Below are 242,872 nucleotides of genomic sequence, written 5' to 3' on the forward strand. Positions count from 1 at the left end.
ACTTTTCAAAGAGATGGTCTTTGAATTTGTATATTTAGAATGGTTGAATTGCATGACAATGCCAATGTTAATCAAGTCAACACTGGACAGTCACTGTGACCTAATATGTCAGTGAGCACCTTAAAAAGAAGCTGTCATGCCCTAAAAACCTCACCACACTGGTTTGAAAGCTGGTTCATTTTAATGCCCCAGTTTGGCAGAGTAAGTATGACTGTAGGCATCAGCAGTCTACCCAAGTCATCTGTTATAATTTATAGACCTCAGTTCATTTACACAAAGGCAAACATAGTCACTCATCAAGGGTGACATTATCTGATCAAAGCTATCATTAATTCACACACTATATATTATCAATGTTATTTCCCTCCTCATGATTATTCTTATCTCTAAGGTGATATAGGCCTACTAAAAGTCAAGACAAATCAAGAAAAATTCTGACGCCGAGTTGAAATTTTTTCAGCCTAAAAGATAGCGTCATATTTTACTAAAGCAACACCAAAGCACTTTTCCTCTTCCGTCCCCCTACAGGTTGGAAGAGGAATAGTCCAGTACCGCTCTCGTAAATAATTTAGCCAGCCTACCGTCGCACGCACGCTATTCGTTTATCCAGCACCGGCTTTGGAAATAACGATGTCCACAGACAAGGTACAGTATGTTCCATGGCTTTATGAAAATATGATATATTGCGACATCAGAAACGGCTGTTTTTTTATAGGCTCCTCCACCTATCGGCTATAGTAACGCTTGCCGTATACGCAAGTCTTATGTCTCATTCGTATCCACAGGAGTAAATCACGCACATCTTATTTTCATTACGGGTGCTGGATCACAAGTAGGCTATAATCCATGTAGTAGTCAGTAACAGATCCGCACACCGAATAAGCTCCCATTCAAAAAATGTTTTATTAGTGACGTTTCGGGCCTCACATGGCCCTTCCTCAGACTAACAGGAAGTGTACAAACAGTTACCCTTTTAAAGTCTGTATCACGTGACCCCACCATCACACAAATTGGATACATCCATCAACATACATTGATATTTACATATTTATACATCGTGTCCAGCAAGGATAAAGAATTATATATTTACATATTTACATATTGATTCCCACTGTTAAATCATCCCTCATATTCCAGTGTAAAAACAGAAATGGTGTGACATCTAGCCCTGTGGCTGTACACTTCATGAATGCCAAACACAATGTATCTAGTTTAAAATATGTGGGAATTGAGAATATCAAATGTCCTAGAAGGGGTGGTAATGTGGATAATTTGCTTTTAAAAAGGGAACTTTTCTGGATTTACACATTAAACACTTTAGCTCCCAGAGGCCTCAATGAGGATTTTGATATTAGACCTTTTCTAAATTAATGGATGATTTAAATAACAATATGGTTTTTTGATTCTCTACTTTGCTGTTTTCTCTACAGTCTCTTGATTTATAGGTATAGTCTCTTTGAATAACTTGGTCCTCTGTATATAAATAATGAAATGCTGAGTTTATAACAGATGCTTTTTTACTTGTCTGATCAAGTTTGAAAATTGTCTGAATCCCCATCTGACTTTTACCTTAATATGGATTTTTCAATAATGTTTTTTGATTCTCTATGTTTTCTGTCTTGACGTACGGATAGTCTTTATGAATGGTAATACATATAGTCTCTTTGAATTTCTTAGTTCTTTCTGTACAAATAATGTAATAAGTGTGATGTACCATCTGATATGTTTTTACACTGGAATATGAGGGATGGTTAAAAAAATATATATGTTAGACAATTTAACAGTGGGAATCAATATGTAAATATGTAAATATATAATTCTTTATCCTTGCTGGACACGATGTATAAATATGTAAATATCAATGTATGTTGATGGATGTATCCAATTTGTGTGATGGTGGGGTCACGTGATACAGACTTTAAAAGGGTAACTGTTTGTACACTTCCTGTTAGTCTGAGGAAGGGCCATGTGAGGCCCGAAACGTCACTAATAAAACATTTTTTGAATGGGAGCTTATTCGGTGTGCGGATCTGTTACTGACTACTTATGTCTCATTCGAACAACAGATCTGCTACCCAATCTGGCAAACTTGCAAGAGAATTTCAGATGGCAGTCATGGCACTAAGAGGCTTTTGCATCTGAACTCTTCATTTGGTGTTGCTTTAAGGGGTGGTTCCTTAAAGGAATTTCAGCATACGGCTACTGTTTGATTGGCTAATATAATTGCACAGGAAACAATATCAACAGCCACTCGACTCGCTATTGCATGCAAGAAAAGTTTTGAAAACATATAAAACCTTAATTTACAGACAAAGCATTATGAAATAATTTACTTATGGATTTTGACGCAGCTGCTGTCAGAGACAATACCGTTGACTGCTTCATCTTATCTATCAAGAAAAGTTTGTTTGCAAACCTTTAAACTGTGCCTCGTTTACAAAACAATTTGCAGTCAAATACTCTGAACAAACATAAGCTCAAACGCAATCCATGACACCATTTAAAATAGACCATCCACTTGTTCCAGATGCTGGTATGCTTCTAAAGTCTCAACAGAAATGAACAAATGAGCAGTTTAAACAGAACGCTTCAAAGTGAATTTTTCTTTATGCGTCCAATGGCTAGAGAATACCCATAATGCACAGCCAGTGAAAGTCGCACCGAATGAATTCCCACGTCTGACCAGAAGATGGTGCCTGCAGCTGATCTATCATACAGGTATAACTTCCTATGTTTAATTAAGGTTTATATAGTTTCCATAACAGAACTGAAGATATAGCTACATCAAGATGTTAGGTCTGGCAACTCACCAATCCGAGGGGCGGGATAAACGGCTGTCTTTCAAATTCCCTCTGCACGCAATAGGACAGCGTTTCAACCAACCAGAGCGTTTTCCCAACAGCGGAGCTAGTTGATAGATTCAACTTTTGAATCTGGCCGGCAAAACTACGAACACATCTCAACTCCAAGTCCTCCAGAGTCGCAACCAAAGCCAATTTGAAAGACTGTTCGCCAGAAGCAGCAACTCTTCTTTGTTTTCAAGTAGCAGGGAACCATCACAACTCTGTCGTTATTATGTTAAGCCCGCCCCGCCTACTCTATACGCGATGTGATTGGCCTGACCCAATTTAGGTTTTTACAGCTCCGAAAGTCAACGGAGAGTTGCTAGACTACCCTGGCTGCAAAATACATTTTGCTGCTGTTAGGGTGCATCTAGATTTCTAGGCTACTGAAGATACATTTTTTCATCTTACTACTGGAGCAGCCATTTTAATAAGTTTCAAATTATTATGACTTAATTTGAAAACCAAATTTAGTCAAATACCAAACTCCATGTCAGCATATTGTAGCCTATGGCTTGCGATCTCTTAAGTGTCGGACATTAGAAACGAAGCTTCGCAGCAGCACTAATTGTGTTCCCAGCAACATATTTCTGCATCATATGTCAGCGAGTGGTGCAAAAGCTTATTAAAGTGGGATTTAAGTGTGCAGTATGGACTCTTATTCTGGCTGTAGCCTACTGAAGACGAAGCTGTTTGACCAATCAAATGAAAGGGGCGTTTCAGCGCCGCCCACATGTGCGAACTCAATTTGTAAACCACAAACGAAAATTGAGAAATCGAGCCGAAATCTCATTTTCCGTTTATTAAACTAAACGAAAAAACAAATAAACGATCCGTCTTTTCATTTCTCTTTATTCCATTCCAAATAGGAAATGAAATGATCAGATGATACACGGACCCTACCACAATCATTTCAAGAACACATACAGCAGTGGTTCTCAACCAGGGGCCCACTGGGGTCCTTACCCTGGTGTATCTTTGGAAAAATGTATCTTCAGTTCTGTTATGGAAACTATATAAACCTTAATTAACATAGGAAGTTATACCTGCAACAAAGGGGGCTGCAGGATGACTTAAAGGTATTTCAATTTACTAATTATTTATTGAAAATAATCTAACTAATCTAAATTAAAATGCTAAAAACAGACAAAATCAAGATGTAAACTGCAATATATTTCTTTTAAATTACTACTGTTTTTATTTAGTTAAATAAACATACAATTCTTGAAATTTCTGGAATCACAAAATTAATCGTGGTTAATAATTTAATACATCAATAAAAACAAAGCTAAGTTCAAGTTGTTTTTGGTGTATCTAAAGTGCTGCAAAGAACCATTGAAGAACCTTTATTTGAGTGTAGCAGAGCTCCCCCTGCTGGACTGTTTTTAATATATTTATTTATGTATTACTTAAAGAATACATTTGGAATTGAGGAGGTGCGGATATGCAAGCAACCCTTGTATCTACCAACAATTTTTCAGGAGGCTTTTCATCTAACAATTTGGGGTGTTTGCTATGCTCATGGTGAGATAAATCAAATATGATGAATACATTTTGGTAAGACACATTTAGAAAATTAAGACAAAAAGTCACTGTTCATGACACTTATCACATGCATTTTTGACATTCTCATTTGGCAAAGACAGTGTGTCACGTTTCCCCGGATGTGGAGTTTCCGGTTACCCACATAGAACACGGTTCAATTTCAGGTCATATTATTAGTACACAAAGGAGACAGGAATTCATGCTCCGGTAAACCCACCAACAAGCTTTGCAATCCAGTAACACTTAAGCTCATGTACCTTGTACCACTTAAGCCCAGTGGCCAGCAACTGGCCAAGCAATGCATCGATGCCAGTTGGCTCATACAGAATGTAAATACAATAAAAATCCATGAAATAAACAACATGATTCCATAATCTAATTTGCATCTAATTTGCATCTAAAATGGCATCAAAGAGCCTGACCTCTCCTGTTATTAAAGTCTGTGTGCATGATTATTGAATGGTGGCTATTTCATTTGAAATGCTCTCTATGGTGTGCAGACATTCTTTATAACCGACCTATAGTGTCAGCTATCATAGTGTGTGCTGGACCTCATAAATCATTTGAAACCTGACATGCAGGACAGTTTTGTACATGAGCTCACCACTCAGACATCTCTCATAACTCACCGTTGAGCTTTTTAACTTCTGGGAACAAAAATAAACTTTTAACAGTTCTCGTTGTTCCCTCACACACACACACTTTTCTATTGACCTTTATTGGTTTGATACTGAGCTATGATATTATCTGTCCCCTACCCCTACTGCCAAACCCATATTGTGTTTATAGGTGTTTCCACATAAAGACATGCCAATGTAAGATAATTTCAAGTTTTATATTCTTGGTCCCCATGTACAATGTGAGAGAAAAATCTGTAGAAAAAGGAAAGGTACTGGCAATTTTCTGCCAGGACATCTGTTATTTTATGCAATGCGTATTTCAAAATACAAGTAAAACTTCTTGTTTAAAACTTCTTGAAGGAAAAAATGCCTTCATATTATGTACATTGGGGCATATTTTTACGGACATTTCTTATACAACACAACACACCATTGGCTCCATAACCCCTGCATTTACTTTGTTCCTGTGATATACAGAGCAGAGCACTGGTTATTTATACCCACGTGCATGGGAGACATCAACACTGTGGCCCTTAAGCCCCCCTCCCCACCCTTACACCTGTTGACATTGCTTATCATTTGCTCAGACTGAAACACAATTCCCCAAGGCTGAACAACACTATCAATAACCGTTATACGTATTGTCATTAAGCCATTATGATACTCGAAATGCACGACTGTAAGCATCATCATGAGCTCGCGCAGCAGTTGAGTGAACCAAAGCCACTGCCACTTGAAATTCACGCTCCTGTCAGCATGTTTTTGGCTCTATTCATTATATCTGAGATCACTACAGTCATACTTGAGAAGTAGCCTACATAATCTGAATCATTGTTGCTTATTATTAGTGGCGTTATGATATTGGCGATTAGTGAATGTGACTTTAAGAGCGCTGTAACTCGAGCCTCGTGCAGTGACAGCTGGAGCACCGAAGAGAAGAGAGAGAGCTTGGTTACTGACTGCTGGAAAGTTACGTGTCTGTCTCTTTGTTACCAACTTTCAAGACCGTCTTTTGGCGACCATGGCCATGGCCGACCGGTTCGGCAGGACGTGTGTATTTGCTTTTGCGCTCGTGGCCACTGTATTAGTACTACAAGGTACGTGCTCTTGTGTGCTTCAAACAGTGACTGACGTGGCTCTCCGTCTTTATCACACTTGCCACTGCACTGTGACCGCGGGCAGCTTTATATTGAAGTGCATTATATTTTATAAAGGTCCTTTCTATTTTGTGGATATTTAATCATATAAAAATGTAATATAAAGCTGTTACAAACATTAACATTGTGTTTAGGTGTCTGCAGTGTAAGCTACTGTAGCCTACTTTATTGGGTTTACAGTGCTGAGTCAAAGTATTAAATGACTAATGCATATTATGAATATTATGCTATGATTTGGAATCTTGTAACATTAAAATTGAATGATAATTGATATATCTCCCTAGGAAATCTTAAATATTACGATGTTAACTTTTAGTAATAAATTCTATAAACTCTCAGTTTTCACACTTTATTCACTAATTTATTCAATTTGTCTACTAACAATGTTTTTAAGCTAATTTCTGTCTTTCATTCTTTATTTTGCAGTCAGTGGAAATGAGGAGAGGCAGTTGATTGCAGATAAATTTAAGAACTACAATAAAAATATTCGACCAGCAAGAAACATTGATGAAAAAGTGAAGGTTCAGGTCAAGTTAACCCTTACCAACCTCATCTCATTGGTAACTAATCTCCCTGACAACAGTAACAAGTATTGTGAGTTTTTAGTAAACAGACATATATCATTACATTATATATCAGTGATCTAAATAGCAGTAAAAATAAGTAAAAGCTGAAATATTACAAATAACATAAAATTTGTTTTTAGAAATGTGCATGTACATCATTGCTAGCATATTATAAAATATTTTGGTAATATTTAGATAATGTTTGTAGTTTCTTTTATATATAATTAAATTATATATTCAACAGGGACTGTGCACAGTGCAACAGCTAGAGACTATTTACATTAAGAATCTTTTCTTCCCTGAACAGAATGAAAAAGCGGAGACTCTCACTACAAATGTTTGGATTGAGATTGTAAGTATCTTATGCAACCTCCTAGGGGCCGCTCACACAGAACGTGTTTTTACTTTTAAAGTCGCGATGTAAGTAACGACAGATCTTTTCATGCATTTGAGTGAAATAAAACAATGTAAGGATAGTACTCTCTTCTCTTCACTGGTTGTTGATTGGATGGAGGCAGTTTGAGAGCTTGCAGTCCATTAAAAAAAAAAAAGAAAAAAAAAAAGGGTTTAAATGATTATAGAAGTCTGGCATACATCAAAAGAGAGAGGTCTGACTTTTTCCTGGAACACTTATGACATTTTGATAAAAAATGATGTGCTTAAAAAAAGCATATACATAAATTAATCTACATAAGATCAATAACATGGATTTTGAACAGGTGAATTAAAACACTAAAATGTGATACCCAGTGTTAAAAAAAGAAACAAAACATTTTTCAAAAGTTTTCAAAACCTTTTTAAAAGTTAAACTTGGCATGGCGTACTACACATTTAAAGACGTCTGTCTCGTCCGTTTACAGAAAAACAATAGAAACGCAGTGCAGTAGGATACAAAAACTTGTTTTGTGTGAATGGCCTTCAAGATGCTTCAAAGAAATAATTTATCTTTCATATTCATTTATCTTAATTATCTTATATTTCAAGATGTAAAATATTGAGCTTACAGTACTTTTTTTTAAGCTTTTTCCTATTCCTTTGCATCATTTCTCCATATTTACTTGATCTTTTTTCTGAACAATTTTCTCTCTCCTATTTTTGCTCCTTCATTGGTTCATGATTATAATCTAAAATGTCTTATAATGCGGTACATGTGTCTGTCTGCACTTCTTTTTTCTGTTCTATGTCCTGCTAATTCCTGCTTTTCTTCTTTCATGTTTCTGCTCTTTAGCAATGGCAGGATTACCGTCTTGCATGGAATACATCTGAATATCACGGCATTGATACGATCCGTGTGCCATACAACACTGTGTGGCTACCAGACATAGTTTTGGAAAACAAGTGAGTTAGCAGTAAAAGAGTTTTCCAGTATTGTCTCTCTGTCACTTGAAAAATGACCTCTTTTCTACTCTCTTAACAGCATTGATGGCAAGTTTGATGTGGCATACTACGCTAATGTGTTGATTTCAAGTGACGGCTCCATGTACTGGCTTCCCCCTGCCATCTACCGCAGTACCTGTACCATTGAGATCACCTACTTCCCTTTTGACTGGCAGAACTGCACACTAGTCTTCAGGTTGGCACAGAGTGAGATTTGGGTTTAAAGGGATACTTCGCCGATTAGCATTAAGCTTTGTATCAATAGAAACCCGGTAGTATTTTCGAATGACCATGCTTCCCTCCCCATGTCCCCCTGAGACGAGAGATTTCTGTATTGTGATTTTTCAACCCGCCCATACGGGGTGGGATCTCACGATAAAACGGCGTCTTTTCAGTTTCGAGTCAACTAGTAGCCTAGTTGTATCATTTCTTCCAATACTGCCCTCTGTAACCGGTAAGCGTGGCTTGGGAGTGGCCTCGTCGGGCAGCGAAGTGCATTCTGGGAGTTGTTGTCTTTCATCCACATGATCCAAAAATACATTTTTTGGCTTTTCTCAGTCTAGAAGGCACCAACTTCTAAAATAATTTCACATTTCTACTACATAAATGACCCAATTTAAATACACAGTCATCTTTCCAGCGGTGAAATATACCTTTAAATGCAAGTCTCATGGGTTCATGGAGATTCATGATTTTTTCATTTTTATTATTTCTTTTTATGTAAAGCTAGATATATTTTATTTTACATCTACAGGTCTCAGACATACAGTGCAAATGAAATTATTATGGTATTGGCAGAAGATGGAGATACAGGGAAGCCTATTGAGTGGGTGGACATCGATCCTGAGGCCTTCACAGGTGCACAGTTTACACACACACACACACTAAGACACAAATTTGAGATCACTAAGATTTTTTTAAAAGAAATGAATACCTTTATTCAGTAGTTAATATGATCAAAAGTGACAGTAAAGGCATTTATAATGTTGCTTAATATTTTTATTTCAAATAAATGCTGTTCTATTGAAATTTCTATTCATTAAAGAATCCTGCAAAAAAAAAAAAAAAAAAAAAAAAAAACGCATCCCAGTTTCCACAAAATATGAAACAGAAGAACTGTTTGTACCATTGATAATAATAAGAAATGTTTCTTGAGCACCAAATCAGCATATTAAAATGATTTCTGAATGATCATGTGACACTGAAGATTGGAGTAATGACTGTTGAAAATTCAGCTTTGCCATTACAGAAATAAATTAAATTTGAAAATATATTAAAGAAAACAATTGTAATATTTCACAAATGTTTTTTTTTTTTTTTTTTTTTACTGTATATTTGATAAAAAAAATGCAGCCTTGGTGAGCAGAAGAGACTACACACAAAAACATAAAACAATTTTTGAACGGTAGTGTAATTTATTAAAAATTTGAAACAAAAAAATTTCAATGAACCGATTAAAAATAATGATGAAACTCTTAAAGCAATTACAATTCAAAAAGATAAATCAAGAACAGATAAAATAGGGAGTCTGTAAAAAAAAAAAAAACATCACTGTATAAAGCATTTATTACATCACATTTAATACTAAGAGGAAAGTTCATCCAATCACATGTCTTTCTTCTGATGCTCTAATTATATGTTCTCACAGAAAACGGGGAGTGGGCAATTAAGCACCGTCCCGCCCGTAAGATGACGAACTTGCGTTACTCCCCCGATGACATAGAGTACCAGGAGGTGTATTTCAACCTCATCATCCAGCGGAAACCACTCTTCTACATCATCAACATCATCCTGCCCTGCTCTCTCATCTCCTCTCTGGTTGTTCTGGCCTTTTTTCTACCTGCACAAGGTGTTTGCATGTGTAGATATTCTGAGGTTAATGTACAGTATGCCTCAAAATACAGTATAAAGATCCCTTTCTATTTGTCTTACAATGTTGGTAGTGGTACTCCCTCTGTCTGTCTCTGTACACTGTTTATCTTTCTTTCTTTCTGTCTCTTTTAGCTGGAGGGCAGAAGTTGACTGTGTCCATTTCTGTACTGTTGGCTCAGACGGTGTTTCTCTTCCTGATTGCTCAGAAGATTCCAGAAACGTCACTTTCCGTGCCTCTTATTGGCAAGTGAGTGTCAGTGTGTAGACAGCTGCATTTTTAAACCAAGTTGTATCAGTCTTACTGGCTTTAACTCCCCTCTTTCTTGCTTTGTTTTAGGTATTTAATCTTCGTCATGTGTATGACCACATTGATCGTGACCAACTGCATTATTGTCCTCAACTTCTCCCTCCGCAGTCCTAGTACACACAACATGTCGCACACCATCAAACATGTGCGTTTATGTGTGTTTTGTCCTAAATATATCATATTTCCTAATTATAAATATTGCTGAATCTGTAGTCCTTCTTTTACTGTACTTCTCTTATATCCACTAGATTTTCCTCGTGGTGGTCCCTCGTTTCCTTGGCATGGCCTCATTTGTGGATGAGGAGGAGCCAGGTGGAGGGACGTATGAAATGAGGGAGAGGCGCCGCAGTTCGTTTGGGCTGATGCAGAGGGCAGAGGAATATGTTTTGAAACAGCCACGCAGTGAGATGATGTTTGATAAACAGAGAGAAAGACATGGACTTATGCGCTCAATTGGTAAAACAAATTCAAACATTCACTTACCTAAAGAATTCATTATTATACAGCAATATAGTGAACTACAGATGCATACATGTGGTCAGTCGGCATAAAACGGAAGTATCCAAGTGAAACGGCTTCTTGTAGGGCGGAACTTGATCTTGTCCTTTAGGAATTAATTGAAAGGTTGTGGTTTGCTATTGCTGTGATCTCATCTGAGTGACAGGTTGTCCCGCCTTCGTGCCAGTGAACACTTCATCAGAGAAGAGATGAGATGTCGTTACAAGACGGAGGGGAAGTTATTTTGATTAAAGATTATAAGGGCACATGAATTTGAAAGAAATAATGATGTGCACGGATAAATCATATTTAATAAACACTGCAAATTTCCATACAATTTTGATTCAATGAAATCAAAATGGACAATTCTTATTTTTTTAAAGAATGTTGCAGTGTTTATTATGAAGGAAATGTCCATACACATCATTATTTTTTTTATTTCATGTGCACTCTTCAATCAAAAATGCTAACCTCCCCTCCCCCTCGAAATGACATTTGTTCTCTTCATGACCTATGTCTCAGCAGAAGGTGGGACTAAATATCCTCCACAACTGATTGTAAACTGGTGTTCAGATCAGATCTGCCTCCATTTAGTTAGCAACGACCAACTTCCTATGATCCAGTCAATTCCCGAGGACGAAATCCAGTCCCGCCATACATTTTTTTCTCATTCCAGAAGCCGTTTTACTCGGCTATGACACAATATGGAAGAAAAAAAACTGTCAACTTCTGTTTCATGCCGACTTTAACAATTAGTGGTGTAGTGTGTAAAACATTTAATTCCGTTGTAGCTTAAAATGTGTTTGTTTGTGTATGTCTCCCTCTAGTGGATGAAATTGATGTGAGCAGTACGGCAAACCTATACAAGAGTCTGGCAAAGACAGCACCAGAAATAAAAGAGTGTGTGGATGCCTGCAACTTCATTGCTGAATCCACTAAGCAGCAGAATGACATCGGATCTGTAAGTGTGTGTTTGTGTCCTAGCAAGAAAACACTTTTATAAACATCATAAGTGCGGTCATCTCCACTAACACACTGTTTTATTTATCTTGTTTTCCCTCTTTTTTTTTTCTCAGGAGATGGAGAGTTGGGTGCTGATTGGAAAGATGATTGACAAGGTTTGTTTCTGGGCAGCCATATTGCTATTCTCTGTTGGAACAGTGGCCATCTTCCTCATGGGTCACTTCAACCAGGCACCTGATTACCCATTTCCTTGGGAGAACAAAAAGTACTTACCTGAGTAGAGAAGCAACTCTGAAGACTCTGTCCAACAGGTAGAGAGATGGAACGAGCAATTCCTTTCTGCTTATTTGGAACATAAAAAATACTAGGACAAGTTTTATCTGGAGTTAGAGTTGTACTTGATTTGAACAGTATCGTTCGACTTGATATGAGATCTTGTCTTATATTTGATATTTGTCCATGCATGCATTGACATTGTGTACTAAATATTACTTACACTAGTGGGATTTTTACAGGAATGTACATTTTGCTTATAGTTGTGCAAAAAAAAGAAAGAAAAGGATTGAAAGTGAAATAACAAGGAATAAATTATAAAGATTTCAGCTCATTTCATACCATGTAATGGTTCTCCAGTTCACTGTGGCTGCATTTTGCAACGCCCCAACCCAGGTAATCGTCTCAGTGTGTGTTACTGTTCACAGTGTGTTACATCAGACCCTTTCTTTATTGTACTGTAGTATTTAGCACTAGTATTATTGAGATGCATGTTCATTTTTGTTTGTTCTATCTTATGTATTTCATTGTTGTTTTAAATGTTAAATTTCACTTATGCAATTTTACATAGTTTATTATAAGCTTTACACACACACACACACACATATTAATTAACACTGTCTTAAGATATGCACTGCAAATTTACAAGAAAAAAAAGTTTGAAGTCTGCTTGTAAGAACACTTTTAAATCGTTATTAAGCACTGTGCTGTTCTGATTTTTCTACATGCACCAAAGCCGGAGAAAAAATTAACTGGCATATTCAAGGTAGACATCTATTTGATTTTTTTTTTTTTTTTTAGCTCAGCTACCACACTCGTAGAAAGAAAAATTGTACAAAAGCTGTCTATGGGGCAGAATTCTTTTAAAAGGTATACTTACACTTTTTTTTAAAGGTAATACTATAGGCTACCTTTAAGGAAATATGTACCCTTGAGGGGTAAATAAAGTACAAAAGTGTAGAATCCAGTGACATCTTTTGTCTTTTTTTTTTTGAGAGAGAGAGTTTTACTTTAATATGTAAAGGTACAGACAATTTAGTAGTCTACAGTTACAAATTAACAGAACAATTCCTAATATAGACAACACAGTAGGCCTACGGTCGGTCACGATCTCTGTGAATGTGTGTATAATTATGTATAAAAGTGGAGGGATATATTGAAACTCTGACTTCAGCAGCAGTTACATTTTAGTTTTCAAGTTAAAGTGAAAAAGATGTTTTACAGTGCACAGTGAAATGGTTTCATGTGAGCCTGTTTAAACGGTATTTTTAATTCCAGTGACGATTTCCTGTGCTGTTGCTAGCCTAGTGCACTGAGGGTTTTAATTTCCTGCCATACCCAGAGCTTTCTGTCGTGTATTTGCTTCCTGTGGTCCAGGCTCTCTGAGTGTCTCCTCTTATGTAGATATTATCAGTGCGTTGTTGTTAGAGTACTCATAAATCCACTGTTCCACCAGTGCAGATGCTCCACCAGCGCCTCTGAGGATATTCTGTAACAAGACGCTGCGTATCTGTGCTGCAGCACGCGTCGCATCTACGCAAATTACGGTGTGGTTGTGGAACGTTTACGCCAATGACAAATACACTTGGGGAATATTTGTTTTAATAATCCAGACAGCACTTATAGGGACAATATATTTATGGAATGTTTCTCTAAACGGACCACATTTATATATGCGCCAGAACGGCCATGTAAAAGGTAGCTGCATACGTAGGCTACTTCTAGATTCTTTCAGGAGATCATTCTCGGGGCTTTACGGTAAATTCGGCCTCTCAAGTTTGTCTACGTTGAATGTTACAGCAGCAAACCTACTACGCCTTGGAAGTTGTGATGGGAGAAAAGTTATCCAGAAGTTGGAGTATAACTTGGAAATAACAACATACGAAACTACAAAGAGCAAAACAAACACTTAATCGCGACAGTTTCCTTGTGGGTGAGTAATATTTAATAATGTCTTGTTTAGAAGGAGGAAATACGATCACCGTGCATCGGAAAATGTGGCTTCATACATATTTTCAACAGTGTATTGTAAAATATAATTCTTACGCTTGTCTTTACAATCTGTGAAACCGTTTATTGTTATAAATCATACGATTTTATAAAGGTTTCAGAGTTTCGTTTTATTTGGCGAGTGAAGGGTGTCCCATAAAACACGAGACAGGAATGTTAATGGTCACAAAATGAAGAAGGTCATTGATGCATAAAAATGGATCTGTCCCAAAAACTAGTGAACTGCCTATCTAGACAGAATTTGTTGCACCGTAAACGCGTGATGTTCACGGCCACGGGTTAGACTCTTCATTCCCACATCCTCTGTTCTTGACCGTTTAAGGATTATTAGTGGACAGCCTCATCCGGGTTGCCAGGAAGAAGCAGGTTTGGAGAGATTTTTGAAGAGGAAAGTGTCTGGGATAGTTGTGTGTGCACTGCTCACGGGACACAAGAAGATACGAGAATAGTTATCAGTCATAATCGTAACGTTATTCCTGCCAGGTAACGTTACTGGGGGAAATCATTTCAAGTATTTGAATATTAGATTGATTTAGATTTACATTAATTATGTATTGAATGCATGCATTACCTTCATAATACACAATTTTACAGACTTAAAGGTTTAGTTCACCCAAAAATGAAAATTTTTAATAAAAGTCACATGTCACAAAACTCACCCACATGTCGTTCCAATCCAAACCTGAAGCTCAAACAGAACGCACTGCGTAACACACGAGAATGAACATCATTGGTTCTCGCACTCAAGTGAACATGCTTGAGCTTCCATTCACCATAATTCATGTGTGAGCTGATGAATGTTAATATATAAATAAAAGCCTACATTTAATCTGTTCATCAAAGTGATCGTGTCTCATCAGAATTTTTGGACTAAACCGCTCAATTCATGGATTCGTTTTGCGATCTCTTTATGATCTTTTTGTAGCATCAAAGTGGTAGTAGCATTGCTGTTAATCAAGGGACATAAATCTCTCAGATTTCATTAAAAATATCTTACTTTGTATTCTTAAGACGAACGAAAGTATGGGTTTGGAACAACGTGAGTGTGAGTAATTAATGACAGAATAATGTTTTTTTTTGTTTTTGGTGAACTACCCTTTTCCATTCCAAGTATCTGTTAATTAATTGTGGTTGTAAGCAGCTTGAGCTGTTATCAGGTAAATTGCTCTTCAGGAAATCACATAGTTTTGAGTCATGGGCACAGTTCATGATTTGTAGCTGTGGTTTTCATATCTAGGCAAAAGAGTTGCACATTTGGAAATCAAATGCAAACAGCTGCAGTAGGCTATATCTTGAGAGTGAACTACAGTGTCAAATCATTTTACTCATACATGGTTTTATGATCGGTTTTATCTGCTATCTTTTTATACGTTTATGATTTGTTTAACTTCTCCCTCCCTTTCTTCCAGCTCCTCCAGTTTACTTTAGCTTCTCTCTCTCCCACTGTGTCTAGTGTTTCACCTGGAGCCTGGTTGCCTGGCAACAGTGGGCCCAGTCAGCCAGTGCAACACCCTCTAATAGACCTTATTCAGAGCAGCGCCATGACAGGTATGAAAGCGAGGCTGTGAGGGATAGACTTACCGTGTTTTCATTGGCATCTGCTGTAAAAAGCTGTACAAGCTCCTAAATCACTCAAAGTTTTCCACAGCTCATGGTGTCTGGAGTTCCCTTTCAAGGCGGTCACTTCGACATTACGTCACTAGCCGCGTTTCCATTACAGATTTGCGCAAATGTTTTGCGCTATTATCTAAATATCGATAAAAAACTATTGCGAAATTACGGCGTTTCCATTAACCGATGTTATGCGACTAAAACGTCCTTTTTTCTCTCGCGATAAGTCATTCCAAAAATCACGGCAACTGACGTTGGTTTATAACATATCACAGCCAACGCATTAGACATTATTATTATTAATGGAAGGAGTACGTGGCGTGTTATCCAAGCATCAGGGAAAGACCCTTATAATGCGAACGACACATGGAGTTTCTGGGTGTTTCGCCCTCATTTCTGCTCCGAGGTTTTGATTGTGGCATTTCTTTGAGATTTAGAATCCAGTATTCCTATAGTCTAATTATTATTTTTTTTTTAATGAATTTAATAAAGAACTCTGTCTCGTATTCTGTCCAAACGATCCATGTAGGCTATTTTGTGTCCATTCGTTTTTCCTTTTTTAACCCGTAGTTGAAAAACGAAAAATGAACGGTTGTTGTCTTTTTAAAACGCAAAGTTGAACACCAAAATTTTAATTTGAACTGGCTACACCAACTGCTGCGCAAAAAAAAGTAAATATCGAAGAATTTTCAGATTTTTGTTTATGACTTTTTGCCCCTTTATTAAACATTTAAAATAGTCACAAATTAATATGGAAAACATCTCGATTTTACTGGTTTTCTAAGGCCAAATTAGAACCTGGAATTGATGTTTTCCCGCAGTGCTGAATGAGAAGAGCCATTAATATTATTAATAAACTATTGTTTTGGCTAAAATCACATCTCCATCTCCGCTGTTAAGCAGATGCGCTTTTAGAGAGAAATGCACCTTTCATACGAATTACAAAATCAGAAGGTATTAGCTTTCGATTCGAATTTGTTCGTTTTAAAATGGACATTTCAAGCTTTAGCCTATATTTTGTTTCAGTTCTCGCGCTCCAGTTTACGGAGATCATGAAAGTGCGTCTGATTGTTTTCTTTTACTTTACAAAAGCACAACGTTTTATTTTGTTATTGTGAGTTTACACAAATAAAAGTAGTTGAGAATAATGTATTATTATTTTCTGTATGGCCAGAAATGATAGAGTATTTTTAAGTTGTTTCCACTGTTGATAGGAAAATGCAAGTGTTCACGCCCGCGCCTCTGTGCCATGCAGTGCGCGCTCCTCACGCTTTGTTCTTTTTTTGCATAAAAGCGTCTTCTAAATATAGCCTATTAAATGTTAAAATAAAATAATATAAAATAATTATTAGGCCTATTTGCGTAGCTATACATGGACCTCAAACACACCGCGTCTTCTAAGTCAGGTGACTGTAAATGCGCAAAAACTGTTTCCATTGCAGTTTTGCGAAATATTCCTTTTTCGAATTGCCTGAAAAACCACCTCATGAGAGCGTAAAAACTTTTTTGCGATAAACGGGAGTTTTTGCGAAATTGACGTGTTTCCATTGAGCGTATTTTTAATTCGCAATTTCAATTTGCGCAATTTGAAGGGTAATGGAAACGCGGCTACTGACGTATATGGGAACTCCCTTCCTTCTCCATTTTCACTGAAATCTTATAGGCTAACGCCAGCTGGAGACAACTGGCCAATTGACGCAAAACATGCAAATGCTGACCGGTCCGCAGGCAGTATAAATAGCATGGGCGCGACAATTACGTCAGAATCTCTTTCTTCACGCTAGAAGTCTTATCTGAAGTCATCGTGGAAGTTGCAATAGAGGTTACTCACCATGTTTCCTCCCCGCATTCCGATGGCTGCTAACTTACATGCCAGATATGTGCAGGTCCTATCGACTCGCTCTACCCTAACAAGGATCAACCGAGGCCGCACTCACGGATGACGGGCATGTGCCGGACAGTGCGCGCCCTCAGGGGAATAAACCCGGGCATCAGCGGGGATGAGGCCCACTGCCGCCAGCAGGCCGCTGGTGGGCCCTCTCCCGCCCTAACACGAGTTGATGCTGCCCGTCGCCACTCCGGTCCTCTTCGCGGGCTCGCTAGAAGGACTCGACGCGATAGGCTCTGTTGATAAGGATAGTTTAGCCCGGTATCTCAGCCAGGCTACTTCAATAAAGACTCCGTCTTCCACGGCGTCCTTTGGTAGTCGTGCGCAAGACGCGCGTCTAGAGAGACGAGGCAAAGGCCATGGCTCCGTGTCTAAAAGGAAAAGTGCGGATGCTATGAGTCTCTAGCATAGAGGTCTAGCCGCCCCGCTCTGACAATGGAAAGTGCACAGCCGCAATCCGGTGAGTGTTTACCCCCCTTCTAATCAGTCTTGACTACGGGGTTGCGCAGTCGTTACCGCTTATGCTGTTGACGCTGGGCCTACGTAACATTACATTTTGATGTGCTTACAGCTTATGTTGTCAGGCTGCCCTGTATCCTTCAGTGCAACTGGCCATGCTGATTTAACGACACTCGGTTACTAACGTAACCTCGGTTCTCTCTAGAGAGGGAACGAGTGTTGCGTAAGTTTTGCTTACGCTATGGGAAAACTCCTTTTCTCGAGAATACTGAAGCAAAAAAATTATCCTTTAATTTTTAGAATGTATTACGCATTTGCTGCAGCAGGCAGACATAGGCGAGACAGCTCGCGCGCCTATTGGCTGCTCTGCGGCAACTGCTGCAACCTATCAGTGCGTCTTGGCATGACTCCAGCGCCAATGGGAAGCCTTCCCGCGCTGTCGTCATAGCCCGCCAAAATGGGGTGTGGCTAGCCTATAAAACCCCCTCGCACAGGTTGCACAAGTGATTTCAGTCGACTAGAAGCGAAACCAAAGTGCAGCACAAGCACGGCAGGCTACGCAACACTCGTTCCCTCTCTATGGAGAACCGAGGTTACGTTAGTAACCGAGTGTCGTTCTCTTACGAGAGTACTCTCGTGTTGCGTAAGTTTAGCTTACGCTACGGGAACCCTATGTAAAGCGCCGTGCGTGCTGAGTTTCAACACTTATGTCCCAAGGGCAGTAGCCCGGGGCTCCTGTAAAGTGAAGTGATCGCAACGGCATAATAGGGCGGGACGACTCGGTGTTATGAGATAGGTGCATATAAATATATCTATACAGTTAAGGCAGTATGACCACCTTAAACTGCATAGGCCACAGGACATGCAGTATATCAATAGTCTAATCAAACTGAGTTGGGTAGACAATGTTAATATAGCATCATCAGACTGAGAGCAGTCTGGCCTGTAAGGCAGGTACTTCCAGGTTATAAAACCTTACAAATGTAGACAGCGAGGCTCAGCCTGCTGCCATACAAATGTCATGGATAGAGACCCCACTTGACCATGCCCATGACGAGGCCATACCTCTAGTCGAGTGGGCCCTAACCCCCAAAGGGCAGTTCAGGCCTTTGGATGCATAAGCTGACGCGATAGCGTCCACTATCCATCTGGACAGGGTCTGTTTCGAGATGGCTAGCCCTTTGATGCGGCCACCGAACGAAACGAAAAGCTGCTCCGTTTGCCTAAAAGCGGCGGAGTGCTCCACATAAATCCTTAATGCCCTCACCGGGCAGAGAAGGTTAACCCCGGCCTCACTGTCAGATGCAGGGAGGGCCGAGAGGGAGATACCTTGCGCTCTGAAGGGAGTCGCAAGCACTTTTGGGACATAACTGTGTCTTGGTTTGAGGATGACTTTAGAGTCATTAGGCCCAAATTCCAAGCACGTAGCGCTTACTGAGAGCGCGTGCAGGTCGCCCACCCGTTTTACTGAAGCTAGTGCCAGTAGAAAAGCGGTTTTGAATGACAGGTATTTTAGCTCCACCGCGTGTAGTGGTTCAAATGGTTCGCCTTTCATGGCCTCAAGGACCGTGGAAAGGTCCCAAACCGGAACCGAGGGTGGTCGAGGAGGATTCAGCCTCCTAGCACCCCTGAGGAAACGGATTACGAGGTCGTTCTTTCCTTGCGACTGGCCATTTGCAGGTTTTGTGAACGCTGCTATGGCTGCCACGTACACTTTGAATGTGGAAGGGGATCTCCCGCTGTCCAACAGCTCTTGTAGGAAAGAGAGGACCACCGTTACCTCACCTTTTAGCGGGTTTAAATCATGAGCTGAGCACCAATCAGCGAACACTGACCATTTAGACGTGTAGAGCCGTCTAGTAGACGGAGCTCTAGCCTCTGTGATCGTGTTCAGCACTCCCTCCGGGAGGTGCAGTGGTGATAGTTGATCGCCCACACATGTAGAGCCTACAGCTCGGGGTATGGGTGCCAAATCGCGCCCTGGGCTTGGGACAACAGGTCCTTCCTCAGCGGAATCGGCCATGGAGCCGCACTCCCTAGTTCCATCAGTTCTGGGAACCAGACTTGATTCTCCCATAGCAGAGCTATCAGGAGTATCAAGCATTTGCTCTCCCTGACTCGCTTGATTACCTGTGGTAACAAGGCGACCGGGGGAAACGCATAGAGAGGGCGTCTGGGCCAGTCTAGGGCCAGCGCATCCCTCTCTTTCGAGAAGAACATTGGGCAATGAGCGTTGGTTTGCAACGCGAACAGGTCTACCTCTGCTCTGCCGAAAATGTCCCAGATATTTTGCACCGTAAGGGGGTGCAGGGACCACTCTCCTGGGGAGAGCTTTGCCCTGGATAGCATATCTGGGCCCACGTTCAGGACGCCCGGCACATGCGCTGCTCTCAGCGAGCGCAGATTGTGCTGGCTCCCTATGAGGAGGCGTTTTGCTATTGCAAGCAGGCTCCGGGACCTGAGGCCGCACTGGCGATTTATGTAGGACACCACCGACGTGTTGTCCGTTCTGACTAGAACGTGGTGGTTCCTTAGCGCAGGGAGGAAGAACTGAAGGGCATTCTCGACCGCTTTCATCTCTAGACAGTTTATGTGGAGACGCTTCTCCGCATCTGACCACAGACCCATAGAAGGTCTCCCTTCGTATAGGGCGCCCCAACCCACGTTGGAGGCATCTGTCGAAACTACTTTTATTCGTGAGGCAATACCCAGGTTCACCCTGGACTGGTACCAGCCGGGTCTCATTCTCGGTTTCAGAGCGGCAACGCATATCTGATTCACCGTGAGACGGAGCAGACCTGAAGTCCATGCTCGCGCTGGTACCCGCCGTCTCAACCATAGTTGAAATGGGCGCATATTCAGCAAACCCAGCTGCAGTACCGTCGAGGCTGAGGCCATGAGACCCATCATCCTCTGAAACACTCTGAGGGGGAGATTTTTCCCCACAGTGAATGTCGCCACTAGGCGCTGTATCACTGCCGCGCGTTCCTGTGTCAGGAGCGCCCCCATAGAGCTGGAGTCCAGTTCTATCCCCAGAAAAGAAATTTTCTGGCTGGGGAGTAGAATGCTTTTGGTCTAGTTGACTCTGAGACCCAGCTGCTCGAGATGGGTCAGCAGTAGTGTTTTGTGTAACACCAATTCCTCTTTTTACTGTGCTATAATTAGCCAGTCATCCAGATAGTTCAGGATTCTCACGCCCCTTCGTCTGAGGGGCGCGAGCACCGTGTCCATGCACTTTGTAAATGTACAAGGTGCTAACAACAGGCTGAAGGGAAGGGCGGTGTACTGATAAGCCTGGCCCTCGAAGGCGAATCTCATGAACGGCCTGTGACGGGCTGCTATTTGGATCTGAAAATAGGCGTCTTTCAGATACACTGATATAAACCAGTCCCCCGGTCGAATTCGAGCGAGGATTTGTCTGGTCGTGATCATTTTGAATGAGCGCGTCATCAGCGCTTTGTTCAAGTGTCTGAGATCTAGTATAGGGCGGAGCCCGCCATCCTTCTTTGGTACTAAGAAGTAACGACTGTAAAACCCCCGACTCGCTTTCTGCCAAGGGAACGGTTTCCACAGCCCCTTTTCTCAGTAAATTCGCTATCTCGGTGCAAAGTAGGTGTGCTACTTCCTGATTCACCGAAGTTTCGACCCGGGCTGTGAAGCGCTGTGGTCTGCGAGCGAATTGCAGCGAGTAACTCTGTTTCACTATCTTTAACACCCATTTCAAAGCCCCTGGGATGCTTTCCCATGCTTTCGCGTGAGTCATCAGGGGTAGAATGAAATCTGGGTTCCGGTCCGGGGACCCGGAGACCCAACCATGACGACGTACTTCGTACATCATGCTCATTTCGAGTGGGGCAGATAGTGTTTCGTGCAGTGTTTCTGTAACTGGCACTCCGGCCGTGTGAGCGGGGAGATGCTTTATTACATGCACAGCTCTGTCCACAAAGTGTGTGCGCTGAGAGGCAGACACGTGATCTGCACTCAACACACTGCCAGCGCGAGCTGGGCTCGCACGCTGAGGCGCTATGTGTGTGCGTAGCGCAGATACAGTCATATTCACAGGCAGGGGTGGGCGCTGAACAGTGGGCACATTTCCTACACTTAAAATATGAACGGCATGAGCCGGTTTGACTGATATGGACCCTGTGGTGGTGTGAGACACTGCATGGGTAGTGCTTGTGTGTAGGGGTGAACACTGGGAAGTGGGCACTTTTCCTACACTTAGCGGTCGAGCGGCCTGAGCCAGCTTTATTGTTTTCGACCCTGGATGAGTGACACACAGAGAGGGTAGTGTTTTTGTGCAGGGGTGGGCACTGGGCAGTGGGCACCTGTCCTACATTTAAAACGCCTTCGGCCTGAGCCGGAATATGACCAGACATAATGCTCTTTTTGAGATTTATGTGGGTCGCCGTGAGAATGGGTTTTGTGTGCAGGCGAGCGAGTTGAGGAGCTGACTCGTTGGCTGCTGAATACACTCCTCTGAGAGAGCTAGTCGTGCCGATTTCGATGGCGGTCCGGCCGCAGCGGGACTTAGCCATCGGCGCCTTCCTAGGGGGGCTAGGAAGACTTAGGAGGCTCAAGTAGTATAATTCGTATCTGCCACCAGAGCCGGGATCGAACACGGGTCTCTGGCGCGAAAGCCTATATTTCGCCACAGGGGGGAAATGACGTAAGCTTTCAGTTAGTGTGAGCAGATAAGAGAGCGTCATGTGAATCACGCAGAGGGCACCGGCGTGGGCTCATATGTTTAAAACGCTCATAATACTCGAGCCCCGCCATTTGAATGGGAGGGCGGGAGGGCGGGAGGGCGGGAGGGCGCGAGGGGTGGGCTTGCTTTCTGTACATAAGAAAGCTGGCCGTGACAGAGCAACATAATTTATCAGCCGCCAGAGCCGGGAATCGAACACGGGTCTCTGGCGCGAAAGCCTGAAATTTCACCACTGAGCCACAGGGGGAAATGACATAAGCAATATACTCGAGCCCCGCCATATGAACGGGAGGGCACGAGGGGCGGGTTCGCTTTCTGTATGTAAGAAAGCTGGCTGCGAGCTCAGAAGAGAGCAGCATAAATTTTTGTCTGCCGCCAGAGCCGGGATTCGAACCCAGGTCTCTGGCACGAAAGCCTTGGATTTCGCCACTGAGCCACAGGGGGAAATGATATAAGCTATCAGTTAGCGTGAGCATATAAGAGAGCGCCATGCGAGTCATGCGGGTCGCACCGGCGTGGGCTCATGTTTAAAAACGCTCAAAATACTCGAGCCCCGCCATATGAACGGGAGGGCACGAGGGGCGGGTTCGCTTTCTGTATGTAAGAAAGCTGGCCGCGAGCTCAGAAGAGAGCAGCATAAATTTTTGTATGTCGCCAGAGCCGGGATTCGAACCCAGGTTTTTGACGCGAAAGCCTTAGATTTCGCCACTGAGCCACAGGGGGAAATAACATAAGCTTTCAGTTAGCGTGAGCATATAAGAGAGCGTCATGCGAGTCACGCGGGGCGCACCGGCGTGGGCTCATATGTTTAAAACGCTCATAATGCTCGAGCCCCGCCATATGACCTGGAGGGCGCGAGGGGCGGGTTCGCTTTCTGTACGTAAGAAAGCTGGCCGCGAGCTCACGATGCACGCGGGGTGCACTTGGAACGAGGCATTTGAATCAACGCCACGTTTTTGAGGCGGACTTGATGGCGAACAAAGCCTGTCGAGCCCGCAGGGTCGCGAGAGGCAAAGATTCGCATTCACGGCAGCCGCCGTCGGCGAGCGCGTAGTCCGCGTGTTCTTTTCCCAGGCAGGAAGCGCACAACTCGTGGCGGTCCCCGTCGCTGAGAACGGCTCGGCACGAGTCGCAGGACATGACAGGCATTGAAAAATGCCTTTGCTCATTTAGTGAGAGAACGTATGTGCCGGAGCGGCGAAGATGCTGTTCAACGGCGTTGCTTCTCTCTCGTAGATCCAGCGAAGTCCTTCGCTGAAAGGAGACGAAATCACTTGTGCAACCTGTGCGAGGGGGTTTTATAGGCTAGCCACACCCCATTTTGGCGGGCTATGACGACAGCGCGGGAAGGCATCCCATTGGCGCTGGAGTCATGCCAAGACGCACTGATAGGTTGCAGCAGTTGCCGCAGAGCAGCCAATAGGCGCGCGAGCTGTCTCGCCTATGTCTGCCTGCTGCAGCAAATGCGTTTTACATTCTAAAAATTAAAGGATAATTTTTTTGCTTCAGTATTCTCGAGAAAAGGAGTTTTCCCGTAGCGTAAGCTAAACTTACGCAACACGAGAGTACTCTCGTAAGAGAACTACGTATTCACAGTTGTTGTCGCTACGCCACTGACGCTGTGTTTATGTACACACTGCACACTGATATGTGCTATGATTTGTGCCGTTATATATTGCCTTGTATCCTTCAGTGCAACTGGCCATGCGGATTTAACTACATATTCACAGTTGTTGTCGCTACGCCACTGACGCTGTGTTTATGTACACACTGCACACTGATATGTGCTATGATTTGTGCCGTTATATATTGCCCTGTATCCTTCAGTGCTAATGGCTATTCTGATTACAACATATTCACAGTTGTTGTGCAACGCAAATGATGCTGTGTTTACGTACACACCGCACTCTGTTATGTGTTCATGATTTATGCCGCTATAAATTGCCCTGTATCCTTCAGTGCAACTGGCTATTCTGATTCAACTATGTATTCACAGTTGTTGTGCGATGCTACTGACGCTGTGTTTATGTACAATGATTTGTGTGTGTTATGCTTATGCCACGATATTGCCCTGTATCCTTCAGTGCAACTGGCTATTCTGATTCAACTATGTATTCACAGTTGTTGTGCGATGCCACTGACGCTGTGTTTATGTACAATGATTTGTGTGTGTTATGCTTATGCCACGATATTGCCCTGTATCCTTCAGTGCAACTGGCTATTCTGATTACTACGTAGTCACAGTTGTTGTGTGATGCAACTGACTCTGTGTTACGTACACACTGTTATGTGTAGGATTTATGCCACTATTGCCCTGTATTTTCAGTGCAAATGGCTATTCTGATTACTACACAGTACGTATTCACAGTTGTTGCGCGATGCAACTGACGCTGTGTTTATGTACACATTACACACTGATATGTGTTATGAATTTTGCCGTTGTATATTGCTCTGTATCCTTCAGTGCAAATGGCTATTCTGACTACTACGTATTCACAGTTGTTGCGCGATGCAACTGACGCTGTGTTTATGTACACACCACACTCTGTTATGTGTAATGATTTATGCCATTATATATTGCCCTGTATCATTCAGTGCAATGGCTATTCTGATTACTACACAGTACGTATTCACAGTTGTTGTGTGATGCAACTGACGCTGTGTTTACGTACACACTACACACTGATATGTGTTATAATTTTTGCCGTTATATATTGCCCTGTATCCTTCAGTGCAAATGGCTATTCTGACTACTACGTATTCACAGTTGTTGTGCGATGCAACTGACGCTGTGTACACACTACGCACTGATATGTGTTATGATTACGCCGCTATATATTGCCCTGTTCCTTCAGTGCAACTGGCTACTCTGATTACTGTGTATTCACAGTTGTTGTGCGCTGCCACTGACGCTGTGTTATGTACATTGATATGTGTCTATGATTTATGCCGTTATATGTTGCCCTGTATCCTCAGTGCAACCGGCTATTCTGATTAACTACGTATTCACAGTCGATGTCGCTATGCCTCTGACGCTGTGTTTTGTACACAATAATGTAACTGCTATCACGTTGCCCTGTATCATTCAGTGCTTCTAGCTATCCTATCTAACTGTGCATAGTCACAGTCGTCGCTACGGCGACTTGCGCTGCATCTGTGTACACACTGAAGCGTTATGCTGTTATGTTGCCCTCAACATAACTGACCATTGTGTTTGAACTGCGCATATTCATGCAGTTTCGGTCGCTTCGACGACTAGCGCTGCATTATACACACAGACGTTTTAAATGTGCACACTGATGTGTTATGCTGTTATGTTGCCCATCCTTCAGTGCAAAACTAGCTATCCTAATCTAACCGTGCATATTCACAGTTTCTGGATGTATGAACATGCACGGATGTGTTATGTTGTAATGCTGCTCTGTTTCCTTCAGTGCAGCTAGCCATCCTGATCTAACTGTGCATCTCAGCTACGGTGACTTGCGCTGCGTTTATGTACATACATGGATGCGCTATTCTTACGCACTTGTGTTATGCTGTCATGTTGCCCTGTATCTTAGTGCAACTAGCTATCCCAGTCGAACTGTGCATATTCACAGTCTCTGTCGATACGACGACCCGCGCTGCATTTATTTGCACATGGATGTGTTCATGCTGCGGTGTTGCCCCGTATCCTTCAGTGCCTATACTGAGCTACTGCGTATAGTATTTGGCGCTACAGCGACCGATGCTGTTACGTACATGTGCTACGCTGTTATGTTGCCCCGTTTCCTTCAGTGCAACTGGCTATTCTGTACTAACTCGTATACTCACAGTTCTAGCTACGGCTACGACTGTGTTTGTGTACTTAATGAGGTGCTATGCTATTATGGGGCTATTATCTAACTGCGTATATTCACAGTTGTTGTCGCTACGGCCACTGGCTTTATGTACATTCAGTTATGTGTTAATTTGCACTTCTGTACATCGGCTATAGAACATCGGCTATGTTCTACAAAGGAGTGTCAGTTTCCTCGTGACCCCCTTACTGGCCTATCATTCCCGATTCACGGACCTGAGAGAGTTATGGGGCTCCCCCATGACAATCCCCCTCAGGAAGGTTCTGCTTCTACAGCGATTGGCACCCCAGCCCCAAGCTGTGGAACCTTCTTGTGTGTCCGCTTCTGGGTCCTTAGTTGAGCAAGACACTTCACACTAATAAGTGCTGAGAGCTCTCCTTGAGATGGCCTTTCCACCTGCTCTCGCCCCAGCGAAGCACTTTGGAGACCTATGCTCATTCTAAGTGAATGATGTGGCATTGTCTCGGACCTAGTGACTACAGCGTCACTCTCCGTCCGATAGCAAGCTACGTTCCGAAGTCGCTTACACTGTTCAGAGCACAGATTGATCCCTGCCCGCCTTATCTGCTGAGCCTCGCATGATGCCGATGCTCAGAGTGCTGTTGGCCCTGTAAGGGCTTCGCGGATGTGTGTGGATCACTAGGCAGCAGCCTGACTAGCTGTTTGTGTGCTTAATGGATGGTACTAGGGACGTGCTGTTTTTTACGGAGACTTCTCACTCAATTCGACGCTTTCAATGTTGGTTTAATGCCTACGGGATTTAGGTATGCTGGCTGTCTTCTCAGAACACGTTCGCCAGGATTTCAAGTTTTATGCACTGCCTATAGCATTGTGGGTTCAGTGAGTTTTATTAATGTACTCATGAACTGTTACCACAAGCTGTGCAGTAGTCTGCATTATGCAGAGTTACCATTGCTGCTAACTCTGTGTTATGACTATAATGTTACATAGCTGTTTCCGCATTACGCAGTAGTTTTCAATGTACTGTTAACTCTGTGTGTGGCTATAAGGTTATGCAGCTGTCACCGCTATTGCCGTCGACACTGTTAACTCTTGTGCTTGAGTGCTTATGGTGTTGTGCTGCCCTCCAGTGCAGCCTTCACTTCATTTCATGGATATGCAATTTGGTAAGGTCGGAACAGACGTTCTTGGTCTAGTTTCGCCTATCAGTTCGAGTGCTCCTAGCGGCGCTGCTGGCTTAGAACTGTTGTCTCTCGTGGGAGTGTAGCTTGACCCCGTTCGGGGCTTATCTTCACTGCGCTCACGGCGGGATTCTATACAGTTCCCATATACGTCAGTGACGTAATGTCGAAGTGACCGCCTTGAAAGGGAACGTCTCCGGTTACTATCGTAACCTCGGTTCCCTGAGAGGCGGGAACGAGACATTACGTCAGCCGCCATGCTCGCCGTTTGATCAGCTGTGCTGGCGTTCAGTCTTGATTCTGACGTGATTGTCGCGCCCATGCTATTTATACTGCCCGCGGACCGGTCAGCATTTGCATGTTTCGCGTCAATTGGCCAGCTGTCTCCAGCTGGCGTTAGCCTATAAGATTTCAGTGAAAATGGAGAAGGAAGGGAGTGACGTAATGTCTCGTTCCCGCCTCTCAGGGAACCGAGGTTACGATAGTAACCGGAGACGTTTTTTTTCGTCTGCTGAAATTTCTTTTTGACAGCAGAACAATCCAAAAACACATTAAATAACAGTACAACCCACTGAATAGATGCATGTCTATCCCTCACAGCCTTGCTTTCATTCCTGTTAAAAATCAAAGATGCCGCTGCTGTGAATAAGGTCTATTACCTTTTCTTGGTATAGCCTACTGTTCTCTTCCTTTTTGACTTAAAATATTTGAATTTATAATACACTACTATTCAAAAGTTTGGAGGGAAATTTGTTTTTGAAATAAGAAGTATCTTAAGATCACCATGGCTTAGTTGGCAAAAATACAGTAAAATAAGTTTTATTACAATTTGAAAAAACAAAAAAATCCCTATTTTAATGTATTTTAAAATGTAATTTATTCCTGTGATGGCAAAGCTGAAAATATATTCAGCAGCCATTACTCCAGTCTTCAGCGTCACATGATTCTTCAGAAATCATTATAATATGCTGATTTAGTGCACAAGAAACATTTTTCCTATTACTATTAATGTCTAAAACAGTTGTGCTGCTTCATATTTTTGTGGAAAGTGACATTAGTGAGATTTCAGGATTCCTTGATAATTAGAAAGTTTAAAAGAAATATAGGCCTAAATCTTTTGCATCAATTTAAAGTTTAATTTTGATCAATTTAAACAATAGTCTTAATTTATTTTAAAACAAAATGTTTGTCAGTTGTGTCAGTGATAACGTCAGAGTAATATCCAGTGTCGTAACAGAACCTCAGAGACGGTGGTTAATGGTTAATATCATATTACCTAAGGCATCTTACTCTGCTTTGTTAATTACTTACAACAGCACTATTTCACAGCCTGTTCCTGGAGGTTCCCCACAATGTCATGGATATCTTATGATAGGTTAGTGAGTCATCTGTGCCACAGTTGGAGTGCAGTTTTTTTATTGCTAGAATGTTGTGCTCTTTTGTTTAGTGGCAAAGTTGCTTTAGAAATACAACGCAGTTCAGCCCAAAGACCATCTGGATTGATTCCAACAGCCACAAGGGCTTTAGCTTTTTTGTCCTAGTTATTTTTACTTGCTCCTAAATGAATACAGATTATGTGATAATAACATTGCGCAGACAAATCCTGTGCCTGTGAATATAAAATACATGCACAGTGATAACAATAATTAATGTTTTAATCATACATCTTTTCATACATATTATGCTATGCGGTTTAAGTTGCTTTACAATTAAATTGCATAAAAACTGTCAAAATATGAAATGTGCTTATATATATATATATATATATATATATATATATATATATATATATATATATATATATATATATATATATATATATATATATATATATATATGTATATATATATATATATATATATATATATATATATATATATATATATAAAGCAAATAAAAGAACCAAATAATAAAAGGTAATATAAGTAATATAACAAAAAGCATATAGAAGATAAAATGTGTTGATAGATGGTATGAATGGTTAGATGATTCTTTAGTTCCCGAAGCTCCACATCCTGCTATTAAACAAGTGAACTTTGTGTTAGAAGCCCAGATCTCTATCCATCTCTCTCCTCCCTGCAGCACTTTTTAACCCTCTGCTGCTGCTCATGTGGCAGTCAAAAATAAATCAAATGAATGTACTATATTTTAGTTCGATAATGTTTTTTTATTTAATATTTTGTATTTTTAGGGGATTTTATGGTACTAAATTATATTTATGGTATAGTTATAATCCATTTCTTACCTGTTAATCACTTTTTCAGCATAGATGTGAAATGAAATTTTCTACTTAAACTGTCTTAAATCTTGAATGCTAAGTTTTGGGAGTTAATTTTTAGTCCACCTCTGCAAAATGGACTTCAGGGTATAGATGGACTAAAATGAACTCCAAAACTTACTGCCAGATTCTGGAAGATGAATTCTTCAAATAGTGGTAGAAGAGGATGTGAATTCTTCAAATATTGGTAGAAGAGGATGTGGTGCTGGTCCTTCTAGAGTCACTCTCAAGTCTGTCTATAAAGCCTAAAAAAAACAGTCTTCATGCATTTTATTACACTTCATCTTGTGATTCTTATTAAGTGGGGGTCATTTTTTAGGATTCTTTACCTAGCCTAAGTCTCTGAGATCCTGACACCTTGCACTTTTGGAGACTCCAGGTAGGTTGCAGTTCTGGAAAATGGTGGGGCTGGAGACTAAAGGGTTCTTGATGGTTTCACACTTAATTCTTTACCTTAATTCTTAATTATTTTGCAGTTAACATGTGTCTTTCCTTCTCCACCTGTTTTTGTCTGACTCTGCTGACCCAATGAGCAATTCACTGTCCAATGGTCTTGCCTTAACTCAACTGCAATTTTTAGTATTGCATTAGTATTGCATCCTTCTAATGGGCATTTCATAATTTTTGACTTTTCAGTCTAAGTTAAATCTTTTTTTTGGCTTATTTTATCTGTAAACGAAAATGTGCCTATAATTATACACACCTGAATATAAGGCGCTTTTCATTTCCAGCCTTCATGAACAATTAGCTATATACCACTTATTATTAAATGCAAAATTAATAGTAGCTATTAAGATTAATGTGGTTTGGAATTGGTAAAATGTGCCTGAAAAAAGTATGCTCGGAAAATCAATGTGCCTAATAATTCCGCATGCTCTGTAGTTTTATGTCATGTTAACGTTTGCATTTTGAAAAACTATGTTGAAAAAACAGTGAATTTCCTCTTTTTTTCCCCTCTTTGTGTGCGTGGGTGTTCGTTTGTTGGTGTATTTGCACAGGTGTGTCGTGGTCCAGAAGCCTTATGGCTAGTCCTGAGACGAATGCAGCTCAAAGGTGGCGAAAATGTGTGGACACCGTGCTGTGCGACCTTACTGAGGATCAGCTGAAATCTATCAAAAACAATAGTGGTGAGACAAATCACATACAATAGTGTTTATTAACAGATCACAAAGTTTGAAACCTGCCTGTAACTCTCCAGTAAACCCAAAAGGCCATGATCGTTTAGTTCATGTGTTTTTACTTTGAGCTTGAATATGCACCGCTTGTGCACACAGTTTTCATTGGCTTTTTAGCTTGTTCAATGCTTGCCTCATTGCTATGATCACCGTGTAAATTGTTGGCATACCTTTCTACTGCCTGTCCACACCCTGATGGACAATTTCAAAACTTATTTGAGTTTTTAAGTCTGTTTTAATAGTTTAGACATTTAACATTAACCGTTTATCAGTTTGAAATGGAACAACATGAAAATAATTATTGGTTTATTGGTGTTGGCTAAAATTGTTACAAAGAGCACAACAGCTTTTTTTTAAGTAGATATATATTTGTCACAAGAACAAATAAGTTTATATTTGTAGTTACAGTGTCATGTACCAAGAGCACAGAAGGTTTTCTATATAGACAATCAAGACTCTGACAATGACAATATGAGCTGTAAGAAAATTTGATTGAAACAATGTCTCAAATGTGATCAAATAATTCCAGTGCTCAGTTCGTCATTGCAACTAAGGAATTTCAGGGGACAGGCATAATGCTTGTGACGTTTTCTCAGTGTTTATTTTATTACAGAACAAAAACAGTTATTAGTTATTTGCTTAACAACTCACAGTTAACATACAGACTTCTTTTCAATCACTGTTTTGTCTCTAAGGACTAAAGATTATTTATGCCACATCCACATGTCAGTCATGCTGTAAGAACAGGTATTGAAAGTTTTACAATGGGTTGTACTTCCTTGTGAAAAAATTGTAGAATACATGTAGAATACAGTGAGAGGAGTGACTGGCTTCACAGCTGTTTTCTCTCATTCACATACTTCTAGAAGGATTGTGTTCTTAAGCACAATACTGAAACTCAGTGACTTGCCTGATCTTTGACCTCTGGTGATATAACATTGTTGATACTGAGACCTGTCACACTGGCTGTTCTTCAAAACACAACGAGGAGGAACGGAGGGGCCAAAGTCTGGGATTCAAATCTAATTCAAACCTGAAAAAAACCAAATAATTATTATGGTGTAAAATAAATCGTTTTTCAGATTCTGCACTATTTCTAGGTCACTAATCTATTTCTCATTGAAGCTCAAGATGCTCTTTGGATCATTTTAAATCACACAGGTGTTGTAGTCTAGACCAGCTCATTCGAGTCTGAATCAAGACCGAGTTCAAATGCTCCAGAGTCCATGACAAGGCCAAGACCACGAAAATATGGTCTTTAAATGAGTCTTTTATGGTCTTTGAGTCCGAGAGCATGTTTTATGGCCTTGGTCTTATGAAATTGGGAGCATGTGGGCTCAGTCTTGACTCTCTTCTGGTCTTGACCTTAACTCAAACTCGAGTCAGCTGGTCTCGACTACAACACTGGGTTTTACACAAACTTGTGGAGTTCATGCATCTTGAGTGCTGCTTTCATTAAAACAGAAGTTCATGATGATTTTTCAATTAAACTTTTCACTTATATTGGTTTGTATTTTTAGTATTAAGTTAGGCCAACGAAAAAAGCATTTTCGCAATAGTGGCTTTATTCTTTTTTTTGTGTCTCTCTATCAGAGGAGCGTGACTTTTTCGTTGTACATCATCTAGCAGACCTGAAGGAGGGAGCCATTCCTCCTCTCATTAATGGCACACCTATCACCTGCAAAGTGGAAAACATGGAGCGATACACTACCCGCTCCAAGGTACGTTTGTGAGTTTTTACTTAACAGTGTATTGTTGCGTTATACCTGACAGCCTAAATATCTTGTTTGTAGGTAAATGTGTGCACTTTGTACACAGTCCGTCTGACACATGGTGAGTTCACATGGACGGTGAAAAAAAAGTACAAGCACTTCCAGGAGCTCCACAGAGACCTGTACAAACACAAAGTGTTGCTACAGTTCTTGCCTCTGGGGAGGTGAGCACACACACACACACACACGCACGCGCGCACACACACACACACACACACACATGCAAATTCACCACGCTTCATTTGTTTGGCCTGGAGTTTTGACCTTGTGTTTTCCTTTCATTTTGCTTGTGATTTGAATTAGATTTGCCATTCAGAGACAACAGCTGGCAGGTTTGACAGAGGACATGCCGACTTTACACGGAGCCGATAGAATCAGGAGAACGTCTAGCAAACCGGTACATATGTACTAAAGCAAAGCATCACTTCTTTCCAAAAGTTACACACCTAACGTGTTGTACAAGCCAAGGTGTTTATATTTGTGTTTTCCAGAAATATCTGGAGGAATATTTAAACAACTTGCTAGAAAACACCTTCTACAGGAACTTTCATGGGCTGGTGAGAAGCATACATGCACATACTGTAAATACATATAATTGCCCTACCCCTTAAAGAAAGAATTGAAATACACATCATTTAAAAGAAATAAACATTATTGTAAAAAAAAAAAAATTGGTTTGGTTTTATATGGTTTAACTATGTTTTTACCTGATATTCATATACCTTTTGAATAATTTTCAACTTTACATACTGACAGTTATCCGTCCTTCAGTATTGGGTCTACTGAATAATAAAAAATAATGCATATGTTTTTATTGTTGAAATTGTATTAAACAATTTTCTGGATATTGGCTACTGGACAACATAATAGTAATATAATAATATTGGTCGATCTGTAATGTTTCTTAATTTAAAGGTCCCATGGCATGGACTATTTTATTATTTTATAATGTTTCCTGGTGTGCCCTTATAATGTTAGTATATTTTTTAGATCAAAAATTGTCATAATTTAGAAATAATTTTTCCTAGCCTGATTTTAGCCTCTGATTTGACCGCTGTTTGAAGGGTCTGCTGAGAGACTTCAATGTAAACGCCCACTGCTGTGGCTGACATGCTTGCATATGAAATAGCTTTTAAATAGCTATGAAATAGAAATAGCCACATTACATGTGGAACTCTCTCGAAAACTTTTAGTATTACAGCTATTATACGTTTTTACTATTACAGCTATCAGTTTATAAGTTTTTAAAGTATTTAGATCTATTCCCATCACATAAAAGGTTGCAGTGATGAGCATTGAGCAGATGACAGACAGTCTGTTGATCGTGTGAATGAAGATCTTATCATTGCAACGCAGTTTCTGGACTCTCACTAATGATTTCACCAATGCAAACATGATGTAAATACAGTAAGAGCTTCGTTGTGTAGTGTAACGGCTCATTGATTTCATAACGAGTTTTGGCAAGTGTCCAGATAAACTCGTGCTGTGGGATTGACAGCTTGGGTGATTGGAAAGGGATCGTTCTTTGATCGCTTGCCTTTCAGTATATATTTTAATCACAGTTTAAATAAGATTATATTTTTAATACTACTACTACTTTACATCCTACAAAGAGAAACGATGTGAAGTTGATATTTTAGTCACTGGCTTGATTTACTGATGCATAAACAGTATTGAACGATTTTAAAAGAAAGATTATCTGTCTGAACTTGAACAATTACCATTTGTACATCCAAACACTAAGCACCTGCCATGCTTCGCTCGTTTGCAAGCCATGATGTCTCTCGAGGAAAAAATAATATCGCGCTCGCGCAGCTCATTTTCTCATGGGCGGTCCAAATTCTCTTTGAGGGCAAAGCAGAGAAAAGGGAGGTAACCTTTCCCCGTATGACGACATAAGGGGAAGATTCCAGATTCGCTGTCTGAGCTTTCATTTTCTCAAAGGCGAAGCAGGATACCCAGGGCTTGGTTTACACCTATCACAATTTCTAGCCACTGGGGGACCATAGGCAGGCTAGGGGAACTCATATAAATGTTAAAAAACCTCATAAAGTGAAATTTTCATGCCATGTGACCTTTAAGGATGTCCCGGATGTCTCCAAAAATACTTTTTGTCAGATTTAGCTCAATTCTGGAGACAGTTTTGTATTCTTAGTATATCCGAGTTGATCCCCTCACACACACAAATACAAAGTTACAGAGATTTTGGTTGCATACATACATTTTTAAGAGTGTGTGTATATCATGCTCTCAGTTAGACTTCCTGGCAATCAGTCCGCTGTCCTTCATCAGAGACCTTGGACCCAAAGGCCTGTGAGTACAGACTGTGTGTGTTTCTTCTTTTGTGATTTTAGTAATATTCCATTGTTGCTTACATGTATTTCTGCAACTCTTTTTTTAGTTTTTGTTTGTTTATTTGTTTGTCTCAGAGAAGGCTATATTCTGAAACGGTCCGGGGGTCACCGCATCCAGGGGCTCAACTGTATCGGACACCATCAGTTCTGCTTCCGCTGGTCCCGTCGCTGGCTTGTGGTGAAGGATTCGTTCCTCCTGTACATGTCCAGGTGAGTTCACTACAAAACAAATAAACCCACATGTGAATTGATATCGGTTACCTTACATTGCTTCATGCTATTTTATTTTGTTTCATGTTACAACATAAATATTTTTATTCATTCTCCTTTAGCATGAGTCATATTTACCAGAACCCTTTATTGTCATGTGGCAAACCTCTAATTTTACCCTCAGAAAACACTGATTACCACATCCAGCAGAGAGACGCTACATCCAGCATGTTTAATCTATGCACTTATACACAATGTAGGGTGGAAAGGATTGCCTCTCAAAACAAATATTGATCCCTCTCAGCCTGCAGCTTACTTCCTGCTTCACAAATCACAGAAGGTTATAGAAAGTTTAAAGCAGTAGTTTAAGATGATACTGGAGTTAGTACTTGGATTAGAAGCCTGTCAAACAGGTCCTTCCCTTTACTATGTCCGTTATAGAGGTCATCGGTGTTGTGTCATTAACCAGAACAGACACTAGGTCATTAAAGGACTATCACAAGTGTGTAAATCTCTAATAGAATTTAAGATACATTTGCACAGGTCAGGAGTGTCACATTTAACCACTCGGTTGCACAGCACTGAATGCCTCTCTCTCTCTAATGCCTTAACAGCATTTTAAAACACTGCAGGAAAGACATTTTGAGGAAATGACATGACTCATAGTTTTTCCTTCTACTTTTGTAGTGTTAGATTTTGGTGTATTTGGCTGAGCAGTGGTTTGGGTGGCTCACCAATGTATTAGATTTCTCCAATAGGTCAAATAAGTAAGCTTGACAAGAGTTCTTGTGGGGAGAAGAATTTATTGAAGGTTTGTAGTGTAGCAGTCCTTCAGCAGCGATGTTAGCATGTCGCCCTTCAACAATCTTAACCCAATGTTCTGCCTGTGTGACTGAACTTTATACATGAAGACAAAAGGGCTACAAACAAAGGAAAACTGTTAGGACCTCCCACAGGAGATCGATCTACACTGCAGTCTACCCTGAGCAATGTTGTTTCACACACATCAGTTTCTATGGGCCATATGGTTCACACCTTTACAGACACTGTTTTCAGTTGATTAAATCTAAGTCACAATGTAGATGAATCTGATGACTGAAAATACAAAATCTTTCAGTAGCTTGAGCCTGGTTTTGTTAGTTGCAGTAACCATGCATTATGCCTGTATGCCAAACAATTCTAGAAAACAGAACGGTTTCCTTGAAATCAGGTGAAACTTTGCCCAGCCCTTTATTGTGTGCTAGTAAAAAGCCCTGAGGGCAAGGCTCGAAGTGGGTTGGTATGCAGTACAGGCACTCTATACTCTTACTTTTTCTTGCGTACCCGTACTTCTCCCATGTTGCCGGTAGTCTGACCGCCCCATCATAAAATATATTGGCTATTCAATGTCGTGCTTGTTTACATATCTTCATAAAGGACAATCAGAGGTGTTGTCTCTGTGGCTGACTGGCCTCATCTGGGTGTGGACCTCCTCATCAGTTGTTTATATGTGCTTGACATATACAGTATATATTATTAGCACTATATATAAAACTCTCTTCCACTATTTTACACCTTCTCCACCTCTCATAATTACTATCGTTTACTATTCTTTTTAATGTTTTTGTGTCTAATGTCTTATACTTACCGAGGCTCCTTTTATTTGATCAGAAATACAGTAAAAGCAGAAATATTGTTGAATATTATTACAATTTATTTGAATATATTTTTGAATTCATTCCTGTGACGGTAAAGTGGAATTTTCTGCATCATTACTCCAGTCTTCAGTGTCACATGATCCTTCAGAAATCATTCTAATATGCTGATTTTTTATGATTAATGTCAAAAGAAGTGCATTTATTTGAAATAGAAATCTTTTGTAACATAATTATCTTTATTATCACTTTTGATCATTTTAATGCATCCTTGCTGAAGAGTCTTAATTTCGTACTGGCCCCAGACTTTTGAACGGTAGTGTATAATCAATGCGAACCTGACAAAATGATTTTGTTCTTTGTATTGTTTTTGAAATCATATATTTATACTTTTTATTCTGTGTATAAAATGCTGCTGGAGTCTGCTCTGAATAGACTCAGCATTTGTCATTGTTTGTTACAATACTCATATTTAATGTGGATTAATATTTAATGTTACATTCTAAATAATAACTAATGTTTTTGTAATAGATTTTTGTTGTTGTTGTTTTCTATCATGGCTGTGTATGAGCAGAGATCCCGGCAATGTGTCGTTTGTACTGCTTTATGACCCTGAGCTGAAGGTGTTGGTTGGACGTGTTTACACTGATACTAAGTATGGCGTCTGCATCGAGAACTTCAGCAGGTAAAACAGTGGAGACCAATATCAGGAAGTCTTCCCACTACTGATATAGACAGTTTTACAGAGGCATGTGTAGCCACAGCTGGTGTGTGTGTGTTTTGTAGGAAGCTGGTGATTAAGTGCAGTAGCTACAGGCAGGCCCAGTGGTGGAGTCATGAGATTCGGTGTCTCTCTGAGCGATGTGATTTCCTCCAGACCCATCGCTTCGAAGGCTTCGCCCCACCCAGGCCGGACACCCTCACAAAGTGGTGTGTGCATATACATAATATGTCCTGGGATGTACTTCTGTTCAAAGAACATTGATTGATTGACTAGTTAGATAATGAAGTGGGTACTGAGTAAATGACTTACTGGTTGATTGACAGGTATGTTAACGGGAATGGCTATTTCTCTGACCTGGCTGATGCACTGGAACAGGCCAAGGAGGAGATCTTCATCACTGATTGGTGGTAAGTGTGCTACCACACACACATGTACAGTAGATGGCCTGAAAGCATCAGTTGCTCCATTTGAAATGACATACTGTCAGTGTATGTACAGCACACCATTTGATGAAAAAGAGCCTATTTTTTTGACCGTGTGTGGTATATATACAATCCAGACATACTGCTTCCACCATGTTGGCATTGCTATGTGACCCCCTATAATGGTTGCATCACTGTTCTCCGCCATTAACAAATATGAGGATTATTCCTCTCCTGTGGCCTCATGGGATAGTAACATGTTCTTTGAAACATTGAAAAGTATTTTAACCTATGGACATACTACTCATGTGACTTACTGCTTTTCGTATGCTAAAAACTTCCATTCAATGGTTTGGGATCAGTAAGTTTATATTTTTATTTACCAAGGACACATTAAATTGTACATTTATAATGTTACAAAAGATATGTATTTCAAATAAATGTTGTTTTTTCTAAATTTCTATTCATCGCAGAAACCTGAAAAAAACCCTTTTCAGGGTTTCCATAAAAAAGCAGCACAAAGATAAAAATAAGAAATGTTTCTTGAGCAACAAATCAGCATAGCAGAATGATTTCTGAAGCATGACACTGAAGACTGGAGTAATGATGCTGAAAATTCTGATTTACCATCACAAGAATAAATTATATATACAGTATATATATTTTTTTTAAACTGTATTTTTGATCAAATTAATACAGACTTGGTGAGCATAAGAGACCTCTTTTAAAAACTTTAACACATTTTACAAACTCCAATTGTTGTTTTTTTTTAACCATAGTTAACTTGGGAAGTAGGCATTTTCGGATGCTGGGAATATCTGAGATTCAGTTGTACAATATTGTGTTGTCATTGTTGAATGTTGTGTTGTATGTTGTCATGTTTGAAAGTGCTGTGAAGACATTTGAGTTTTCTCTCTGCAGGCTCAGTCCAGAGGTTTTCCTCAAACGTCCAGCTACAGGAACATACTGGCGCCTGGACAAGATTCTCAAACGCAAAGCAGTATGGGGGAAAGATCTTTTACATTACATTTATTCCTTTATACATTTCATAAGTTCTCTCCCCTATATATCTTAAAAAGCTGTCCATCTGTCAAACTATGTAAGTGTTTAAATATGTTGATTGCCATAAACTTTAACATTACTCGTGTGTGTGTGTGTGTGTGTGTGTGTGTGTGTGTGTGTGTGTGTGTGTGGTGTTTAGGAACAGGGAGTGAAGGTGTGTGTGTTGTTGTATAAGGAGGTGGAACTGGCTCTGGGTATCAATAGCGGCTACAGCAAGAGAACACTAATGAACATGCACCCCAATATTAAGGTTTGATTTACTACACACATCTGCTCATACTGCTGTTCTCTTCTCCCTCCCAATTTTGTCATTCTTTCACATCATGACAGCTGTCTTATTGTGTTCTTTTTTTATATAGATGATTCATTCTATATTTCCTTTTCCTTAGGTGATGCGTCACCCTGATCATGTTTCCTCTGTTGTGTTCCTCTGGGCCCATCATGAGAAAATGGTAGCCATCGACCAATCAGTGGCCTTCGTGGGTGGGTTGGATCTTGCGTTTGGGAGGTGGGATGACAGCGACTATAGGCTGAGTGATCTGGAACCGCCAAAACCAGCCAATCATGCAGAAGCAGGCCCAGAGGTACAGTTGTGATCAGTAGATATGATGAAATCCTTAAATGATCCCTGGGTCTTCATCTCTCCCTGTTTAATTTCTGTCTTTTAACTTCCCTCTCCCTCTTCCTGACTCAGTCTGATACTGTGGATGGCTCTGCAGTTCCTCTGACAGTATCTGCGTCAGAGTGTGAGGATGAAGTCGATCTGAGCTGTAATGCCCTCTTGTGGCTGGGAAAAGATTACAGCAACTTTATCAAGAGAGACTGGACACAGCTGGATCAGCCCTATCAAGGTACACAGTCCAATGTAGACATACATCACTACTTAAATATATATATATTTTTTAAATAACCCATCTAACACTTGCATATCTTTTTATAAAAACAGCATAATTTTTTAACTAAAACCTAAAGGGTGCTCCGATCAGGTTTTTTGGGGCCAATTATAGATCATTGGAAGCAGTATTGGTCGATACGATCACCGATACCGATCACTGGAATAAATAATACTACATGATAAATAGAAGGCTTCAAATAGACCCACTGAGGTTATTTAGCTAGTCTTAACAACAATGTATTTTAAGTATTAAAAAAACGAAGAGATGAGAAAATATCATGAATGGACAACTCTTTATTTACTGGCAAATAACATGTGCAACATATTCCATTTCCTCTTAGAGGTGATTAGGAAAAACTTCTGTGAAATTAAAATAAAAAACAGAACAGTCTTTATCAACAGAGAGTAATCAAATGCAAAACAACTGCATAGTCTTCACTGTTAAATTAAATATAGATTAATCCTACTAAATCTACTAAAGAGCGGTTGAGTGATTTTCTCTTTGTCTTTTCTTGTTTGATTAACATTAATGACACAGACGACAGCAGGAATATTAGGCTGCTGTCACTTTAAGACCTAATGCACGGATCCAATATACTGTTACACATGTGACGAATTTCTCAAAATGTTATGTTCACTTAAGACATAACCAACAGTATTTAATCGTATACTCACCAAGCCAGGTATTTTTACATATTTCTGTGTGTATTTATCCGTTTAGGTGCGAACCCGAAACTCAAAGTTCACTTTGCTTGTCTGTTTTCCACTCCATCTCTTAGCGCACACACAGAAAGTCGCTTGGGGAACAATTTCTATTTCGCGGCTTAATGCCGTTTTTAATAACTCTTTATCATCGAGCACATGCTGCAGTTTAGCAACAGTAGACTGCATTCTATGACAATCGCCGATCTAGCTGATTTGAACGTTAAGTTTTGCTTTTAGGGAGGAACGAAAGTGCACCGCCGAGAAGGAAATAAATGTACTAAAATCACACAGCCCGAGTTTCTTTCTGTCATGCTGTAGGGTTGCTGTCGTCGCAATTTCTCCACTCTCCGCAAAGACGTTGCAGATGTATTGTCCTTTTCAGACACCTGGTAGAACTGTCAGACCGTAATGTAATGATTTGGTGCTCAAGTTTTCACTGTTGAAAACAATTTTTTTTAAAAAGAACAGAATTCTTCTTATGATTATCATTTAATTATCATTTGATATTTATGCTTTGCAAGAACAAAGATAAGGGAATATTGAATGTGGGTATAGCCAGTAGAGTAGCTTCTGCTTTTTCCCCCTCAGACAATGTTGACAGAACTCAGGTGCCACGCATCCCCTGGCGAGACCTGGGTGCGGTGCATCATGGGAAAGCAGCCAGAGATCTTGCACGACACTTCATCCAGCGCTGGAACTTCACTAAGGTCAGAAATCAAATGACAAATTTTAGTGATTGTTTTTGAATCTATATGCACTCTGGAAACTTCTATCATTGCTTTTTTCTTCTTATATTCTATTTGTCTTTTAAGATCTTTAAGAACAAGTACAAGGATGACTTCTACCCGTACCTACTGCCGAAATCGCACTACACAGCAAATAAGCTGCCATTCACAATCCCTGGTGTCACAAAAGCCTCTGTACAGGTACATGTGTGTTCATGCAGTTTTCCTCATTTCATTTATTTTGTTTTGTTTTTTGCCATCATCATTTATTTATGTCTGTTTCTCTTTCATACTCCCCTTTATTTTTCTCCTAGGTTCTTCGTTCTGTCGATCGCTGGTCCACTGGCACATGTGAACATTCAATCCTCAATGCCTATGTGCATGTTATTGAGAACAGCGAGCATTACATTTATATAGAGGTAACACTCATTCTATGACCTTACCAAAAGCATTTACCTCTGACTCATAAGACTTCACGCACACACAGCTGAACAGACACTGTGTTCTGTTCACACACAAAGTCTCAGTGTTGTGGAGTTGTTTACAGTGTTCTCTCCCACTAGGATCATGTGATTCTACTGCATTCAGCTGGCAACACACAATAGCCCTCTGCACTTGCCTCATGCTCAGAAACAGGGTCCTAATGCGAGTCAGCTAAACTAGGAAGAATGGATGTTATGGATAATAATAAATATTAATTATTTAAGATGGACTTTACAATTCTTAAGAAAAAAATGATGAATTTCTTAATGAATTTATTTAAATTTGATTTAGGTATTTTATAAGAATGTCCCAATTATTATCTATTTTCTAAAGAAAACAATATCAGGCTTAGTAATTTATAATTCTGTACTACACACATCTAATTAGTCTACTAGTATGCTAGATTATAGAAGTAAATTGAGGCTATACTAATTTTAAGAGTTTATTTATGGTGATTTTTATAGGGATAGTTCATGTAATTTCCAACTTGTATGTCTGTCTTTCTTCTGCGGAACACTAAAGATATTTTGAGAAATGTCTCAGTGTTTTCTTGTCCATACAATGGAAGTCAATGGTCACCAAAAAGGTTTTGTTACTTACATTCTTCAAAATATCTTCTTTAGTGTTCTGCAGAAGAAAGAAACCCAAACAGGTTTGGAACGACATCAGGGTGAGTAACTGATGATTTAACAATAGTCTTCAAAAAAACATGTCTTTTTGGGAATATCTTTTATTTATATAAAATATTCATAAACATTTGTTTCTTAGGTAAGACAATAGTGATCTTAAAGGGTTAGTTCACCCAAAAATGAAAATTCTGTCAGTAATTACTCACCCTCATGTTGTTCCAACCATGTAAGTCTTTCGTTCATCTTCGGAACACAAATTAAGATATTTTTGATGAAATCTGACAGAATTCTGACTCTTCCATAGGCTTCCAGAGTGACCGAAACTCGCCGACCCAGAATAGTTATTAAAAACATCGTTAAAATAGTCCAAGTGACTCCAGTGGCTCAATCTTAAGTATATCAAGCGATGAGAATACTTTTTGTGCGCAAAAACAAACAAAAATACCGACTTTATTCCACTATTCAATTCCTTCTCTCTGGGCCTCGTAGTGTTTTTGCGTAGCGCGTCTGTGTTGCACGTCACCACGTAGGCTCACAATTGGCCGAAGCAGGTCATGTATGTGATGCGTGATGACGTGCAACACAGACGCGCTACGCAAAAACACTACGAGGCCCAGAGAGAAGGAATTGAATAGTGGAATAAAGTCGGTATTTTTGTTTGTTTTTGCGCACAAAAAGTATTCTCATCGCTTGATATACTTAAGATTGAGCCACTGGAGTCACTTGGACTATTTTAACGATGTTTTTAATAACTATTCTGGGTCGGCGAGTTTCGGTCACTCTGGAAGCCTATGGAAGAGTCAGAATTCTGTCAGATTTCATCAAAAATATCTTAATTTGTGTTCCGAAGATGAACGAAAGACTTACATGGTTGGAACAACATGAGGGTGAGTAATTACTGACAGAATTTTCATTTTTGGGTGAACTAACCCTTTAAGGCTAATTCACACTGCACCAACAGACCATTACCGACCATTACAGACGATCACCAGATTACAGTATGACATCTCAGACTTTCAATGACCGGAAACCAGCGCTGGCCAATAGGGGTAACGCACTGATCTGACAAAACCCGACGAACATGTCTGTTGCTGTAGATCGACATCTGTAGGTGCGGTGTGAATAAGCCATTACAGGGAGAATGTTACAGTAAGAATGTTTTGTGAATCTGGCTCCTGGTCATTGGGTGTGGAACATTTAGTAAGGCAGCTTTACTGGACTTTTGCAAAGATCACATGCTGCAGCCCACCATGTCCGTTTGATGCTCTTAGACAATCACATTATTTCAGTATCAGATTCCCAAAGCTTAGCAAACAAGTGAGACAAATGAAACAAACCCCTCTCTGTCCCTCCTCTTTTTTAGAATCAGTTCTTCATCAGCTGCTCAGACGAGAAAAATGTACACAACACCATCGGAGACGCTATTGTCAAACGGATCCTACGGGCTCACAGGTGTGTTACCTCTGTGAAAATAATACAAGCTGCAGTCAAATGAAATGTATTCTGCTTTGTTTCTTATTAGCATGAAGTGTAAGCTTTGTTTGAATTGTTTTAGTGAGGGGAAGAAGTACAGGGTGTTTGTTGTAATTCCCCTGCTGCCCGGCTTTGAGGGTGACATCAGTCAGGGAGGAGGAAACGCCATTCAGGCTATACTTCACTTCACCTACAGGTACACACACACACTACATTAATACACACTCTCACCACCCAAAATATGCGATCGTGTTTTACTAAGATAACTTTTTCTGTGTGTAGAACGATTAATCGAGGAGAACACTCCATTCTTTCAAGATTAAAGGAACAAAGTAAGTATCTGGCAGAAACATATTTAGCTGTCTGTAATTCTGCCACTCTGGTAGAGTACATTTTTAGATACTGTCTTGTTCTCCATCTGTTACTTTCACATTTGTCTGTTTATCAGTGACTAAATGATTTAGTTTATCTGATGTTGTTGTTTTTAGCAATGTATTATAACATTCTACCCATTAACCAATCACACTAATGGTTTACCATTTATTGTTTTAATGACTGTCTCATCTTCTCATCAGTGCAGGATGAATGGACACAGTATATTTCTCTGTGTGGTCTGCGTACACACACTCAGCTCGGCCAATGCCCTGTTACAGAGCTCATCTATGTCCATAGCAAAGCCCTTATCGCTGACGACCGTTGCTACATCATAGGTGAGACATTTGGCTTCAGATTAACACAATAAGACACAAGAGACTATGTCTGTGACTCAGGACAATAGTTCAAAACCTTTTTTATGTACGTTACCATTCAAAGATGGATGTAAGACAGATTTTTGAAGAAATTAAAACTTTTATTTAACAAGGACACATTAAACTGATACAAAGTGACAGTAAAGACATTTGTGTTGTTACAAAAGTATATTTAATTTTTTTCAAATAAATTTAGGCATCAAAGAATCTTGAAAAAAAATATCACGGTTAAAAATATTAACCATCACAACTGTTTTAAACTGTAATTAGAAGGTGATAACCAGATAATAATGATAAGACCAGTTTCTTGAGCACCAAATCAGCATATTTGAAAGATTTCTGAAGGATCATGTGACGCTGAAGAAAGTTATAATGCTGAAAATTCAGATAAATTAAATTCAACAGTCATGTAAAATCATAATAATATTTAACAAAATCACTGCTTTACTCTATGATCAAATAAATGCTGCCTTGGTGAACACAAGAGTCTTCTTTCAAAAACATTAAACTTTTGAAACCCCCCACAGACCCATGGTGGATAATGGTGAAAATGAATCATCATCAAAGCTCAACTTCGATCTGATGACCGTCTTTAAATAATTTCAAATTTATATAGGTTTAACAAAGCAAAATATATAAAGTACCCCTGGGGTATTTGCACCTTGGGATGGGATTTGGGAATCGCTGACCCATGATACTTCCTATTTGCATGAAAAAGCTCCAAAATCCTCCTGTACGTTGAAATCTAAAGTTCTTCAAAATGTCCTTCCTCTCCTGTTGTTATCAGGGTCAGCCAACATCAATGACAGGAGCATGCTGGGCAGTCGTGACAGTGAGCTGGCAGTGCTGGTTGAGGATGAGGAAAGAGTTCCCTCAGTCATGAACGGAGAGGAGTACCAGGCTGGACCACTAGCACTCGCCTTACGAAAGGAGTGCTTCAGGTGTGTGTATACTTGTGTCCAAAGCTGCGACAGAGATGCACCAGAACATGTTTTTAAAATTGACTAGCTCTCTGTGAAGAAGTCAGAAAGAGTCACAACCACCAACCAAAACAAATAGTGTTAATCAAACACATACAGTGCTATGCATAAGTTTAGACACCCATGCTAAAGTTGACTAAAAAGAGGAATAAAAAATCATCTTTTGGAAATTGAACTTAATGCCTTAATTAAAAAAATTAGGAAAAATCCAACCTTTAAGGACACCAATTTTCTTTGTGAATGAATAATGTATCGTAAATAAATAAATGTTCTTCCTTAAAATACAGGGTGCATAAGTTTGGACACCCCTATGTTAAATTCCCATAGAGGCAGGCAGATTTTTATTTTTAAAGGCCAGTTACTTCATGGATCCAGGATACTATGCATCCTGATAAAGTTCCCTTGGCCTTTGGAATTAAAATAGCCCCACATCATCACATAGCCTTCACCATACCTAGAGATTGGCATGGTTTTATTTCAGTTAGCCTAATAGCTGGTTTGATTTGCATTGAGAGATGATCTTATGGAAAGTACTCCATGCCAATCTCTAGGTATGGTGAAGGCTATGTGATGATGTGGGGCTATTTTAATTCCAAAGGCCAAGGGAACTTTATCAGGATGCATAGTATCCTGGATCCATGAAGTAACTGGCCTTTAAAAATAAAAATCTGCCTGCCTCTATGGGGATTTAACATAGGGGTGTCCAAACTTATGCACCCTGTATTTTAAGGAAGAACATTTATTTATTTACGATACATTATTCATTCACAAAGAAAATTGGTGTCCTTAAAGGTTGGATTTTTCCTAATTTTTTTAATTAAGGCATTAAGTTCAATTTCCAAAAGATGATTTTTTATTCCTCTTTTTAGTCAACTTTAGCATGGGTGTCTAAACTTATGCATAGCACTGTATACTATATGAAACTTACATCAGACTTATATCAGAGTCTTCTCTGAAAAACCTGAAATTTTAGGGAATTTTAAACAGCTTGGAAAAGTCATGAAAATTTCCATACTGAATGAAAATGTCTTTGGATATGCTTTGCATGGAGGCTCAGAAAACTGGATCCTCCAGCGTTCCAATACTGAATCTACAGCGCTATGGCATTGTGAGTTATCAGTCTGAATCCAATGTGATTCAAGGCTGTGTAACAAAAATTAAAGGCAAGAAAACATGTCTTTCTATTGAGCTGTCATCGCAAACTACAAGCAAGAACATATGCACAGTGCAACCAGTGTACACTACCGTTTAAACTTTAAAGGTTTGGGGTTGGTAAGATATTTTTGTGTCTTTGAAAGAAGTCTGTTATGCTCACCAAGGCTGCGTTTATTTGATTTAAAAATTCAGTAAATATTGTGAAAAGCTGAATTTTCAGCAGCCATTACTTCAATCTTCAGTGTCACATGATCCTTCAGAAATCATTTTAACATGATGATTTGGTTCATAAGAAGCATTTCTTATTATCAAAGTTGAAAACAGTTGTGCTGCTTAATAGTTTTTTTTAGAAACCATATGAAGATCAAAAAAACAGCATTTATTTGAAATAGAAATCTTTTGTAAAATATTAAATATCTTTACTGTCAGGTTTGTAATGTAATGTGTCCTTTCTTAATAGAAGTATTCATTTCTAAAAGAAAAAAAAAATCTTATTGAGCCCAAACTTTTGAACGCTAGTGTAGTTAGATTCACAACAAATGAGTTTCATGAGCTAGATAATGAATCGTTCAAGACCATGATTTACTGATGTGAATCATTATTAGGTAAGGCACAAATATCTGCAAGACCAGCTGACCTTAATGACTGTGACAAATTAAAGCATTTAATTTATGCAATTTGTCACGAAATGTCAAGCACAATCGATTGGAAATGAGTAACAGAGATACGAGTATGATATCATTAGTAGTCAATAGCCAATCACTTTGTATCTTTTTGCATTTCTTTCCATGAAATACCTTAAACATAGTCATAATCCATCTCTTTTTCATGAGAATGGTTCTGTAGCTATGATAGATCTCTGTTTGTGCAGTGAAGCACCTCGGCTTCCCATTTTGTCCAACTTCTCCCCTGTCTGTGTAGGAGTGTGTGAGTGAAAGAGAGAGGTGTGTGCGTGTGTGTGTGAGCAGAGCAATTTGTGTTGGCACGCTGCGTTCCATACTGCCAGCTACCAGAACATCTCTTGGTTGCCAAGGGAAACAGTGAGATGCTTCTAATGACGTGTGTCTGCAGCACCTTTCACTGCTAGCCTTGGGATGTGACCCCAAGTGATTGTGTTAATGTCCGTCTCTGGGTCCTATGATTTGATTGAATTATTCCACTTTAATCTCCTCACATAATAGTTTTTACAGTTCACATTTCTATTTGCTTTATGAGACTTTCCGCAGGCTTTCTACACCCCAAGGGTGCACTGTATCAGTTTGTTGATATTTTCTTTTTTGATGCTGACTTGTCCCTAATGTATGAAGTAAAATGCTCTGAAAATACCTCTTGATATGATATGATTAAAAATTGAAATAAGATGTAGACTGAGATTTTTAGTCCTAGTTTGAGCATTTGATTCAAAGGAGGGTTTTTTTTTTTACTTTTGTTTGGTCCATGTAAGCATATATATACACATCAATCACACTTAGATTTTAAGCGAACTCTGGAAAGGGGGAGGGGGAGTTCTCGCGTGATTTATCAACATACTATGGTTCGTTTTGAAGTGTTGCCTTGTGAAACATAATTAAAACAATAATGATACATTACATTTACATGACAACGATGTACTAAAAACGGAAAAGTGTTTCGCTTGCAGACGACAACGCTGTCAAAACGATCCCTGTTCACACAGATGACGATAGTTGACGATGTCACTTTGTAAAATAAAAAAAACAATCCGCCTATAGACTGAACATGTAATATGCGCGCATGACATCACTGTTTTAACACATTTGCTTTTTTTGTAGTTTACACGGAGACAATAATAGCATTGTTTTTAAAAAGTTGCACTTTAAAACCGGTTTTCAAAAGTTTGCGTTTTTGTGAAAAAACGCCATTGTTGTGTAAATGAATGGCCAAAATGCATCAAAGGTTTTCTGTTTTTAGTTGAAAATGGTGTTGTGTAAACGACCTCTGAGAATAAAGATGTACAGCATTAAACTAGCATCTTATTTTTTAGTTTATTTATTTTTATTACAACAGAAGTACAAGAGAAGTACAAAAAGTTGAGAACGACTGCTCTAATTATTGTTAAACTAAACTAACTGTCTAAATTCACCCTTTACCTCCTCTCCCCAGTGTACTTCTCGGAGCAAAATCTGACCCGACTCTGGACATCGATGACCCAATCAGTGATCATTTCTTCAACAATGTTTGGAACAAAATCGCCCAAACCAATGCCGTCATCTATGAGAAGGTGAGGGACAGACCTTGTGTTCTGAATTTCTCCAAACCCCCTCTATGCCATTTATGAATCTGATGTCTTTAACTAAAGCTTTTCATTTAAAGTCACTGTGCTGGGTTCGAACTGATACAAATGCATTGAATGCAAGTCTAAACTATGACAAAACCTGCAATTACTGTAATTTGCAGGTTGTGCAGCAGTCCTGCAGACAATAGCACCACTCCCATGTACTTCTATGCTATCATTATCCACATATTTACACTCACAATGCTAATCCCAGAGATCTCGATGGTTGCATGTTCTAGTTATGGATTAGGTTTCTGGATTCTTTTCACCTTAAAATAAAAGTTGGCCAGTGGATGTACTGCAGTACCTTTTCTTCACTGTGCAGGTCTTCCGATGTCTTCCACTGGACTCCATCCGTAACTTGCGTGAGTTGCTGGGGCACGTGAACACGGAGAATCTAAGTCTTACCGACCCGGAGAAAGCCAGAGAAGAATTACAGGCCATCCAGGGCATTCTGGTCCATTTTCCGCTGCATTTCCTTTGTGAGGAGTACTTGCTCCCGTCATTTAAAAGCAAAGAAGGAATGGTTCCTATGGATGTGTGGACGTAGCAGGGAAAAGCATCAAATAGTTTGAAGTGTGCCAGTGAAACAGGATTACAGAGTTTAAAATATCACACATCAGCTAACTGAGCTATAAGATGCTGCCACACTTTTTTGTCCATTTATGTTTGGACTAACGTAATGGTAGTAAATGTATGATTATCTCTGAACACTAACCCAAATACAGTGTAGAAACACATGCTGATCTTATATAAGAAGATAAATGCGTTTATATTAGGAGAATCACACGGTGCAGTTGCTAATTTTATGAAGATAACAATGAAATGACATCGATCTTCTCCCCAAACGCCCATTACGGCCACAGATGTCATGATCTGAGTATTTAAGATGGCCGAGGATGTGCTGCATATTATCGAGAATAAAATGAGGAACAAGGAAAGAAGAAAAAACAAGGAAAAAGAGAGAGAGAGAGTATTTTTGATGACTGAGGAACAGAACGTACATTTATTGTTGTGAATGTGTGTGGGTGGATAGCATTGCTTTACCTTCTTTTCCCCTCTCTCTTTATTTCTTTCTTGCGTGCACTACACCTCTCAATGCAGTGGCAGCAAATCTGTCAGAACATTTGTGGTTGTTATGGTGACGGTTATAAAGAGCTGACTTGGTCTTGGCTGCTGAGAGAGCGATAGAGAGAACGAAAGAAAGAGAGAGGAAGATCGAGAAGAATCAGGAAAAAATAGACAAACCGTAAAAACAGGGATAACTGTGGGTGCTGGCGTACTTGGTAAGGGAAAATTATGTAATGTTTTTTGAAACAGGTAGGGGGGAGTGTTACGGAGCAGGGATCAGGTGGGGCATCAAACATGGTGAGATATTCAGGGGGAGTCTCTCAGCTCAACATTTATCACCAACCACCCCCCACCCCATCTCCATGACAACCAGAAGAAATTATTGTTATGTAATTATGTCAGTGGCCCAGAAGGTTCCACTCTGAGTTTTTTGAAGGGGGTGTCGACACAAGTGGAGAGCACACTGGAGACCAGAAAAGCAAAGCTAATTTTGTCAATGCCCCACTTTGTAAATGATTAGTAATCTCACATGTAATGCTGTAGAATGTTGTAGGTGACTTTACCTGCACTGGAAGAGAATGTTTTAGGGTTTGACCACTGAAGACACAATCATTAATATACTGTAACATTCTAATCACATCAAGCAGTCAACTTTATGAACTGACAATTATGCTTTTTTTAAAAATCACTCTATACCTGTTGTATCTGTTTTTGCACATTTTTATACTTTTTATGTACTGTATATACAATTGCTTTTATTTAGAAAGCATACTGAGCTCACAGACTAATACTTAAATTAATCTTGGCTAACACTATGTGTTTTCACAACTTCTGGATGTCTACTAGAGACAGCTAGGATAGACAGCAAATTGAATTTTCTTCAGATGAAAACGAGGTTGTGAAGGACAGACTTGCAGTCTTTACAACGGCATGCTTTCTATAAAGGTCCTAGATCCTATGTCATTTTCAAAACTCACTTTCAAAACTGTTTTATGGTGTTTTTGGCTACATGTATGACATGTATTTTTGGATTAATGACTATAAATGCAATATCATAGTTATCTGTAAGCAATTGAGCAATCAATTATTTTTCCTTCATCTGTTCTCCATCTGAATAAAAATACCATTCACTTCAGAGATGCTTTGTGTTGTTTGTTGTTCACCAGATCACAAAACTCGCAATCAGCAAGAATTAAAAAAAAAAAAATTTTTTTTTTTTTTAGCTTACTTTAAGTACTCTGATACCACAGCAAAAACTACTAGCCTAACTAATAAAGTTAAAACATTATTAAAGGCAAGTGAACAGACTACAAGCATATATATGGTAAATACAACATAAAGTCACAAATAAATGAAGGACTAACTGTAGTATTCATTTCGGGTACAGAAATGTAATAATTAAATGTAAAATAACACTATGTCCACTGTATAAATGTAATATAGATAAATCTTTGTTAAAGCTGTGTTTTGTTGTTTGATTAACATGACAGACAACAGCAGGTATTTATAGGTTACTGTCACTTTAAGACCCCATGCACGCACTGATCCAGTATAATGATACACATCCGATTTCTTTCTCAACTTTTTCACTGAAGACATATTTACGAAAATACTTGCTGAGACGGGTATTTTGACTGACATAATTTGTGTGTGTGTGTTCATCCAAGTGGAGGAATCAGTTTGGAGTTTTCGCGCAATATGAAATGCGCCTCTCTCTCTGTGTGTGCGCGCCTCCTGTGCGCCAGTGTGTGTGTGTGAAGTTTTGCCTACATTGTGAGGACTAGTTAGTCCCACAAATGTAATAAAGCCTGAAATTACCAACATTGTCAGGACCAGCCAACAAAGTTCAATCATTTATATAGCACTACCTTTCTTAAACTCAAGGTCGCTTTAAAGAGCCAACAAAACAAAAGAACCAACTGAAACAGAAGAATTTAAGTAAATAAAAGTGTTTAAGTATAAGACCTTTTTTTAAGCAAAGTAAATGATAATAATATATATACATTTAAAACTACCGCAACCAAATAGTCTATAAAGTTCTATAATTTACTGTCATGTCATTCCAAACCTGTATGACTTTTCTTATGCTGAACAAAATAGAAAATATTTTAAGGAAAGTTGGATACTTTTTTGGTGACCACTATCTTTTGTGTTCCACCGAGGGTCAAGAACGACATGAGGGCAAATGATGAATGTTAATATTATTATTTTGTTTTCCAGATGAACTATCCCTTCAGTAAACATAGCCTACTAAATTGTCTTAAATTAGAAAATTGTTAAAGTGTGAGAGTTAGGCTTAGCCTAAGTTTATGAGAACAAAATATCATTAGCTGTTGGCTTAGTATAAAAGCAATAGAAGTCAATGTAAAGCCTAAAAACAATTACAAAAAACAGCTTCTGTGATTATGTTCTGCTATGTTTTTTTTTTTCATGTTCTGCTACAGTTATTGAGGTATTATCCAAGTACCACCTGTCTCCATTGTAACTAGCTTATTCGGGAAGTTTGTCCCTGTTGTAGCACCGTAGCAATTCAGTCAAACAGTACAGGAAGACGGGAGTGAGAAAGTGCAGGGGAGGGGGAAAATAAAGTGGCTGGAAAACAGTGTTGTGTATTCTTGCAGAGGAGGGACGTCACGGCAGAAGTAGGAATAGGATCATACCAACACAGGAGAGAGAAGTTCAATCTGACCCATGAAAACAAACGAGATTACAGCAAAAGGATAAAGTTTATTCCCGAGGCGACTCGTTCTAACAAATATCTTAATAATAATAATATTATGTAACGTTATGCATCGTGACGAGTAACTGCCTTAAAGGGTCCGGCCTGAAAACAAGGTGCTGTTTCTGATTTCCCGTTCTTCCCCCTTTCTTTCTCTTCAACAAATCGGCGGAGGTTTTGCGCACAACCGGGAGGTGCCGCTGACTGACATCAGGAGGGAATGAAAGTTTGCCAGGCGGGCGGAATTTTATTCGACGTAAACACTTCTTGTTTTTGACATCAGGACCGCGTATTTCAATCCGAGACAGATTGTAGAGACTTTTAAAAACTGTGGACATTAACTGAGCCGAACAGTGATATCGAAATCCACACAGAAATCCCGTTTAAGGCGTGTGCGTGGGTTGCGCCGTAACATGACGGCTGTGGCAGATTGACGCGGATATCACGAGCGAGCGCCGCTGTTTTGGAGCTCGGCTTTTGACTTATCTTGAAGTTCTGCCTCTTTATTTACATATTTTGTGATTTATACTGCTCGTGTATATATTATTCTACTGCTTTGACTGAGGTAGGCTTGGCTTAACTTACGCAGTGCTGCCAAAATGAGTTTAGAGACGGAGTGCAGTGTGGCACATCTGATTCAAGCTCATGTAAATGTTGCCATGCAGTCTTTAGGATTATAGGCTCAACCTCAGCCTTTATCATCGATAAATGTTCGCTAGGCATTTCGCGAACACTTGCATGAAGAACCGGATCACTTAGCCTTAAAGAACCCTTTGTTCTCCGATAAAGAAGAAACAAACATTTTATGGTCAGAAATCCTGCAGCTGTTGTCGGTTAAACTGGTCGCGGCGGGGACGAGCCAAATGTTTCTCCGGGGACCTCACAAGTTTTTCTGAACTGTCCATTGAAAGAAATATACTGATCAAATAAAAATACCGCTGTCGTAGCTGCAGTTTTGGAGTACATATTTTGAATTTCCTCCTGAATCGCTGTAAAAATGTCAGAAAACGCACCTACGCGGAGTCTGGATGACATCGACCTGGCCGCCCTGCGGGTGAGTGTGTGTGTGTGTGTGTGTTGTTCACCTGCCTGCACCTGCCAGAGGCCTTCACACCCAAACAATTCCATAACAGTATGATCTATGCCGATATTATGGGTTATGAAGAAAATATATACAACGAGCTTTTAATAACGATCTTAGGTTTACTAGCTCGTGATTGATTATTTCCTGCGAGCAGGTGAGTCTTGGGCCTGTATTGTGTAATAAAATAATCAAGGCCTGGAGTGTTTATTTATTTGTGTGTGTAAGTCTAGGTCTCTCTCTCTCTCTCTCACACACACACACGTACATTTGTGGTTTGGGAGGGCCTAGTTTGCAAATAAGTGTTGACACTGAATGCTTCCTCTGTAATCTTAGAATATCTCCCTTGTTGAATGGGGAATGCCCTGCAAAACATTAGTGTAACTTTACATTTAGGCCATCACTCACCATGTTTACGTATAATACAAATGTAAAGGAATGATTTAGTGGACTGTCTGTTTTTTTTATTTTTTACTTTTTTTTTTTAACAAAAACTCACCATTCCCTACTGACCAGATGCTGGAAAGTCTCAGTTAATGGATACATTTGATATGTTTACAGCAACGATTGAGTCCATTTTGTGAGGGGAGAAAATGAGTTGCCCACGTAGTATGGAGAAGTGGGCAGATTATTTTCTTGACATTAATCCAGACTTTATGGCAAGAAGATGATAATCCTTCACCAAAGTATATTTTAGCAGGAAACCAGCTAAAATACAATTTTAGCAACAAATTACCTATGCACTCTGTCAGTAACGGTCAGTACGATTTTGGAATATTTTTCAAAGAATTCTCTCATGTTCACCAAGGCTGCATTTGTTTAATCAGAAATACATTGAAACTCGAATATTGTGAAATATGTTTACTATTTAAAACATCTCTTGTTTTTAATATAAAACTAAATGCTTTTTTGCAGGATTCTGTGATGAATAGACAGAAATCTTTGTAACATTGTTAATGAATTTACTGTCACATTGGCTCAATTTAATGCATCTTTGCTGAATGAAAAGTATTAATTGATTTAAAAAAAAAATCTTACTGACCCCAAACCTCTGCACTGTGCACATTAGCCTTAGAATAGCTGGCATATTATGTTGTATACTAGAATAGACTGTGTATTTAATGTGCAAGCAGAAGGCTAATCTAGTCATCTAGCTTAGAGGTATGTTAGCAGGTGGCTAATCCAGTGTCTTAGGGCTAATTATGATCACTAATTAGGTGAATACCAGCATATAGATAAGGTAACATGTCAATCTGAAAATAAAAATAATTTTACTTTTAGTATAATTTTTATGTGCTTTTGTCATTTTTATTGTATTACTATTTAGGTTTAAATTATTTATTTTTCCATTTCAGTTTTAGTCTAGTTTTTATTTCCAATTGATTATTATTCAACTTAAGTGTTTCACTTAGTTTTCAATTAGTTTTCATTAAAATGTCATACAGTAAATCTATGCTAGACTTCTCCAATCATTTAGTTAGTTGCCAAAGCAAAATTTCCAATTTTTAAAGTTTTTTTTTTTTTTTTTCATTTAATATTTATATATATTTTTTCTTCAATTAACAAAAATGTTTTTAATAGTTTGTCGAGGTATGCGTCCTTCCTAAACAACTGCTTTGAACCTTGCGGACTGGACATAAACACGACAGGACTTCAGCAGTTATGTGTGTTAGTGCGGTTGTGTATATGCCATAAACGTTAGACCTCTGGCCGTAACTCTATATCTCTTGTGTGTTGGTACAGTGAGTTCCTGGGCACGGCTCTCCCAGGGTGTGATGTGTGTGATATTGCCCCTAGTGAGAGAGAGAAAGAGCACGATGATTCACTTAAGCTCATTGTTTGATAGCTGTCCTATATAACACCCACATACAGCGTAGATGCACATTTAGGCGAGCATAACACATTTAGACTATCTAAAGAGTTCTGCCTTACATGTGGCCCTCTAGCTAGAATCGCACACGGCCGAGGTGGTTTGTAGTTTCGTTGTATTGTTTTTGAACTTGAGAGCAACCTGCTCTCAAGTTCACCTGTGGTCATCTCAGTTTCAGTTCTTGTAAGGATCACTTTTAAATAACATTGACTTGCCAGAGCATCAAACTTGGCACAGAAGCAGCTGAAGTTATTTGCTGACTCCTGAATTTTGTAAAGTCATGTATTTAAATTGGTCTATTATTACATAACATAGACTGTAAAAAAAGATGGACGACGCACCTTCATTCTTTTTCATTGTAGAAAAGTGAAGCCGCCAATGTCCCAATCTTGCGCTGATTCGCTACCTGAGTCTGCGCAGTAGTGAGAGTGGAGAAGTATGAAGTGGAGCCGAGGTATCAAGACCCCTTCCACACTCCCGCAGAATCAGTTAGTACAGTTTACTGCAGAACAACTCATGTCAGTGTGAAATAAACAGTTATGGAAATGTAGAAATTTAAAGCTCCAAACTCCTCCTGAAAATCCTGAAAAAAAGTCTGTTGGTGCTTCAGTGGCTACTTCGCTCAGAGAATCATGACGTGTCACTCCCGTTTTTACAACATCAAATAACTAACTAAAACCAAATTACCTAAAATGACAGAAGCGATCTTTGGAAAAAAGAAAATTGAAGTGTAAATTGATTTAGTTTGTCTCATAGGCCATTAGACTACATGAAGAGGGCGGGGTTTATGACCTATACAGGGCCCAGCCACCTGGGGGCGATCGAAATGTTTTGGCTTCACTTTTCAGGACATGTGCGGCATCATTTTTACACAATCATAATAGCAGCCTATTTGACAGTTGGGTTGTTTATGTAAATGCGACATAAATGCTAATGACATCTTTACAGAAACCAAAATATCAAATAGTAGTGATGTAAGATATTGGTTAATCACAAACTAATGAATATGCATGTCATGATGACTAGAAAAATCTGCTATACTGTACCTTACAAAATGTAACAGAAGCTTGTTATTGACTGATCAAAATAAGCCAGCTGAAGTACACGTGCCTAAAGCCAGATGTTTGCCATACATTGGCAAGGAGGGAATATTTATTAATGTTTGTTGGTATCTGTATTCATGAGGTTGCAGGTTAATGATGTAACTTGATCTAGTGATGCTTAAATATTGATAACAGTAGGCTGGATGGGTATTACTTTAGTGTCTAATGGCTTCATCTTCCTGTCAGATAACTGCATGCTGTTCTGAATATTTCCAATAGCTGTTTTTGTTTTCCAACCTTAAAGGGGGAGTTCACCCAAAAATAAAAATGTTATATGTGAATAAAAGCCTAAATTCAATCTGTTCATCATATAAAGCGATCATGTCCATTTAGAAAATTTGGACTAAACCGCTCATGAAGGTGAGTAGCCTAATTAATGAAAATTAAAAACATTTTTTTTTTAATGCCGGCTAAACATAGGCTACTGATGATGTCTGTCACCCATCGCGATGGACGATGGTATCGTCTATTGGCCCAACCCTAATCTAAGCTATTTTTTCAAATTAAATTTTTATATTGATCCAACTTATTCCAGGTCAATGCTATCTCAATGATTAATAAAACTGTCAGTCAAACAGATAGGCAGGCATAATTTGTCAGTTCAATTGTTAATTAAACAACTGTTCCAAACCAATTTGGCAAAAAAAAAAAAAACATAACTGTATAAAACCATATAACTATATAAAACTATAACAAGGTGTCGAGAGTGTATACATCTTTTTCCATTAAGTAAATTTCTCACGTGTTGCCAAGGATTGACGTGATGTCACCTTCCGGAGCAGAAGGTGGTGGTAATGCACCCAAAAGCTGGTTGTAGGGCCCTATAAAATCCGTTTTATTTTTTCCCACATTCCAAATTCATTTTTTTTCTGTGTTAATTTTTCTGGACTCCCATTTTAATGGTTAAATTAAATTATAGTAATCAAAAAGCATGTGTAATTAATTGAAATCATGAAACGTATACAATTGAACAGTAATTTATTAAAAAAAAAATACATTTTTAGGCCACTATGAAATCTTTTTTTTATTCCATTTTACTGGTTTAAACTTTAATGACCAATTATTTAAAATGTAGGCCTAATGATTTAAGCAAAACTTTCTTCAAAGGTTAAACCTTTTATATTGACAGGTTGCTGAGTATACCTTTGAGTCTCTGTGTTTTTATAATATGACGATAGTTTTTCTCAAATCAAGCTAAAATGCGGCTAAAGTGACGCTCAGAGCGGCTATGTAGATGAAGTTCATCCATTAATGTCCTCATATAGGTTGAAAACATCGCAAGCATCATGCGTGCTTCAGTGAGTGTGTGGTAAATGAATCCCTGCATACGTGTCATTCATTCACAGAGATGTGCAGAACATGCATGATTCCTTTTTAAATGGTCTTTATGCGGTTTAATATTCACAGCCAGTAGTCTATATCGCGATTTTATTTAAGTTTACTGACCTACTTTTCGTCCAAGATCTGACAAATTCCGTGAAATTCCGCATTATACAGTAAATTACGCTTTTATGCCTGGATTCCACGTTTCCTTACGTGTTTTTCGCATCGCGGAAATGAAATCACATGGTCCTATAGTTGCCAACCACCATAAAATACGAAGAAGAAGTCACCGTCTCTTACTGATCCAGCATCAGTGATACTTAGCAGTTGTATTTCCGATTTCAGCTTGAGCTTTAGAAATGCTTGGGAAAATGTAGCTTGTGTGGACGCTACCGCACTACTTGATCAAAAAGAGAGCTTCGCTACTGAACAGCTATTTGATTCAGAAAACAGCGACGGCTACCACTACGCTACTGAGCAATGTAGTTAAACTAGTAAACTACCGGTAGTAGGTGCCCAACACTGCTAAGTAGTCTAGCTGTGATAACTTTACCCGTATTAAAGTAGGCTACCCCTATTTTACTTTTTCGAACATTACCTTTTATGCTGTGTGTAGCTGTTTATGAATGTAAAAGTCGCAAAGTTTTAAAGATCAAGGTGCACTACAAATAAAGTAATGTCTCCTAAAAGAAAGAATTGATTCTGAACTGCCTAAACAAGTCGTCAGCTGTTCACTTCCTGTTACATACCTACGGAACAATGTACACATTTGCATAATTCCAATTTCATTGGCTGCCCGCGAACAACGTCTCCTTTGACCTTCCCTCAATCGCTGTATGTAGCTGAGGCCTGGAAGAGTTGGGTTTGTTTTGTCGAGAAGATGCTATTTTCAGCACTGCGAATCCACTTTGCACTTATCAAGTGCTGAGGAAGACTCCGGAGCTGAAATTCAGATATGGTAAAAGGCGTTTCATTTCTGTCACACGCTGCAAGCGGTAGACCAATCATAACAGACTTGGCTGGGTATGCTTGCAGAAAGAAGTGGTTTAGAGAGACTGAATCTTTGAGCAAACTGATTTGCAATTTTGGTGTCATTGTTACAGTGTAATTATATTACTGATATATTATATCAGTGTAATTATATATTTAAGTACTGAGTGATATTAAGTAACTACATGTACTTACTATAGGGTTAGGGTAGGATTAGGATTTGGTTGAGGGTTAGTTGCATGTAATTATGCATAATTTACTGTTATTACTATGGTAAATACATGTCATATATTTAACAAGGACACTGTAAAATAAAGTGTTACCGCAATTTTTTTCGAAGGGGTTTAGTAGTCTAATTTGCTCAACTTTTATGAGAGCATCATTTCTCTGTTAGCATGGCAATTTAAATATCAAGATATTTTTGGTTGTCATTTTTAAATTTGATTTTATGTTTTTTCTGTATGTTTTAAATGGGGTTTTCAGTGAACATTTACATATATTGGCACATATTTCCATTGGCACATTGCAGTTTATGTGCTGTCCTGTCACTCATCACACATGCATGGACATACACTGGCTCATTTGGAAGATTTACCCTGTTTTTTATTTTATTTTAAATTCTGTTGTTTCACAATTTTTGAAAAGCCACAGGCAAACTTCCCCCCTGTATTCTCCAGGGAAAGCCTTATTATATGTTTATCATCTTATTCATCGGCTCATTTATTAATTTCCCTGCGTACGTGTCATCTGAGACAGATGCTCTCTCTAGTGTATAGACTAATTTCCTTTGATCTTTTTAAACTCAGTTTGAATATTATAAGGGCACTGAAATATAGGTTTGATATGATGTGCTATTTTATGTTATAAATGCTCATTTTTTAATCTTGTTTGTGTCTGTTCTCATTTCCATTCGCCCTCTTACTGATGTTTCACATAAGAGCATGTTGCTCACTTAGAGCTCACCACTCCACATCTCTTTAAGAGAGGGAGAGAGGAAAAGATAAAAAGGAGATGAAGAGAGTGAGAGAGGAAAAAGATTGCAGTTATTGGAGGCAGATGAGAGCGAGATGATCATGGTGTGTATATGTGTGTGAGAGCTAGGAAGAACGTTAGCCTTGTCCACCCACAGAGCTGTACCGAGGCCATATTGAATCACGCACTGTGTGTGTGTGTGTGTGTGTGTGTGTGTGTGTGTGTGTGTGTGTGTGTGTGTGTGTGCTGCGCTGGCTGTTTTTAACCCTCTACTCATTCTAGTTTTTGGCTGCGCTCCCCAGCTGAAGCCACACATAAGATGTACATAAAGCTGCTTGAGAGTTGCATAATGGGTCTTAATACACAACAATGCAGCATCAACTCCTTTTTTAAACCTTGGGGTTTGTAAAAGCATGACGCTTTGTCTTGTTCTCAATGGCTGAGCAGGTAATGGTTCTGTCATTGCCATCCTGAGCCAGAAGGGAGCTGCTCGTCTAAGAGAGAAAAATGATCTCCAAAAATAAGCTCGATTTAGGCCATGAAATATTTTCTTTCCTGGTCATCGTAGACTTAGTTTAAATCATGTAGTTTGGATATTTTACACTGAGAGTGACAATAAGAAAGTACAGAGAGTGAAGTTCTGACTTATAAGGTTCAAAACACACCCAGTGCAAGTTACAAATGCTGACACTTCTAGCTATGCTAGCTCTATTTCATGCATACTGAAATGCCCGACCACAATTTATCAATTCTCAGCATTGCCACAAGGGGAGCCATAACTATATTAGCATAAAATATAAGGGAAAAAATCTGCCATTTCATCAAGAATTTATTGATTCTGATTTGTCTTAAATATCCTGGATACTTAACGGTTTCATTAACCATTCTTTTAATGAAATGATGTTTAAAAAAAAAACGTTTAGACCAATTGTTAGATTTGATTTATATCACCTCTAAAAAGATGTGAAAAGTCAATATGTAACTATTTATTGACTTTAAATAAAATAAAATTAATAACTGGTCTTAACTGTAAATAAAAACAACAACACTAAAATACTAAATGGAGAACAGTTTCTTTTTTTTAATGGCACAGAATGAATTAACTCTGTGTACCTCTACCTTTCCATGAGGTTTGCTTTGCCAACGTAAGAGCGCATATCAAAGAATGTTCAACCATTTTGGTCAAATTCTGGCATCTGCGTTCACATTCCTGAGTAAAGGATGTTTCTGGCCCAAGCCTCTAAGGTATTTTGGGGTCTTAATGTCATTGGACTGAAGTACGTAAATCCAAATGAATTTCCCTCTACAGTCTTTATTTTAGGGGTTTGCATGATTGTATGATTTCACAATCTTAAAAATTGTTTCTCTCCGTCAGGACCCAGCAGGAATCTTTGAGCTGGTGGAAGTCGTGGGCAACGGCACCTACGGACAAGTGTACAAGGTGAGATACAGATGGAGGGCAGGAGAAGGAGGGATGGCGATATTTGTTAGGAGTAAATGCTATCCTATTGTTACTCAGCAATCTTAGATGACCTCTCGAATGATAAATAAAACTCCAATTTGTGTTCTTAGAAAAATCGAGTTATGTACCACCATGTGTGTTTTGAGTGCGAGAGTGAAGATGGATTGAGTGGTTGCTGGTACATTAGTAACAGAGGACAGAAGTTGTTTAAAGCAGTTGTGTTCATGTGTACGTGAGGGCATGTGAGAGAATGTCATTGCACTCTCAGCGTGGTGCAATAACACAGAGTACCTCAGATCACTGCAGCTGCACTCAGACCTGTCAATACTCGCCGTTGAGATGAAGATGCCTGGATGAGGGGAGGAAGCTGACAGAGCCGAATGAATGGAGAACAGAACGAATGCAGATAAATTCAGTGTTTAAAGCTAAATTGTGTAATTTCTGTACTATTAGTGCCACCAAACAGAATTTGAAAAATAACTGTGGTTTTCAAACAGATTTCCTTAACTCTCCTCATCTACAATTAGTCAGTCAAACATATAGTCCAGTGATGCTGTTTCGGGTTAGTCGGGTATGTTTACACTTTTTGGATAAATTGGTCTACAAATGGCTTTCTTATAGTCTGCATATTAAGCTGGGATAGGAGAGAGTATTTTAACATAGAAAAAAAAATACATTCTTCATTTTTAAGGAACCACATAACATGTAGTGTGTAATAAGTCATTATACTTGCAGACTCATAGTGATTTTAACCCTAAAGGCCTCTGTAATTATTGCAATGTATGGCATAAGCGGCCTTTAAAGAGTGTGTAGGTTGTAATTTGTACTTCAGGCTGTATTGTTTGGAAAATGTGTCGTTTATAGACTAGTGAGGATATAGTTTGTCATGTTTAATGAGTGTGTACTGTGTACTGTAGTTTATAAAGGAATGTGGTATGAATGTGTTTAGCTTTTGGGTTGACAGTGATGTGGTTTATCTAGCTTAGTTTTAGTGTTGTGTTTAATAATGTAGTTTGTAGACTAGTGTATACTATGTGTCTTCCCGTGTTATTTCTCAAAGTACTATGGTTTTAGCACAATAATTTTGAAAGGGTAATTATATGCAAATTAGAACAAGGTGGTGAACAATAGACGTACAGTCCGCAATATGTTATATATTAATATGCTGTTATGTTATACATTAATATACTATAATGTACCTTTTATTTGGATTTAATCATTTGTCGAGCCAAAATAAATTTGTTTGGAAATACATACACTACCTTTCAAAAGTTTGTGATATGTAAGGTTTTTTTGAAAGACGTCTTTTATACTCGCCAAGTCATTTTTTTTTTATCATAAATACAAACAGCGATTTTGTAAAATATTATTACAATTTAAATTAACTGTTTCTATTTTAATAGATTTTAAACTGTAATTTATTCAGCAAAGCTGAACTTCCACAGCCATTATCCAGTATTCGGTGTCACATGATCCTTCAGAAATCAATATGCTGATTGTGGTGCTTCAGCAAATTTTTTTTTGATGAATAGAAAGTTCAATGAACAGCATTTATTTCAGATATAATTCATTTGTAACATTACAAATGCCTTTGCTGTCAATTGTGATCAATTTAATTCACCCTTGTTGAATAAAAGTATCCATTTCTTAAAAAGAAAAAAAAGAAATTACCCCACACTTGTGAATGCCAGTGTATTTTTGTCAGTTTTCATCATACTTCTATGCCTTACTGCCTAATTTTTGCTCATGTAAAATTAAATATGGTGGTATCACTCTGATTATGGTGTATTAACAAATAAAGTTAGTAAATTAGCCATTTCTATGCTACTTGCTATTGAAATTCTTTCTGTCTCAGGGTCGTCATGTAAAGACGGGCCAGCTGGCGGCCATAAAGGTCATGGATGTGACTGAGGAAGAGGAGGAGGAGATTAAAGCTGAGATCAACATGCTGAAGAAGTACAGTCACCATAGAAACATTGCCACCTACTACGGAGCTTTCGTGAAGAAGAGTCCGCCCGGACACGATGACCAGCTCTGGGTCTGTGCTTCCTCAGACTTCTGAACCTGATCGAGTCCTGACCTTATAACTGATCTCATAACTGCTCAAATTCTTGCATCATGACACTGTGATCAGATACATCTATAGTCTGCCATTAACTGAAATGGTTTAGCATGAAAAATATATATTTCTTGGTCATGGACCTTGTTGATTTGTAAAACAATGGCTTGTATCAGCTTGCAGTTTCATATATGTACATATATGTGTGTTTTTGTTCAGCTGGTGATGGAGTTTTGTGGTGCCGGCTCAGTGACAGACTTGGTGAAGAACACAAAGGGCAACTCTCTGAAAGAAGACTGGATCGCTTATATCTGCAGAGAGATACTGAGAGTAAGACTCTTAAAGTCACCATGAAATCAAAATTGACAATTCGTAGTGCGGTGTTTATTATGAATGATTTATCTGTGTGCATCATTTCTTTTTCTTCATTCATGTGCCTTCGTAGTCTTTAAACAAAAACTTTAACTCCTCGCTATGACATCTCTTTACTGATGGCATGTGTGCCTGCAAGTGTGTGGGACAATAATGCATCCCTTCCAGCAAACTGCGTACAGTATGTCGCAACATAGCAAAAAAGATGATCTCAATTTTTGTTTCATGCTGACTTTAACAATACATATTACATGCCTGATACATGGTGCCTAACTGCAGCCTTACTTGAGTACTTACTTGAATTGTATATGTAATGTTGCACAGCCAGTAAATGCTGTCTCTCTGTTCCTCAGGGTCTGTCTCACCTCCATGCTCATAAAGTCATCCACAGAGACATCAAGGGACAGAATGTACTGCTTACAGAGAACGCAGAGGTTAAACTTGGTGAGTGGGATATTTGCTTGACAAAAAAAAACAGACTAGCTCAGTAACTGTGATATTTGATTTGTGTAGCCCAGTTTTGTATGTTTGAGTGTGTCTGTTGTCTTGCCCATATCCTTTCTGATTAGAGAACATCTTTTAACAACTAGAGCAAAGCACTGAAGCTCATTAATATAGGCCTGACACCACGACAAAAATATCTTCACACACCACAACCCGAGGGAGAGTGTGGCTTAAGTGGAAGAGTGTGTCTGTGTATGAGAAGGAAGGAATTAGCATAGATGAATATAAACATTTTTGCTGCGCAACAGGTTTCATAAGACTTTGAAAGCAAAACGTGTCATATAATATTACAGACCCTAATTGCTTCCTCTTTCCTCACTCTTTCTGTAGTGGATTTTGGGGTGAGTGCACAGTTGGATCGTACAGTCGGCAGAAGAAACACTTTCATTGGCACTCCGTACTGGATGGCCCCAGAAGTCATCGCCTGTGATGAGAATCCTGACTCCACCTATGATTACAGGGTAAAATGAGCTTCTGACTGTTGATGTACACCACTGTTTCTCAACCAAAAGTGGGTCGCAAGACCGTTTTGAGTGGGTTGGATGTGTGCAGTCAAAGAAACAACAGACTTTTTATCTATGTTTAATTCTATGTTTTTCTGATGCGAGACTTTTATTTTGAAAGATGTTCATGAAAGCTGTTGAAATTTCTTTAGAAAATCTCATTGACCTCAAACCTTTTGACGATATTATACATCTGTGTGTGGGCCACATTGTCTTTGTTGTAAAAGGTACATCAGGCATTTTTCCATTTTTTTATCTTAAGAAACAATTGGTACTTTTGACAAATATATTTTACAATAAGTTTAACAGACAGATCTAGAATTAGCTGCATAAGAGGGTCTTCTGTCATGGTGGCTGCCATGTTGAGATCACATAAAGCCCTGTTATCATATGCTAATGATACCAATACTGACGCCTCTATCACAAGGAGAGGGTTTTGTGAATTCTGATGATATCAATTAAACATTATAAAGCCATTATCAACATTTAAATGGGACTAATTATTTGTTTTCTGTTTAACAAGAATAATACAATTTTGTCAATCAACAACTCGTGAGATTTAAAGCAATATTAATTCCCTTAAAAACCTGTCTACAGAAAATACACGTGACATTTAGCTTGGTAATTATTCAGTGAAGTGATACTGAATACTACACTTTTCTCTGTTTGGTTTGAATGGCTATAGCATTGTCTGCGTGGAGAAATGGTTCCTCTAAGTCTAAACTACTGTTTGTTGGCAAAGTTCTTTGTTTTTCACTTTTTAGCTCATGATACACGTTAATGTATAGTACATAACCAATAAACAATGCAATTATTATTAATGTTTTTTTCTTTAAACTGGATTTATTTTTATGTGAGGATCCTGTTAATACACAATAGTATTGGTAGTATGAATTTGTCCATTTCAGTCCACCCATCCCTATTATTGCACCCCTTGTATTGATTGATTGAGTGTGTGTGTGACTTTGCCTGAATGAAATAACCTTTTTTAAAAAATTTTATTTTACAACAGAGTGATATCTGGTCTCTGGGAATCACCGCTATAGAGATGGCTGAAGGAGCACCTCGTAAGTACACTGTCTTTGTGTTTACAGATGCAGATTACAGTGTGGATCCAGACCTTAATATGAACAAAATAACTATCAGTCCCTCGTAGCAGCAGTATGACACTCACATTACAATCGCAATTGCAGCTCCTGTTTTTAAGTGAATATTCAAAAAAGGGTTGAATATGTGAGTTTGCCTAGTTACTGCTTTCACTTTACCCCTCACATACTCTGGTCTGAAATGCAAATGGGGTGACGTATGCTATAACGTTCTGTTTCTTACAAGCACAGTTATCGTCTTCTGCATTAAATGCTCAAGCTATTTAGAGTCGGGTGGATTCTGATGGGCTGTAAAAAAAAATTATCGTTCATCAGCTGGAAAAAAACGTTCTGAAAAGATCCAAATGATATTCCTCTGTTGTTATCATTATATTTATTGTGTGGACTTTCCTATTCTCACTGAACTAAAATTATTATTAAAACTTTATAGTTTTCATTATAGTTAACATTTTAGTGTAAATGGGCCTTAAAAATTGTGCTTTTTTCATCTATTTAAAAAAAATATTCTATTTAAAACATTTCACATTTTACAAACCAAGCAAACAGTAATACTAAACGTCCCTCTTTCCCATACCTGTTATGCCAGTTGAACAAAAGAAGTAATAGAGTAACAGAGGTCGATCTGTACTCCATTGTCATAACTTATGCAGCACAACACTTAGTCATATGCTCACACGGACACCGTGTAGCAGCGGCCCAGTCAGCGCTCTACTTTCGTTCATGAATTGTTGTCACCTCTTGAATCAGTTAGTTTGTTAATTGGGCACATAGGTGAAGGAGTCTTTTATCAGCGTGTTTGATCTCTGTGCTCTTTCCCTCAGCGTTGTGTGACATGCATCCCATGCGAGCTTTGTTCCTTATCCCACGGAACCCTCCTCCTAAACTGAAGTCCAAGAAATGGTGAGGACACGCTGTTTCAGCTGTTATTTTAAGATCAAGCTATATTTTCCTTCTTCCTACCCTCCCTTTTTTCCCTTCATCTATATATACATGCACTGCATACTAAGTTATGATTGCTGCCATCCATATAGGTTCTCTTTTTGTATGTGGTTTCCTCGTTTTTCAGGCAGGAGTTGCAGCGTTTGCTTTCACACCTCTATCCTCACACATATAGAGTGCTGTTGCATGACGAAAAATGAGTTCTCTTTCTACCTTCATTTCATCTATGTTTTTATCTTTCCTTCCTGTTGGTTGCAGTTGTCATATATTGGCATGCCATGCTATAGTTTTCAGATTGGAGTTATTTTGGTACTTTTGGTCAGAGCCCTGCCCTTGAACAGCTGGTTTATAGAAGTAGAGATGGAGCATTTGTTGGGTTTGAATGAAAAAGGCGGCATTGTTTCGTTTTACTGCGTTCTCTGTTACTTGCAATGATGTGTAAGATATTCTGCTTCAGCCTGTTCTGTTGGCATTCTGTGTCTGTCTGATTTTGTATAATTTAGAATCTTTTTGCCTTTATAACTTTATATTAAACTATTACAGGGCTCATCAAGGAGGAGTTTTTCTTGTTTAATATGTTTCTTTTTAGCAATGTCAGAAAGAAATATACACTGACTGTTCAAAAGTTGGGGTTAATATATTTCTTAAAGTGCCCTAATTATGCTATTTTAAAGGTTCATAATTTTGTTTTGGAGGTCTTCTACAACAGGTTTACATGCATCAAAGGTCAAAAAACACTTTCATTTTCTCACAATATACGCTGCACATCACCATATTTTTCAATGATTCTCAAATGACGCGTCCAAAGATTCAGTCTCTCTAAATCCCTCCTTTCCGTGAGCTACTCTGCTCTAATTTGCCAGACGGCCCAGTCTTTTGTGATTGGTCTACCGCTTACAGTGTGTGTCGGAAACAAAACGCCATTACCATAACTGAATTTCAGCTCCGGAGGCTTCCTCAAGTTCACCGATTATACACACTGTAAAGACAGAAACGATGACGTCGATTTTACCATATCATTCTGAGCGCGAGTCCGATGATGAAACATTGAAAGAACTAGTTATTCAACCCGAACCTCCATCGGAAGGACGACTTGAGCAGGACGTTTCTCAGTGATGCTACTCAGTTTGAAGTACATTATGAGATGTTGCAACTGTAATTCTTCAGCATTAACAAGTGTATACTCTATCAACAAGTAGATTTCTAATTTATTGCAGTGCACGTGTGGAAACTATATCAATAACTGTATCAATATCAACGCATACGTTAGCCGAGCACTGACGTGAATGACTGATGTAACATTAAAGTTTTTAAAACAAATCTTGCTCCATCCAATAACAACAGACAGTCTGCATTAATGGACACAATTTTAGGCAGTAGTGGACCCAGAGCTCATTTGCAGAAGTATTTCAGTATGACAGTAATAACGTGAGTTAGACCTACACAATATAAAACACAAACCTACTGTTTTGAAAACCCAGTAGAAAATATATACATCTTTAATGGAGAAGCTTTTTGTAAATCCCATTTAGACATCACAGAGATTTGAGAAGCAATCATCAAAAGGTTATTCTGCTGTTGTATTGCTGTGGTAATTCTTCACATCTTTTGGAAGTGTTTACAAAGAGAATTTGCTTTTGCAGAGCATAAAACAGCGGCTTCTTGACATGTACACAGCACCAGCTTCAGTGTTTGAGGGCAGGTCAAAGTTAATGTTGTTTGCGGGTAGCCAATGCAGACCATAGGTGGGCATTTGGCAAATGTGTTACCGTGTTACATATGCAGGTCACGAAAGAGTTCCTGACGACCCGTTTAGGCTGTTCAGAGTCGATTTCTTTCTTTTGGGAGACAATAACTTTATTTATCATGCACATTTGACTTTACAACTTTGCAGACCGTTTACATTCACAGACAGCTGTATCACACACTGCATGAAAGGTAATATTCGAAAAAGCATAATTGGGGCACTTTAAAACATAAAAAAAAAAAAAAATTGTACTGATTGCAGCTGGCGTGAAACTCTTTTGCACTGACCCGAGGCCTGTGAGCCTAGTATAATAGCATTCTTATATTAATCAGTTTTATTTTTTTAATTGACTTTCTTGCTAATATATTAATTCCTTGTATGTTTTTCTGTCTCTTTCAGGTCTAAGAAGTTTATTGACTTCATCGAGGGTTGTCTTGTGAAGTCCTATCCGAGTCGTCCATCCACAGAACAGCTATTGAAGCACTCGTTCATCAGAGACCAGCCCACTGAGAGACAGGTCCGCATCCAGCTCAAAGATCACATCGACCGTACACGCAAGAAACGTGGCGAGAAAGGTACGTGCAATGCGTTTTCTTTAATGTTGCCTTTGCAAATGATTTTAGACAAAACATAAGAGCAATAGAGCTTTATTAAACACAGAAGCCCCAAACATTTCATGACCCAAGCACTTAATAATTAATTCAGTAGTTAAATCAGTTTTATCATCAGAGTCAGGACAGATGCAGGGGCTCCTCTTAACTATAGATTATAATTTGTCCACCGGAGCTCTGTGGTGGAACAGAATATTTAATAAAGTTTGTTTACTTGGCTTTGTGCAGTGAGGTCACCAAGACTCCCATCCAATCAGAGCTCATCTTTGCCTTGGACCACAAATAGGGTGCTTGTGCATAACTGCGTAGCTTAGAGTAACTCATGAGGTCTGTGGCCAGGAGTGTAATCAAATAGCACAGCTGGGCCTGAATTCTGTTTCTTTCTGGATATAAAGAATGAAGAACAGCTAAAAATGGAAGCATCCAGCCAGCAGCCTTCAGCATTATTATTAGAGCTCACACGGTATCAGTTAAGGAAGAGTGCAGATGATTTAGACTCTAAAGTGCTGCAGTATGCATAAACTGTGTTGAGCCATATTATATTAATGCCTAAAGTCTTTCTTGTTATTTTCCTGCCCTCATCTCTCTCTCTCTCTCTCTCTCTCTCTCTCTCTCTCTCTCTCTCTCTCTCTCTCTCTCTCTCTCTCTCTCTCTCTCTCTCTCTCTCTCTCTCTCTCTCTCTCTCTCTCTCTCTCTCTCTCTCTCTCTCTCTCTCTCTCTCTCTCTCGCTTTTTCATTTTGTCTTGATTCCTCTCAGAGGAGACTGAGTACGAGTACAGTGGTAGTGATGAAGAGGATGAGAACAGAGGTGATGAGAGAGAATCCAGGTAAACACAGCAGCATCTGTGTTTACACAACCCTACATAGCACTACACAACATTGCAGAAGCTCTCCCCAGTGTTACTGACATTTTGTGTTAACTTAGCATTATATAGTGTGTGAATTTTATATCAAGGTTTAATGTATAGAGACACCAGAGATAGAGACAATGTTACAAAAATTGACCTGAAACTTCACATAAACTAGTAGATAATTTCACTTAAGATTTGATTTGGTAATCAATTTTCCTTGAGAACTGACTTAAACTAGTAGATAGCTGACTTGAGATTGAGACTAGTTGATAACTAACTTGAGTACTAGTACATAACTGACTTGACTTGAACTAGAAGATAACTGATTTGAGACTTGGCTTGAATTAAATTTCTTTTGATTCACATAAAACTTCTGAGAAAAGATTTGAGACTTGTCTGTACATGTCTGAATGAGTCAGTAATAAGTAAGCCATTTGTTTGTTTAAGGTGGGATCATCAAATCATGACAACTGCTATTTGGAAACAATCATTATTTTTGCAATTGCGCTTGGAGCTTTGGGGCAGAAATTACACCCTTAATAGATTTGTTTAGGGAACTATTTTATGTGCATAGATGGTTCCTCATAATGCTCCATTGATGCTTTATCATATTACTCAACATGGATCAATCCCTACTCACTTGCACATGACTGCATGCCCTTGATGTAACTGAGAGAGAAATGAACGTACAGTCCTCCTTGCAAACCTTAACTGTCTAAATCAACTGACTCTCCTGTTTCTCTGTTTATTTATGTCTGAAGCTCTATTTTGAATGTTCCTGGTGAGTCGACATTGCGGAGGGATTTCCTGCGGCTGCAGCAAGAGAATAAGGAGCGTTCAGAGGCCTTAAAAAGACAGCAGGCACAGCTCGCCGCTCAGCGCAGAGACCCCGAGGAGCACAAACGCCAGCTGCTGCATGACCGGCAGAAACGGATAGAGGAGCAGAAAGAACAGCGGCGTCGCTTAGAGGAGGTACACATGCATGCATGTGCACATGAAAGTCACTGAACATCATCTTTCTTCTCACAGGAAATAAGGGCAGAGTGCCAATCATAAAAGGTGGTCTGTATTTGTGCACTGACAGATACTTGCTCTGTTTGAGATGTGGTATTTTCCTCCATGCATAACTTACATTTCACAGGTATAATCTCCATCTGTCAGTGTTAGAAAGTCTTGCAAAAATTCCCATTTTGCTGTCTGAAGTGGACGAGCCTTATGTAAGCTAGTCTCTGCTGAACTTCAGCGAATGAGGGCCGCCGCCGCACGCAAGCGCCCAACAGACAGATTGCAAAATAATAGGAGCGCGATAATTCTGACTAAAATATATATATATATATATATATAATATATACACTCACCTAAAGGATTATTAGGAACACCTGTTCAATTTCTCATTAATGCAATTATCTAATCAACCAATCACATGGCAGTTGCTTCAATGCATTTAGGGGTGTGGTCCTGGTCAAGACAATCTCCTGAACTCCAAACTGAATGTCAGAATGGGAAAGAAAGGTGATTTAAGCAATTTTGAGCGTGGCATGGTTGTTGATGCCAGACGGGCCGGTCTGAGTATTTCACAATCTGCTCAGTTACTGGGATTTTCACGCACAACCATTTCTAGGGTTTACAAAGAATGGTGTGAAAAGGGAAAAACATCCAGTATGCGGCAGTCCTGTGGGCGAAAATGCCTTGTTGATGCTAGAGGTCAAAGGAGAATGGGCCGACTGATTCAAGCTGATAGAAGAGCAACTTTGACTGAAATAACCACTCGTTACAACAGAGGTATGCAGCAAAGCATTTGTGAAGCCACAACACGCACAACCTTGAGGCGGATGGGCTACAACAACAGAAGACCCCACCGGGTACCACTCATCTCCACTACAAATAGGAAAAATAGGCTACAATTTGCACGAGCTCACCAAAATTGGACAGTTGAAGACTGGAAAAATGTTGCCTGGTCTGATGAGTCTCAATTTCTGTTGAGACATTCAGATGGTAGAGTCAGAATTTGGCGTAAACAGAATGAGAACATGGATCATCATGCCTTGTTACCACTGTGCAGGCTGGTGGTGGTGGTGTAATGGTGTGTTTTCTTGGCACACTTTAGGCCCCTTAGTGCCAATTGGGCATCGTTTAAATGCCACGGCCTACCTGAGCATTGTTTCTGACCATGTCCATCCCTTTATGACCACCATGTACCCATCCTCTGATGGCTACTTCCAGCAGGATAATGCACCATGTCACAAAGCTCGAATCATTTCAAATTGGTTTCTTGAACATGACAATGAGTTCACTGTACTAAAATGGCCCCCACAGTCACCAGATCTCAACCCAATAGAGCATCTTTGGGATGTGGTGGAACGGGAGCTTCGTGCCCTGGATGTGCATCCCACAAATCTCCATCAACTGCAAGATGCTATCCTATCAATATGGGCCAACATTTCTAAAGAATGCTTTCAGCACGTTGTTGAATCAATGCCACATAGAATTAAGGCAGTTCTGAAGGCGAAAGGGGGTCAAACACAGTATTAGTATGGTGTTCCTAATAATCCTTTAGGTGAGTGTATATATATATATATATATATATATATATATAAATAATATATATATGGTGTATAATTATTTTCTATAAATAAATACACACACATGCATGTATATATTTAAGAAATATTTGCATGTATATACTGTGTATATATATTTATATTATATATAATTTATATTATATATAAATATTTTATATATAAATAACACATTTTTCTTAAATATATATGCATGTGTGTGTATTTATATATAGAAAATAATTATACTCCATACACACACATATATTATGTAAACACAAACTTTTATTTTGGATGCGATTAATCGCGATTAATCGTTTGACAGCCCTAATATATATATATATATATATATATATATATAATGTATATGTATATATATATGTACGCACACACACACGCACACACACACACACACACAGACAGAATTTAATTTTTTTGGCCATATCACCCGGCCCTATGAACCACTTTTATAATACTTTTATGGTTCTTTTTGCAACCTTCCCTGAAGCATAACAGCTCCATCTTTATTTACTTTCATTATATTTAAAAACGTGCCCAGTGTATTATTTTGGGTTCCACAGAATAGAAGGTAATAAAAGTAAGTAATAACTAGAGTAATTAATGACAAGATTTTCATTGTTTGGTGGCCTAATCCTTAAAGTGTTTTAGATTTTATTTCCTGTCCATGAATGTTGGACTGAATATAGATCAGAGCAGCTCATTGAACGCTGCTAAAAGTTTATGAGCAGAATATTTTAGAAAAGTCAATGTTTGACATAAAACACGTAGTTCACAGCCAGAAGATTTACAGCAGTGTTTGTTGAAGTGCTGAACATTTTTCTCTTATCTGGAGCCGGTCTTTCTTCATTAGAGTGAACACAGGGAGGTATTTGTGGAATTTTGTTAGGTACATGTTGGTGAATTTGAGAGACACACCCAGTAAATGGGTGAGAACTCTACATACTCTGCAAAGTCAAACTTTAATTGATTTAGTTTTGAGTGGTCATTGTCACTGGATGACTGTGGAAGGACATGATTAGTATGACTGCCTGATTATCCTACACTAGCTGAGAGAGACATGGGGTGATGAATAGGCCACAACACAAAGGAGTGTGTGTATTTGTTATGTACTGAGCATCATAAGCCATTATATTCATGTCTGCCTTTGTACACTAGGAGAGATTCCCAAAGTCAAGCCCCTCACAGCTAAGCTAATTAAATCAAGAACAGGTGGGATCAAGACATGTTTGCTGGGGGATATAGAATATGGCACTTAATTAACTTTATATAGTAGGGTACAAAAGTCTGAGACCACTTTAAAAATCTGACCAAATTTGCAATCCCATTGAAAGCAAAGGAATATTTTGAGCTGAAATATATTATTTTCATTTAATAATGCACTACCATTCAAAAGTGTATTACTTTTATTCAGCAGATATGCATTAAATTGATCAAAATGGACTGTAAAGACATTTACAATGTTACAAAAGATTTCCATTTCAAATAAATGCTGAATTAAATGCATTTCAAAAAGAATGGGGGGGGGGGGACAAAATCTATCACTAAAATATTAAGCCCAATTGTTTTGAACATTTGATAATAAGAAATGTTTCCAAAGCACAAAATCAGCAAAGTATTTCAATAGAAAACTGTTATTTTAAATTGTAAAAATATTTCACAATATTACTGTTTTAACTTAGCCTGGGTTTCCCCATGCTGCCTTGAGCGCAGCGGGATTTTATTCACGCTGCTAGGCAGCCTGGATACCATGGACCAGATTTTCCCCTCAAAAAGGGAACCAATCACAGAACGGGGAGGGAGCAGCAAGACGATGACGACGTCTATGCGACACACCGAAGAAGTTTGTTTATATCTATGGATCCAACATGGCATCAGACGCGAAGTTACCTTTCGATGCAGCCTTAGATAGTGTTCTAAGTAGTTTAGAACGCAAGTTTATTTCGTCTTCTTCCTCGTCGAATTTCTGTCGCTCTACATATGTCATCTGGTATCATTGAAACGATTGGCTATGAGCTACGTACAGGCGCATTTGATAGACATTTGTAGCGCCCAATAAACGGCTCTGGGCATTCGTAAACCACGCCTCAAATACGAGAAAATGAACATGTGGTTCCCAGACCACGTCTCAATGAGAAGAGGTCTGACGTTAGCCAGGCTAGTTTTAACTGTATATTTTAATCAAATAAATGCAGCCTTGGTGAACATAAGATACTTCTTTCGAAAACATTTAATAATCTTACTTGATAGAATAATAATAATAGGAACAATAAATATTAATAATAATTATAACATCATTATTAATAACATTATTGGTATTTAAATAATAATAATTTAACAATTTTAAAGTTAATATTTAACTCTTCTGCACTATTTCTAGCTCACTAATCATAAAAGTAAATTTTTCATTGAGTAGTCGGATGTTCTTCCATTGAAGTGCAAGATGCTTTTCTCATCATCTCTAATACTACTTATATGAAAAAAACATATATACATATATACTGTATATATATCCCATAAATTTCTCACAAACACACTTTGTCTTGCTATCAGTGATATTTAAATTCAAATGAATAATTATACTGTAAAATTGCTTGTGTTGGGAATGATATTTGCTGTTCAAAGTTTCATACTGTATATAGGCCATGTGCAGTGTGACAGCAGCACCATCTAGCCACTAACCCACTGAATACTGCACCGCAGTGCACTGACTCACCAATATCACTATACTCACCCTCTCTCACCATAACTGTGCCCAATGTCTTAGTCACTTTCAATTCTCTCTTTTCTCTGGCTATGTTCTCTGTTCTCTCCCCCTTAATTTCCCTTCTCAAAAGCATTACATGATTTTTTAGCAACAGGAAGGCTCTCATTATTTCAGCCAAATATGTTAAAGTGACTCACTCTCTCTCTCTATCTCTATCACGCACAGCAACAGAGGAAGGAGAGAGAGATGGTGCGGCAGCAACAGGATAAAGCTCCTCACCGGAGACTCGATGACATGAGACGAGAGGAGGACAGGAGGATGGCAGAGAGAGAGCAGGTAACCAATCACAGCCACAGAACTGCAGCCGGGCCGGCCAATCGCACCCTGGCGTGGGTGTTCCCCACTCAGCACAGCTCTGGCCCTGGAATGTCTGTGGAGTGGTTGCCATGGCAGCAGGTTCTCAAATGCAGTGTGTGTGTGTGTGGGTGAGCCGTGTGCAGCCCTACATTCAATACAATTCAAACTGACAGAAACACAAAAGACCAATCAGCATGAATTAGTGCACAATGTGCCACAGGACACACTCTTCAGAACGACCTCACATGTACATGCCTCACATCACACTTCCTTCAGTTTTCCTCCTCTAAACGACTGGAGAAACACGCATACGCAACACACTCCTCAGAGTGGCAGGAACTAGTTGTAAACACTCTCTGCGTGCCATTTTAAGATTATAAAAGCGGTGTGACGTTACGGCTCTACCGCAGTAAGTGAATGAAGCGCGTGGAACAAATCTCTTCACTCTGTCGAGCTGTCTTCAGCCATTTTAAAAAGCCCATCAGAAACACTTCTTTAAAATGTCTGCCTCTATCTTCAGAGGCTGCACAGACAGGTGTATCTGTCCACTCCCTCAAATATCTTTTTATTCTATCCTTTAGAGTCTATTCTGATCCGTCTCTTCCTTCCTCTCCTCTTCCACTGCTCCCCATTTTTCTCTCTCTCTCTCTCTCTCCATCCCTCTCTCTGTAGGAGTTTATAAGACATAAGTTGGAGGAAGAACAGCGGCAGTTAGAGATACTGCAGCAACAATTACTGCAGGAGCAGGCATTGCTAATGGTAACACTCCTTTCTTTCTCTTCCCTCTTCCCAGTCCTCAGACAATTTTGGTGCGTGTCATGTTACAGGACCCCGAGATTGTGCTGGAATGATCAGAATCCGCCTGGTTTCAGAATTTGAAACATACAAAGCAGGGTTTTTAAATGTTCTGGAGCATGGGTCTTTAATTATTTAATTATTCAGTTTATGAAAATATGCATTAAAGAAAAACACAGTATTAAGTTAAATTCACCCAAAGCTAGTGTTAAGAAGCTTAAGTTGAGCTAAATGTTTAATTGCTCCTTCCAAATTAAATTAAATAAGTTATTTAAAATTATTTGATTAAAAATGCCGTAAAAACAGTAATACTGTGAAATATCATTACACTTGTAAAATATCAGTTTTCTATTTGAATATATTTTAAAGATGTAATTTAGCTGTAATTAAAAGCTGAATTTTCATCATCATTACTACAGTCTTCGGTGTCACATGACCCTTCAGAAATCATTCTAATATACTGATTTGCTGTTCAAGAAGCATTTATTATCATTATCTGTGTTGAAAACAGTTGTGCTGCTGGTTCATATTTTTTTGGAAACAGTGATTAAAAAAATGTCAGGATTATTTTGATGAATAGAAAGTTCAATAGAATAGCATTTATTTGAAATAGAAATCTTTTTTAACATTATAAAAGTATTTACCGATCAAGTGAATGCATCCTTACTGAATAAAAGTATTAATTTAAAAAACACAACTTTACTGACTCTAAACTATTTAATGGTAGTTTATTTATAAATGAAAACAACAAAGCTCTTAAGTATAAAGCAGTTTTAGACCCCTGTTCTTAAACATGAGAACCTTTGCTGAAGTGAGACACGTGTATGTGTCTTCACATCTCTGTTTATGTTTTAGTCAATATAACATAAAGATTTGATTTGGTAATTTGTTTATATTGCTTGGATTAGTTTCATTTTAAATGTACAATTTGCTGCGAACAAGATCAAAATATCAGAAGAAAATACAATATGACATAATTACACACAATATTACATCACTGTGTACCCAATACAGCAAGGCTGTTTTACATATTGTCCAATTGTTTGAAATCCTTGACAGAAGAATTGTACAGCTAAGGGAAATGTTTTTCTTTCATTCTTTAGTTGTCAAAAACTTCAGAGAATGTGAGCCAATATATCCTAAAACTCAAATAATCACGTTTTTGTGTGTAATTATTCATTAATTCATAATTATTTCCTTTGCATGTTGGGAAGGGGCATATGTTTTACATTTTTCTTTGTGTGTCTGTGTTTGCGCATGTGACACTGTGCTGTTTTGTGTTAATTATTTCCTGTGCCTGCAAAAAATGCCATGTAATGACTTCTACATTTTTTCTAGTTAATAAGTTATTAATTGTTTGTTCATGTGTGTGAAGGAGTACAAGCGTAAACAGCTGGAGGAGCAGAGACAGTCGGAGAGACTTCAGAGACAGCTGCAGCAGGAGCACGCGTATCTCGTCTCACTGCAGCAGCAGCAGCAACAAGACAAGAAACCACAGATGTACCACTACAGCAAGAACCTAGAGAACAACAAACCAGCCTGGGCTAGAGAGGTACGCTTACGCCCTGCTGAAAACAATAGTGCTCTGAATTGAAGCATCACAATATAAATTCTCATGCTTTGTTTCTCAGGTTGAGGAGCGCAGTAAACTGAACAGACAGGGCTCTCCCAAAATCTGCACTACAGTCTCTGACACCAACATACAGTCCCGTTCAGAATCAATCAGCCAATCAGGAGCTTCACAGACTCCACCCATGCAGAGACCCGTGGAACCACAGGGTGGGCAGGGAAAGGTGTGCTACCTGTCATTTTATTCCCTCACTCAAATCTCAGCGGTCAGAATGCAGTGTGAATAAATATTTCTTCAAAAATACAAGAACACATCTGCTTGAGTCTGCTTTGGACTGTATACTAGTTAATGTCTTTTGTTTAAAGCCAGGGACACACCAAACTATGTCGGCCGGATCTCAAAGACGGCCTGACATTGCCCGATGGCAGACCGTCTTTGAGATCCGGCCGACATAGTTTTTTCTGTGTGTTCCGCACCATTGGCTCTAGTTGGACTTTTTTTTTTTTTTGGCCGATTCAATAGAATCTGCGTCGGGCCGTCGGTGAGAGAGAGAACTCTGATTGGCGGTTCAGTTTAGCAAACGAGTCACGAATAAACACGAAAGTGATGAAAGCAAGCGAAGAAGTCATGACGGCACAGACAGAAAAGCTGTTCTAATTTCACGTCATCTTACCTGAGCAAATATTTTCATAATAACATGAGCGGAGTGGAATAAAGAACGTGATCAGCATGGTTTATATTCAAAAATGGTTTTTGCTTTATGATTTGTATAACTGCTTTTGCGTTCCCTTTTTGAATGACGAATATAGATGAGTCTATCTGCGTCAATTGACAGTTATCTCATTTACACGCAGGCGCAGAACACACGCGCTAGTCGACAGTCGTCTGTAGTCCTTTGGTGTGTTCAAGCACAGGTTTTTTCCCCGACGTAGGCGATGCGAGGCGACAACACAGTCGGCTTTTATCAGCGCTAGTTCTTTGGTGTCGTTTTGGTGTGTCCCTAACTTAAAGGTATAGCGGAGGATTTTCCCGAATTTTAGAAAAGAACCGCCCTCTCCACTTTTTGAAAAAATGCACATGCGCAACACTCTACCTGCTCCCGAGAGGGAACGCCTATTAAACGTGTGCACGAGAGAGCATGCACGAGCTAATCATAGCTTACATTAACTTTTACTAGCAGTGATTTTAAATGGATTTCTCCAAATAGCATGCCAAACTTTACCTGTCAAGAAACTTTGCGACTGAGACATCAGTGGGAAGCCCAACCTGTGTTTTGAGCGCACGCCATCGTGTGCACGAGCACGTACGACGGCCTTACGTAAACATATCACCAGAATGATTGACACTTAGGAGGACCAATAGTCTTGATGATCCACCCGGAAAAAGAAAATCCTCCGCTATACCTTTAATGATATGGAAATGCAAATATAAAACAATATATTGATTTCTAAAGACACTTTTTATAGATGTCCACCTCAATAATTGAATGTCTTTGAACTATATACACTATTGTTCAAAAGTGTGTGTGGTCGGTAATATTTCTTATCAAAAACAGTCAACAGTCACTCAAAAAACACTTTTTATTATCAATGTTTAATGCAGTCGTGCTGCTTCATATTTTTGTGGAAACGGTGATACATTTTTTCCTGATTCTTTAATGAATAGTAAGTTCAAAAGAACTATTTGAAATAGAAATATTATAACATCATAAATGTCTTTACTGTCATTTTTTAAAAATAAGTTTTATATGCTCTTGCTGGGAAAAAACGGCTTTTGAACGGTAGTGTACATTTTAGGGTTTTCTCCAGCATATATTGATTTGTTGTTATTAGCCATTATTTTTTTGATGAATTAATAGTCATTTATCATGTACTTCATTTTAATTGATTAATAATATCCATAAAAAGCCTTGATAAGAACGAAAAAAAACAGTGATTTGCAGGAGGATGTCATCATTTCTGTTCTTTAATGCTGCATGCTCTGGCTAACACTTAACTCTCTTTTCATTGACTTTGTTTTTTCTTTTTCTTTCCTGTGGGGCCCACTCGCTTCCTCTGTAATCCTCCAACATTTTTGGGAACATCCTCTTCACTTGCATATCCTGCACTTGATCTTCTACCTTACTCTGCTGCCCAACCCTCATTGCCTGTAAACTGCTTTACTGATTTACGCACTCTAAAACTCTTCTAAACCCCTTTTGCAAAACAAACAAAAAATCCTAATTTCTCTCTCAAATAAAAATAAATATCTAACCTTGCCCAATTGGCCTACCTTTTACCCTCTCACTTTTCTTTTGGCTCATGTCTCATCTTTTATCCTGTCCTCTTGTCCTCACTCCCATCTACCGTAGTTCCAGATGGCCCACCTGGTGCCGTTAAAACCGTACGCTGCTCCTGTCCCTCGCTCCCAGTCTCTTTGTGATCAGCCCACTAAGACCATGTCCGCCTTCCCCACCCAGGATCCCTCTCCCACACCCACACCTCGTCCTCTACACTCCAGAGAACTAGTCCGTCAGAACTCTGACCCCACCTCAGAGACCCCTGCCCCTCAGTCTCGACCAATGAGAGACGACCGGGGACCCTGGATCCGTCTTCCTGAGATTGAACAACCTCCTAAAGTAAGACAGAATATTGTTTTTTGTTTTCTTTCTCTCTCTCATACAGTTTTTGTAAAGCTCAGGTGTGTGCAAACAGCTTGTGCAAATACACAATGTAATAGGTGATTATTAATATCATTGTGGTTTAATGTATCATTTTCCCATAATCCCTTGTCCTTCTCTCTCCCTTAGATTCCTCAGAGAACAGCCTCCATAGCCACCGCACTGAACACAAATCTCTCCTCCGGTATCAGACACCCAGTCCGAGCAAGGTAACATATACACACACATTCAACTGAAGTGACACAAATCATATGACTGCACTGACTCCTGCACCGTGTGTTTATTCCGTGTCAGTAATCCCGATCTGAGTCGCAATGAGCGCTGGGAGAGAGGAGACAGCATGAGCATCATGTCCAACCTGCCACAGACCGGCTCTCTAGAGAGACACCGCATACTCAGTGAGTGTTGTGTGGGTTGTGTTTTGCCAACTTGCAGAATTTAGTGCAAAATCAAGCACACTGCAATCTTTGCGTTAGCTTGCAATTTGTCTTATTGCCACAATTTGACCGCAAAAAATCCTGGGAGGGAGAAAAGCAAGATTAGCTTATAAAAATCCCAAACAAATGAATCAATACATGTTCACCTGTCCTGCAGAAAAGCAGAATTATGAGTATTTCTGTGCTGGTGCCACCATTGCCTTGTGCATGGGGGACCAGGACCACAAATATTTACAGATAATTGTACTTTCACATAAAATCCAAGTGGCTCTGCTTAATAAATGTTATAAAAAGGTTTGTATGAATGTTAGATAATAGAAAATAATGTTTAATCATTCCAATCCATCTGGGAACATCTGGGGACATTTGCAGTTGGAAAACAGGGTTTGTCTGCAGGAATTATAATGTATATAAGGAATTATAATTATATATAATGTTGTTGCGGGTTCATTTCAGGCTCGTCCAAGATGGATTCCTCCCCCACCCTCTCTCATGACGGCCGACACAAACCAGGAGAATCCCGAACCTCATCGAGGCCCAGCAGGCCAGCGGTGAGACACAGACACACACACACACACACAAACAAAAGAGTCGCATGTTAAAATATGCTCACTCATGCACATAGAGTCCCAAATCGTTCACCTGTGTCTTGTATAGAATGAACACACTCGGCCCTCCTCTAAACACTAACCTCTGTTCCTTACATTTCCTCTGCTCCTTTATCCTTCTCATCCCTCTCTCCTCACATCAATCTCTTTTCCTCCCTCTTCCTGCCCTCAGAGCTATAAGAGAGCGATAGGAGAGGTCAGTGCCCGTATCCGTGTATCAGCATGAGTCTGTATCGGTGTGTGTTCTTGCATGCTTGCATTTTCTCATAATGATGCTAATTGTCAAATGAATGTTGTTTTTTCATTACATTTTGAAAATAATGAATAATAAAAATGTAATTCTGGTGAATCACAGCATAAATTACATAAGATTTAAAATATTAAGTCTGTCAATCCAATTAATTACGGTTTGGATATGCAGATGAATTAATCAAGTGAATCAATTATCACTTACCATATGCAATACCATTCAAAAGTTTGGGGTTTTTTAAAGATAATAATACTATTGTTCAGCAAGGATGCATTACATTGATCAAAGTGACAGTAAAGACATGTATGTTACAAAATATTTGTATTATCTATTTCAAATAAATGCTGTTCTATTGAACTTTTTATTCATTTAAAAATCCTGAGAAAAAACGAATCAGGGTTTCCACAAATGTTTAAGTAGTTAACTGTTTTCAACATTGATTATAAGAAATGCAGCAAATCAGCATATAAAATTATTTCTGAAGGAACAAGCGACACTGAAGACTGGAGTAACGATGCTGAAAATTCAGCTTTACAATCACAGGAATAAATTAATTTGATAATGTGTTAAAATAGAAAACATTTTTAATAAAATAAATGCAGCCTTGGAGAGCAAAAGGGACTTATTTTTTACAACATCTTACCAGCATCAAACTTTTGAACAGTACTGTATATTTTCTGACAAAGGCATACCAATGAAGATGAGTTCAGATGAGAAAAGCATTAAATAGACAAAAAGTGTCTACAGCAATCCATTTTTGCAGGGATCCATTCTTAAAGGGATATTTCACAAAAAAAATGGCATTCTTTACTGGCCCTCAAGTCAGTCCAAACCTGTATGACTTACTTCTGTGGAATACAAAATAAGATATATTAAAAATGTTTTGAGGATGCGCTATTTACACATGCATCTCAGAACATTGCATAGCATCTCAAGTTTTTTTTCCCGGAAATCTCTGTCCTGTTGTTTTCAACTGAACACCAGTCCACAACCATCGCATCTGTAGAGGGACAGTCCCACGCTCACAGCCTTTGTATAACCACATTCACCTTCCCCACCAAAGATCCCATTACCACACCCAGATAGCTTTTGAAAGCCAGAATGCATGATCAAAATCTTATGGTCTGACTTAATCTGGGGAGATCCAATGTTATTGTAATGGTGACTCTAGATGTGAGATGTGATGAAGTGTTGCTCACTTGCCTGTTGATTTCTTCTTCATGTGAATGTGTCAGGACCATGGGCTCTACTCTAAAGAGCGGGCAGAGGAGCAGCCGCGGCCCCCGGTGAAGGCTAATGACTACTCCTCTTCCTCAGAAAGCAGTGAAAGCAGTGAAGAGAGTGAGAGTGGAGAGGGAGCAGAAGAGGAAAGCCCTACTGACCGGTAGGAGACAACAATTGTGTGAATTCTTTTTTTTTTTTTTTTTTTTTCCCTATGTTAGGTACAAAGTCTGTAAAAAAAAAAAAAATTGTCTGGATGATTTGTTTTTTGGTTTTCATTTGTTTTCTTTTAATGTGTGTATCAGCCCACGTGATGCAGATTCTGACTCTGTAAACACTATGGTGGTCCATGAGGAGGAGGAAGGTGAAGGAGGAGACGAAGAACGTGCTGGAGGATATGGAGACCAAACCATGCTTGTACAAAGGGTAGGATTTGTGTGTGTGTGTATATATACATACTGGTTTTACCTACATTGAGGATTTAATGTATTCAGGTTTCAGGTCTCTACACCCACATTATAAGGACATCCAGCTGTCCCTTTAATTTAAATGGCTAATTAAACTTACTAAACGTTTCTTAAATAAAATGTAAAAATGTAAGTTTTCGTGAGGGTTATGTTTGGGGGGTGATTCACTACCTACAGTTTGAGAGTTGGCGCACAAAAAATATATTTTGAGTGTTTGTTTGCATGTGTAAAAAAAAAAAAAGGGCTTACTGCTTTTGATGGACTGTGTTTTTCCTATGTGAAATCAAGTAGAACATGAATAATACCAGTGCCAATATGTGTTTGCTTCTGTGTGTTTGTTTTTGGCAGACTCCAGAGAAGCGTAGTCATAATGGATACACCAACCTGCCTGATGTGGTTCAGCCCTCCCACTCTCCCACAGACTCGGCCTCCCACTCTTCCCCTGGGAAAGACTCTGCCTATGATGTGAGCTCTGCCCACCTAACTTTTAAAAGCTTCGTTCTCTCCACCATATATAATTGTATCATGTTTTCTTACTTTGTTTGAGTGATAAACAGATACACTGCACAAGCACAACATGTGTGTAGTTGATTGATTAACTAAGATCATGCAATCAATTTCAGTATCAGTCCAGGGGATTGGTAAAGGCCTCTGGAAAGTCCTCTTTTACTACCTTTGTGGACCTAGGAATGTACCAACCATCAGGGGGCACAGGAGATAACATCTCTGTTGGAGGTACGGTATTAAATTGACTGACAATTGCTAGGTATTTTTATACAATCTCGCATGAACTGTCCCATTAATGTTGTTTCTAATGCTCAAATAGCATTAAAGGGGTCATGACACAATGAATCACATTTTCTTTGATCTTTTGACATATAAGAGGTCACTGTACTATTAAAAACAACCAAAAAGACTTGTTTTCCACCTCTGTCCATTTGACGTCACACTGCAACAGATATTTGCATTTGACTGCCTTCACAACACTTCAACTCCTATTTTATCCGTTCATAGTAATATGAGTGTACTGTCTTTGTATATCTAAAGTCTTTGAAGTGTGTCTTTGACGTAAGAGTTAATCTATTTGAAAGTATGTGTATCTTGTTTTAAGGATCCTTATGTGTTTTTTACTGGAAAACAAAAGAATTGATTAAGAAAAGAATTTACGATCATTGCTTGATTGTTGTGAAGTTGCTGCTGACAGATGACTCAATCACTCACTGCTGTGCTTCTCGGTTCTCTGCTCGTGTCGTTTGTGGGTGTTGTAGGTCTGGGCTCACGTTTTGAGCAGCTGAAGCTGGAAGTAAGGAAAGGTTCCATGGTCAATGTCAATCCCACCAACACTCGTCCAGTTAGTGACACTCCTGAAATCCGCAAATACAAGAAGAGATTCAACTCTGAAATCCTCTGTGCTGCTCTCTGGGGTAAGAGCTGAACGAGAATGTGTGTGTGTGTGTGTGTGTGTGTGTGTGTGAAAGCAACGTTTATCTAAAGTGAAATAGCTTCTCGAACTAGAAAAAATGTAGTGCGGGACTTGATTTTGTCCATCGGAAATCAATTGGATGGTTGGACCGTTGTGGTTTGCTACTGCTGTGATCTCATGTGAGTGACAGGTTGTTCAGGCCTTGCGCCAGTAAACAGGATTTTTTTTTTTATTAAAGATTACGAGGGCACATGCATTTTAAAAATGTGCATGGATACATTATTTATAATAAATACTGCACTATTCCATAAAATTGTCCATTTTGATTTCATGGTGACTTTAACAATTCAGTTTCGCAATCTGAACACATGTATATCTGCTTTTGAGAGAGCTGCTAACAACTTGAGCTAGCGTACAAAACAGACATGTCCAAGTTAGCGCATCGAGAGCCCTTTTAAAATGTCCTTGATTGCAAGTACCACTGGGTCATTTCGGGTAATTTTAGCTCATTGGTGTGTGTTTTGTGTGAAGTATGCACAATTTGGCACGTTGATGAGAACGTGTCTCAATGTCCCTCAAACCCATGCATATTTAAGCTAAAAATGTTTGAAGCAAGTGTCCTAGAAACAGGACAGTTTCCTCTGGTTCTGCGGCGATGCCAGTGCAGCAAGTGATTTCTACCTTCAACTCAACTTTCTGCCCATTGACATTTTCTGCCCAAATCTTTTCCAAACTTGTCCTGCTTCATCAGCTTGTCACTTGGCAGTCGAGTTATTTACAGCATTTGTCACAATATGAGTTCATACGGGAAGTAAGGCTATGTGTGTGTAACTCTTTGATGTACTGATATGAACTTTCTGTTGTCATTGCCTTAATTCTCTGAATGTGCAAGACTAGTTTGGTGGCAGTGCCACCCACTGGCCAAATTACATAAAATATGGACAAAAAGTATAGAAACGGCCATTGGGTCATGTTTCTTAGCTCCAAACATTTCTAGGTGCCTGGAATTCAATACTTAAGTTTTTTTTTTTTTTTTTTTTTAAGTTTCACCACAAAGTTTTCTGCTGTTTTGAACAATGTATCTTTTTTCCTTTCTTTTTTTTTTTGCTGCTACTCCTTCAGAGTCTGTCAAACTGCCTTACCAAAATAGTTTTAACTGCATCTGAACTACTTTAAATTCAGTGAAGCCCAAAGCTTGACAAGCTATATTTTTGAGAGTAGCTCCCCAAACACTGCCTGTGCATGTTATAGGTCATGAAGGGTGTGTGTTATAACTGTGCTTGTTCTGTCAGGTGTGAATCTGCTGGTGGGGACAGAGAACGGTCTGAAGCTGCTGGATCGAAGTGGCCAGGGTAAAGTTTATCCACTGATCAACTCACGCAGGTTTCAGCAGATGGACGTTCTGGAGGGACTGAACCTCCTCATCACTATATCAGGTTATACACGGACTTATTTATCACTTACGCAAACACATACACACATGCATCTACTCATCACTCTGTTAGGAGGACACATGGATACATACAAGCACATCATTTAGAGGATCTTCATGTTCAGTATCTCTCTCTCAGGCAAGAAGAATAAGGTGCGTGTGTATTATCTGGCCTGGCTGAGGAATAAAATCCTCCATAATGACCCAGAGGTGGAGAAGAAACAGGGCTGGACCACTGTAGGGGAAATGGAGGGCTGTGTCCACTACAAAGTTGGTAAGTGTACAATTATAGACTGCATTGATAATAAATTTCTCCTTATCTGCAGATACCGATAATTAGATTTTCTTAAGGAAAAAATCTCTCCTAAATAATGCTGTAAACTATACAAGGAACAATCTCATTTGGTACTTTACTATAGTATTAGATGTTAATATTAACAACAGAGTTATTATATTCAACTGGTATTTATTTTCAGAAATCATTTTGAAAATAACTGAAATGCAATTCATAAACACTCGTCTTGATGGCAAATTTATTAAAACATGCATATCAACAGTAAATAAGCTCCTCTGTAGTGTTTTTGATAGCCAACTAGTGAACTGTGAACACTGAATAACTTTACTGAGGTAAATGCAACATTATGTGGCATTGTTCACAAGATGATTGATTGATTATCCACTGTTGAAACACTGATTGAGGAATTGATTCATTTCGGTAAGTTGTACTGTATCTTTAAACATTTTTTGATGTTCATGCATAATTTGTGTGTGTGCTATAACTTGGACTAAAGTGGAAGACTCGTGCTCCGCGCTGTCTTGCTCGTTTGAACTGAGGTGTCTACAGTTCCGTAGCCACCTCAGATACGTCACTTTTAAGTACTTCATTACATTTATTAAAGTTGCTATGAACTTTTTTTTTTTTTTTTCAGTGAAATATGAAAGGATTAAGTTTCTGGTTATCGCTATGAAGAATGCAGTGGAGGTTTACGCCTGGGCTCCCAAACCTTACCACAAATTCATGGCCTTCAAGGTAGACCACAAGTTTTTCTTATTGTCAGATTGGTTTATTTATCATGTGCTCGACTTACATGGTGTTTACTGGCCATTACAAGGTTGTTGTTTTTTTAAATTGAGGGTAATTTTGGGGTCAGAAAGAGATTTTTTTGTTCAGCATATTAGAATGATTTCTGAAGGATCATGTGACACTGAAGAGACTGGAGTAATGATGCTGAAAATTCAGCTTTGACATTCCAGGAATAAATTACATTTTAAAGTATGTTCTAATGGAAAACAAAAAAACAACTTGGAGAGCATAAGAGACTTCTTTCAAAAACTTTTTTTTTTATTAAATCTTGCCGACCTCAAACTTGTAATTGGTAGTGCAAGGAATAATAAATACTATACTATATTTAAATAGTAATAGAAAGTAGCAAGTATCTTTTTTAGAGAGAGAGAGAGTGCAGTTTTTGTTTACAAGTAGCAAGTTTCAAGTTCACTTTGAGGTTTTTTTTGTAAAGCATTTCTTTACAATATTACAGCAAACGGGACAAACACTGGATTAACTACCTTGGCAAATTTTTGTAAAAGATTCACTTCATCATTCCACACAATCTCTGTAATGTGCTGTAATTTCAGCCTTCGACTCATTCGTATGTGTCTTTCTTCCCAGTCGTTTGGAGACCTGCCACATAGGCCTCTGTTGGTTGACCTCACAGTGGAAGAGGGTCAGAGGTTAAAAGTCATCTATGGGTCAAGTGCTGGCTTCCATGCCATTGATGTTGACTCTGGAAACAACTATGACATCTACATTCCTGTACATGTGAGTTACGCTGTCATGTGATGCACCTTTTTCACAAGATGACATGGAAGCGATCAGTGATTTGTTGATCAATTGGAAAATAAAGAAGAACGTTTAATGGATACTTGCAGAGAAATGAGTCTCTTTTGATGTTTGTTCCTCTCTTTCATTCTCTCTTACTTTCTTCGCATCTGTCAGATCCAGTCACAGGTGATTCCTCACGCCATTGTATTCCTGCCCAATTCAGATGGGATGGAGATGCTGTTGTGCTATGAGGATGAGGGCGTTTATGTCAACACGTATGGACGCATCATTAAAGATGTAGTGCTGCAGTGGGGAGAAATGCCCACATCAGTGGGTGAGTGTGCACACCACACACAAACATATTCTTCTCTCTGCAGAATCGCGAAAATGGGGAAAGGCCTGTCTGAATGAAAGCACATAAGTTGTTTCAAATACACAAATTATCCAACAGAGGATTGTGTTGCAATATATTTTTCTTGTTGTAGATGAACCTTAGAGACCGTATTAATGAAGTGAATGATAAAATATTCTTATGTCTCTTTGTGTTACGCATATAGCTCACATCTGCTCTAATCAGATTATGGGCTGGGGAGAGAAAGCCATTGAGATCCGTTCTGTTGAGACGGGACACCTGGATGGAGTCTTCATGCACAAGAGAGCTCAGAGGCTTAAGTTCCTGTGTGAAAGAAATGACAAGGTGATACATTTTCACACACACACACTGCACTTCGCACAAATGGGGTACAAAATAGGGCCTCTTTTTCAAAATAAATGCAGATACTAGAGTGGATACTTAACTAAACCTCAGGAGGTTTATATGTATTCTATGGTCTATGATGTCTGCAAGTTTTACAATTCTGTTACACACAAAAAGTACATATCTAAATACAGTTTAAACCCCTGATTTGTTCCCCCCCCCCCCCCGTGCAAGAAACATTAAATAAACATCACCAAAATGTATTTAAAAAAATATGATGATAATACACTACAATTGCTGTAAAAATTGAGAAAAATTGAGATTTTCCTGTAGAGAACAAATTATGTTACTTGAAGGGTGTCATAATTTTAAGTAATGTAATTTTTTGTGATTTTTAAAATAGGGTAATACTTAAAATATTATTTACTACTATTAACTGAATATCAATTCAGTAGAAATCCTCATCCACTTTATAATGCAATCATGTTTTTTTCTTTCTTTCTTTCAGGTGTTTTTTGCGTCAGTGCGTTCTGGCGGCAGCAGTCAGGTCTACTTTATGACCCTCAACAGAAACTGCATTATGAACTGGTGAAAGAGCCGCCACATAAACATAGGTTCTGCTGTGTGCACACATACAAACACTGAAGAGATAAAGAGTCCTCACACACAACACCACCCACATACACTCTCACACTGTGTAAATACACACACTCCTACAGACATAACACACACATAGTTATTTACTTCACATCTTCCTGAAGACACTCCTTCACCATTCTCCTGTGATCTCTGAGCCAACTGTACTAGGCGTGTGTGTGTCTGCCGTGAGCGCGCTGCTGACCTCAATGTGGTGTTCATCTAATTATGGGTTAGCTTTCAGCTCACTGGGGCCAACGTTCCTCTCCGATGATATTTCTGAAGTTTTTAGGACCAGACAAAAAGGATAATTGTACATTATTCTACTAGAAATGTGTGTAAACTACGAGAATCGTTCAATTGTTGCGCGTCTTGCGACGCAGCAGCGGTGTGTGTGTGTTTGAGAGACTTTATAAGCTACTTTGAGCAGCAGAAACAACTTGAAACTCCAGTGGTGTGAGGTGGTACTGCAACATCTGTAATTTTCCATTTCCACTGTATAGTGTAGTAGTTGTTTGTTAATGGTTGCATTCAGAGTTTCAGATAAAAGTGATATAATGCTTTCTTTCAACAAGTAGAAGTTTAGAAACTGATTTAACAATATGAGTTTTAACATATTCTGAGACGGCTTCCCTTCCGAACGAGGGAAGGTTTTCACTTTCTTGATGTATAAACAATAATCTGACGCCTATGTCACCAAACTGTTTGTTCGATGGAAATGTTGGTGGCCGCTTACAAAGCAGAATCTTGCGTTTTACTTTTCCACTAGTCAGCTGGTGAGACCAAGTCACCCATAATAGAGCAACAGTCTCTGGTTTCGCTTTTCAAAGCACTTTTTTTTTCTATGTGAGAAGTATCATCATATATATACTACAGTTTAATATTCTCCGTACGTAAACGTATTTGGTATTATTCCTACTTTTATTATCTGCTGTTCTATAGCTGTTCTATTGCAATACGTGCTGTGTGCTCGTTCTTGTTCGAAGTTTCACGAGGGAGTTTCTCTTGGGTTATTCTGATTTTAGGCAGGAAGATACAGTAAGTTACTCCGGATATGATTAAAAGCACTTTTTGGCAGCATAAACGTATAGTTCGGTTGTCGCAATGTAAATTGTACATAGCAGTCATGATCGTATTTAGATAAGTCTTATTTGTATTCAGTAGGCACATGATTTTTTTTTAGGAGTACAATCGCTACACGACTGCATAATACACTTGAGAGTGATTTCATAACCGAGTCAAGTTTGTGCTGTCAAAATTGCTTCTGGAAAGTGTAGTTTTTTTAGGCAGGCTTGTAGTTCATCAGGGACGTGTGCATTTGATCAGACTTTTTTGTTTAATATTTGGACCCCACCATGTTTTAGCAACAGAAACGTCATGCTTTATACAAAGACTTGGGTGGATTGGAGCAAGAATATTCTTTTGTTTATCTGACAGTGTGCAAACGAAGTGTGTGTGTGTGTGTGTGTGTGAGAGAGAGAGAGAGTGAGCGGTGGAAATATGAATCGGTAAGATACAGTAGGATCACTACTATAAAGCAATAGTTTAAGGATTAGTGACGGGTTTGTGCCTGGTGTTACTGTCTCCAGCTCTGCAATACTAGACCAGAGATTATTCTCAAACTTTTCACTCATTTCCATGCAGATAATCTACATTTACATGAATAGAACACCTTCTCAATCTAGTCTTTTCATTTCTCATTCCCTATTTGACAAAGATGGTATTATACCATTGTATCATTGTAACAAGTTTGTGTACTCTAATATTTGTTGCACTTTGGTCCTTCCTGAACATTTTTTTGTAGTTATTAACACGAAATGATTTTAGCACTGATTTGTAAAGTAGTTTGTGGCGGTACAATCATCATGGGTTACCTAATTGCCCCTCCCCTCTCGCTGGACTCATTGGCTGCTGTCGCACAGTCTAGACGAGCACTAAATGCCAATGACACATTCAGTCAGTCATCATTTAACATTGCGGCGCAACACTTCAGACAAATAATTATAAATGGTTGCATTTCAGAGAGAGGCGGAGACTAATAGTTTGATTTTTCATCATCTGTAGGTGTGCGAAATCAAACTGTACTTGAACACTACTGTGCCATTATAACCGATTCACTCTCTCTGAGACTTATTTAATTTTCTTCTCGCCCCTCATCTTTTACTTGCTATTGAAGTTAAGCATTTTCTTGCTTAGTAAATCAAACTGCCATGTTTACTGAAATAACAGTGCCTTGGATTAGGGTTGGGTGTATTTGATCGATTGTGTGCGTGTGTGTGTGTGTGTGAGCATGTGATTGTTTCAATAAGAACTGAAGTTCAGGGAAGAGAATAAGTCCAGTGCGCAGTTATAGGTCTTGTGCCAACAAAGTGCACTTAAACTGACAATAGCCAGAGCACCGAGACAGGCTCCTCTCACTCTGTTTTAGCACAAAGCCATGCCATATAGAGTCCATTCCTCCAGTTTGAAGGCAGTGCGTTCCTCCGCAGTATTTAGATGTTTCTTTAACACCATAATGCAGTTCAAACGCCCTACGGTTACATGACACGATGAGCTCTTTGTTCCAAAGTGCGTGATGGTGATGCTTGTAGCTCCCATTTCAGTGGCTATATCATTTTGCCAAACAGGGAAAGCCTCTGGTTTTCATGCCGGAGGTTCACAAAAGGTTCGGGTTGTCATGGTGAGGAGCTGCTCGCATGCGTTTGAAGTAACAGTCCCTGGCATCCCAAGAGCTCTTGGAATTTGCTGAGATTTTGCCTTTATGCTTAAAAGTAAATGTGTATAACAGCATTCACGCTAATGACAGAATTTATGTTTTTATAGCAGAATTACGATATAATGAACAACAAAATAAAAAATAGAGGGGAGATGTGCTTTATTAATTAGATGGAAGAGTTTATATTTGGATTACCATGGCCTGTCGGGTGGAAATGTATGTGTATATATAACCCCTGAATCATTCTTATTTTTGACCTAAATAGATGTGAATTGACAAAAAAAGAATATAATGAACGTAACCTTGTCAGTAGAAATGAATAAAGAATTGCATTTATGTATGTAATAGCATTTTTTTTTTGGAGCACAAAGCTTCTCCCTGTCGAGCTGTACATTCAGTTCGACTCGTCTCTCTCCCCTCTTTTTCCCAGCGAGTGTTATAAAAGCGAGCGTGTGGGTGTGCGACTGTGCATGTGTGAATAGGAGAGCTATTTTTGCGTTTATATCCGCGTGTGTGCTGTTCATTATTCCCTCAGAGGAAAGAGAGCGGGGGGGGGGGGGGGAGAGAGAGAGAGAGAGAGAGAGAGAGAGCGCGAGAGAGAAAACAAGACCAGTCGAAAGCTATTGAGAACCAGTATGTTCAAACATACACACATCACCACTGGACTCGAGCCACAGATGCGACTCCGGTCATGTTTGTAAATGCCACTGACGAACACATTTTAGTCATTCTACAGCAGCTGATCACAGGCCTGATCTCGTACAAAAGCTCGTATTGATGAGAAATCTCACATGTCAGGGGTTGTTTTGAAGGTACACGTTGTTGGCTTTATTGCAGACGTTATTGAATGTAATCAGTTTGTTTTATTCCGGTTTATTAAACTGATCTGTTGAAGGCTTGTAAGAGTTTGACCGAATCCATGGTTTAGGTGCACTTGTACAGATGATATTTTACACTCCATCCCCTTCCTAGAGTCTGCAACAGATTTGAACTAATGTTTATCATTAAATGCCCATTCTCTATTCTATCCAACAAGAGTCAGTCTTTAAAAATCTAGACCAGGTCATGTCTGTAGCGGTCTTCGAGAGACGTGGAGCTGTCTGGTTTTCGTTTAAGGCCTTTACTGCTGTGTTTGAGGTATTTATCTACTCTAACAACAAGTGGCTTTCTCTTGTCGTTCTCTAGTAATACAAATTAATCCCTTAGCTGATTTTTTTTGTAAAATATTTACTGCTCCAAAGAAAAAGAGTTCATCATTTGTAGTTCTTTTACTGTGTGCTTTTGGTTCAATCTCATAGCAGTAGCCAGGAGAGGTTAAAGGTTGGATTTGGAGGTCTTGACAAAGTTGATCCTCTGTGATGGGTTGATTATTATAATTTACTGCTTATAATTTTTTGTTTCAGAAAAAAAGTAGATGTTTCAGACATTTTTAGTGTTTCTGTTTAGGAGAGGGAATGATTTCATGAACAGATGATTTTAAGTCTTAACGATTGAATGCATTCACAAGTCTGTAATGTCTCAATACAGCATTATTTGAGAATTAAAATAACTTGATCTGTTACAACTCCTTGTGTAACTGCTTTTTTTTTTTTTTTTTATTCCTTCCAAGCTCACTCACTGTTAGATTTCTTTAAACAATAAATTTTAATTCTCTTGTTTGAATCATGTTCTATCCAATCAAACTTTATTGCATTAAGGTGCAAATGTATCATTTATAAATAATATGGCTAATGTGTTCAGTATCACACTTATATTGTTGTATATGCGTTTATAACATTGTCATATTCATAATATTGCTTGCTGGGCCAGTGCAGTTTATTCTATGGTAAAAAAAAAAAAAAAAATGTAATGCTTGATTTTAAGGACACTTTTGTATTCTAAGCCACTTTTAATACTGTTTTGGCTCAATATTTGATGTCTAATGTGAAGTCTGGGTCCTGAAACTAAACCAGTTTAGAACAGTTATTATGAACTGAGTCATTTACAATAATTATAAGTATTTACATATACATATGTGATCGACCATTAGTCACTTATTTAGTGACACCAAACACATTTGTTTCAGCTTTCTTTATTTTCCTTAGGGTGTGGCACACAGGAAAACATGAATAAAATAAGCTTTTAAAAAAGGTCAAATCTAAACAAAAATGAAAGACAAACATCACATATTTACTTGTATACTGGAATATGCCGGCATACGCATCTATAAAAACATGGACTACATAGTGTGATCTGTATCAACCAGGGCTGCGTTTCATAAAAGAATCGTGAGCCCAAGTTGATGGTGGAGACCATTGCCACCAATGTTCTCTTAATCGACTTATCTCACAATGCTTTTGGGAAACACAGCCCAGGACATTCCTGGTGGGTAACTGTCTCAGGGTCTTCCATATTTTTAACTCTACATGCTCATAGAAACATCAGTACTTCAGGCTTAATTTTGAGTATAGAAGACAGAATGAGTCAAAATAAACATGAAAGCGCTTCAATGGATCAACTCCAACTCCCAAGGTCTCAAAATGATCAAAAGTATGTCAAACGGGTTTCAAATAAATGTTTTGGATTGTACGCTCAAATTAGACGACTCACTCAACACGCATTCCTCCTAATGCACTTGTGTATCTTAGTGAGTAAAGGTACCGTGTAGGTCCAGCAAAGCTTAAGTAAGGGAAAAAGTGTGTAAGTGTGTGTGTAAACATTCCTGTTTTAAACGTGTGGTTCAAACCTACCTATAGTGTAACTATATATGTATACAATGGTGTGGCACTGAAAAGATTTGGTGTAAACTTATAACTAATTGCCATTATATATATAGTATGTACAGTTCTTTGTCAGGCATGTGTGTCTGTGTAGGCAAGTGTACATCATATGTACAGTAAAGTACATACAGTGGTGTATGATGAGTGAATAATGTGTACTATATGTGAGCTGTGTTGTCAGTTCCAGATCTTCAGGAAGCTGTCCCAGGAACCTGTAGACACGGCCATGCCATCATCTGTGACCCCAAGACAGCTCACACGATTGTCATGGCCAGCCAGCACTCCTGTAAGAGACGATAGTGTAACAACGGGGTTTAGAAAAAGATCTCCCACCTCATACACCATGGAAAAAATATATTTATATAAAAATAAAAATATATAACTATTCAGAAGTTTGAAATAAAAAAAAACAAAATTTAAAGTCTCCACGAAAATAAATAAAAAATGTTAAATGTGTATACTCTATTTGAATATATTTTAAAATGATAGCAAAGCTGAATTTTTAGCATTATTACTCCAGTCTTCAGTGCCACATGCTCCTTCAAAAATGATCTTCTTATCAATGTTGAAAAATAAGTAAAATTGTATCTATGTAAAAGCATTATTTTTTTGATTATGGTGTTTTTGTTAATAATGAGCATTTAAAAAAAAAAAATTATATTGTAAATAAAACGTGCAATGTGAAGCAATTACACTACAACGCAACAAAGCTAGCTTGCACTGTAACCAGCTTTTGTTGATCTTAATGGGACGAGAGCCGATATAGTTTCGTTATGATCATCTGATGCAATAATTTGGTGCTAAACAGTATTTTTCATTTATGTTCCCACCAATGCCGGACTAAACACTCCTCTAACCACCTTAACCTCCTAGATCCTACATCACGATTGTTACGGGACCTCCCAATTAACAAATAAAGCACTGTGCAAATGGTTACAAGTCACATGAGAATAACACTAGCATGTTCACCTGCTCGGTCTCCCTTCATGGCGTCCCAGATGTTGCAGTTAAAGTCGTCGTATCCAGCGAGCAGCAGGCGGCCAGAGCGGGAGAAGGCCACAGAGGTGATACCACAGATGATATTATCATGAGAGTATAAACAGAGCTCCTGATCTGCGCGCAGGTCAAACAGCCTGCAGGTGGCGTCGTCGGAACCGGTTGCAAATGCACTGCCGCTGGGGAAGAACTGAGAGATGGAGGAGAAAATGAGCGAACAAGGAAATAACAGTAATGTGTATTTCTTTAAGCAGCGTGTTTACTCACACAGACAGCGTTGATGTCTGACTCGTGACCGGTGAACGTCTGTCTGCACATGCTGTCTCTGATGTCCCAGAGTTTAATGGAGGCGTCACAGGCCCCAGAGATGAAGGTCCGAGAGTCTGGAGCCAATGACAGACTCATCACATCTCCACTGTGACCCGAGAACAGCGTGGTCTGCTGACCAGTCTCGATGTCCCACAGAGCACTGGAACAAACACAAACGCTATAGGTTATAAGACGAACAACCTGCACATAGGTTACTGAACTCTTGTAACTGAAAGTAAACAGGCTGTTTAAGTACAACAGTGGTTCTCAAGAACACGGACAGCAGGGAAAAAAACAAACAATGATAAATGCAAATAATGATTAACAGGCTTAACTTTCAAAAGAAAGGATAAACACTTCCTATTTCATTTGCTGTTGATGTCCAAACTATTTTGCCGTAGATTCACTTGGCATGGAGTTGGGTAAGTTGGGTCTTCAAAATCTTCAAAATCTTTAAACAAAACTATGCAGGATAAAAAAAAATACCACCCAGACTACAAATAAATCACTTTCAACAGTGATAAAAGTGGCTTGTGCTGACTGGAAGTGTTTGTGTGACGAATATTAGTTGCTGAGATCAAAGGGATAGTTCTTCCAAAGATGAAAAATGAAAATTCTGTCATCATTCGCTCGCCTGATTGTCATTCCAAACCCGTAAGACTTTCGTTCATCTTCGGAACATAAATGAAGATATTTTGAATGAAATCGATTTCTGTCCCTCCATCGACAGTCTTCAAAAAGTTCAGAAAGAGACTGTAAAACTAATCCATATGAATTGAGCGGTTTAGTCCAAATTTTCTGAAGAGACTTGATCGCTTTAAATGATGAACAGATTGAATTTAGGCTTTTATTCACATATAAAAAATTTATCAGCGAATATAAACAGAAGCTCAACCGTACTTGCATGATGTGCAAGAACAAACCTCACGGGTTGCTGCGTAACACACAAGAATGAACCTCATTGGTTCTCGCACGTCAAGCAAGCATGCTTGAGCTTCCGCTCGCCATAATTCATGTGTGCGTTGATGAATTTGTGAATAAAAGCCTTGTAAAAATCTGTTCAGCATATAAAGCGATCGAGTCTCTTCAGAAAATTTGGAATAAACCGCTCAATTCATATGGATTAGTTTTACAATCTCTTTATGAAAGTGGAAGTTGTGTTGCTGTCAGCTCTCAGATTTCAGATCCTCATTTGTGTTCCGAAGATTAATGAAAGTCTTACGGGTTTGGAACGACATGAGGGTGGTGAGTAAATTACAGAATTTTCATTCTTGGGTGAGCTAACCCTTTAATAATAATCGTTAATCAAAAATGTACATTACTAAAATTAACAGGGTTTGATTTTGAGGACATTTTTGTTTACATTTGTACGATAAACAATGTTGGTACTATGTTGGAGATGTCATACTGTACATCTGGGTCCTGAAGCAAAACCACTTGAGAACCACTGTAGAAGAGTGTAGGGTTTCATATTTATTATTGAACACACCAGGTTGTGTCTCCTGAACTGGTGATAATCTGATTGTCATCTATGAAACGGCAACAGGAAAGGTAACCTAGGAAATGAACAGGCAGGAAGTCAACATGTCACACCCTGAAACAGCATGATGCTGAAGAAACATCCTTTTGTGATTTGATCGGATTATTTTTACTTTCAGAAGTACAGAAAAAAATTAAGTCATGAGTAGCACATTTGATTACTGTCAACAACATTGCATGCAAAAAATATATATAAACATTCTGAGATTGATATTTCTTTCAATAGGAGCCATTAATTTGTAAATGAGGGTGCGAGTATGTGGGCCCCATTTATAAAAGGTTGCGTAGAAACCGTCCTACATTTGATCTTTTTCTTATCATTTCTCAAAAGCGAGTGTGTGTGATTCAGAGAACGAACGTACACACAAAGAACGTGCGTACGCCTCTCTTCCAAATGTGAAATCTACAGTATAAATCACAAATGATCTTGTAATTGTGTGCAGCTTGTACACTGGACAAAGCTGAAACTATCCAAGCACTTTCAGCATTTAGATCCTGCTTGCACATATCTTTTGGAGCTTAAGAGCTTCTGGGTCACTATTTTTGAGACCATCTCTGGTTTCTTAGGTAGATCGATCTCCCCTTGCCCACTGATAGCTATTTTTGGAATCACTTCTGAATCATGTAATTTTACAAAGATACAATCTGATTGTACAGCTTTTCTCATGCTATTAGAAAAATGATTAATATTGCTGAGATGGAAGAATCGTAGGCCTCCAACTCCAACACAATGGAATCGAGATGTCCTCTTTTTCTTAAAGTTAGAAAAAATGAAACACTCTCTAAGAGGCTCGTCTAACCAGTTTAATAAAGCTTGGGGCCATTTTAAGCAATATGTCAGGGAACATGTTTTATTGTCTGACTTAGACTGAATCTTATTTCCAGCATTCATTTTCTGTAAAATTTTCTTTAATCATGCAGACTGTGCACTTTCATTGTTTTGTTAAGCCACACTTTTATTTACCCTTCTTCTTTCTTTTTTTTCTTCTGGGTATTATTATTTAAGATGATTTTGTCTTTTGTTTTGCTTTGTTTTTCTTTGTTGTAACATTGTCTTGAAACTCATAATTAAAGTATTTTTTTAAAAAGAAATTGTGTGCAGCTGAATGGTTTCAGATCTCTGCCTTGTAAACGCCTAATAATTAACGTCATTAGCATAAAAAAGAGCACCAGTCAACGTCCAAATCCTTTACTTGAGATGAGCGGCAAAAATTGCTTAGATTTCCAAATACCTGCAGTACTCCGATTCTCTGCCATAAGGACAAGTGCGTACGTCTGCTTAGACCCTGACGAAGCGCTAAGCACTTGTTCACGTCTAAGGCCATTTTTATAAATATGAACATTGGCAGAGATTTTAGCGCACGGTTTATAAATGAGGCCCCGTGTGTGTGTATCAAACCTGTGTGACCAGGCAGCTCCCGGCTGACTCTAACATTGCCCTCTCTCGTCTTTAAGCTGTATATGGAGCAAATGTTGTCCAGTCCACCACAGGCCACAAAGTTTCCGGATGGCGCATACGCACATGTCATCACCCATGATGACCGTAACGGGATGGCGTGCATCTAAAGTTTATAATATACACGCGAAGGTTTAAACAAGTTGTTGAACATTGGATAATGACAGGAAAAACACACATGCTGATAACAACATATATAACTGACCTTTTGGCAGTACTATAGTAATAATAATTTGTTTACCTGATGATTTTAATGTGACCTTACAAATCACTTACTACATGAACAACCTGCCGTTGGCTTACTCAATGGTGATAGTTCATGGAAAGCTTAACTTGTACGTGTAACACTACGATGGAGCTACAGACCTTGTTTGTAGTGTAGCTGTCCCAGATTATGAGTTTTCCATCTTGTGAGGCACTAACAAGAAGCCTGAGGAGAGGAGAAGAGAGGAAAGCGGACTTATATATATATATATATATATATAAAATAATAGATAAAAAAAGAGAATATAAGACAGGAAAATGGCTGGTGGTCTTACTGAAACACACTTATTTACTTTACAGAGGCAACAATGAATTTATAATATAGATTTTAAGCTTTCAGTTGCACTCTCTTCATTTCTTTATTCAAACTTAATTTAGCTAGTGGGCAAGAAAAAAATTATTGAATCACTAAGCTTATAAGTTATTTGTTTATAAGTTTATGTTTTCTTAGTACCGCCACTCTCTATATGCAGAGTATGGCACCATGGGGGGCGCCAACTGGAGATTTTTACCAAGAAATCGATTTTAGTTTTTTGCTTAGGGCACCAATGAGTCCCTGTGTTTTGTATCTTTACACAGCAGCAACTCTAATTCTAACTGGTTACTAGTCTGTGGTGCCCTGTTGACCACAGGCCTGAATCTGGTCTCCCTCGGACTCCAAAGCGATTTACAAGATAACAATTAGCCTTCTATGCTAAAATTCCCTCATGCAATCTCTATGGTTATCATGCTAATTCAATAGCCTATGTAGATAGCATATACAGTGTGTAGTTACTATTTTGTTAAAATGCTGAATTTTATTCTATGGTCAAATGAATATGGTAATATTTTCTATTCAAAACAATAATGATGTTGAATTGTCTATACTTAAGGCCCAGATATACTTCATTTTCCACTTTCCGCTTCATCTCATACACAGTTGTAAGAGCATGTAAGACTTTTTGAAGTATATTTCTTTGACTGCGAGCACGGATAAATTCATTTGGCCCATGCGCACCAATGGACCTTCCTTTTCAAGCACTCAACTCAAATGCACTGTTTTATAAATGACAAAAAAGCTGTGTCTCATTTCGAAGGCTGCATCCTCTGGAAGTTGCATTTGTTGGCTGCATACGTCATTTACGCTGCCTCCATTCCAAAGTAAGACATTAATTACAATACTTTATACATCACAAGAAATAACAGACAATTTTATAATTGTTACTTTTCTGAAACGAGGCATCCTCTTTGACCTATGCGGCCCAAAAAAAACGCAACCCCTGAAGTGCGCAACCTTTATATATTAAATTAGATGATCAGAGTGCGTAGACATCAGCAGATCGTGATATTAATGAAAATAACATCACGCAGACAGTCCATGAGCCAGAGCGGAATGCAGACAATGGTAGTATAATTTTGGCTTTGTAGTTGTAACTGTGAAGATGGCACTCAAGTGCAACACATCCTTGGAGTTTATGAAAGCTCACAAAAATGACACGTCTTTAAAGAAATTCATTTCGATTGTGACACCAGTGTAGCCGTAGATGATAAGCTAACATGTGGGTCATGTGGGATGAGTTAACATGTGGGTCAGTGTGTCGTGTTGTTCATTGTCTTCTGTGCCGCCAACAGGTGAAAAACCAACGCCAAGTCACGACTTGCTGAGTCATGCTCATTTGCTACTTTTAACTTTTTTTTGGGAACTCTTTGATGCCAGGTGTGAGAGCAGACTGTGGCACAGTTGTGAGAAGGCTGAAGATAAAGATACCTGGAATCTGTGCCCCAGTGCATGGCGTAGATTTTAGCCAAATGCCCACGCAGCGTGCGCCTCGTCCTCATCTGTATCCTCCCCACTGGGTCCAGGCCTGCTGTTATCTACCAAACACACACACAACACATGAGTGAAAACCCACAGACCCCTGGAGATCACATCATTCAGGTCCTAAATGTAATTATGTCTTACCTGAGTAAGTGTGGAATCTCCACATGCTTTCCTGGCATCCTGAGAGACAACAGACAAATGTTAGTTGAATCATTTTGCAGTCACCATTTGCAGGTGGAGGTATGGCCTGTTTCTGAAGTAATCAGGATATCTCAATGCACACTTCATTTTCATGATGAAAAGAGCCAAAGAAGCTGGCATGGTGTAAAAAAAAAACACTGTTTTTTCTGAATGTGAGCATAGTGGAGCCAAACCCATAGTCATAGTCCAAGAAACCCTTTTTGACTCATAATTTGACAAACTGTGTAATTACTGAGTTTGCAAAAGTTTTTAGAGCAGTTAAAATGAGGATCAGTCATAAGTTGAATTTCATATAAATGTATATAGCTATGACATGATACATTTAAAGCCAACTGTCATTATGGCAACCCTGACCCCAACGCAGAGAGTGAAAAATAAAGACCATTTTTTTCAGCATTATCAGTACTGGGACTCACTCTGATCTGATTACGCAGTTGCTCAGCCTCCTGTCGAAGCTGCTCAAGCTCACTCATCTTGAAATGATCTTTAACCTTTACCCTCTGACCTCTCTCACCCCCTCAGACACCTGTAGATTAAAACATGACATATGAATAATGTTAGAGGACACAGTGTTCCTGTTAAACCCAGTTTTTTAGGTTTGACAAGCTGACCAGCAAAATAACATCATAATTAAAGTGTTTCAAATGCAATTTGAAATTAGAACCTTTTATTTTTTTAAAGAAATCTCACTTTGGTTATAAGATTTTACAAAAAGTAAACAAACAGGAAATCCTGTACATACTAAATGGTAAATGGTAAATGTCTAAAATATTTGTTCATCACTAATCATTTCATAGTGCAGATGTGCTGTGGGATTTAGATTAACATTACGCCATAATCTTTAATCTGGCATAATCTATAAAATAATAGGATTAATGTTCTGAGATCCATTCCAAACACAGAAACAAGATCTGGAATCAGGATTATAATAGACTGTAAATTAAAAGAGAGTGTATCAAACAGAAAGAGAGAAGAAATGTACATGACCTGAAATCGAACATAAGGTTACACATTCAAACTGACATGCAAAAACACACATAATTTTTGCATATATTTTTACAGTCAAATATGTCACAAATCATCAACCAATCACAAAGATCTTTTAGATCTTATAAACAGTTCTACTTTGCATGTTTTCCAGTTATAGCCACACAGATCTCGGTATGGCTATTGTCTCAATGCTAATGGAGAACTGTGAGACACGAATGCAAAAATTATTGTTATTACCCTCTTACCACACACTTATTAGAGAGATTCAACTCCCTCAACACAAACACAACACCACAGAAGGAGGGGAAAAATGTATAAGAGAAAATCTGTGATGAAATTCTAAAGACCCACTTTAAAACTTACATCAGAGCCAATCAGAAAGAAACAGCAGTGGTGTATAATGCCATTTACCCACAAAACCTTTCATTTCGATAAATGGCTATGCTCTGAGGAATTGTAGATAATCTACATGACTGAAAACCTTTCTTCACCTTTTAAGGTCTTCAAGCAAGTTGGGAAAAAAGCAGTTGGTTACGGGGAGAGTGGGTAGTTAGCCTATCCTCTTGTCCACACACTAGTGCACAAATGCCATCTTGACTGATATGTAGTGTTTGAAATCGGGTATAAATGGGTTAGAAACAGCCTGAGGATCAAACATTATCTATTTATTAACCTGCTGTTTTTTTTTCCCTTATTTGCAGTGGTGTTATATTATTGTCAGCACTATGTAAAACAATACGACTTCATGCATTAAACATGACTTGAGGGGGCTGTCAGCTAAGCACCAAACAAGGCCACCGCCTCGGAGTAGGCAAATGTTTTCTCCGTCTTCATGAAACAAAGGTAAAATGTTTTCTACTACTATTTTACACACAGAACGCCATAAACAGGTGAGATATGGAAACCGCATGTTGCATTCGGCTTCATCACGTCGACGCAGAATGGCAGGTCTACGGAACCATTTTCGGTTAAACCAACGTTCCATTCCAGTACCGACACAAACGCGACAATGATCATATGTTCTGTGGATTTGTGTCCATTAACTAGACGGAGTTCTGATAGCATTAACTATAAAGAAATGTCAGCCTTGGCCCCACCCTTACAGCTTAATGCAGAGTGGCATATGCACTCTCTGCATACTGCGAGTAAAGGGAGAAAAGTAAGCGGCATTTCTATCGTTTACTGGCACTGTGGTTTTCACTGAAACCGTAACCTATCCTTTTAAACCCGAGAGACAGCTGCAAAACGTGCGTTTGCTTGATCACATGGGTTACGTTTATATTTCAGTCAGATCGTCCTACGCCCAGAACAACAGACAAATGCACGGTTAACATCCTCTTTATCTTGCTACTGACATACGTATGGCAAGCCGTTTTAACATGTAGCCTAGCTCTTAATTTTTTTTTTTTACTGTATGTTACAATTTTTTTACTGTGTGTCTTGGGGATCTGTGTATGAGATAGGCTAACAGCTATTTACTTCTAACTGGTATGTATTCCAATGGTTCTATCTAGCTTTAGCTAATTTGATTAGTCACTAGTAGGCTACTTATTCTTTAGAACTAATTTAAATAGTTACTATTCCAGTTTTCTGAGTACTTGAACAGAAACCAACCAGTTATTAGACAGTGAGTATTCAAATTGTACTAGTATTTTTTTTTTTTAAATCTACCAATAAGATTATCTATAATAAGAATAAAGTAACCATTCTGACTAATTATTACATGACAAGCAAAAAGGCAATAAATAATTGGGTCTTATTAATAGTCACTAGTATTTAATACATATACTGGTAAAGCTGAAATAGATACTAGCAACTATCCCAATTTCCTTTAAAAAGTATTAGTACCCAATGAATAGTAAAAACTAAAATTTGTCCCAGCAACACCTGGAATTCCTACCAGTAGGAAGTGAATAATAAGTAGGCTATCCAGTGAATTCAGTATCTAGTGAAAAGGAACTAGTCACTATTCGATTGATGACTAGTAATTTAAAAACAAGTTACAGTAAATATAGATATTTAGTAAGTAGGGCTGTCAAAATTAACACATTCATTTTGTGATTCATTTTTTCTTCTTCTTCAGTTTAACGGACATTCTACCAGAAACGTACATTTCCACTTATAAAAAATCTTGGGGGAAAAAATATTCTTAAATCTGAACGTTGAATCATATGGAGGACATGTTCAACTATGAGAAACACATATCATGCCATCTCAGCATGTTTTTATGATTGAATAAAATACATTTTTATATGCATTTCACCCTTAAAATGTCAGGCCTTGTCACAGACAAATTTGTATGTTAGAATTGTTTCCTAATGAATTTCTTTGATACAAATAGCATTTTCTTATCTTATTGATCATATGTATCTAACATGGTTTTGTAATTCCTTTAAGAAATATAAGTACATTTTCGTTAAGAAATTAAGGTTTTTGAGGAAAACATTCCAGGAATTTTCTCCATATAGTGGACTTCAATGGGGTACAGTGGTTTGAAGGTCCAAATTGGAGTTTCAGTGTAGCTTCAAAGGGCTGTACACGATCCCAGCCGAGAAACAAGGGTCTTATCTAACGAAACGATCTGTCATTTTCTAAATATATATATATATATACTTTTTAACCACAAATGATCGTCTTGCACTAGCTCTGCGATGCGCCACATATTACGTAATCAAGTTTAAAGGTCATGCGTGTTCCGGTTAAAAAAGGTAGGATAGGGACAAAAAACTCCAACTCATTTTGTCCTCCAACTTCAAAATCCTCCAACATCGTTGTTTTACCTTTTATTTATTTAATTATTTTTTTTTGTAAGTGGTGTTTGACAGTCTTTGCACGTTCGCTTTGTAAACACTAGTAGGTACTTCCGCCTATGTCACACGTGACCGTTCAACGTGATTACGTAATGCTTGGCGCATCGCAGAGCTAGTGCAAGATGATCATTTGAAACTGCAATTTGGAACTTCAAACCGTTGTACCCCATTACAGAGTCCTGGACGGGTCCTGTTTGATCAACCCGCCCCGCACCCGCAGTAATTAACAGAACACCCGACCCCGATATCTGACAGAAACACTCATTTTAGTCCGTACCCGACCCGACCCGTTTGACATAAAAACCGCAACCTGAACCGCACCCGCATTAAATCTCCTACATGAGGTAGACAAAAATAATTTTTCTTATGTATACTAACACAAGCAATAAAACCAACATTAAGCTTTCTGAGTCAAATTGTGCTGTAATTAGCAGCCTTTAACGGTCTTCAGACAGAGCGTGAACACAAATAAGCATGGGATCATTTGAAAGCAGCTGTCAAATGCACCAAATTGAGTTGAAATAGTATTGGCTATTGGACCTGCAGTCCACCCGTGTCTACCGCGCATCCGACCCGCACCGCACCCGATACGTAAATATTATTCCACCCGTTACATTAAATATTAGCGGGTCACCCGTGTGCAGGACTCTGGAGACGTACAAGACTCCTGGAATGTTTTCCTCAAAAACCTTAATTTCTTTTCGACTGAAGAAAGAAAGTCATGAACATCTTGGATGACATGGGGTTGAGTAAATTATCAGGAAATTTATATTATGAAGTGAACTAATCCTTTAATGCAACACTTTTTCTTCTGACATCCTTGATTAAAAATTAAAAATGAAAATTATCCCATAATTTACTCACCCTCAAGCCATCCTAGGTGTATATGACATTTTTCTTTCAGCTGAACACAATCGGATTTATATTTAATAATATCCTAGCTCTTCCCATCTTTGTAATGACATTGAATACTGTCTGAGTTTTTGAAGCTCCAAAAAGCCCATCCATCCATCATAAAACTAATCCATACGATTCCAGTGGATTAATAATGAGAGAGTCAAGTTTGAGAACAGACACCTTTCGCGAAAACCATGTAACTAGTAAACGCGCCTATAGGGCCGTTGCTGGAAGCCAGTGATTAGCCTATAGTTTACGAAGTTTTAAATATGGATATTTTTCTTACTCGCTTCACTTCAGAAGGCATTTATTATCCCGTATGGATTACTTTTATGATGGATGGATGCACTTTTTGGAGCTTCAAAAACTGGCTATTCAATGCCATTACAGAAGAGCCAGGATATTATTTAATATAACTCCAATTGTTCTGGGCTGAAAGACTAAAGTCATATACACTTAGGATGGCTTGAGGGCGAGTAAATTATGGGATAATTTTCATTTATGGGTGAACTAGGCTATTTCTTTAAAGTGACAGCAATGTGCAGTGTTTAATTATTCAATTTCTGTATTTTTACCTGTTAGACCTACCAAAAAATCTTAAAGAACAAGGTTACATGAGTCAAAATAAAGCCTTGATATATTAAAGGCACCGCTAAATGTGACATTTATTACAATGGGTTTATCATAGGCAAGGCAAGGGTAAAAAATGACTGTGAAATGATCTTATGTGCAATAATTCAATAATTGATGTTATGCGCAATTAATCGTGATTAATTACAGAAAAATATGCGCTTAATTCGAATGTTTTTTTTTTTTAAATCGATTGACAGCACTAGTATAAGGAATATAAGTTAAAACAGCTTGCCACAATCAGAGCTGTGGCGTAAAGCGCTGGAGGCTGCGGCCAGCTGAAGAACAGGAGGCTTCTGCTCCAATTCACGACTCAAGGCTAAAATTAAACATGCAGTACCTTTAAATACAAATGTACTATGATATATAATCTCCATAATATTCCTACTGATTGTGAATAACAATCCACTGATGTGATTTGGTGACAAAAATAATAAAATCCCAAATTATAAAGTTGATCCTCACATTACAAATGAACATGAACCATTTTAATCATTTACAACTCTGATGCCCTTCCTACTTTTCATCATATGTCTTATCTCGGTCCCACCATTCGGATGAATCTTAGAATTGAATAGTACCTGTTAATCTTCCTGTTTGGCTTTAGTCACTCCTCGCGTAAAGTGAGTGGAATGCTGAAGTGGCTGGCGGAAGTAATTCGCAGGGAATTTTTCTGCTGGAAAATGATTAGGACTGCATACTGTCGGTTCTTTCCTGGTGCTAGTTAGGCCTCGGCGACTCTGTGTTTCATGTATGAAACGAATCAAAACGATGTTACCAAAAAGTATGGAGCCACCATGTCGCCCTCTGGTCGTTTTGAAAGGATGGGAAGAAACCACTGTGGCGTTATTCCTGATTTCATCAGCACACTTTGCTTTTGTAGAGAGAAAAAAAAGCGACTCAAGTAATATAATTAGCGATAAATGTAATAAGTCCAAATAAAGCTTTCGAATTAAGAACACGTCGTCGTTGTCTTTATATTGCGTTGCTTAATCCTCGCCTCTTTCCTTCCGAGTGCCTTCTTCCTCAGTCTTCTCGTGTTGGTCGCTTCGTTTTGGCCGCCGCGTCCAAGAAATGTCCTATTCAATGAAATGCGAGGCACCCCGTGGCCCTTCAAAAAATGAAAATAAAGTAACTAAATTCGACTTGGTTATCTCTCCGGAGGAGCATTTAACCCATCCATCAGTTCAAATGTGACTGTGCCAGAATAGGAGGCGGGGTGAATTCAACATAAACAGTATGCTATAGTTGTTTTTTTAAATAATTCAAATAATGTGCGCTCACTATGCTGTCAATTCAGTCCCATATGAAATCATTCGGTCTGCACCAGAAACACGTAGCATCACTATTGCGCGATTCAACCACACCCATTTTATTGCGAATGTACCACTGCAGCGCAGACCTCCGCCGCGGTGCCAAACAGCGGCTCAGGGGGGTGAACAGCACCTCACACTGGAACACACTTGAGTTTAGGTCGCTAAAGCAAAATGTCAGTTCTTTCATGAAATGTGGAAACGAGAATATGTAGATCTCAATTTAAATGTTTGCAGAAATTGACAAATAAATGATTTGGAAAGAATAGTGACATTGTGCAGAATTCCCCCTACGCGGTGGTGCTCAGTGACTCCATGAATGCGCTCCTGAGCAGAGTGTTGCCAGATCGCGCAGGGAAAAACAAAAAATAAGCGACTTCTCCTAAGAGACATGGCGGAGCTAAGAGAGGGGAACAAACTATGATAGATAGGCCTACTATGGCTCCAAGCCTCCAATAGTTGGGTGTAGGCTATATGGAAGTGCGATTAGTTGGTCGCAGTTTATTGGGATTTGGAGGCCAAGGACCAGCAATAAAAATGTGACTGCATTTTCCGAAAATAAGTTTAAAAGACTGGCCATATACTTTAAATTTGCGCTGTAAAATAAATAAATAAATAAACAACAAGCCGAGTCAGTAGGCTAATAATAACGCGGACATGGCAACACAGTCTGAGCGCAAACCGTACGTCATATGAGGCCTGACGTTCAAAAGATTGCGTATGCTTTTAACTTGAACATATTTTATAATCAATTTATTTTCAATATAGTAAATACACATCCAAAAATGCCTCCACTCCAGCATTTTCCAAACAGCTAATTATAACCCAGATAAGTTAACCAACCTCACACTTTCTCAAATTACTTCGAGCTGTAATTAAAATTCCCCTGTAAAGGCATTCAGTAATGTAATGCGCACTTTCTCTCTAGAGACAAAAAGCTGCCACCCACCGGAGACACACTCCTAATTACACCTGCCATAATTACCCGTTGAGGGGAGGGGCATATACATGTTATAGGTGCACTTGCTGATTGGTCCGTATTAAAAGAAAAGTGTGCTCCGATTTTTGTGTATGCTAATACTTTGATTGTTAAAAATGTATTATTTATTGTTTTTTTTATTTACATCTACAACTGTGCACCCTTTAAACTGGCACACACATTATGGAGTAGGGCAGCAAAATGTGATTTGCATCCCTCCCCTCAACAAATGTAGTGATGGTACATTCCACCTGCCCTTACTCCCCATAAGGTACTGTATAGTAGCTGTGGATGGGTTGCCCAGCAACACCATTTCCAGAGAACCAAGCATGCAGTATGTGGTTGGATGGACATGAACTGTTCTGCATTAATCCTCCACACATATATTCATAGCCACTTAGGTAGGTCACATAATATCTTATGATGGAGTTTATTTCATGTCTGTAAGCAATAAGAATACAACCATGTATAGAACATTTTGAAATTTAAAAGCTTTAAACATGCTTCCCTCTGGCAACATATAGGCTATGATTCTGGAGAAGATGAGTGTGATCACACTCCTCTCTACATAGATTCACAGATGGCAGAGAAAGAGGAAGGTTCAGCCCCGATTTTAATTTAGAGCAACAACATTAGATCTAAAAATAAAGAGTTTTTCCATTATAGAGTGTTATTCCATTTGTCGACCTCTAGAGCTCGCTATTGCTCTTTCTTACAGCATGCTGAGGGAAAATGCTGTGTAAATGAGAACCATTTGAACAAATGCCATGTATAAGTCAAACAATGTTTTAATATGTAAACAATAAGAAGAATTAGTTAATAGTTAATTTCCAACAACTATCAAAACTGGAAAAAAAAACCTTGAAATCAAATGGACAGGATTCTATGAAACTTTTGTTATTCTAGGAAGTTGTCGTTTGATCTTTAACCCAACAGTGATTTATAGTGTTCTGCTTCAAGCTCCCTCTAATGTTTAACCCTGAAGTGTGTTTAATCAAACAACATCCTGCAGTGTAAGGTCATAAGACAGCAGTTTCAAAACCTTTAACCTAAAACTGAGTGTCTCACTCAATTTATGCAAAACATCAGTTTTCAATGCACAGAATTTACATATTGTCCAGATGTGCTTTTTAGACAGGTACTAGTTGTATTTTTTTATATATTATTATTCCATACAGTAAGCTACTCAGAGATAAGTAATACACTTCCCATTTGTCGCCATGACGAACTCATTGATTATCTGTAGGCCTACTAAGGAGACCACATCATGGAGCATTGCATCTGTAAATAACAATGATCATTCCAATTACATCATTCCTATTTTTAATTTAAATAAAGACATTCATTCTTATATGGATTGACTTTTATATTCAAAAATGTATTTAAACATATATCTATAGTACTGTGCAATAGTCTTAGGCATGCACATTAGTATTTTCACCAGAAAAAAAAAGGTTTTATGCCAGTTATTTATATCTTGCTGTAGTGTGTCAGTAGGAAATATCAGTTTAAATTTTCAAAAATTTCTGCGATTAATTGTAATAATCCAGTGAGATTTTTGTATGCACAAGGAGTCTGTTAGGACGATTCTAAGGGCCCACGGCCCACGCACTTTTGGGGCATCCAGAGATCGATTTTAATAGAATGAGTGCGGTAGGGGACCCAACCTCATCTTCTTTCATTGGGCCCAAAATTGCTAGCGGCACCCCTGCTAATCACTGACAGACTCATTGTCAGACTCCTTGTGCAAACAAAAAATCTCACTGGATTATTACAATTAATGGCAAAATTAATGTTTGGAAATGTATTAACTGATATTTCCTACTGACACACTACAGCAAGATATAAATAACTGGCTTAAAAAAAATTCTGGTGAAAATACTAACGTGCCTAAGATGTTTGCACAGTACTGTATATTTATTGTAAATAACCTAATAATAAACAGAATGACTTTACTCACAATAACTAAAGGCTCAAAGAATGAAAACTACAAATCCCAGGCTGCTGTTGACGTCATTATTCCTCGACACTACTTGTGATGATAGCAGAACGCGACAGCTTGAGCAAGATTTACAAAACACTTTAGGTTTTCTGTGCTTTTAACATTATAACCAGGTAACGTATCGAAGTACTGGTAATGGAAGCGAGGCCGTAAACTATTCTATTCTAGCCCTCAGTTAGCTTAGACAGAAACCCAAGCCATCTCTTTTGAGCTCTGCAATCACGTATGTAGCATTACATCTCACAGTGAAATACTGCCGTGGATCATAATAACCATGACTTTGAGCATGGACATCAGCGTTTCTTTTCTCAAGTGCGAACTCGCCTCCACTATCGACCATGCGGTAAGATGCGCAGTAGAATCAGTGTTGAAAGAAACAGCGCGAGTTGTTGGTATAAAGCTGGCCGCGGCTCGTAATGCTGCCGCAGAGTCGCACAAAGAGAACCAGAGCCTGCGCGAGAGACTGGAGATCTCCGAGAGCGAGCTGAAAGCGGTTCGCTACTACATGACTGCGGCTGAAAAGAACATTAAACAGTGTTTACTTCTCAACAGAACCCTGCCTGGGTCAAATATCGTGCACACAAACGCAGACGACGCACACTTTGTGTTTCCATCATGTGCTGCGGATGGAAGCCCCACATCACAGGCGCAGAGCAGAGATTCCTCCCGCAAGACCTTCCGAAACTCACCGGGAAGAATTCACAGTCCTAAAAATCTCCCTAGTGTTGGCCTCTGCCTCCCCACGGTACAGTCTGACTGGCCTCGTGAGTGTGTCAACCGCAGAAAGACACGAGGGTCTTCAGTTGGCAACAGTTCAGCACTCAGGAGTGACCCCACGACCGCACAAACTCTTCTGGAAAACAGTGCTGTTCTCTTCAAACCAGAAGATCAGACAGAAGGCACGTTTTACATCACGAATGAGGGCGAAAAAGGTTCATTTTTGTTATTATTATTTCCATTTACCAATAGGATTTTGCCCTCCAGAGTTTGGTCTAAACTAGAAAATCAGGTAACGTTAGGTAGGTGGGTTTGAGCTAAACTCTGCAGAACAGTGGCCTTCCAGGACCGGATTTGAGGAACCCTGCCATAGAGTTATGATCATAGCTGTTTATTAACCATCTAAAGCTTGACATGAAATAATAGCCAGAAATATCTTTAGACAAAATATATTTTTTAAAAGAGTTGCATGTAGTGAGAATATGGAGCTAACAATTTTGTTCACATGCCCAAACTGAGCAAAAACATTTGGTGCAGATGTTCTTTATAAGGCAATAAAGATTCTCATAGCCTGTAATGTAAATCAACGAGACTTTTATAACTTTATAACACTGCTTGCATAACATGCAAGTTTTATGATCAAAGCTCTGTCGTTTTAATTGTGAAGGGCAAAGCAGATAATGCAATACCATGATGATTGATAAATGCACAAAAAAACTTTTCTCAAAAGCCTGTTGTATCATATTTGATGCTTACGTTTTAACAATTTTTTTTTTCTAAAATATGATGCAAGATAACCAAGTGATCCTAAATTGCTTCAGTCCAGTAAGTGTATATCTTGACATATTACTAACAATATAAAAGTTATAACATTTACTTTACAGAAAAAAGATGTGTACCATGACCTTAAGGGGGACATTTTTAGAATTATTCTAAAAGGCCTTTTACTTACTGAAAAAGTTTGAACGTTTTCAGTAGTTTTGGTCATGTTGATAATTTAGAGGGCTTAGAAAATGTATGTATCAAATATGATACAGGAGGCTTTATTGGATTAACAGCATGTCAGATTCTTTAGTCAGTATAGTTTCATTTCATCCATATAAACGTGAGCTTTTCTGTGTTTTACAGACAACAGTTCTGCAGCAACAGACACTGAGAGGAGACATGAGGAGCCAGAAGTTTCAGGCCCCTCCGCAAACCCACCAGTGGAGCAGTCTGACATGACGAATTTTGAGTTTGAAATAAGCACACCTGCTGGGAATGTTAATGAGCTGGAGCTGATACAGGTGATGGAGGACACTGATGATATCAAACAGGGCACCATTAAAATCGAAGATGATCCTGATTCACTCACGTTAGAGCCTCCCTCATCAAATCCAGCTGTAGTCTCTTCATCCAACTCCATGCAAGAGTTACCACAAATCTCCTCGCCTCCAGTGCCGGAGAGCGATGGCGATGCTTTGCTGGCCTTGGCGCCACCTGTGGGGAGTGACTCCAGGTTCAGCGGGACAGTCGATAGCCCTGATAAAGTGCACCGCTGCAACATTTGTGGCCGGGGATTCAGACGTTTCTACTGCTTGAAAACACACCAGCGCATACACACGGGAGAGCGGCCGTATCCTTGCAGATACTGCGAGAAACGCTTCCGCCATTTGGACAGCCTACACAAGCACCAGCGCATTCACACGGGAGAGAGACCGTACCGCTGCGCCGAGTGCGGATGCTGCTTCAGAGAACTCGGTCAACTCAAAAAGCACAGACTCAAACACTCACCCACATTTGTTCCGGTGGCCAATCCCTCCTTCCCTCTCCTCCCAGCCGGACCCTCCTATGTCTGGTCACATCTCAACACACAGTCTTTGGATTCAGTCTAGGCTTGTGATAGTATCACTTTTCAAAGCTGTAATTGCGTAAACTTGGAATACAGTATTATGGCGGTATTGAATTATGTTACAAAAACAGGTTAAAAAGATGAACAAACTTGTCCTCTTAATAACCTGGAGCATTTACATACAATGGACATTTTTATTGTGCATTGTTTTAAATGAAACAGATTGTTTCAAACAGATTAAAGTGCAAAAGAATACAACTATAAAGAATCAGAACATTTTTCAACCATTATCTGAATATCTTTTCTGGGCTGGCCTGTTTTAATCCAGATTAAAATGTACAAGTGGAAACAAATGCTTAGTATTTAATAAATATTAAATGCTTATGTTTATTTGAAAATAAATAGCAAGTATTTGGTGTTGATTGATTAATACCATAGTGAATACAAAAATGAGAACATTTAAAGGCTATTTGATTTAATCTCCATGAGTTCAGAAACAGAAAGTCATCAGTGTTAACCAGTTAATGGAAAATCGTAACAGTTTGAATAATGAGGTATCTAGAATGATTCATTTTATTTTGAAGTGTGCATGATAACAATACCGTACTTTCATTACCGCAATATACCGTGCTATCGAATAATGGTGAATGTCTAATTCAGTCTGAGGCCGTAAGAATTATGGTGTTGTGCAAAACACTCCTCACATAAAGTTAATTCAGTAACAGTTTGGTCCAGAATCAATTGGAGTTGTATTGGAAGATATATATTTGCCTGATTGTATGAACATTTTTACACATCAACATATCATTTAGATCCATATATACAAATGTACAAAATACCTTCTCAAACATGCAGCATAGCCAGAATTTACGAGTTGTTTTCATGCTTAAGAACAACTTGATGTTACACTGCGAAAATTTGATGGGTTCCAGATAAGAATAAACTTTTCAATAATGCATTTTCTGGTCTTGAGAATTCATTTTGCTCACTGTCATGCAACAATGTGCATCCTGCATAAATCAGAACTGAAACCAATTATTTTTATAAATGTAGCACTTCAAAGATTTTTAAATGCATCAGTTTAACATTTTGACCTGACAAATAAAAGCAGAAAGACTACTGCTGGGGGAATACAATTACTAAATACACATTTATCTAGTAGGCCTACCAACGTGATCTTTTTTTCTTTTTTTTTTTTTCTTTTTTTTTGTTTGAATTTTAAAAGTTTGATACAACCTAAAATTAAGAAATGTGTATGGGTCATTGACGAATAAGGTTTTTAAAAGTGTAAAAAAATAGAATGGAGATATAACTATATTTGAAACAATTTTTTAGTTTACCTAGGTGTTAACAATAAGATTTTGTGGTTTGTACAATCAATTAACACTGTTTTTGTCATTTTTTTACAAGATGGACAAATTTTGTCTTTAAAAAAGTCATTCGGTTTAACCATGAATATATCTCAAATTATTGATTTGCAGATAATTATTCATGAAAAAAATGATTTGACATTGATGTTGAGATAGTATATAGTGTGTACCACAAAAGAAATATTAAATAAAATTATCACTGATCTCATAAATGTAATAATTTTATTGGACTACTCTAAACACTCCAACATATTCAAGTAAAACATTGCACAGGGAAAGGAAAAAAGGGGAAATGTAAAAAAAAAAAAAAAAAGCCTTATTTGCTTTATATTTGTATTATTGTAGTTCCTTTAGTTATTAAAAACAATATTACTCCATTTAAATATTTACTATATCGGTTTTACCGAATGACCAAGGCTGGTTATATCGAATGACCATGTCTGCTGCCCTTGACATTATGAATATTTAAGACAATAAACAGACACAAATAGCTTCAAAAGCACATTTTATTGTTAATATAATAGGCTATTAATGTAAAAAGTACTTCAAACATTAAAACATTTTGATATTGGAATGAACATATAACTCGTATCGCAAATTATATTAATTAAAACATTGAAGCATTTAATTGGTCTTGGAACAAGTGTTTAAATTGTTAAACGATGAGCTGCTAGGCTATAAATTCATGAAAAATAACTAGATAAAGTTCGACAAGACAAACTTTAAAGTTGGATTGAGAGAGACAGAACAGAAATTTCGTTTTATGGTTTCTGAGTGGTTGCTAGGGTGTTACTGTGTGGTTGCTAGGGTATTCAGGGTGGTTGCTAGGGTATTCAGCGTGGTTGCTATGCAGTTGCTAAAGTATTTGGGGTGGTTGCTAGGATGTTGCTATGTGGTTTCTAACGTAGGTTCTAACGTTCGATCAGCATTGATCCTTGCCCAGAAGTGAGCGGCCTTTTCCTTACTTGATAAAGGCATCTGCAAAGGTAAAATTCAGTCAAAATTATATATTAATATACACTGCACATTTTCTATTAATAAAATGTTGTATTTATTTATTCCAGATATGTACAAATATGACCAACATACATTGCTGTCATTCGATACAACCAGTAAGTCATTCGTTATAACCAAAATTTCAGTTTAACCGAATGACAAAATCTTCATTCAATGCTAACAGGCTGATATCTAGCTGCCTAGCTTGTTAGTTAGCTAGCTAGCTACCAAAAGGACAATCAAACATTTTATATTTAGTAAAAGTTTTTAAAATATTACAACATTATCCATGTTTTATAGCGGTTGTACCGAATGACCCGATATTTGGGGACATGTGTATGAGCAAGTGAAAACATGAATTTTTCTAAAAGTTAAGAGAGAGTTACATACTTGCCTCCATACAAAATGGAGCCCTTTATATTGGTTATTATATTATATTATATTACCATGTTGCACTATGTTGATATATAATGTTATAAAATCATGCCAGAATAAATAATAAATACATTTATTAAATTTTAAGATATTTTAATCACAAATGAAATTGCTGTATTGGCCTTTGGACGGTTAAATTGAATGACCTTTTGACACTTCAAAATCTTTAAAATACCTTTATATCTAGTAAAATATAATTAAAACCTTTTGGATTCAGTAAAAGAGATCAAGTTGTACTACCTTACATACTTTGGATGTTACATATTTGTTTGTTTATTATTATTAAGGCCTTTGGACAAAAAAATGACCCGTCACGTCATTGACCCGTATGGTACATTGTTTGATTTCTGATAAATAAATAAAAAAGTTTGACTTATCAGGTCTTTAATTAACGAGTTAACTAGTAAACAGCACTCTCATGTTCTACTCAAAATCATCCCCCTCTTGTGATATTTCACCCGTCCTCTCTGTGGAGTCACATGGGCACTTTCTCTGTCCCGTGACTTTTTTCTTTTACAAATAAAGGGTAGCCAGGCGGTGCACAGTCCCGCCGTACTGCCGTATGAAAGTACGGTTTCGATTAGGACCTTTCCATGCACCGTTACGTAATAGATTTATGTTTTCATTAGGTCCTGCTGTCTGTTGTTCATTGTCAGGTCCACAGGGGTCTCACGCCATCCGTCATGTCCCGGGGGTTTGATCACGAGATCTGAGAACTTTCTACCTGCGATTCTTTAAAGAAACGGAACCAACTCGACATGATGCTCTGATGAAACATCAGGACATCCTGCATCCACATTCTCAAAACGAGTAGTTCGGTTTTCTTGTGGTTTTGTGTAGTTTCTTCCTAAAAGCGGAAGTAACCTACCGCATTTAGATCGGCGTCGCCGCTGTTGTTTATAAAGGACAGGTAGGTTGTGTTTGTTTCTTAACCTCCCTACTGTACTTTACCGTTAACGTTATGTGTCACGAATGATAACCGTACACGCCCTGGCACCAGTGACTGCTTAAGGAGATGGAGGTCTCATTCTCCTCTAGAAATGTCAGATGCCTTTTCTGGAATGAATGTCTGCTAGTTTATTCAAACTACTTGGATGTTGTTGTTGTATGGCAGCGGGGTATTTTATAGTAAGGTTATCCTCTTTTCCTTTATAGGACTTAACATTTGTTTTTCAACCGCGTATTTCGGATTGTTTACATTGTCATGCACTTCCGCTGCTAGAACGATGCAACATTTGTTGCAAAAACACCCAAGACGTTCAATGAGACTTTCATTGTCTTGTAGTTTCAGGGTTCCCTCTGTCTTAAACTGATTCAGGCCTGAAAAAGCCATGGAAATAAACAAAATTCTAAGCCACTGACATTTCTATGGTGAAGGGATTAGGCTATGTTATAAGTTATGCTCAGCTCTAAAATAATTAATCAGCTAGATGTTTTGAAAGTAAACTCTGTAAAAAAAAAAAAAAAAAAAAATAATATATGAAATCCTTATCCAATTATCATGAACTTGACATTACCATAGTAAGAGTGACTGCTTTTTATTATAATTTTATGTCTGCTTTTTGACCCATTTTTAAAATAATAATTATTAGATTACAACAACAAAAATACACTCTACCATTCGAAAGTTTGAGATTAGGGTTAAAATAACAGTTTTTTTTAAATATTATTTTAAAATGTAATTTTTTCCTGATTTTTCAGCTTCATTACTCCAGTCTTCAATGTAACATGATGCTTCAGAAATCATTCTAATGCTGATTTGCTGCTCAAGAAACATGTATAAATGTTGAAAACAGCGTAATTTTTGAGGAATCATGATCCATTTTTTTGTTTCAAGATTTTTTGATGAATAGAAAGTTCAAAAGAACAGCGTTTATGTGAAATTGATTTTTTTTTTGTTTAACATTGTAACAGTTTTCACTCTCACTTTGAGCAATTTAGTGCACCCTTAAAAAAATACTAACCAATTAAAATGGCCCCAAGCTTTTGAACAGTAATTTAGATTTAGCATATTTCAATAATAATAAAAAACAGTCAAAGCTCTTTTAATAGCTGACAGAAGTTAAAAAAATCTATTTGTGTCTTTTTTTGTTTGATTGTACTGAACAGGAAACGATTTTATCTGTAGGTTCCTGTTTTTCAGACCATGGCAAACGAGCACTCGCCTCTTCTTGTTCACGGGGTGTACAGCATGATGGGAGATGCTGAAGATTCCAGGGGTGTATCAGCAGTGACAGGAGAGGGATCCCCCAAATCAAACCCCCGCAAACTCAACACCTTCTTTGGTGTCATGGTGCCCACCATCCTCTCCATGTTCAGTATTGTGCTCTTTCTTCGCACAGGTGAGTGTGACATTGGAAAAGACAGAAGAGTATGGCAGGAGATTTTATAAAGCATTTTAATATGGTGATGTATCACAATATAATTCCCCTCTGTGTGGCTCTGGGTGTGTTTTTGTGCATAAATAATTCTGATAAGCGTCTATGTTTCAGGTTTTGTTGTGGGCCAGGCCGGTCTTCTCCATGGTCTCCTCATGCTGTGTGTGGCCTACTTCATCATTTCATTGACAATCCTGTCTATATGTGCCATTTCAACTAATGGCGCTGTGGAAGGGGGCGGGGCCTACTGTATCCTTAACCAATCCCTCTGCCTTATAGCGTGCTAGTTGCAGGGTGAATTCCAAATGCTGTTTTTTGAAGGGCAATAGTGCAACAGTGCCCGTCCCCTTTTGCAGCGGCGCTGGTTCCAGAAGTATTTTTTTTTTCATTCATTTTTCCCATAGGGATTTTAAAATAGTCTTTGTTAAAGAGTTATAAGCCCTGAACCAAGCCAATCAGCTATGAAGTGAATCACTACACTACAAAGAAAAAGACAAAGGTACAAGACTGTGTACTTAACGGTTTTATTGAGGGAAGGAACTACAATCCCATGAAGCATTGCGAACTGCATAATCAAATTAAAGTGATAGAGAAGTAAAAAACTACTCATTTGCAAATGTTGATTATATGTATAAAAACCAATGCGTTTTAAGTTTATTGCAAAAATATGCATATATACAAACATTTCAGCATTTTGAGAGCGTAGGGAGATAGATTCGATTACATAATTCGCAATGCTTCATGGGAGTGGGCGGAGCTAAAGAGCTATTTTGGTGCGTGTTGTTTTTTTGACTCTCTGGTAATGTAGTTTTTCACCAGGAATTCCACTGTTAAACACGATTATTGGAAAAAAAAAAAACTAAAATATGTACAAGTCCAAAAATAATGTGGACTGATGGCTTTAACAGAAGCAAATACCATGAATTAACAACCTTGTAGTTCACAGTAGGCCTGTCTTTAAAGGTTTATAAGCTATCATTCAAAATCAATTTCCTTATGGAGAAAATTAATGTAATTTTTACTTCTGGAACCCGACTGTTGCACTCTATTAGGTAAAGCGACACCATTTGTAGGGGCTTTCCAAATGAAAGTGAACAACTGAATCCCTTCACAAAGGACCAACCCTTCGATAACTTCAAGTCCATTAACAAAGTTTACATGCTATGGTCACTTCAAGGAAGTAATTTTATCGTTTATGGTCACTTGACACAGGGTCGATTCATTTTTAAGCTAGATGGGAGGAAAGTTCAAGATAAAGAAGAAACAGAATCAATTAAAGGGTTGGTTCACCCAAAAATTTAAATTCTGTCATTAATTACTCACTCTCATGTTGTTCCAAACCCATAAGACTTTTGTTAATCTTCAGAACACAAATGAAGATATTTTTTTATGAAATTCGAGAGATTCCGGAATCCCCCCCCCATAGACTGGCACTTTCAAGGCCCAGAAAGGTAGTAAGGACATTGTTAAAATAGTCCATGTGACTAAAGTGGTTTAACCTTAATGTTATGCAGCGAGGAGAACACTTTTTGTGCATAAAAAAAAACAACAACAAAAATAACGACTTTATTAAAAAAAAAAATTCTCTTCCGTGTCAGTCTCTGACGCTGTTCACATGAGCACCTCGACACATGCGTGAGCTGCTGATGCAGGAGCCGGCCGACGATACTGAGCCAGCTTTCTGACGTAGAAGCCGGAAGCGCTGCACTGTGTTTACAACGTGAACAGCGTCAGAGACTGACACGGAGGAGAAGAAATTGTTGAATAAAGTCATTGTTTCTGTTTGTTTTTTTTTGCACACAAAAAGTATTCTCGTCAATTCATAACATTAAAGGTGCAGTAGGTGATCTGGGAAATGCTAACTCTAGCCGGCTAGCATTGAAAGCATACGATCCCACCCTCCCTGCAAATCACCATCCAAAACACATGAAAGCACACAGGCCAGAAGCGAGACGACCAGAGACAACGTTATTGGATTACATCCATAGCGATTCGGATTACATCATGTGTCATTCACCTGTGAGAAAACTTTACAGTACAGTGAGGGGAGAAACAGAAGCACTTGCTTGTATACATAAGTATGTGATTGTGAAATTACTCCAATTCAGAAGTTGACCTGTTGACATAAAGGAAAGAATGCACTGTATTTCAGCTTTATTCATATGCGATGTCAGGACATAGCGCAGCACAGTCGAATCTCACTGAGTCACTGAGGGCAAAGTCAGCGGTACAACTGTAACTGTACTGTCAAACATGAAAATCTTCCACTTGTTGTCAGTTCAGAAGGAAAGTTAGGTTGTTTGCCTGCCATTCTCACTCTGTTTGCACAGTGTACGAGAATGTGCTAATGATGTATGATGTCTGCATGAACAGGCTGCACAGTGTTATATAAACACACGTTGACTGACAGGGGACACAAATGGTATAATTTAATTCTGACCAAATTAAAAAAGTGAATGAACTTATGGTCCTATGCCTTCCACTGGCATATATACATATACATACATATATATGTATGTATATGTATATATGCCAGTGGAAGGCATAGGACCATAAGTTCAAAAGTGAAAAGTTCATTCACTTTTTTAATTTGGTCAGAATTAAATTATACCATTTGTGTTACACCAAATGTCCTCATATCTTGATAGCAATATATATATTTAGACCGCTTAACATTGTGATTGCTATCAATATATGAGGACATTTTCAACCAGCATAACAAAACAATTTTTTGTAGAGAATCACCTATTGTGCTTTTAATGTTGAACCACTTTAGTCACATGGACTATTTTACTACGTCTTTAGTACCTTTATGGGCCTTGAAAGTGGTGATTACGTTGCAGTCTATGTGAGGATGCAAAGCTCTCGGATTTCAGCAAAAAAAAATCTTAATTTGTCTTACTGGTTTGGAATAACATGAGGGTGAGTAATCAATGACAGAATTTAAATTTTTTGGGTGAACTAACCCTTTAAGTTGTTTTGTTTGTGATATATTACAGACATTTTCATCATGCATTCCATATGAAGTTTGTATGACTATCTTTGTGAGGGCATTAATTGATATAATGCAATCCTAGCCCCGACTAAATGACTGGGGTTAAGGTAAGGATAATGAAGAAATGACATTGTCTTTCATTGCTCCCTTTGCCAAGTGCATTCCAAACGGCTCAATTTTGACAAACAGGTGCCTTCCTCCCTCCAAAGTCTCCACTTCAAGGGCTTTACCCCTCGGAGTGAGAAAGGCATATGGATGCTTCCTTCCTATTGGAATTTGTTGTTCATGAGTGTTTGCATATTGTTGTTGTTGACGTTTAACTCTTTAGTATTAGTCATGATCAGTCGTTCTCTGGGGCCCGAGTTTGGAGGCAGTATCGGCCTGATGTTTTACTTGGCGAAGGTATGTGCATGTGGCGTCTATGTCCTCGGCCTGGTGGAGGCCATACTGGACGTCTTCGGGAAGGATCCAGGTGAGCGCTGCATTGAAGCACACTGTACTAAACAGTCTTTGAAGCAAATGAAATCAGTAACACAGAGCCTTTTTTTACAGCGACGCTTCTCTTTTCTTCTCTCTCCAGGAACTGCTGTGTCACAGGGGCTGCGTGTGTTGCCGCAGGGCTATTGGTACAACGTGTTGTACTCCTCTGTAGTGCTGTTGCTATGTCTGGTGGTGTGTCTGGTCGGTGCTCATATCTACGCCAAAGCCTCTTTTATCATTCTGCTGGTGGTGACGGTATCTCTGATCTCCATCATCATCAGCCCCCTTATACTCAGTCCACAGCGCTTCAACATCACACACACATACGACAACAACCACAGCGTCACTGTCAACCCCAGCTACACAGGCTTCAACGGCACTACATTAAAGAACAACCTTGGACGTGAGTGAGATTATCATCAATGCAATAATGATACTGACTGTTGTGGTGATGACAGTTGATGCTCTTTAGCAGTTATATTTCAAAATACTTCGAAGACAAATGAGACTGATCACAATTATGGAGTCCTGTCTGTTAGATAAAACATTTAGTGGAAAAAAAAGGTATATTGGACAGTGAAATATTCAAATGATTTGATATTTATACTTTTCTAATGATATTTTGAAAAACGCAAACAAAGAGGCAAACATTTGACAGAAGAATTGAACGTTCCTCAAAAGAACATTTTGATTTACAAGAAAAGGAAGTTTATAATGAGTTTTTGCACATAATTGTAGTTTGAGCTCAGTAAGATTTATTTTAAAGAAATTAATGTTTTCATTCAGCAAAGATACATTCAGTTGATCAAATGTGATAGTAAAGACTTTTAGATTGTTGGATTGTTTAAACTAAAGCATGTTCGATTAAAGATTTTAATTAAGAGATATTTATAAATAATATAACAGAGATACAGTCTTGCTCAAAAGTTTACATACACCTTGCAGAATCTGCAAAATGTTCATTATTTTAACAAAGTAAGAGGGATCATACAAAATGCATATTATTTTATATTTAGTCCTGTCCTCAATATGATATTTGACATAAAAGATGTTTAGATAAAACATATATATGTAGATTTATGTAGTATATACATATACTCCACAAGACAAAAAAACAGCGGAATTTATAAAAATGATCCCGTTCAAAAGTTTACATACCCTTGATTCTTAATACTGTGTCGCAGTACTAAATTAAAAAAATTATGTTTAAACAAAATAAGAAAAATTTGGACATCTTCATCCTGTTCAAAAGTTTTCACCCCCCTGCTCTTAATGCATTGTGTTTCTATCTGGAACATCAATGAATGTTTGTACCTTTTTTAATGGTTGTGTGAAAATATGTATCTCAAAATCATACAGTCATTGCTGAAAAGGGTTCAAATATGCAAAAGATGCTGGAAACCTGAAGGATTTTTCTGAATAACATTGGGCAGTTTAACTGCTCAAGACAAACAAGGGATATGGTAAACTTTTTATGTTAAAATAAATGGTATATAAACTTTTGAACAGGGTCATTTTTATAAATTCAGCTGTTTTTTTTTTTTGTCTTGTGGACTATATGTAAACATCTTTTTATGTAAAATATCTAGCATGCATTTTGTATGATCACTATTATTTTGTTATAATAATTAACATTTTGCAGATTCTGCAAGGTGTATGTAAACTTTTGAGCATGACTGTAAGTACAGTAGTACAGAGACCAACAGCAGAAACAGAAAGTTATCTCTGACCTATGTACAAACATGTTAACAGCAAATTCTCCATGAATTTCCACGGTGTTGATATTATTGTAGTGTGGTAGAAGTATATGTAAGTACAGTAATAAAATGTAGTTTTCCACTAAAATCATAAAACTGTTCTAATAACAAACACACAATAGTTTGCAGAGTACTTGGAAGATTATGGATGACCTCAAGTGCAGTCATATATAACAGGCTCTGTATTGCAGTCATCCATCAGGGAGCACACATAAAGCTCTTTTCATTCATTTCTATAATTACTGCACTGGCATGAATTTTGTCCATATGTCTCTTCCTGTAGCGCGCTACTCTCTGGACTACAGCACCAACACAATGATGTCTTTCGCCACTGTATTTGCTGTGATGTTCACTAGCTGCACAGGCATCATGGCAGGAGCCAACATGTCAGGTACAAAACCAGAGACGCCCACATACACCATTCACGCAGTTACTTTAATTGTATTCTCTTTTTTGGTTGCTGATGTGTTTGTGTTGCCTTTTACAATACTCATAACATAACTCTTATAACGGATGAGTGTCAAAAACATGTCATTTGATTTGTCTCACTTCCTCAGGTGAGCTGAAGGACCCCAGTGAGTCAATACCTAAAGGGACTATCATAGCGGTGTCCTACACCTTCACTGTCTACCTGCTTCTCTTCCTGCTCCTGAGCTCTACCTGCGACAGGTGCCGTTAACGACACTCAAGCCACATGGAAAAACATTATGCGTTTACACAATGCTTTGTTTTTCCTCTCATTCGTCTCTCCTTTATTCCTCCTTTCGTTCTCTTGGTTTCTCTCTCTCAGGTTGTTGTTGATCAATGATTATGCAGTGTTCCAGCGTGTGAACATGTGGCCTCCATTGGTGACGATCGGGGTGTACTGCGCGTCTCTCTCAGCTGCTATGTGCTCCATGATAGGAGCTTCCCGAATCCTCCACGCTCTTGCTCTGGACCAGCTTTTTGGTTAGTGTGCATTTGAGGATTTGGTCTTTTTAAGGGACACATTTCAGACTGGAAACTGATACTGAGATGGTGATATATGGTATGGTTGTTGACATCTCCACAAGAAGTGTTATCGGAAAATACTTGGGCTTGTTATTGAGCAATACTTGGAAAACGGTATTCATCGTTCCTAAGAAAAATGATTAGTGAATACTTTTCAGTTTTGTTTCATTTTTGTCACATTTTCTAGGCTGTTATATGGTGTGAGAGGTCATATGTTCTGTGCAAGAAGGTAAAAAGGACATTTTTACTAAAAGAATCATAACACATGCTCATTTCCTTCAATCATTTTCTACTGAAATCGGTTAATTGACAGAATCAAAAAACAATCTATTCTTAATGGGTCTCATTCATGAAACACGAGCAGAACGAATTTTTGTGTAAATCGTGTGTAAAGTGGTTCTGGCGTAAATTTTCGGATTCATTAAAATGTTCGTATTTTCCAAATGTTAGTTGGTACGAAATAAATCTACACCTGCTCCCAGCCACGCGTAAATAGTGCGTTTAACATCCGAACGTTTTGCTCATTAATAAGGCTGCATTTTAATTGACCTTAATCGGGTACATATTTACACAGCATTTTGAAAAAATATTATATATAGTAATTACATACGGTTTTTCTTTTTACTTTTATTATGAGAGCCAGTAATAGCATCTGCAAACGGAACACTTTAATCAAATAATGAATTGCTTTCAATAGGGCTGGGACTCTTTTCACTTCTGGGACTGTTCGATTAACAGATGAAACTCCATTAACTGCATCTGTAATATGCTGCCAAGCTTCCTTTTTTTTAGGACCTGATACGCCACTATGTACACTTGAAAATAAAATGTGGCGTTTTTAACGAACTTCTTATAATAAAACTTCAATTTCTGCATCTGAGAAATTTCTCTTTTTCATTCGCTTTTAAGAAGACATGTTGAAATCCTTCGTTTGGTGTCATAATATGATGCCTATATATAGTTGTCAGTCGAATTTAATGGGCGGGATTTATGGTAATTGAGAATAAGCGTGCACGCGCGTCCCATTTACGACTGATTGGAATTCATTAACACACACACACATTTCACTATCACATCTGACTTTTACGAAGTATTTGTGAATCAGGAGAAGAGTTTTCGGGAAGGTCTCTTTACGCGCAAATCACTCACATATTTACTTGTATATTTACGAATGTTTCATGAATGAGACCCATTGAGAATTTATTAATGAAAATTTCACAATTTTTCCTGTCAAAACATATATTTAAAAAATCATTCACAGGAATCACAGAATGATTTGTCACACAGTGGGATCGTGGTGACAGAATTATTACTGATTATTATTATATAGAAACTTATTGTAGAAAAGTTATGTAAAGCATCTTGAAAAGTTTCAATTTAAGGAATAAACAAGCGTAAAACAGCATAAATGTATGATATCTAGAATGCAAGCCTCTTCAAAACACAAGTACACATTTATTTAAAATATAATGCATGTACAAATAGGAAACATCAGTTCACTATTTTCGGATTGTTTGCATAAAAGAAAAAGAATAAGAATATATTTGTCTGGCTCATTTATCATGGCTCATATAACACATTTTAAATTCTTGTATGATTTAATGTCACACACTTTTTCCAAGACTCTTTACTAAATTACTATTTGATTATGATTATACACTAGAGTTGAAAAGTTTGGTGTCAGTAAGATTTGTTTTTTATGTTTTTGAAATATATATATTTTTTGTTCACCAAGGCTGCACTTATTTGATCAAAAATACTATAAAATGATTTTATTTATTAATTAGTAAAATATTGTGAAATGTATTACAACTGAAAATAGCTGTTTTTAATTTATTACATTTTAAAATGTAATTTATTTATATGATGGCACAGCTGAATTTTCAGCATCATTACATTTTTTCATTCATGTACAGTTTTTCAGGATTTTATAACGAATAGAAAGTTCAAAAGAACAGCATTTATTCAAAATAGAAGTTTTTGTAACAGTGTTCAAGTACTTATTCTGACTTTTGACAAATTTAATACATCTTTTTGGAATAAAAGTATTAATTTCTTGAAAAAATAAAATGACCCCAAACTTTTAAGTGGTAGTGTAAACATATAAAATGATGTCCTAACAGTATAATTCCCTGGATTTAGGAAATCATACTGTCAACCACCCATTGACGCAGTAACTAAGTTACATGGTTTGGAGTTTGAGGAGACTGTTATGATATGATGGTGTAATAGTATCCTGGAGTGAGATGATAGTACTGCTCTGTTGGGGTGTGTCATGGGTTTGTTGATCTGTGCTGTGTGTGTGATCTGGTTTCAGGTCTGCCTCTGGCTCCAGCTGCAGTCACCTCCAGCTCTGGGAACCCATGGGTATCTGTGCTCTACACCTGGGGCCTGGTGCAGGTACAGGGAGCTGTGTGCATATGTCTTTGAATGCTATTTCTGTGACGCGTAAAATATAAAGAGTATGTCAGTTAAAGGCACACTATGCAGTTTTCGTTTTTCTCAAACCGCAACCCCTAGAGTCGCTGTGGAGTACTTGTATTTAACGTTACTGTCGTAAATACCACTCACGCAGAGCTGTCTCTGCACTCACGGCCTGATCCCTCGTTTTCTTTTCCTTGACTCTTCCGACCACGCTTTCTTCGTCGTCTCTGCCATGATTCACGTCTGAAATGCGTGCTAGTGTCTTCCATAGAGGCTGCTTCATATGTTGTTGATGTATGTGACGTCGTGCCGTAAAGCAAGTCGTGATTCTCGCGAGATTTGTCGGGGACCTCTCAAACTTGCATTGCTGGTTTTGCCAGTGGCGCTTTGCTATCGGGATGATTCGCCCTACTACGAGTTTGTTTACCATCTAAATGATTTTGAAGCTATTATATTAAGGTACAAATCTTGCTCTGTGTGTGTGTGTGTGTTGTAGTTTACGCTGTTTGCAGGACAGCTGAATGTGATAGCTGGTATCGTGACAGTGTTTTACCTGTTGGCGTATGCTGCGGTTGATTTGGCCTGTCTGGCTCTGGAATGGGCCTCCGCTCCAAACTTCAGGTACTGGTCTGTCTGTCTGTCTGTCTGTCTGTGGTCTTTTTTATAAGGTAATTGTGACTTTATATCTCACAATGTGACTTCATATGTTATAATGTGACTGTCTTGCTTCTGGAACTTTATTTCTTGTAATTGCGACTTCATGACTTTTATCTCACAATGTAAGAATCTCTTATTTTTAACTTGTGTCTAATAATAACCTTTTTATTGTTTTAACCCTGAGGTGGTGTTTCAGTTTGCTTTTGATAATCACTCAAAGGACATGTTCTGTCTATTCTTTAGTTTGTAAATGTACTCTACCTTTCAAAAGTTTGGGGTCGGTTATATGTTTTTGATAGTCTCTTTTGCTGACAAGGTTGCATTTATTGGATCAAAAAAATACAGTAAAAACAGAAATAATATGTGTAAATTTAAAAAGATCAGCATGAAATAGAAATCTTTACTGTCACTTTTGATTGATTTAATGCATCCTTGCGGAATAAAAGTATCTATTTCTTAAAATCGTAATGACCCCAAATTTTTGAACAGTAGTGTAAGTATTTAGCTCTATATTTTCATTCTTCTTTCTTTCCAGGCCCACATTTCAGTTTTTCTCTTGGCACACATGTTTGTTGGGTATTGTCAGCTGTGTGGTAATGATGTTCGTGATAAACCCAGTGTATTCCTCGGCCAGTATCGTCCTGCTGCTACTCCTCCTGCTGATCCTGCACTACCGCTCTCCCACCAGCAGCTGGGGCTACATCAGCCAAGCACTAATCTTCCATCAGGTACATACACACGCACACAAAACACATGTGAATGCACAAAATTTTAAGTCCATAAGACAATCTTTCTGTGCTCTTTCAGGTGAGGAAGTACCTTCTGATGTTAGACTCCCGTAAGGATCATGTGAAGTTCTGGCGGCCACAGGTCTTACTGATGGTGGCGAACCCACGCTCCTCCTGTCAGCTCATCTGCTTTGTCAACCAGCTGAAGAAAGGAGGGCTGTTTGTTCTTGGACATGTGCAGATCGGAGATCTAGGTAGGACATTTAGGTTTAGGTTTAGGTTCAGGCGGCAGCTTTATGAGAGAACCCAAGTTTCACAAGACCAATAGACCAATAGTTTCTACCCTTGTTAGTTACCACTTATGTGTTTTTATGATCTCTGGCTGAAATCCAGACGTTTTAACTGCTTCCTCCGATTCTTAAAGAAAAAATCAGAGATCATGTATACCTGAAGATTTAGAATGCTGCTTTCTCCAAAAACTATGTGCAGTTGCATAAACATTTCCTGAGTTTATGTAAATGGAGTCATTGTTGCTGTGTGGGTCTGGTTAGGATGCTCAAATAAACAGAGCCATGTTTTGATAACATCACATAGTCACAGGGCTTTTACACTTTTCAGGGAAGTCGGATACACCAAAATACCTCATGTTGTTTTGTTTCGGTTATATTTTTGCAGCTAATGTAATGTTTCAATTGTAATCTGTTCAGTTCAGTTCAGTCAGTTTGGCTGGTAACTCGGGCTCATCCACCCCCATAGAACCTCAAGGGACACTTCACCCAAAAATGTACTCACCCTCATCATGTCGTTCCAAACCTGTTTGACTTCTTTCTTCTGCGAAGCATAGAAGAAGATATTTTGAAGAATGTCGATAACCAAACCATTTTGATTGGCATTGACTTCCATTGGATGGACAAAAACACTTCTAAAAATTAATATCTCAAAATATTTTCCATTTTTGGCTGAACTATCCCTTTATTATACTAAACAGTCTTCCTCTCTTCCTCCTGTAAACTCATTTTAATTTATCATGTTGTTGCACACAGAATGGAAAGGAGCAAATGACCAAACGTAATCTCTCTGAACTCTCTCTTGCAGACATGTTGCCCTCAGACCCAGTGCAGCCGCAGTATAATTTCTGGTTGAGTCTGGTGGATAAGTTGGGTGTGAAGGCCTTTGTGGATCTGACTCTTTCTCCCTCCGTCAGGCAGGGCACTCAACATCTGCTCCGCATCACTGGACTGGGTGAGACATTTCCTGATCAGGTTATCTTTTTGACACGGAGCCAGAAAGCATCTATTAGATTAGATTCTAGATCTTCATTGTTACTGTACAAAGTACAAGTGCCTAGCCAGTGAAATTACAGACAGAGTCCTAGACAAGTTGGCAGCACAAATAGTTTCACTTCAAAAAAATAAAAATAACAATTGTTTCGCAAATTAAAACACATAGACTGCTAAAAAACTGCAACACGTTCCCTTTAGAGCAGTTTGTAAGAGAACTTTAAATGTATTCAAAGAAAGCACTTCCTTCAGTTTAGCTGAACATAATCTTGAGTTGGCTTTAAACAATCACTGTTTGTGTCGGTTCTTTTTAGTGCATCAAAAACACACAAAACCAGTATAGACTGTTTCACAAACAAATGACTTCTATGAGTTAGTCCATATTAATGATTCATAAAGATACTGCACAACCAGTGTTAAAGGGGCATTCCACCCATTTGAACATTGTTTTTTATTTAAAGTGGGTCATATATGTAGTCGAAATGTAAAATAAATTTTGAATTTGGTGCCTTCGTGACCGAGGAAAGACAAAAAATAACTTCAGGACGCATTTGTATGAAAGACAACAACTCCCACAATGCACCACATTGCACAGCTCCGCAAGCCACTCCCACTAATCCAGAAAGCACATATCTGCCTATAAGAGAAATCACTCTTCCGTCTACAAGGCTAGCTACCACCAGAGCTTGAAATTCATTTCACATTCACACAAAATGTCTAGTTAGTTGGCGAACTCATTAGTGCATTACTCCTCGTTTGTATTTCTTTCGAAAAGGTGAATTATTGCATGGTACCTGGATGTTCAGTCAGAACATATGCGGTGCGAAACTAGAATAGTTCTCAACACAAACGTCCGTGTCCTCGTCTGATTCAGAGATTTCGTCCAGGAGAAATTGTCATCGTTGAAATTCTTTGCCGCAGACGGACTCTATCTCTGTGTTCGTAGTTGCATCTTACAGTCTATGAGTTGCATAGTGAGATCACCGGCGCCACCAGTCCGCCCTAACTCGAGCCAGTCCGGGCTCCTCGTCCGCGGCAGGCAGGTCTTCTGCCTCGGCTGCTCTTCGCTATAATGCGGCTTGTAAAGGTAGCCACAAACACCTGATTCAAGCATCAGACTTCCGAAATCCTCTTCTTCTATATCATATTGAGCACTCTCCTCCGCTATTGTCATAACTTTACATCTGTCTCCACAGCGCCTGTTAGCTTAGCTTCAAACAAGATGGAGGATATTGCTTTAAGTTTCAGAGAGTAAAGTCCCACCCACTGATCTGTAATAGGTCTGTAGCGTGAGCGGGTCCCGCCCCCTGGGAAAGATGAGGAACTAGTGCTTGTAGTCTCAACAGAAATCCCCCCCTCTTACACTTCCTCCTACAATGACGCAAAATGACGATTTTTGCGTCATTGTAGGAGGAAGTGTAAAAGGTAAATAACGGATTTCTCCCGTCTCAGGGGAAAATGAGAGAGTGCTGCACGACCATTCAATAGTATGACTGGGTTTCTAACAATGCAAAGCTTAATGCAAATGGGTGGAGTGTCCCTTTAACTGATTTCACAACAAATGATACTTGTGAGCTGGTTCTTTTTAGTAAATCAAAAACTCTTCCAGTTCTTTTAATGAACAGTTTAAATGAGTTTGAAACTCTGCTCTGTATAACATGACGTAGAGAATCTTCAAATCAGAATCCAATTATTAAAAATGTATCAATACTTCTATGTATTCTCTTCTTTTCCAGGAGGTATGAAGCCTAATACCCTGGTCTTGGGCTTCTATGACAACTGCTACCCAGAAGACTACTTCCTGCAGGACCCTGTCTTTTGCGAGGGCGATAGGGGTGAGGGGGATAATTTTGGGGTTGACCTCCCATCCTTACAGGCTCATTTTCCACTGGTGCGCCATGCGGAGAGCCCTCGCACGCTGCAGCCCGAGGAGTATGTGAGCATCATCCTTGATGCCATAAAAATGGGCAAGAATGTTTGTTTAGCCAGGTACTTCTTCCAGCTACCGCCTGATAGCAAAGGTGTAACATGCATTAGGGGAAATGACAGCGTGGACACCATCGACGTGTGGCCGTCAAACCTACTGTCCCCTGACAGTGCCAGTTACGCAGACGTGTGCAGTCTTTTCCTGCTTCAGATGGCGTGCGTGTTAAACATGGCCAGCAGGTGGCGTCGTGCGAGGTTACGTATATTCGTTTGTGTGGAGTCTGAATCGGGAGACCAGGGCTGGCTGGCTAAAGAGGAGCAATTTAGAGAGTTGCTGGGCAAGCTGAGGATCCGTGCCTCTATTAAGATTGTGCCATGGGATAACGTGGCACGCATGTTTAGAGAGCAAAGCTCAGAGAGGCAAAAAGTGTCTGAAGACTTCCTGTGTGCTGTGAATGCCCTACTGAAGGAACACAGCTCTCCTGCAGCGGTGCGCTTCCTGTACTTGCCCCACCCTCCCTCCAGTTCGGAGCTGTCACAGCAGTACCTGACGCAGCTGGACGCTTTGACGCGAGACCTGGGTCCAGCTCTCTTGATTCACGGGGTCACACCAGTCACATGTACTGAGCTCTGAGAAACAATAACCAAAGCGTGTTCGTGTGATAGAGAGGAAAATCTGAAATGTTAGTGAGCGGAATACAAGTGTACAAGTACTTCTTAAATGGTGGGTGATTTTGAAGACCATCAAAAATGGGTGGAGTTTGTGCTCTTGGTAACAATGTTATTTAAAGACGGATGGATGGAGAGTTTGTTATTGGTGAAAATGGCTTGTGTTTATGGGTGTATACTGCCAAATCATGTTGCAGTGTGCGGTTATTTTTGCATTCTTCATGCGTCCCCGTTTGATCTCATTAACAGAAAGTTTAGTGTTTTCGTGGAAAGGGAGTGTCTGCATATACATTTGAATGGTTAATGCTCATTCAAGTGTCAGACAGTAAGTGTAAATATTTAAACAGACCCTGTGATCCATGTTTTTGTGTTTGTGCAAGACACTATGGAAAAAATAACATTGACTTTAAGGGGGTGGTTCAGGATTTTGGACATCGGACCTCATTTCCAAGTTAGCCTGGGTGTTATTTATCAGTGGAGGCAGTTTTCAAAAAATTTCACCCAGTCCTCCCAGTTGCATATTCGCCGGTGCTAGGCTAGCGCGAGTCAACGGTAACTGCTAGCCTTCCATTAAAACAGTTTTACCCACTCCACAGTACACCAAAAGCAAATAAATTATAACGCCAGACCATCGATGTAAATGTCTGTTGAGAGAAAAATGTTAGAAATCAAACTACCCTTTCATCGCATTGCAATAGTTATACTTTGTTCCCTGTATTTTTTAGCACAGTCTACAGCAGCGGCAGAGTGATATTAAGTTACCTAGGCAAGGCAACCGAGACTACTACTAGCTAGCTAGACGTCCCGACTGTAGTGCGCTTCTGTTCTGTGTTTACTTTTCGGCGCAGTACTAACCGGAGCAAAGTAAAATTCCGCCGCTGCTGAGAAACTAGTTCCTGTAAATGTAATGCGATCATTGAGATGCAAGTGTAGTTTGAATTCTAACATTATTCTCTCAACAGACATTTACATCGATGGTCTGGCGTTATAATTTATTTGCTTTTGGTGTACTGTGGAGTGGGTAAAACTGTTTTAATGGAAGGCTAGCAGTTACCGTTGACTCGCGCTAGCCTAGCACCGGCGAACTATGCAACTGGGAGGACTGGGTGAAATTTTTTGAAAACTGCCTCCACTGATAAATAACACACAGACTATCTTGGAAATGAGGTCCGATGTCCAAAATCCTGAACCACCCCTTTAATTGGGATGGAAAGAATTTGTCTAAATGAGACATGGTTATTGTTGGTACAGTAATAGGGCAAAGTGAGCCTGTTCACTCAATTTTTGTTATTGTGATGCACTGTTGAGGCGTTTTGTTAATCATTTCTGCTTTTTCTTAGTATGAAACAAACCCTCTGAACCAATGTTGACCCAGGTAGAGCTTGCACCAATGTTGACCCAGGTAGAGCTTGCAGGCCAATGAGGAGTCCTCAGGGATTTAGGTCATTTTTGGTGTGATGGCAGAAATGCTGTTCCTAGCTTCCGATTAGAGTTCTTACAATGGATTTGTGCATTCATGGTGTATTTACTGGATAATCATATGGACAGACATGCTATGCTATTTATTATTGCATTTTGTGTGTGCTTGTATGAGAAAGCAGGGAGAAAGAGTGAAAGTGTTTTCTTGTGCACCTGTTTTCATTAGTAGGTCTGGATTTCATATTGTGGGGCTCATGAAATTCCCCTGACCATTTGAATTACCTTTTGTTGTTTTTGCACCCTGCTGTTTTTACAGTTCAAATGCTCTTTGTACTTATTAATGTTCTGACTGTGAATGGCATCCGATTGGTCCGGGCTGATGATGATGATGTTTGATGTTTGTGTTGAGTCTGTCCTGGTCTTTGGGAACTGAAAAGGGACACTGGCTATAAATAATACTTGAATATTTTGCACATTTGCGCATGTGTTAATTTGTCAGCATTAACAAAAAACAATGCAGAAGCCCAAGAATATCAGGCCTTTATAATAGCTGTACAAGAGGTCTTATGATAAACAAGTAATTCCATTCTGTACATACATAATTATATATAAAAAAGTTGTTTTAAGTATGTAAAAATTGCGTTACACAATCCAGTTTACATATAATCCGGAATATTTAGAAATCAGAAATTAAGGCACTTCATTAACATTAATATACTTTCAAAAATACATTCATACAATCACAGTATGCAATCATGATCTTTGGTTGACAATTTAGCTCAACAGGAAGTTCAGTTAGGATGTACTGCAATTACCCAGCACTAGCACTGTATATGCAATAGCTTAATATGACTGAATGTAGAGTTTGTAAACCGAATATTAAATGATTAAACAAAACATTTGTCATCTTTTTCCTTCATTGACTCTTTCTTTATGCTGAAATTATATTCCAGGAGTGTTCGTGTCACATTATGGAAAAGCAATAAATACATAAAGTATTTAGATAGCCTACAGTATAAACTAGCTATTATAAAGTAGTTAATGTGTTCCAGTCCTGTCCTATGGCTCTTTTTCACATTTCCAAATTTAGAATACAGTGCTTCATGGGAGTGGGCAGAGCTAGAGAGCTAATTTTAGAGTGTTTTGCTTTGTTCATCTCTGATTGGTGTTATTTTCTGTACAGCATCATGGCTAATGTAGTTTTTCACCAGGAATTCCGCTGTTAAACATGATTATTTACAACCTATACAACCTCGTAGCTCACAGTAAGTCTGTCTTTAAAGGTGTACAAGTTATCGTTCAAAAGTCTTTACTTCTGGAACCCAGAATGATTACTGAAGGATCATATGACTGTGCGAAGACTGGAGTAATTATGCTGAAAATTCAGCGTTGCAGAATAAATTACATTGAAAATTTTCATATTTTAAATAAGTTATATTAAATTGTAATATTTCACAATTTTACTGTATTTTTGATCAAATAATCACAGCCTTAGTAAGCATAAGTGACCTTTTTTTTTTTTTTTTTTACCCAGCTTAGTGTAAATGTCATTGAACTCAAAAAGGGTCAATAGTTTGATACTGCTGAACCTGATTCCTATACAAATACACTCATATTAACTGTGCATAGACCTTAGATCTGCCAACTTAACAGAAAATGTATAAACGTGGGTGTATTGTTACAATGCATCTGATTGCCTGTCACTGCAGTAGAAACAGTTTGTGTGTATAGTTCTTATTATTATCATTAGGCATATGTTTGTGTGTTATCTACATCTCTGTGGTCCACGGTTTGTGTCAGTCCTGTTTGTTGATTGTCTGCGCCATCCTCTCCTTTAATTTTGGTTCAATGATACGAGCAAATGTTGCCACGAGTTTTACACAAAAGGACGTGAGACGCAGCCAGCCCGGGAAAAAAATGGACAGAGCAATGTGCTGAAACAACAAAGGGTGCTAAGTTAACTTTCTTTAACATATTCAGATTTCTAAATATTTGTTTTTTTTAAATAAAATAAATTTCTACATTATCACACAACCCTGTATCTTTATATAGTACAAACTGTGTATTGAGGAGGATCGAAAATGTGTATAAAGGCTGTGTTTACCTGCAGTGCATGAGTTAAACATCCACTTGTGTACGTTGTGTAACCTACAGTGTTCAGAGCATCTCTAGCAAAAGAAGCAGCACTTTTTATCAGTGGATTCACCGGCACATTATGAGTCATATTTGTGGAGACCATAAATGGGGCTACACACTGGACAAAGGAAGAGAAATAACATCAACGTTTGGCAAACAATGTTTATACAAGATGTTTACTAATACTGGACTTACTTGAACCGTGATTCCTCTTGACCTGTATTCTGCATGCAGACTGCGAGAGAAATATGTAACAAATATCTGGGTGTAAGAGAAGAGCAAGACACACTTTAATCACTTTAGTGTTTTTGTTTGTGCAAGGTCGTATTTTATTCAAATATAGAAGTATGTGAAATGTGGTTTCTTTGTAACAACGTTGTACCTTGGTTGCAGAATACACTGACACCATTGGCTGAGGCTGAGAGGCTGCCTCTGATGATATGTTTATAATGAGGCCTTTTCCCCTGAGAGTAAACACAAGCCCTCAGTTAAAGCATAAACACAGTTTTCAGAATTGAACAGATAAGATCAGAGCCGGCTGCGGGTTTACCTTTCAACCATGCCTGGCAAAATGAGTCTGCACATCTACAAAACAACTGATAACGTTATTATCGGCATCACTGTTGTCGTCGCCACCAAACTCTTTTCGGTATCAGAATCACAGATGTAACATTTTATATAAAAAGATATGTTATGAGGGCCTTTCTATTAAACCAATATACAGTTAAAACATTTTAAATTATAATGTATTCCTGTGATGGCATGAATTTTCAGCATCATTACTCCAGTCTTCAGTGTCACATGATCCTTCAGAAATCATTCTAATATGCTGATTTGATGCAAAACATTTCTTATTATTATCAATGTTAAAAATAGTTAGGATGATTAATATTTTTGTGGAAACCATTATTAATCTTTTTATTTCCAAGATTATTTGTTGAATAGAAAGTTCAAAAGAAAAGCATTTATTTGAAACAGAAATCTTTTGTAGCATTATAAATGTTTTTACTGTCACTTTTTATCGATTTAATCCTTGCTGAATAAAACTATTCATTTATGTAAGAAAAATAAATCTTACAGATCTTCTCATACTATTGGAAATGTGTATATATTGTGATGGATTTTTAATAGATAAGACAGTAAAAATCTTTCAGAACTAACCATGTTCCTAACTCTAAAAATCTGAGTTTTAGATTATCTAACATTATGACAAACTCTTACCTGACTTCCCTGTTCTAGGTCTAACAATATAACAAACTAAATCTTACTTCCCCTTCTAGGCCTAATCGTGTTAAGAACACTAGAGACCTTATTCCCAAGTGATAGTGTTCGATAGGGGGCGAGATGTCGTTCGACTCTTTGTGAGACTCTAAGGCGGGGTTAGATTGCGGCTTAGGCATCAACCTGTGCGTTCAGAGGTAACTCAACTGAGTATAATATTTTCTAGTATAGAGGACATCAGGTTCAACTTTAGTCAGGTGCGTAGGGGAAAAATCTACCACAATATAAATACACATACACACCCTTTCAAGAGTTTGGAATCAGTAAGATTTTTTTAAAGAAATAGTTTTATTCAGCAAGAATGCATTCAATTTATCAAAAGTAACAGTAAAGACAATACTGGATTATATCTATATAATATACAGTGAGGAAAATAAGTATTTGAACACCCTGCTATTTTGCAAGTTCTCCCACTTAGAAATCATGGAGGGGTCTGAAATTGTCATCGTAGGTGCATGTCCACTGTGAGAGACATCTAAAAAAAAAAATCCATAAATCACAATGTATGATTTTTTAACTATTTATTTGTATGATACAGCTGCAAATAAGTATTTGAACACCTGAGAAAATCAATGTTAATATTTGGTACAGTAGCCTTTGTTTGCAATTACAGAGGTCAAACGTTTCCTGTAGTTTTTCACCAGGTTTGCACACACTGCAGGAGGGATTTTGGCCCACTCCTCCACACAGATCTTCTCTAGATCAGTCAGGTTTCTGGGCTGTCGCTGAGAAACACGGAGTTTGAGCTCCCTCCAAAGATTCTCTATTGGGTTTAGGTCTGGAGACTGGCTAGGCCACGCCAGAACCTTGATATGCTTCTTACAGAGCCACTCCTTGGTTATCCTGGCTGTGTGCTTCGGGTCATTGTCATGTTGGAAGACCCAGCCTCGACCCATCTTCAATGCTCTAACTGAGGGAAGGAGTTTGTTCCCCAAAATCTCGCAATACATGGCCCCGGTCATCCTCTCCTTAATACAGTGCAGTCGCCCTGTCCCATGTGCAGAAAAACACCCCCAAAGCATGATGCTACCACCCCCATGCTTCACAGTAGGGATGGTGTTCTTGGGATGGTACTCATCATTCTTCTTCCTCCAAACACGTTTAGTGGAATTATGACCAAAAAGTTCTATTTTGGTCTCATCTGACCACATGACTTTCTCCCATGACTCCTCTGGATCATCCAAATGGTCATTGGCAAACTTAAGACGGGCCTTGACATGTGCTGGTTTAAGCAGGGGAACCTTCCGTGCCATGCATGATTTCAAACCATGATGTCTTAGTGTATTACCAACAGAAACCTTGGAAACGGTGGTCCCAGCTCTTTTCAGGTCATTGACCAGCTCCTCCCGTGTAGTTCTGGGCTAGATCTAATATTATCACATGGAATAGATGTTGATGCCGTTGAAATTCTGCAGCAGAGCGATGACATCTCAGATCATTATCTAGTCTCGTGTAAATTACATTTAGCCAAGGCTGCAAAGCCGACTCCGTGTTACAAATATGTTAGACCTATCACTTCTGCCACTAAAGATTGCTTTATTAATAATCTTCCTGATCAGTTTCATCATTTTAGCATCCCGGATAGCTTAGAAAAACTTGATATTGCAACAGAAACTTTTAACTCTCTCTTTTCCAGCACTTTAGACACAGTTGCTCCTTTGCGCTTAAAGAAGATTAAAGAAAATAATCCAACGCCGTGGTACAACGAGCACACTCAGGCCCTTAAGAGAGCAGCCAGAAAAATGGAACGAAACTGGAAGAAAACAAAACTAGAGGTATTTCGCATTTCATGGAAAGAGAGCTCGATTGCATACAGAGAGGCTTTAAAAGCTGCTAGATCTGCTTTTTTTTCAACCCTATTAGAAGAAAATAAACGTAATCCTAGGTATTTATTTGAAACAGTGGCTAAACTAACGAAAAAGAAAGCTTCAAACACAGAAGTTTCCAAGCAGCACAGCAGTAATGACTTTATGAACTTCTTCACTTATAAGATTGATAATATCAGGGATAAAATTATATCTATGCAACCGTCTACTACAGTATCGCATCAGGCAGTGCATTGTAGTCTCCCTGAGGAAAAATTTGATTCATTCGTTGCTATATGAGAGGAAGAATTTACTAAACTCGTTAAATCATCTAAATCGACAACATGTATGTTAGACCCTATACCGACTAAGCTACTGAAAGAGATGCTTCCAGAGGTCATAGATCCTCTTCTTAATATCATTAATTCATCTTTGTCATTAGGGTATGTACCAAAAAACTTTAAGCTGGCTATGATTAAACCGCTTGTTAAAAAAATGCAACTTGATCCTTCAGAATTAGTCAATTACAGGCCGATCTCGAATCTACCTTTTCTGTCAAAGATATTAGAAAAGGCAGTATCCTCACAACTGTGTTCCTTTCTAGAAAGAAATGATATCTGCGAGGATTTTCAGTCCGGATTTAGACCATACCATAGTACTGAGACTGCTCTCGTTAGAGTCACAAATGATTTGCTCTTATCATCCGATCATGGTTGTATCTCTCTATTAGTGTTACTCGATCTTAGTGCTGCGTTTGACACCATTGACCACAACATTCTTTTAAATAGACTAGAAAACTATGTTGGCATTAGTGGAATTGCACTAGCATGGTTTAAATCATACTTATCTGACCGTTATCAGTTTGTAGCAGTAAATGAAGAGATGTCTTATCGATCACAAGTTCAGTATGGTGTACCACAAGGCTCAGTACTAGGACCGCTGCTGTTCACTCTGTACATGCTACCATTAGGAGATATCATTAGGAAACATGGAATTAGCTTCCACTGTTATGCCGACGATACTCAGCTCTATATTTCTTCAAAACCTAACAAAACTTACCAATTCACTAAATTAACAGAATGCATAGCTGATATAAAAAATTGGATGACTCGTAATTTCCTACTTCTAAATTCTGAAAAAACAGAGATTCTAATTTTTGGACAAAAAACTTCCTCACGTAATAACTTAGAATACTGTCTAACACTTGATGGCTGCTCTGTTAAGTCTTCGTCGTCGGTTAGGAACCTGGGTGTGCTCTTTGATACCAGTCTTTCATTTGAAAGTCACGTGTCTAGTATCTGTAAAACCGCATTTTTCCATCTTAAAAATATATCTAAATTACGTCATATGCTCTCATTGACAAATGCGGAACAATTAGTTCATGCTTTCATGACATCAAGGCTAGATTATTGTAATGCTCTACTGGGTGGTTGCCCTGCACGCTTAATAAACAAACTACAGCTAGCACGCAGCAGCTCGAGTTCTTACCAGAACCAGGAAGTATGACCATATTAGCCCAGTTCTGTCAAAACTGCACTGGCTCCCTATTAAACATCGCATCAATTTTAAAATATTGCTGATTACTTACAAAGCACTAAATGGTTTAGCTCCGCAGTACTTGAGCGAGCTCTTAACGCATTATACTCCTTCACGTCTATTGCGATCTCAAAATTCTGGCCAGTTGATAATACCTAGAATATCAAAATCGACTGCTGGCGGTAGATCCTTTTCCTATTTAGCACCAAAACTTTGGAACAGTCTTCCTAACATTGTACGGGAAGCAGACACACTCTGTCAGTTCAAATCTAGATTAAAGACACATCTCTTTGACATAGCATTCACATAATACATTATAGACTTCTATAATTCAATATTAGGCTGCATAGATTAGGTCAGCTGGAACCGGGAACACTTCCCATAAATCCTGATGTACTTGTTACATCATGAGAAGAATGGCATCTACGCTAATTTTAGTGTCTTTGTTTATCCCAAGGCTTTCCCGCAGCCCGCCGGATCCAGGCCGTTTCCAGATCTGACGAAGGACCTTCGCCTGGACCCGATGTCAACGCAGTGCTGAAGTGCCAACTAGTCTCTCCCTATGGAGGATCCCTTTCCCACTCTACAGATAAAGCGTCGTCGGGAAAACTCAATTTGCGTATCTACCCCGAATTGATAAAATAAAATAAAATTTTGAATCAAAACTATAAGGAAACACCAGTAATTTGTTTAGGCTTGGTTTGTAGGGAATTCCAAACCTGCACACATATATTCAAACGCACATAACTATTGAACCCGTTCTTAATGCGCATCTGAACGCCATCAGCGTTTCTCACAGGATCGCGTTTAAAGTCTGTGTAGAGAGAATGGTGTCGTCTTGGCGGCCCTAATTTAATAACAAATGATCGTTGCGACGGAAGCGAATCAATCAAAACCAACTTTAGCTGGAAAATAACTTTATTAAAGAACCGCTATAAAGCCAAAACAATCTTACGTTAAATTATACATTTATCTCTGTAAAGCTGCTTTGAGACAATCTACATTGTTAAAAGCGCTATATAAATGAAGATGACTTGACTTGATTTCTCACCTTTCTTAGGATCATTGAGACCCCACGAGGTGAGATCTTGCATGGAGCCCCAGTCCGAGGGAGATTGACAGTCATGTTTAGCTTCTTCCATTTTCTAATGATTGCTCCAACAGTGGACCTTTTTTCACCAAGCTGCTTGGCAATTTCCCCGTAGCCCTTTCCAGCCTTGTGGAGGTGTACAATTTTGTCTCTAGTGTCTTTGGACAGCTCTTTGGTCTTGGCCATGTTAGTAGTTGGATTCTTACTGATTGTATGGGGTGGACAGGTGTCTTTATGCAGCTAACGACCTCAATCAGGTGCATCTAATTTAAGATAATAAATGGAGTGGAGGTGGACATTTTAAAGGCAGACTAACAGGTCTTTGAGGGTCAGAATTCTAGCTGATAGACAGGTGTTCAAATACTTATTTGCAGCTGTATCATACAAATAAATAGTTAAAAAATCATATATTGTGATTTCTGGATTTTTTTTTTAGATTATGTCTCTCACAGTGGACATGCACCTACGATGACAATTTCAGACCCCTCCATGATTTCCAAGTGGGAAAACTTGCAAAATAGCAGGGTGTTCAAATACTTATTTTCCTCACTGTACATCCATTGTTATATCCATTTCCATCTATAGCCAAGTATTTTTTTTTTTTTTTTTTACGTGCATATGTAGGACACAAAATGGCACCCGTTTTTTAGAATGACCCATGTAATCAATGTATGCTAGTACTATGTCAAGATGATATATTGTATCAAAACCATGATACAAACCATGTGTAAACACTAAACAGGTTCACATAGAGATGTTCTTACTTGAGTGACAGACAGCATGTTACAGTTTATCACCTGTGTGATTCTCTGGAAACAGAAGAAAGTACTTTATATTGTAGACTCTCATGCAATGGATTCAGATTACAATAAAGTCAAGCTGTGTGGTGTAGGAAAGGTGTTTTAGACCTGGTCTGGATCAGGAACATCCAGAAAATTAGCCAGAACCCCAATATAGTTCATACCTACATTGTTCACTATAAGGAGAAGAGAAGAAATCAATCATTTATACACCTATCTTCAACTTTTTATTGATTTGTATTTTATTATCCTACTTGTTGATAGCATGGAGCTCCTGCTAAGAAAAATGGACATTACACCATAGAAAATAAGCTGGGGGGAAAACAGCATCTGTGACTTTATAGAGATAAATACATTATTACATTACTGCTAATATTTACACATAAAAAAGTCCTATTTGGTATTTGCCCCAGCTAGTTACACTGAAATAATGAAGCAGAGGTAAATAGCATTGCTCCTAAACACCTAGAGGTGATGGTGATTTAGTCTATTATTCCAGTTATATATAGCCTATTATTTATATAAAACCTCAGTGCCTTATAGCCCACATTTAGCAGTTTAGAGTTGTAGTCTTCACAAATGTATTTTATATAGAAGAAGGTACAGTAGCAAAAATATTATTAAAAAAATGGTCATGTAAAACTAAATTACAAAGTTTTTGGACCCAGAAATGAAAAACATTTAAACTATGACCCCTATAAGGCTTGTCAAAATTCAGTTCATTTGTTTACACCATCCTCACTGCATTGTATAAATATATCATTCTTGATCATTATCTTACCCAGAATTCCAATCTCCAGCCCCACTAGCTGTTGTGCGATAACTGGGTAGATGGAATGGCCTTCTGTAAAGTCTGTCTGAATCACATGTGTCTGTCGATTGTACTGAGACTCTGGAACAAACAAAACAAAGCTGATTTATGCTCTTTTTACTCTTTACAAATAATACATAGTTTTTCCCACAAAAAAACTAGTCTGGCTAAAAGAACATAGATTAAATATGGATTACAATTGAGCTGAATATCAGACCATCCTTTTGGCAGTATATATGCAAATATGGTTCATGACAGTTTAAAACGTTATGGTTTGTCAAATTCCAACCTGTGGAAATTTTTCTCTTCATTTCCACTTTGAAACTCACCTATTTCTTTGGCAGCGCTGCGAAGCTTTTCTTCCGAGCGACTGATCAGAACAATGTTTAATCCTCGTTTGGCAAGCTAAGATACAAATACGTAAAAGAAACATTATATGTGTGCCTGTGTATAGAGGTAAAGGTAAATAGAAGTGAATTAGTAAGTACTTTTCTATATGAATGAAAGCCATTGTGGAAGTCAATCACAGGAGTCTTTCACTGTTTTGATAAGATACGGAAGATTGCAAACGCATTGTATGATGGACATCCTCTCATTAATCAGACTACTTTCCTCTTCCTTGACTGAGGACAAGAACACAGTCACAGCCAAGAGAGGGCCGGATTCTAATCTGTTAAAATACTTGACCACATCCATACGGTTTTGGAAAACTGAAATTACTAGTGCATCTGGATTATGGCAATTCGCCTATAAAGTCAAACACTGCACTAAAATTGCATTTTAATGACAATTATAGAGCAAACTTGACTTAGGGTGTTTTAAGTAACCAAACGCAGTCAAATATTGCATGTAGCTTTAAGAAACCCTAACTATGCATCTCAGATTAATAGTTAATTACAAACTTCAAAGATCTTTAGTGAACGTTTTAGTATTAAAAACAGGTGCTATTACACTCCCATGTAATTAATGTTTTCAAAAAAACTGTTATTTACTGACCTCTTCAGCATATGCTCGACCAATCCCTGATGTCGCTCCAGTTACAACTGTGAGAGACAGGGGAAAGTTTTGTGAAATTTGTCAATTTCAAATATCAGCACTCTTTCCTCTTTTGTCTTCTACTGTCAGTTATCATTTGATCACCCACCTTTAACCACTATAATTGTCTTTCTATAGTATCTGATGTTTAAAGGTGTTTTCTTATTAAGTAAGTAAGAATAAGTCTGACAAGGCAGCAATGATGAGTTTCTGGCTGTGCTGATGCCCTGAGCAGAACGAGTACTGTACTGTTCAACCAATGCAAAAGTACAGCCCTGCAGAAAAACATAGCAAAGCAGGTCACAAGCACATGTTGCGTTTTTGACACTAGATGTTGGTGTGACACCCCTTCATGCTGTTTAACCGCAAACATCTGTCCTGCTCCAGCAAGACCCTGCTGCCTCACTTGCCTGCCAGACTCCCTATGGGCCACCAGCTAATCAGAAGGGTTTTGCTGGTTAAAGCATGGTCCACCAGCTGAACCAGCAGAAAACATGTGCTGAGCGGTACAAACCGGCATGGACCAGCACAAAATTCATGCTGGTAACAGATCTTTTAGGTAATCCGTTTTTTTAGCTTAACTAACACAGACGGGTGTCAAAACCTGATACATTGACTTACTCCATATAATGTTTCCTGATCTTATAAAAGCTGGTCCCTGTATAAAGCAGTACAGCAGACAACTTTACATTTACATGAGTAAAGTAGTTTAGGCAGCTCATATAAGACAATGAAATCATTTAAGAACACCAGAGTGCCAGTTTCTATGTTCAAAAATTTCACAAATTTAGTTTAAAAACTTCACAAATGCTGTGGTTAATTCTTCATGATCAAACTTTAATGGCAATCCATTTGAACACGTATTCCTTAAAACTAAGTAGTACGTTTTAATTATTAGTATGTAATGTCATAGTGATTCATATATTTTCCAGTTTTACTATTAACTATTAGATACTAGTACTTATTTCAAAAGTAGTGAATTGAATAGTGATCAATTCAGTTGGCCACTTGTAGATATTCATAAAAAGGAAATATATAATGTAGCCTATATATGCTACCAATAACAATTTAGAAATATAATATAGTGTATAATAAATGGGTAATTGTATCTAATAAATAGAAAAATAGGTAGGCTACTAGTACCTGATGATTAGTTGCTAGTTTAACAAGAACAGGTACCAGCAACAACTGACATGCATATAATCAAACAGAATTCAATAGCAAAATGTGTCATTTGAGGGTCAATAACGTATAACGACAGGCCGATTTTACAATACAAAAAAATAATACCTGTTGCAATTGTTCAAACATTAAGGATGTTATGTACACAAACTCATATAAAAAATTAATTTAAGTGATTTTAGTGTTTCTTCATCTAGATGAATTGGCCATATCCTTAAAAAAATGTCATGCGGTGCAACAGTGATTTATCTTAAAATCAATTAATTTCCTTAACATACTTAACATTTTTTTTTACAAGTTCTTAGTAATTAAAGTGTTTAGAAAAAGTATTTGCATTTCTTTTGAGTTTTTGTAAATAATGATCTCATTTTTTGTTCTAGAACTTCAGAGTTGGAATTCTTAAATATTAAATCCTTCTTAAATCTAGTTAACAGACTTATTTTTCCTGTAAATCATGATAAAACTGATAAAAATCTTTTAAAAAATATAATTCACTTAAGCATTCTGTATCAGTGATTCATATTTCAGCCACAGAAATAAGGTTTTTTTTTTGTTTTTGTTTTACAGTGATTGCTTTTATTGGTCGCACCACATGAAGAGTGGTCGCTCCAAATGACACAAAGACCTTATATAGTAAAAAATCTAATTAAAGAGATCAATGATCAATGCATTTTATACAAAAAAAAAAGATATAAACCAGATTTTATACAAATTTCACAGAATTTTCCTGAACAAACATTTAATAATTTTTTATTTTTTTTATAAAAATCACAAATCGCAAACATAAGTGCACCATTTAATTTAACTTGACTTAGAATTTATTTCTAACAAATAATAATGTTATAGATAACACACAGGTATCCAAATTACATAAAAATCTATTCCAAATGATTCTAAATTAAAGTACTTTTTGTATAAACCGTCAATTGAATATAAAAGCACAAAAACTGCCAATCTAGGACATACATCTATCATGGAAAACAGTCTGCAGTGGTCGCACCACATGATATTTTCAAATTCAGTCAAAATTTACAGAACCAGAATTGGCCACCTAAACAAAACAAGCAAGCTTCCCACAAAAGGTCACTATGACATTTATAATTAAAATATATATTTGAAGAAATAACTTTAATATTATTATTTTTAGGTCATACCACATGACATCCAAATGTGGTAACTACATACCAACCATTACAAAGGTTTATAAACAATTTTTTTTTTTCAAATTTGAGAGAATTACAAACCTGCTTGCTGCTTCCATGGGTCCTTGGAAAATTGTTATATGATGTAACTTCCTGTGTTTGAATAGTTTTCAACATAAAAGTCCCAAAATGGTAGTTCCTTGATGGTCGCACCACATGATATTTCGTAAAATGGACATCATAGGACAAAGTTTGTTTGTATATTATGATGGAAATATAAATACAAATGCTTTGAATTTTTGGGGAAATCATGCCAAATAGTACAGAAAATAAATTTGAATTAATTTAGAGTAATTTCAAAGACGTTTTCAAAACAGATGTTATGGCCGGACAGTCGCACCACATGATATTTTGATACTTTAAATAACAAAGAAAAATTACAAATAACGAAAGGTTTTTGAAAAGTTAAAGTGAGTACATACATGGGAGAGGTACTACAAATATACAGTATCTTTGTAGCCTATGCATTTAAACCCGTTTTTACCTGAAAAAAAAAATGCAATCGGACAGAAAATGTAGGCGTCACGTCATTGACCCATGAACACTGGTATAGTTACTTGTAGCTATTGTGACTAAAAATATGAAATATTCATGACGCAAAAATAGATTTGGGGATAAATGTTACAACGGCTTGCCAAAGAAATTTACAGTGAAATAATAAGCTGTATTGCATCAACGAAACAACGTAATTGTATAATTACATGATGAGAAAGGAACCCACTCTGCAGCTGTGAGGAACGACTTACCAGCCCACTGGCCGTATGTCCTCAAGTCCGTTTGCCAGATCTCAGAGATCATGTATGCCTTGAATCCGTGCCAACACTGCCATGACCACCTCAGCAGGAAATATACAACCGTAACGAAACCAATGCAACACAACATTATTGACGAACAGCTGCACTCTGAAATGTCTCCCATCTTACTTCTTTAAAGCGTTTGTGTCACAGAGTGGCCCAGAGTTTAGGGTTGGGGGGGGAAACTCAACTCACAGACAGACACACACCAACGCTTACATATATGCATGCTCCTCCCATTGTGCTTGAGGTCTGGCCGTCATTGGTCGGCAGTATAAGACACAATGTCACTGATTTATGAAACTTTGGCAAAAACATGTCCCACTAAGAAAAGTGCAAATTCTGTTGGAAATTAATATCATCTTCATGAATAAAAAGAATCAAGGTTATAATCAGGGGGGTCCTTTGCACATATGTAGGCTAAGGTTCTTTTATAGGTTTATTTTTTATTAATTTAATGATTATATGCTGGCCCATTGCCTACAAAATCAGTTGTCCTTGGATAGGTGATAATCATTTAAACTTGATTAAAAAACAAAACGTAATAATTGAATTGAATAATATCTTTACCACATGAAAGAGTACATTGCAATATGTATTAAAAAACTACAAACAGTGAGTTTTTAACAATATTTACTATTATTTTGTGGTTGCTCAAAATGTGCTCCCTTAAGTTTGCTATTTTCTCTTAAACTTGTTCATATTTTTGGACGTAGGTTTTTGTCACGACCGTCAGGTTTTCTGTCTGACGGTGGAGACAAAAACCTCCAAATGGTCCTCAACGGAGGATAGAATGTAATTGTTGATCACAATACCAATATGACGTGTAATGTTTCATTAAAGGGTTGGTTCACCCAAAAATGAAAATTCTGTCAGTAATTACTCACCCTCATGTTGTTCCAACCCCGTAAGACTTTCGTTCATCTTCGGAACACAAAGTGTATCACAAAGTGATAGTTTTGCTTAAATCTAAGTAAGAGCTGTCTCACTCCTTCATAAGCTTCTATGGGACCGAAACTTGCCGGCCCAGAAACGTTAGTAAAGACATCGTTAAAATAGTCCAAGTGACTACAGTGGCTCAACCCATAGTTTATCAAGCGACGAGAATACTTTTTGTGTGCAAAAACGAACAAAATAACGACTTTATTTAACTATTCATTTTCTTCTGTGTGGGCCTGAGTGAATTCACGTAGTGTAATAGCACAGCGCTTCTGGGTTGTACGTCACCACTTAGGCCAGGGGTGGGCAAACTACGGCCCGCGGGCCACATGCGGCCCGTTAGGCTTTTTAATCCGGCCCGTCGAATGTTTAAAAAATTGTCATAAGATCGCATTCATTTGGCCTTTTTCTTGCAATACTTTGCATTATATATATATATTGCATTGCATATATTTGACAATCGGAATATCAGATATTTCATGCCATAGCTAACAAATGTAAAAAAGGAAAAATGACATAAAAGCAGATCATAATTCATTCAGCGCTGTTGTGGCTGCGGTGTGTCACGTAACAAGCAATGACGCGTCACCATGGAAACCAAACAGACAGCGCATAGACTTGTTGCACGGGTTGCACGTTAATGTTTTTTCCTTTTTTGGAAACTCACAGAGAAAAAAATGTTTGGTAACCGCTTGCACACCTGTTTAGTTTTTCCTTTGTCTGCTATTTAGTTTCTTTGCTCCTCTGGATTTGTGGATGTATCCTGACTGATTCCGTTTACCGACCTTTATCGCCCGGCTTTCGACTAACGTTACGCTCCCCTGTCTGCCATGTACAGAACCCGGTTTTGTTCATTAAATGTTCTGATCTGCCTTTGCTTTTTATGTTTTATTTTATTATTCTTAAAATAAATTTGTATATTCATTTATTTCGTTTTTTTCAAGTGTATGACTTTTGGAAGTGCAAATTGATTGCCTATGCAGTTTTAATAAAGTTGAATTAATGTAACCTTCTGTCATTTTTACTTTTCTAAGTGTAAGTGTACACTTGCAGGTGTTTTGTTTCTAATTTACTGTTAGGCCCATTAAATAATAATAAGGATAAACAATGTTTTAAAAGTAGGCCTATAATTATCTAACATCTGACTAATTAAAAATTAACCTCAAAACATAACATGCTAAATGGGGGATATCCAACAGTACTGTCATAATGTCTCTCTCAGTTGTTGAATTTCGTGCAGACGTTGCCACAACATAAATGTGTTTGCTCAGCCCGATCTCATGAAGCGAATACCACGAATTGTATTTGTAGTGCTTATGATACGAAGTTTTCGCGTGCATATGATACGCACTTTATGGCGTGTAATAGGCACGCACTCCGCACCCCTAATCCTAACCAAAGGGTTTACAGTACGTAGCATGCATGCAAAAAAAAACATTTTTGGCGTATAAATGGCATGAGAAATAAAATTTGTGGTATAGATACGCACTTTCATGAGATTTGTTTCATAATCTCTGTCAAATTTTTAAACCCAGTGTGGCCCTTGAGCCAAAAAGTTTGCCCACCCCTGACTTAGGCTCACCCACAAGCCCTGAAAAGTGAAGCCAAAACGTCTCGACCGCCCCCCGGTGACTGGTCCTAGAATAGGTCATAAACCCCGCCTCCCCGTGTTATTCAACGGGACTTGAGACCAACTAAACAATTTAATTACACTTCAAATATCTTTTTTCCGAAGGTGGTTTCTGTCATTTACTTGTAGTTTTTATCACGCTGATGTAAATTCAAGTGTTTGTTTTTAAAATAAGTTTGTTTTTAGTTAGTTATTTGATGCTACAAAAACGGTGGTGTGACGTCATGATTGACAGCTGTGATTGACAGGTTCTCTGAGCGAAGTAGTCACTGAAGCACCAACAGACTTTTTTTCGGGATCTTCTGAGGACTGAGGAGATTGGAGCTTTAAATTTAATATCTAAATTTCTATAATTAATTATTTCACACCGAGAGTGAGGGCGGGGCCTTGATTTCGCGGCTTTACTTCCTGTTCACTACTGCGCAGGTCTGGTCCCGAAATCGCTACTGCGCAGACTCAAACTCCAAGATGTCAGCGCCATATCGGGACACTGGCGGCTTCAGTTCTCACCAATGGAAGAGAGCGAAGGGGCATAGAGGTTATCCTGTAAATGCAACTATTAGTAGAGATTCATACTGTTTGTGATAAATGCACTTTTTATAACACATCACTTGAAGATATTGAACATTTATTTTTGTATTGCCGCTTTTTCTATTTCTTTTTGGACTGACTTTAAAATAGACATGACAAAAAAAGTAAACAGATGTCTTAATTTAGAACCTCATGACATTTTACTTTGTTTCCAAAACCCATATTTTTCTGAAAAACAAAATTATATAATTAATCTTTTAATTATTTTGGCGAAGTTTTATATTCATAAGACAAAAATAACTCAAAAGAAACCCTCCTATATTACCTTTTATAACACTGATCTCACAATATACTTAGAAACTCTTTTAAACATGAGATCACAAAACAAAAAGCTTATAAAAACAATACAAATTTTTAAGCTTTTCAAATACATATAACTGCCCTGATACTATAAACTTTCATTTCTGTATCTATTTTTTATTTTTTATTTTATTATTATTATTATTATTATTATTATGTACATTTATACTTTAGTTGTTGTTGTTGTTATTCTTTGGTTTATACATTTTGAATTGTATTCATTTTGATTTTAGTTGCGTTGTACTTGAAATGTTTGTAATTTAACTAAATAAAAAAAAGGGGGCGTTGTCCATTTTTTTTACAGTCTATGCTCACCATCACACACATGACCAGCATAGGCCAATAGTGAGCCTACGTGGTGACGTACAACCCAGAAGCGCTCACCACATAGGCTCACGCACATAGACACACACATGACCAGCGTTGGCCAATAGTGAGCCTACGTGGTACAACCCAGAAGCGCTGCACTGTTACACTACGTGAATTCACTCAGGCCCACACAGAAGAAAATGAATAGTTAAATAAAGTCGTTATTTTGTTCGTTTTTGCACACAAAAAGTATTCTCGTCGCTTGATAAACTATGGGTTGAGCCACTGTAGTCACTTGGACTATTTTAACGATGTCTTTACTAACGTTTCTGGGCCGGCAAGTTTCGATACCATAGAAGCTTATGGAGGAGTGAGACAGCTCTCAGATTTCATCAGGATTGTTATTTTTTGGACCAAATCGTTAAATAAAATTGTTAAGCAAGAAGCCATTGACTTGAGTGGTATAAACCAGTGGTTCTCAAAGTGGGGTCCGCGTGGACCCCTGGTGGTCTGTGAACTATAGCCAGGGGGTCCGTGAAATAATTTATAACAGCCTACCGTTTTTTCCGGACTATAACTCGTGTTTCCTTTATCATCTGAAACATGCTATTTATTCCAAAGTAACTTATATAATGCCTTTAACCTCAAATAATCTAAAACAAGTAGGCACTTAAAGGTTTCTATAGATATATAATCTATCTATATTTCTTATTTCTGTGCGTCAAGTAGGCCTATTCACTGTGTTTTAGTTTATTTTGGGGGACAGAACCCCGCATCCTGATGTTTTCTTTATTTTTAAAAGGCATACCCAGCTAACACACGATGTAACAGTTACGTAATGTATTGTACTTTTTGTCTTCACGTCATGACTTTACTAACTGACAACGTAACTACAACGTCGCATGCTCGGAATTTCATTACCATCATATTACCAACCCACAACGTCGTCAGTACGTCCTGTCGGTTATAAGATAACCAACAACGTTCCAGATACGTACTCTATTCGTAATAACTTGGTAATTTCATGACTTACTGGCAACGGAACTGCAACGTCACGGGCCCGTCATTTTAATTACATTTAATTAATCTTATCAGACTGCATTTCTATTAAATATTTTATTTGTTTCAATAGGTTGTTTGCATATGACGTCACGTTACTGCGTTGCCATGGCGCGAAATGCAGATGGAGGGCAGGAAGTGATTTGCTACATTTAGGAAGCACTATAACAAACTCAAAATACCTATGTTTTGCGTCGTTTATGGTTGCTCAAATCGATCAAGCCGAGAAACCATGAGGAGTTTTTATCGTGTACCAAAAGTTGTTGTTCATAAGGGGGAAAAATGCAAGAAATTGACCGAAAACCGCCAGAAAAATGGCTTGCAAACCTACGTCTGCGGACTTGGGTAAAGTTGGTTTTATATTCGCATATTCGCAGACTTCCGCGTTCAATAACTCGTGAACTAAACGTTGTTGCTACACAAAACACCTATGACCTATCACATATAACTACAGATAAAACACCAGAAGCTACAACATAATTTTCCTCAAAACGATCTTTCCTTCGCACTGGACAAAATACATTGATCTCTATGCGCAGGCTGCTAAGAAGGGACCATCTGCAAAGTGCAAACCCGAAGGAAAGCTCGTTTTGAGGAAGATTTAAATATTAAAACAATGTTATTTGTGTAGTAACAATATTCAGCTCATGAGATATTTAACGCGGAACTCCGCGAATATAAAACCAACTTTACCCAAGTTGCATACTTAAAGCTGCAGTCGGCAAGTCTGGCAGATTGAGTGGACAGCCAAAATTTTGAATGTTTACAACTCTCATGCCCCTCCCCCACTACCAACGAGCACCCGCCCATCGTCAGTGCGTGTGTACCATAGACTGTAAAAAATAGGTGTGTACCTGATTTTCTGTGAACGCGTCCGTCTCTTCAGCATCGATCAACACCATGGACTCGGAGGAAGACTGCCCTGTCTAATCTATCCATAGATAGCAATAACCGAGGAATTGGAAGCTTGTTAGTAGATTTTCTCTCCGCCATCACGCTTCGTACAATCTTCAGGCGAACTTCAGGCGTGTCGTGTGCATGTGATATTGTAATGTGCGCGTCTGCGCGAGGGAGGGGGGATCTGTGGCGTGTGCACGAACTGTGATTGACAGTCAGATCTCACACCCCCCTGCGCTGATTGGACCCGATGAGACGGGAGCGGTGGATTTTTGCAAAACAAATACCGGTAACACGCTCCAGGTGGAGTTAGAAGCTCGGTTTTTTTTCTAAAACCACCTTATTTATGTTGTTCTGTCGGATTATAGAGTCAATTTCACTGAATTTGATCAAAAAATTACTGTAATGTTTTTTCAAGTTCCAAAGGCTGTAGTGCTCTCCCAGTGACCAGACTGACTTACTACAGGTGAGACTTTGACAATACCTCCCTAACTGTACATACAGCACACAAAAATGCACATGGAAAAATTACAGTAATTCACCTAAAGTATTTTTTCATGTTCCAAAGGTTATAGTATGTTCCTAGTGATCACTCTACTCAATTAACTTTGATAAATGTATTAGGTAAAAGTATGTATTAGAACTGCTGTTCCTTGTACATTTCTTTCATTGATTAAAAAAATGCAGATATTTTAGGTTGAAGTCCAAAGTAGTCGATTGCAGAGTTCACACGCATAGGTTTAATACCTATGATCACGCGCGTGAACTCGGCAATCGACTACTTTGGACTTCAACCGAAAAACAGGATGTAAACAAAGGTATTTGCGCTGGCTTAAATAACATCATTTTTATACATATCTTTCACATCTACTGCAGTCAGACTCACTCGTGTTCACTCAGAAGGAATCACTCACATTTTCTGTGCACTTGTAATGACACATCAAGGATGTTAAGAGGCTAAAAGCAGGTTTAGTACTTGCCCCATTGAAGTCAACGGGGTGCAAATTTTAAAAATAGAATAACTCGGTGTAGGCAACACCGATTTTTGTCGTTGTTCTCTGTATTGACAGCACTCCAAATGTACAAAAAAATGAGCTCAATGTTAAAATTGACCGGAGTTCTCCTTTAAGGCCACAATACCTCTTGTGGTCTGGGAATGTGCCACACAGGATTCAAACCCACAACGGTTCGGGGCTCGTGGCATGTGGTTTAGCAGCTTGCGCCACTCAGTTGACGCTGTCTTACCAAGCTGCCGAGGAGAGGCTTAAGTGTAAGAATGAGCACACAAAAGCATGTTAACCAGATTAGCAAGCTAAGTTAGTTTAATGCTAATGTAGTTTATGGTTAGCCTGATAGCTGAAGAGCCACATTAGAAAGAATGGCATCTGGTTAGCATGCTAACCAATTAGCATGCTAAGCTAACTACCATAAGGAGACAAATACAGGTCAAATTTGGAGAAAAATATATCGGAAACGGTAGCGAAAATCAAAAATCTGTTCGGTCACTTCTGTGTGGCTCGGTCCAAAGATCATCTTAGCCAATTTTCGTAAGAATTGAACAAAATTTGAATGAGGAGTAGCGAAAAAACTGAACACTGTACTTTTCAAAATGACCACTACTGTAATGGGCAGAGTCTTAATGTAAGATATTGATTGTGCTCATCATAATGAGTGGAATCAGGTGTACTAAGTTTCATTTTACATCTATTTACATTCACATCTAGATCAAAGGGTTCAAAAGCTATAAACCTTTTAATGTGGAATTTTTGAACTGGTGGTGGTGCTATAGAGTTGGTCCTAGAAACTCAAAAATTGGTCCAATTACTATTCATTACAATCACTACAAGTGTGGAAGGTCACAACGTGCCTAAATTCAGGGTCCGAATGTCAGCCGCATAATTGATGGAGATATGCTTCAGTCTATCTGTGTAGAAAATGTGTGATTATTTATTAGCCAATCAGAATCATTCAACATGAAGCAATGACAAAGCTTAGACCTTGGTGAAGGGTATAATTGCTGTGATTTTTGTAAATATAAGGGTGTCAGCACTTTTGTTACTGTAATCACTCCTTGTGATTCTTGAAGCTGACTTCTGCCTGATGAAACTGCAGCCTATCTTCAAATCTATCAGTAAAATTTCCTTTAATTTATTATAATTCTGACTCTTGTCTTAAATTGACTGCTTAATAAATCATATCTGGTCCTTGGGTCTTTAACTGTAAGTCCCAAAATACAGATATACAGTGGTAATCCATATTGCAACAAGGACAATAAAGCAGAAGTTTCAGCAGATATTCTTTAATGATGTTCCACTGTTTAAGGTACACAGTGAGCACAACCATTGGGCATCTTTTCCAGGTAGCTTGTCTGGTGATAGTCCAATGCAGCATACACTGGGTACAATCTTTGGCACTGTTCACATTGGTAAACATGACAAGGACTAATTATGTAACAAACCACTAACAGTTATGTGTGTTAACCAATTACATAATGCAATGAATAAATATTAAATAACATGTTCAATTGCTTAAAGGGGGGGTGAATTGCTGTTTCATGCATACTGAGTTTTTTACACTGTTAAAGAGTTGGATTCCCATGCTAAACATGGACAAAGTTTCAAAAGTTAAGTTGTATGTTTGAAGGAGTATTTTTGTTCCAAAAATACTCCTTCCGGTTTGTCACAAGTTTCGGAAAGTTTTTTTCGAGTATGGCTCTGTCTTACGTAAGATAGAGCGGAATTTCCTTATATGGGTCCTAAGGGCACTTCTCTGCGGCCGCGCGCGCACTCGCAGACCAGAGAGAGAAGAGAGCGAAAGCAGTACGTTACCTCAAAGCGCTATGCTCGGCTTTTAGGGAAGTCAATGTCACCAAAGAAGTGGGTTTTTGGTTGGCAGGGCAAGACAACCCTGCACAGATTCCCAAAGAACCCAGCGTTAAGGGAATAGTGGATGGAGTTTGTTTTTTCGAAGCATCAATGGAGGTTGTGCACGACTCTTTGTTCCCTGCATTTCGACGATGATTGTTTTATAAACAAAGCCCAGATCGACTTATTTGCAGATCGTCTAATGCTTAAGGATCGAGCAGTCACGGTGAGTAAACTACTTCAAATGTCTCTCTGTGTTGTTGTTAGATCAGTTAGCACAGCTATAGCACACGGCCCGCCCCCAGCCGCTCGGTTTTTTCCGGAAAGACTCGGTACAGCCAATCTTTAACTTATAAATATAATAAAACTAAAGACGTTTTGGAGATATGAAGGATGCAATACTACTCTATAGGTACTCAAGATTAACAGGAGATTGAGTGAAAATGAGCATATATTTTTGTTTATAATATTTTTATAAACTATATTTTTGTTTACCCAAAGTAGTCCTGACTGAAAACATTTGAAAAAATTGTATTCAAACACACATTTGTTTTAACGTCACTTCACTAAAAGAAAATAAAAGTAAAAAGTACTTGACAAAACAATCAGTTAAAGGGTTTATGATAATATAAGAACAACTTAAACCAAGAGAGGATCAACAACAGCAAAATTTTGAAGAGGTGAAATTGAAATATTACTCTAACCACGAAGAATTAATTACAACTTTTATGTATAATCCCAGTGGTATTCCATGAACAATTAGAAAGATAATAGAAATAAAACAGTGCACTGTACAATATCTTGAATGCCTCCATGATATTGTTGTACAATATCTGTCAGATTTGCTAAACCAATGCGTACAGGTTCAGTCACTGCTGTTAATAACAATGTAGCCCCTATTAATGTACTGCAACCTTAAACAAACAAAACCCCTTTTAGTGAATTACAGTATTATATCATTATGTAATACAGTATTATTAGGTATTTTCAAAATTTCACGTGTAGTAGGCCTAAGTATGGTCACTAGGAAAGTACTACAACCTTTGGGATATAAAAAAAAACACTATAGGTGATTTACAGTTTATTCCATAAAAATATGTAATAAACATATGTAATAATATGCTCATTACATAAACATATTTGATAATTGTACAGTAAGGGAGGTATTGTCAAAATGTCACCTGTAGTAAGTCAGTCTGGTCACTAGGAAAGCACTACAACATTTGGAACACGAAAAAATACTTAGGGTGAATTACAGTAATTTAAAAAAAAACATATTTGTCAACTGTACGTACAGTAAGGGACTTTTTGTCAAAATCTCACCTGTAGTAAGTCAGACTGGTCACTAGGAACATGCTACAACCTTCGGATAGTAAAAAATCCTTTTGGTGAATTAATGTAATTTTATTCAAAAAATATTTATGTACATTATGTATAGTGAGGCAGGTTTCCTAAATACAATCATTAATGCACTTTTTATTGTTGCTAAAGTACAATCAATAGCATTAGAACACATAATGTGAGAGATATGGTACATCTGTACTTCGCAAAAATTTAGTTGTCTGTTTGCACACAATGAAAAAAAAATAGAACTTTTTAGACGGTCCCTATCTTGGTTACCACACTACATTGAATATTCTACTAAAGTATGTATGCATTAAAAATATACTTGCTCATTTTGATCGATTGTAGAAAATGTTGTAGTTCACAATCTTTGTTGTCAATATCATGTAGCTGCTTCGAATCTGAAAAAAATAGCTTTATTGACTATTTAATTGAAAAAGTTCTTTAACGCAAATGTGCGAATATAAGACCAACTTTACCTAAGTCGTCTGCGGTCGGGAGGAGCCGAATCGGAAAATGCCCGTGTGTGCAGTGATCACATCATCAAAGGTGAGTTAATACAACTTATGTGGCTATGTTTGTGTAACGTACCAGTTTCCAAACTTTGTAAAGTCAAAGTAATTGTTTCTTCTTTTCTTTGAGTTTGTAAGTTACGTTACCCCTGTAACTGAAGACAAACGCGTAACGTTAGCAAAGCTACCTACAAAGTGTTTTGAGGGTGCTGCCTTCAGTGCTTTAGTGGTGTTTCGGCGGACCTTTGAGAGTGGTTAAAGGAGAACTCCGGTCAATTTTAACATTGAGCTCATTTTTTTTGTACATTTGGAGTGCTGTCAGTACAGAGAACAACGACAAAAATCGGTGTTGCCTACACCGTGTTATCCTCTTTTTAAAATTTGCACCCTGTTGACTTCAATGGGGCAAGTTTTAAACCTGCTTTTAGCCTCTTAACATCCTTGATGTGTCATTACAAGTGCACAGGTCATGTGAGTGATTCCTTCAGAGTGAACACGGGTCAATCTGACTGCAGTAGATGTGCAAGATATGAATAAAAATGATGTTTTTTCAGCCAGCGCACATACCTGTTACATCCTGTTTTCGGTCGAAGTCCATAGTAATCGATTGTGGAGTTCACGCGCATGATCATAGGTACTAAAGTTGCCATGGAAACGGCGCGGCACCGACCGACCGCCCCACTGACTGACTGACTGACAGAACTCCCTCTCTCGCTGTTGTTTTTCACTGCTTTCAGGTGAGTTTAGTCTCAAAATCACACAAATAATACACACAATTGTTCTTGACACTTCTCTTACTTGTAATTGACACGCTTCTGTTGAATATTTGCTTTATAGAAATGGTTTAGTGTCTTAGGAAAAAGTCCGTTAGCATCTCGACCGTTTTCAGAAGAGGTAACGTTATGCTAACTTCATAGCTTGAGCTTGTGATATGAAAGTTTAGGCTTTTAATCACATTTTATGGGTAGATGAGAGGTTTTGATAGTTTTGTAAAAAAATAAGTTAGTTTGGAAGTGAGCTCATTTATTTAACATAAATGATTGTATTTAACATAAACATACTCGATGACGTCACTTACATGGAGTGTGAAAATTGGCTGAAACTAACTCAATGGTTAACACAAATTGATAAAAATAGTTCTGTTATTTCAGCAGCAACAAAATAATCCTTCTACAACAGAGGGGAAGCTCCACGACTTCAACATTTCTGAAGAAAGCTGCTGCCAGAGAAGTTGGAAACAGGTGAAGTGAGGAAGCTCATTAAAGCTACACTGTGTGAATTTTTCCCCCATCTAGCGGTGAAATTGTATGACTACCCAGTAAATATTAGTTTCTGTTCCTTTCAATTCCGAGGGCGTTTTAACTCCTACGGTGGCCGCATTATTCCAAGATTAACATGGCTTCCAGTTATCGACTTCGTCCATGACAATAATAAACAATACGTCTAAAATGAATAAAACTACAGGACAGATGTCAGGAGGTAAACGTCACCCTTGGAATCGGCTATCCCAGCATAATCAGATTAGGCTAACGTTACAATGTGTACAAAGTAAAAGCAATTAAAAATAACTCAAATTTACAGTGTCCTTTTTTTATATAGCTTAAAAAATTGCGCCTTTAAAACTATTCATTACCTGTGATCCGTCGCAGCACAGATTTATGTTACAAGGTAAACAATACTTTTTCACCATTGACGCGAGGATGAAGTTATACTAGAGGTCGTTCTGGCGTTATGCACAACCATGCTATGGTTAGACAAGCAACTATAAAACTTCGAATTTATACAAATAGGCTGAGTTACCTGTCGAGAAGAAAGCAGGCAACTTCGGCGTCCATTTTAAAATCTTTGCTCCTCATGAGCTTTTTCTATCTGGGAAAAGTTACTCCAATATTGACTTTGGTCTTGCTGATTTGCCTGTTGCGTTGACGTTTTAATTCTCTCTTTCAAAATCAAATGTGAGTGAACACGCGCACGCACACACACACACACACACACACATCTTTCAAATCTGCCGGCAGTCGCGACTTGCGAGTAATCTCCCCCTCGCATTCGTCACGGTGTCACTGAGTGAAAAACGCAAAAGGCGAAGCTTGAATTACAGGTATGTCCCTCTTTGGCTAATGTAGTTTCAAGATGGAGGGGCAACATGGCGACCGGCATTCGAACCCCTCACCCGTATGTACTTTCAATGGCAGATTATAAACTTACGAGAATACTTTATTACTTGAAAGAAGTAAATATACATTAATGAGCACATATATTTTTGAAAGAACTAAGTGTTTTTTGCTAAGAATCAACTAAAAAAATTACACAGTGTAGCTTTAAATAACTTCATATCCATTTTCTCACAATATTTTGTCACCTACTGTATTATCACCATGCATCTGTTATTTTCTTATTTTTTAAATTCTCATATTTACATTTACATTTATTTGTTTAATTATTAAGACACCATTTTAAATTGTTTTCTTAGTCTGTTCATTTGTTCGGACAGTTGCACCACCACCTGACATTTTGGGGGTTTAATGCTGCCTTCAGGAATAATCATAAATAGGCCTAGTTTCCTAGTTTAAAAAAAATGGACATCGTAATCATGACTTCAGAAGAAGAAAAACAAAATATGTATTATTAAATGTACAAAAAAAATGATTTCAAACTAAGGTTTTATAGAATATAGTGAGACATGTCATGAAGTTATAAAATTATTTTAAAAGGAAATAATGTACTTGCCACAACATAACTTTTTGACAATGTTTAGATAAATATATGAGCGATTTTTAAACAAAACTGTCTGCTTATACAGATTCTGTCTTTCAGTGCTAATTGCTTTGTGTATTTAAATGTTAAATGGGAAAACACTCAACTGTTCTTTTTTCTTGCATTTTTCTTTTCTTATTCTTGCTTTGTTATTAGGGCCACCGAAATGAAGATGTGTAGGAGTAGTTCGATGTTCAAGCTTTTGGGGGAAACCTTGTTCATTTAAATGCTAATAAACCTGTTTGCATACTGTTTTTGCTGTTTGTGCTTTTGTTCTATAGTAAATTAACTAAATTAACCAAATTTTGAGTCTGTATCTTTCATATGTCGTTGAAAATGTCTCTAAAATAGTTTTGGGCCAATGAGGACAAGTTCAATTAGACCACTGCATGTCCGCCCATATTATTAAAAACTAAAATGACCAACTGGTTACCAACACACGAATCCACAACGTTGCCACGACGTCGCAGTTACTTACTGACAACGTTACAAAGTTACGTCGTGGCAACGGATCCAGGAATTTCACTTTTTCGGTTTGCGAAAGTTTGGTCACCAGATTACGTTGCAGTTACGTAACAGTCACGTATTTGTGTTAGATGACATTCTGTAGTTATTTTTAATGTATACACAATAGACAGTTTACCATTTTGAATGATGTAGCCTACTCTTATCTGTATGACCATAAATTAGATTATTAATTTGTTTCCACAGCTGAGGAAAAGAAAAAAAGAAAGTGATCGCGCCGGCGCCTCGCGTGCGTGCGCGCGTGCGTGCGTGCGTAATATGTCAGTTTTAGCACTGCTAATTTGATATCGCAGCCTCTTAGTTATCAAAATAAAATAGTCAACCAAACTTATAATCTGTGCAGTTTCGATTCAAATTAATTTGTTCGACTTGGTGACGTTTAAAATAAATGTTGTCTGTGCACTATTATGATTATTATTATTGTGATTATTGTTATTATTATTTTATAGGGTACTTATTTTCATTCTTGTTTTTTTCTGAATACCATTAATTTAAGGGTTTGCTGTGGAGTGAGGGGAAGTAATAGGCTACGCCTCAACAACGCAACAAAGTTTGACACACTCAGGTGCAACTTATTTTCTGGCAAATACGGTAAATTATAAAATGGTGCTGTATTACATTATAACATTATTACAATGGATTCCTATTCAACACAAATATACTGTATATACTGTATTTTTTTTTCTAATTACAATGAATATTAGGTCAATTTAACAACACATAAGATAACTTTTCCCTAGCAAGATAAACCCCTCTAGCAAGATAACTTTTGGGACCTCAGTATTTAGAAAACCCTGCATACGACCCTGAGTAGAGACCATTTTTGTGCAAAAAAAAAACAACCAATATTTGTTTTAACAACATTAACTTTGGGCTCGGTCACTGTTATAAATATGAGGGGGTCCTTGAGAATGTTTTCCCCCTGTAAGGGGTCCCTGGCTCCAAAATGTTTGATAACCCCTGGTATAAACAGTGGTAGGCCCTATTTTTTACAGTCTATGGGTAGGCCGTAAAGACACCCTAAAACAGTTTTATTTTATATGCTTACAATATGTTTCATCAGTGCTGTCGAGTTATTAAAGTAATAGTCTCTTTTAATACAAAAATATGTTTGTTAAATAAAAAAAACATTACTTTTTCTATTTAGGCTTAAAGTAAACGTTGTATGATGTTAGATCTTTTAAAGTTGCACAAGTGAAACAGTATAAAAATGAACAAAAATTAATATACAACATTTAACAGCATATATAGCCTATTATATGTACTAAGAATGCCAGATAATTATTTTAAAAGTCTAAATGCATATTAGACAAAATAAATAAAAAATTATTTGCTTTTTATTGTGTCTGACGGTGTTGACAAAAACAAAGTAATAACTGGTAAAACGCCTAAAAAAAACAATATGAGGAGGTTGCACCTAGCTACATTGCTGAACAACAGCCAAGACCTTGGTCTATAATGATATAGCCTACTTTCAGATTTTGTAATTTAACTAACTTTTTATTTTATCGAAATTCCCAAGAATCACTGATGGAGGCCTATTATGTAAATAAAATGAAACACCAGATCCTCGAAAGAGTTACTCCGCCTCGCATAGCTCGTGTTAAAAGGTGAGATGTCCTCTTACTCTGTAGGCTACTCTTCACATATCTCCGATTATGTTGATCCCCTTGAATAAGCGATAAGCGATATGTTTTGAATATGAATCGATAAACGAATATCATGTGGTCCGACCTGCCATCCATAAGTTTATCACTTCTGAATGACACCCAGTTTGAACAATTTATTATTGTACGAAACAGATAACAAAGGCATGGACTATCCCTGATTGTAGACACTCATATTAAATCACAAACAAACGCTATAAACTTAAACAGCTCCTCGCCTGAATGCTGTTATTTCCTGATGTTGATCTAGGAACATGTACTTGATGAAATCTCATTCACCACGCATGGCGTTCTCAGTAGACATTAACCTGTTGTGGCACAACAACGGTGAATGTGATTTCACGGTTTTCACCAAGTAGGCTAGGGTACACAACATGTTACTGGATCAACATCTTTGTTGATCCTGGAACAACATCGCTTCCAAAGCGCCAATCAAATTTTAGGGACAAGTTTATGTTACAGTTTATGTCCAGTTTAACAACCAACAATGTAGAGATAAACTAGCCTACAAATGGTTCGAGGTTACCAATAACTTTGTCAGTAGGCCTATAGGTATTTAATGTGAGGTAAAAGTGATAGCCATACGTATAGCGGGGTCACCGTGATTTTGACCCTTTATTCTTTAACGTGCGAAAATTTCGGATGCGAATTTCGGACTCAGTGTGCAACCAGGTTAGGTGCTAATACATTCACCCATTATTTCCCTCTGATTTAAGGGATACGTTATGGGTTATGTTAGTTTAGGGGTAAGGATAGGGCTAGGATTAAATTTTTGTACTGAAAGGATCAGTAAAATATGTTGATTCAGGAACATGTCTTACTTGGCAAAATCACGGTGATCCCGCTATACGTATGGCTATCACTTTTACCTCACATTAAATAGCTATAGGCCTACTGACAAAGTTATTGGTAACGCACCTCGAACCATTTGTAGGCTACAGTTTATCTCTACATTGTTGGTTGTTTAACTTTCATGTCATGGATTTGTCAGAAGTACAAATAAGCAGGTATAAATATGTCCTGTCAGAACCATGCAGCTTCTTCGAATTGTTCGTTTGTTTGTTCAAGATGGCGATATCGACTTTCTCAGCCTAGTCTTATACTTCAGTTAATTCTAAGAAATTTTAAACAGTTATAATGTATTAAATGTAAGTTATTTAGTTAAATACATTAATTAGCCTAGAAGTAATACTTAAAAGAAAAGTTTTTGATGGTTAAAAAAATTGTTTGTGATCGCAAAGATGAAATAGGCTATAGGCTAAATACAAAAATGATCATCTGGCAATTGCAAGTGCAATTAAATAACAAAGTGTAATATACCTACTGTCAGACCTGTATTACAGACCATCAAAACCTGACAAATACAAGTATAGTATATACAAAGTATTTTATTGTATTTTTAAATGCACTGCTGTAATCTAAAAATGATCATATTCATTATTTTTAAGATGGGAATATTAAAATATATGTGACTAAGAAACAATTACCTATAACTAAAACTTTATTATCACTAAATGCTAAATGCAGATGATATCACTTTTTTTTTCCGGTGAATACCATAATCGGTGAATTCCATTCTGTCCCATAAATGACACTTTGTAACCTTAACAGATAACAAATCTTGCACTCCCTTTTAATGTCAGATAAAATGATCCCACCCTGTCATAATCAGTTGAGAAGCAGTGAAAAACAGGTCAGGTTGTGCTTGACATTAGTGAGTAAAGACAAAGTGAAAGTTATGTGGTTCTTTGGTATTCCCCTTCATTCAAGCTGTGATTACAAGCAGGAACATACCGGTTCAGGCACAGACGTGTTTATGATCTGCCAGTGAAGAAGGTATTTGTTTGCTTTTTAATGTTTTGTTTAGTTACTTCACTCTCTACATGTTCTGTTATCATTGTGAACAGTCAGTTCAGAGGAAATTGACATTTGTACATTTATGACTTGTACACTAGGAATGAATAAGTGTTGTCTCGTCGTTGTATTAAGAATTAGGCATTGACTAATGACTGATTTGAAAACTGTGACTGTGTTGAATATGCATGTTGTTCTAATTTACTCTAAATTACCAGTATTTCTCTGTATTGTTCTCAGGTTTCTCAGTCTATCTGTGGATGTGGAACAGGACATTTTAGACCATGAACAGTCCAAAGGTAACGAACACTTTTATTTTTGTTTCATTTTCATTTTATTTTCATGAATTTGTACAATCTGCACTCAAGGGGTCTGCACTGAGTCTGTAGACTTGGAATTAAGCCTTTCCCCGTTATTATTTGATTCACGGGATCGGACACCAGTTATCTTGCCAAGAAAAATCTTTATTCTTATATGTCAGGAGTGAAACTTGAGAAGATGTTGTATTCATGCCAGGTCTCTCCGTTTCCTTGTTTCTCTGAGTCAGTACAGTAAGATTGAGCTTATATACTACATCACAGAGAGACTTACAACTTCCTTGTAAGGTAGCAAAACATGTTGCTTGAGCTTTAAAAATGGAACGTATATGTCATGCTTACACATGGCACAATCCACTTTCTATATTAAGAAACTATCCTTGGTGTATACATTCGTGGTACATTTGCATCAGATTGCACACATACCTCTAAGCAAAATATAGCTCATCCCAGATCTCTGCTCAGCACACATGTACAACATACTCTGACTTCACAAAATACATTATGAAATTATTATGAAAATGATAAAGAAAAAGAATACTAAAAAATAACATTAAACAGTAATTTTTTAGTCTTCAGTGTAAAACTATTTTTCCAAAAAAGCCGTAATATGTACCGCAATATGTTGTTAGTCAAGTCGTGTACTTATACAGTGAATTTTATAACACTTCAATAAGATATTATAATAAATAACTTTTAGACACAAATTTGCCTCTTTTTTTTGCTCCACCAACAAAAATATATCCAACGAAGCCTGCAGCACAATTTATCACTGTATTGCATCTCCAACCAACACACAGTTTCCCTGTTACCGAATGATTCAGTGTTTTTGATAGAATCAGTTGAGTGAATAATTCAATGACTCAATCATAAGGACAGTGGCTGTGTTCAAAACCGCATACTGTATAGTAGGTACTACATTTGGTTTTAAACTTGCTTCACAACCATTAAAAAGTATGTTCTATATAGTATGAATGTATGTAGTATGAATGAAATTCGGTTGTACTAAATCTGCCATGTTGTCACTGTCATGTGACCTAGCTGCGTTGATTCCCTTCCATTCACAAATCCTCTTCCATGGCCTCATAGTATAGTAAAGTGTTCTTAGTTAGCGCACTTCAGAATGGCTGCATCCGAAATCACATACTTCCCTACTATATAGTAGGCAAAAAAAAAACAGTATGTGACAAGAAGTACTGTATGTCTGAATTCATAGTACTCATAAAAGAGTAGGCAAAAAGTATCCGGAAGACCTACTGCTTCAGGCAAGATTCTGAAGTGTGCATATGATGGACACTTTACTATCCCATGAGGCCTCAGGAGAAGAGTTGTGAAAGGTAGTGAAGCGACGAAACTGATGCTGGTAGGTCACATGAAAATGACAACATGTTGAATGTACTTCGTCTAAATTATAATCATATTACACACATTCATTCTATATAGAACATACTTTTTTAGTGGTTGGCTCATAGTGACCAAAGTCATTTGTTGCCACCTAATACTGACATAATAATGTATCCTGCAGCAAAGGGTCTCTGAAGGACGAATGTTCACTGTTTGTCTGACTTTTTAGTGTCCCCATTGTCAGCAGTCTGATATCAGAAAGCTGGATGGTCAGCGTGCGGTCTGCAGGTCTTGTTCTAAAGTGAAGAGGTGCGTGTTTCAGTTCTGCTGGGCATGTCAGAGGGAATGGCCTCGCAATGCTTCGACCACCAACTCCTGCATGCTGCCGAACTGTGCGCTCCGTGCTGCCCTCCTCAGCGTGAAACTGATCAGTGAACCGCAAAGTTCGGTGAAAGGATGCCCGTTCCTCAGGGCCTGTCCTGGATGTCATGCCCTACTAACACACAATGGTGAGGGGTGCCCTAACATAATTTGTCCACACTGCAACGAGGAGTTCTGCTTTCGCTGCCTGCGCCCAGAATGCTATGACAATGATGACTATGACAGTGATGATGATGATCATGTTGATCCTGAGCCCTGTGTGATAGTGGATAACACTGAGATTCTTCGACATCTAGAACTGTAGTAGTGGATAATCTGAGGATAAACTACTAAATACTAAAAATAACATTTAATTTAAATTTGATTGATTTAATAATGGGAAAGGAAAAGAGTAATTTCCAAAGAGAATAAATTTTTACTCCAAAAGTTGTGTTTTTCTCTTTTCTTTGTAAGCCAGAGGTGCAGAAATAAATACAATTATAATTAGGTCAAAGCCTGATGATTCAAATAATTGTTTAAGAGAATGAAGAGAAACATTTTGGAACTGAAGAATTTATATTAAATTTGTGATTTTGGTTAACTGTAAACTTCTGCATGTAATTTAATTTCATTATTTGAATTAGGGTGACCACCTGCTAATAAGCCCAAGGGGGGACAAGGGGTATGTTTCTGAGGGACAATGTCGGACACTGCCTGGCGCGGCGGTGCCCCCACCTCACGGGCAGACTCACTGATAGAAGTTTACCCATTTCTAGCACATACCACCTTACATGGTATATTAATAATGCCCTATTCCCCTAAACGTGTAATTGCTGATGTATGCTCATGAATAGGCCAACCAATGTTTTTTTTTTTTTTTTTCTAAATAAAGATTCATAATATTTTGAACATTCAGTGAATTGACATGCACCACTTAAGATTTACTATTTAATTTGATTTATTTTTCATTACAATTTATTCACTTTAAATAAATTATCATATAAAATTATAGGATTAACAGGAATTGTAGTTGCTCAACACCACAGGAACAGTTAAAAAAATATTTAAAAAAAAAATACGATTGACATCGTATTCCCCTCCATGTCGATTGAGAAGGACGTTTTGCAAAGGTCACAAAAAGCCCTCTCGGTATCCCCCTCAACACCTTTCGGCCACAAATATTCATTTTCCCAGTCTTTCTTGTACCCACACCTTCTCTTTTTAATTGATGATGGTGGTGCCTCTCAGACTCAGTCTCTTTCTCCATTTTTCAAATTGGAAAGCGCGCATCTAAAAGTTCCTTCCCAGTGTGTCTGGTATGCGCGTGCGTGCGCTGTCATGACAACAACGAAAAAGTTGACAACAACCTAGTCAGCAGTTCAACTGAAGGGTGGGTGTGGCAACAATAGCGTGTTGAACTGTCAAGTAATGTTCGTTTGTCTGCTTGGGACTCGAGGATATAGCGCGACCAACTTTTTTTTGGAGCAAGCATAGATTATGCGTGACGCGGCCTCAATTTGCGGGACACATGAATTGGGCTTCAAACGCTGAGCGCGCACGCGCATACCAGACACACTGGTATATTTTTTTACAGTCCATACATACAACCGGCACATCCGGGAACTTAACTGTAAATTTCGTAACCGCCCCTTTTTAGGGGAAAACAAACCAGACTTCCCATAGACTTCAATACAAAATAGCGGCACAAAACAACGTCCGTACACAGCTGGAAGACGTGTATAACTTCAGAAATCACTTAGATGAAATATGTAGAGTAAATATGTCCACCCTGCCTTCCATAGAGCGTGAATGATACATTTATAAACTTAATTTGGGCAACTTAAAAACATGTCCCTAACAGCGTCAAGTTGGTCTAACAACCCCACCCATTGGCCAGAAGTGTCTTAACTGGACATTTACTCGTACTTCATCGAGTCACCAGGTAGCCAGTGAATAATTTTACTTAGGTTTTAAGAAGTAACGTTAAACATCTTTAAATGTATAATATTATGTCTTTATATTTAGAGTGGCTACTGAGTGCACTTTTCTGTCCAGCCATACAACTAGCCTGATTTAGCTTTCGATAGCATCATCCGTAATTCATGATATTTCCATAACAGCAAGATATTGATGATGATGATGGCAGGCAGAGATGGGCATCAATACATGGAAATGTATTTAAAATAAAATAAAAATACAAAATACTATGTGGAAAAATGTAAATAAATACAAATACATAATAGGAGTAGCCTACTGTGTGAAAAAAAAATGTTTAAATACAAATTACATGTTTGTAAGGGTTAGTACACGTCTTCAGTCCAATACTGTGTATGGCGCTCGCCGGTTTGTTTTCCCCTAAAAGTGGGCGTGAACCTTTTCAGAGACGTTCTATGACGCTACGCCGGTTGTATGTATATGGTGATCACCTAATTTGAATAGGCAACAAGAGTATCTTGCAGATTTGTTGTAAAAGCTGCAGTGAATCTTGACATTTTTCGAGAATGGAAAAGTACCTTAGAACATATTTAGATTATGGTAAAGAGGATTAGGATGCAGTAAAACAGATTAATAATTACAGCATTGATGAGTGATCAGAGCCAGAACTTCCCTTCACTGGTCAGCAGCTGTCGCTATAATCCATATCACGAAACATCCGCAGGCATCTTTTAAATTAATAGTATTTTTCAAGAAGAACAAACAAACAGCCAAACAACGACACATACAGGTTTATACCTTCCTCAGATGAAAGTAATTTTTTTGAAGACTGTCAATATGGTATATTTTGTATCTATTTTATTGTCTGCATAAAAACTGAAAGTGAAAGAAGCAGGTCTGTTGGTATTCCCCTGTTTAAGCTTACAGGAAATAAACAGAAAGTTTCGTGTCAATATACGCACAAAGAAGTGGACACAACACTGTGAGTCAACAGGTACGTAAAGTTAGCCTACTGATTTAATTTTACTTCTAGTTGTTTGCTCTTCTATAGGCTTACATCCTATTGCAAGAGTCACTGAATAGAATTCAGACTTTTCGAATTCAGTCTTGTTCTTGTTGGCAAAAAGAAATAATGATGTTTGAAGTGCCTGTTATTTTACACCTTAGATGTTATTCTCGTGCGTACATGATTTCTGTCAGGAGTGGAAGACACCGATTTACTTTAAAAACTTTTTTTGGCTTGTCAAAGTTCAATTTTAGTATGGCTGTTACATCAAAGCAAATTTATCCACGTCTAAAAATGTTTTTTGATTGATCCATACTGGTGATTTAGCAATGTATAAAATCATGCAAATCATTTTGCTAAATATTAGCCTGAATTGGCAAGCAAGCTAGTTGTCCAAAATGGCAGCAATGGGGCAAAGTGAGCCAAATGCTGTGGGTTAAATTGAGCCAGCGTTTTAACTTACCCCACCATAGAGCACTGCAAATTTAAGTTAAATATCTGAAGTATAAACTAGTATAATTTCAATGTAATATGAACTAGTTCAGTTTATGTTTATATGATAGGAACAAATAAACTTCTCTGATAAGAACCAAAAGATGCTAAATCATATATATCTTTCCACCTGTATAGTCCCTAATTTGCCTAACATGTTAGACATTGCAGGAAAAACTACCATGCCAAGAACCTTTTGACTAAATTGTTTATTAGTTTCAGCGCCATTTATTCATTCATTCTAATTATGTTTTTTATTTAATTAAACTCAACAAACTCTCTGTTTAGTCTGTTTTTGGGAAGGTTAGAACTTTGGTCTTCAACTTATTGTTTCAGAAATGCAAACATTTCAGCTTCATTTGGTTGGTTTTATGTTGTTTAAGTTAGCTTTAAGAAAATAAATAATTATGACTATTTATAACAAGAAATTTGGTTATTAAAGTAGTTTTTAAAAGAGATAAATTATCTTTAAAATTTCACATGGGTTTGATTCAGATTCAGTTGGTCAGTTTACACCCAGATGGTGCTACTTACCCACTGACTCGGATCAACTTACCCCTAATATGGGGTAAATTTAGCCATATTTTTAGAACCCTTTGTCAGATGTATTCTGATCATTTTAAATGATAGGGAACATTTCTTACAACTTTCATTGTACTCCTGCCTAATTATCTCTTTTCTTGAGGACCACATAAGTAAAAATGGCTCATCTTACCCCACTCTCCCCTAATGTCTGTGTCGGTGTCCTCAGATTCCCTGCCAGCACAGTTTTCAATACCTTTGTCTTACCTTTTCCTTTCTAATCCGTTGACCCTCGTCTACTCTCTCTCTCACTCAGGTTTGTCATCTGTGAATGTAGTCCAGGAGGATTTGAGCCATGAACGTTCCAAAGGTAGATTGACCGTGCGAGAGCTCCGATATCCATCATGACGTCAGACATTTCGTACACGCTATTTTTAGGCACTTGTTCTGACATAGTATAGGAGGGGAATTAAGCTCTTAGACTTCATTTAGCACACTATGCCAAGGGGTCTGATTAACTGTGACGCAGTTTTCCACTGATAAGTGTCTAGAAGAGCCTTCCTGGGTTAAAACTTTTAGGGTCATTGAGCTATAGCTATCATTTTAGTTCTATTTTAGATGTGAAAATTGTGAAAAATTTACTGCTAAGGCAACTAGTAAGATTAGTTTTTTTTTTTTTTGTTGTTTTTTTGCAGTTTTGATTCTGTAGTTTAATGAATAAGCTTATGATGTAACTATGTCAGGGTCAAATGCTTCAGATTTGGGTTGTAAAGTACATGAGTCATTGTACTCCCATACTGTTCTTGATTAGGCCAGAGCATTATTTAAGGTAATTGTACTTGAAATAGGCCTACTTTTGAAGAAAAATACTTGTACTAGTTTTATTCCTTTAACTAAAATAATTTATTTACCCCTCAGAATGCAATTGCACCTTCAATTACGTCAGTCACTGGTCATTGTGTGTTTGTGCCTATATATATATATATATATATATATATATATATATATATATATATATATATATATACAAAATCTTAACTACCTATTGATTTATGTCAATTTATAAAGTTTAAAAAAAAGTATTTATGGAAATTGTAAATATTGTGCAAATGTTCACTCAAATAAATAGTTAGCTGGATACTGTTTTTTAAAAAAAAAAGTGGAATAGCAAGTTAATGGAATCTGTGAAGTAGGGCCCCTCTTTATTTATTTGTGTGACCAAATCCCACAAATTTTTTTCCTCATTTCCCAGTGTCCCATTTGTCAGCAGTCTGATACTGGCATTCTGGATGGTCAGTGTGCGGTCTGCAGGTCTTGCTCTAAATCGAAGCGGTGCGTGTTTCAGTTTTGCATGGCATGTCAGAGGGAATGGCCACGCGAATCTTCGACCACCAAATCCTGCATGCTGCCGAACTGTGCGCTCCGTGCTGCCCTCCTCAGCGACACAAAAATCAGTGACCAACAAAGCTCGGTGAGAGGATGTCCATACTTCAGGGCCTGTCCAGGTTGCAAGGCCCTGCTTACACACAACGGAATAGGCTGTCCCAACATTGTCTGCCCTCATTGTCATAGACACTTCTGCTTCCGCTGCCTGCGTCAAAGGTGCTTCGGGATAATAAATATTGAAGCCTTAGCTCTTACCCATAGGCTGTCCTTCTTTCAAGGTGATGTAAGTCCATGTAGAGTGGTGGACAACAAGCAGAGTCTTACAGTTTTGGGACTGTAACAAGAAAGTTTTGAACACAAATGACAACGCTGAAATCATACCTAATGAAAAACACCCAGTTAGGGCCTATCCTATGTGACTTATTAAGGAATACTGCAAACATGTTATTTTAAAATTTGCTATTCTTGTACATGTTTTGTAACAGGTAAATAAAAAACAGTTTAATGAATGTACCCTGGATTATTTAGAAGTGATTCAGATTATATTTTTTCAAATATGAAATGCTGACTACATATTAATATCAATAAACATCTTTTTAAAATCTTACAAAATCTTTGTTTATTCATCAAAATCAGAATCACGATCACGTCGAGCTAGGTGGGCATGATTTCAGTAACGTGATCGAGTTAGCTCAGGCTAGGGAGGTAATGCTATAACGTTATGCTACTGACAGTACCTTCTTATACGCTTAAAGTGCTTTTTAGCCCACCTGGAATGCCACAGGTTTTCTTGGCTGCATCAGGATCCATCCTGCACATCTGCATGAATGAAGCTTAGTTATCAGCATAGCAGCTCTGAAATAACTTGCTTTGATATGCCATGTAGATCTAGCCTACATCATTCATCCAAATATGAAAATACTCATCCACATATCAGTCCCTGACTATTTTTTTTATTGTGCTTTTATATAAGGAACAATTAAATTTAAGTTGTTATTTACTAGAAATCTTTTGCTTGACAGCCGTGGTCGCTACATTCACTTTAATCGTATGAAAAAGCAGCTTAGGGGCCAATCACAAAATAACACGTTTTTGTTTAAAAATTGAAGAGAATCGGCACTCTGGTTACTTCCGGTTTCTGGACTGGCTGCAGTAACACGTCTCTGTCCATGCGGGGGCGCTCGCAGGCGAGTGCAGAATGAATGGAGGTCTATGACGCTAAATTGAATCCTCAATTGAATCGTTTGCTTTATTATTGTATAGCTTCTTATACCTTTTAGGCTACTTATACTTTTATAATGACTATTGATCATTAAAACTGACATTTAACAAAAAAGGTTATGTCATTTTATTTTATATATTTAAAACATAAAATATTTTATTATACATGTTGCCTACATCACTGTATGTACATATATAATAAAATAAAATGACTCAACCCTGTCTCTTTTTGCTAAATGTTAGTTTTAATGATCAATATTATAATGTTTTTTTATTTATCATATTTCAAAAATGAAAACAAAAAGAGTCAGGGTTGTGTTTTATATTTCGTGTTGTTATAAATATGCAGTGAATCAATTGCGTTGCCTGAACCACATTTGTGTGGCCATTATGTTTAAGATTTTTTTAAATGAAAATGAAAAGAGGCAGAGTGGTGGTTTATAATATATTTTGTTTTATTTGTAGCCTAGATATACATAAAGAGATAACCGGAGTAGCCAGAGCGAGCTCGAGTGACGCTATCAAGTACGCCGCTGTTCCATTTCAGAATTATCGGACTTGCGTCCTCCCGTCCTCGGGAGTTCGTTCTCTTGAGTCGAACTTGTCAAGTCCGAACTACCAAGGACTCAAGTCCGAACTTTGCATACATGGTATTGAGAAACCTTCTGCCATTAAAAAAAAAAAAAAAAAATCCTTTTGTGTTCCACAGAAGAAATAAATGTATACCGGTTTCAAAGGACATGAGGATGAGTAAATAATTGTAGGATTTTCATTGTTGGGTGAGCTATTTTTTTTAAACATTACTGCAGTTTTACAAAAATACTGCATACACAGACACATTTTTGCTGTATTTGAACATTTATAAACTTTATCAGTTTTTAATAATTTATAAAACAGTTTTACTATGATAATGTACTAATAATTCTTTGACTAATAATTCAAAATTATTTTAGACAATGTTTGAGGCTACCTGTATCCCCCCACCTCATCTCTCTCTCTGATTGGAGGTAAGAGGCTTGCCGGTTGAAGCTCAGCACAACCCAATCTGACTAATCTGATTATCTTAAAATGGACTCCTATCAATCATGAGCTAGCGTGAGACACACACAAGCAGGCCTAGTGCTAGTGAGATCAGACAGTTACTTGTTCCAACCAGCAACAAGTTAAAAGTATTGGGCAGGAAACAGTCATGACCGAGTGAAAAGGTTTGTGTTTATGTCCCCTCAACCTCTTGACACTATTATGACCTTGATCAAGACACTTGTGGTGCTGTAACATGTCCTGAAGCACTGAAAAAATGATGTAAAAAAATGTGAATGGGTGGAGAGTGAGACAAAAGATATATGCGCTTTGTCTTTCTCTGTCTGGCACAGCATGTTGGGTCAAAAGGTGAACTTTGTTTCCAGTGCTCCAACAGCACTCTGATTAATGTGAGCCAACCACATACATAGTGTTTAATAGGGCTGTGGTCAAAGCTAAGCCAATATTGCCAGTGGCCGCATGGAGGTCTTCTTTCTGTAGGACCATTAATGGGGCCAGTAAAAGGAAAGGAACGATTAAACTGGATCAAGTGACAGGCGGCAACATTCTGTCAGGAAACAGACTCGAAGAAGTAGGGAGTAACAATAACCAGTCTTCATTTAAACTGGTTGATGGTAAATACGTTGCAGGCAGAAAACAACCATGAAGATGATGAAGCAATGGGAGACGGGAGTAAAGAATATGCACAACTTGGGTAAGTCCTAGTTGAGACCAGACAATGATAACGTGTGTGTGGGGGGTGCAGGCTTTTGTAGTGTGGCGCAGATGAGTGTGATTGCTGGCAGGTGTGGGTGATTATGAAGTGAGTGCAGGTGGGAGCCAGGGAGGATGATGGGAAGTGTAGTACAGAGGTGACAGGTGAATCATGACACATTAAAAAACAGACCAAACCATTACTTTACTTTGAGGGAAAAGAATGGTCCAAAACATACACCACCATTCAAAAGTTTGGGGTTTGGGGTAAAATTTCTGGATTCTTTGAAAAAAGCATTTATTTGAAATAGAAACCTAAGCCACTATTATGTGTCTGATCTCTATGGCTAAATGTCAGATTTTCACATTTAATCGTTTTATTGCCTTGGGCCATTTCTATTTTACAAATCAATATTGAATATTTTGGTCAAACTAATTTGAATAAAGTCCCAAGCAATGCTCCAGTTTTGGAGGGCTGCTCAAGGATATAGTCAGGGCGTAATCTTCACAGGCTTTGACCTTAAAGCGCTTACCACTCCACAAGCTCTGAATGACTATACCTCACAGCTCCCTCTCTCTTGTTTCATATATCTCCATCCTTCCATTTAATTTTTTAACAGCTTCTCATAATAAGAGCTTGCTGACTTTGCACCCTTTATCCAGGTCTTCTCCGCCTTTAAGCACTTTTATGTCTGACCCACAAATATCAGGCTGAAAAGTATTTTTTATGTCAAAGCAAACTTTAATTTAAGAGTGTAATAGTGTTGTGTTATAGGACTCAATGTCACAATGAACAAAGGTATCGTGGCTTAGGGCTTCCTGGGAACTCAAATCTCATTTCACCTGCTGGGCATTCCTAGCCAAGCTTATACACTCAAGAAAGATCAAGAAGAAAGGAGGAGGAGCAGGAAAGAATGAGGGACACACTGACACTTGGAAGTTTTTTAATGTAACATGAGGACGTATCACACTAATGGTTTAACACCATCATCTTAAACCTGTTGCAGAAGTTGTGCTGTGTGATCTTCATATTGTCCGATTTTCTGTTCATTGTGTTAACTTGATGCTCTTTTACTGTCACAAAGATGTATGTAGAGACATGAATATTGTTCCTCATTTAAAAAAAAATTCCCCCAAAATAAATCAATAGTACCTCTGGGGAAAAAAGAGACTTTAGTCATGTCAGTAGCCGAACAAAATATGTGACCTAAACAATGTGGCTGCCATACTGAGTACCAAATACCAAATACTACTCATTTATTTCAGTTACTATTTTCTGAAAATTTTCTAATATTGGAATATTAATTACGGCTGACTGTGAATAGTGAATTTCGGGGGACCGCCATATTGGCCAGTGCAATATAAAAAAAAAATTACAGAGTGCACCTGAGGAAACAAGTTGGAGCAGGACTCTACAGGTACAATCTGTTACATTTGTTGGCTCACTGTTTACACAGACAGTGCAGGGGATCAAATTCTCAGCTTAATTATCAACCGTCACGCAACTGTCACGGTATTGCATTAAAAAGGAAATAGACTGCCAAAACCAACCATTTATAGTTGGACTTGGAGTGTAGAGATAGCTAAAATTTTAAATAAATAAATAAATAAATAAATAAAATGTCTAATGTTGTGACTGAGAGTGTGAGTATATAAGTTTGGTGAATATTTAAATTTACTTCAAATTGTCAATCAATATCAATCAATATATTTCTAAGCCACAAGCTCACATTCACTGAGGAGGCAAAATGCCTTTTGCCATGTATGTGTGGATTATAGGCTAAAGAGGGTTAAGAAGTCACCTCTTAGATTCCCAGCCTGCCCCTCCTTTCTCCTCTGCTCATTCCTTGTCCAGCGCTACTTCTCTCTCTCTCTCTCTCTCTCTCTCTCTCTCTCTCTCTCTCTGTCTCTCTCTCTCTTTCTGTCTCTCTCTCTTTCTCTTTCTTTCTCTCTGTCAGTAAATCTGCGTGTTTCCAGTAAGACCCAGGACTCAGAGAGGCTCTTGTTCCAGTGGCCTCCCCCATTAGGCTCTCCAGACTGGGGCAGGACTCAGTTTAATAGAGGGCCTTCAACCTCCGGAGACCACAAACCAAAAATCAACTATCCATTGTAAAAAGAGAAAGGTGGATTTCTACTTCTATACTTTTTATACAATTCTTTTCAAAGACATTTTTTTTAAAGACTGCTCTTCTATTTGTTTTTACATGGAATATTTGTCTTTTCTCCACCTTCAATTTGGACTTTTACATTTTTAAATTGGATTTTGTCATCTACATCCACCTCTCTGGGTGTGCAGTTCTGGTCTCCCGCTGGCTCTTCCCAGACTCTCTGTGTTCTAATGGAATGAGCACTCATCATGGCTCTCAATTTTCCAAACACACCAGGTTAGCCTCTATTAAACAATCCTATATTAAGAGTAAAAGTAGTTTTCAGTATTAAATTTGCTTGAGTAGTCCTGGATTCTTAGAGATTATAGGACTTCCCTGAGGGATGCCAAGTAATCTTAGGTTGTTACAACATCATTAGATATGCTTTGGCTTTTTTTGAACTTTGTATAAGCAGAGTCTGTTAAATCATTTTGTTTAATATAATATATGCATTATTTTATTTCTCTATTCTGAATAGTATATTATGAATAGTTTTCTTATCAGCCAAAAAGTAGTTTAGACTATCTAATTTTATTGGGTCTACTTAGTTAAATGTCAACTGTCTGAATCAATTTACGAAAGATGTAATTTGCAATAACTATATGCTAACATTCAAATATATGATTCTTTGTGGTGAAGAAATATTTTTGTTCTCTATTACAGGTGTTCATTCACTATAATGTTATTGTATGTTCAGTCACTTAAACTAACACATTACATACTTTATGCATATCCAGGTACAAAGAGGAAACTTTACTGCAAATGCTAAAAGAATGTGACATCACCATGTTATATATCAACTTGAATGTACTACATATGTGTTTTTAATACATCATTGGCTATAAAAAGGAGGTTATAAGTAGACAGCTAGACAGAAAAACTCTCCACTATTCTAATTTCGATACTAATTTTGTATATCCATCAGAAAGACACAAAATATGATGTGTACATGTTCAGATCATGAGAATCATGCAGTAATTTCCAGCAGCCAATGATCAGCTATAATAATAGCATTGGCGCATTTACAGTATATAACAGGACATCCCCTTTGAATGTAAAAGCAGCCTTAATAAATCTTATTAGTAACGAGGAATATCTAGATTTAAAACCTCTATGAGATGGCATGTATACATGGAGTTGACATAACCATATTGTCCTATTAAATAAGCTTTGATGACTAGATTTACATATTTAAATACTGCAAGTGGAATATTTAAGCAGCTTGTATTAGGACCAAAAATGTGACATTCCTTTAGCTGATGAAACTATTGTGCTGTTATGCCGTATAAAAATTGATATTACAATATTACAACAGTAAATTACTCAAACGGGGGGGTAACCCGTCATGGAATCCCGTGCAATCCGCTGTAATCCTGGGGTATTTAAGTGCTGGCTAAAGGTCCAAAGAAAGAAAGACGGTTAAGACGTAAGGGAGAGAGGAAAGTTATACAGAAGTAATACAGAATACTAAAGACATGGATTAAAAGTTGAAGAATAACAAAAAATCTGAGAAGAAAAGACTTCTGACAGGTCAAGAGATACAGAGTGATGATTGTGTAAAGAGATAAGGTTGATTAAGATTAAGATTGATTAAGCCTTACGTTATTTGGCAGTTATTATGGCCAGGGCTAATGAAGGCAGATCTTATAATCTGCTTTCTGCCTGTTGAGCAATGGATAGAGGCAGAGAGAGACAGCCTGGTACATGTTGTGTGACACTTCACCCCAGCTCCACCTTTAAACACAGATGGCACATGAGTCAGGTGAGGAAGTGGTTGGTCAGCTGACCAGACCAGGCCTGCAATCAGAGATCAGGTCTCTAGGATCGCAATGGAAAGGCCAGAATGAGTAGTGGTTTGAAGAAGACTTCTATACCCTGCTTCCTATTTCTCAGTTTCACTTTGGTCACCACAGAACCTTTATTAGCAAACCAAACAGCATTTAATTGAGAGTTGCCACTCTGAAAATAAGTAATAGATAGATATCATTCTGTTAAAAGAAATAATATGAATATATAAATATATTTCATCCTCGCTAAACACATAATTCCGGCTGGAACCCTATATTTCTGCCTCAGTAAAAAATAAAAAAGTAATTGCAAGATAGTTTAAAATAAGAAATGAAGTCACATTGTGAGATGTAGTCACAATTATGATTTTATCAAGATGAAAAGTCATAATACTTTTTAGGTGGATATGAGCTTTACTTTTCAGACTCATGCCAAAAAAAAGGATCTGCTTTTATTTTATTTTTTATGCTTTTGAAAGAAGTCTCTCACCAAGGCATTTATTTGATCAAAAATAAAGTAAAAACAGTAATATTGTTACTATAATAATACTTTTTATATTAATTTTATTATTTATTTTAAAATGTAATTAATTCCTTTTAATATAATTATTAAACAGTATATATATGTGTGTGTGTGTATCTGCTTAATATTTTTGGATTATTTGATGAATAGAAAATTCAAAAGAACAGCATTTATTTAAAAATCGTTTGTGACATTTATTGTCCTTGCTGAATAAAAGTATTCATTTTGTTGAAAAAAAAATCTTTCTGACCCCAAGCTTTTGAACCGTAGTGTAGATCTGTTGACCTTCGTATCATTATGAATGATGACCCTGATGCTGATGTTTGAGCCACTTTTGCGTCACTAATAAATATAGTAAACAATGGTGAAAAGAACTGCAATATTCTAATTCTAAGAAGAAAGACTAATTTTGTCTTTTTCTGTTCTGTTTCTGTCCCTTGTCTTTCCCCCTCTCTTTCATCAAACCTTTATTGCATCTCTAAAACACAACTGCACACATTTGCTCCATCTCCATAACAGACAGTGATGGCTGGTTATTGTGCAATAGTTTTGGGCTAGTGCCCCTCAGTGGGTAGAACCCAAATCGAGAGCTGGGTGTTTTGAGTGTGTTTTTATCAGCTTTCATACTGTCCCTGACAAAATATTCACATAAACACACGACATCTCTCAGTGGCACCTGTTTTCTCATCATCCCTGACACTTAACAGTAGAAAAAAAAATGGAAATGGATGACCACAGAAACTCTAGCTTTCTTTGCCAGTCCCACCATCCACAATGGCAACCACAGTCTTCAGCAGGAAAGCGACGACAAAAACCAACCTCAAAGCAAAAAGCAAAAAGCCCCGATGGCCCAGCGAGCTCAGTGTCATCGACCCCAGTGCTACACAGCCACAGCTGGTGGGGGAACAGTTTGCTCCTTCCTCTAGTCATGCTATCATACTTGCCCTGTGAGGCCTGGGGCACCACCTTCAAAATTGCCATCGTAGGACCATGGGCGTGTGACCCTATGTACTCCAAAGCCCTGCCAGACCTGGCTGCCCGATTAGCCATTAGCCATATCAACAAAGACCCCGACCTCAACAAAGGCTACTGGTATGATTACACACTAATTAATGAGGATTGCTCGAGCTCGAGAGGCCTGGCACGCTTTGCCGAGCTTGAGGGTTACGGTGCGGCCTTTCTTGGACCGGCAAACCCTGCCTACTGCACTGCTGCTGCACTGCTGGCAAAGAATTGGAACAAGGGCATCCTGTCCTGGGCTTGCCTGAAGGCTGACATGAATAAGGAAATGTATCCCTCCTTTCTGCGGCCGCTCCCATTGTCTTCTCGCGTGCTCTTCTCTGTGCTGCGCTTTTTCCGCTGGGCACATGTTGGGATTATAACTGTGGAGAGTGACATGTGGGAAGCGACTGGGCATGAACTTGCAGCATCCCTGCGTGCTCTTGGTCTGCCAGTTGGCTCGGTTGTTACCATGGGGGCGGACAAGGAGGGACCACGACGAGCCCTAAAGGCAATACGAGAAATGGATCGAGTGAGGGGTGAGTTCTGTTTAAAAATGTACACTTAAAATGCAGAGCAAGAAACTCTTAACTAAAGTTTTTAGAACTTCAGTTAAAAACAGAGGATTACAGAACAGTGGTCAGAGTTTTCAAATGAAATGATCTGCTTCTATATCCTCAGTTATACTAAGATAAATTAAATCTGTGATTAAGGATTGAAAATATTATCCATATGTCATATAAAAGAAAATGTATGTAATCTAAAATCTGTACAGTTAAAAAAATATATATATTTATTCCATTATTTAATAAAGTTTATTTATAATTTAAGTGTGCTCTTCTGTGATATAATTAGGACAGACACTATAAATATTAATGGGGCAAAAAGTTTGTTATATCATTCTGTGTTATTGTGTTATATCTCTCATTGTTTTTGAATAATTATTAACATCAACTTATTCCTTCATTTATCGCTCAATTATTTTTCCTCCCTCTTCATTTGTGTGTGTGTGTGTGTGTGTGTGTGTGTGTGTGCAGTTGTCATTATGTGCATGCACTCTGTTCTGATTGGTGGAGAGGAACAGTATCGGTTGCTAACCACAGCACTGGACATGAGAATGATTGACCGAGGATACATCTTCATTCCATATGACACACTGCTGTATTCACTGCCATATAAAAATGTGAACTATCCAATCCTGGCCAATGACACCAAACTGCGACGAGCATACGATGGGGTCTTAACAATAACTATGGACCAAGGGGAACAAAACTTCTATGAGGCCTTTAATGCAGCACAGGAATCCTATGACATCCGCACCAGCACACCAGCTGAAGAGGTAACGCATTGAGTTTGAACCCGTCTTACCAAATGGTTTTAAAACTAGTGGTCTCATTTTAGGGACAATAAAGTAATATAGGGACACAAATAGCAAAAGCAAACGCTATAGTTATTAGAAAGAATCTTTGCCAGAATAGTGACTCTTCAGATGTTTTTTAGCACAGGAAAAAAAGGCTTTAAGCATTATGTATTTAATATGTACGTAATTTGTTTATGCTAAGACATTTGCATGCTGGTGTTTTGTCTCTAAATCATTCTCATAAAATAGGGTTATAATAGTTAACTAAAACCATAAAAAACATTTGAATTACTTGAAATAAAAGAAATGTTACCTGAAATCAAATCAAATATTTAGAAAACTATGGCACTGACCTGTTTTAAGATATTTCAGTACAAGTTTCTTTCAGTTAAAACAGTTCAAACATGCATTTTAGTCTGGGAATAAGTTTAAAGCCTTGTGTTGATGTACTAAAATAGCAAACTGAAATAAAAATTAATAAAAAATATATAGACACATTGTAATGACAAATGACCAAAATACTAATTCAAAAAAGAATTCAGAATATTTGTATAAAAAAAACATAATAGTGATACTAAAATAACCCTTTGATAAAGTGAAAAACAGACACTTATTAAGTTTTCCCTGATATGAGAAATTGCTTAGAATCACACTAAGACTCTTGTGTTATTTGTCCTATTTTTGTGGGTTTTTTTCTTTCTTGGCAGGTTTCTCCATTTTTTGGGACGATTTATAACATGCTCTATTATACAGCCATGGCTGCAGAGCAGAGTCGTGCTACGAGTGGTGGGCGCTGGGTATCGGGTGATGCACTGGCTAAAAACGAAGGCGGATTTGAATTCAGTGGCTTTAACCAACGGATATCAGCAGGTTCTGATGGAGAAGGAATGCAGGCACGCTATGCTGTCCTGGATTCAGATGGATCTGGCTCCAGCCTACACCTCACGCACGCCCTAGAAGCACCGCACACGTATGGAAAATATGGAGCGCTGAAGTACTTTGGGAAATCGATTCATTTTGCTGGAGCGTCTCCGAGCAGTGACTCAAACTGCTGGTTCAGCCCTTATATCGCTTGTAGTGGAGGTGAGGAAGCAGAAGTTCTAATGCCAAATTTCATTACATTACATTTTATGTCATCAAGATCACAACTGGTTCTGTTTCTCATTCTTTCTTTTTTGTTTCAGGCCTGGATGGAGTTTTCTTCCTCCTTTTTTTGTTCATTGTGTTGATAGGTGGGGCAGGTGTCCTTTTTCTCCAAGTAAGGTATGAATTGACTTGCTTGAGTTTTAGCAAACCACCTTGTGTTGAACAAGTTTATAGTCTTACTGACAAACAAATAAGTTTATGAGTGTGTGTGTGTGTGTCCAGGAAACACGGTCAGGTGGGGGTATTTGGTGGAGGAGGAGGAGGAGGGGGGGGAGGAAGCGCTGCTAAGATAGTGCTGACACTGGATGACTTGGTCTTCATCAACACCACACTCAGCAGGAGGGTCAGTCACAAACGCTCTCTCTCTCTCGCTATGTGTGTGTCTGTCTTGCTCATAGACTTTGTCTGTTTGATTCACTTTCAATTTCTGTGAGTAGAAGCTGAATGAGGAGAGTATGATAATAATTTAATTTTGTAATTTTAGTGTGTGCCCTGCTGATGGTAATAAATAGGACAAGAATGAGTCTTTTCATAGAAATTACTCAGTCATTAATTCTCTCTTTTCTTCATAGATTTTTTGTGGATGCCTCTCTCATTATCAATTTCTCTCTCTCTTCTTTCTCTCTGTAGAAGCTGAATGAGGATAGTATGGTGAAGAGTCAACTAGATGTTAAAACCCCACACCATTCAGTTTCAGCTCGCAGTTACATTACTTCCTCTCCTGAAACGTCCAACGTTGCTGTGTTTGAGGTGTGTGAAATCTGTGCGTTTTGTGTCCAGACATACACCATAATAAGCTGTAAGCAAAGTGTTTTGGTTCTATATTAAAGCAATATCACACAAACAAGAGGAATTTTGTTCTGAATACCAGAAGGTAACCAATGTTTCAGACAAAATTTGACCAGTTAGTTTGTATATTTTTGAATATAGTTCCAAAGAAAGCCTAATGCACCAAACTGGAACAGCAATTTGAAAGAAGTTGTGCTTCAGTTGTTCAAAGTGTTAAGTAATCGCTCTAGGTTTTTAAAGCTCTACTCAGGGTTTTCCATTTCCTACTCGATAAAAACATATTGATCTAATTTGATACCGAAATGTAAGACTGATTACCCCTAACTAACGGCTAGTTAGTCATACTATAGTTTCTTACTAGTTCTTAAAAAAATGAAAATTCTGTCATTAATTACTCACCATTATGTCGTTCGAAACCTGTAAGACCTTAGTTCATCTTCGTAACACAATTTAAGATATTTTTTTATGAAATCTGAGAGCTTTGTGATCCGTTCATAGGCAGCAACATCATTGCAACTTTCAAGGCCCAGAAAGGTAGTAAAGACATTGTTAAAATAGTCCATGTGACTACAGTGGTTCAACCTTAATGTTATGAAGCGATGAGAATACTTTTTGTGCACAATAAAACCCCAAAATAACTACTTTATTCAACAATTTCTTCTCTTTTGTGTCAGTCTCTGACACTCTTCATGTGAGCACCTCGACACATGCGTGAGCTGCTGACGCAGGAGCCGGCCGATACTGAGCCGGCTTTCTGACGTAGAAGCCGGAAGCGCTGCACTGTGTTTACAACGTGAACAGCATCAGAGACTGACACAGAGGAGAAGAAATTGTTGAATAAAGTAATTGTTTTTGTTTGTTTTTGCGCACAAAAAGTATTCTCGTCGCTTCATAACATTAAGGTTGAACCACTGTAGTTACATGGACTATTTTAACGATGTCTTTACTACCTTTGCAATGACGTTGCTGCCTATGGCTGGTTCAGAAACCTCTCGGATTTGATCAAAAATATCTTAATCTGTGTTCCGAAGATGAACGAAGGACTTACGGGTTTGGAACGAAATGAGGGTGAGTAATTAATGACAGAATTTTTATTTTTGGGTGAACAAACCCTTTAAGGCACACAGTCTTAACACAATGGCTATGTTTATGTAACTGGCCCCAGCAATGCTGGATTTTTAATCAGGGTGCTTGGTGATTAAAGTAAGCGCTAAATTTCAAAAACCTGTATGTTATTGCAGGCAAACTAAGCTTACGATTAGATTAGAGGACTGTGGTATAAAGTATCCTGTATATTATTATGAACAACATACAGCAGTAGTTGTAAATCAGATGTTGTGGAGACGTATTAGTTGTATGCAGAATATGTCGAAAGCTGCAGATGTCTATGATGTCTAACAAAATTCTACACATCACTTGTCCCTTGCGTGTTTATCAAACTGTACATTATGTATTTCATTATAATATTATATAATTAATAAAACATACATACCAATAAAAGTGTAGTCCTCGTAATTCAATTTAATCCATTTACAGTACCTTATTTGAATGAATTCCATAGAATTATACATATTTCCCTCTAAACTCAGTGTAGGAAATGAGAAAAACAGAGTCAGGAGATTCTGTCTGCGCATGTGGTTTGGCGTTGTGTTAAATTGAATTGTTCCGTGTCGTCAGGGTGATTGGGTTTGGCTGAAGAAATGCCCCTGTGGAGATTCTGTTTCAGAAATCGCTGAGAGCACACAGGCCATCTTTATCAAGGTAAGAGAGAGAAAGTGAGAGAAAAGAAATGAAAGTTAGCTAATAAGTTGTGGACAGGTTTTGAAAGGAAAACTGAATGCTGCTTACCTTCTATACCCTCTTTTTTGCTTCTGTTTGCTCCCTTCTCTATCTCTCTAGGTGAGAGACATGCGCCATGAGAATCTGAACTTGTTTCTGGGTCTGTTCCTGGATAATGGCATATTTGGCATTGTTACGGAGCACTGCACCAGAGGCAGCCTGGAAGACCTACTCAACAACGAGGAAATGAGACTGGACTGGATGTTCAAATCCTCTCTTCTCCTTGATCTGATCAGGGTGAGGAATTGAAGCGATGGAAGGAAAGCTCAATTAACAAAGGGTTGAATGAATGCATAGATGAACAGATATGTAAGAACAACTCAGTAAGAAGATGAAGAAATGGATGAAAATGTGGTAAAGAATGACTGGCTGCGTGTTAAGTAATGAACTGTCAAACATTGCCACCTGCGTTCATCTTCTCATACATCTCTGTCAATATTCTCTCAGGGAATGAAGTACTTGCATAATCGTGGGATTATTCATGGACGCATGAAGTCAAGAAACTGTGTGGTAGATGGCAGGTTTGTTCTGAAGGTTACAGATTATGGCTTCAATGAAATCATCAACTGTCAAAACATCGTCTTGGAGGACAGCAAACCGGAGGGTACGAATAATACAAATGGAAAGTGACATGAGAACCAGGATATAGAGGCTCCTCTTGCTTGCTTTTATGTATTCAGTCTTTCTGGTTGACTCTGATCTCTGTATCTTTGATTCAGATCAATTTTGGACGGCTCCAGAGATCCTGCGGAACCCTAATCTGAAGAAGAAGGGGGCGTTTTCAGCAGATGTATACAGCTTTGCTATTATCATGCAGGAGGTGATCTCTCGCTGCGCACCCTTTTGCATGTTGGATATGCCTCCTGAAGGTTTGACACTATCACACACCACTACATAATCGCTTACCACGTCGATGTTCATTTTTCCATGTTTACCTAATTAATGGAGAAGCTGAAAATAGCAATGATTTAATTAAGCTAGTTTGGAGCAATTCAGTTGTGTATCTCTGTGTGCAGAAATCATAGATAAGGTGCGCTCTCCTCCACCGCTGTGCAGACCCACTGTGTCTGTGGATGAAGCTCCGCTGGAGGTGATTCAGATCATGAAGCAGGCCTGGAGTGAGGAGCCTGACAAGAGACCCACATTTGAGGAGATCTTCAAACAGGTACAGCTTCTTTTTCTCTCATGCGCTCGCGCACACACACACACACACACACACACACACACACACACACACACACACACACACACACACACACACACACACACAAGCACAAATTCTCATGAGAACTGTCTTAAGATCTTTAAACTGAATATCCTTACACACACACACACACACATCTAAGTTTGCTATCCTTGTGGGGACGCTCCATAGATGTAATGGTTTTTATACTGTACAAACTGTATATTCTATCACCTTACACTAACCCTACCTCTAAACCCACCCATCAGACATAACATTCTGCATTTTATTTTATTTAAAAAAAAAAAACATCAACAAGCTGTTTTCCTCATGGGGCCCAGAAAATGTCCACACAAGGACAAGGACATTTTGTCCCCGTAATGTAGGGTTTACCAGGACACACATATTCACCATATAAAACATAGGGGAGAAAACAAAAAATACTGTTCTCTGTCTCTTACTTTCTTACTTGCAGTTTAAAAATGTGAACAAGGGAAAGAAGACAAATATAATTGACTCAATGTTAAGGATGCTGGAGCAGTACTCCTCAAACCTGGAGGATCTGATCCGAGAGAGGACTGAAGAACTAGAGGTAGAGCGTCAGAAAACTGATGCTCTCTTAGCCCAGATGCTGCCCAAGTGAGTCCCACTTCAGTCTAACTTCACCCTTCTTTCCATATTCTCTTCTTGTTTCTTATAATGCCATTCTGTCTTTCAGGTCTGTGGCCTTGGCATTAAAGACAGGAAAGCCAGTAAAACCGGAGCACTTTTCAGACGTCACACTGTATTTCAGTGATATTGTGGGTTTCACCACCATTTCTGCTCTGAGTGAACCTATCGAAGTGGTCGATCTGCTTAACGACCTCTACACACTCTTCGATGGAATCATCGCAATCCACGATGTCTACAAGGTCCGCATGAGCTTTTTTATGTTTGACTTATACTGTTGTGGAAATTGAGGAGATTCTTTCATGATACTGATCTCATAATGTCAAATTTAGAGTGTTTTTGCTGCAGATCCCTTTAAAAAAATCAGAGACTCCCAGAAAAAAAGGTACAAAAGCTGTCACTGGGGCGGTTCTCTTATGTACCTTATTTAATTTAATATTTAAATTCATATTAGTACCTAAATGGTACATTTTTACACGTTTGAAAGGGTGTGCCCTGGTGAAAGGTTTTGGACCATTTTTTCTGAGAGTGCATAAAAAAGGGAAAATACTGTAAAATATTTCTTCTTTGGTAAGATATTCTTTTAAAGATTTTAATCTTTTGATGGGCTAAATTAAAATAATAAATTATTTCTATAACATTTTATAATCTGAGGTAATTTCTATAGCACATGCAAACAGTATTTTTACAAGGAACATTTTATATGACAAATTATATATCAACAGGTGGAGACTATTGGTGATGCGTACATGGTGGCATCAGGTGTTCCGAACCGAAATGGTAACCGCCACGCAGCAGAGATGGCCAACATGTCTCTAGACATTCTGCACTGCATCGGAACATTTCAAATGAGGCACATGCCTGACGTCAAAGTCAAAATCCGCATTGGACTCCATTCTGGTAAGAAAAGCGCAATTCACACAAACACTTACACCAATAACATTCAAAAGTTTGGGGTCTTTTGTGGAGCCCTTTTTTTTTTGCTTTTATTGAGATTGAATAGTAGAGAACTGACAGAAAGCTAAGTGAGAGAGAGAGGGGGATAGGATTGGGAAAGATTCCCGAGCCAGGACTCGAACTCTGCACTACGCGTCAAAGCGCTGCCACAAGCCTTCAACACAGTTCAAATAGCAATATTGTGAAATTACAAATTTAAAATAACAGTTTTCTATTTTATTGTAAAGCACTTTACTAGCACTTTATGCCCTTCTCACAAAGTTAAAAATCAGCCATATAATTTCAGTGACAAAAATGGCCTAGTCTTACATCACCAAACTGAACATAGTGCTAAATGTAAATACGTATTTACACTTGATCCTCTGATGGCTGTGTATTCCTAGAACAAGTGAAATGTAAATCCAGGGCATCATCCAATTAACAGATTCATCCAATTAGTAAGCACAGTGCTGGGCCTTTCCCCCACCGCCCAACTCAACAGAGATCACATGGTGCTTGCACAGGTGTGACTGACGCAGCACTATGTAATTCTATGAAATGTAATGCAGTCGCTAATGTCCTAACTTATTATTTATGTGTGTCTGTACAGGTCCAGTGGTGGCGGGTGTAGTTGGGTTGAAGATGCCTCGGTACTGTCTGTTCGGAGACACAGTAAACACAGCTTCCCGAATGGAATCCACAGGGTTGCGTGAGTCCACCTAAAACTTTTGTGTTGTATATGTATATACATCAGCACGTGTCTGATACTAACAATGTACGCTTTTTTTGACTTGTGTCTGAAGTCATGATTCCAGGAATTTGTCTCTGGCTAAGGTTCAGTTGTTAGTGTTTTGTGTGTTCGTGTGTGTGTGCTGATCAGTGAGTGCATGTCAGTGAGAAGCTCAGAGGGCTTAAAGTGAAGAGTTCCCTGTAAGCTCTTAAGAGTATAAGCCAAATTAGAAAGAAAATTCTGCTTTAAAGCTAATGTCCTCTTAGAACTCAGCCTCCGCTATCACCCTGAACTCTCTGACCTTTAATCAGACCTTCTGTCACATTTATCCAAGAACATTTACTTCACGTTTCATGCTGAAGAACATGGACAAAATGTGTGAAATTTGATTAAAGATTTGCTAACGCACTACCATTCAAAAGTTGTTGTTTAAAAGAAATCAATACTTTTTATTCAACTGATCAAAAGTGAAAGCAAAGACATTTATAATGTTGCAAAAGATCTTGTCCTGTTCTTCAATAAAATCCTGATTTTTATTTATTTATTACAGTTTCCACCAAAATATCAAGCAGTAGCACTGTTTTCAACATTGCTAATAATAATTAATGTTTCTTGAGCCGCAAATCAGCCTATTAGAATGATTTCTGAAGGATCATGTGACACTGAAGACTGGAGGAATGATGCTGAAAATTCAGCTTTGGCATCACAGGAATAAATTATATTTTAAAATATAATAAAATATCTGATTATCTATATATAAAATAAGTGATTTTGTGAAATATTATTAACATATTAAACTAACTGTTAAATATTTTAATATATTTTACTGTAATATTTATTAAATTAATACATTTTTTTAACTTTTGAATGGTAGTGTGCACTGAATTAGACTACTTCAGAATTATTGTAAACATTATCATATTGTACAAGAAGACTTTGTTTGAAAATCAGGTTGTTTCAAATTAATCTTAAATGAAAGATTAAAGATGTTTTCATCATAGACTGGGCCACAAAGGTCACACGTTTAGTACTGTGTGATTTCACCTACGCAATGAAATGACTAGAACACACTTGCCCAGATAATCTGAAGGAAACGAAAGAGTGACAGAACGTCTCCAGTGATGTAACAAAGCCTAGTGCATCAGATCGAAAACTTTAACAGTTAGAGGCACACTGTCATCTAGTGGTTTCTCAGGGAACATCATTACCTTCAAATAGAACAATGTTCTTGATGAGTCTGTAAGAAATCATTGTGGGCAATGGTTAAGTGATACATTTGTAACAATTTATTTTGATGTATTAATTATTTAATAATTAATTTAAATTAAAAATGTATTTATTTTTTTGCTTTTTTTTTTGTTGCTCTCCCTGTTTCTACAGCTTACAGAATTCATGTCAACCAGAGTACTGTTGATGTCCTGAACAGCCTCAAACTTGGCTATAAAATAGATTGTAGGGGCAGGACAGAGCTCAAGGTACACACACACACTGACAAATGTTTCTTCAGTTCATGCATTTTTATGTCTCAGTTGATTTTTATTAAAATTACTTGCTAACTATGATCTAAACTTTTTTGTGAAAGTGATTGTATAATAAATACATATTTACACAATTTCATCTGTCCCAAATTTATGCCATCATCTCCACAACAGACAAATTTTGTTCCTAATACAGATTTATCAGACGTTTTACTTGTTTTTAAAGATTTTTTGACACTTGAGAAATATGAGACATGTGATGTATGTAGAAAAAAAATCAAGGCAAATACCTCTTGAATGCTAATTATGAAATAAACGAAAGAAAGGAGACGACCACTATATTTCAAAAATGTTTACAATTTCCATCGCCGTCATTTCCACCACATACAGTAATGGTATTACACAGAACACATCATTTGAAATGTGATGGAAAAGAAACTTTAAAGGTTCATGACTTTCAGAAAAAAATGACAAAAATAAAAGAATTCTTCACTGTTGCATATATGTCCTCCATTGGACATTATTAGTAAACAAATTCAGTAAACTAATGTGAGGGTGAAAGTGTGTTTCAAGATAGTTTCTTTTTTAACACACACTATAACCAAGGGAACACACTCTATTATACAGTATTGTACTAAATGCCTCATAAATGTCTTGAAGCCTGTCATATGAGTTCCTGTCATTCTCTTACAGGGTAAAGGTGTAGAGGAAACATTTTGGTTGGTTGGAAGGGATGGGTTTACCAAGGCACTACCTATACCGCCAGACCTTACTCCTGGGTAAGAAAGAAAAAACACTTCTGTATTCATGTACACCTGAGTAAACTAAACGTGTTGTGTTGATATGCTGATATCTTTCTTTATGTTGCCACAAAGGGCGAGCAACCATGGTATCAGCTTGGATGAGATTCCGGTTGACAGGCGGCAGAAATTCCTGGATCGACAAAAGAATATGGGCTGAGGTTGAGAACAGAGACATTTCAGTGATTTCAGTCACATTTGTTTTATTTCTTAGTTTGGAAGATTTCAGTTTTCTACCTAATGAATGGATAAAAGAGTTTACAGTTCACTAATGTAGTTGCTGTAACAACTATACCTACAGTACATGTCTTAGTTCTTTAGTCACCCTGTCATTCCAAACCTATAAGAGTTTCTTTCTTCTATGGAACATAAAAAAGATATTTTGAAAAATCACTGGGATCCAATGTTGCTTTGGACGGCATTTAATTTATGTTGAGAAAGAAAACACACAGGTTTGGAAACATGAGAGTGAGTAAATGATGAGAGAATATACTTTTCTTTTTTTTTTTAGGTGTCTGTCCCTTTAAGCTCTGCAACTTAAGGTTGTTCAAACTTTTGAACTCATGCTGTTCTGTTTCTGTGCCTTCCAATAGGCTGTGATGCTCATGTTTCTGCACCAGCCTATCAAATTTAGGAGAAAGTGGGGCAAGGGGATGAAAGGACTGGAATGAGGTGTTCAAAACACTTTTTCTACCCGATTCATTCCAAAAAAGAGTGGAAAACCTCACTAGGACATCTGACAAAAGGCACAAACACTTGACTTGAACGCCAGTCCATCGAAACCATCAGCTCAACAAGATGGCATGTACCAGCTGCTATGGATGGTCACAGAGAACTTTTTTTAAAAACTGTATAGTTCATACTGCAGTTCATCCAATACTAAATGAAAGACACTGCTGAGATGAAAATGAGAACAGCAGCACATGCCTCATTCATCTGTGATCCCTCCAGTTAATCCACTTCTACAAGAGATTTATTTTCTTCATTTCATTGTTTATAAGACAAAAGTGAAGGATGGTGCTTGTTTATAATGGCACCTGACAACTTAGTTATACTTCAGTGGAAAATAACAGCAATAATATCCATGTGTTGAAATTATTTAAAATATTGTGTTGAATTTATTTGCTAGGAATATCAGGCTATAATAAATAGGTGCTAGTTCAAAAAACGTCACATTCTTCACATTTTCCCTTTTAAAATGCTTTCATTCTGTTTCATTTCATGTGGCACTGTTGGGCCTTTATAGAAAGCGAAATGCATTCAGAGCAGTTTCCATGGCCAATAAAACAACTTTCAAACCCAAGACTATATGGCAGAGAATTACTTGCTATCATTTGAGTAGCTTACCTCAAAAGAGTAAGAGGTACTTTAAAAAAGGAAACTCGCCGAGACAGACACAAATCATCAGGTTTATAATAGCATGGCACATTGTCTTGATATACTCGGCACATTCCATGCGTAATATCCTGATGTCAAACCCTGCTTCAGAGTCCTGAAATATTACCAAAGAGAAAACATATCAGAAATGTATCCAAAGATTATCTCAGCACTATTTTGCCTGCTCGTGCACTCTGTAAATATATGCTATGTGCCCCAAAAGGGGAATTATTTGAAAGAATGCCAGACTTTTACATGACAGACTTTTAAATGTGTGGTCTGGATATCTTCATTAAGATAGGAGGGTTCTGGCGCCTGTGGCTGTCCAGGATGACGTTCTGTCACCTGATACCTAAAGCACAATCAGGGGAGCTACAGTCACAGCAGGATGTAGCTGAATTTCAATAGCAAATCTCACCATTTTATCTTGTCTGTGATTATGTAAATAAAAAATGGTTTTAGTGAATGTGCAGATTCTTTCTTAGTGTATGCGTGTGCTTATTTAGCTCCATATCAGTATGTGAATCCTCAGTCTATAACCTTTACCTTCCTAGAATTATGAAATGTAAATCTTTGAATTACACAAGTAGCCTAGCTGAAGTTGAAGGGACATTTTTTTTTATCAACAACAAAAAGGTTGTAAGATTTTCTCAGTTATCACCTATTTTATGTTTGTTTGGACAGTTTCAGATAACATGTCAGTTCAAAGTCTTCTTCCAGCACATCGGAGTAGCAAATATAATGTAGCCCACAAACACGGATGTTTCTCCCACATTGAACAAGAGTTACAGGTATGAGGATGTCAACACACAAGAAACAAAAGATCCTAAAAGATTCTACCAAGATGTATTATTATTAATGTAAACATTTAATCAAGTTGTATATCCGTGCGATGATAAAAGAAAGAAAAGACATCTCTGTTTTGCGTGCATATGTCAAGGCTAATATGACTGATTGATAAAGACGCGCGAAGGATTGGGTGTCAACTCGCGCTCGGGTGACTCGAGTAAACGGAGTCTGAGCTGAATTATAATTCGCCTAGAACTAGGACATGTTGGCTCCGCCCAATTATCAAAAACCGTCTCGTTGATTGGACACAGAAACGTAAATGAGGCGGAGTCCATGGGTGTGTCCTGAAGCGTGACCAAACTATGATTGGCTTTCGTCTCCCTCTATCAGAATCCGAATAGCGGCTCCTAGAGCCAAACCACATTTTACACATTAAGGAACTGTCTCTGGTAAAGTGGCGCTGATACTAACACAGGATAAATAATATTGTGCCGTCTTGGACATTGTTTTCACATTGAAGAAGTGTAAATGGTCCGTCAAGAAACCAAACGAATTATTTTGACATTAGAGCAATAATTTCCTCATGCTTTATTTCAAATAATGTGCCTAAATGATGAGGGTCTGTCTTCTTTGAAATAAGACGAACACAATTCCGGTTAAGTCAACGGAGAACTCACTTGACATGCACTTCACGGACTTCCACGGAGTACGGTAACATAAGGTAAACCTCTGGTAATATGAAATGTGTCAATTATATCTTATATATTCAAATATAGGCTACCTATTTGTTATCTGAATTGTTGTCGTCACCTCGTATTAGTTTATGCAGGTTTTGTAACAACCGCTGCCTGAATGAGTTTATTTTCTGACAGGTGCATTTTACGGGGGAATACGTTGCTTAATAAGAAGTCACAGTAATATGTATAGACCGACAGGCGCATCTTTCTGTATTAGCTCGTTGTGTCTGCACGCGCATATTTCTCTTTGGCTCGCGCTCTGTTCTGCTGTCACGCGCGTGTGAATGCTCTGTTTGTCTACATGTTGCGAGGGCGCATCTAACTGCTTGGCAGCGCTCGGGCTCTCAGCTTCAAACCGTGCGAACCGCTCTTCCCCAACCCCCGTTGCACTGCTCTCAGCCCAGCCAGCGAGGGCGGGGCCAGCCCAAATAAATGTGGGGAGGGGAAAAAAAACGAAGACAACAAACCTTAAAAATGTAGGCCACGGCGCGTGACCCAGTTCCTCATGAACAACACAGCGAGTGTGAATGTGGAGCACGGTTATTATCCCCCACGCCCGGCACGGTTCCAGGGCGGGTTCTACTGTGTGTTTTTCTCTCTGTGCCAAGCAATGTTCGGGGGCTTTTAGACATATGAAAGAGAAGAAAGAAATGTTAAATGTATCAAATTGCTATTTAAAAAGATAACTAGTTGTCGAAAGTTTTTAAAGTATTTTACACGTCTCAACATGTTTTATTTTCTCTGTTTTATTTCTGTTTTGACACAAATGAAATAAGTAAACGAAATAAGAAATGAGTAAAAAGAGTTTTGAACATTTATATGTAGGCTATATAAAATGTTTTTTTTTAATTTTATTTTTTTAAACTTACCCTTTTACTTATTTTATGCATCAATTGTGTCAAAAGCAAATATAGGCTATCTATCTATCTATCTATCTATCTATCTATCTATCTATCTATCTATCTATCTATCTATCTATCTATCTATCTAGACCAGCTCTTCAATCTCTATATTGACCACAGCCCTCAATAAACAGGAAATATTTACAACTGAACACAGCATGAGCTGTTTCACTCAGCAGGCTCTGGGAGCTTAATCTTTTCTAGATCAGTTATGTGTGTTTTTTTTAAAATATAGATAAAGCTTGGGGTGTGGTTGTGAGAGATCAGATAAAATGAATTTTCCATTAACGTATAGCCCGTGGGCTGACCAGGTGGTAAACTACATCTCTTCACCTGTTGATTACACATGGGGAGTGAGCCAGTGTCAATTTCAATAGATGTGTGTTGTGATTTGAAGTCAGGCTGGGCTGGGCTGCTCCTAGGCTTTTGTGTGGTTTTGACCATAGTGAATACAGAAAGAGAAGATTGTAGTGTTGTGTGTGTGTGACAGATATTTTGTTTTGGGCCCCTTGGAGAAGGAGATCAGTCTGAAGCTGACCTACTTTTCTCCTTTACTCCATACCTGCAGAGCTATTTATACCCATGGCACAGGGCTACAGGAGCAACTCAGACCATCTCTCCCCTCACAAATGCACACATAGGCACTTTATGCTCACACACATTGTGTGTACACATCTCCTGCCATCTCATAGTTTTTTTTCTTTTGTTTTTTTATTATAATTTTCCCAGCCTGGCCTGTGGAGAGCATTCCCACCCACCCACACGGCGTGAAATCCACACCCCCTCAGGAGTGCAGTGAGGGTGAGCTGTATTCTTTTAAAGGGTCTGGTCCCAGTATGCATGTGGAAGCCTGTTTCACATATCAAAGCATGCCTAATGAATGCTTTTCTGTTTAATCTATGTAATAAGGATCAACCCACATCTGTAATTATTTGTTTGTCCCAGAATGTTTGGAGACTTGAATTACTACTTATCACAAAAGAAAAAGTCATGCTGATTCTTGCTACGTTGTTAAGTGAAAAAAAAAAGAATGTTACAGTAAGGTACTTACGTTACAATGGAAATAATATGTGGTGAATCTGTAAAACTTTAAAATACTCAGTTTAAGTTGAACAGCCACAAAACATAGCTAAATAAAATGCATGTTAACATGATTTTGTGAATACTAACATACTAACCTTTTTTGCGAAGTAAAATCCAGCTGTCAACCCTAAACAATTTTACAGTTCAAATAATAAGCAAGTTTTAATACACGTGTTTTTTTTTTAGCTTCATTCTAAGCCGCAGTTACATTTATTGTAATAGCCTCATTGTAAAATTTATTTTTTAAATATTTGTTTGTGGTAATCAACATTAAGGTGTGGTCACATTTACCATTGCTCTGAGGAATTTCACAGGTGAAATCCAGTCATGTCAATAGTAATCTATTCGATCAGGAGTTTCACCTGAATGCAAAAAAGTTCCCCGGGCTAATTCACAGGGTTGAAAACAGAAACCATCTTGGTTTGAAAGTGACTTTTATGTGTGTATGCATCACTACAATTAAAAAACAACCTTTTTTGAAACCTTTTAATCCTGAAATTTCGCTATAGTGCCCGCACATTTATGCCATAAATGCTGTTGACTCATCTTAACTTGTATTAAACCCGTAATAATACTTTAACTAGGAATAGTCCAATCTTACACAACTGATTTGGACACTTTTATATTTCATAAGACCTTCATAACAATTTTTATCTCTTTATGGTTACAGGAGACAAAAGCACCATTGTGCAGATAGAGGGATGGAGGACAGGAGGCACCTGCCTCTAGATGGAGGTGGCAATCCCAAGTGCTCCGCTTTAGCAGATAAAGATAAAGTGGTCAGGATAGAGCAGGGTGACCCAGAGACCTCAACACAAATGCGTGTGAGAAAAGACGATCTCTGTGATGTTCCTCGCAAGGTGCCTCGTTTCCAGTATGTGGATTTCCCTTCCCTGCACCAGTGCATCCAAAAGCTTTCTGTGCCTCCACTGAACGGTTGGCTGGGATCCTGCTCGTTGGCAAAGGCACCAAACTGTAGGCCCTCCAGTCCTAAAGAAAAGGTGCCCAAGTTTAAATACGTGGACTACCCATCTCTCCACCACTGCATTCAGCAGCTTTCCGTGCCTCCATTAGAAAGCTGGAGTGCAGGGCTGGTCAGCTTTAATGCAGAGGGGAGACAGGAAGCGTCTGGATTGCAGAAGAGGCCCTTTCAACCTGGGAATGTGAAGAAGAACCAGAGGAATGAGGCAGGAGTTCGAAACAACGAGAGTAGAGTTACAGGATTTTCTTTCCCAAGAGACACACACACCTCAGTCTCAGGCAAGGAGGAGAGGCCTCAACACAACTACACCTCAGAGGCTCCACAGAGTTTAGAGGAAGGTAACGCAAGGTCCTGTGCTATGAAACCAGAATCTGGTTTGCGATCAGATTGCGGTTCCAGGTTAGAATTTGGTTCTGGATCTCAGAGCAACACAGCGGTGAGAAGCGACAGGCCGTCGGTTATTAGCATGGTATACACCGATAAGCAGAAGCACTGGACAAAGGCAGATCACCTGGAAGAACAATTGAACTCTCCAGATTCAGTCGGACGGGTACCGTGGAATACCCTCCCAGAGTCAGTCTGCCCATTCTGCCAACAGATGTTCACAAACCCAGAGCAGTTCAGGGCTCACCAGAGGAGCCATAAAGATAAGGTGACTAATGCTAACTGTTAAGTATATCCAACTAGACAATGATTACATCCAGCACAACTTCTCACATGCACAACTACATAGTCAACATTTGAAGTGGATCAAAAAAGTTGTCCAAAGACAAGAACGGGTATTGTTCAAAATTCATGTATAACTTTGGTGAAAGGTTTTTGATCCACTTCAAATGTATATTCTCTGTATGTCACTTAAAGGGATAGATCACCCAACAATTATGAAAATTATTTCATTTACACCCACACAAAATAAGATATTTAAAATAAAATTTGTCCATGCAATAAAAGAAAAATGGGGTCCAATGTAGTTTTGTATCCCACTGATTTTTATTTTCTTCAGAATTGTTTTGTTTCACATAAATAAATCTAAGTCATACTGGTTTGCAATAACATATGGGTAAATGATGACATAATTTTTGCGTAAACTTTCCCTTCCTTGATTCCTTTAGTTTATTACAGCATCTTGCATTCAGCTTTAGCAACTTCTGCATTCAGCCTCCATTATTTCCAAGTAACCACAGTGTAATTCTTATCTTCACAGAGACCAAATTGATGTGCAGAAGAACTGAGTGAGAGCTGCCTTTGCAAACAATTAATGCCACATAACATGGAGTCTTATCATCAGAGGCCTTCTTGTCTTGTGACTGGCTATAGTGGTGCTTGCTGGCAGGACTATAGGGAGATCAAAGACACGATAAACACATTAGACAGTTTTGGGTTCAGACCTTAGGGAGAATGAAAGCTTTTGTCTTGATTTATAGTGTGAAGTCTGAAAAGGCAGAAATTGACAGACAGAAACACAAGCATACAATATGCATGTTTGCTTGCACACACCTAGGCGCATACACTTGCAATGGTGCCGACACACACACACAGAGAGAGAGAGAGAGAGAGAGAGAGAGTCAGTCCTATTTATGATTTAGAAGAGGTCAATATTTACTTCCCCACGTAAGGATGGGGTTTCAGCTCAAGACAGGGGATTAGAACCAGATTGGTTGTCTCTTCCACACATATATGAGTGTTTTTACAGGGGTGGGTGAAGCTCGATGAACTGGTGCATAAGAGGATACATTTTATTACATATGTGTTCACCACACTGTGTGCATGGTGGCAGGCTAAATAATTATCTTTTGGTGCCTACAAAATAATGGCTATTACTAATGCACAAACAAACAGGCTTGTTATTGATTTGTTACATTAGCTTTTTATTGTTTTGTATGGTTTTTTTTTTATGTTTTTGGAAATTAATGTCTAGTGGCTTTGAGCTGGTAGCTTTAAATATTAAAAAATGTACCGCTTGTTTTCAAGTGTTTTAGTTGTGTGAGTAAAGTTTTTTTCATACAGAAACAAATGTTTGACTTTTCAGTACAGGTATGCCCTGTGCGAAGAAAACCTGTTTGGCAGGTTACCTCTCGGTTTAAAAGTTTTAAGCTTTATATAAACAAAAGAGCTAAACAACCAGTAACAAAACTCCTATTTTCATTTTAAACCTTAAGTCTAAATGGTTTTTAAAAAGTATAAAAAGTGTTTGAAAAGTGTTTACAAACTTTTTAGTAAGGAACATAATGCATTTACATTATAGTGAAGATCTGACCTGCTAAAAACATCTGTTCTTTATTATTAAGTACTATACATTTATAATTCACAGTCAAGTAATTTACATTTGATCTTATTTAAAGGGGTCATGAAATGAGAAATACAATTTTCCTTGAGGTTCTGACATATAAGAGGTCATCATATTATAAGAATATCCTGAAAGTTTCAGAACTAAAAATGTCCTTGTTAGTCCAAAATCAGCTTTTATTGTTACCAGGCCCAGCGAACGACTCGTCCTGGACTGTGGCTCTTTATGACATAATAGAGTATTGAAAGACTGCCTCTTAGACCGATCACTTAGAACCCACTGGCGTTAGTGAGATGAGGAAGAGAGAAGAGCATAGGGTCACTCACTGGAATAAAAATAACACTACCTTCCAAAGGATCCTAATGCTGGGATTGTGGTTATTAATTTTTCAATAATGTGAATGTCTCAATTGAACATAATTTATTCGTATTCGGTACATTTCACTGAATTCTTTGGTAAATCAGTCCGCAAACTCTGCGCAGACTTTACAGGCTTTTATGATATAGAATCGACAGTATTGCCACAACATGTAAGTAACCCTGTTCATTCTAATGCCTGATCTTTGACCAGTGATTTCTGATGTAATTCATGTAGCTGCAGTCAGATCCCAGCAAACACGTCTGTGGCACATTGCATTTCTACTACGGCAACGTCGCTGTCTATGTGCTCGCAACATTGTAACAACGTAGAATTGTAAGATGCGACAGGGCTGTAACAACGTTGTTGTGCGACATTCAGCAATTGCGAGATGACGTTCTGACAAAAAATTGTTTATGCTAGATATAGATATACCCCATTTAGCATGTCATGTTTTGAGGTTAATTTTTACTTAGTCAGATGTTAGATAATTATATACTTTTTAAATATTGTTTATCCTTATTATTATTTAATGGGCCTAACAGTAAATTAAAGGTGCTCTAAGTGATGTCACGCGTTTTTTAGGCTGAAACATCTTTTGTCACATTCAGCAAACATCTCCTCACTATCCGCTAGATGCCTGTCCCCTGAACACACTGCAAAAAAACGCAGTCTCTGTAGACAGGCCAGGCTCCACAAACGCCAATAAAAACAAACTGGGCCAACCTGCACCACGAAACAACAAACAGTGTTCCAGCCTAACCGACAAGAATGATTTGGGGGTGGGGGGTTAGTGTACGTGCACATGAAGAGGGGTGTTGGGAGTGGAGGATAGAGAAGCATGAAGAGGGAAGTTAGCTAGAGGAGAGATGTCCTAGACAACGACAATGACTAACTTTAGAATTATATTCTCTTGAATTTTGATATGGCCGACACATGACCAAAGAGACGACGTTCAGATGAACAAATAGCAAAGAAGAGGGAAAAGGAAGCACGGACGGGAGGGGGAGTGGACAGGATGGTGAGGAGGGAGGGTCAAGCTAGCCTCCGTTTTGTTTGACAATACTTTGAACGTCAACAAGAAGTGACGTCACCCAACATCGCTTAGAGCACCTTTAATTATAATCAACACCTGCAAGTGTAGGGGGAGACTGGGGATGGTTGTAACACTTTTTGCTTCAGCACCTATAACTCACTGAATTGTTTAGCTTGAGTTCTCAAACTTTTATACAAAGTACCCACATTTGTTTACTACAAATGGAACCAATTCAACCCTCTACAAGAATATCACAGACCTCGTGAGTTGATACATGATGTTCCTTTGTTACAACCTACCCCACTACTGGGGTAGGTTGTAATACATGCTGGGGAAAGTTACGCACAAAAAGTATTCTCGTCGTTTGATAAACTCGTCGTTGAGCCACTGTAGTCACTTGGACTATTTTAACAAATAGAAGCCTATGGAGGAGTGAGCCAGCTCTCAGATTTCATCAAAAATATCTTAATTTGTGTTTTGAAGATGAATGAAAGTCTTACGGGGTTGGAACAACATAAGGGTGAGTAATTACTGACAGAATTTTTTTTGGGTGAACTAACCCTTAAATATAAGTAGTGTGGGGGTGCCAAACTAGCACTGTGGTCCAGTTTGTGGTCCAGTCTCTTCATGCTCCGTCTGTAAAGTGAACAGATTGACTGATGTTACTAATGGTGATTTATTATTTCATAAACATTTAATAATAACAGTGTGGCTACTCCATAAATGTTAACCCTTAAGTTATTTAGGCTGTGCTTTGAGTACTATAAATATTAAATCACACAAGATTCAAATGTAGCTTACAAATGTTATACAATGGAAAGGTTCAATAACACATTGTAAAAGGATTACACCTAAAAATGAAAAGCTCCATCGTTGAGGGGAAAATATGATAATGTGCATCAAAATTCTGTAACTGTTAAACTTTTCTAATTTGTACTAATTTGGAAGTAGGAATATAATACTTTCATTGTATGACAATAGCAGCATTGAGAAAAGTCTTCTGAAGCTATTATAATAAAATTATAAAAATGTATAAACCAGGGCTTGGGATTAACCCTGATCTTGTACTTGTCCTTTGGACAAAGAAATTGGTCATTCACTTGTAAAAAAAAAAAGGTTACTTCGATTTTTTGAAGTAACGTTAGGCCTTTGTGTGTAACGTATGTGTGTGTGCGCGCGGCTGTGTGCTTAAATTAAAAGAGCACATTAATATAAAACGGTGATTCAACTGACTTGGAACAATCTGAGCACTAAGCGGTTGCGTGACATTCGTGTTAATACTAGGCACAAATGGCATTATAACGCCCTTAATATATAAAACTAATATATTTTATAATACTGAATATGTACACATATTTACAGATGTAACATGAGGAACAATTTATAAGATTTATGTTCAATGTATTTTTGAAATAATATATTTCCTAAATGTATTTCAATATATTTAACAGTGCTTCACATATGAGGATAGCCTATATTAATATGAATTTATTAATAGGCTGTATAAGTGCTGGTTTATTGGGGTCTATGGTGTTATAAACTACTGTGATGTTTAAAATGTTTTTTATGTATGTATATAGTAGTGGTGGGCCGTTATCGGCGTTAACGTGCTGCCTTAACGCGAGACTCTTATCGCGCGATAAAAAAAATATCGCCGTTAATCTATTCTCAAAGTTGGGTTGGGAACTACTCTATACTACACAAGCTATGATGACGCAATCTACCCGCGGCCGCGAGGTACACCCGGCTGCAACGCATCATATTCATCGTCATCTTAAGTAAACACGGCTGAAAGTGAAAGCTGGTGAAAAAGATCCGTGCAGCATCCATTATTTGGACTTGGTTCGGATTTAAGCCGTCCGACAAGCAGCAGCAAACTATAGACAGAGTGTGTGGGGTCACAGTTCGGTAAGTTAACACACGACTAATCCGTTCTACCACCTCAAATTCAAAACGAAACATGATATCACTGAATACCAGCGCGCGCGTATTATTCCCAATATATCTTAGTGGTGTAGCACATAATCTCTGTCTGCGCCCGATTTTAAGAATCGTTGTTGTGTTTCTTTTTAACTGAAAAGACATCAGTTAGACAATATTATAATTTTAAATTTGGGGTTTCATAAGCTCCAAGCCATAATAAACATTAGACCTACTTAAGTCTCTGCAGCTAGTGTACTTACATTTTATTTCTGCAAAATTATGTTGTATACTTACAGTTTTGCACAATATATGTTCTCAAAACTACATACACCCTTTAAAAAAAACAAAAAACATTTAGCAGTTGTTTAGCAGGGTCTGTGTAACCTGTTCTGAAATGGTTTTATTATAATATATATCGTTATCGCAAGAGGCTGCAATGTATATCACAATATGGATTTTAGGCCATATCTCCCATCCCTAATTGATAGCCTATAGTAGTTGATAATAACATAGGCCTACCTAATGTTGCCTACGGACGGTAACAGTAAAGTTAGTAACCTTTTACAGTCTATGAGTAGAACAGCTTTCTCAAGCAGTGTGTGATGCATTTTGGAAACAGGAGATGAGCCCCTGGTCTAATGCGCCACCTGGCTTGAGAAACCCGTTCTCAAAGACTTACTTTTATAGTCATTATTTGGGTAGCACACATATTCTGAATGCCTTCGTCAGAATTCAAATGAGCCATTTTAATCTAGATTAATCTAGATTAATTTCAAAATTAATCTAGATTAATCTAGATTAAAAAAAATTAATCTATGCCCACCTCAAGTATATAGGCATATTATATAAATGTAGTGATTGTTAACAAATGTTCAGAAGTGTACATTTGTTAACAAGAGTACTTAACATTATGAGAATGTTCAGCAAGTAACATGTTCCCAGAACGTTTTATGATAGCCTAAATATAACATTCAGAAAATACTAATAACATTATAAGGACGTTCTGAGAATGTTGTTCTAAGGACGTTTTCTATCAACATTATGAGAACGTTCATCAATCACAAATAACGTCATAAAGACAATCCAAGAACGTTGTTCTAAAAACGTTTTCAATCAACATTATGAGAACGTTCATAAAGTAATAACGTCATAAAGACGTTCCAAGAACATTGTTCTAAGAACGTTTTCTCTCAACATTACAAGAAAGTTAGTAATGTTATAAGAACGTTCCAAAAACAATATTTTAATAACGTTTTGTACTAAAATTTACACAACTTTTAAAGAATGTTTGTGAATGTTCCCTGTTAGCTGGGCTACTGCAATAATGTCTGGGATAGTTGTTCTGGTGACCTGGATAACACATCAGGCACTACGTTGCAATGGCCTTTTCGATATTTGACTGTAAAGTCGTAACCCTGCAACCGTATTGTCCAACCAGTCATTTGCAATGAAGGCTTAGGATGTTGAAATACCCAAGTGAGTGCAGTGTGATCGGTAATGACCTCAAATGTCCTCCCTTCATATAGTCTCCATTTTTCAACTGCCCAGATGACTGCTAAACACTTGACTTATCTGCTCCTCTGAGGAGTCTGGATGCATATTAAAGGACTCTTTCACCATCCTCCATCTCTTAGGTAAGTATTGCACCCAGTCCCATCTCGCTTGCATCCGTTTGCACCCGAAATGGTTTATTGAAGTCTGGCAGTAAGAGAACTGGTGCTTGAGTCAAGTCCTGTTTTATGATGTTGAAAGCTCTTTGACATTCTTCTACCCAAATCCAGGTGGATTTTTTTTGCTTGAGGGCATGTAAAGGTGCTGCTTTTGTTGAGAAATGTGGAATGAAATGATGTTGGGTTGCATGAAGTTACATTTTCCTAGGTTAAGTGTAAGTCCAGCATTGTATAAACAATGGAATACCTGAGTGAGGTCGTCGGTGTGTACACGACTACATCATCTATATATACCAGACAACACTTGCCTTTGAGGGCTCTCAACACCGTCTCCATAAGTCTCTGAAATGAGGCCGCTGAGTTTTTGAGGCCGAAAGGTAAACACAAGAAATCGAAGAAGCCTGCTGATGTCACAAATGCTGTTTTCTGTATGCTGTCCTCTTCCATATCAAGTTGCCAACAGCCGCTTTTGAGATCCAATGTACTGAAGACAGTAGCGCCATGGAAAGACTCCAATATTTTCTGGATTTGTGGCATGGGGTACGCATCAAGATGTGTTTTGGCATTTAAGCCTCTACAATCAATGCACAACCTGCAACTTCCATCATTTTTGGGTAAACAACGACAGGAGATGCTCATGGTGAAACAGATGGTTGTATGATTTTTTTATTCAGCAGTTCCTGAATTTCATCATCAACAAATTTCTGTTTGTTCATAGAAAGTCTGTATGCCCTTTTTCTGACTGGCAGTTCATCAGTGGTTATAATTTGATGTTTGACCATGCTAGAATGTCCAATCTCTTTTGAGTATACAGTAGGCCAGTCAATCAACAGATGTTCCAATTTTTCCTTGTATAGTAGTGTGGTCTCTGCTTTACCTGTTAGTTTTTGTATAGATTGAACACTGTGTCATCAATGGGAAGTATGGGTATGGCCAAGAAGAAATAGACTGAAGAAGAAGAATCTTGCGTCACAAATGGGAAAAACGGATTTGCTTCCTGGCTGCTTGCAGATGGTAAGCCATTTTGGGCTTTACTGAAATCCAGCACAATCCCAGAATGCAACAAGAAATCCATTCATAAAATGACTGGTACTGTTAAATCTCTGTCTTTCAAGATAAACAGTGTCATGTCCTGCATTTTACATGGCCATGTCACCTTTCCAGTAGCTGCTTGCTTTTTCCCATTGGCTAACATAAATGTTTGGCCCTTGCTTGGCTGACATGGTTCACCCTGATTCAGTTGTTTCCAGACTGATTCTTGAATTAGAGACAGTGAACAGCCTGTGTCCACCATGGCTGAAAAAAACCTATCACGTAAGATTATAGGTATATTGACCGTCTTAGTTACAGTTTGATGTTGCATTTTGATGGACTGCACCATTCGAATGCTTGCTGGCATTTTTCTTTTTTGGGTATTCCTCAGAATTTACTTGATTCCAATATTTTTTGGCTTCATCAAAATCCCATTCAAATTGTGTTCCAGTTTTAACCAGCTCACCAACATTTGTCACGGTACCTCTTAACAAACTAGCCAGGCGGGGATTGCAGTTACGTAATATGGCCAGTACAATGTCTTTCTCTGACATATTTTTTCTCCATCTTAAACAAAGACCACGATAATGAAATGTGAAGTCCCTTATGCTCTCCTTGGGCCCTTGCTTTCTCTCCACCAGCCGTCTTGATGCCACATCTTCATAATCGTCGCTAAGAAAAGATCGTAGGAAGATATCTTTGAATTGCCCCCAACTATTTACTTTCCTTCTCTCGGCTTGCCACCAGTCTTTAGCAGTTTCCTTAAGCACTGTATTAAGCACTGTCTCTGGCACGGACACCACCATCTCCGGCACGGACACCAACGTCTCTGGCAAGGACACCACCGTCTCTGGCACGGACACCAACGTCTCCGGCATGGACACCAACGTCTCCGGCAAGGACACCAACATCTCCGGCATGGACACCATCATCTCCGGCACGGACACCACCGTCTCCAGATCGGACACCAACGTCTCCTGAATGGACACCAACGACTCCGGCAAAGACACCACTATCTCCGGATTGGACACCAACGTCTCCGGCACGGACAAGTGCTCGGACACCGCCGTCTCCGGAATGGACACCACCATCTCCAGAATGGACACCACCATCTCCGGCACGGACACCAACGTCTCCGGCACAGACAGCAACGTCTCCGGAACAGACAGCAACATCTCCGGCACAGGACAGCAAAGTATCCAGATCGGACACCAACGTCTCCTGAACGGACACCAACGACTCCGGCACAGACACCACTATCTCCGGATTGGACACCAACGTCTCCGGCTCGGATACCACCGTCTCCGGCACGGACAAGTGCTCGGACACCGCCGTCTCCGGAATGGACACTGCCGTCTCCAGAATGGACACCACCATCTCCAGAATGGACACCACCATCTCCGGCATGGACACCAACGTCTCCGGAACAGACAGCAACATCTCCGGCACAGACACCGGCACGGACACCACCGTCTCCGGCACGGACAGCAAAGTCTCTGGCACAGACACCAACGTCTCCGGCACGGACAGCAACGTCTCCGGCATGGACACCGACACGGACACCAACGTCTCCGGCATGGACACCAATGTCTCCGGCACGGACACTACCATCTCCGGATCGGATACCAACGTGTCCAGCATGGACACCAACATCTCCGGCACGGACAAGTGCATGGACACCGCTATCTCCGGCACGGACACCAACGTCTCCGGAACGGACACCACCGTCTCGAATTATGAAAATCAAAATTAAATTATTGATATAAAAAAATTACATTGTTACTAGTAGCAATTCATTTGTTGATATCAAGAATAGACATTTCAACTAGTGACAATTGAATTCTTGAAATCGAAAATAAAGCATTTACTAGTAAGAATTGTATTTCTGATATGTGAAATTGGAATTTCAACTAGTAAGAAATCAATTGTTGATATCAACAATTGAATTTATATGGCAGCCTATGGTGACATTTCCCTAGTGAAAAATACAATTACAGATATCAAGAATGATAGTTTTTACTAGTTGAAATCCAATTGTTGATATCAAGAATTAGCATTGTTACTAGTGGAAATGTAATTCCTGATATCAAAAATTGCCATTGTTACTAGTAGAAATCCAATTCCAGATATCAATAATTATCATTTTAACTAGTGAAAATTTAATTGTTGGTATCAAGAATTCATATCCTGGAAATGAATAAAACTTAAAACGGCTTGCCATACTCCTTGACGATCACACTTTGATATGATTGGTTACATATGGCTCTGGTTACAAGGTAGTTTTTGACGTTAGAAACACCAGCGATTTCAAACCAATGGTGCGTCTCAATTCGCCTACTTATACTACGCCCTAAAAGTATGTAGGCTACTCTTAAATATTATATAATCTATAATAGCATTAAACATAGCAATTCCATGTTTCCTCCAAACAATATTTTCCTAATTATCAAGACAGACACATGAAAGGTCAACGAACAACATTTATTAATTGTGTGTGGTAGAAACACGTTTATTCAACAGAATCTCTGCTTAGAGAAAATTACCTGTTTGATTTTGGCCAAATTAAAGATCTGCATACGTGGTACAGAATTGAACAGGTCACACAAACCTTTTAAATACATTTGTCCTTGGGTTAAAGAAAACGGAGGAATATTTTGGATGGCAGCCTCTCAGTTTAGTACATAAAATGAAATAATCTTAACTAATACAATTTTTCCCCAAATTTTTTTTTAAAGAGTATCCTATTAATGAGTTGTTCTCCCCCCTCCTTCTCACAACCCCTTTCATCACATGAAACTGTTGATGCTGTTTTTACTCAGTGAGCTGCAAGATTCTGGAAACTGACAATCACAATAAATAATAATAATAATAAAAAAAAAAAAAAAAAAAAAAGATATAGCAATTACAATTCTCCCACAATTCTGAAAAAAAAAAAAAAAAAAAAAAAAAAAAAAAAAAAAAATTAGCCTACTAGAGGTTCTGGCATAATGTTAGTTGCTGCAGTCTTTTTACAAAAACATTTTGAATTATTTTGAATGATTTTTTTTGTTGTTGATTTTTTTAATCGGTTTGAATAAATTATTCAAGGACCCAATTATAAAGATGTCACTTGTTTCATTACTGGATGAATCAGCGTTTTTGAACAAATCTTTTGAATGAATGATTCAATGACAAGTACATTTTTAACAGTCACTTGTCTCCACCTACTGGTGTCATAATGTAATCGATACAATCTTTATTTGAAGCATCAGGTTACTTTCAAAAGGTGATTTACTCTATTTTGTTCACTTCTGTCTGAGATGGGGGAACTGGTTGTCTCCCTCTGTTGCAAGGCTGTAGTTTGGGTTTGAAGATTGGGGGGTTAAAGTGTGAACCATACCAGGAAATGCTCCTTCGTGAGGTTTATTTATTTGTTTTTTGCTTTATTTGTGCAAAATGGCCCACACATGCAAAGTTGGTTGATAATAATCACTTGTTTACAAAGTGCCATGTAAAGTCAAACTGTCATTGCTTAAAATGTTCTTATACTGAACATGTTAGTTTCCTGTCATTAATTGGATTATCTTTTATTTCCCCAATAGGCATATCTGTCATATTAGCAGAACACGTCCAGGGAGATTTCAAAGCACCTATGATTATCACGTCATAACCCTTAGTAACTCCAGGACTTTCCAGAAGTCAGCTGTGGGTTGTTCCTGTAAACAAATCATTCATTTCTACACAGAACAACGGATCGACAACACAGCATTGATATTTGCAGTGAGAATAAAAAAAATAAAAAAACTCACTCAAACAGATCAGATGAAACGAAGAACCAGGAAATACTGTGTGACAAATGCAGATATAAACACAAATAAGGAAGAGCTGCGAAATGCGAGACAAACAGTTATACGGCGGGTTACAAGCAGAAAGACAACAATGGGAGCTGGTAATTGTTTTGTTTATTACTTTACCATTCAAAATGTATAACTGATTATGAACAAGTTTGTTTATAAATATATTTACAACCATCGAAAAAATACTTTCACTTTCACTTTTGTCCTGAGAAAAGTACGATGCTTGTCAATCGTATAATTGCACATTTCAGATGTTGTAAAGCCCCCCCCCAAAATTACCAATCACTGTTCTGTAGGAAATTCACAGGTGTACAATCAGACTGATGATCTTGGCCAGGAGGGAAATATTTTAAAGGTGAGAACACTTTATTGTTAAAGACAATTTGCTGTGAGCTTATAACTATAATGTTGCATTTGAATATAAATATCCTTAAAAGCAGTTTAAAAATGGTAGTTGATCAAAAAAGTCTCATGCACACTAGTGCTGGCAGTGCTACTGGTTAAATCACTGGATTACACTGATCAAATTAGTCATTTTATCTTCTGTCTAGTCTGTGAAGGAGCTTTCTCCTCCCTCTCAAACACTAATGGATAACCAATCCGTCAACACTTCCGCATCTCAAAAAGATGGAAAAAACCCATATCCCACAAACACAGTGAGCACTGCATATTAACTTCATTTAATTGTCACTAACTACAGTCTGAATCAAGCCCAAGAGTCTCAAGAAGTTGCAAATGTTTATTAATTAGCACCCATGTCTTACATTTTTCCAGTGCCCAGTTTGTTTCTCTGCACTGAAACCTGGATGTATAAAAGGGTGTACTACAAGCAAACTGCTTACTCAATGCCTGACCACTCAGCTCCTGTGTGGCTCCTGCCTCTACCCCTGCACTTCTGCAGCCTGCCCCAACAAGCTGTGCCCCCTCGTCGCCACACTGCTAACCTGCGAAGTGGTATCCGATCCAAAGAGTCATGTGCTTGGTTGTCCAATGTTCAGAGCCTGTCCCAAGTGTCACAATCTGATTATGCATGAACAAGGATGCAAGTTTGTGAAATGCTCATCATGCAAATACAGGTTCTGTTTCATCTGCTTACAAGGTGATTGTAGCAATGATACAGCAAACTACTGCTCACTAACTTGCACAAAGCCGAGAGCAGAAAGACAGAGATTTTTTTCACCACAATCCTGAACAGAGATTCATCGCAGGGTTGGAAACTACTTTCTAAAATGCAAATCCAAGATTTGGCAGTTGCTTTACAGAAGTGAACAATAAATTAATTAATTTCACAAACTGATTAAGACTACAAAATAAATATAATATAGCATTTACTATTTTCCCCTGTGTTTTGAACTTATGTTTTGCCTTACATCTGACCTGGACTTTGGTTAGCAGGCATATCAACTCAAGTATGGATATAATTACTTATGGTTAGCACTGGTTAAAACTAGCAGACTTGTATCGTGTCAAATATTGTTATTAGTGAAACTGACAGAACATTATCTCTTACTAGGACTCTGTGCCACTCTACTTCTTTTATACTTAAAAAGCAATATTATCAGTTGAAATGACAGCTCATGGTACAATATAAAAAGATACATACAAATATTTCATTTTAAGTATTTAAGATTTAAAAAGGTTTTGTATAATTTGTGCTGGTCAGACAAAGTACAGGAAAAAAAAGTTAAGATGAAGTAAGGATGACGCTCATCTGTGCATTGAAACATACAAAGTTTAATGATTATTCAATAAACCTTGCTCATTTTTTTGTCATATGCTTTCTGCTATTTCACACCTCAAGAATTTTAGTTAATACAGTTTTGGGCACTGGACAAAATACAGATTTGTTAACTGATTTTGGGTATCAGATAAGATTATCTGTTAACTGGTTTTGGGTATCAGGAAAAAAAAAAAAAACAGTTTTGGATACCAAACAAAATGGATGTCTGACAAAATCTGGTAAAAAGACTGGATCCAATATTTCTGGAGTGAAGATTCAATCTAACTGTTCACATTAAAGACTTACACAACAGAGTACTGCCCAGATTCAGGGTCCTATTGTCAGGCACTTTAAATCTAAGGGAAAGAAAGATATTTTTGATAGGTGTTAAGGTATAATGGTACAAATATTCATATGATGGATGCTTTCCATTCAAAGCAGGGACCGTCCTGTCAGGGATGAATGCAGGAATATTATCTTAAAGGGATAATTCACCTAAAAATAAAAATTCTGTGATTATTTACTCACTCTCATGTCATTCGAACAAATGAAATCTGTTCATCATATAAAGCGATCATGTCTCTTCACAAGACTTGAATTAAACGGCTTGATTCATTTGGATTCAATTTGACACCTTTATAACCGTTTTGGATCTTCTAAGGTTTGGTCACCTGACTCACCTGGAAGTTCAATGGAGGGACAGAAACAGAAACAGGTTTCATTGAAAATATCTTAATTTGTGCTTTGAATAGGGAGGCACTGATATGATTATAATTTTTTTGGCCGATACAGATTGACAAACAACTATTGGCCGATTACGATATTTGTCACTTGCTTATTTGAACTTTTGTCATTAAAACAGATTAGTGTTTTGATCATTTTAATTTAGCAGTTCAAAAATGCATGCATTAGTAAAATAATTTCTATTGAACATGGATTGGATCCATTTAACATTCAACATGCCAAAATAAATACAACAGAACAAAGATGCATATGAAATAAACAGTGCTTTTCAGGTAGGTCTAACAGTAGTTTTTAGGTACAGAAATAATCAAATGTAAAATATATTCTTCATTGTTTAAATTAAATATACATTAATCATTATTAAAGTCACAAAAGTTATTTAGGAAAGAATGGTGAGCGATTTGTTTGTCTTTTGTTGTTTGATTAACATTAAAACAAGCAGCAGGAATATTATACTATTACAGTCATTTTATTTCTCAAATGTTTATTTAAGATATAACCAACTTGGTTTACAAGGATACTAGCCAAGATGGGCATTTTTATATAATTTTGAATGAATTAGAAGAAGTGAAAGAGAACTCAATTCAGTATTTCCACATGGTCTATTATAACTTAAAGGTGCCCTAGAATGTGAAATTGAATTTATCTTGGCATAGTTAAATAACAAGAGTTCAGTACATGGACATGACATACAGTGAGTCTCAAACACCATAGTTTTCCCTTTCTTATTTAAATCTCGTTTTTGAAAAACACCCCTGAAAAACAGGCGAATCTCCACATAACACCAACTGTGACGCAACAGTTGGGATCATTAATATGTACGCCTCTAAAAATTTGCATATGCCAGCCCATGCTATTGTTTTTTCCTCGAGAGACATCGTGGCTTGCAAACGAGCGAACGAAGCATGGCAGTTGCTCAGTGTTTGGATGTACAAATGAACACAAAAGTATTTTTTTAGTTCCTTCATCCGAGCCTCTGGAGAACCAGTGGGTTATGTGAATTTCTGATGTGTAATTGTTCAAGTTCAGACAGATAATCTTTCTCTCAAAGTCGTTCAACACTGTTTATGCATCAGTAGATCGCGTTGCAGTGATAAGATCTTCATTCACGCGATCAACAGGCTGTCATCTGCTCAATGCTGGAATAGATCTAAATACTTAAAAAACTTCTCATGATTCGTTAATCCCGATAGCTGTAATAGTAAAAACGTATAAAAGCTGTAATAGTAAAAGTTTTCCAGATAGCTCTACATGTAATGCCAGATATTTCATATGCAAGCATGTCAGCCAATCACAGCAGTGGGCAACAACACTGAAGTCTCACAGCAGACACGCCCCTTCAAACAGAGTGTTCAATCCAGGGAATGAAATCAGGCTAGGAAATATGCCTTTTATTTCTAAATTATAACAAATTTTGATCTAAAAAACATACTAACATTATAAGGGCACCCCTGGAAACATGATAAAATAATAAAATAATCCATTCTACGGCACCTTTAAGATGTGTGCGCACACAAAACTTCTCACACAGTGAGTAGAATTGAGTTCTCTTTCGTATCTTCTTGCACATGAATGTTTAAATTCGCAAGGCTTAAAAACACGTGCAAAGGACAAATTTTCATGAAGATGCAGCACTGGCCTGATCGGGACAGTGACAGTCCCATCAACTCAACTGTCCCGAGCGTCGTTCACGCTGACCACAGGCAGTCCTTATTATCGAGTTAGAAATTATAGTATAGTTTTAAATTGAGCAAAATTCGGCCGATAAATATCAGCAGCCGATACATCGGTGCATCTCTAGTTTTGAAGATTAACTAAAGTCACCCCAACATGTGTGAGTAAATGGTGACAGAATTTTCATTTTTAGGAGAACTATCCCTTTAAAGGGATAGTTCACTTTGAAATTAAATTTTGTTATGTTTTAGCTTACCTCAAGGGCATCCAAGATGTAGGTGTCTTTTTTTTCCACATTAGTTTCAATTTTGATATTTTTAGGTCAAACCGTTCTTGTCTGTCAGTCCTATAATGCAGGTCTGTGGTCACTGTCTCAAAGAGCATGCACAAAGTCCAAATTTAAACAATTCCCCATCGTCCAAATTAAACAATTCCCCATCGTAAGTACACATTGATGGCCTAAGACACGAAACGAGCGGTTTGTGTGAGAAAACGAACAGTATTTATATCGTTTTTACCTCTTATACACAGCACACGTCCAAGTGATCTGGTGTAGACTGGTGCATAGATATAAACACTAGATATTGCCTTGGCTACGGCAGTTCTTAAGGAATGCCGTAGCCAAGGTGACATCTAGTGTATATATATCTATACACCAGTCTGCGCACACGTCACACAGCAGGATGCGCGCGCGCCCTCAGATCACTTGGACGTGGCTGTGTTACAAGAGGTAAAAACGATATACTGTTCGTTTTCTCACACAAACCGCTCGCTTCGTGTCTTAAGCCATCAATGTGTACTTACGATGGGGAATTGTTTAATTTGGACGAAGGGGAATTGTTTTAATTTCGACTCCGTGCATGCTCTTTGAGACAGTGACCATAGACCTGCATTATAGGATTGACAGACAAGAACGGTTTGACCTAAAAATATCAAAATTGAAACTACTGCGGAAAAAAAAGACACCTACATCTTGGATGCCCTTGAGGTAATCTAAAACATAACAAAATTTAATTTCAAAGTGAACTATCTCTTTAATAACTTTGGACCCTATATTGGATCCATCACAAGACTAACATTAATAGTGAATTTACACAACTGTTGTCATGAACACTGATGAACCTTCAATCCACCATCATTTCGAAACTTTTTTCCACACTGACCGCAAACATAAGGTTTCTCTCCCGTATGAAGGCGGAAGTGGCGCTTGAGTGTCAATGCGTGACGGAAGCGTGCGCTGCATATAGAGCAAGTGTATGGCCTCTCTCCTGTATGGATCCTCTGATGGATCTTGAGATGGTGCTTACGGTTGAAGTCTCGCCCACAGAGGCTACAATGATAAGGGCTCCGGCCGGGGGGAAACGCATGGAACCCAGGACTCTTATAATGGTTGTTGTGGAGCTTTGGGAAGTGGTTTTGTTGGCCTGAGCTTGAGGATGACAGGAAATCTAGGTCTAGAGGCAGAGAAAAGGGAAAACTACATGTAAAAATCTTGCAATATGGCATATTACTGTGCTTGAATGGATCAGTCAGTTTATAATTGTACTCGGTGCAAATTAATATCACCCTACTAGCATGGCATATTATTTATATATAGTACAACAGTAGTACTAACCTAGGGGATGGTTGGTGGACTGAAAGTGCATATTTGATTGACAGCTCTCTGTGTGCAATGGCTCAGGTCTCCAGTCTTCCAATAGTCGAGACTGAGCCAGAGAAAGGCTGTCTGAGTTGGGCTCCTCCACCACAGAGAGGGACACTGGGATTGGATCATCATAACTCTCATCTTTCTCCACTTTTACAGCCACTTCAAGGGATGACCCCCCACTTGTAACTGTCCCAGCACATGTCTGGTCAGTTTTGGTCATATTGTGTTGATCATTCTTGATGTCTGAAAAGGGAGTAACTCATTAAGTTTCATCAATCCAGTCCAAACTATGCACAGTAGCAATAGATGTATACATTGCAAAAAATATACTGTTAAATTTATAGTAAAAAAATAAATAAAACTACTGTGACACTGTTTCAGGTATTACAGAATTGGTGCCTATATAACAGTATATTTCATTAAGCAATATAACGTTAATCAACCAATTAGCTATCAAAATCGCTTTTTACCTTAAAATGTACTGTTAACAACCATGATAATACAGGTGGTACAATAGAAAGCCACATAACTGATCAGATCAGAGTTCATTGTAAGTGGCCTGTCCATAAAACATGGCCAATATTTGTTCAGGGTAAACTAAACTAATGCAATAAACATTAACCAAGCAACAGAAAGTACCCATAAAAAACACCCTACTGCACATTACTAATATAAAAAAATAATAAAAACAACTAAATAAAACAGTCATAGGTGATGATTATATAATAATATAATATAATATAATAATATAATCACACAAAAATAATGTGAAAGTTAAACCTTTTAAAAGTTATGGCAAGTATATGATAAGGTAACTTAGTAAAACCTGTGACTTAACTATGGCATTTTTGCAGCCCTTTCTGTAAGAATTGCATTTATTTATTTTTTATTTTACAGTATGTAAGCAAGTGTAACTTGAACACTGTCATGAGGTGATACGGGTACCGCTACTGAGACAGCAACATATGTCGTTATTATGGCTAATAACAACTCACATGGGGTAAAATGAAAAAGGAAAGAGTAAACATGAAGTCAAAATGGGCCAATAGTTTTAAAGGTGTGTTGCGCTATCATTAACAGTCGGTCATTTTAACTGATTTAAAACTTTAATTTATGCATTCGTCTTTAAACATCAAATAGCTTACCATTTGTGTCATCTAATCTATAGTGAGTTGATTCCTCAAGTGTATCCGAGTTTAAAGTCTGAGCGCACGCGCCTCCATTTTGGTTCCCACAGATTGATCCTCGCTGGAATATATTAGTTTCCTTGGATCCACATACCTCATAATCATGTTCCGAGTTCACAGTGGGCTCGGATTGTTGTCCTACGTTAAGGGTAACGTTATTTAACTGCCGACCCCCACGCTGAACCCTGCTGCAGCTGATTGGAGGCTTTGTCACCAAATGTTTGGTACTACCGATGGGAAAATCCTCGAGTCTCTGTGGCTGCTGATCCAGGCGACCACACACAGTTGACAGTTGCGTTTCAGCTGTTTGCAGCCTAAACTTGAGCGCACTGTTGTCCCGCAGAGCCTCTTGAATCTTGCCCTGCACATCTCTCAGCGCTCTGTCAAGCAGTCTGGTTATCTCCGCAACGGCGATCTCTACCGCAACACCGAGCGCGTTTTGAAGGGTCGCAGTCAGTTCATCTTGAAACGAGAACGATACCTCAGCGATCACTGCGGGGTTTGCAGGACCACCGTTTACCTCCATTTCCTTTCTCGTTTAAAATAACTTTTCGCCAATATTCTAATATCTTAAGAGTAGACGAAGAGCACCGCTCACCGTATAACCCTGAAGAGGCGAGCGTTTATTAGCTGGCCAACCAAATCATTCCCTTCGTTGGGTGAATATAAAACAACTGAACATTTGTACTTTTAGTTTTAAATGAGCCCATTTTAACTCTTCAAAAAACAAACTAACAGAATACATAAAAAAAACCACATAATTCACTGTCGTCAACCCTGGTAAAATGTCAAATATAAAATAATTGAATAAAACTCCGGAATAAGACACAGTTGTCCTCGTTGTTTTTAAAAAGGTTTGTTCTTCTTTTTTTCACATTTACCTTTTAAGAAAGGGCTCATAGCAATATCCTAATGAACACTTACTAATGTGAAAAAGAAAACAAGAGTAATACTAAAATAGCAAATATTTTGACATTACCCTATTTTACATTATTAATGTATAAAATTTTTCACAAAGTCGTGTGGAGGGTTTACGTTTGTTAAATTTACATGTGTGAAACTGATATACATAACAAAATTATCATGTTCACAAGGTCAAGAATCCGGGGATTAAATAGATTTAAAAAGAATGTTATTAATTTTCACTGAAAGCTATTTAAGTTGACCGCATAATGTTATAGGTAAGAACAATGCATTTAGGTGATTTGATAGCTATTTTTTAAATAAAAGTAATTTGTATTTTTTTAATTAGTTGAATTATAGCTAATCATCATAATCAACAACCGAGGGACCGGAGTCCAGTCTAAGAAAAATTAGTAGGCTAAGCATGCAGAAAAACATGATCCTCAAAGAAAGGAAGAAAGAAAGAAAGATGTCAGGGAAAAACTGTCCTGAGATATCAACCCGATCTCCGCAGTAGGCTATTTGAAATCAGTAAAATCAAAAGTGACCGCTGTCAGATTCTCCGTTCAGAAGCCGTTCTGCCTTACGTACGTTTACAATTTACAAGCCCATATATGGGAAGCCGGAAACTGAGCGCGCCATACGTGAACTTGGAGCATTTTCGTGGATTTGGAGGTTTATCGCATCTGTCAACAACGGCCGAGCGTCCTAAAAGTAATTGAGGACAGAGGAAAAATAAAGAGACCAAAAAGCGTCAGGACCAACAAAGCAGCAATATGAGAATGAACACTAGTAAAGATTCTCTTCCCAGAAGTTAGGTGAACGCTTGAGTGGCTTGATAAGCGCATGCCGAATTGCTTTGTGATTAAAGATGGGGTGGTAGTAGATTTTAGGTGAAAGTTACCATGTTCTTTAACAGCACTATGTAAAATGAAAATGTAACTATGTAGTAGGCCTATTAAAATAATGTAGCAATGTAGGTTTTCTTCTGTGGATTTTTCGCACTATTCAAAGGCTATCTCATGTTGTGTTTCCTGCACTTGAAGAAATGATTTGATATGAATTAATTTTGTTTTCTTACACGTAAACGTGCTAGTTAAAAAAAATCTCATCATTTTATTACAGTTTAAGTCCCAATACACAACTGAAACAAGCTGTGTTGGAGGCGCTTCGTAGCCTACTTATGGGGAACCGAAACACTGAACTATAGGCCTATATTCCTAGCCTATCTTACTAAATTGGTCGTTTTTGGCTGAAATATTAACTGTTTCATGTTCCTGTTGTAAATAGAACATGTAGGCTAGTTAAGCAAACTACAGAAAGAAATTTTGCATCCGCGTTAATATCTTGTCTTGATACGGGTGAAAACTGTCAAATGAGTTTCGTCTTATTGCACTGACACAAAAACATTGCAAAAGGCAACCAACAGGTGTCGCAAACGCCTCACCCTGAATGATGCACTAGCGCAAGAGACTTGCCAATGACAGTGGAGAGGGGGATTCCGCATTTAATAATTAAAAAATGCAATAGCCTACTACGTGAAAATTAGAATCATGTGTATATTTTCCTTTTAAAAATTATTCTAAAAAATAATTTCGACATGCATTCCATCTAAATTTCCATATCCAGACTGGCAGTTAAAAGAAACCCTTAATGTGGAATATAAAATCTGGCACAAGAAATGTGTTCATTAAACCTCGAGGATGTTTGTATCTTTTAACGAATCCATATGCAGACTGAACATTGAAATCAGTGCAGTCTCAGTTCCGTTCTGTGTGTGTAGCCTATACATGAACTGGCATTAACGGGTTTACCAGTCTCGTGCAGGCAGAGGGTGGCATCCGAGGTAGAGCTGTACAGTAAACAATTTGGGTACGCTTGCAATGATACACAGCAGAACCGCATGCTAGTGCAGACGTCGCATGCCGCATGTGCACGCCTGTCAGTGGAGCCTGGGTGCACACAACCATACAAGCTGGACCAGGAGGAAAACAATCTCAAGCGCTTATTTGGGCTCTCCTCGAGGGCTCATGATTGCATGATGAGAGAGAAGAGGACTGCCGCTATCATGAACGAATGTAAAACATAACACAGATTTTAGGCAGGCATTGGTGGATAAAAAAAACCAAGCAACTCGCCCAGCAATGGAGAACCAGGCGGCGATGGAGCAGCAGAGCTACGAGGACGTGCGGAAAAGCGGTTATCTCCGCAAGCAGAAATCTATGCACCGGCGCTTTTTCGTTCTCCGGGCTGCATCGGAGCAGGGCCCGGCCAGACTAGAATATTATGAAAACGAAAAGAAATTCCGAAGCAAATCACCAGTCCCAAAGAAAGCAGTGAACCTAGACTCTTGCTTCAACATCAACAAACGGGCAGATTCAAAGAACAAGCACATGATAGTGCTGTATACCCGCGGGGAGAGCTTTGCCATAGCCGCGGACACCGAAGAGGTCCAAAACGAATGGTACCAGGCCATGCTGGATCTACAGTGTAAATGTGAGTCAGAAATTATGATGTACCCTTGAGTCGAATTCGTGAATGACCTGTCTTTCGCATATATGCTGCAGCATCATAGACCTTGGTGGTTGTAGTTTCTTAACCTGCCCATCAACTTGCGTGTTGGTGATGGGAGCCCCCTTGGCTTCAGAGGATCTATTTTAGCGAAGCCGTTTGGATTCAAATGCACGTTCTACCCCACCCGTCTGTTTAATGTAGCCACCACACCTGGAAATGTGGACGCAAGCGGTATTAAAATGCCATGGCCATGATTACGGTGCATGCTTTGTAGAACCATACAATGCATCCATGAATAGACAAATTCATAATTTAATTTTATTTGAATTGTTTAGAGAAAATCGAGATGTACTATTCGAATGCTCTCATCACTAGACATAACTACTATAGCGCGTAGTGCGAGAGTGGCGCATTGTGCAAGCGCTGCTGCAGCACTCAGGAGTCAGTACTGTTTTTGTTTTCTACACATTTGTGCATGTTGTACGTGTAACCTACATTTCTGTCATAGCGATTCTGCCGGGGAGGGGAGCCGCGGCAGCCGTGCGTGTTTATTGGAATACGGGTCTCCTCTTGCCCAATCCCTCGTGTTTTGGTAGAACATGACCCCCGCCACTGAATGAACCGATCACCGAGTTGAACAGCAGGCCATCAGTGTGATGATATGGAGACATTATTTGCCGAGCAAGCGATTCTATAAGCCTTCCCCGGTTTAATTTGCATCCGTATAATGGATTTACTTGGCTGTAGGCTAGTGTTTGTATCTAGCAACTGCACGGAGATCATCTCTTTTTCTATTTTTTTTACAAGAACGCTACGAAATGTGCAACATTGGTCAGATAAATGCAACTGATAAATGGCATGCAAACAAACAGCCACATCAGTTTTATATTATACACTAATATATATTATATTATGCAACCGTTTATTGTACACTAACCTAACCAGTCAAAAATTGCTCTGACCTGGGCTGGTTGGTTTGATCGGCTTGGCACAGTGCTACTTTCTCGTTCTTAATCTTAACTAAAAGCTGTCACGAAAATGTAACAACATTTTGACCCTATGACCCTCTCAAAACGTGAAGAGGTAAGGACCATTTTTCATCCACTCCACAGCTTAAATCTTATAAAATAATTTAGAGGGAAAAATAAAAAATGTTTACCTCTACTGACACACGCTTATGAACACACACACACACACACACACACACACACACACACACACACACACACACACACACACACACACACACACACACACGTCTGGTGCACTATCTTTGTGAGGACTCTCCATAGACGTAATGGTTTTTATACTGTACAAACTGTATATTCTATCCCCTTACACTGCCCCTATCCCTAAACCTACCCATCACAGGAGACATTCTGCATTTTTACATTTTCAAAAAAACTAATTCTGTATGATATATAAGCTTTTGTACCCATGGGGACCTCAATTTAGGTCCCCACGGTGACACGAGTCCCCATGAGTCTGTGTGCATTCAGGTTTAAGTCCCCACCGGTGTAGAAAAACATGTCCACACACACACACACACACACACACACACACACACACACACACACACACACACACACACACACACACACACACACACACATTTGCATGTGGTAAAGTAGTAGTAATTAAACTAAATCATTTGTGAATTACATAATAAAATAGCATGTTTTCATGCCATTCTTTTAAAAAGATAACATTGGGTAAGAGTAGCAACATAATCTTAACATTTTGTTCTAAACATATTGAAAATATACTGAAATTAGTATTTTTCACGACTTTAATTGTAAATATTTTTTTACTCCAAACTTTAATGATGTGACCAACAAGTGACTTTTTTATTTACATTAGTGTGGTTTAATAACACAAAACTTCCTTTGACTAATAGTGTGCTGTGGACAGTTTTGGACATACATTGTGGACATACATTTTTTTTGTGACAATTCTGATTGGAAATGATCTGATATTTAAATGATGTCTCTATTGACACAATCAGCACAGTACTACATACTTTACAATTTATTTAAATATATGCAGTTTTATTAAATTTTTATATTGTGTTTCTATCTTTATTTTGTATCTGTAGGTAAGACTCCTGATGAGTGTGGCAGTGGAGGAGACTGTGAACTGCCTTCCCCTGGCCCTGCCTTTAAGGAGGTCTGGCAAGTTAAAGTCTGGCCAAAAGGTTTGGGCCAGGCCAGGAATCTAGTTGGAATCTACAGACTTTGCTTAACGGACAAAACAGTCAACTTTGTCAAACTCAACTCTGATGTTGCAGCTGTGGTCCTCCAGCTGATGAATGTCCGACGCTGTGGCCACTCAGAGAACTTCTTTTTCATTGAAGTGGGTCGTTCTGCCATGACAGGCCCTGGAGAATTCTGGATGCAAGTAGAGGATTCAGTGGTGGCTCAGAACATGCATGAGACCCTTCTTGAGGCCATGAAGGCTCTGAGTGAAGAGTTTCGTCAAAGAAGCAAATCCCAAACTGTTGGTGTGAGCTGTGGAGGAGGAACTGCCTCTAACCCTATCAGTGTACCTTCTAGACGACACCACCCAAATCTACCACCTTCCCAGGTTGGTTTTTCCAGACGTGCTAGAACGGAAACCCCTGGAGTCTCGAACACCAACACGTCTCCAACTCCACGGCATGGATTTTCTAGGTCACGGACAGCCAGCATTGGGGCTCGTACAGAGGATGGAGGGGGTAGAGCAACGGCACTCAGCACAAGTCCAAGTCTCAATGGTTCATCCTGCTCAACTACCCCAACCCTGAGGCCTAAACCCACACGAGCACCCACTCCAGCGAAGATCACCCTCAGCCTAGCACGATACACCCCAAATCCTGCACCTTCCCCAGCCCCCAGCCTCTCATCCAGCTCTGGTCATGGATCAGAATGTGGGTTAGGTGGAGCTGCCTTTGGAACAGTGCCCATCTGCACTTATGCTCGAATTCCTCAGAGAGTGTCCATGTCAGGATCACCCAGTGATTATGGTTCCTCAGATGAGTATGGCTCCAGCCCCGGAGAGCACTCCCTGCTTGCCGCAGGGCTCCCTGGTGCCCTTGTTGAAGGTAGAGCCAGTTATATCCTGATGGGTCACAGAGAAGGGTCTCACAAACGTGTTCATGGACGCAGGGTTCTTCGTCGTTCATCTAGTCGCGAGTGTGAGGCTGACCGCAGGCTGCTCAGCAAGCGTGCTTCCTTACCCCCCACCTCTACCCAGGAGCGTTTGGTCCCACACCGCAGGGAGGAGGAAGAAGAGGATGAAGAAGACTATGCAGTGATGTCACGCAGTGCAAGTAGAGAGTCTTTCACTTCACGCCGAGGCTCAGGGGGTTCAGCTTCAACATCATTGGTGCAGGAAAACTCAGCAGATAAAGGGGTCAGTACTAAAGAGGGACCTGAAGACTCCTCAATTGAGAGTGGCTACATGTCCATGTTGCCAGGTGTTACAGCTCCTCCTGCTTCATTGTCACTATCAGTTTCTGGTTCAGATGTTGTGCCAAAGGGTGGAGATGAATACATGGCCATGACTCCCAATAGTAGTGTCTCACCCCCTCAGCAAATCCGCCTACCCATTAATGAGGGCTACATGATGATGTCTCCTAACAGTAGCTGTTCACCAGACTTGCATGGCCTGAGTGGATGCATTTGGGGCAGCAGGGGCAGCATGGAGAGTCGGGCAGGCAGCGACTACATGAACATGTCACCTATTAGTGCCAGGTCAGCTTGCAGTACTCCTCCATCACACCCAGAGCAGCAACCACAGCAGCCAAAGATGGTCTATTCTTATTTTTCGCTGCCACGTTCATATAAACACACTGCCCTCTCAACCCGTTTTGAAGATGATCTGGATAGGGTTTGTATGGGTAGAGGTGAAGCTGGAGGAAAGGTTGGTTACCATTGTGGAGGGGACACACCTGTGGGCTCAGGTGGTGGTGGACAACTCTCTCTGTCCTCATCCTCTTTCTCCTCTAGTTCAGCTAGCAGTGAAAGCCTTGAAGACAGGTCATTGTCTCTGTCTGTTGGTGGAGTGGGAAGAGCAGCCAGACTGACCACAGGACACAGGGTAGGGGGAGCTCACCCCAAAGTTTCAGCCCAACACCATCACCAGCAGAAATGTGGGCCAGGTTTTCAGAAACAGGGTCATTTACAGCCAAGAAAGGACAAGTTGTCCAACTTTTTTGTGGATATGTCCAAAGCCAATACGTTGCCGAGAGTCAGGGAGACTTTGCTCCCAACTGCATCCTTGAGCCCTGGAGAGTATGTGAGCATTATTTATCAGGGTGAGCGAAGAGGACATAACAAGAGGAGGACTACAGCTGAGCCAGGGAACTCCATGGCACAAGGACAACAAAGAGCCTTTCACCGACCACAGCCATGTCAAGGTGGTTCTGCCAACCTTCCCCGGAGCTTCTCAGCACCCCTCTCCACCTCTATCTCTTTATCCTCTGAATATGTGAACATGGACTTAGGTAATTCACCTTCTCTCACTCCTCTCTCTTCTTTTAAACCTGCTCCAAAGGTCAGAGAGGAGATCAGCAGAGCTCCTCATGTAAAACAAGAAGTGGAAATGGGACTCAGGAAGAGCAGCATGGCAGGCTTGACATCTACAGATGTCACTGCTGCTCCGTTTACAGACTATACTGAGATGAAATTTGGATTGGATGGAGATAAAACATCCATGTCCCCTAAACCTGGCCAAACACCTCTACCATCCTCCATGGAGCAGGAACATAAAATGAATTATCCTTCACCCAAAGCTTTTTCAAATGTGGATCAGGGTGCCCGTCTAGTGAGGGTGGAATCATCAGCAAGAAGGCGGCATCGCTCTGAGACATTCATAGCACCTCCAACTCTCAACCTCTCCCCCTCTGCTTCCCCTTCTCCTTTTCCTGAAACACCACATTGTGGTCCACCACGACAGCAAGGATTAGAGAACAACCTGTGGTCTAATAATCAGCCACCCTCTCCACAGTGTGCCAGCCCTGGAGTGGCAACTCTTCCTGCTGCTCAGGCATCTTCCTTAAACCTGGAGCAAGGCCTGAACTACATTGATTTAGACTTAGTCACTAAGGAGAATCAAACCAGTGTGGATGGACCTTCTGGCCCTCACTCATTTTTCTCTCCTGTAGTTGGAGGGTTGACTGGGGGATTGGGTGGAGCAGGAGGAAACACCACCTCCAGCATCAACACATATGCCAGCATTGATTTCATCAAATCGGATGAATTGAGAGTTCATCAGAGCAGCAGGAAGGACAGCAAAGGTAAAAGCACTGTACACTACTAAACTTTATTTGCTCCATTACTGAAGCCCAATTCATGTTCGCCTTTCCATACTGTTACCATTTAGTTTTTCAAAGTATTAATCTCTGGTTTTCTCAAAACTGCCAATGGTGTTCTCACAGAACATTATTAGTGGCATCACCTCTCACATAAATCTCCTTATCAGAATAATAATGCTTATAAAGTAACAATATTCCATATCAACATAAGATTTAAACATTCATTCAAGACTCATGTAATTATTTTTTATTTGTTATTCAGTGGATTTGTGTTAGAAATGAACAAATATTTCCTGCTGTGCTCACAGTGATGGGAATGGGCTTTTCAGGGGTAATTTTGGGGCCTCACTCCTCTCTTTTGATATAGAACAATAGTAAATATTGTTAAGAGGGCAAGTTCTGCTCTCTGCCTGTTTCCATTTGTGAAGTGGAGGTGGAGTATAAGAAGAATCTGACAGCTTTTGCTTTGTATTAACCACAGATCATTTAGGTTGTTAGTTTTGAGTGTGTGTATGTTACAGTTTATGAATGCATGATAAGGGCAGTGTGAGTGAGTACAGACATATGTGTGTGTGTGTGTGTGTGTGTGCCTGTGATGTGTGTGGATTGAGAATATAGCATATTTGTGGCTTATCTAAGTGTTTATAAGGGATACCTCTGAGCAGCCCTGTATCCGCATATATATTTAACTCACTGTGATTGTAGATAATTATGGCTATTTAACTTCAGTCTAGCTGAAAATGTTCCTGAATGTGGTTCTGCTTCTACTCATCTCTCTCCTCTTTTCTCTTTCTCCTTTTCTTCTTCTAAGTCTTTCATCTTGACCTTCTATCTCTCTTGGTAACATATATACTCTCTGCAAGAATGTGCTCTAACTTCTAACCTTTATTAAATGTTTTACATTTTTACATTTGGCAGATGCTTTTATCCAAAGCAACTTACATTGCATTTCAAGGTACACATTTTTACATTCTTATCAGTTCTTGCTTTCCCTGGGAATCGAACACATGACCTTGGCGTTGCAAGCGCCAATGCTCTACTGAGCTACAGGAAATCTTTTAGCTGTAAATTGGGGCTAAGGACATGATTTTCATATGTAATTCACTTCACGCTCTGTGACATGCCATTGATCACAGAACTGGTGCATAGTTGTCTTAAAACGACTAGTCAGACGAGTGGCTTCTTTTGATTTTATGATAGGCTTCAGGTCAGTGTTATCCAGTGGTTCTCAACTCTGCACTTTCTCGATCCCTGTCTGCATAAATTTGAATGTTCACCCAAAATGTCTTAATTAAGCTGCTGTATGCAAAGTTTTGCTGTTAAATCATCATTGCTGATTGTGCAGAAAGACAACTGTATTGATTTTCTCAAAACGTTTAAACACAATGGGCCCTATCCAGGGCAGGACTTAGGGGCCTGGGGGCCCCTGGGCTTGAGTTTATGTTTGGGCCCTACTTATGCTACATCATGGATTAGCACAAATTACACAAGAATTAACATATGCTTTGAGGTTCCTAGAACAATTAATATGCAACATGCTTATAGTCAAAGTTTAGTGGTAGGCTAAAATTAAATAGTAATTATAATACAATATAATGCAGGATGTGCTCTCTCAGTTGAGAGAAGATCAAAATAATAAATAATAAAGCCAAGTGATGAACAGTATTTTTTAAATTCATTGTCATATCGGTGTCCTTTTATGTCCAATTCTTTAATTTAGTCAACAAATTTAATCAGAATACAAATACACGATGTATGGCTATTGTTACCAAGGCAAGGCAAGGCAAGTTGATTTATATAGCACATTTCATACACAATGGCAATTCAAAGTGCTTTACATAGAAGAAATTAAAATAATAAAAAGAAATAAGAATAATTAAAACAGTTTAGAAAAATAAAATAAAATACAGTACATTACAAACAGTCGGACGAACAGTGGCACAGTGCTCATTCAGTAAATGCATAGCTAAACAGAAGTGTTTTGAGTCTGGATTTGAAAGTGACTACAGTAGGAGCACGTCTGATCTCCTCTGGAAGCTGGTTCCAGCTGCGGCTGGCATAATAGCTAAAAGCAGACTCGCCATGTGAACCCTTAGTATTTCTAGCTGATATGATCCTAATGATCTGAGTGATCTGTTGGGTTTATATTCAGTGAGCATATCTGCAATATATTGAGGTCCTAGGCCATTGAATGATTTATATACCAGTAATAATACTTTAAAATCAATCCTAAATCTAACTGGGAGCCAGTGTAAAGACCTGAGGACTGGTGTGATATGTTCTTACAATAATCCACCCTGCTGGTGATGAAAGCATGCACAAGTTTTGTCTGGAAACAAAGCATCTAATTCTTGCAATATTTTTCAGATGATAGTTTGCTGATTTAGTTATTGCTTTGACATGACTATTGAAACTAAGGTCTGACTCTAGTGTCACACCAAGATTCCTGACTTGATTTTTAGTTGTTTGACCCCTAGAGTGAAGGTATGTGTTCACCTTGAGAACTTCATCTTTGTTTCCAAACGCAATGACTTCAGTTTTGTCTTTGTTTAACTGAAGAAAGTTTTGACACATCCAACTGTTGACTTCATCAATGCATTGGCACAGGGAGTCAATGGGGCTGTAATCGTTAGGCGATAGGGCTAAGTAGAGCTGTGTGTTGTCTGCATAGCTGTGGTAAGCAATTTGGTTCTTTCTCATTATTTGGCTCATTGGGAGCATATACAGGTTGAACAGGAGTGGCGCAAGAATTGAGCCTTGAGGGACTCCGCATGTCATGGATGTCCACTCAGACTTATGGTCTCCTATACTCACATAATAACCTCTCCCATCTAAGTATGACCTGAACCATTTTAGGACTATCCCAGAAAGCCCCACCCAGTTTTCCAGCCTGTCAAGAAGTATGTTATGATCGACAGTGTCAAATGCAACACTGAGGTCAAATAGTACCAGCACTGATAATTTGCCTGTATTATTTAAGCAAATATTGTTTATCTTTAGAGCGCTGTCTCTGTGCTGTGGTGCGGTCGGAAACCAGATTGAAAATTGTCAAAGTATCCATTCGAGCATAAGAATTTGTTCAGCTGATTGAAGACAACTTTTTCAATGATCTTGCCTATGAATGGAAGATTTGAGATGGCCTATATTTGCTTAATATGGTCTTATCCAGATTGCTCTTTTTCAGGAGGGGCTTGACAACTGCTGTTTTCAGGGAGTTTGGAAAACTCCCAGAGAGAAGTGAGGCATTTACCACTTCTAGAAGATCTGCTTCTAAACTGTAGGGCTGAAACGATTCATCGAGTTACTGGATTAACTCGATTACAAAAATTCCTCGAGGCAAAAACTCTGCCTCGAAGCCTCGTTAAATTCCTATGACGCGCACTATACGCAGGGATCTGATTGTTTCACACGGACCGTTGTTCAATGTTCAGGAAGCACACCATAGCGCGTGATACATTTTGAATTTAGTTGGCGCTATGGCAGGAGTAAACGCGTCTTTGCATTACCTTAACATTGAAATCACTCGGGCCAGACGCTCTATTCGCGTTTGGTGTGAACGCACCATAACGGTGCGTGTCCACTACAGCGGCAAAACTCCGCTCAGTGCCGCTGGCAACGCTGTAACGTCTCCGCTTTGGGGTGTGTCTGTTGCGAGTGTGTTTAATCTAAGTTTTTTTTTAAGACACGGACAGTATCATCAGCGATGCACGCGATTACATTTAGCAATAGACAAGCTTTGTTTCCAAATGCACCAAGCAAAGATCCTTTCAATTTTATAAACTTTTATAAACCCAGCCAATATAATCAAAATGAACACATCCAAAATAAAATCCTTAACATTTATATAACAACTGGAAAGCGTCTAATTTGTAAACAAAATTATTTACGCATTAAATCCAGCATAAACTCCAGCACAATTTGCATATTTTTAAACTCTCAAAACAGACGTCACATCCCGAACCTCACAGCAATTGGATTTAGTGCGTAAATCATTTTGTTTACAAATTAGACGCTTTGCAGCTATATATATGTTAAAGATTTTATTTTGGATGTGTTCATTGTGATTATACTGGCTGGGTTTATAAAAGTTTATAAAAGTACATTTTGATGTTTGTTTTGAGATTACAGCTGAAAAAGTCTGATTCTTATTTATAATTGTTTTATTTACAATTATTTTTTTTATAAATTGTATACATTGTGTACCTGTTTGGCTTGATATTTTATATTCATTTATTTTTGTTCTCAGGTGGGTAATTTGCAGAAGGTGCAATCCTTTTTTTGTAATGTATTAAGACGACAAAACTAAGGCCAAATGGCCTTTACTATTTAAGTTTGTATTCATAGTTTTACATGTTATACATGTTTTACAGTAAGTTGACTTAACTGTATTGTTATATAATTGTTGGCACTGGCACTTATAAACACTAAATGGGTAAAAATTGCAATAAATAGGCTTATTTTTGAAGCCAAATGTTGGAGTTGGAATAAATACCTCTGTTTTTTTTTTTGAGAAATAAAAGCCAAATGCTTGATCATTTTACAGCCACATCATTTTCGTTATGCATTATTTGTTTTGGTTGTTTAAAAATACAAAAAAAATATATCCGATTAATCGATTAATAAGTGCTAGATTAATCGATTACAAAAAGAATCGATAGCTGCAGCCCTACTAAACTGTTTAACACACTTTTGAAAAAAGATGTGGGAAGTGTGTCAAGAGCGCAGGTTGATGTTTTAAGGTGCTGTATGGTTTCTTCCAAAATTTTGCCATCAATTTCTTTGAAATTAGACATAGTAACTACTTTCTCAGGTGGTCTGATCTGTCTGACCCCAGCGCAACTCAAGGATGTGCTGATCACCTTTCTGATATTATTGATTTTCTCAGAGAAGAAAGAAGCAAACTCACTGCACTTGTTGTCTGAGAGCATTTCACTGGGAATCTGGCTTCCAAATCTGGCTTCCTTTTACCAAATAAAAGGAAGTTGGTATCAATAAAATCCATTTTTGGATTTACACATAGGCTGTTTAGACATGGCATATATGGATTTACACAGCAAATTATAATTGCATGTTTCATGTTTCAACAGATTCATGTTTTAAATGTAACATTTTAATGTATAAATATTAAATGATTGAAATAAATGAAATGTCTACTTTTTAACTATGAAACTAACACCGCCAGTAGGTGGCGGCAAGTCTCCAAAAAGAGCCCCTATTATATATATATATATCATACACCTGGCAATATGCAAATGTTTTTTGCTAGTTTCAGCCCGGCGCATTTTATAATTTTCACATCCCGTGCCACGTTGTTTAAATAGCAAATGCATTTGCGCCCATTGGTGCACCGCCATGTAAATAGCAAATCCGCCATAGCGCGACCGCAACTGGCTTTTAAAGGGAATGGGAGATGAGACTCTGATTGGTTTATTGCACGTTACACCCAAAACACACCCATTACTCATTAAGAGAAAAGGGACAACCCTTTTAGACCATGCTCTGGGACCATGCACTTTTGGAATCCAAAAGTGGATTCGGACACGCCCTAAGTGCACTTGCTCTGTGCGCTTTAGACCATGTGCTTAGATCGTTAAAATAATGCCCTATGTTTTCAACATTGCTCTGATTATTTAAGGAGCCCAGCATGGCAACATTGACTCAACCAATGGTTTTGAGGGCAAGATTACGTATTTTTCCAAACAATAATAGATGGAGGAAGTGTTTCCTAAACAGACATTTTATTATTTGCAATTCCATTTGGTGCTGCAAGTGGAACAGAAATTGCACACTGCGATTTAATTTAAGTTTTCTGTAGAAAAAGTGAGTGGTGCTTGCCCATGCAGAAGTTGCTATCGCAATGCTATACTAGGGCATGCTAAAGTGTTCTGAGTGTGTTTTGCAGTGCATGCACCACTAATTATTTTAACCAAGTGTCCAATCTTCCATAACTCGTATATCTCAGATTTGCTGAACAAAGATTTAGAGTCATTCAAAACTTTAAAAAAAGAAAGAATGTCAAGGTAGTATCCTTGACTGTACAATTTAGTTCAGCATCCTGAAAACCATCTTATGCAAACTACTTACCATCAGAGTGGAAAGTGAGTGGAGGTGATTCAAAAACAAGGGTAGGATATTGGACAAGACTAATAAAAGACAAAGAAATGTTTTTAGTGGGTGAAAGAAAGATGACACCAGAGAACAAAAGAATAGACTGACAGGGAAAATATGGCCTCAGAAAGACAGTAAGGTTAAGACTAGATTGAGAGAGAAAGATTAACAGACAGACAAGAAGTCAGAGCATCAATGCAGGTATTGTGTGACTCAAAGTGACGCTCTGAAGGCTTTACCTCATACAAACCCAGTCACCACAGTGGTGCTAGGAAGAGGGGAATCTGCTCCAACCCAAAGCTGTCTAGACAAAGCAGGTTGTTGTAGGTCAGAGGAGCTGTAATCTAGCTGACCCATCAGCAGCCCTGAGGAGAAGACATTCCTTTACAGTGGACTAAGGAAGGGCATTTACTCACACTAGCATTATTGCATGTCAATGTGTGTCTTTTGTGTAGCCTATGTGCAGTGATTCATTACATTGCCCAAGTGGAATTATCATTCACGAGTTCAGGCTTTATTTAGGCTACATTTATTCCGGCTTCCTCTTGTGCTGATTGGTTACCTGAACGTGCTCCTCCCGAACTTTGTTACATAAAATTTCATTTAGTAAAAAAAACGGAGAAAAATTTGTCCAGTTTGTCCCTAGTGTATCTTTTCCCAGTAACATACCTCTCAGGGCTAAAGTTTAGAAATGGTTTTGTCTGCATGCATATTTGTTGTTAAAGCACAAATCTTTGCTCTCATTTCGTAAGCTGCTTCCATGTGCTGATTTTGCGTCTTGTGGTTTCTATTTTTTTGGTTGTTTTGTTTCCTTATATGAACTGCATTAGAGGGTTTTTTGTAGTCTACATCTGATCCTGCAACCTAATTGGAGCTGATGAAGCAGAATCCACTGAATAAAGGAACAGTATAATTTTATTCAAAGGCCTATTCTGCATCTCAATACAAATAGTGTAGTTATTACAAACTTGTCTTGTAATAATTTTTTTATTACGGTGGGGGTGGGGGGGGGGATACTTTTTTATTTTTAAAAAAGAATTTAAAAAGATTCAAATAAATAAATAAAATGAGTAAATAAATAAATAGTGCATCTAACAATACAGTAATATGAGTTGGGGAAAAAACATAGGCTAATAATGTAGCTGCTTGAAAGAAAATATTTTCCAAATATATTTTAGATTTGTTAAAAAAAAACTATATACTCACATGATGAGGGTCATATTCGGGGGTCCATGGCATCTGAAAGACTGAAAAGCAGATTGTCTAGGCCAGTGTTTCCCAACCCTGCTCCTGGAGGCACACCAACAGTACACATTTTGGATGTCTCCCTTATCTGACCCATATATTTTTGGTCTTGGAGTCTACTAACGAGCTGATGAGTTGATTCAGGTGTGATTGATTAGGAAGAGTTGGAAAATGTGTAGTGTTGGTGTGCCTCCAGGAAGAGGGTTGGGAAACACTGGTCTAGGCTGCTTATTCCATACAGTGAATTAATGGGATTGTCAAGCTTTAAAGGCACAATATGTAAGATTTTTTCATTAAAATATCCAAAAACCAGCACAGTGTTCAATTTTGTTCACTTGTGTAATACTTACATTGTCCCAAATGTTTCCAACAATGTTTGTTTAAATCCAGAGAAATGTGCAGTTTTAACCATTGTAATGCCCCTCCTCATTGCGTCGCCTGTCAATGGTGGCATGTTCACGTTATCCTCGGTTTCCACTTTTACTGCTCATGAAAAAATGCATAAGTCGTAGTTGTACCGTCTAGCACGTTACTCTTTTGTTGTTTCACACAGTCATCATGGACCACAATTATTTGTTATCGTTTGCAGCAGGTTCTGTCGCCAAAAATAACTTCAAGAAACGTAAACATACTGGTAAATCAAATGACCCAAGAAGAGTTTGGGACAAGAGGAGAAATAAAACGAGGATCAAACACTGTTTAATAAGTCTGGTGAACAGGTCTATAGCAGTGTAATTAAATAACTATGTGTTATATATAAATAGTAAGCATTTTTGCAAATGCTGTGGGTACGTTCAAATGTACTTTTAGTATGATTGTTTTGAACACTTAAAACTGTGCTGCTTTACCACCACTTCATTCAACACATTAAGTGACATGTAGTAGTAATTTAGCATTAAACTTTACGTTACTTGCGGCTAATTCATTAGAATGATATAAAATCTTTATTTCATTACCTCATCCATGAGCATGATTTGTAAGCCCCGTCAGACTGTTTTCCATCGGCAGTGGAGGTGAAGATGACAAATCCCATCATTCCTCCCTCCTTCACATCAAGCTACGCCTTTGTTATTGTTTTGAATATGCAACCTCTAGCTGTGAAAATTAAATACTGTGCCTTTAAGAAGTTATTTACTGAAAATCTCATATTTCATTCTAGCCATCTCTGCTACCATTATAGTGAAAATGTCTTTATTTTCCTGAAGCACAGCAACATTCACTAACTAACAGTCTGTGACTCACTCTGAGGCTCTGGCCTTTGAACTTAATGCAGTTGTTTTTGAGTGTACTGTTAATATACTGTACATGCTTGACCATTTGAAGGATATAGTTTTAAGTTTTATGCCTGGTTTATTCCAATTCAAGCCTATAACTTTTTAACGCTTGCTTTTGTAGTGTAAGTAAGAAGATCTGATGCTTATTTTGGACTTTTGATTTGTCCTATACGTCAAAGGAAGACACTCATCCGTTTCGTTTCCTTAGTGACACTAATGAGAGTGTTGTTCGTTTTCTCCCCCCTGCTTGTCTTTCTTTCTCTCTGTCTCTGCTTGTCAGCCAAAGCTCAGCTCCCATCCTCTCCAAGCCTTTAATAGTATCACACACATACATACACACTCGTTAGGGTCGAGGTCTGCAAAGGTGTAAAATCTAGAGTGACAGTCACAGGCCCTCAACCAACCACTTGCTTCTGCCAAACACTTTACCTTATTGAACATCTCAGCCAGCTAATCAAGGTCTTCCCTGCTGAAACATCCAGCATGAATTCCAAGTTGGTCCAGGCTGGTTTATGCTGGTTAGAGCTGGTATAGTGCTGTTCTAGCTGGTGGACCATGCAATTCTCAAGCAAAACTTAGCTGGAATAGCTGGAATTGCTGGTCCACCAGCACACCCGCTTCCCATACTGGTAACCAGCAAACCAGCAACCAGCATCCCATGCTGGTCTCTGCATGCAAAAAACATACCTTATGCCGGTGACCAGCAATGCGGGAGTTCTCAGCAGGGCTCAGGCTTATTTTAAAATTACTGACAGGTTTGTTAAAGCCAAGTTGTAAATGTGTAAATATTCTAGTAATGTCCTGTTACTGTTCTAGTACATAAAAAACAATGTCCATAATTAAGTTATCCAGGAGGATTTTAAGAACTTGTGCTTGTGCCTACCGTGATAGACAATAATCCAATGAATTCACCCTTTGAAATCCTAAGATTTTCATTTTCAGTCTAGACACTCAACCAATAAGACAATAAGAAATGGACAGAGGAAATAATTCTATTTATGTTAGGCAAACACAATACATATAAATAAATATATAATGTATGCATATGGGTGTATGTGTGTGGGTAGGTGCTTGTCTGCAGGGAGATTATGGTTAACTAAAGTGGGTGTACGGAGAGCAGCACCAATTGATCTGTCTGCTGTTAACAAACCATCCACACACATACTGTCACACACAAACACTCACTCATGTGTATCCACTCAGAGCAGGAGTGGGTATAGGCATAGTTAGACATAGTTTAGAGGATGAGAAAGAGAGAATTGTATTGCATGTGTTTACACTACTAATATTGTATGAGAGAGAGAGAGAGAGAGAGAGAGAGAGAGAGAGAGAGAGAGAGAGAGAGAGAGATAGATAGAGAGAGAGCGAGAGAGAGAGAGAGAGAGAGAGAGAGAGAGAGAGAGAGAGAGAGAGAGAGAGAGAGAGAGAGAGAGAGAGAGATTCATTTCATTGATCTTGAGAGTCTGTGGCAATTCATACACTAAGGTGAAGGTGGCAGCCGGCCAGTTCATACACATATTTTGGGGCTCGTCCAAGAACCATGAGATGGGCCCCGCTCACAACTAGTGATGTCACAAATCAGCATTTCTATTGGGAGATAAAATATCATTGCTGATGGAGACAGTGATGTTGGTTTGAGAAATATGTTTTTTTGTCTTTTCTGTACATCACTGAAATATTTACTGTAATTGACATCTTGACAATGATTATGCATAAAAGAGTTTATTTAAACACACTGGGGTCAGTAAGATTTGTTTCACTGTTTTTGAAGTCTCGTATGCTCACCAAGAGGGCATTTATTTGATCAAAAATAACTGTTTTCTTTTTGAATATATTTTAAAATGTATTTTATTCCTGTGATGGCAAAGCTGAATTTTCAGCAGTCATTCATTATTCCAGTCTTCAGTGTCACATTATCCTTCAGAAACCACTCTGATATGCTGACAATTATTATCATTGTTAAAAACAGTTGTGCTGTTTAATATTTTTTATTTATTTGAAATTTATTTGAAATTTTACATTTATGTGAAACAAATGTGTCTACTATCAGCTTTGATCAATTCAATGCATACTTTCTGAATAAAGTTTTAAGTATTTAGTATTTATTTAAAAAAAACAAAAAACAAAATCTTACTGACTCCAAACTTCTAAATGGTGAGTATCTTAAATGCATCTTAAATGCAGCTGCTCTAAACACCAATCTAGCTGTAATATAGTTGGCTTAATGCACATATACTCAAGCACACTCAACGACCTGTTTGTTCTCTCTCTCTCTCTCTCTCTCTCACTCTCTCTCTCTCTCTCTCTCTCTCTCTCTATTGGCCTTTTAAACTTAAGTCACACTCTGCTTGGCAAGTCCTCTCTCACAGATCCATACAACATTCTCTATCACATTTTTTCCTTACACACCTCCCAAAGTACATAAACAGATCCAAATACATGGACACAGCTCTCTGCTTGTCTCTTTGAGTGTGTCTCTGTCATGTCTGTTCTCTCTCTTTGGCAATGACTCATGACTATGTTGGTCTGTTAGAGAGGAGAGGGAGCCACCGGGATGGAGAGAAAATATGGGGATGTTGTGATCCAGATCAGAGTAAGCCTTTTAGTTTATAGTCAACTGAATGTGTTTCTCTATTACTCAAGATGTTTCACTCCTCTTCCAAGTTCAAGTTGTTTTATGAGGCATGGGGAGTCACACTGTGTGCATATTTGTATGTACAGAATTTATCTATTCACTCTTTAGCATATCAGTGGTGGAACATTCCCATAGGTTCAATTTGTGCACTGTAAAAAAAAAAAAATTACGTTACGAAAGTTTACAAAAATACCGTAGCAAAATTTTAGGTTTTACAGGACTTAAATGTATGTTAAAAACCATCAAAAGGATTTAAATTTACGGTAACAAAAAAACATCAGCTGTGGTTGCCAGTATTTTACTGTAAAAAATACAGTAGCAACATTAGAGGTTTTACGGGACTTAAATGGCAAAAAAACATATATTTCATTAACTGATATAGGGCCCTATCTTGCACCCAGCGCAATTGACTTTGTACACCCACCCCCATGTATCATTCCTATTTTGCACCCGCGCAAAGCGGACTTTTCCCTCCACAGACACACGTCGGTTAACTAAGAAATACACTTGCGCTCCCCGGGGCGGTTCAGCGCAAAGAGGAGGCGTGTTCCGGCGCAAACGTTCCCTCGTGCTATTTTGCAGGTTTAGAAAACAATTCCGCCACTGACCGAAAAAAAACAGTTTAGGGCCCTATCTTGCACCCAGCGCAATTGACTTTGTACACCGATGCATGTATCATTCCTATTTTGCACCCACGCAAAGCGCGCTTTTCCCTCCACAGAAGCACGTCGCTAAAGGGAATGAACTTGCGCTCCCCGGGGCGGTTCAGCGCAAAGAGGAGGCGTGTTCTGGCGCAAACGTTCCCTCTTGCTATTTTGCAGGTTTAGAAAACAATTCCGCCACTGACCGAAAAAAACTAGTTTAAAGTCAGTGGCGCATTGCGCATGTTATTCATATGCTATTTTAAGGGCGCATGCTTGGCCATAATCAATGTAGCGTGTGCACAACGCGCATACACTTTGATTCTCTCATCTACACAGACACAGCAGGTTTCATTTTTGCTAATCATAGCCTACATTATTACGATAGATAGATAGATAGATAGATAGATAGATAGATAGATAGACAGTTTATTATAAAGCATACATCTAGCTTACACATTTACCCAAATTATCATACGCCTGTTTAACCGAAGTTAATTTGGGTGTGTTTCTCCATCCCCAACGTCCCTGACGAGAACGTCGGCCTCCTCGGCTGTGAACCGCTCCTCGCGTGCGCCTGGCAAATCCGCTGTTATAATAGGAATCGCTATAGAACAAGCGCGCCTGCTCTTAAAGGGAATGTGAGATGACGCTCTGATTGGTTTATTTCACGTTACGCCCAAACCACACCTATGAATAATGAAGCTACTTCAGACCAACCCATTTTAGATTTGCGTCGGGCGCAAGAGTAATTTATCCCGCCGGTATAATAGCAACAGTGCCCAAGACCCGCCCACAAAGTTACTTGCGTTTTGCGCTTGATACTTGCGTTTCAGATAAAATAGGGCCCATGATGTTAAAACTAGTGGTCGACCGATATATCGCCGAGGCCGATATATCGGCCGATATTTGGAATTTTTTAGATATCGGCATCGGCCGATAAATCTTTCCGTTTGGCCGATATATTTCAAAACAGTTTGTGACTGTGCATTAGCGCTTTTTTCCACTGACGCGAACAGAGCGAGCGTGAATGAACTGAATACACTCGCTCTGCTCCGCCCAGCACCGTAAAACAAGCCACGTAGAAGTGAAACAGACATCTGACAGACACAGTAAATGACCATTCGCGTTCGCTTTCTAACCTGACGCTACATTGTGTTACACACAAAAACACTCCGGCGTGCAGCAGAGTCTATTCAAAGTACCGTGATATGTCAGATCCGCAGCCCAGCGGTAGCTCCAGTGGGGGTCACAGATGTGTGATATAAACGAATTCAAACAAAACTGAAAACATTTTACCTCACAAACAGTCAAAAATCCTGTAACTGGCTGTTCCTCAGATACGCGCGTTGTTCTCGGGTTACATTTAAACTAGACGCTGTTTTCCAACGGACTGACTCGCGTGCACGGAAAAGCTGGGTCGCGTGCATTACAGATCAGTTGGTCGCGTGAGGTGGATGAGAGGAGAACACTATGTAATAATATTACGTTTGAAAATAAATCCTTGAAAATGTTATTCACTATCTACTGTATTTATTTATCCATGATTATATATATCCGTAATATCGTGTGTAGTATACATTTTCATATGTTCATGTATGTCATGCAAATACATGTGATGGCTTGCAACGTTTTAAAGAAACAAACAAGCAAAACTAAACACATAAATCATTATTATTTAAATATACTTGAAGTAAAACAACCTTAAAAAAAGGTTGAACTATTTAAACTATTTTAAAGTAAATAGTGTAAATAAACTATGTGAGATTTATATTTAACTATGTTGTACATAAAATGTATGTAATCTCACATACTATTTTGTCATTAATTTATGAATATTGTTTCGATTGGTTCATTAATGATAAATGTTATTTGTAACCTGCAGTAAGCAGCAGTAATTATTTATGTGACTGAAAAAATGACTGTAAATATTAAAGCAGACAAGAAGTTGCACTAAAACACTAAAACTAAAACTTATTGAAGTGTTACCTTACCTTTTTGTTTACTTTTTAATTTCTTAGTAAATATTTTTTATTGCAAAAAGAATTTTGCATAAATAGTATGTACAATAAATGTTCATTTAGTTTCACCAATATTCTTTGTCTCTCATTTACTGTATTCACATGTATTGTATCGGCCTCATATCGGCCAATCGGCCAGATTGCTTTCTCAATATCGGCATCGGCATCGGCCATTAAAAATCCCATATCGGTCGACCACTAGTTAAAACACTATCCCACTAAAGTCCTAATCTGCTTTATACAGGTGATAACCACAATAATAATACAGGTGGTAAAACAGAAAACCACATGATGATGGAAGCTCACCACAATTAGCTTTCTACAAGCTGAGGTATATAAAACAGGTGCACAGTCTCATACACATAAATACAAAACACTGTCATGGTGACACACATGACTTTAAAATAATGCAATAAACATTCATTAAAAAACATTAGATGTAACAAAGCCATAATGTACATAACTGATAACAAAAACTAAGAAGAAACATAATTATTGAAATGAAATAACATCAAATGTGGAGCTTCATGCAGGGAATTCTGGGAATTTCATTTTAGAGGAACAACAAGAACGGATAAAGAAGAGACAAGCAAGAAACACAAGAACTACAAGTGACTTCCAGCCACAGCCTTAGATGAAATCAACTGAAGATAAAATAAAACATTAAATCTCTCAAGATCTCAGAAGAGGAGGATTAAACGACCCCACAAACAGCATTACCAGCTTCACTTCTTACAAACCAGTTTGACTCCATTTTTGTCATATGTCTACAAAAGCTCTTATCGAGAATTAACAGAGGTTTAGATGTTGATGTTTTATTGAAAATATTTACATATTAAATTAAATTAAAAGTGTTTGCTTTAGTTGGGTTTTTCACCCTTGACTTTTTAACATTAAAATTTAAATATTACTACCATATTTTTTGCAGTAAAGTACTTCAACCACAGCTGCCATACATTTTTTACCATTCATTTATGTTCAATGCCGTAAAACTTAAAATATTGCTTTTACAGTGCTGTTTACATTTAACAGTATTTTACTGTAAAATTACATGAAATGCCCCAGGAGATCTATTATAATTTTTCATCGTATATAGTAAAGGATTAGGGAACATACCATAAACCAATTAACATGTTTGTTTGTTTTTTTCTGTGGCATTTTTACCTTTAAAATTAGAAACATTTTTTACAGTGTGTGTCCCCATGACCGACTACTGCTGTAATTTACAGGATACTGAACTTGCATTGAACTCAGATTATTTGCTATATTTGACACTGTTAAATGTTTGTCTGCAATCACAATATTAGCCAACCTTCATGTCCCCATTCCATCACCATTACTTTTAAATGATTGATCAAATGTTATGGGAGTGAATTATTGCCTTGACAGTGAATCATTCAGTCAGTTTTGGTGTTCAGTTAAATGCATTTAAAATGAACAAAAAATTCATAATGTTTTCATTCGAATTTTGACAGTGAGCACAGACTATATTCAGAAACTTTTATGATTGCATTCATTTGATTCTTAATCTTCCTATTAGACTTGTAGTGTATCCTAGGCAAGAAAGAGAATAATTACAAACTTTTTTTTCACTAAATTACTTGCACCAAAAGTAACTTATAAAGGAAATACATGCCTATATTTCCTGAACTACCTAAAATATAATTATTATTAATTATTAATTATTAATAACGAGAGGTGGCATCAGGGTGGTAGAGAGATATTAGAATCTAAAGACCTTTACCGGATTTAAATAATGTCATGCTTAGTCTTAGGGGTAAGTAAGTAATGATTAATAATATTTTGTATGATGCAAGACAGTAACCACACATTTAGGATTGTGGTAATAGTTTAAGAATTAGCCCCTGAAAAAGCCGCATTTTTACCACTAGTCCAAATTTTAGTGGGGTACATGTGTCACTTAATGGAGGTTGCAGACCTGGTACTTTGTAAAATGTGAGATAAAATATGAAATCTTCTTGAAACTTCAACGTTAACCTCTTCCAATGGAATTATAGTTACAAGTTAAAAAAATTCCTGAATCCTCAAGGACAGTCTCTCTAGCACAGTTTCCTGAGAATTTCTGTTCAGTGTGTATTCATGCACATTTAGACAGGGTGGAATCATTGACTTGTGTGTGAGTTTACACTGACTTTCACAGGGAGAAATGTTTGCAGTGCAAGCACTGTGTAGCTATTGCATTTGCAGTGTGTCGATGGTGTGTGAGGTGCCTCTCACTTGGCCGTTTACATACTGCACTACATCTTTGTCTGTGACCCTGTCTGGCCTATTTGTGCATAGACAGACGTGTGTGTGTGTGTGTGTGTGTGTGTGTGTGTGTGTGTGTGCGCATGTGGGCACCGGTAATATGTGTAAATGCACACATTGCAATGCTGGCAGTAAAAAGGACAGAAATAGAGTACTTTGATGCTCTTTAAACATGTGCAGTGGAGAAAAAAAAAATTGGAAATCCCATGGGACCTGTTCAATGATGCTTTTATACTGAGAATGGAGAAGAATATAAACGGAAAGAACAGCGACTCTTGAGTAAACAAAATAAAACAATCTAAGTGATGATCAT

At 38.3% G+C, this 242,872-nt stretch overlaps 12 protein-coding genes and 3 long non-coding RNA genes across 25 annotated transcripts in view; 12 read left to right on the plus strand and 3 right to left on the minus strand.

Moving 5' to 3' along the window:
• The first annotated feature begins 5,665 nt into the window (after positions 1 to 5,665).
• chrne (cholinergic receptor, nicotinic, epsilon) lies at positions 5,666 to 12,988 on the plus strand. The gene is made up of 12 exons (XM_079872402.1): positions 5,666 to 6,105; positions 6,592 to 6,725; positions 7,039 to 7,083; positions 7,960 to 8,069; positions 8,149 to 8,304; positions 8,863 to 8,966; positions 9,757 to 9,957; positions 10,113 to 10,227; positions 10,318 to 10,432; positions 10,536 to 10,743; positions 11,613 to 11,746; positions 11,862 to 12,988. The coding sequence occupies exons 1-12, from the start codon at positions 6,030 to 6,032 to the stop codon at positions 12,027 to 12,029; spliced, it is 1,566 nt and encodes a 521-aa protein (XP_079728528.1). The 5' UTR covers positions 5,666 to 6,029; the 3' UTR covers positions 12,030 to 12,988.
• A 374-nt stretch (positions 12,989 to 13,362) lies between these two features.
• pld2 (phospholipase D2) lies at positions 13,363 to 51,601 on the plus strand. Its single transcript, XM_079872401.1, has 25 exons — positions 13,363 to 13,954; positions 30,955 to 31,083; positions 32,725 to 32,852; positions 32,925 to 33,067; positions 33,207 to 33,300; positions 33,395 to 33,460; positions 35,158 to 35,216; positions 35,333 to 35,467; positions 37,676 to 37,786; positions 37,888 to 38,031; positions 38,149 to 38,232; positions 39,169 to 39,247; positions 39,449 to 39,559; positions 39,699 to 39,893; positions 40,004 to 40,160; positions 41,498 to 41,616; positions 41,722 to 41,835; positions 41,949 to 42,053; positions 44,110 to 44,198; positions 44,302 to 44,415; positions 44,502 to 44,551; positions 44,795 to 44,929; positions 45,756 to 45,909; positions 49,225 to 49,342; positions 49,722 to 51,601. The coding sequence occupies exons 2-25, from the start codon at positions 30,978 to 30,980 to the stop codon at positions 49,944 to 49,946; spliced, it is 2,835 nt and encodes a 944-aa protein (XP_079728527.1). The 5' UTR covers positions 13,363 to 13,954; positions 30,955 to 30,977; the 3' UTR covers positions 49,947 to 51,601.
• Positions 51,602 to 53,020: 1,419 nt separating this feature from the next.
• Positions 53,021 to 93,642, plus strand: mink1 (misshapen-like kinase 1). 6 transcript variants are annotated; one of them, XM_079871738.1, is made up of 33 exons: positions 53,021 to 54,240; positions 61,901 to 61,966; positions 63,843 to 64,025; positions 64,266 to 64,376; positions 64,772 to 64,862; positions 65,253 to 65,383; positions 66,438 to 66,492; positions 67,353 to 67,431; positions 69,617 to 69,792; positions 70,586 to 70,655; positions 71,441 to 71,651; positions 76,188 to 76,298; positions 76,992 to 77,078; positions 78,218 to 78,238; positions 78,490 to 78,666; positions 78,746 to 78,907; positions 81,035 to 81,301; positions 81,473 to 81,552; positions 81,638 to 81,741; positions 82,237 to 82,331; positions 82,561 to 82,584; positions 83,874 to 84,022; positions 84,165 to 84,285; positions 84,675 to 84,791; positions 84,950 to 85,061; positions 85,595 to 85,750; positions 87,042 to 87,185; positions 87,321 to 87,455; positions 88,111 to 88,211; positions 88,851 to 89,000; positions 89,178 to 89,337; positions 89,561 to 89,700; positions 90,209 to 93,642. In XM_079871738.1, exons 1-33 carry the CDS (start codon positions 54,184 to 54,186, stop codon positions 90,290 to 90,292), a joined length of 3,927 nt encoding a protein of 1,308 aa, XP_079727864.1. In that variant the 5' UTR covers positions 53,021 to 54,183; the 3' UTR covers positions 90,293 to 93,642. The 6 variants fall into 6 exon arrangements, with proteins under 6 accessions (XP_079727864.1, XP_079727869.1, XP_079727866.1 ...); XM_079871743.1 differs by having other exon boundaries at positions 81,143 to 81,301; XM_079871740.1 differs by lacking the exon at positions 82,561 to 82,584.
• Positions 93,643 to 95,293: 1,651 nt separating this feature from the next.
• Positions 95,294 to 109,355, minus strand: gnb2 (guanine nucleotide binding protein (G protein), beta polypeptide 2). 3 transcript variants are annotated; one of them, XM_079871745.1, is made up of 11 exons: positions 108,989 to 109,118; positions 108,286 to 108,815; positions 102,794 to 102,903; positions 102,318 to 102,356; positions 102,123 to 102,229; positions 100,478 to 100,541; positions 100,055 to 100,217; positions 98,606 to 98,672; positions 97,075 to 97,276; positions 96,781 to 96,997; positions 95,294 to 96,095 (listed from the first exon to the last, which is right to left on the minus strand). In XM_079871745.1, exons 3-11 carry the CDS (start codon positions 102,848 to 102,850, stop codon positions 95,989 to 95,991), a joined length of 1,023 nt encoding a protein of 340 aa, XP_079727871.1. In that variant the 5' UTR covers positions 102,851 to 102,903; positions 108,286 to 108,815; positions 108,989 to 109,118; the 3' UTR covers positions 95,294 to 95,988. The 3 variants fall into 3 exon arrangements, with proteins under 3 accessions (XP_079727871.1, XP_079727870.1, XP_079727872.1); XM_079871744.1 differs by having other exon boundaries at positions 108,286 to 109,355; XM_079871746.1 differs by lacking the exon at positions 108,286 to 108,815 and having other exon boundaries at positions 108,989 to 109,007.
• A 2,666-nt stretch (positions 109,356 to 112,021) lies between these two features.
• LOC307158812 (uncharacterized protein) lies at positions 112,022 to 115,503 on the plus strand. The gene is made up of 2 exons (XM_079871747.1): positions 112,022 to 112,930; positions 113,844 to 115,503. The coding sequence occupies exons 1-2, from the start codon at positions 112,273 to 112,275 to the stop codon at positions 114,587 to 114,589; spliced, it is 1,404 nt and encodes a 467-aa protein (XP_079727873.1). The 5' UTR covers positions 112,022 to 112,272; the 3' UTR covers positions 114,590 to 115,503.
• A 2,343-nt stretch (positions 115,504 to 117,846) lies between these two features.
• slc12a9 (solute carrier family 12 member 9) lies at positions 117,847 to 136,829 on the plus strand. 3 transcript variants are annotated; one of them, XM_079870648.1, is made up of 14 exons: positions 117,847 to 118,257; positions 119,491 to 119,689; positions 119,840 to 119,974; positions 123,055 to 123,192; positions 123,301 to 123,603; positions 125,241 to 125,348; positions 125,515 to 125,626; positions 125,748 to 125,905; positions 128,265 to 128,347; positions 128,868 to 128,992; positions 129,564 to 129,756; positions 129,836 to 130,010; positions 130,852 to 130,998; positions 132,773 to 136,829. In XM_079870648.1, exons 2-14 carry the CDS (start codon positions 119,494 to 119,496, stop codon positions 133,594 to 133,596), a joined length of 2,697 nt encoding a protein of 898 aa, XP_079726774.1. In that variant the 5' UTR covers positions 117,847 to 118,257; positions 119,491 to 119,493; the 3' UTR covers positions 133,597 to 136,829. The 3 variants fall into 3 exon arrangements, with proteins under 3 accessions (XP_079726774.1, XP_079726775.1, XP_079726776.1); XM_079870649.1 differs by having other exon boundaries at positions 117,873 to 118,257; positions 119,476 to 119,689; XM_079870650.1 differs by having other exon boundaries at positions 117,882 to 118,257; positions 119,457 to 119,689.
• Positions 135,574 to 148,964, minus strand: hsd20b2 (hydroxysteroid (20-beta) dehydrogenase 2). Its single transcript, XM_079870651.1, has 11 exons — positions 148,675 to 148,964; positions 145,506 to 145,552; positions 144,839 to 144,914; positions 144,480 to 144,590; positions 143,807 to 143,874; positions 143,663 to 143,707; positions 137,737 to 137,771; positions 137,569 to 137,650; positions 137,382 to 137,447; positions 137,155 to 137,304; positions 135,574 to 136,984 (listed from the first exon to the last, which is right to left on the minus strand). The coding sequence occupies exons 1-11, from the start codon at positions 148,844 to 148,846 to the stop codon at positions 136,847 to 136,849; spliced, it is 990 nt and encodes a 329-aa protein (XP_079726777.1). The 5' UTR covers positions 148,847 to 148,964; the 3' UTR covers positions 135,574 to 136,846.
• A 10,887-nt stretch (positions 148,965 to 159,851) lies between these two features.
• On the plus strand, positions 159,852 to 160,403 carry LOC307158239. Its single transcript, XR_013821206.1, has 3 exons — positions 159,852 to 159,904; positions 160,005 to 160,061; positions 160,319 to 160,403. It is a non-coding gene; the product is annotated as an uncharacterized lncRNA (long non-coding RNA).
• A 5,405-nt stretch (positions 160,404 to 165,808) lies between these two features.
• Positions 165,809 to 167,936, plus strand: LOC307158238. The gene is made up of 3 exons (XR_013821205.1): positions 165,809 to 165,952; positions 166,211 to 166,269; positions 167,876 to 167,936. It is a non-coding gene; the product is annotated as an uncharacterized lncRNA (long non-coding RNA).
• Positions 167,937 to 168,879: 943 nt separating this feature from the next.
• On the plus strand, positions 168,880 to 173,931 carry LOC307158237 (E3 ubiquitin-protein ligase RNF144A). Its single transcript, XM_079870652.1, has 3 exons — positions 168,880 to 170,920; positions 172,263 to 172,316; positions 173,199 to 173,931. Exons 2-3 carry the CDS (start codon positions 172,302 to 172,304, stop codon positions 173,670 to 173,672), a joined length of 489 nt encoding a protein of 162 aa, XP_079726778.1. The 5' UTR covers positions 168,880 to 170,920; positions 172,263 to 172,301; the 3' UTR covers positions 173,673 to 173,931.
• A 4,312-nt stretch (positions 173,932 to 178,243) lies between these two features.
• On the plus strand, positions 178,244 to 194,947 carry gucy2d (guanylate cyclase 2D, retinal). The gene is made up of 21 exons (XM_079871325.1): positions 178,244 to 178,410; positions 178,584 to 178,671; positions 181,264 to 182,282; positions 182,781 to 183,082; positions 183,811 to 184,186; positions 184,288 to 184,366; positions 184,472 to 184,592; positions 184,880 to 184,999; positions 186,716 to 186,799; positions 186,938 to 187,114; positions 187,325 to 187,481; positions 187,597 to 187,746; positions 187,894 to 188,042; positions 188,536 to 188,699; positions 188,779 to 188,971; positions 189,455 to 189,629; positions 190,276 to 190,374; positions 191,776 to 191,870; positions 192,567 to 192,652; positions 192,749 to 192,834; positions 193,267 to 194,947. The coding sequence occupies exons 3-20, from the start codon at positions 181,463 to 181,465 to the stop codon at positions 192,831 to 192,833; spliced, it is 3,432 nt and encodes a 1,143-aa protein (XP_079727451.1). The 5' UTR covers positions 178,244 to 178,410; positions 178,584 to 178,671; positions 181,264 to 181,462; the 3' UTR covers position 192,834; positions 193,267 to 194,947.
• Positions 194,948 to 195,227: 280 nt separating this feature from the next.
• Positions 195,228 to 200,506, plus strand: LOC307158613 (uncharacterized protein). 2 transcript variants are annotated; one of them, XM_079871344.1, is made up of 4 exons: positions 195,228 to 195,560; positions 197,208 to 197,279; positions 198,232 to 199,195; positions 199,748 to 200,506. In XM_079871344.1, exons 3-4 carry the CDS (start codon positions 198,263 to 198,265, stop codon positions 199,757 to 199,759), a joined length of 945 nt encoding a protein of 314 aa, XP_079727470.1. In that variant the 5' UTR covers positions 195,228 to 195,560; positions 197,208 to 197,279; positions 198,232 to 198,262; the 3' UTR covers positions 199,760 to 200,506. The 2 variants fall into 2 exon arrangements, with proteins under 2 accessions (XP_079727470.1, XP_079727471.1); XM_079871345.1 differs by lacking the exon at positions 197,208 to 197,279 and having other exon boundaries at positions 195,250 to 195,560.
• Positions 200,507 to 210,534: 10,028 nt separating this feature from the next.
• On the plus strand, positions 210,535 to 211,488 carry LOC307158626. The gene is made up of 4 exons (XR_013821255.1): positions 210,535 to 210,776; positions 210,981 to 211,039; positions 211,236 to 211,340; positions 211,459 to 211,488. It is a non-coding gene; the product is annotated as an uncharacterized lncRNA (long non-coding RNA).
• A 4,257-nt stretch (positions 211,489 to 215,745) lies between these two features.
• Positions 215,746 to 218,258, minus strand: LOC307158612 (uncharacterized protein). The gene is made up of 3 exons (XM_079871343.1): positions 217,616 to 218,258; positions 216,438 to 216,713; positions 215,746 to 216,276 (listed from the first exon to the last, which is right to left on the minus strand). Exons 1-3 carry the CDS (start codon positions 218,181 to 218,183, stop codon positions 215,927 to 215,929), a joined length of 1,194 nt encoding a protein of 397 aa, XP_079727469.1. The 5' UTR covers positions 218,184 to 218,258; the 3' UTR covers positions 215,746 to 215,926.
• A 2,357-nt stretch (positions 218,259 to 220,615) lies between these two features.
• The window catches only part of LOC307158603 (insulin receptor substrate 1), a 23,833-nt gene continuing 1,576 nt past the window's right edge, over positions 220,616 to 242,872 (plus strand). The window contains exons 1-2 of the mRNA XM_079871324.1: positions 220,616 to 221,056; positions 223,170 to 226,349. Of these exons, the coding sequence (XP_079727450.1) occupies positions 220,705 to 221,056; positions 223,170 to 226,349 (3,532 nt within the window). The 5' untranslated portion in view covers positions 220,616 to 220,704. The remainder of the gene's footprint in view (positions 221,057 to 223,169; positions 226,350 to 242,872) is intronic.

The sequence above is a fragment of the Squalius cephalus genome, assembly GCF_949319135.1.
Source record: "Squalius cephalus genome assembly, chromosome: 5".
Taxonomy (NCBI): domain Eukaryota; kingdom Metazoa; phylum Chordata; class Actinopteri; order Cypriniformes; family Leuciscidae; genus Squalius; species Squalius cephalus.

Bases quoted from the DNA above. Each gene is read 5' to 3' on its own strand.
- LOC307158812 (XM_079871747.1), top strand. From the start codon at position 112,273: ATGACTTTGAGCATGGACATCAGCGTTTCTTTTCTCAAGTGCGAACTC. The intron at 112,931-113,843 runs GTTCATTTTTGT...TGTGTTTTACAG, and splicing joins CACGAATGAGGGCGAAAAAG to ACAACAGTTCTGCAGCAACA.
- pld2 (XM_079872401.1), top strand. From the start codon at position 30,978: ATGGCTAGTCCTGAGACGAATGCAGCTCAAAGGTGGCGAAAATGTGTG. The intron at 44,416-44,501 runs GTACACACACAC...TTCTGTGTGTAG, and splicing joins ATACTTCACTTCACCTACAG to AACGATTAATCGAGGAGAAC. The intron at 45,910-49,224 runs GTGTGTGTATAC...TCCTCTCCCCAG, and splicing joins TTACGAAAGGAGTGCTTCAG to TGTACTTCTCGGAGCAAAAT.
- LOC307158613 (XM_079871344.1), top strand. From the start codon at position 198,263: ATGGAGGACAGGAGGCACCTGCCTCTAGATGGAGGTGGCAATCCCAAG.
- gucy2d (XM_079871325.1), top strand. From the start codon at position 181,463: ATGGAAATGGATGACCACAGAAACTCTAGCTTTCTTTGCCAGTCCCAC. The intron at 184,593-184,879 runs GTCAGTCACAAA...TTCTCTCTGTAG, and splicing joins ACACCACACTCAGCAGGAGG to AAGCTGAATGAGGATAGTAT. The intron at 188,972-189,454 runs GTCCGCATGAGC...ATATATCAACAG, and splicing joins CAATCCACGATGTCTACAAG to GTGGAGACTATTGGTGATGC.
- chrne (XM_079872402.1), top strand. From the start codon at position 6,030: ATGGCCATGGCCGACCGGTTCGGCAGGACGTGTGTATTTGCTTTTGCG. The intron at 8,305-8,862 runs GTTGGCACAGAG...TTACATCTACAG, and splicing joins AACTGCACACTAGTCTTCAG to GTCTCAGACATACAGTGCAA. The intron at 9,958-10,112 runs GTGTTTGCATGT...TGTCTCTTTTAG, and splicing joins CTTTTTTCTACCTGCACAAG to CTGGAGGGCAGAAGTTGACT.
- mink1 (XM_079871738.1), top strand. From the start codon at position 54,184: ATGTCAGAAAACGCACCTACGCGGAGTCTGGATGACATCGACCTGGCC. The intron at 67,432-69,616 runs GTGAGGACACGC...TGTCTCTTTCAG, and splicing joins AAACTGAAGTCCAAGAAATG to GTCTAAGAAGTTTATTGACT. The intron at 89,001-89,177 runs GTGAGTTACGCT...CGCATCTGTCAG, and splicing joins ACATCTACATTCCTGTACAT to ATCCAGTCACAGGTGATTCC.
- slc12a9 (XM_079870648.1), top strand. From the start codon at position 119,494: ATGGCAAACGAGCACTCGCCTCTTCTTGTTCACGGGGTGTACAGCATG. The intron at 119,690-119,839 runs GTGAGTGTGACA...TCTATGTTTCAG, and splicing joins TGTGCTCTTTCTTCGCACAG to GTTTTGTTGTGGGCCAGGCC. The intron at 125,349-125,514 runs GTACAAAACCAG...TCACTTCCTCAG, and splicing joins GGCAGGAGCCAACATGTCAG to GTGAGCTGAAGGACCCCAGT.
- hsd20b2 (XM_079870651.1), bottom strand. From the start codon at position 148,846: ATGGGAGACATTTCAGAGTGCAGCTGTTCGTCAATAATGTTGTGTTGC. The intron at 137,651-137,736 runs GTAAACCCGCAG...GTTTACTCTCAG, and splicing joins TTGCCAGGCATGGTTGAAAG to GGGAAAAGGCCTCATTATAA. The intron at 136,985-137,154 runs GTAAACACAGCC...TTGTTGTTTCAG, and splicing joins GTTTAACTCATGCACTGCAG to CACATTGCTCTGTCCATTTT.
- gnb2 (XM_079871744.1), bottom strand. From the start codon at position 102,850: ATGAGTGAGCTTGAGCAGCTTCGACAGGAGGCTGAGCAACTGCGTAAT. The intron at 102,357-102,793 runs GTGAGTCCCAGT...GTTGTCTCTCAG, and splicing joins AACTGCGTAATCAGATCAGA to GATGCCAGGAAAGCATGTGG. The intron at 97,277-98,605 runs GTGTGTTCAATA...TGTTTGTTCCAG, and splicing joins AGTTCAGGAGACACAACCTG to TGCTCTGTGGGACATCGAGA.
- LOC307158612 (XM_079871343.1), bottom strand. From the start codon at position 218,183: ATGGAGGTAAACGGTGGTCCTGCAAACCCCGCAGTGATCGCTGAGGTA. The intron at 216,714-217,615 runs GTAAGCTATTTG...CTCCCTTTTCAG, and splicing joins TAGATTAGATGACACAAATG to ACATCAAGAATGATCAACAC. The intron at 216,277-216,437 runs GTTAGTACTACT...CTCTGCCTCTAG, and splicing joins GTCCACCAACCATCCCCTAG to ACCTAGATTTCCTGTCATCC.